The sequence below is a fragment of the Schistocerca nitens genome, chromosome 1 (genome assembly GCF_023898315.1).
Source record: "Schistocerca nitens isolate TAMUIC-IGC-003100 chromosome 1, iqSchNite1.1, whole genome shotgun sequence".
Taxonomy (NCBI): domain Eukaryota; kingdom Metazoa; phylum Arthropoda; class Insecta; order Orthoptera; family Acrididae; genus Schistocerca; species Schistocerca nitens.
This window is the reverse complement of record NC_064614.1, coordinates 1,314,946,044-1,315,234,401: the sequence shown is the minus strand read 5'-3', so window position 1 is coordinate 1,315,234,401 and position 288,358 is coordinate 1,314,946,044. Positions and strand designations below refer to the sequence as shown.

General features: G+C 41.4%; 1 protein-coding gene across 2 annotated transcripts; it reads right to left on the bottom strand.

Annotated features, from left to right (window-relative positions):
- Positions 1-49,863: 49,863 nt before the first annotated feature.
- LOC126202977 (ovarian-specific serine/threonine-protein kinase Lok-like) lies at positions 49,864-252,203 on the bottom strand. 2 transcript variants are annotated; one of them, XM_049937132.1, is made up of 8 exons: positions 251,993-252,200; positions 208,435-208,701; positions 164,602-164,729; positions 162,886-163,011; positions 151,128-151,331; positions 118,165-118,370; positions 92,673-92,874; positions 49,864-52,823 (listed from the first exon to the last, which is right to left on the bottom strand). In XM_049937132.1, exons 1-8 carry the CDS (start codon positions 252,129-252,131, stop codon positions 52,698-52,700), a joined length of 1,398 nt encoding a protein of 465 aa, XP_049793089.1. In that variant the 5' UTR covers positions 252,132-252,200; the 3' UTR covers positions 49,864-52,697. The 2 variants fall into 2 exon arrangements, with proteins under 2 accessions (XP_049793089.1, XP_049793100.1); XM_049937143.1 differs by lacking the exons at positions 49,864-52,823; positions 92,673-92,874 and adding an exon at positions 101,763-101,913 and having other exon boundaries at positions 251,993-252,203.
- Positions 252,204-288,358: the final 36,155 nt, after the last annotated feature.

Sequence of the window (288,358 nt, the reverse complement as noted above, 5' to 3'; positions counted from 1 at the left end):
GATGCAAAATATTTTGCCCAGCAAAAATTCAGAGCTGACAGCTTGCGACATTTATGGACCCCTCCCAAAGTCAAAAGGAGGTTACAGTTATATCTTTGTGATTGTTGACATATTTTCAAAATTCATCAAATTGTATCCATTAAGGAAAGCTACAAGCAAAATGATTACATCTAAATTAACCAGTGATTATTTCAATAAGGTAGGTAATCCACAAGCAATCTTGTCAGACAATGGCTCACAATTTACATCAAAAGCATGAAAAGATTTTGTTGAAAATGCAAACATAAAACATATTTTGATTTCAGTTTATCACCCATCCAGTAATCTGGCAGCGAGGTACATGAGAGAGATAGGGAGGTTGTGCAGAACATATTGTAGTAAGAACCATGTAAATTGGATTGAATATGCAAATTATTTCGAAGACATAATGAACCGTTTGCAACATGCATCCACTGGCTTTTCACCATTCGAAATTATGTTTAACACAAGACCTACTAGCTTTATTACTAAACACATAGATTTTCCAGTTTGTCAAATTTTGTCACCTCAGGAGGGAGAACAAATTGTAAAAGATACCATAAAAAAAAACAAGCAGATTACAGAAAGAAAAGACACAATGCAAAAGGCAGGTTTTCACACTTTAATTCGGTTTTGGTTAAAATGAAAGAAAAATCTAAACTTATGAGTTCAGAATTAAAGAAACTTTTTGACATTTATATTGGACCATTTGAGGTGAAAGAGAATCCTCACCCAAATGCTTACAGACTGATCTGTCCAAAGTCTAGCAAATTAATTTGGTTTGAGGAATGTAACTGAATTGAAACCTTATAAGTCTGATACCTAGAATGAAATTTGCAAATCTCAATAACCTGGAATACAAGGAAAATTTTTCACATTTTATATTGTTTATGAAGTTTGTTTCCTATGATGTGATATGGAAACTATATATGGTTCTATTCTATTTTTCTTCTGCTGCTGATGAGAGGTGGCTAGGCTGAATTCTCCAGTAGTACCTATTTCTATCTTTCTTTTCTATCCACATAATTTGAGGTATCGCTCCTCCCTTGCAGTGTCTATAGTTGTACCATGTCCTCATGCTCCTCAATACAGATCAACAAGCAATTGTTTTCTTAAATGCTGTCTGGTAATACTTTTCTTTGTCACAAATTTCCATGTTAATGTAGTAAACTGTATCTAGTTGAATAACTTTGAAATTAATTTCCAGATTTATTTAGACGCTATCATACCGTATTATAGTAGAGTAAAAATTCCAATTACTTTCACATCAGAATGTTGAAGGCCTATGGATAATAAAAGCTTGCTTATGACATGTCACAAACAGGATTTTTAAAAGTAATGTTAGAAAATAAGAAATTTAATATGTGTTGTAATGTAAAGAATTTTTATTGAATATGAATAATAATTGTTAGACTATTATAATCTTTCATATTGTTCCTTTTATGTCATTCTACTAGTGTTTGATCATTCTTGGTGACACAATATAACACTGAATATTTGTGTAGGAACTTATACTGAACTGAAGAGTAAAGCCTATGTAATAATTTCAGGTCAACTACCTGTGTACATAAAGAACCCACGAGCTAAAAGGAACTATGTAAAGGGAATACCTATGGACCTGCTATTAGAGGAAAAACTTAACTAGGAGAACAGGAACTACAGTGGTGAAATGGACAGTGAGTTATATATAAATGATGGACTGAAAATAACAATTGGACTATAGTTTGAAAAAATTTTAATACTTTTCTTATTATATTGCCAGGAGACATATTCTGTGCTCATGAACATAGTTGTAACTAAGATTCAAAAATTTTATGAGTTTTTCTTTGCATACAATATGTTACAGATTAACAGATTACGTTTTGATATTTATGTGTACTGTTGTAAAGAGAGTGAAGGGAGGCCTGTTGTAAAATTTAGTAATTTTTGCAAGTTTGAAAAGATATGGTTAAAGGAACTTTTAATCTTTTACATTTCATTTCTTTAATATTATACCATGAGAATCAATAATCTCTATGTACTGTTTCAGAGATACTATTATTTTATAAATGATTACTGTAACTTACTACCTTGTTATTTTGCTGTTTGGGACACCCAATCCCATGCAGCTTGTGCATGGAATTGTAAGTGAGTGTGGGTGGGGGGGGGGGTGAAGGTTGTAATGGTACTTGAATTATGTAACCATTACGGCACCTCACCGCAACCTGTCGATACATACTGTGTTTCTGTAAAATAAAATTTCTGTGACAACCTTCAATTTTGATTTCATTAATGCAGAGGTACTTTGACGCATCGATATGTTTATATTGCAATGATATCATTCTTATGTGTATTCATTCTTTTGTCACCATGATCTTTGACGTACTTGTAACACTGAATTTTAGGGCGCGTAAGCGGTTATTAGAGAATCAAGTATTGGTCGTCATGTCGAAAAGACGAAAATTGTAGTCAGTTTATGAAATGTGAACTGTGAGGAAGATATTTTCAAGCATGTTTTATATTGTGAAGTGGTGTTGCAACAAAAGTAATAAAAAAGAAGTGTAACTTAAATTCAGAGTGCTTATTACACTTTTGAATATTGCAGAATAACACCTAGGCCTCTTTGCATCCGAGCTTGGAATCATCACCACTAGGTTTTCGACGATTGAGTCATGTGTTCACAACGAGACCAGTGTGGGGAACACGAAAAGATGAGTGCCTAGTTTATCCATTATTTCATGAAATGACTTCATTAACTGAACTCTAATGACACCTGCCACATAATATAACTTTGTTGTTGCCCGAAAATGCAATATTTAGCAGTGTGAGCAACACTACAATTGAGAGGTGGCACAAGCCCCCTCTCATATTTCTATCTTACTGTGAGTAATTCGATTTTCCTCTCCAATTGCATGCGGTGAAAAGTTGCTATTCCTTCACACGCGGACTTCCCCTACAGCGTCTCTCGACACCTGGGTGGTTAGGTGACAGGCGGGCTCTGCTGATCTTGAAAGGGTTAAGCCGACAGGTGTGAGGGAGTCGATTGAATGCTTTCCAGACGCCGACATTGTCAAAATAGCGGCGGAGACACGCCCGCAGGGGCCTGAAGGAGCGGCTGGGCTAGAGATTCCGTTACTTCGCAGAAACTTAGTGAAAACCGTTTCTGGCGGGCTACCAGTGAAGTGTGGGAATGACTTGTGTTCCCAGGCAGTCGTTGCGGGCAAATTCCCGCGTTTTCAGCAAAATCGTAATTGTGATTGGCTTGCTCAGGGCATAGCTCCGTGACGTAGCAAAATCGGCGCAGAAATTGGTGCCAAGGATCTCCATTGGTGGAAAGGTAGTGCTTTGGCAATAGAGTGGAATTTTCCGCCGGTTTTCGAGTTGCTGATTGGAACGTTTAACCACGGCCACTGGCGTGGGGGCGGGAATGTTCTGTGTTCAGCTTGTACGGGTGCTCTTGAGGGAGTCGGTTCTCGCCTTTCAGTCAGAGTAGGTTACAAGACTGAGCTCTCGCTGCTCCGGACAGCCTGCCTTCCATCGGCTGTCTAGTATACTTTTATTTGATTGTAACTGTTTAACAAAGTTGCTGAAGTTTCGACTTCAACGTAAGTTTCCAAGTACAGTTGGCAATTGAGCATTCTGCGTACAAGAGGCCTACGTTGTCTGTCTTGGGCAGCTTTGGCTTAAGTTGACTGTATCGGAGTTACTGTGTGACTTTGCTTGTTAAAATCAATCACTGTACCGTCAGTGATTGTGTGGCGAGCCTTCTTCGTCTCCCTCAGAGGTGCATTTGTATTGATAGGAAGTCTTTAGTCTGGAAAAACCAGACCAGGACAATTTGTTTCGGGCTATACTCGCGACATTATCATCACCACGACGGGACGTCGAAGCAACCAGCCACCGCTTCCGGTACGCCAGATCGTGTCCTTGCAGTTAAGAAGACAGTTTGGTAATGTATGTCCGCAGCACCGGCAGACTAGGGAATTTGCACTGTGATAATCAGAGCTCAGCAGAGCGCGCCTGTTCGTCTTTTCTAACTTTGTTCTGTCTTGGATGTTCATTGTCTGAGTTCTCACTACTGTAGCAGCAATTAATGTTGGGTTAGCTGTGTGTTTCTCTTAAGATTTGAGTTGCAAGGACTTGGCTCCACATACCACTTCGTCATAAATGTCACAATCTAGTTTAGGGACAACTTCACCTTCACAGCATTTATTTGAGTATCCAATTTGAGCCAATTTGATGTATTGTAAATGTTTCATGTATTTTAATTATTATTTTGAGTTTAGTAATAATAAATCATATTGTTACTTTGGACAGAACTTTCATTCTGTTAATCGGTAGAGCAACCCTTTCATTTCTCACTGCGTTAATGAAACTTTCCTTTATTTAACTTATTTATCAAATTAAATTATTGAGGGTGCCAAACTCTTTTCTACTCCACTTGCAGGGTCGATAACAGTCAGTTCGTGTTTCTTTTTAATCCATGTGCAACAGCAAAAGTCTGAGTTAGAATAGGGGGGGGGGGGCTTAGAGCATCATTTCCATATGAAGATTCGAGAAGAATTTAGTGTTAAATACACTGCTAGCCCCGGCACCTCGCATAAAATGGCGACCCTTAGCCTCGAATCTTTCCTGTGAATCACTGATAAGCAAACAGTATTCTTAGTAGGAACATTCAAATTTTTTCCCTACTTTTTTTTAATGATTAGTACCTAAGTTCTTTTTCTTGTAGTTCCGTGATTAGTTTTAAGTAGCGGCGCATGATTTCAGTTTTTGTTTTCAGTGTATATATTTTTTTGTTTGTTCATTGTTTTTTGTGTTTCTTTGATGTTGTGTCCGTACCACATCACACTTTGTCGGGTTTGTGTGCAGTTTCTGTACCACAACAAATCGTGCATGTAATTACAGCGTTGGAACGGCGTTGATGAAATTTTATGTCTATGTGGAAAAAGATATGGAGTAGATTATTTTTATTGTGCATTGTAGATAAATTAGTTTTTCATGAATGATCACGAGAAGTAAGGCACGACTATTATCCAGCGAAGCTAAAACAAAAGAGAATAGCATAATGGATAAGGGGCAATTTACTGACGGGGATAGGTTCGGAGATGAGATGGGTAATTCTTTAGCAGGACAGGACGATAGGGTCATTGATGAGGAAGGTGATTTGGACGCGATCTTAGAGCAACTTCGCGGCCGTGATTATGATAGTGAGATAGTGAGATAGAGAGAAACAGAGACAGGCACACAGGTCGAGACGGCAGCAGAAGTTTATAATCAAACGAACGAGAGCAGACAGGGGCCAGCTCGGTCACGTCAGAGCTCTAGCGCCCAGGTGTCCAGAGTTACATCGCCAATGTTTGAAGAGGATCAAAAAGATGACATAAACCCAATACTGAGCTTCCTACGATCAATGAAAGAAGAAGCTGACGAACAGCGTAAGAAGGAGAAGGAAGAAGATGAGAAACAACGCAAGAAGGAGAAGGAAGAAGATGAGAAACAGCGTAAGAAGGAGAAGGAAGAAGCTGAGAAACAGCGTAAGAAGGAGAAGCAAGGAGCTGACGAACAGCGTAAGAAGGACACTCAGGCAATAATTTCGCATATAGCAGAAATTCGAGGGGAATTACTAACAATAAAGAAAGAATGTGGAGAAGTAAAACAAATGTCAATAGCTGCACTAAAAGTAGCAGGCCCGGCCAAAACGGCAGCAATAGGGGCAATGAAAGTCGCGGAAGCAACTTCTAAACTCGCAGGGCGCTTGCGACGTACAACACAATCCCACTCAAAATCCCTAGCGTTCTTAAAAACTCAGGGTAATATCGCGGTTGCGAACACCACGAAACGAATGGAAGAAGTAGAGAGTCGGATAGCAAAACTAGAGCAAAACGGGCACACGAGCACTGCGCGTTCGGATACCAATGATGGAGTACACAGAATTGTGTCTCCGAGGAAAAGCCCGCCGTGCTCTAGCCCAATGACCGAGTGCGGAACTAACAATGCACACGCAGAAACAGCGAGTAATAGCTCCAATAATTGTAGCCCACTTAGGAGAGAGAATTCTGAGTGCCACTTCCACTGTGATACAGAGGTAGCACATCACAGTTATCAGCAAGATAGAACTGGATACTCAGCAGACGTGCAAGTATCGGAAACGAGTGACAACACCAGTGCGAGGATCAGACAGGATTTTGATCACAATCACTTCCTGTCGATACTAAAATTCCAGAAGTTCAAAGAAAATGGAGGGTCGATGCATCCGAAGAGCTGGGTGATGCAGTTTACAAATTCATTACCGGCATCATGGCCAACCCAGGCAAAATTAGAATTAATGTGTGGACACATCGAAGGCCAAACCGCGGAAAAGATGCGGGGTGTGGCAGCGCCGTGTCGGACTTATCAGGAATTTGTTGGTGCATTCCTGCGGACCTACTGGTCAAAGGAAACGCAAGACAGGTTTAAAGAGGAAATAATATTTTGTTCTGAACTGGAAGTGTCCGGGCATAGGAGCGCAACCAAATTTCTTGATGATTTACTCAAGAAGAATCAATTTTTAGATAGTCCATATAGCAACGGAGAAATCATTAAATTTTGCTTTTCCAAATTGCCAGTTAGGTACCAACAGACACTTGTCGGGAAGTGTGGACCTGACATAGAAGCATTCGAGAGTCTATTGCGCGAACTCGAAGTAGTCTTTGATAAGGACAGGAAGAAGGGGCAAAGTAACAAATACCACGGGCCAGGAAGAGAAGACGACAACAGATCGTATAATCGCACTGGTCAGTTAGGAAACCAGGGTTACGGAAGTCAAGGTTACGCTATACAAGGTTATGGAAACCAAAGACACGCAAACCAGAACGTCAGGGAACAGGGTCAATCTAGACAAGGAATCTGGGACAGGAGGAATAACGAACGGCAAAGCGACCGTAATTGGAGAGAGCGAAACCAAGGACAACAGTGGAGCCAGGAGATTGAAACTAGACCCCAAATCCTAATGCACGTCAGAGGAGGGGGAGCTTAACAAGGAATTGACGCCAGACTAGTGCGAACACAGGCCGCCGGAATTTCGCACGTAATCTCGGACCTGGCCAACTACGGATGATAAATTACGAATATTTATCATAAATCCTGCTCGAAGAACATAAAACAACTCCTCGACAGGATCGGCAGCCTCTTATCACAGTAGCAATAGCTGAAAGAGTATGAATGCGATAATAGATAGTGGAAGCTACATAACAGCAATATCTGAGGCAGCATACAAGAGGTGCTCTCAGGAGGTGGACTGGCCTGTCCTATCGGTTGTTGTTGTTGTGGTCTTCAGTCCTGAGACTGGTTTGATGCAGCCAATTCTCCTGCCAAGGACACAAAATAGAGTCTAACTTCGGGATCGTGCCAAATCTGGCGATCGACATGATAATAGGAACGGACTTCCTAAATGAGCATGAAGCGATAGTTGATCTAGGACGAGGTGAAGTGGTTTTGAGGAAAGGGAATCCCGTCCACATTAAGTTCGACGACCAGCTGATCCCAGCTCAACTACCGTCTAACTGTGTACGGATAAACTATGCGTGTCTGAAAGACAGAAAGGAAGAACAGGTCGACGTTGCGGGTAGGGGAGAGGACACGGATGAGAATGAAGTCGGAATAATGGGAGAAATAAAGGAGAAAATAGGAGAAAAAGTGGAAGCAATAAAGAATATAAGGTGCGACCACCGCAAAGAACGTCATAAATTACTGGTAGAACATGCGGAGGTTTTCATTCCCAAGACAGGATCAATAAAGAACTTCCAATATGAATTCCGTGTACGTCCGCACAACCAGTTTCGTGTGCCACCCTACCCAATCCCCTTGGCATATCGACAGAAAGTAGCAGCTGAAATAACGCGAATGCTGAGTGAAGGAATAATAGAACCTGCGGCTTCAGCCTATAATAACCCGTTAAGAGTAGTCGAGAAGGCAGATGGTGGTATTCGTTTAGTCTTGGACTCGCGACAAATCAATACCATAATAGAACCCGAAACAGACAGACCGGAACGATTAGAGGAACTCTTACAAAACTTCCATGGAATATCAATCTTCTCATCAGTTGATCTAAAATCGAGTTTCTGGCAGATCGAGCTCCACCCAAATTGCAGACAGTACACAGCCTTTTTAGCATTTGGTAGATGTTAAACGGCTTCGTCGTCTACCATTTGGTTTGAACATTTCGTCTGCCGCATTCATTCGGGGGCTGGACGGCATACTAAGCGATAATTTGAAACGTCATGTCACCAGCTATGTGGACGATTTGCTGATCGCAGAGAAATCTTTGGGAGAGCACAATGCGGTTCTCGGTGAACTCCTTGCGACATTCAAGGAATACGGAGTGACTATCAATATCGAAAAATCGAATTTTGGGACGTCCTCTGTCAAATTTCTAGGACATATCATCACGGGTGAGGGCATTGCGCCAAATCCCGAAAAGATCGAAGCGATTGAAAAGTTTCCCATTCCTACGACAAAGAATCAGTTAAAGGGGTTCTTAGAGATCATAAATTTTTACAACCGCTTTATACATGTCAAAACTCAGCGCAGTCCTAGGTTGCATCAACTTACAGGAAAGAAGATTCCTTGGGAATGGGATGAGGCGGCCGAATCCGAATGGAAAGCATTAAAATTCGCATTATTACAAGCACCCATCCTCTCACACCCTAATTTAGCAGAAGAGCTTTGCATAGTAACGGACAGTTCATACTCAGGTCTGGGTGTCATGGTGTTCCAAGACTATGTACATGAAGGAAACAGGGTGTGGAAGACAATTGCGTTTGGTAGCAGAGTACTAGCCAAGAGTGAGAGGAATTACTCAGTAAACGAGTTAGAGGCGCTGGCCATTGTATGGGCCTTTGAAGTTTCAGATACCTTCTGTTTGGTCGCAAGACGAGGGTCTACACAGACCACAAGTCACTCGAGTTCCTGATGACTGCAAAGCTTAATCACAGGCGGCTCATTAGGTGGGCATCATATCTGCAGCAGTACAATTTTTCGATAGAATATATCCCCGGCACTCAGAACATTATTGCAGACGCCTTATCACGGTCACCGATCGGATTTGAGCACAACATGGAAGAAGATCTGGAGGAAAATCACTACTGCCTTTTCTATATGCAGAAAGTAGCCTTTGAAAATTTTATTACCTCTAGTATGCAGGACATCAAGAAGGAGCAAGACAAGGACCCTGCCCTAGTGTTATTGAAACAGAAATGGATAGACAGAAGACACGCCACCTTCAGGCAGTTCTATCTCTTGCGGAAAGGCATAATTTTGCACCGAAATTATGCCAATGACACTGAATGGGGGGTATGCATCCCTGAACACCTAATAAACAAGGTTATATGGCATACTCACCTCAGCTATGGACACTTCGGACAACGCAAGTGCAATCTCAAGCTAAGGACCATGTGTTACTTTCGAAACATGGAGCGTCGAATTCGGAGGGTACTGTCGGTGTGTAAAGACTGCCAAAAGGCTAAGCACACCACTGTGAGCACGCAGGCACCATTATACCCAATCGTACCGACCAAATTAAGACAATTAGCAGCAACAGATTTGATGGGGCCTTTGCCAAGAACAAGAAGAGGATATACTTACGTATTAGTGTTTGTTGAACTAACGTCCAAATACGTTACCTTTACGGCACTGAAGAGGGCGACAGGACGAACTGTATCACGAGCCCTAATCCGGGATTTTCTACCACAGGTTGGTCATGTGAGTAGAATTATTTCTGATAACGGGCCATAGTTTAAGTCAAAAACATGGAAGGAGACGTTGCGTCGATGTAAAATTGATCCCATTTTTATATCTTCACACCATCCGAGCTCGAATGCTGCAGAACGGGTTATTAAGGAACTCGGAAACTTGTGCCGGTTGTACTGTAACAAACAGCACACGACATGGGACGTTTTCCTTAAAGACTTCCAGGAGGTGATCAATGAGGCACCCCATGGGATAACAAAATTGGCACCCATTACATTACTGAAAAACCGGATTCCTAAGGACTTGATAACCGAGGTCGTAAACTTCCCACCAAGGGCGCGAACGCAGCACTGAGCCATAGTGGATTTGGCTCTCAAGAGGATACGGGCTGCAGCAGAGGTCAGGAAGAGACTTGCCGACAGGGGAGCTCGTCTACGACACTTCCAAATTGGACAAAGGGTACTCGTGAAGTCTTTCCGACTCTCTAACAAACAAAAAGTGAAATGCCAAAAATTCTATTCTGTTTACAACGGCCCGTACCGTATAAGGAGAGCAGCTCACCACAATGCTTATGAATTGGAGACGCTGAAAGGAAAGAAGTCCATAGGACTCCACCACATCTCTCACATAAAGGAGTTCGTGGAATAGTAGTAGTGTAAGTGGTGTACATAGTAGAATGGGCAAATACATGAACCTTGCTATAGTAGTAGTGTAAGTGGTGTACATAGTAGAATAGGCAAATGTATGAACCTTTCTTCGGGGAACAATAATCGTTGCATTAATAGATTAAGATTGCTAAAGTATTAACACGGTGCGTTGTCTCGCATAAGAATTTACTGCTGCTATCGTTTTTTGTTTATGTTCGCGACTTCCAATTGTCGATGGAGTAGGAGACACCACCTTTCCATGTGCAATGATTTTGTCCTTTCCTGTCTGGTGTCCATGTTGAGGGATAATGATGAGTGAGGAGATGTCGCACAAACGGGCGCATACAAGAACGTGCTCCTAGAAGCGTTCTGGGATGTCGTGATATGCTCCATAGCAGCCACAACCAGTTCGTGAGACGTTCATACCAATGCTTGCTGGCACGCGTCAGTACACTGCAAGATTGTGGTACATTGCGTGATTTCGAGGATGAATATGGGCAGTATTGTTTTTACAGTGATGCGCCAGCATCGTTGTCTTGTAAGTCGGTGTGAACCTGTGAGCATTTGACTCCAATGGTGCCCTAGACGCTAGAAATGCGGGCATAAAGCCTACCAGGCCAATGTGCTGGTTGGGGATTTAGCGTGCTGCTCGTGACTGTCACAGATGAATAACCAGGGCATTATACTTGGAGATTCGTGATATACTGTGTAGCTGGTGTGTGTTGGGCGACGGAATCCTCAACAGGAACCAGTCCTGGCGTGGTCATATTACATTGCCTCTGGAAAGGTGTGCTTTGATCGCGAACACTGCATAACATAGAAAAAGAAGTTGCAACTATAAATTTATTGTCTTGTATAGTCATGGCTAACCCAGTCTCTGGAGTTTCAGTGAGGCGTAGTGAGAACTCGGAGGCCATGTCGTACGGCGCGCACATCACTGTCGTCAGTAGCGGCGTGCAGCGAGACATCTCAGCGTAACAGGAATTATGTAAGAGTGTTGTATAAAAAAAAAATAAATAAATAAATAAAATAAAAAAGAGAGAGAGAGTACCATATACAATGATAAGTTAAACTTTAGGATTTAACAATAACTAGATCCTTAATATTGTGGGGGTTTTCTACAAGTGTTTGGCACGCGCCTGTTGGGATGATATTTTTCAGGTCACCAAACCACAGACACGAGATGGAGGGACGACGGGCGAGCGAAAGTAGAATAGTTGTATGTTCTTTATAGCACAGTAAAACTTCGACCTGCATAATAACATAATTTATTCAAAAGACATAGAATGTAGATCGTTGGCAAATGGTAGTTAATTCTTGAGCATGTCTACTGTCGATCTATATAATTAATAGTAATATTAGTGCGGGCCCACACATTTAGTTGTTCATCCAATATAGCGTCACACACCATGTACAGTAGTGAGATCGGTCTCTACACAAATATCAAGATAGATTATTTCCATGTCTAGATTAGATATACCAAGATTTTGTTATAATGATAGCCATAGATTGATAACTATAAAATTAAAATAAGAGTGTCTGAAATGTATCGTTATGTAAATTTATTATAATATAGGTCATGGGAAAAAGTTAAGCATAAGATTTTTGTCAGAACTGTGCAGATGACGGGAATCGTGGCAATACAGAGGCCGGCCGGAGCAAAAAACAAGAGGTCATTGGCTATCTGCAAGAAGGGCGCCACCTGACGAGAAGGGTGCGGCAGCGTCCGGTCCTACAAGCTGACAGTCACAGGGTCGTATACCTGTGGGATTAGGCGGCAGACAGCCCTCGCCGGACCACAAGTGAAAGTGTGGCTGGCCGTTGACACTGACACGCGACCAGCACGCAACAGCCAGCTAGCTCTCCGGACGCGGCAGCCGTTTGGAGGGATTCCCTGCGGCAGACCACGTTGTGAGTACACGAAGATCACATAAGGTGTCAGAACCTGCGCCTCATGTGCCTCAGGACAGAAAGGGATGCTATATAATCACCTATTTGAGTTTTTGCAACTCACTAGCATTGGCCGATCTGCATACACAAAGCAGTATCGTGCCACAAACTCTAACAAATGAATTGTCTAATTTCTAACTTCTCCTCTCACTTGGAGAGCAGTTGTAGCAATCGTCACTCCTAGTTCGATCCTGTCTGGATGACCTCCACACTAGTGGAGTCACTCCACATGCCATCATCCCTCGTCGAACTGCAACATGGGGAAACGTAAAGTACTATCCAGGGAGAGAAGAGACCTGGACTAGTGATGTATCCCAACTAGTAGACCTCAGAGACAATTGATCAACGTGAGGAGAAATAAACAATTTTTACAGTCTTCAGTTGCAAGGTAATTTTTACTCGTTTACCTAGGTTTCGATTCCAGTAATGGAATCTTCTTCAGAACCTATAAATTAAACCACATACGGACATATATTACTCACTGAAATGCATCATCAGTCTAATTATTGAATAATAAAGAAATCGTGATACTTACAAAAAATTAAATTATTTTGAGAGCCAAACACTGGCCATGTCACAGATTATTAATTTTTGACCTTTGTTGTGGTAGGGTTGTTAGAACCTTCACCCGCAGTCTGTGAGCTCTGTTTCGTCGCCTTTTTCTGTTTCTCCGCAGACGGTCCGGAAGTAGAGATCGGATTCGGAATGACAACGAAAGTGGCAGAATCGGTCGGTTGTACGACAGCAGACGACACGTCGGGGCTGTGAGCCGCACGTGAAGTGGGCATCGCCGGTACACTTGGTGGCATGTCAGCTGGCGGAGCAGAAGTATCCGTTAAATCCACTGCGTCGGACACGGGGGTCGGTGAGATCAGGAGTTGGTCGCAGGTCGGCGGCGACGCCACTATCTGCGACCAACACGCCACCATAGCTAGTCGGATCTACAGCCTCACGCGGGAGTTGCAACGGTCGACGCTGTCGACAATTTTGTCTCCAATGATCCGTGCCACCACAAACCGAGCACGTTTGCGGTTGTCCACTACAGCTAATAAAAGTACGGCTCCCCGCAATCGTGAGGTGCTTGTTCAAATCAATCCGAACAGTCCTGACCCCGCTAACGAAAACCATTCCGCCACACATCGTCATCGACCCGAAGGACAGTTCAATATTCACTAAGCTTCCGTGCAGTGGCCTCATTTGGGCATTCAAAAGGCACATTATAAACTTTTACTAATCGTACACCAAAGCCTGCCGGCAACAGTATCACATCCGACACAGAACCATCGGCATGCTTATATTTCTTTATGCCACCACATTCGGCAAGAACCTTGTTCACATAGTCCGCATTCGGCAATTTCAGAAAGGCAGAATTCTGAATAAAATCTAACTGGATGCCAATCAACTCATTTTCCGGAATACGAATTTCATTAAAGATCCATTCGTGAACTTCATATGGAGACGGCCTAGCGGCACTACGGTCGAAAACACACTGTACGGAGTTTTCGCGATTCATACTTTTTTCGATATTACTTACACAAGTAGTTGATAGAAGAGTTGAGCTGCTAGGCTGCGGCTCGCGAAGCACTCAGCGTAAACGCCAGCCCGCTGCACAGCGACGGAGCGCACGATGTGAACAGGCGAGCAGCCAGCCAAGTACTAAGCAGGCCCGATGTTACTTAACTTCGGTGATCGGACGAGAACCAGTCTATTCGACAACGTATGGCCGTTGGCATCGTTATACTGAAGCTGCTCGACAGACGGCGCAGTCGCCTCTTCGCCCAACACATACAATCGCAGTTTCGGTGGAAGTCGGTCCACATTTGACGCACAACACGTCCTGCCAAAATAGCGAGTCCCTCGAGGGCGGCACGCTGCGTCGTGGAAGCGACTGCCGAATTAGAGGTCTCGACGCGACTGCGTGAGGCACACAGCTGCTCGATGCACCGCCTGTCACTCGCTTGGGCAGTGTGGCCGCCGATACTCGCGGATGAAGCAACTTGTCCCCCTTTCCCGGCCTTTGCGGAATGTGGCAGTGTCGTGTTGCACGGCGCCCCTGCTGCCGACATGGGCTTTCTCACCTCACACACGCCGCGCAGCCAAGACTCTATACCTAGTTGAGCATATTCGTGTAATTATACTTTCCTGTCAATAACCAGACTCATGTGTAACAAAAACTATAAAGAAAACAGTTCCCTGGCACTTAACTTCCCTAATCATACTGTCATTGTGGCAGGAGGATTTAAACACCAAGCAACCATTTGAGAAAATCATAATTTTATAATTTTCCATTGTGACACGACATCCTGTGAAACACCACTAAAGGCCCGCCCGTGATGGAAATATGTAGGCCTATTTGACAACATGGAATCACACAGTTCTGACCTTTTAGTCTCTACAACTGCTTCAGATGCACCGAATCCTTAAGTACAAAAGTTAGCTAGAACTAGCAGGAAACTCTACATGCCCAATAAACTAGATAAAGAGACTGTCGTGCTAAGAGAAGAGAATCTCAAAAGATTTATCTGTGGGCATGTAGAAGGGCTGTGGCCAAAGTTTAGAAGGAAAGTCAACCATGCACTGGATATACATGTACATAGTAGAAACCTTCCCAATGGAGGAGCGAATGGAGACACTGCGAAAAAACTTCTAAACAAACTAGGTTACTGCATAAAACATGTAAACCGAAGCTTAGGGCTATAAATAGAAGCGTGCTACCTTTGAAAACTGTTGTGGACTGGCAAGACAGCCAATCCACTAGGAGGAAGCCGAAAGGCACGCGTTTAAGCTCACGCAGGCTGGCGTGAGGTCTGGAACAAGACAAGGTAATTATACTAGCAAAAAAAGTACGTAGCTGCTGGAATACTTAACTTTAATCCATAATTGGTGAACATCGCTCTTGACGGTACATGTTTTACAGCATCAATAGTAACTGGTAATGGCGCCTTGCTAGGTCGTAGCAAATGACGTAGCTGAAGGCTATCGTCTCGGCAAATGAGAGCGTAATTTGTCAGTGAACCATCGCTAGCAAAGTCGGCTGTCTAACTGGGGCGAGTGCTAGGAAGTCTCTCTAGACCTGCCGTGTGGTGGCGCTCGGTCTGCAATCACTGATAGTGGCGACACGCGGGTCCGACGTATACTAACGGACTGCGGCCGATTTAAAGGCTACCACCTAGCAAGTGTGGTGTCTGGCGGTGACACCACATTCCTCCCCCGCAAATCGGCGGACGGTTGTGGTATAAGGCTTCCGCCCGCCGTGGAGAGGACCCCATGTTGGCGTAGGGAGACGAGGTGGGGAGCCTAACAACAGGCGAGGCTGTGCCACCCGCACCCTGCCATTCGGACCGAGGGGAGCTAGGAAACGCCTGAAAACCTACTCCAGGGTGCACGCCAACATGCGGTGTATGCGCCCGTAGAGAGACAGGAGGGGCCGAAGGGTCGACCTCCATCGGGCCGGGGCACCCGACGGGCGAAGACGACATATGGTCCGGAGCGGGCAAGAGGTCCATGGCGGAGGACAACTGGTCACGGGAAGCGATCGGCGGCGCGTGACCCAGGGAGACGCTCGGCGGTTGCAGCGCCGCGTCCACTACGGGCGTCGCCGGCGGGAGAACAGGCGGCGGCGGCAGCGCGTCGCCATGGGGCAAAATGGAAGGCATCGTCGGTAACACCTGGGGATGAGGCGAGCTAGTAGATGGGTCCCCAGGGCGCTGACCGGACGGCACCGTCGCTGAAAGCAGACGGGGAGCGGCAGATCCCGAGCGACGACAGAGGCGCAGCTGATTGAGATGCCGACGCACCTCACCAGAGGCCCCCAAAACCAGATACATCGCGCGGCCGAGGCAGCGAAGAATGCGCCCTTCGAGCCAACGCCGTGAACCACGATAGTTGCGGTAGTATACAACGTCGCCTGGAGCAAAAGCAAGGTGTCTGCCGTTGCACAGGAACCTGATGCGGCGGATGTAGCAAAGACATCAAGGTTCAATGAGGGCGACCGTGGAGCAGCTCAGCCGGCGAGCGACCATCTCGAGGCTGAGAGCGATACGAGGACAAAAAGAGCAATAACGCGTCCTCCCGAGAATGCGACTCTTGCAGCTTCAACATCTGTGACTTGAAAGTCCTGACCAATCGTTCAGCGGCACCGTTCGACTGTGGCGAAAACGGCGCGGACGTCAGATGTTGAATACCATTGGCCGTGCAGAATGACTGAAATTCGCGGACATAAATTGTGGGCCATTGTCGGAAACAATAGTCTGTGGAAGACCTTCAATGCAAAAGATAGCGGATAATGCTTGGATGGTGGCAGAAGACGTCGTGGAAGACATCCGGACAACAAAAGGAAAATTACTGAATGAATCTACCAAAACCAACCATCGAGCATTCCAGAATGGACCAGCAAAATCGATGTGGAAGCGTTGCCAAGGGGAAGTGGCTTTTGGCCATGCAAAGAATTTCCGCGGTGGTGCTGATTGTTGTTCGGCACACACCATGCAAGAAGAGCATATTTGTGTAATCGCAGCATCGATTCCAAACCAAGTACAGTGCTGACGAGCAAGTTGTTTCGTTCGCACTATACCCCAATGTCCTTGGTGGAGAAGTTGTAAGACAGAGGACTGTAACGAACGTGGGACCACGACCCTGGACTGATCATTATCTGAACGCAACAGCAAAACACCACGTCGTACAAAAAGTCTCTCCTTGTGATCAAAAAATCGGCGAACCAACGGGTCCCCGATCCGTGACTTTGGCAAGGGCCACTGAGTAGCAACGAAACGCAGAAAGGTAGCAAGGACAGGGTCGGCAGCTGTGGCTGTAGCTACACGACGAAAATCAGTCGGAAACGATTCGATCACGTCATCGGTTTCCGAATCAATGAACATGCAAGCAAGTTCGGAGGAATCGAATGCTCTATCCTCAGCAACAGGCAAACGGGACAACGCATCGGCGTTTCCGTGCTTAGCAGTGGACCGATACAAGATATCGTAGCGGTACTGCGAGAGGAAAATAGACTAGCGAATCAATTTCTGCGCTGTACGTGGAGGTACAGGCTTGGTCGGATGAAAAAGCGATGTCAAAGGTTTGTGGTCTGTGATGATGGTAAAGTGACGACCATACAAGAAATCATGAAACTTTGAAACACCAAAGACGAGAGCCAATGCTTCTATCTCGATCTGTGAATAATTTCTCTGTGCAGACGAGAGAAATTTGGACGCAAAGGCAATAGGGCGATCGTGCGAACCATCTTTGTGCGCAAGCACAGCACCATTACCGAAATCCGATGCATCCACCATCAACAAAAGGGGTTTCTGGGGATCGAATGGCGTAAGGCAAGTATTGGAAAGCAACGCCGATTTCAACTGGCGAAAGGCGCGTTCGCATTTCGTCGACCAGACGAACGGAACACCTTTACAGCATAAGCGATGAAGCGGAGCTGAAATGGAAGAGGCGTGGCGCACATAGCGATGATAATAATTAATTTTTCCCAGCATACTCTGTAGCTGCTTCAAATTCTGCGGCGAAGGCAAGTCTTGTATGGCACAGAAGTGCTCTGGACTGGGATGTATGCCTTGGGCATTGCGGACATGTCCCAGATAGGGTAAGGCACAAGCAAAAAACACACATTTGTCCTTCCGCAAGCGAAGACCATTTTGTCGCAAGACCTGAAATAATGTTCTGAGATTGGCTAAATGTTCTTCTTCCGTCTTTCCTGAGATCACAATATCGTCCAGATAGTTTGCTGCAGTAGGGACCGACGCACAAACAGTTTGTAGATATTGCTGAAACAATGCAGGGGTGGATGCACACCCGAATGGCAGTCGTTTGAATCGGTACAAACCAAGAGGCGTGTTAACCACTAAAACGCGCTGGGATTCTTCGTCCACCGGTATTTGCAAGTACGCATCGGCCAGGTCCAACTTCGAAAAATATTTACCCGGGCACAGTTTGTCAAAAAGATCTTCCGGGCGGGGTAAAGGAAAAGTTGCAGTCACTAGTTGGGGATTCACTGTTGCCTTGAAGTCCACACAAAGTCTCAATTTTCCGGAAGGTTTTTGCAAAATTACTAAGGGTGATGCCCAGAGAGAAGCCTGCACACGTTCAATGACACCTTGTGATTCCAAATCGTGTAATGTTTTTGTGACCTCATCACGCAATGTGTGGGGAACACTGCGCGCTCTGAAAAATTTCGGTTGCGCGTTTACTTTCAGTTCCAAATGTGCTTTATAGTTCTTAGCGCAACCGAGGCCCCGTGCAAAAATGTCCTCAAATTCTTCACATAGACGAGAAACACTGGCTGAAGGCACAGTCTGGTTCACTGATAGGACCTGATTTACTATAGACAAGTTAAACAACTGAAATAAATCGAAACCAAACAAGTTCACTGCAGCAGAAGAACGAAGTACGTAAAATGACACAAGTTTTGTTTGTCCTTTGTATGTTGAAAGGAGGCTGCACTGTCCTAACACAGGGAGCCCGTGACCTGAATATGTAGTTAGCTTAACATTGGCGGCACGCAACGGAGGTGTGCCCAGCTGTTTGTACGTGTCTTGATTGATAAGTGAAACTGCAGCTCCGGTATCGAGCTGGAATGGTATCACTTTGCCGTTAATGTCCAAGTCCACAAAAAGTTTATTGTCCTGCTGACGACAAGAGCGACTGTCTCGTGCCACGTGAACTGACACTGGTACAGAATCACTTGCGACTTGACGGGATTTCCGGCGATGTCGACGCACACTATTTGTGGGACGAACACAGTCACTGTGAGAGAGAGTAGCACTGGGCGGAGTGGAATGAACTACATGAATTTCCATGGGCGAAGTGTCGCGAGCCTGAGTATCCTTGGTTCGATGCCGATTCCGGCGCGAAGCAAAGGGCCTGGAATGGTTTTGAGCTTCCGATCGGAGCTTTTTCTGGCAAACACTTTGAACATGTCCTTTTTTATTACAGAAAAAGCGAATAGCCTGGCGTGACAGGCAATTCTCACGTGAATGTCTAGTAGCACACCGCGGGCGTGATTTCACTGCATTTGCTTGCTGGCACGGTACACGTGGCTGAGAGCAAGGCGGCTTTGGCGCGGCCAGGCACGAGGACTGTTTACTGTTCCGTGCAGCTCGCCCGGCGGGTTGGTTAACCTGACACACGGGTGGCGAAGTTTCAAATGATTCCTGAGCAAAGTCAAGTGTGTCCTGCCGATCCAATATGTCCATCACTTGTTGAAGGGAGGGATTGACTAGTTTCAAAATCTGTTCCCTTATACGAACATCAGAAACGTTCTGTGCAATTGCATCACGTACCATAGTATCTGAATAAGGGAGTCCACATTCACACTCAAAAGCACAATCCCTAGTAAGGCCTTGCAAGGTTGCAACCCACTCCCAATTAGTCTGACCTGCCGCACGTTTTGTACGAAAGAAGGTAAGTTTCGCAACTACATTGACTGATTCTTTGAAGTATGCGTCTAATGCAGACAAAATTTCGTCGTAGGACAGAGTTGCTACGTCGCGTCAGGGAAACAATTTGACTATCACACGGTACGTGTGGACGCCGACGGACGAAAGGAGATAAGGCTGCCGCTCATTACCTTGTATTCTGTAGGCGGCGAGATGGAATCCAAATTGGCATGACCACTCCGTCCAGCTTTCCAGTGCCGCATCAAAAGGACGAAAAGTTGGTGCAACTGCGTGTTGTGGCTGCGGTAGCGGTGAATCGGCGGCTGCCGCATCGTTTTGCAGTGCACGTTGACCCTGGACGAGCTGTCCAAGGGCATCCAGTAAGGCCTGCGTCTGCTGATTCTGTAAGCGATAAAATTCGGACAGTACATCTGGAGATTGTGGCGAAGCCATTACACAAGTAAATCAGGGTAGGATAGTTACGGAACGCGAATTGGGCTCGTCGCCAACTGTTGTGGACTGGCAAGACAGCCAATCCACTAGGAGGAAGCCGAAAGGCACGCGTTTAAGCTCACGCAGGCTGGCGTGAGGGCTGGAACCGGACAAGGTAATTATACTAGCAAAAAAAGTACGTAGCTGCTGGAATACTTAACTTTAATCCGTAATTGGTGAACATCGCTCTTGACGGTACATGTTTTACAGCATCAATAGTAACTGGTAATGGCGCCTTGCTAGGTCGTAGCAAATGACGTAGCTGAAGGCTATCGTCTCGGCAAATGAGAGCGTAATTTGTCAGTGAACCATCGCTAACAAAGTCGGCTGTCTAACTGGGGCGAGTGCTAGCAAGTCTCTCTAGACCTGTCGTGTGGAGGCGCTCGGTCTGCAATCACTGATAGTGGCGACACGCGGGTCCGACGTATACTAACGGTCCGCGGCCGATTTAAAGGCTACCACCTATCAAGTGTGGTGTCTGTTGGTGACACCACAAAAACTACCATAGCTGAACCTCATTGAAAGGCATGCCACGAAACCAACACAAACTCTGTTCATACATGAACACTGTCAGTGTTAGCATCCAGAGACTTATGGATGATACAGGAATGGAGACTGGGGTAGTGAACCAAACAAAACTCCAGGGCCCAGTGGACTCCTTGTAAGAATCTATACAGGATTTTGAGCTCAGTTAGCTCCTGTTGTAGCTATTACACGTTGACAATTATTGAACTATACGAAATAAAATCGTCATAACTTCTGAACGGTTTCCGTTAGGACGTTCAAACTGCATGAAAGGCTGCAGGGCATGGTCGGAATTAGTATGGTTTAGTTTAGCGACGAAGACCACTTTCATTTGGAAGAAACAAAATTAGCACATTTGGGGGATTGAGAATCCACATTTCGTGATTGAGAAGTCTCTTCACCCTCATTGGTCGACTGCGTGGTGTGCAGTCCAGGACAATCGGTGTGATATTCCGTAGTGGTAGGATGATTGCTGAACGGTATGTGAAGGTTGTGGAAAATGGATTATTTTGAAGTGTGTCGGTGTCCTCATTCACTCGTCTAAGTTCACATCTCCAAAGTCTCTCACTATGATTACCACTGAAACAGGCTAAATTGATGAATCTAGTAACTCTCCTTTGAACAGGAAAAAACGCGCCAGCCACTGCCATGATCAAGAATGCAGTATAATACAATCAAATGGTTTCGCTGTTATATCTGAAGACCACAGGCTGTGGTGCATCCAGGATCATTTGCAGGGTGAATGATTTAGAAAATAAATAATCTGCCTCCATTTCCAGAAGATATATTGTAAAAACCTTTTACACAAATACACATAACTGTCCGACACACACACACACACACACACACACACACAAACACGCCCACTCAGAATCACTGACGGGAGGAGTTGGATAGTTGAAGAGTGAAAAGTTAGATATCAGCTTAAGGAAACATTAAAATATAGATATACGCTCACTTTTCCTTTCATACAGATGCGGGCCCGTTTATATCACATCTTTGCTCCACACGGTGTTCCCATTCTTTGTTAGTCTTACGGCTAAACCAAAATAATATCTGTCACACTATGGACCGGTTTTTGAGTCTCCAGTTATGCGCTATTCTCGGAATATGGCGAGAAACGCATTGCACGGAATCGGAATAACGCCTAACCAGAGAATAAGCTCGGGATAACTTGAGGTCGATTCACACTTACCGGAACGTCTCCGTCACGTCACGGAACGTCAATTGCCACAAGATCGTCCGAGCATTCGCACTACCCGGAACATGAACGTAACGTTCTGTGACGTCACAGAAGGTTCTCACCAGTGTGGCTTTGTTTATTTGCAGTTTGTGTGACGACTGACGAAGGAACTACCGGAAGCGCGAAGATGCCTAAATTCAATTTAAGAAGTTTGGCAGTGATTGCGATAGCACTTGATGAAGAAGAAGAACTGCAGCGGAGGAGGATGTGGGTTAGAAATATGTTGAGACAGCGATGGAGAGTTCCATATACTATAAAAGGGGCTGGAAGACGAGGAACAGTCCTTCTTCAAGTATTTTAGAATGTCGAAACAGCAGTTTTTATCTTGCTAAAAAGATCCAGTCCACGATTACAAAAAAGGCCTCAAGGTTCAGACAACCAATATCACCACACCAGAAGCTGATGGTGAGTTTAAGATAAAATCAGTTGGACATTTCCACGAAAGTATTTCTGCTGTCACTTCTGTTACACGCAGTTCGTCATAAACTACTTGTATTAAACATATTTTTAAATTTTGTCACCACATAGACTTAAGTTACTGTACAATTTTAGTTAATGCTATACCACAAGTGAAAGTGTGAGCGAAATGCAAGTACCTGGGTTCCTCTGGAAGAACCCTTGCAATTAATTGGTGAGAAACTGGATGAGGAAACAACCAAGCTTTGTGCCATGTGCTCACGTCGACGTACTTATTATTCAATGACAAATATTTTGAACAGACTGACAGAGTGGCTATGGGGAGCCCATTGTCCCCAATAGTCACCAATCTTTTTGTGGAGGATTTTGAGGACATGGCGCTGAAGACGGCGTCTTTAAAACCATCCTGTTTCTGGAGGTACGTCGACGATACGTTTATGGTATGGCCTCATGGGAGAGAAGCTCTTGACTGCCTGCTAGATCATTTTAATTCCCTGCATCCTAGCATCAAGTTTACCATGGAGGTGGAAAGTGATGGAAAGCATCCGTTTTTATCGAAAGCATACGCACACGGACCGTTACCTGCGTGCTTCTAGCTGTCATCCATCGTTTCAGCGTACGGGGGTCCTGCGGACGTTGGCGAGAAGAGCTTATGCCATTTCAGAAGGAGAAAGCTTGACACAAGAATTGGATCATCTTAAGATTGTGTTCAAGCAGAATGGCTATGGAGTGCTTTCCAGTTTGGACATTCGCCTGAACCACCAGAAGATACCTGCAATTCGGTGGCTTTCCTACCTTTTGCTGGGGGCATTTCCTCGAAGATAGGAAGAATTCTAAAAAGATATCATATCAATTTTTCGTCCGCCAGCCGAGATTAGAGCGCTTCTTGGCTCTGTTAAGGATGACTTGGGTTTGAGGAAGCCCGGTGTGTACAAGATCCCTTGCCACTGTGGGAAGTCTTATATCGGTCAGACAATTCGGACCATTCAGGACCATGTGTTCAGCTCCACCGACACACATAGTTGCTTCAACCTGAGAAATCTGCAGTGGCGGAGCACTGTCTCACCGAGGGACATAGAATGCTGTATCACGAGACACAAATGGTTAGCCCTGCAACTCGCTATTGGGACTGTGTTTAAAAAGAATCCATAGAGATTCGTTTATCTGATAATCTTATTAATAGAGACAAGGGTTACCTATTAGGTAAGACTTGGAACCCGGTGTTATCAGACATTAAAAAACAACGGTCTATGTTTCGATCATCGGGATAATTTTTAATTTTTGATAGCTATATCTCGATTTCGCCTGTTCCCATCACTGGCGGCGTGGTGTGTTTACTTGTGCTAGAGGGCAGTTACTGCACCTTCTCACGCACGCGTTGTGGACTTTCTGCGGCCTACATAGGGGGCCGGCCGCGGTGGTCTAGCGGTTCTGGCGCTGCAGTCCGGAACCGCGGGACTGCTACGGTCGCAGGTTCGAATCCTGCCTCGGGCATGGGTGTGTGTGATGTCTTTAGGTTAGTTAGGTTTAAGTAGTTCTAAGTTCTAGGGGACTTATGACCAAAGATGTTGAGTCCCATAGTGCTCAGAGCCATTTGAACCATTTTTTTGAACCTACATAGGGGCGAGTCAGTTCCGGCGAGATTGTGTACCAGCACTCTCACCTGAAGATGGCGACCAGTTAGACCGCGGAAATATTGTGTCAAGATGACGTTATGATCCGGCTGCACACCCGAGAAGAATGTTATCAAAATACAAGTAACTGCGTATGTTTCTTTTTTTTCCGCTCTATGTATTAATACAGTTTTAGTTCTCAAGAAGTACTTTGCGAAAAATAAGTGGTGTTATACAATACCTCTTGTTGTCAGTTTATAAATTTTGGCCATTTGAACCAATATGGGATAATTTCATGGGTAAGTCCCACACTGTACTCGGTGTAATACTTGTTAACTCTGTGAAGGACACTATTACACTCGCTAAAGCTCCACCATCTATACTAGAAACATGTCTGAGTTTGTAAGTGAATGCTTTGGTTGGCTGAATGTAAAGAATCAGATACTTCTTCCTACCTGTTTTGCTATTGAAACAACTTTCTAGCAGGATTTAGAACAAACAGGTCATGCCCAGAACAAATTTTTAACCTCAAAACCATAGTCAAAATGCGAGCTCTCAGACAAAAGCCATTAGTATGCACATTTGTAGACTTTAAGAAAGCATACGATTCAATAGATAGACCCTCATTATTTCAAATTTTAGAAGAAAGGGGATTAGATTACAAGACACGAGAACTAATAAAACAAACACTAACTGACACGAAGTCTAAAATAAAATTCATGGGAGAAATTTCGGAGCCCTTCGGCATTCAGACAGGTGTGAGACAAGGCGATGGACTCTCTCCTCTTTTGTTCAACATCGTTCTTGACAAAGTTATGGAGGAATGGGAGAAACAACTACGGAAAAATGAGTGTTGGAAACCAATTTCACTTGGCTTTTCCAAAAACAATCTTTACATTCCATACCTCGCTTTTGCAGATGATCTAGCAATACTAGCGGAGGATGAGCAGACCGCCATTAAACAGATTGACACACTCAAAGAATGTGCTGAGAAAGTTGGGCTACAAATCTCATTTGAAAAAACTGAATTCCTATGTTCAAAAGTAGAAATTGCAAGCTTAAAAACAAAATATGGCAAAATCAATAGAATCCCGTATTTTAAGTACCTCGGAGAATACATTGAACCAACAGGCCAAGAAATAGTATCACAGCAAAATCGTTTACAAAAAGTCAAAAAAGCATTCTGGTTAGTCCACAACCTCTACAACAAGAAATCCTTGTCAAGACAAACTAAAATTCGGCATTACAATACCGTCATAAAACCAACAGTCCTCTATGCAAGTGAAACACTAGTACTGAACAGAAAGCGAGAACTCGAAGACATCAAAAAAGAAGAGAGAAAAATCATTAGGAAAATTTTAGGAGCGAGACAGACTAAAGATGGCTACAGACTGCAAACAATCAAAACAACAGAAAAGTTTTCAAACATAGAAATTGATTTTAAGAAAAGGCGACTGAAATTCTTTGGTCATCTTAGCAGATTACCAGAAAACCGTTTGACCAGAAAGCTAATAAATTACGTAACCTCACTTAAAGCTTCAACACCTTGGATGATCGAAGTTAGAAAAGACCTCACCAACGCGGATATAACAGCAACCGATATTTCAGACAGAGATACTTTTAAGCACAAAGTAGAGAAGTGGAAAGTTTTACCAGAGCAACCAAAACAAAAACGGTACAGACCGAAGTGGTCAGAAGAGCGAAAGCAAGCCTTCTCAAAAAGAATGAAGATCTATTGGAGCAACAAGAAGAACCAGAAAAAAAGTTGATTGTCATTTGCTTAATGTCATTTGCTTAATGTCTTCCGTTATTGGGAGAATTCATAAATAATAATAATAATAATATATATATAGTTCTACTGTATGTGTGTATGTCACTGAACTCCCCCTAAACGGCTGGACCGATTTGAATGAATTTTTTTGTATGCATTTGGATAGCTCCCTGGATGGTTTAGATTCACAAATCAGCCTGGCAGATGGCGCTGCTGTCGGTGTCTAGGTTATTTATCTATACTGCAACCCAACGGCTGGATCGACTTGAATGAATTTTTGTGTATGCATTCAAGTGGTGGCCTGGAAAATTAACATTCTTAAATCAGCACGGGTTGCAGTAGGTACTGGGAGATGAAGCAGCTTGCATAGGATAGAGTGGCATGGAGAGCTGCATCAAACCAGTCTCAGGACTGAAGACCACAACAACAACAACAACAACAACAAATCAGCACGGTAGGAGACTCACCCATTCCATTCAGACGTCTGCAGTTTCCAATTTGCATGGCATTTGCCATGACTATTAATAAGTCCCAAGGTCAAACAATGTCGATTTGTGGTTTGGATCTAAAAAATCCGGTCTTTTCACATGGCCAATTATATGTGGCGTGTTCTCGCGTTGGAAAACCGTGAAGTTTGTTCGTTTATACTCCTGAGGAATTGACTAAAATATTGTTCATCAACTGGCATTAAGATAAAATTAAACAAACATTATTGATTATGACAAATTGTTTTTAGAAAAATTGATGTTATTTGAAAATAAAGAATAATTAAATTATTATATTATTTGTCTTTCATTTCATACTTTTTTAAATATCCTTATCGCTTGAAATATCATGCAGGACAACGTCTGTCGGGTCCATATATATATATATATATATATATATATATATATATATAGGCTTCTGTAGAATCTAGGATGTAATGTATTTGTTATACACTGCAACTGCACATAAACTGTGACAACAGATGGGAAGCATGGAACTTCAAAACTTTTGAAAATTCAATTTGTATACTAATGTACATGCATGTTCTGTCATATATAGCAAATTGTGAAAAGTTGTGTACATTGTAAGTTATGCTAGATAAGTTTTCTATATGGCTTTTTATTCGTGACTAATGTTTTTCAGGTACTTGGTAACTAGTGACTCCTTTCTGACAATGGCGTTCAGCTTCCGACTTGGACATTCAACAGTCCATTATGTAGTGAAAGACATCTGCTAGGCTACAATTGGTACAATGAAATTCCAACTCCTACAGAAGAAGACTGGCAAGGCATAGCACAACAGTTTTGGGATGTCTGGAACTTTCCCACTTGTGTAGGTGCAATTGATGGGAAATGTATTGCTATTGTGACTCCTCCAGACAGTGGATCCCAGTTTTTTAATCACCAACAAACATACTCTATAGTTCTTCTTGCACTAGTTGATGCGAACTATAATTTCATCATTGTTTACATTCGGTCTTATGGTCAAAATACTGATGGGGGCATATTTGCCCATTCCAAGTTGGGGAAAGCTTTGGCACTTGGCAAGTGCCACAAGATAAGAGACTTCCTGGTACTGATTTTGTAGTGCCACATGTGATTGTTGGTGATGAAGCCTTCCTATTAAAATATTATTTATTAAGACCGTATCCAAAAAAATCAAGCAAATGGAAATATTAGCATGAATGCTTTTAATGCCAGGCTATCCAGAGCTCGTCGAATCTCTGAAAATGCGTTTGGGCAATTAGCTCAAAAATTTAGAACTTTTTTTAGAATAATTAGCGCAATGCCAGAGAATGTGTACAGGGTAGTTATTATGACATATATTTTACATAACTACATTAAAGAAAATGTTTCTGCACAACTTGAAGCAGCAAATGGGACCCTCATGCTGCAGGAACTAGGTAGACAAGGTGGTTCCACTACATCATCTGCTTTTATTGTGAGGGAACAGTTCAAAGATTTTTTAAATTCCCCTACTGGTGGACTCCCATGGTAGTAATTCAAATTTGTGTTCAAAAAGTTTCCAAACAACTTCCTCTCTTTGTTTTTAAAAAATGTCAGTAATTCCACTATATGTTACAGTAAGTGACTGCCTATTTTTGTGTGTAAATTATTCTGGAACTTTTTCCTAGTACCAGATCACTTTAAGTGCTCAGCTGTGAGTAATTAAAGTTTGGAGAAAAGGAGTGTCATGTATTCAATCATTTAATACTCTGGTAGCTTCCTACTTTATTGTGACAGTGATACGTGAACAATAAAGAAAGTGAAATAGTACAGTTTTGTGTTTTATTCATAAATAAGTGGCCACATACAACTATTCCCCATCCCTAACCTGGAAATTAGGCTTGGGCAATACAATTTTCCATATATGTTTCACTTTGAATTGGAGTGAAAAAGTAATATCATTAGGGGCATATACATTCTCACTATGAAAAGGAATTCATATCATAAGAAAAAATTTGTTGTCACTTTAAGGGATTAACAACATGAGTAATAAGTATGTCTTCATCTCTCAAGTTATTCCACCCTCTCCAAACTCTATCCATCACAAAAAAAGCCTAACCTAGCTTGAAAGAAAATCTCTTTTTAATATGATGTTAAGTCACTATTGACTTGGCTTTTTGGTTCTCTAAAATACTAGTCATCAGCGTAAATAAGTCACAAACACAACAGAAAATACTTTGGGTGTAAGGAATAGGTGATCATATCAAAAATTTGGTTGGTAAGACAGAATTACATTTTCAAAAGACTTTTTATTTAATTCAATTTATACATACAATCAACATTACAGGTTGTAACAAACAACACTGTTCAAGGTGAATTACCATTTATACTTTCCAGTACTTGCTCCCTTTCTAGGGCAGACACTATTCTATATATATCATCTTTAGCTTTTATCTGTTGCATTGGGGACAATGTTTTTATACTGGCACTTATCCCTGATAGAAATCTGTAAATGTGATTTTCATTTGGCTGTGTTGTTAGAATATAATTCATCAGAGAAGCTGATGGAGATTCTTCAGTTCTCCTCTTTATGCCTCTTGCACTACACTTTTCCACATTAATTGTCTCTGGCCTCGAATCACTGTCAATATCACTGCCCAGAATAGGTGATGAAGACATATCCTTGGTTTCTTCCTTGTCTGAACAAATGTCAACAGACACATTAGTAACTGTTTCCCGCTCCTGCGTGTATAGGCGCAGGAAAGCCATAATTTCCTTCTTGGGTGTGGCACCTTGGCCGCTATTCATCTTTTTATTAACACATTTTCTAAATTGATCTCTCAGTGACACCCATTATCGCTTGCATTCAGGGCCTGAAACCAGACAACATATAGAACTGTTAATAGAGTGCATGGAGTACTCAAAGCTTTTTTAAAAATGACTTAGGGACACTCCAAACTTTTAATGAGAACACCAACTATTGTTTGCTTTCTTTTATTTTTACAGCTTTCCAGGAATATGAGGTAGTTTTCATTTGCTATGCTGTTAAGCAGCACATAGTCTTATACTGTGATAATTTTTTGTACCACTTTTGCAAATGAAATTAGTTATTTCCTAACAACACCATAACATAACTTTTGCTATATTTATATAGTATTGTTACTAACAAAGGAATGCAGCTGGCAGGTGTCTATAAAAAAAATTGTTGTTCAAAATTTTTCATGAGTAAACACACACTACAAACATTTCGATTATAACCTTTACACAGCTGAAGAAACTTTATAAGCCTAAGGTAGTAATGTATAAAACTACAAATGAACATATTTGCATCCTGTGGACTATTTCTGGCTCCAAATATATATTAGAGTAGGACAAACAGAGATTCTTTAATGCTAGCTACCAGAATGATTGCCTATGTATTTCATTGTCACATAGCTTCATTATTACAAATGAATTAATGCAGTCAGTGACTGTATACTCTGTGATCCCTTCAAGGGTTTTGTTATAACTATCCAGTAACAGGAAAGAATAAAGACTTTCAGAAATGTGTCTGTCTCAAATTACAATTAACGCCCCACAAATGCGCCTATTATAAATTAAAAGTGTTGCTTCCTTCTGTTGAAAACAGCAGTAACGCTTTTGTAATTTAAAACATATGCATGTGTGCGGCCCCATGTCAATTGCCAGCTTTTCTATACAGTGTGTTCTTTACAGAAATATTAACAGAGTGGAATGTTTCTAAATTACGGGAACAGTGTTACCTTTTATGAAGCATGTCTTTTACTTTTCGGATTTGTACACTGTAGAGCATAAAAATATCTGCTAAATTACCGAAATTGTTGAAAACAAAGAGAAAATGAACCAAACAGTTCCATATATGGGATCAACCTCACTAACAGCAGAAACTGCTACTGTCCCCCCCATGTTTGTCAGCAGCAGATTTAAAAGTTCCATCTGCTGTTGATATTTCATCAGTGGCTCAGGACCTTTCATCAGTATTGGCCCCTCCTCAGTCTTCAACAGTGAAAGACTTTTCAGCAGCTTCACCATCATCAGCAGTAACAGAAGCAAACAGAAGAAGCACAAGAACAAGGAAACATACAACTCTGCAGGAGTTTTGGTACCCGGCCTCAGTTCCAAGACTAGTAGGTAGACCTACTATAATCTCTAATTGCAGTTCACAACAAAGAAGTGCCATTGAATCAAAGAGTTTCGGAAATGACAAACTTTGCTTATTTCATCAAAATATAATGGGTATAAGGAACAAACTGGACCAGTTGTCTGTTTGCATTTATGACAATGATACAATAAATAATGCCGGTATTTTATGTTTTACTGTAACATTATATGAAGGAAAGGGTTGAAATGCTGCAACCAGAGACAAGTACACCTTAGCAACTTTTTATATTAGAAGTAAAATGGACAAAGGAGGAGTGATAATGTATGTTAGAAATAATATAGTGTACAAACCTATAAATGTAAAAAATATTGTGTTGACCAGAATTTTGAGGCTTGTTGAACTGAAGTCCTTGTCAATACACTGCCTATTTATGTTATTGCTGTCTACAGAGCTCCCTCAGGGAAGATCAGTGTATTCCTGAAGCAAGTAGAATCACTTTTAACTTACTTGTATTCAAAAAGCAAAGAAATAATAATGCTTGATGATTTTAATGTACATTTTCTTACCTGTAACAATGATAGAACAGAGTTTGAGAATGTAATGAATTCTTTCAATTTGAGGGCAGTTGTTGACTTTCCCACTAGGGTAACAAAGAACTGTACAAGTCTGATTGACAATATTTTTGTAGGTAATAATAGAATCGAAAATACATTTGTTACAAAAATCTTAAATGGTCTCTCTGACCATGATGGGCAGCTATTGGAAATACACGATGTAAGCCCTGCTAACAAGAGCAGTTCTATAAGTAGACCATACAGGTTAATCAACAGTGAGAATCTGGAAACCCTCAGTAGGCATTTGGAGCAGTTAGATTGGAAGGCAGTAAGTACATCAGGCTAAAAATGTAAATGATAAATTCAACCTTTTCCTAAATGAATTTGTTACCCTTTTTGAAGCTGTATTTCCTCAGAAAATTTCAAAAAGCACAAACCGGAATGATTGTAAGAAACAGTGGCTCACTAAGGGAATAAAAACTCCCTGTAGAAAAAAGACAATGCTTTATGTTTCACTCAAAAATTCCGATAAACCTCAGGATAGGAAACACTACAGATTGTACTATAACATCCTAAAGAATGTTATTAAAAAATCCAGGAGTATGTTTATCAAATCTGAAATTGACAGATCAAATAATAAAATAAAAACAATCTGGAAGGTGGTAATAGGGGAGACAGGAAAAGCTTCAGAGGATACAGACAGTATCCAAGTGTGTCACAATGGAAGCATGGTAGATGAAGGGGAAATATTTCCAGAATGAGATTTTCACTCTGCAGCGGAGTGTGCACTGATATGAAACTTCCTGGCAGATTAAAACTGTGTGCCCGACCGAGACTCGAACTCGGGACCTTTGCCTTTTGCAGGCAAGTGGTAGAGCACTTGCCCGCAAAAGGCAAAGGTCCCGTGTTTGAGTCACGGGAGGGGAAATAGTTGCCAATACTGTCAACAACCATTTTCTGACAGCAGCAGATCAAATTCTATGTAAAGGGTCTATGGATGAAGCCATGAACCTTCTACAAAAGCAGCGCAGAGGAAAATTGGCCAGGTGTATGTACCCTACATTACAGCAGATGAGTCTCAGAAGGTGATACGCCAAATGAAAAACAAAAATTCCACTGGTGTTGACAATATATCTAGCAAGTACTGAAACATTGCCACAAATATATTCTTAAAGTTCTGTGTCACATATGTCATGAATCTCTAAATCAAGGTAATGTCCCTAATAGACTAAAATTTGCTGTTGTTAAACCACTCTTCAAGAAGGGTGATAAAGCAGAGGTTTCTAACTACTGCCCAAATTCATTATTAACAAGTCTTTCAAAAATCCTTGAGAAACTTATGTACAATAGAATCATGGCTCACCTTAATAAATATAACATCCTTAATAAAAATCAGTTTGGATTCCAAAAGGGTGTTTCAACTGAACAAGCCATTTTCTCATTTGTCAGCCAACTCCTTGAATCAATAAACAAGAAAATGTCACCAGCTGGAATCTTTTGTGATCTGTCAAAAGCATATGACTGTGTAGATCACAAGATTCTACTAAGAAAGGCTGAGAATTATGGCTTAAAAGATAAAGTAGAGAAGTGACTTGAGTCGTATCTAGATGACAGGTAATGTCCCTAATAGACTAAAATTTGCTGTTGTTAAACCACTCTTCAAGAAGGGTGATAAAGCAGAGGTTTCTAACTACTGCCCAAATTCATTGTTAACAAGTCTTTCAAAAATCCTTGAGAAACTTATGTACAATAGAATCATGGCTCACCTTAATAAATATAACATCCTTAATAAAAATCAGTTTGGATTCCAAAAGGGTGTTTCAACTGAACAAGCCATTTTCTCATTTGTCAGCCAACTCCTTGAATCAATAAACAAGAAAATGTCACCAGTTGGAATCTTTTGTGATCTGTCAAAAGCATATGACTGTGTAGATCACAAGATTCTACTAAGAAAGGCTGAGAATTATGGCTCAAAAGATAAAATAGAGAAGTGACTTAAGTCATATCTAGATGACAGAAGTCAGTAGGTAGTATTAAACAATAGTGCAAAGGTGTCTGCCAGCTCTACATTAAAATGTGGAGTGCCACAGGGCTCGGTGCTTGGTCCCTTACTTTGCTTACTCTTTGTAAATAATCTCCCATGGTGTGTGACCCAAGAAGCACACTTCACCATATTTGCAGATGACACAACCATTATGTTTGACAAGGTACGCAACTGCAGTTTAGTGAACGCTGCGACCACTATATTCCAATAAGTTCTCAGTTGGTTCAGTGTAAATGGTCTATCCCTCAATGTTAATAAGACTCATTTCGTTCAGTTTCAAACAGTAAATTGGAAAATGTTGAAATAAAATGTGGAGACAAGGAAATAGTAAAAGTTGTATCCTCCAAATTTCTGGGTTTACATATTGATTACAAACTAAACTGACCTGTCCACATCACCGACCTATGTAAAAGACTGAATTCAGCAGCATTTGCCATTCGCTCAATTGCATCTGTTTGTGACATGAAAACAATGAAAACTGCATATGTTGGTTCTTTCCATTCACTTATGACATATGGCATCATATTCTGGGGAAATCAACCACAAGCAAATTAAGTCTTTGTGCACAGAAGAGAGTTATCAGGATTATGAGTAGAGTGTATCCTAGATCGTCTTGCAGAAATTTATTCAAACATGCCTTGTCAATACATCTTGTCACTAATGTGCTTCGTGAACAAAAATAATGCAATTTACAAAATGAATAGTGCATACCATGATCACAATACAAGAAGGAAACATGATCTTCAAAAAGATTTAAAAAATCTCAGCATGGTACAGAAAAGAGTTCATTATTCAAGTATAAAAATGTTCAATAAAATTCCTGTCCATATCAAATCAGCCATTGAGGATCTTACTAAATTCAAAACAGAGCTAAAACTTTTTCTTTTGGATAATTCTTTCTATTCTTTACAGGAACTCTTTGATAATGTGTAGATGAAATACTTTACATGTGTTTATGTAATCATCTATGTCATTACTGCACTATTATTTATTCAATCAGCTATGTCATTACTTTAGTATTATGTGTTGTTATCTGAATTTTTGTGTGTAATTATTTGACATGTGGATGTCCTTTTTCTTGTATCTGCTTATATATGTTAAATTGGTTGACACATGATCATCTACATGTGGCTATTAATGTAATAACCAGACACATTTCACATCTTAGTGATACATTCGCGTCGAGGATGCACGGAACTCGAAAATAAATAAATAAAAATAAAATAACGTTTTTACGATGGCACATTGCATACGGTAGTCCACTCGTATATATTTATCGTTGTACTGAAAACTTTCGCACATATATGTACCATTTAAAATTCCTTACTAGAAAGTGTTTCATTTACCTGGATGCCCCATCTCTAATCCAATTTCCTTCCACAGTGATTCTTTTCTAAGGGAATCACTGTATCTACGATCGCTCTTGTTGTACAGCTCTGAGTGTGAACGAACTAATTCTATTAAAGACTCGTCGAAGTCCATTGTCTAAACAAAAACGAAATAAAATAAAATAACAAGCACTGGAAGATACATGTAATTAGAATAAATAACAAATCGAAACTTTGAACAATAAGAAATTGGGCAATTTCCAAGAATGATTCCTTCTCGAAGTCGCGGGGTCCAAACGATACATATCGAACGTGCGATCCTAAATCGACCAGGCGACTCTGGTGGCGGACGCCTTGAGTATGTTTACGGTGGTCACTACACCAACATCGAAAGAAGAGCGTTACAAAAATACTTGTAATTACAAAGGAGACGAGTTACCTCACTCACTGTGGGTGTTGTCGTCAAGTGAAAGTCCATGCTATGAGAACAATTCTCTTTTTGCCATTAATTCACGGAGGTGTGTAACTTAGAGCGACTAAGGGAACGACGAGAAACAGATAAAAATGACGATCACAAATAATTGATCATAATGTCTCCCACCAGAGTTCCTGATCGATTTAGGATCGCACATTCGATATGTATCGTTTGGACCCCGCGACTTCTAGAGGCAATCATTCTTGGAAATTGCCAAAAATTGATACACAATCAAATTGTTCGTACTTCTCCTCTCTATAACCTCAGTCTTTCCTAATACTTACATGGCTCGAGCAAACATGGAGGCGGTCCTTCTCAAGACCCAGAGACGTACATCACGTCAACTCGCCATCATGAACGGGAAACTTTCTTCAAAAGACGGTGACGTCACGGAGAAGTTCCAGGCCGGTGACGTCGATTGTGGACAGCGCCATTAGAAACACAGGGGAAAATGTTTTGATGTGACAGAGAGGTTCCATTAAGAATGAATCGACCTTTAGCCAGCAATTTCTGGCCAGGTAGTGAGAATAACCAGGGACTAAGTTTTCAAGATGGTAGGAATAGTGACAGACACATACAGCAGTGATGATATTTTGGCCGAAGTGTGCGTGAGAATGATGATGGAGAAGAAAATGAGACAATGCCAATTTCGAATTTATATCCAGATTTCGCTTGTCGAAGAAAGCCATGCTCCGTCTACTCAAACTTGTACGTGATAAGCTGGAGAATATGACGGACAGGTGAGATTATTTCTCTGTTTTCTTAAATAATATTGTCTATTTATAGTAATATCAATTTGATTTCAGTGCTCTGTGAATTCCGTCGTGTAAAACAGGCACATTAAAATAACGATTTGTGCAAAAATGGTATTGTTTATCTGGAATGTGTTACAATTGCCACAGTAGCGGAAAGGACTGTTTCGTTTTCTTTAGCAGTGCTTTAATAGACATAACCAATCGAGAAACCACACCAGTTTGTTTTAACAGCGTTTTCTGTTTTAGACGAAACATTTGATTTTTCATGTTTCAAAACGTTTGGTAAAACAGTAGTGTCCCAGTTTCACTCAGCCACATTACGTCAATAGTAGAAAATGCAGTTCCTCTCAGTTTTCTATTGGGAATGTACACAACAGTATCAGAATAACTTCCGCCTTTTGGTAAAAATTCTGGGATGACAGGCCCATTAATGTTTCAGAACAACATTATCTTCCACCTACCATTACTCACTGAACCCTGTGAACTGTTTGTGTTTACTCATGCTAAGTTTAACATAATAAGATTAAAAGGAAAGTTAACAATTTCTTGTTAAGTTGATGCTTCCCTGTACAAAACATAGCTTTCATGTTTTTCAGTATTATCTACATAAGCCCACCCATATTTATAATAAAATAATAGCTACATATGTCTGTTATAAGAGCAGAACAGGAATCTGCATGGCTGCAGCATGTAGGAGCGCATAGAGTGCTATGTTTACAACCTTCCTTAAAAATCGAGTTATTTTTGGTGTCCTCCTTTATGTCAAATTGTAGCTAGTCGAAGGTAACCTTAACTGAAATATCTTATATGGTATTGTACATGTGTGAAGTACCATTTTTCTGAAACTGATGGCTTATTCTGATTATTTACTCTAACAAAAAGTTTGATAGTACGCAAGTATCCTGAGTTCACTCAGCGACATCTGTTCACTCTTGTATCCCACTGGAACAACATTTTTCCATATTTTAGTGAATGCTTCAGAGCAACACTTAGCATTATTCCCATAATTATTCTTCCAGACAGAAGAAATTCAAGCAACAAATTTAAGGAGATCCTCAAGAAACAAGATGAGTATTTTTTCTTTAAAATTACCACTACACCTGGCCAACAATATTTTAACTCAATGAACAATTATTACAATTTATTTGTGCTAACTCATGCTAAGTTTAACGTGGTAAAAGTAACATGAATTTTTTTTTAAGAAAACTGTTTCATTTCTCAGTTATTAGTATTATCCACACAACCACATCCATATTTATCATAAAGTAATTGTTATCTTTGTGTTATAAGAACATAGGTATTCATCATTCAGCTAACATGAATGTTTAGTTATTGAATCTACATAACTATAACAGTGGAAGTACTGGCTAGTAAGTTACCGGTATGTTTTTAAATTTCTCTTGATTTGTCTGTCATTCTTTGCTTCCTTTCAGAAAATGACTCTTGTAACATGCAATAAGCCGTTTGGATCATGTATATTCACAAATTTACAATGGTATCCTTTTTTCGATTTCATTTGAAATGATTTAAACTCTGACTGTATAGTAGTAGTATATGTTGTGCTAACACAATTAATCCTTGTGATTAAAAATCAAATTTCATAAAATTACTCTACTACAAAAAGACAAATTTTTGTTTATATGAATCATAATTGTTCTATTACGTTGTTGAGTGAATTCTTTTTCTGTACGTTATTTTTGATTTAATGTTCTATGTTGGGCCTATTGATCATAGTATGACTATATCTTTACTGATTTATTCTAGAACGATGTTAACTGGGGGCATTTGGGTTGTATGCATGGCGGGGAAGGATGGATGGAAGGAAGGAAGGCAGGAAGGAGAAATGTAAAGTATTATGGAGTTGTGCACAAATGGAATGTATTTCATTGAGTGAACATTGTAAATACATGGCAGCAAGGCATCTAGGACTATTAAATATAAAAATTATGTACAAATCAGTTTTGTCATCTACATTATTCTATGCCAAACTATAGGACTTCCAGACCTACAACAGAACCTGGCTTCCAGACAGAAGAAATTCAAGCAACAAATTTAAGGAGATCCTCAAGAAACAAGATGAATATTTTTTCTTTAAAACTACCACTACACCTGGCCAACAATATTTTAACTCAATGAACAATTATTACAATTAACAGTCATTACGAAGGAGGTCGTTAAATTCTGTTCCACCAATGAACCAGCTGCCTGCAAACACTCAGATATTTTGCCTCTGGTCATTTGCTTCTGTCCACTGGAGACAGCCAGCAGGATTATTAAGAGGATGTGTACAACACTGGACAGCATGCACGAGACAGTTTTTTTTAATTATTTCAGTTGCATGATGTACTTAAATGTAAATAAAATAATCCCAATGTATTTGGATTAATATATTGTTATTTTGAAATCATTTGTTTTAATTTTTATTTTCTGATCCTAATTTTGAGCTTTATGCTGTTTTTAACCAGTTCAGTTGTTCCTCCATTCTCTGGATCTTATCAAGCTACTGCTGAAGCAGCGCCATCTACACCTCTGCCAATTCTTTCAGATTTGATAACAGGTACTTTTATTCTGAAAACAAAACTGACAGTTCTGAGCTTAGATGACTGTAGAAAAGAAAGAACAACAAAGTGAAGGTGTCACATAAGCAGTTACTTCCCCCCTCCCACATTAGATATAACTGCTCGATGTGATTGCACAAGCCAAAATTGTGTGCGAAATAGTTACTGTACCTCATACTTCGGTGAGATGCAATAACAACAGACTCCTGTTTGGTATGTGCCACAGGTACACTTCTACTCCAGGATTATAAAAAAGATAATTGTTGCTTATTGTAAATGTTGGCATCTTGTTCTACAAATACACCCTCAATATAATTAATGAGCACCACTTCATACAAAAAGGAATTGCAAAGTAGATGCACAAAGTGTCCAGTAATTCAGCATTTCTGTAGAACAACCACTGCTGGTGTAACGAATTAATCATTCTAAGACATAAATACAGAATTTCCAGTCAAATCAATCTCCATGAGGCCTGTTGTTTCACAATTTATTGGAGAGACTGGAAAGACCAACTATTTCACAAAGCAGTCCGCATTCAAGTTGCTTCCATATAAGGTGTAATCAGTATTAACTGCCAGAATTATACAGATGGTACATCTCGGTGTGCTTTACAAAAAAAAGTCTAATGAAATGTCATTGTATGAAGTTCTTTATTTTTGTATTTCTAAATGACAGATTTTTATAGGACTGATAGTAGATGCATTTCTGTTTACATTGTCAGCTGATGCCACACAACCTTGTTTGTAAGAACCTTCAACATCGCAGCGCATCAGCAATCGTTGGTTAATATATTAAAAAACTAAAAACCCGCCTCGATTGCGAAAAAAGCACCTAGTGTTGAGTCTTAACCCAGGTTTCGGTGTTAACACTCAACACTAAGTGCTTTTTTCGCAATCGAGGCAGTTTTTTAGTTTTTAATATAAACCTTGTTTGTGTTTACAGACATCGATGCGTCGGTCAGAAAAAAGGAACGAACAAATCAGAGCAATATAAACATTGGTCATGTACAATCAGGCAGCGCTGTGGCAGGTACCACTGAAACAAGCAACGTAAACAGTCACTGGGTCGTCAAAAACGTGTAATTCATTTTATGTAAACAATGAATTAAGTACAACCAGATGTTTCCTCTTTTACATCATCACCACAATGGAGGTAATGGTAGTAAAGAAAAGCTAACATGAAATAAAATGTTTCTCTTAGTACAACACCAATCAATCAATCATTGCATAATTTCTTGTGCACTAATTTACAATCAGCTGTTTCCTCTTTTTAAAATACAGTAAAGAAAATTAAATTCAGATCATTTACCTTTCCTATAACAGTTCCATAACGAAAATGAAAACCACATTACTTTGTTCCCTGCAACACCAATACTATAATAAGTGCTCAAAAAGGATGGCCATAGCGTCCTATCCATTGTGAAGGAAATCGTCTATTCTAAAATCTTCATACTTTGTGACCAATGTGGAGTAGAGCAACATCGTGAAGGAACCATGTGTTATAATGTACGGCTATATTTTCTAATAACGTTGGTAGCAATGTTTCCTCTAGAAAGGTTCGGTAATTGTTACTTGTCAATCATGCAGGTAAAACATAAGGCCCAATACTGTAATTATCGATTATACCTGCCCATAAATTTATGGAGAAACGTCACTGGAAATGTGTTGCTACTACTTGGTGTGTACCACAGTCTAACATAAGTCGCGATACTCACTGCTGTGAAAGTTGTTGCCTTTTGACAGATGGAGCGACACTAGCGCTCAAAGCGGCGGGAAAGGTGAACGTCAGACGCGTCGTAAGCATAATGTTGTTGCTTCACGACAGAATGCTTTAAGTGTTAAATGTCTGCTAATAGGGAAGGTGAAGAATAAGAATTTGATAGTGCCTCCACAGTGTGACAGGAAAGCCATAATTGAAAATGTTATACAAAGAGCCAGACCCATACCAGCTGATCTGCATCATGCTGTTACAATAGTTATATGTGGTTTGGATTGTGAGTTATTAACAGACAGAGATCCAGAAATTTCTGGGGTTTTACAACAGTATATTCCAGCATTGTCAAATAAGAGGGAGATGGCAGTGTTTCCTTTTACTGAGCTGCAGGGATGGTGTCCAAATCCATACAGCATGAAGCCATCCTGTCAGTGCAATTCAAAGCTGTTATTCTAGAGCACACGTTTTTGATCATTCGTAAACTTGATGAAAATCATTATCAGGATCAATTTTCTGGATTTATTTAGTTGTGAGGTAAAGTTTAAATTGTGTGTTTCAAATGCATGTCGAAGAAAGGCAGTCGGATACCATTTTTACCACAAGAATGGCAAAGTAAGAGAAGGGGTTATAGTAAATTTGATAAAGAAATAGATATTTATATTGTTTGTGAATTCAAAGAGAAGCAGAAAACGAATCAAAAACAGAGGAAAGGTAGGCAGATGGAGGCATGACAGGGGACAATAAGTTATAATGTAAAACTTTAGGAAACTTCACAGTTGGGCATCTGTGTGCACCTGAGCTGTGTAGAACAATTCTTCTTTTCCCTGTTCTGTTTTCTTCCTTTCTGGCTTTATCTATCAGTATTTGTCTTTGTAGAAAATGTTCAAGAAGCCGTGAAGTTTCAAGAAATACAGGGCAGAGAAATAGTATAAATGGCAAAAGAAAATTTGAAGTAACCAGAGGGGTTATAAGAGGTTGTGAAGGTCACAGGAGAAACATAGAATACGCCAAGTAGAGCCATGTAAGCGAAGTTGTGAAATATAAGGCACGTAACGGGACCTGACAAAGGTAAAGATGGTATGTAACCCTGGGGAAGCCAGAATATGGGAAGCAATGCTGCGAAATGTCTATGTATGAATAGTGGTTTTGGTGGTTAATTCAAAGGGGTTCAATGAGTAAGGAGTTAAAAAGAATGGTAGCTTGTAACAGAAGTTACAGTCAGAAGTGTGGAGTATATAGGCGAGAGAGAATGTTATGTCAAAGTGGATGATTGCTGGTTAGAACAGACAAGTAAGCTCTTCAGCATAATAAACAAAGACTGGGAAGAGTAAAGCACCAGAATATGTTATGTACAAGACATCTGCATGTCATATTTGGGTAAATAATAGGCTGAGTGGTACAAAGCGCCAGTACAGTTGTAAATGTTTCTTTTACGATTAGTTATAAACTTGTAAAAGTGAAAAAGAGTAAGTGAGTACCCAAGAAGTTAAATTAAGTGATGTAAGTATATGAAGATCTACAAATTACCCAAAAACGGAAAAGAATACAAGAAAGTGTGATATTCAGCCTACTCAAAAAAGTACAACGGTACGACAGATGCCAGAGGCGAGTTGATACAATCGTGAAGGGCAGCCGTGATTTGAAAGAACCTGCATGTGTAGTAATATGAAGCTTTGAAATTTTCCTTATCATGAGGAAAGGTATACAGGAATTATTTGCTCAAAATGTAGTAAATGTAACAGACGACTTGGAGTCCAGCTCGACAGTTCTTTTTGCGAGGTGAGACAATTGGTAGCTTTCAGACACTAATGCATGGCCTAACATGTTTGAATTGTACAGCTCACTTACAGCTGAGAAAGGCGGCGAAGAGGTAGCAGTTAGCGCACACAACAGAAATGTCGAGGAAGAAGGCAATGTCACCACCATGGAGGTATAAGGAGGGGAGATGGCACTATGGCCGTCTGCTGTACGTCTGTTTGAAGCCGGTGGGCCGCCATGTTTGATTGGTCAAAACAGTGACAGAGCTCTTGTTAGAATTGCGTGTTCTTCATATTTAACGTTATGTCTGCGAAATAATTTCAGATGATGAGTGTTACAATGTTTACATGCATAACACAACGTCAGAATAGCTTTTTCAGGTGTTTTCGTTTTGTTTTTAATGCGTTTTTGCCCCAGCAATACAACTGATTTGGTCTCGTTAACTTAAGTGTTTCTTTTGGATACAAACTTCGAATGATGAAAAATAACAGTGTACAAAGCTCTTTTCAAACTCAAATCACCTTTTACTGTATTTGTGTCGATGTAAACTGAAAGCAGAACCCGAAAGCTATGCTAGTTTACATACCGGATGATATTTCTTACTCGTTTACACACTTATACAAAATTTCATTTGTAAATACAAACATCGTTTGTGCTTTGTCAAGAAAAATAAGCATATGAACCCACAGAGCCCTACGAGCTTCATTGATCGGAAATCTGAAATAAAATAAGAAGAAAACAGTTTCACAAAACGTAAACAAGGCCGCACATCTCACGAATATAAACGACAATATTTTACGAACGGGGCCACTTACGCATGGAACATGATTCCTTTTAACTTGGTAACGCAAACCGGCATTTTAAAATGAAAAAACCTTCAGCAGCTCTACACAGTAGCACAATCGGAAACGAGTGTTCTGACCAAACTGCAATGGCGGAGCTCGGTTTCTGTCGGCTTCAAGTTTGTGACGTCATGGCATCTCCCCTCCTTATACCTCCATGGTCACCACAATGTGAACTGTAGCAGTAGCCTCCTTGGACCTTTGTATAGTAGCCCTCAAGGTTGAGAGTGAGTGTCACTTATTCCGATCCGGGAAAAACCCGGGAATTTTTCATTGTTTTAGTTTTAAGTTAAATTTTTGTAATTTTGACTGGTAAGAACGAATACTCTAACAAAGAATATTACTGTATCTCGCTACTGCAGAATAATAATGCAGCAATAAAATACGAACGAGAAAAAAAAAAACAACTAAAGTTAAACTGAAGTTGCACAGGAAATGCACCATATACAAGAACAAAACACACATACAAGTGTCTGCCAACAGCAAAATGTATCAAAGGCTTTAGGAAGACTATGCAGTGTTTCATGACAGCAGATTGCCCCCGATGAACGTAACGTCACAACTGTTTTCGTTTGAGCGGTTGCGAGCGAGCTTATGCGCATATGCAGTTGAGTCGCGTATGATTAGTATCTTCTCCCGCTTTTGGCTACAGAAGTGTGGCCGTTAGTTGTATAAGCAATAGCAGCAAGCAGCCAGATGCTATCCGAAAAAATTTAACTGGTGCGCCTAAGCTGCCAGATTCACGTATGCCCAACAGGCGCGGAACTAGGGGGCCGGGGCAAACCAGGGTATCTGTCCCGGTTGCCAGTTCCGAGGGTGGGAAGGGGGGGGGGGGGGGGGGGGGCGCCAAATTCATATTATTGAGTAAAAAAAGACCTTGTTTCACAAAGCGCATAGAATCCAGCGCACGTTGGCCTGTCGATTACTCATATGATTTTGAACGCATCCCTGTTGGTTTTTGAACATTTTTGATCAAATTCTATATTGATTTCTGAATGAATCGTAAGTTGATTTTTGAATGCGTGCATAGTGTACGTGATGTCTCTGCCAGATCGCATCTAGAAATTAACTTTCCTGCAAACAAAAGCGGACGGGTCTACGTGCAATACACGGTGTCGACTTCTTTGACATTGCAATGTAATTTTGTACACACGTAAGGATGAATGACAATCGCTGTTTTATGTGGTAGATTGGGTTTGCAAATGATCAGCGCTGTTATAATTAATAGCGAATTCCATACATTCAGACTACCAGAGTGGAAATAAAACACTAACAGGAATAACAGGCAACCAAGATTACATATTGTCTTCTCAGTGATCCAAGAAAATGAAATTTCGACAGAAAATTTTTGGCCAGCCGGCTACACTACTAAGGGCCAGATACAGTCTCCGGCTTGCACCCGCTTAAGTTCTATTCTGGAAGTAGCGCGGAAGACGCATTGTACGAACACATAATAATGCCTAACCGGAGAATAAATGCGGGATAACTAAACCGGTGATTGTGGCAGGGATTGTGAAGTTAACCAGAGAATACATTTTGACACCGGCATGAATAGTTACAGAATTAGTGATGACAAGATTGTTTGTTAGAACGAGGAAGGAGAAGAAACGGAAACTCCCACAAATTACGGAAGAATATGACGATTCCAAATTTATATAAATTTTCGTATTACTACTTTTCGATCTCATGCTTCAGAAGCTAGAGAGTATGAATGAAATGTGAAAGTATTACCTAACATAAAACTTTTTGCTTGTAGTAGCCGTAATAGGCATTTGATATTGGTACTTTGTGAATTATATTCTGTCGTGTTATAAAAATGACCATTTGTGCCAAAACAGTCTCGTTTATTTAGTGTATGTAACAATTGCTGGCATATTGGGCAGCCCTATTCCGTTTTATCTAGCAGACAGTGACAAAATACACGTAATCAGATCTAGAAGCCACACCAGTCTTGGGTAGTATTTGTATTAACAGCTTTTCTAGTATTAGACAACGACATTTCGGTTTTTCATGTGGCAAAACGTTGACGAACTTTGATGAGGTAATAGATTCTTTGCTAGAAAGGAAAGTGTAGTGGACTGTTAAGGCAGCCAGTCCACAGTGAAGTAGCCGAAAGGGCACGCGTCAACTCACGCCGTCTGGCGTTAAGTCTGGAACAGGATTCGTAATGAATGTGATAAAGAAAAGAACGTAGCTACTAGAACACTTAACTTTTATATTGTCCTTTGGTATACAGCATTCTGGATGATACAAGTGAGACTCTATCTTGAGGTACATGCAACGTTACAAATGGTTAATGGCGCCTTGCTAGGTCGTAGCCATTAACTTAGCTGAAGGCTATTCTAACTGTCTCTCGGCAAATGGGAGAAAGGCTTCGTACGTTCAGTCGCTAGCAACGTCGTCGTACAACTGGGGCGAGTGCCAGTACGTCTCTCGAGACCTGCCGTGTGGTGGCGCTCGGTCTGCGATCCTGACAGTGGCGACACGCGGGTCCGACATGTACTAATGGACCGCGGCCGATTTAAGCTACCACCTAGCAAGTGTGGTGTCTGGCGGTGACACCACAGAAAGCACGCCATGTAAAGTTGTAGCAAGATTAGAGAGAAAAAAACTGCTAGGACTTAAGGATTCAAGAAATGTGTACTGTCTTGCTTGTCTCCTGTCTTTACTGGTTTTATGTATCCTATATTTCATTTTATATCACGCAAAACAGCAAGTTATTAGCTAATAGGCAATAAAGAGTGCAAATTTTCTAAATAATTCTTGTTCTTCCGGTTACAAATAATCCCATCCAGTATTAATTGCGAGTTTATTATTTTAAGAGGGACAGGATGTCAAACCGGCCGACTGGGGGCACGAGAGGCACCACAGGACATTTTAATTTCCACTGGCCTGAATATAGTTTGATGGCATCCATTACAAAATATTACACATTTGAATTCCACAGAGCGAAATACAGAGACGTGTGATGGAAGAATGCTGTGTGAAGAGGCATGGCACTGCAGTTTGGCACACTTATGACCAAATAACGTGTCTTACGTTCCGTTGAACATATATGTTTTATGTATCAGACATCTTCAGAAGGATTTGTGCTACAAAATGAAGATATTTTTGAAAAGTCGATTTTTAAAATTTTTGGCATCCTACCTCAAATACTCTAGTCGGGGTGAGAAGCCCGCTAAACCCGCTGGGCAGAACAAGTAATGTGGAAAGGGCCAAGGGTTGAAGTCAGTTTCTGCTTCTCATTGTCGTTTATTGTAATTTAGCAACTCTTTCATTGCTGAAGGCCTCCAACAAGAAATCTTAACAAGATAAAAATCCAATTAAGATAGCAATACAATAATTAAAAAAAAAACATACGCAAGGTGCATAACAAATGGCTGAGGGCCACAATCAATATCCTACATTTTAGAATATATTACCATAATCTTTAAAGGCAGAAGGCCACAGTGTTTAAGCTCAGGGGGAAAGCCACTATCTATTGCCTCGGTTCGGAAATATCGTAGATCTAGACCTGATGCACAGAGCAGTCTGAGTTTTAGTGGGGAGGTGGTAATCTCCACGTGACCCGTGTTTACGTCAAGTGATTATTTGTTCCCTCTTCGTTTACTGCTCTCACGTCAAATGAAAACAAAACGGATTTCTGTGGTCGGCAGCTATCAAATGAATTAAAATTCATTCACATAATTACGGAAGGCTAAAATACGGTACTGGTACTCCAAGAAAATTTACATCTAAATCTGGACATACAAATGTGCACTTTAAGCCAAATTATGCCTTTTAATATGGTTCACAAAATTCCCAGATTTTGTTTCCACCTTTCTGAAAGTCAAGCGTTAATCGCCTTGCAGAACAATGAAGTCTTTTTTGTCGGTTTGTTAAAGAAATTTTACTTTTATTAATTTTTTTTGCTGAGGCGTTCAATTTATTTGAAACGAAGTGTTTAATTCCACACTATGGAGTAGTTTCAACTGTTCGCTGCATTTCAAGTTCATGTTTTCATCTTCTAGCACATATGGCATTATGCCATAATAAAGAACCAAACATGCGATAATACGGTACTAGTACTCCAAGAAAATTTACATCTGAATCTGGACATACGAATGTGCACTTTAAGCCGAATTATGCCTTTTAGTATGGTTAACAAAATTCCCATACTCTTGGAGTATTCGCTAATGTCTTGTTTCTTTTATGACATAATGTAAGATCTTTTAATGTTTTACATGTACGAACGTATGGGCTTCCCGCGTCATCGTAGCTGCACAAGCGCGGCGACACCCGTCATCTTGAGCAACTGCTGAAACGTATCTAAAAGGTTGCCGGAAAATTTTCCAAATGGTTGTTTGAAAAGCATTATTTTCAAGTAAAGTAAATTTCCTTTTACAGAACATGAACTCTGTGCGCGAATGTCGATAAATTTCTTAAATCACATAGCGTTTGACTCTCATTCAAAAAACAAATCTTTGAGGAGGACCAGTTAGAATATTTTCGAGCCCAGAATATCAGACATTTACGTTGTAGTTAAAAATTTTACTGCCACATTTGTGTGATGTATCTTAAAGTGTAACACGCGCAAAAAAGATCAGCATTGTGTGTGAAAGCTTAGCTTCTCTTGCAGCTTATTAATCCAACATTATATGTGAAAGCTTTTCTTTTCTTGTAGCAACACTATGAATTTTAATTTAAACCATTACCTTTTTCTGTTTGTATGTTCACGCTGTTTAACAGTGGTCGCTATTGGCTGGCTACATCACGTGTCCTATGCCCTGAATATCCGCTGTCATCGGCTGGCGAGATGGCTTGACATGAGCTACGACTGGCTTGCAAAAGCACATCGCAATCTCGATTTCAATCCTTCGGAAAGTAACATGCAGTGTTTGGTGGAATTCGTATTTATACTTTCGTAATACGAAAATATGCAGTGTACATGTTGCTGCACATCAGACATCTTGTCAAAAACGTGTTGTCTTCTGAAGGTTTGAAGGCTGGAGGATGGATAAAAACCATGCCCTACACAAAAATACTGAACAGTGGGCATTTCTTCTTTCCAAACAGGTGGATTAGTTCAAAGTAATATAAAAAGTCAGGGACAAAGTAGGACCTGATAAAGTTATGGATGAGAAAAATTATGACACATAAAATTTTGGCAGATATCATTCTTCAAGGGCGTCACTTGGAACTATCGATGGATAGTATTCTAATATCAAAAACATTAACAATTATTAAAAGTAATGGTGTGACATCATTTTCATCACTGTTGGGCAGCAGTGAGAATGATGCATCATTGTCCAAGGTGAACGCACAAGGAGCCTGAAGCAAATGGACATACTGAGAAACAATTCAGCAGTTATACACTTTGTATTTGTGCATATTAGATGCATAATGTATCTGCAAGTCATGGCAAGTACAAAATGAATTTGTCACCAGTCAAAAATACTTACAACCGATTTTAAGTATTTTCGACTGGTGACAAATTCAAAGACTAGATGTTTCAATGTGCAAACCTTGTATCAGTCATAATGCCATTACTACAATACATGCAGGAAAGTTGGTTGTCTTTATTTGGCATCACAGATTACCATTTGGTTGCAGCAGGAATAGATTTCTGTTAGTTTGGTATTTGTTGAGAAAGCACCAGCATTTCCTAAAACATCCTGGTGTTGTGTTAGGTAGACCTGCACGGCAGGTGAAGTTTCAGTTTCAAACAGGGTCGATTATTGGAAGATTATTATTGTGCATTCTGGTGCAAGTAATGTTTCCTGTGTACTGGAAGTTTCAGGCCGAGAGGCCAAAGTTAAATTCGCAAGCACACAGTGAATCAGTGAGAACCAGCAGGACCTTTACTGTGTGGAATGTACACCAACGAAACTGGACACTGGGTCTCAGCAATGTATCAAGGTGAAACATTCCACGTGGGAAAAATATATCTAAAAACACAGATGATGTGACTTACCGAACGAAAGTGCTGGCAAGTCGATAGACACACAAACAAACACAAACATACACACGAAATTCAAGCTTTCGCAACAAACTGTTGCCTCATCAGGAAAGAGGGAAGGAGAGGGAAAGACGAAAGGATGTGGGTTTTAAGGGAGACGGTAAGGAGTCATTCCAATCCCGGGAGCGGAAATACTTACCTTAGGGGGAAAAAAGGACAGGTATACACTCGCGCGCACGCGCACACACACACACACACACACACACACACACACACACGCGCATACACAGACACAAGCAGTCTTTCCCTCTCCTTCCCTCTTTCCTGATGAGGCAACAGTTTGTTGCGAAAGCTTGAATTTTATGTGTATGTTTGTGTGTCTATCAACCTGCCTGCGCTTTTGTATATATGAGATGTGACTTACCAAACAAAAGCGCTGGCAGGTTGATGGACACACAAACAAACATAAACAAAATTCAAGCTTTCGCAACCAACAGTTGCTTCATCAGGAAAGAGGGACAGACGAAAGGATGTGGGTTTTAAGGGAGGGGGTAAGGAGTCATTCCAATCCTGTGAGCGGAAAGACTTAACTTAGGGGGGAAAAAAGGACAGGTACACACACACACACACACACACACACACACACACACACACACACACACACACACACACACACACACACACCTCCATCCGCACATACAGCGGATGTGTGTGCGTGCGCGCGGGGGGGGGGGGGGTGTATACCTGTCCTTTTTTCCCCCTAAGGTAAGTCTTTCCGCTCACAACATTGGCTGCTCCATTTAATGTAGTACTCTTACTTTTGTTATTACAGTGCTACCTCTGATGGTGGCCTATAATTAAAAGGCCGAAACCAGTCAGAAGTTAACTTCCGCTGCGAGCAAGACTGCTTTTAAATAATTTTATCACAATAAGACCGCTGTTCTCCAGCAATGTTATATCAAATTTTGAATGAAAACAGTTTTATACTAACATGTAGGCACTGTCTGTCTTTTATTGTTATGTATACGGGTCTATTATTAGTTACATAGGTTTTATGCACTATGTAACAATGATTTTGAGTTCAATTAATTACACACAAAGCAACATTTCAAAACTAAAAGCAGGCAGTGTTTTGCATGTACCAGCTACACTGTCTTATTCATTAAGTGAGTGAGATCTTATTCATGTTATTCCATTCACAATGAAGAAATAATTTAAGTCCATCATTACTTCCATCCTCTACACAAAAAAAATTTATATACACATCAATGACAAATAAACATCATGCTTAAGACACAATATAGCATCAATTCACACCCTGTAGATATGTACAGAAGACTAAGACTGAGGGGGAGGGGGGGGGCAAAATGTATTCACAGGGTAGTCGCTCACCAAGGACATGAAAACAAGGAGGATGTCAAAAGAAAATGAGAGTAACAAAGTAAGACCCCAGAAGTCAGCACTTGAGTGTAAGATTGGATGATTACCAAACATGAATAGAAATTCTCTGTGATTCTGAAATACCTAAGGCCTGCTGTTAATATTGAATTAGAAAGTATCTTATTAACAATCAGTCAATTTGCAAACATAACTATCTTCAATTTTTATTTGAACAGTCGGCTACAAGACAGTGGCTGCAAAACAACTGTACTTGCTGAACAACTCTCCACAGACATTTCAGATAGATAGTAATAACTTCATGTTCTAGCAAGAATCATATTATGTAACAATGAGAACTCTTTCGATTATAAACACACCAAAGTGGACCACACTTTTGAAGATTTATGGCATATTCTGCATGAAATTTCATATTATCACAAAAAAAGGCTCCCTCAATTGGCACATTACACAAGACTCTTCACCCATAGCACAACAGACTCTTCATCCATAGCATTAAATGAACAATGTTAGTCAAACAAAATGACAATAATGGTCAGACCCATTTGGTTTGCTTCAATGTAACTAATAAAATTACAATAATTTGCGAAATAAGGAATTTTATGATGACAATCATTCTTGTTCATTTTGTCGCTGGTGTTACAGACAATGCATTGAACATTAAATTTCAAACATATATCAAACATCTATAGCAAAATATTTTAAGTAATAAATCTGCATTCATATCACTTTTTACAGAATACACTGGAATTTAAATGTGAAAGCACTACGCTGATTAACTTCACTCCTCATCTCAGTGCTTATATTATTTACCATATACATAATATCCTTCAAAAATATATGTAATCAAACAATGGAAAATCCAGGATTTACAAAATTATATGTAAAATAGTGATAACATGTCATTCTTTGAAACAACCAGCAAAACATACTAAACTGAGTAAATGTGCATAATATACATAATGTTCAGCAATACTGGGGACTGTAACTGAGATAGCCATCTACAAATATAAATTAAACTGTTTATATGAGGGCTAATCTCAGGAAATATTGTAGAGATTTCGATAGTGTTCAAAAACAGGTAGACTGATTCAAGAGGAAGGTTTGTGTATATAATTTATTACAGCTATACCAGACAAGTCATATGGCCAAAAGTACTTGGTGTTACCCATGCGAAGCCACGGCAGGCTGATACTTTCTTATGTTTCTAATCCAGTAACCTCTAATTCCCATGATGCTTCCAGCAGGAAAAAAAGGACTTCATTTGCTCTACTGATGGTGCTTTTCTTCAGATGGTTGTGAGGCAACTTGCTGAACTGCCATAAATTCTAAATGGCAAACATGCATCATGTTGAAATGCTTCATAATTTAATGTAGCGAATAAATGTAATGCATTTGTTTTCAGCATAGCAGAACTAAAACAATTGGGGTTACGGAAACTACGCATTTGTTGCTTTGTTATTAGCATGATAATGAATGGACAATGATCTAATAACACCCATAATGTAAGACAGCAAGTAATTATACTTTGTGTTCAATATGAAGGCTCACTCTCGCAGTATAAAATGCAAAAGACAGTGTGTAATGTATTTTAAGTAATCCTGAATACAAACTGCTGATACCAGAATCAAATATTTGTGACAAATGTTATAAATAAGACTGTATTACAATCACAAATTAAAGACTGTTTTGCAAATCAACCTTACTATCATACATTTGTTCATTTAAATTGTTTTTAAAATTTAACAGTTCTCTTTCGAGCTATTCACAAAATTCAATTATCTTGAGGTTATAATTAGATGGCTGCCACTCAGTATTATTGAAGCTTCTGAATGTTTCACCCAAAAAAGTAAACAATTACATGCTTTCTGAATTCGTTGCATGTAATAGCATTGTTTCAATATACTACAACTGCAATATTGACTGCAGTATTTTATATATTTTTATACTATTTAACAAAGAGGTGCATGCCAGAGGGTAAGATTAACAGAAGCAAACTTCCTAACAACAGTAGTTAGTAATAACACAGTCAATATGCAGCATCTCAGCTGTACTAATATAGGTACACCATTTAAACACGCTAGTTGTCTAATATTTTTAATATAAAAATTCATCAAACAAGTGCATTACAAGACAGGCAACAGGAACAAAACAGATCATACGAAAGTCCATATGTAGAGTTTATTTTGACATTCTGGTTCATCCAGGCTGCTATTTCAAGTTTTCTTTCTTTTTTTCTGAAATTAAATTAGTTCCTAATAACACCAAAAAAATCTTCTCCAAAAAAATTCATTTACAGGTCACTAGGATTTCACATATATCAAAAAATACAATAGCTTTTGTAAGTAGGAACTTCTAAATGGTTCATTTCACAAAGAGGCATAGAAAGAAGAGAGAGAAACATATAAAAATATCAAGATGGAAAAATAACAATAATGTTTACAGTAACGACAACAACAAACTGTAGCAAGAAGATACAAAGTAAAGTGTCTTATAAACATACAAAACAGCACCAATGTGCAACAAAACTGGATAAATTAAATATATGATGACAAAAGCAAAGTGAATCATGCAAAACATGTATATCTAACACTATGTTAAGGTGTGATTAAAAAAAAAAAAAAAAAATAAAGAAATAAAAAGAAAGAGAGATAAACACTGTTTATCTTCTATAGTCCTAGTCTCAGATCTGACAATACTTACATAATTTCCTATAAGAAAATATTTAGCATATCAAAGTCACAATAATGACATAGCAATGTATGTACATAAAATTTTCAAAATTAATAATCTTACAAAAAAGTGATGCAAAACAACTGCAATATAAACAAACAATCCTTATCACTTGTGATTTAACATACGATTTTTCTATGTCTAATTGTGTATTCACATGTTTTAACACATGAAAATTAATGCAGGTAACATGTAGCTATCGAAGTACGATATCACTCTTATGACTTCTGTTGTACAGGTAGTGTTTGTACTTTCCTCTCACTGTAGGTTAATTAATTCCATCAATCTAACCTTGGTCTCTTTGCAAGATGAGGTCCACATGTAACGGGGTCCGAATTTTCATCTGGCCAGATGCCATGCACGCCTTCTCTCATAAGATTCTCTGCTTTCTTTCGCATTAATTCATCCTAGAACAGAAAAAATATTTTAAGTATACTCCAAAGTCAGCTAGAAAAATTTAGGTTTTCATTAGCAAGCTTTTCTTTCAGTTACGGACCTGGATCAAAGGAAAACAGGATAAGAACTTTGCTACCCAAATAAGCACCAAAGGGCTCAAACATACAAGTAAAAAGGGCTCAAACATAGAGGTAAACTATACACAGGAACAAAATTGCGAGCTGAGAAGGGTTCTCCCACCTCTTGCCTTCCATCCTTTGATCTAATCTGGACTTGTATACGTTTCTATGCTCACACAATGTCATAGTGTAATTTCCACCACAGGTGCTATTCAGGTAACATTGTAAGAAGCAATGGCTGCCAAACAAATACCTATGATTAACAGGGTTTATGTGGCAATACGGCACTTCGTTCCTGGTGCTGCTGCTGGCATGCTCTGCTGCTATCCACTACAGCATTTGCTTGTCTCTGCACTGCATGGAACCAAATGTCTGTGAGGCCAGCTGTGATTTTCTTCGGATAGTATTGCTATTTTTGTTTGCAAGTTAAGACGATTGACATAAGAGCCTAACAAAGGGTGTCTGCAAACTCAAAGACACTGCTATAAGAGGTGACATCCTATCGACATCTCAGACTGCAACAGCAAAGGTATGTGATGTTTCACTATGAACTGTACAGAGAATATTTGCAGAACTATGGGCAATGCAAACTTGTGGTCAAGAAATGGAGTTTCAATCTATGAGAAAAGATACTAGTGGTAGGAGATATGTCATGGATTTGGACAATTACTAGAAGGACGCCTTCATTTTACTGTACTGGAATTTTATGACTGTGATGAGTATCCTATAGCCAAAATATAGGTAATAGTTTAAATGACAAGGCTGTTTCCACAGGGGGCACCATTTGAATGCAAGAACTTTGAAGTTTTGGGATTTATGTGCAGAAAATACAATGACAGAAGATCCACTCTGATGGGGAGATGAAATATTGTAGCAGCCACAGCTATTTTTCTGAGAAAAATACATATCAGTAAAGACAATCATCATCACAATATATTTATCTTGATGAGATCTGGCTCAATCAAAATTGTGCCAAAAAGCACTTCTGGCAGGATTCAAAAGGCACTGGGAGGTTGAAATTACTGACTTGCAAAGGAAACCGACTTCTTGTCTGTCGAGCAGGATCATCTGAATATGGCTAAAAAGAAGTGCCAATCCAGTAATTATAATGAAGAAATGAATAGTTATGCATTTAAATACTTTAAAAAAGAAGATTTAATACGTCGTTTAGAAGAGCACTGTGTGATCATTATGGATAACACCAATTATCATACCAGAAAAAAAAGGAGAATTTTCTGATTTAAGTACAAAGGAGGAAGAACTTGCACAGTGGCTAGAACAGCAAAGTATTTCAATTTCAGGCTGCAACACAAAAGCAGAAGTGTTGGAGGAAGTCAGGCGAGATTAGCAACTTATGAAAATATGAACAACTTTATGGAAGAAATGGACCACAAGGTTGTGAGGCTGCCCTCTTACTACTGAAAATACAATCCCACAGAAAATGTGTGGGCCTTAGTGAAAGGGACGATCGCAACCAGAAATTGCACATTGAGAACAAGAATGTACAGTATTTACAACAGGAAGCAATTGATGACGTCACAGTGGAAATCTGAACTGAGTGTATACGTGAGGCTGAAAATCTACAAGAAAATGGCGTTCTAGAACAAGGCAGCTCAAAAACGTTTGTTGAAAGTATTGTCACTGCTGCAAATGACTTGTCAGTGTGTGGTCTTCAGGACAAGTGAACAGCAATAAATTGTGTTAACTGTAGTATTTCTTATTCCTTACCCTCCCCAAAGCTGTGAATACTGTTTCCTCTCCATGCTCCCTTTGCTGTTGGCGCCCCTTTCCTCTCCACCCCCAAAAATTATCAACATAGGGCAAAATATCTGCTAGGCATGCACAGTCTTTGATGGTTTGTTTGTCAGTCTTACATGCGGGGAATAGAAAACTAGTGTTTTTTGCTTTTTACCACTGTTAAAACTAACATGCTACGTTAAAAAATGCCTAACTGTTCACATAATCAAAACCAAAATACATTTATTATATAAAAAATGAGCATTAATAATATATTTGGCTGTAATATAGTTTCTAAAACACAATAGAAAACATTAACATGGAGAGGCTGCTGTTTCAGTAGAACATTTCGTAAAGGGGTCCATGATCCATTACAAAGAGATGACTCACATAGGTCCATGGCAGGCAGAGTCTATTGTGAAGTGCTACGAGAGATAAATAGTGAATGCAACAGTAATCGGGGCAGAGCTGTCAGCCAGTGAGTAATGCGTAGTGTTATATCGGCTGAATGTCCCTCCTACTACCAAGGGTCGACTCTCAATAAAACACTATACTGAATCATGATAGCTAATGTTACTGACAAGTGTTAAGACAGTTTATAGTGTGCTGAATATTCATGTTCATGCCAGCCATGCCGGCAACAGATTGGACTGCAGTGAGGATTGTGTGTTAACCATTGTTACAGCAAGTGATGATTTACCAAAATATTGACCAGTGCTAAGACTAACCATAGCTAGAAGTGCTAGTTGAAAGTAGTGTCCGCCTCAAATCATGTCTAGTTATAATAAATAACTTATCAAATAGTGCACAATATCTTGACATTGATTATTTCAAAAATCTCTCTTCATTTGTTTAACACTGTTGAGCAACCACACACTGATTAGAAATGATGCCCAAAGCAACTAAACCTTATTAACAATTACCTATTAGGTCCCAACCTAAAATAAAGTGATAAACCCCCCCCCATGAAGAATCCGTAAAACGAGATCAACCGCCAAGGCACTGTCAGCTACCACCAGGGGTAGCGAGTCAGGACAGCTAAGAGTCTGTTGCAGGGTGGTTAAGTTGGGACAATCCAGTAAGAGGTGAACCACAGTCAACATCGATCCGCGACGACAGAGAGGAGGGTCCTCACGACGGAGGAGATAACCATGAGTCAGCCAAGTAGGGCCGATGTGGAGCTGGCAAAGGACGACAGAGGCCTTACGAGAGGCCCATAATGAGGACTGCCCCATAGTTGTAGAATCCTTTATTGCTCTGAGTTTGTTCAGCGAAGAGTGTGTCATTCCAAAGTCCCAAAACCTGACAACACAATGCTGAGCGAAGGTCTATTTCCAGAATGCCAATAGGAAGAGATGGCCTGTTAGTAGCCAATTTAGCCAGCCAATTGGCAAGTTCATTGCAAGGGATCCCAACATGGCCTGGGGTCCAAATGAAAACCACTGAGCATCCACGTTGATCAAAGAGAGAAAGGGAGTCTTGGATAGCTATGACCAACGGGTGGCGAGGGAAGCAGTGACCGATAGCTTGCAAACTGCTCAAGGAGTCACTACAGATAATGAAGGACAGTCCTGAGCAGAAGCGGACATGGTCCAGTGCGTGCAAGATAGCAAGCAATTCTGCAGTAAAAACACTGCAGTCATCTGGCAAGGAACAAAGTTCCGTGTGTCTCTCATAGGTGTAACAGGGTGTATACGCAGACAAGGAAAAAAAATTCCTGGGTTTTTACCAGATCTCCTTGTTAAAAATACATTTTCTCCCGGGTGAAAATGCACTTTTTCCGTGGTAAGTGACAGTATAATTTCCGTTGGAACAGTAAAACTTATCACTCCTTTGAATGGATATGGTTTTATACAGTAGCGTAGAATTTCTTGGCACTTTAGAAAACAAAACTCAGTGAGGAAAAAAAAAAACACGTTTTGGAAAGATCTTCGATGTGCAGCAACATGTACGCTGCACATTTTTGTATTACGAAAGTATAAATCCTAATTCCACCAACAGGAAAAGTTAATTGTTTAAATTAATATACATAGTGTTGCTACAAGAAAAGCAAAGCTTTCAAATATAATATTTGTCTCTAAGATTAATAAGCTACAAGAGAAGCTAAGCTTTCACATATAATGTTGATCTGTTTAGCACATGTTCCACTTTAAGATACACCACACAAATACGCCAGTAAAATTTTTAATACCGTCATTAATCTCTGATCTTCTGGGCACGAAATTCTTCTAAATGGCTCGTCATCAAAGAGTTGATTTGTAAACGAGACCAAATACTCTGTGATTTAAGAAATTCATCATTCATTCTCGCTCATAGTTCATCTTGTGTAAAAGGAAATTTACTTTGAAAATAATGCTTTTTGAACCACAATTCGCAATATTTTCCCACAACCTGTTAGACTCATTTCAGCAGTTGCCAGAGACTGCCAGATAAGAAGCGTCACCACGCTTGCGCAGCTATGGTGACGTGGGAAGCCCGTATGCTCTTACGTGTATAACATCAAAAGATCTTTTTTACATTATGTCATAATGTCATGCTCTGATGTCTTATCAGAGCATACTCCAAGAGCTTTGGAATTTCGTGAACAATACTAAAATACATAGTTCGCCTTAAAACACACATTCGTATGTCCAGATTCCCAATGACATAAGCCTTGATCCAATATTACGCTTTTCGGTGTGATTTTGGGACATAAATTTTCTTGGAGTACCAGTACTGTATTCACGTTTGGTTTTTTATTATGGCATAATACCATACGTGCTAGAAGATGAAACCGTGCACTTGAAATGCCGTGAACAGCTGAAACTAGACAATACCGTGGAATTAAACACTTAGTTTCAAATACATTAACTGCCTCAGTGGGAAAGATTAATGAAAGTCAAATTTCTTTAGCAGACAAAAATAACTTTATTGTTCTGCAAGGTGATTAATGCTTGACTGTCAGAAAGGTGGAAATAAAATAGAATCTGAAACTAGTAACATATTTTAGCCTTCCGTAATTATGTGAATGTATTTTAATCCACTTGATAGCTCCCAGCTACAGAAATTCGCCTTGTTTTCATTTGATGTGAGAGCAGTAAACGAAAAGGAAACAGAAAAATCAAAAAATGTATACACACTAACTCAGACTGCTCTGTGGCGCGGAGGGAGGGGGGCTTTTCAAAAATAAGTTCATTTTCTGGCGCACATCTTTCTGACGAGTCTGATACGTAAAACATATATCTTCAAAGAAATGCAAGACTTGTTATTTGCTCTTGAGTGTGCCGAAGTGCAGTGCCACACCTCTTCAAATAACATTCTTATACCGCATGTCGCTGTATTTCACTCTGTGGAATGTGTATATTTTGTTATACCATCAAACTATTTTAGGACAGTGGAAATTAAAATGTCCTTTACTGCCTCTCCAGCTCCTAGTCGGCCGGTTTGACATCTTGCCCCTTTTAAAAATAAAAATAAAAATAAAAAATCGCTATTAATACTGGATGGGATTATTTGTAACCGGGACAACAAGAACTCTTCTGAAAATCTGGACTTTTTATTGCCTAATAGCTAATAACTTGCTCTTCTGTGGAACATAAAATTAAATATAGGGTACCTAAAACCAGTAAAGACAAGAGACAGACAAGGCAGTACACGTTTCTTCAATCCTTAGATCCTAGCAATTTCTTTCTCTGATCTTGCTGCACTATGCACTATGCACTATGGTAGTCTGAATCTACAGATTTCGCTAGTAATTATAACAACGCTGAACATTTGCAAACCGAATCAAACACATAAACAAGCGGCGGCTTTATTTCGCTCAGCTCGTATAGCACCGTCACATTTTGTGTGCAGGAAAGTTAACTTTTTGATGCGACGAGGATTCCCCTGGCAAAGACATCACGTAAACTATGCTCGTATTCAAAAATCAACTTACAATTCTTTCAGAAATCAACTTAGGCTGTGTTCAAGAAATTCCAAAACCTAGCAGAGGTGCATGTCAAAATCATATGAATAAAACGATAGCCCGACGTGCACTGGATGCTACGTGCTTTGTGAAACAAGTTTTTTTCCCACAAGAATATGAATTTGCCACCCATCCACTAGATCCGGGCCTGCTGCGCACGCGTGAATCTGGCAGCTTGGGCGCAGCAGTAAAATTTTTCTGAGTATCCCATGTGGCTGCTTGCTGCTACTGCTGCTTAAACAGCCAATAGCCACATTTCAGTAGCCAGAAGCGGGAGAAGGTATTACTGATATATGACTCAACTGCGCGTGTGCATAACTGCTTAAACGAATCGAATGTAAACAGTTGTGACGTCACGCTCATTGGAGGCAATTTGTTGTTATGAAGCACTGCATAGTCTTGCTAAAGCCTTTGACACATTTTGCTGTTGACAGATGCTTGTACGTGCACTGTGTTATTTTATATGGCGCCTTTCCTTTGCAATTTAAGTTTCATTGTCTTTTTTTTTCTCTCATTCATGTTTTAATTCTGCAGTAGCGGGATCAACTGATATCCTTTGTTAGAGTATCGGTTCTTACCAGTCAAAATTAAAAAAATTTATCTGAAAACTAAAACAACGAAAAATTGCCAGAATTCTAAAAAATTCTGTGGGTTTTTTCCCAGTTTTCTTCCAGATAGAAAAATTCCCGGGTTTTTCCCGGATCTCCTGGGTCGTATACACCCCGTGTAAGCATAACCAGTGTGACCAGCAACCATGGAGCCATCAGTATAAATCACTCCTGAATCCTGGAATGAACTGAGGAGACAGTAGAATTGGTGGTGAAGGGCCTCCGGAGGGACAGAATCCTTTGAATTGATTGGGAGATCAAGACAGAGCTGTGGCCGAGAGATGCACCACAGAGGGGTACATGTATGAGCAGAGAAAAGAGGTGGTAAAGGGAAGTGCTGGAGCTCAGAAAAGAGCGACTGAATGCGGGCTGCCATGGTAAGTCCACATGGTGGTCGTCGCTGTGTGAAGTTGATCTCCATGTCTGGATAAAGGAGACTATCATTAAGGTGCTTTGGGGTGCAGCAAATGCGGAGCGCATAAGATATCAGCTGTTGTTGGCACAAAAATCGCAGCAGTGGAATCCCCGCCTCTGCGAGAAGGCTAATCATGGGGCTAGTCCGAAGGCACCAGTCACAAGTAGTACCCCACTATAGTGCAAGGGGTTTAGTATCCGCAATGTCAAAGGTGACGCAGAACCATACGCAAGACTCCCATAGTCTAAACGAGACTGGACCAGCGCTTTGTAAAATCACAGTAGAATGGAGCGGTCTGCACCACAGGTGGTATTAAAAAGACATCTAAGAACACTGAGATGTAACCAGCACGTCCTCTTCAGCTGGCTAAGATGAGGGAGCCATGTCAACAGGGCATCGAAGATCAGACCCAAGAAGCGATGGATGTCCACCACCTCGAGGGATTGGCTACAGAGGAACAGGTCCGGATGGGGACGGACTGTACGGTGACAGCAGAAATGCATGACACACGACCTGGCCACCGAAAAGTGAAAACCATGGGAGAGAGCCCAAGATTGTGCTCGGTAGGTGGCATTCTGCAGCTCCCATGACGGAGGAAGCGACATAGATACAAAAATCATCAGATTACAACGAGGGGGCCACTGTTGGCCCAGCAGCCGGCACCAGTCCATTAATGGCTACGAGAAAGAGAGGGACGCTCAGCACGGAACCCTGTGGAACCCCATTTTCTTGCCAATGGGAAGTGCTGTAGAAGGAACCAACTTGGACCCGGGAAGAGCAACAACAAAGAAAGTTACAGATAAAAAAGGGCAGAGTACCACGGAGGCCCCATTTGTGAAGGGTGGTGAGGATGTGGTGGCACCAGGTGGTGTCGTAAGCTTTATGCAGGTCAAAGAAGACTGCAATGATGTGCTGCCGAAGGGCAAAAGCCGACCTGACAGCAGACTCCAGGTGGACCAAGTTATCCACCTTAGAGCAGCCACAGTGAAAACCACCTTGAGTCGATGACAAAAGTTCATGGGATTCAAGGATCAAAAACAGCCACCGACTCACCAGGTGTTCAAGGACTTTGCAGAGGGCGTTGGTAAGGCTAAGTGGACGGGAGCTATCCAACTGAAGAGGTGGCTTCCCAGGCTTCAACACCGGAATAACAATGCTTTCTTGCCACTGGGTAGGGAATACCCCCTCACCGTACAGATGGTTGAAAAGGGTCAGTATATTACGGTGGCCAGCCACCGATGAGTGTTGGAGGATTTGGTTATGTATCTGATCTGGTCCACGAGCTGTGTAAGGACTTAGGGCGAGGGCGCTGACAATTTCCCACTCACTAAATGGGGCATTATAACGCTCCAAGCAGCGAGAAACAAAAAACAAAGGCAGTCATTCTGAGTGCTCTTTCAGGAGGAGGAACATGGGCAGATACTGAGTCGATGCAGAGGCTTGGGCAAAGTGTTGAGCAAAATACTCTGCAATGAAGTCCGGATGGGTAAGGACAACACCACACACACAAATTCCTCCAATGCCAGTGGGAGGACGATGGATAAAAATTCGCCTGAGTTTCACCCAGACTTGTGAAGACGGGGTGTGCAGTCCTATGGCAGCAACATATCATTTCCAGCAAACCCGTTTCTGAAATTTGATTAGTAAATGGGCCCAGGCACAGAATCATTTAAAGACCAGAAGCAGAGCAGTATAAGGGTACCGCATGAAGTGTTGAAAAGCACGGCGGCGATCTTTTACGGCTGCAGCAATTTTCGGAGTCCACCAAGGGACCATCTTCCGACGGAGGAACCCAAGGAAGAAGAGATGGCTGAAACAGCTGTGGAAAGAATGGTGGCAGTCAAAGTCTGTGTAGGCTCATCAATACTGCCATGTGGTAGTACAGGGGGGACGGTAGCAGAGGAGAAGGCACCCTAATCACATTTAGAGAAGGCCCACCTGGGAGGGTGACAGAGTGAGATACACTGAAGGAGGGTCAAAATAATGGGGTAATGATCGCTGTCACGTAAGTCATCGTGGACACTCCACTGAATGGAGGGAAGGAGGCCAGGACTGCAGATGGAGAGGTCAATGGCAGAGAAAGTGCCGTGTACCACACTAAAGTGTGTGGGAGCGCCGGAGTTTAGTAGACAGAGGTCAAGCAAGCCCTGCCAGTACAGCTTCAACTGTCCTGCCAGGGCAGTAGTTGTGTGACTACCCCAAAGAGGGTTGTGGGCATTCAAGTCCCCTAGAAGCAGGAAGGGAGAAGGGAGTTGTTGAAAAAGAGTGGTTAGGGCAAGGCAAGTGGGCGGCCTGTCAGGCGGGAGGTAGAGATTACAGATTGTGATTGGAGTGGCCAGATGGACCCTGACGGCAATTGCTTCCAGAATGGTATGGAGGGGAATCCATTTACTAACAATGTTCCTGTGGACCAAGGTGCAAACACCACCAGAAGCCCGCAAGGGGCCAATTTGGTTCTGACAAAGTGTGGAACCCACAAAGGGTGGCTGAGTAAGAATTGACAAAATGGGTCTCCTGGAGAGCAACACAAGCAGCAGAGTAGGATGAAAGACGGGGCTGCAACTCCAGGAGGTGATGCAAATGTCCATTACAATTCCACTGGAGGATTCTCAAGCTGGAGTCCAATTGGGAAGTGAATGGACCGGAGCCGGTCACGCCACCGAGTTACCATCCGTCACCTATAAGGATAGGGTAATGTCCATATAGGTGGGGTCAGACACTGTTGGTTCATTGGCTGGAGGAGGGGAAGGCAGCACCTCAGGAGGTACTGGAGGGGCCTCGCCCTTGTTCTTTTGTTTCTGCTTCTTCCCTAGTGAAGGAAGAGAAGGGCAGACTGCAGCGAAGTCAGGCTCGGAATTACACCTAGCAATCTTGGTGGCATCCACCAGCCGCAGATCGCATGGCCAGTGTGGAGCTGCAGATCGCCTTTCATGGGTGGGGAGGGAGGGGGGGGGGGTCATAAGAGGAGTCCCAGGAGGGAGCTCCAAAGCTCCAACACCGGCGGCTGCCAAAGAAGGGGAGCACTTCTCCGGTGGGGGAGGGGGAGCAGCACCTGGAGGGGTGGGTATGGGTACTGATGGAGAGGCGGAAGGGGAGTGGGAGAGGTAGGGTGAGGAGGAAGGTGTGGGCTAATGGGGTGGGGCTGGGAAGAGGAGGGGGTAGGAGAGGGAATGGACGAAACTGAAGCAAAAGTAGAAGTTATAGGCATGGGATGTCGCCGGTCACACTTTCGACAAGCCGCAGTGTAGGTAAGTCGATCTAAGGTCGTGTACTCTTGAACCAGTCATTCTTTCACATACACCGGGCATGCTGGTGAGCCTGGAGGATGCTTCCCATTACAATTTACGCACACTGGCGGGGGAGCACTCCCCTATAGTCACCGCAGAGGGGATCATGGGTACAGCAGGAAGACGTGTCCAAACCATAAGCATTTAAAGCATCTCATCGGTGGTGGAATGTAAGGTTTTACATCACACCGACAACAGCATCACCTTGACCTTCTCTAGGAGGGCATCCCCCTCAAAGGCCAGGATAAAGGCACCTGTACAGTGCAACTGTTTTTAGGGCCTTGTTGGACACAGTGGATATATCAAGCTCCTTGCCACTCGAGGTTTACACGGAGCTTCTCGTCAGTCTGGAGAAGAAAATCCCAATGGAAAATGATGCCCTGAAGCAAGTTCAAAGGCTGGTAGGGTGCGACGGAGACTGGGATGTAACTGAAATGGTCACAAGCACACAGGGCTTCAGATTGGAAGCAGATGTCTTTATAAGCAAAGAACCAGATCGCATTTTACTCAAGGATTCCACTTCGCCATACTTACCTTCTATCATCCCACGAAAAACAAAGGCTTGGTCGTGGCGCAAAACTTTCGCCATCTGTCCTGGTACAAATCAGGTACCGAGGGAAAGGTTTCAACCCAAGCCAGCGAGCTTGACCCTCTTCCCAGGATGTGGTCAGGGAGGGGAAGGCCGAAGGATCAGAAGGAGTGTCATGTCTTCTGTCACTCTTAGAGACGGCCACAGAATGGCCAGGATGTTGACACTTTTGTCGCATCACGTGCAAGGCGTCTGCCCTAGTACAACCCACTCTGACCAGGGGCTCACCCCGTGGGCTGTCAGGCATAGTGGCCATTGTCGGGAGTTATGATGCCCCAAGTGATGAGCATCAACTCCTTGGCACACATGAGGCGTTAACAGCCAGGTACTAGCAGTGTGATCCCTGTGTTGTCAGGGGGCTCAGCCAAGTGGTTACCTAACAACCCCACCACACGGACTGGCTACCTACTGTGCAGGTGACCTAGCAGGAAGGGGGCCAGGGTGCAAGGGGAAAAGGGAGGGGAGGGGGAAAGGAGCCTGCACCGTGAAAACTAGGTTGGGAGTTCATCCCCAAATGGCTCACACTGAATAGAAAATGTTGGAAATGGAGGTCAACCCCAGTAGGCAGTCATGGTCTTGGAAAGAGAAATGATAGAGGTGAATGGCTGATTGACTTCTGCAGGGGAAGGCAGCTGAAAATGGCAAATACATGGTTCAAGAACCACCATACAGAAACCAAATCAATTTTATATTGGCAGAGGAAAGATACAGGAATGGAACTAAGAATGTACACGCATTACCAGGTGCAGATATTAATAGCGACCACAACTTACTTGTGGTAGAAATAGAAACGAGAATTTAAAAAAATGAAGAAGGCGACCATGGTGAAGAAGTGGGATCTAAAGAAGATCCAACAAGGAACAAATTACAGAAATGCTGTCACGTGAATTTCTTAACACATTACGAGACAAAGAACCACCTGATAATGTTAACGAGTACTGGATTATCTGAAACAAGGAATCATTAAAGCAAGACAGCAAGATATAGGATATGTGAAAGGGAAAATGACAAAAAACCATGAGTCACACAAAAAATTATTTCCAAGATGAAGGAGAGAAGAAAATTTAAAAACAAGAACACTGAAGATACAAGAAAGGTGTACCAAGGGTTAAATAATGAACTGTGAAGAGAAATGGAGCAGGCCAGGAAAAAATGACTAAAAGAGGAATATGATGCAACTGAAGAACTGGACAGAAAGGGAAGATACGACTAACTATACAACAGAGTAAAGACTATGACATGCGATCAAAACACAGCAGGAAGGGCTACTATGGAAAATCTGAGTAACGACAAAGAGGTATTGTACAAAGATCACGGCGATGTCCTCCAGAGATGGGAAGAATATCTAAAAGAGCTATATGACAGATTGCAAACCAGAAACAGTGGAAGTGATGACGGAAAAGGACCAACCATCATAATGAAAAAAGTAAAGTCTGCCATAGCTGCAATGAAAATTAGCAAAGCAGTAGGTACAGATACAATACTGGGAGAAATATTAAAATACTTGAACCAAGATGGAATAAGAGGAATACTGAGGTTGTATAATAAAATGTATCACAGTAGTGAACACCCTGAGGACTTTCCGACAACATAAATAAAAAATAGAAAAAATAAAATTAAATTAAAAAATAAAATAAAATTAAAAAAAAAAGGAATCATGAAATGCAGTGAGCACAGGACAATCAGCCTCATTTCACATGCAGCCAAAGTGATGTTAAGAATAATTAATAAGATAATATGAGACTTGAAAAAGTAATGGACAAGAATCTTGCCGAGGAGCAGTTTGGGTTTAGACAGAATACGGGCACCAGAGATGGAATAGGGCTCCTACGAATCTTGGGAGAAAGGTTTACAGAAAAAGGAAGAGACCCCTGTATGTGCTTCATCGATCTAGAAAAGGCATTTTACAATGTGTCTTGGGGCAAGCTGGCGACTATAATGAGGGAAAAGAGAGTGGACTGGAAAACCAGAAGACTTGTGAACTCTTTACATCTGGATCAAAAAGCCTCAGTTTAAGTGAGAGGAGAAAGTACTGACTGGATCGGACTAGGAAAAGGTGTAAGACAAGGACACTTTCACCTACCCTTTTCAACCTCTACTTGGAATATATAATTGACCAATGCTCATTTGATGACAAAGGAGTCGAAACTGGAGGAAGAAGAGAAGGGTGCTTGAGGTTTGCTAATGACATTGTCCTTCTAGTTTCTGGGGAAAAAGAATTGTAGGATTTAGTGGACACCATTGAAACTAACGGAAAAAACTATGGAATGAAAATTAAAAAAGTATTGGTACTAGAAGGAAATAAAGAAATAAAAATTATGCTGAATGGAGAAATATTAGAACAGGTGCTAAATTTTAAGTATCTTCGAAACAGGATAGGCACCGACTGGAAGTGCAGCACAGAAATTAAAACAAGGATAGCAATGGCAAAAGAGGCATTTTATAAGAAAAGGAGAATTTTCTGCAGAGAACTGAGGAAAAGTCTCATAAAATGTTTTGTATGGAGCTGTTGTTCTGTATGGCACTGAAACATGGACTTTTGAAGCTGTCAGTTGCTCAAGAAGGAGTACATTATTCAGCAACAAAAATCTTTGATCATTTGCCCAACAACATAAAGTGTCTGACAGGTAGCAGATCAAGTTTTAAATCTAGATTAAAATCATTTCTTTTTGACAACTCCTTCTATTCGATGGATGAGTTTTTGTTTCAGAACTGGTAAAAAAAGTGCGCCTCTAAATGTAGTTGCATGTGTAGAACTAAAAATTCTAATATTAATATTAGCACTATTCATGTATGTATATATCTTATAACCTGACTTGTTCCACATCATATTGATAAAATACTCTGGAAAATAATCTACAGAACACGACATAACTACAACTAAAAAACTAAGAAAGGCTGGAGGCTTCTGAGGTGTGGACATGGTGGAGGAGGATGGAAAGAATAAGTTGGACGGACAGAGTAAAAAATGAAGAGGTACTGAGAAGAGTGGGAGAGAAAGACAGTTACTAAATGTAATAAAAAGAAGAAAGAGAAATTGGATTGGGCATATATTAAGAAAGAATGACGGACTTATAAAAACAGTTTTAGAAGGTTATGTAGAAGGGAAAAGGAAGCGAGGAAGAAAGAGATTTCAGATACTGGATGACGTGATGGACGGTACAACATACAGCAGCCTTAAGAAGGAAGCAATGGATCGCAGAAAATGGGGAGGCAAAGGACCTGCTAAAATGGCAGAAAACTGATGGTGATGAGTACACTGACTTCGCTCCGGAACCTGTGTCCAACATAGCTAACCTCCAGTTTTCACTTTTGAGTAATAATGGGCTGTCATTCAATCTGCAGACATTCAGAAACGTAATTGAACAGGCCTTCGGCAGAGTTTAAATTTCATTAATGTAAATGTAGGTGTGTACACCACACACACACACACACACACACACACACACACACACAATGTTATGTCTGCTAATAGCAAGGATGGGCTGTGAGGGACCTAAATACAAGCTCATCGGTACCTCAAGCCTCTTTGTGTCCAGCCAGGAATAGTCCTCACAGAGGAAGAGCACAAAAGAGAAATCACAATGAACATAATTGTATATGAGAAACAAGAAAATCAAGAGATAAAAACAAAAAGAGGAGAGAGAGGGGTGAAAGGGTGAGGGCGGTAGAATGTCTCCACCCAGAAAGCTGCTGGAAGCATCTCTGACACGTTACGTGAGAGGGGACGCACCCTCTCTGTCCAACTGGTGCTTCCACACCATCCATCAGCACAAGAAAACCAACTACGTACACAAGTTTACTCAGGAAGGAGACTGACAACAACAAGATGGTAAACCAATGACAGCTGTAAAGTAATAAGAATTAAAAAGGTGGAAGAGTAGGAGCAGGTGACAGGGCACGCCTCCAATCCTTCAAGCAGCTAATGTCCCCTATTTCAGATGAAGGAGTGAAACCACTTTCACAGATAAAATGTACAACCATATTAACTGCTCTGGTGTCATCCACTAGCACCAGAGGAAGCAAATCAGCAACTTTAAGGTTTTTTTTTTTTTTTTTGGGGGGGGGGGGGGGGGGGCAAAACTGCTATGGTCATTAGCACCCAGTCTGTGACTTAAGAAACGGTAACAAATGAAAATGGAAACCAGCAGCAGTGGGAACGAAACTCAAAAAATTGGAGAAACTAAAAGCAGAAGGAAAGCTTAAAAATCCACTACAGAAAGGGGTTGGTTGTCCCCAAAAAGAGCTTCAAATGACTGACGTCATCTCAATGGCACTAATAAACTCGAGAACGCGATCGGCCGTGCGCGTGTCATCTGCTAACACGGACGATATATCAGGCGACAGCTGTAGACGGGCACGTAACGGAGTAAAAATAGGGGCACTCAATTAAAAGGTGTCTTACCGTCCACAGCTGAGAGCAGTGGGGACAGAGTGGGGGAGGATCGCCGCTTAAAAGATGTCGATGGCTAAAAAGACAATGCCCTATCCGGAGTCTAGTTAAAATTACCTCCTCCCGACGACACGTTCAGGAGGAAGAGGTCCAAGCACAGGGCAGAGCTTTAACGTCCCGCAATTTATTATTGGGAAGTGTCGACCAATGTGCTTACCATAAAAGAACAACACGACGACATAAAACGCTCCGTAGATCGGCGAATGGAATCGATCGAATAGTGGGCCGAAGAAGAGACACTGCAGCCTTGGCCGCTATATCGGCTGCCTCATTTCCACAGATACCAACGTGTCCTGGTAGCCACAGGAACGCCACCGAGACGCCCACCAAGTGGAGCAAGTACAGGCAGTCCTGAATCCAGTGGACCAGAGGGTGGACAGGGTAGAGAGCTTGGAGACTGAGGAGAGAGCTGAGAGAATCTGAACAGATAACTTACTGTATCTGCTGATGGTGGCGGATGTATTGGACAGCCTGGAGAACAGCATAAAACTCCGCAGTATAAACCAAACACTGGTCGGGAAGCCGAAATCGATTTGGGATGTCGCCAACAATATAGGCACTCCCTACACCTAACGATGCTTTCGAGCCATTAGTGTAAATAAATGTGGCTTCCTTCATTTGTGCACACAGAGCAGCAAATGTCCGACGATAAACAAGTGAAGGGGTACCATCTTTGGGAAACTGACAAAGGTCACGGAGCAGGCAGATCCGGGGACGGAGCCAAGGCAGTGCTGTACCCCAAGTTGTCAAGAAGGTTTTAGGAAAGCGGAAGGAAAGAGAATGGAGCAGTTGACAGAAGTGGACTCCCGGTGGTAGTAGGGAGGAAGGGCGGCCTGCATACCCTACATCCAAGGAGGCATCGAAAAAAATGTCATGGGCCGGATTAGCAGGCATGGAAGACAGATGGCTAGCGTAACGACTCAGAAGGACTGCTTGCCGATTGGACAGCGGAGGTTCAGCAGTCTCAGCATAAAGGCTTTCCACAGGGCTCATGTAAAAAGCTCCACACACTAAACATAATCCATGGTGGTGGATAGAGTCGAGACGCCGAAGAATAGACGGCCGAGCAGAGGAGTAGACTATGCTTCCATAGTCCAATTTCGAGCGCACTGAGGTGCAATAGAGGCGGAGAAGGACCACTCGGTCCGCTCCCCAGGAGGTACCATTCAGGACACGGAGGGTGTTGAGGGATCGCAGACAGCGAGCCGAAAGATAGGAAACGTGGGAGGACCAGCACAGTTTTCTGTCAAACATAAGACCCAAGAATTTAGCGACACCCAAAAACAGAAGGTTGACAGGTCCTAGATGTAAGGAGGGTGGAAGAAACTCCTGACGACACCAAAAATTAACACGAACGGTCTTACTGGGAGAAAAGCGGAAGCCGGTTTCAATGCTCCAAGGGTGGAGGCGATCGAGACATCCTTGAAGACGTCGAAAGCTGGTCCGTTGAGAGCTGTAGTAGATCGCAAAATCGTTCACAACGAGGGAGCCCGAGACATCGGTAAGGAGACAGTCCATAATTGGATTTATGGCAATGGCAAACAGTACAACACTTAGCACGGAGCCCTGCGGCACCCCGTTTTCTTGGGAGAAAGTACGGGAGAGAGTAGTGCTCACCCGCGCTCTGCCATAAATTCGCAAAGAAAAAGTGGCATCCGACCTCGAAAGCCCCAAGAGAACAGTGTGCGGAGGATGCCTGTCCTCCAACAGGTATCGTATGCTCTCTCCAGATCAAAAAATATTGCTACTATTTGGCGTTTCCGGAGAAAATTGTTCATGATATAAGTGGAGAGAGCAACAAGATGGCCAACTGCAGAACGATGCTTTCGGAAACCGCATTGGGCAGGTGTTAAAAGACTGCGGGACTCCAGCCACCAAGCGAAACGGCAATTCACCATACGCTCCAAAACCTTTATAACATACACTACTTGTTAGAGAAATGGGGCGATAGCTAGAGGGGAGATGTTTGTCCTTTCCAGGTTTCGGAACAGGAACAATGATAGCTTCCCGCCATCGTCTGGGAAAAGTACTGTCAGTCCAAATTCAATTATAAAGGCGAAGGAGGTAACGCAGACTATGGTTTGATAAATGTAGCAACATTTGGATGTGCATACCATCCGGTCCTGGGGCGAAGGAGCGAGAAGAAGAGAGTGCATGTTGGAGTTCCCGCATGGAGAAAACAGTATTACAGCTTTCGTGATTTTGAGAGGAGAAAGCAAGTGGTTGCACTTCCGCTGCACATTTCTTCGGGAGAAATGCTGGCGGGTAATTTGAAGAGCTCGAAATCTCAGCAAAGTGTTGACCCAATGAGTTAGAAATTGTGACGGGGTCCACTAACGTATCATGCGCGACAGTGAGCCCAGAGACCGGGGAGAAACTAGGCGCGCCAGATAACCGTCGAATCCGACTCCAAACTTCCGAGGAGGGAGTGAAGGTGTTAAATGAGCTAGTAAAGAATTTCCAGCTTGCCTTCTTGCTATCGCGCATGACGCGACAGCATTGCGCACGGGACTGCTTATAGCGGATACAGTTGGCCAAAGTAGGATGGTGTCTGAAAACGCGAAGAGCACTTCGCCGCTCATGTATTGCGTCACAGCATGCCTCGTTCCACCAAGCAACTGGGGGGCGCCGGGGCAATTCGGAGGTGCGTGGTATTGAACGTTCCGCAGCTATAAGAATAACGTCTGTAATATGAGTGACCTCATCATCGACGCTAGGAAAGTGACGGTCATCGAATGTCGCTAGAGACGAAAAAAGTGTCGAATCGGCTTGGGCATACTTCCAGCGTCTCGGGCGCATATATGGCAGTTGTGGCTGCAATCGAAGGACACATGGAAAGTGGTCACTCGAGTGTGTATCAGCAAGGGCGAACCATTCAAAGTGCCGAGCTAGCGGAACAGTACCGACCGAAAGGTCCAAATGAGAGAAATTTGTTGTGGAGGCAGACAAAAATGTAGGGTCCCCAGTGTTGAGGCAAACAAGATCCGCTTGGTGGAAGACGTCTAGCAATAGTGAGCCACGCGGACATGGATGTGGCAGCAGCAGCTCCTGCCACCAGCGATCGGCCAGTTGATCGGCCGCCAGCAGTGCGCCTCGGCGACACAGAAGACGGCCGAGGGCGGTTACTGCCAGGTGGTGCAGTAGATGAGACACGCCGTGGCGGAGAAGGAGAGGAACTGGGTTTCTTATTAGCTTTCTTGGAAACATGATGTTTAGATGAAGGAGGAACCGATGGTTGTGAAGTTGGGGTACGTAAAAAATCTTCACGAGTATGCTCTTTTTTGGAAGTCCGGGTGTCTGACTTTTGGGATCGAGATTTAGCAGAACCCGATGAAGGGCGAGCCATAGATTGAGCAGGCGAAAGTGGGGAGGTTGAACGGGCGATCTTTGCGCTGGCCGATCTGACGACCGTGGCACTAAAGGTGAGATCACAAGTCTGCGTGGCCACCTCCTTTGTTGGCCGAGGAGAGGCGAGAACAGTGCTGTATTTTCCTGTCTGAGGAACAGTGGGCTTTCGACTTGCGAATAATTTTCGAGCAGCAAAGGTCGACAGCTTTTCCTTCACTCTGATTTCCTGAATGATCTTTTCGTCTTTAAAAATGGGGCAATCTCGAGAGGAAGCAGCGTGGTCACCCATACAGTTGATGCAACGAGGGGATGGAGGTGGACAAGCACCCTCATGGGCATCCTTGCCACACGTAACACATTTGGCCGGGTTGGAACAGGACTCGCTGGTGTGATTGAACCACTGGCACCGATAGCAACGCGTAGGGTTTGGGACATAGGGGAGAACGGAAATTATCTCATAGCCCGCTTTTATTTTGGATGGGAGTTGAACTCTGTCAAGTGTCAAGAAGACAGTACAGGTTGGAACGATGTTCGTGTCAATCCTTTTCATAACTCTATGAACAGCCGTTACGCCCTGGTCAGACAGGTAGTGCTGAATTTCTTCGTCAGACAATCCGTCGAGGGAGCGTGTATAAATGACTCCACGTGAGGAATTTAAAGTGCGGTGCGCTTCAACCCGGACAGGGAAGGTGTGGAGCAGTGAAGTACGCAGCAATTTTTGTGCCTGGAGGGCACTGACTGTTTCTAACAACAAGGTGCCATTCCGTAATCTGGAACAAGACTTTACAGGACCTGCAATTGTGTCGACACCTTTCTGAATAATGAAAGGGTTGACCGTGGAGAAGTCGCGACCTTCGTCAGACCGAGAAACAACAAGGAACTGTGGCAACGATGGGAGAACTGTCTGTGGCTGAGACTCAGTGAACTTACGCTTGTGAGCAGACATATTGGGAGATGAGGAAACCATTGCAGAAGAATCCCCCATGATTACCGGCATCTCCGATTGCGTGCTCCTCCCTTGTGGGGGCCCTCTCTGAGGGCACTCCCGCCTTAGGTTATTGTTCACACCTCAGGTCACACCTCCCGACAAACGGACAGAGGGACCAATCGGCACTTTTGGAAGGTATCTGCTCGGGTAATCACCCCTCCCTGGGCCTGGCCGTTACCAGGGGGTACGTACGTGTCCTACCTGTCTACCCGGAGCGGGGAATTACGCGTTACCCCATCACCTGCTACGCACGAAAATGTGTGGGTCGGCCTTCAGACACGCACAGGGAGGAAGAAAGAGAAAGGGAAAAACAAAGAAAGGGAAAGGAAAGAAGAGAGGTCTCAAATGCCGCAGCGGAGAAAAGGGTAAAGAGAAGAGGTAAGGGAAAGAGAAGGACAAAGGAAGGATGAAGACATACAAGCAGAGAAGGCGAAGAATGCGTTACATTTACGAGCGTCCGTCTCCGGACGTAGGCACAAACCATACTCCCAGAAGGGGAGAAAGGGAAGGAAAGAGCCAGAGGTGAGGGGAGGGGCGGCGAAGATGGGGGATAGGGAAGGATGCAGAAAAGGAAGGTATGCAGCCCGGAAAGGAAGGAGGGCCACATTAGCTTGGGGTCCCGTGCTCGCTACGCACGTATCCACAAAAGAGTTGTGGACCCCCTGGGGGGCTTTAAGGTTTTGCTGTATGGTGACCAAACTAGGACAGTCCAGTGGGATGTGGGCCACTCTTGAGACGGGCAACACAGCGGACAGCACGGTGGATTCTTGTGTCGGAGGATGCGGTTGTGTGGAGGCAAAGTGTAGCCATGTGACGCCGACAGAGCAGCGAATTACCTCCAAGAAGCATGAAGGAAAGACTGCCACATGGTTGTGCTCCCTTTTATGGTCCACTGTTTATTTGGAGAAACCAGGGCACATCAAACCATACTCCGAGCCTCCAACATTTAACAGCATAGTCTGCTAACGATGTGGTTCCAGTACACCCATCTCTATAGTTGACACCCTGGTAGCCAACTTGACCAACTGATCAGCATGTCCATTCCCTGGTATCCTGACCATCCAGCTTTGTGGAAGCCATACAGGAGATCATGGATAGTCACAGCTAATGGGTGTTGAGGGCAGCACCAGTCAATAGCCTTAAGACTATGCAGGGAGTCACTGTCGAATAAGAGTACCTCACCAGTGAAAGGATAAAGACAGCTGAGGACTCAAGCAGTGGCCACCAATTCTGCAGCAAATACACACACTGCATCCATTAAGCAGGGAGTGTAGTTCACTGCACATGGCATTTGTGTAGGCAGAAGTTGTTCATCCATCAACTGTAAAGCTGTCAATGTATAACACTTATGACTGTGGAAATGTGTCAAGGGTGCCCTGGAACAAGAGGTGAAAATCCAGGAGATCTACACAGTCTTTTGGTCCAAAGGATAGCTCAAGGCAGATCCGAGGATGTGGTACACATTATGGGTGCACACACAATTTCTCCCTAACAAGAGGCGACAGTGGGGGTAGTTGGGAGTTCACTATAAGCGAACTGCAATCATGACTCCATCCCTTGGTCTCTGTTGTGGAAGGTAGGGTATAGAAGTTCAGATGCTCAGAAGACCATAAAATCGGTATTGCATGAGCAGCAGCTGTTGCAACCTGATTTGTAGGGGAGGGGTTCCAGCTTCTTTAAGTAGGCTCTACACACCCTAGTCCGAAAGGTGCTAGTCAGACCCCACAATTGTGTATCAGGTCCAGCATCAACCATGCTGAAATCAGTGCCATGCCATACGCCGGGCTCTCATAATTAAGACAGGACAAGATCAGAGCTTTGTACAGCTGCAAAAATTGGTCTGTGCCACAGCTGGTTTTACTGAGACAGTTAAAAATAGTAAGGTATGACCAGCACGTTCACTTAAGCTGTCAAAGTTGGGGAGGCCATGTCAACTGGGCATCAAAGTCCCAAAAAGTGATAAGACTCCATCACACTGAAGGTCATTAAGGTAGGCTTCATTAAGCTTGGTAATTACTGCAATTCCTATTTCAATCATTTGTCATTTTCCAGCAAATATTATAAATGCAAATACACGCACAGCTATAACCACATCCATTATTCCAAATTTCAAATAAGCATGAGCTTTCTTCAGAACAGTGATGCACAAAACTATCATGTAACATTTCTATACGGCACCCTTTATATTTGGAAATTCGCTGATCTGTAATCCAACTATCAAGCAGACCAATATGAGTGACAGAATACATACAAGCTATTATTGTGGTTTTGGGCATATATGTCTACTGAGTTATCTGGACAACAACAGTTCCCATTTGCAGTTTGCAATGGTGGCTGTATTTATGCCTATATGTGTGTCTTCAATTGTGCTATCTGCCTGAAAATAACCAAGCCTCGAATGTACAATAACTACAAGCAATTCTGACAATTGTGACGGTTACCACTACCTTTAGCATATTGTATTGATGTCAACATAAAATAAAATTTCTTGATGAGATTCTGGTATCCCGGACTGATAAGTCTGAAAGCCTGCCAGAACACGTGGGCCTAAGTGACAGCCACTGGTCAGCACTCCTAATATTTGCGAGCGCTGCTGTCACCAACTCAGCACTTGGTGGAGGCCATGCCACACATGCCAGCATATTGGTGTGTCCATGGCAACATAATAAACCTAGTAGTGCAGGGGATTAGACACAGTTCATGTTCCGACTGCCCTCTTGTACTGACTACTGTAGTCAAGGTTGCGTTCTTCATGATATTGACTACATCTAGGCTCTCAATTCAGTTCACTCTCCGGATTTCTCATTCTGTCGTGTTGTCTCCATTGTCTGTCCAACATTGCTGTTGTCTTTCTGCGATTTTGGCCACTCACCATCAACACAGTCAGCTGGTCGGTCAGTGTCTTCTGGTTGTGTCCGATTCCAGTTACTATAGTGTTTGCCAGTTTTACTGATGCCAGAAGCAATTTTGAAATATCAAGTGTCGATTTTATTGAGTGGCAAATGTGCACAGAGAAATAGCATAGTAAGTATAAAACACAATACCATTTAGTAACAAATTTGCTGATACAAGAATTTTGTTCTAGAAAGGAGTTGTGTAAGAAATGTTTTGGATAATTTTGGCTGAAGAGTGAGAGTAGGGATTTAGATCTTCAAGGAGGACAGTTATAGCCCAACTACTTGCTAAAGGATGTCATGTGACAAGATAAAACAATGCATTACACTGCAAAAATGAAGGCCTCTAATGAAAATGACAGTGGTGCAACACTCATAAATAGGCAAAAGTTTAAGAGAGTGTAGTGCTACGTTATGCAGATAATATATAGGAGCTATAATAATACTACTACATGGATACAACAGAGCCCACTTTTTATTCTGCTTAAGGCTGTACAAGCCAGACAAAACTGCAAATGTGGATCACGAGCTTGGTCTATGTTGATCTTCAGTGATGTTCTTTGTAGTGGCAGAGTGCCCACAAAGCCTCTACTCCCTCTCACTAAGCAGTGACGAGCAAAGTGAGGAAGTTGTGTGGAGAGTGGGTGCACCAAGGTAACATGGAAACAGTGTGGTAGTCTGGGTACCATATGGACACAGCAGATGTTTTGTTGTCAGCTGGGGTGTCAACTGAGAGAGGCATGTATGTTGTATAGCATACAAATAATAATCTTGGAGTCAAGCCAGGACATGGTGCAGATAGCTGAAGTATGAATGTGTGGTGGTGTCAGAGGTCAGGCCTGAGGCGGGGTTGACACGAAGGCCAGGTGGCACCAATGGTAATACATGACCTGGAGGATGCAAGTGTGGAGCCATAATTGTGAGGATACCATTGGGCAAAATGCTGGAGGTGACAGCAGCAGTATCAACATCGTGTGTTAACCTTACTGTTTTACGTAAGTGACAGGCAATACAGTCATCCAGAGTCAACAGTCCAAATGTTGCCCCCCAATAATGAGGTCGTTTTCACTCAACCTGATGTTGATGTATTCAGTATGGAAATTGTGGACATCAAGTCACAACTAAAAGGTTGGAGGCACACATGCAGTAGTGGGAGTCATTGAGGGAGCAGTGGGGCCAGTTTGGCTGGAATCCTCATCCAGTAAAGCTTCTTGCGGTGTCCACGTTAACTTAAAGATAGTTAACAGATACTGTTTTAGGCCTCACATTTAAGAATATCTAAAACATATATTTATCTCTCTCTCTCTCTCTCTCTCTCTCTCTCTCTCTCTCTCTCTCGTGTGTGCCCAAGTACAGGGCTTGTAACACTACTCACACAGTGTCCTCATGTAACACAAACCCACAGTCTTTGAGAGCCTTGTGAATGAAAACTTTAGGCACTGTGTGTGGAAGAGGGGGGAGGGAGACAGGTGTGCATGATGTGTCGCTGAACTCTTGAGACAATGTTGGGGAGGTCTCGATGTGTTACCAAAGGTTCTTGGAGTGCAAAGTCCACTGGCAGGCATAGAACTTCACTGTACGGAAATTCAGCAAGCAAAGCTCTCAGGTTGTGTTTGTGGGCCATATGAACTTGCAGAAGTAACTACGATAATAGTCCACTGTGGTACATGAGAGCTACCTGCCACTGCTCGAGTCTGTTGCTCTGTGTGTGATACGCAGTCATACTAAATTAATAGGTGCCAACTATGTTGCATAATTCAAGGAAGAGGGCGGATTCAAACTGCTGAACCTGGTCAGTTGTGATTGACATGGGAAAGCCAAAGTGCGAAATCCAGCAGTCAATAAAGGCTTTGGTAGTGGACTTGGCCATATCATTAAGCGGTACCGCTTTTACCCATTGCATGATGTGGTTGGTCATTGACAGAATGTAGCAATAGCCTTCGGAGATGGATTGGGGTCCCACAAAGTCAATGTGCACAGGTTGAAAACATCCTTTTGCGACTTCAAAGTGACCAAGAGACAGTTTGCTCTTTTGGCACCACACACAAGCATGAGTCCAATGCTTACAATCCTCCTGCACATTACACCAGTCACTTACCCTGTGTTGTACCAAGTTACATAACTGTTTGAAGATGACATGGCTGAATGGATGGGGAACAAGAGGGAGCCTAAGAGAATCAGATGGGTCACACCCAGGATAGGTTGAAATTTGATCCATAGCTTCATCATAGGGTCATGGGAAAGAGCTTGTAAGTATTGATCTTGCTGTTGCACTTTGGCAAAATGTTCCTAGTCAAACTAGAATGACATGGCACTGGTATACGAGAAGTACTCTGCCATGACATTTTCAACACCTTTCAGATGACCTACGTCTGTTGAAACCGTCAGGGGCAAGATCCTTCGGCAGGTTTTGGATAGAGTCAGCACATGGACAGTGGCCTTGGAAATAATAAGAGGGCTTCCTTCGATGTTTTGCCATACATAATGTGCTGCTACCCAGATTGCTAGTAGCTTTCAACCGTATGCTGACTACTTGCATAGCGAATGCAACAGCTTGCATGAGAAAAATCAGAGAAGCTGCTGAGCATCTCCCCTTCCCCCACCTCTTGTTGCAGGACAGTGCCAACAGCAGAGTCACTTGCGTCAGCAGTTACGAAGGGCTGGGAGTCTGGGAGAGGGCGCACCAAAGTAATGACTATGACAAGGCAATCTTCAATGCGTTCAGAACAGACTGAATCTCTGACATCCACATAAGTTTGCGTTTGACAGTAGTACTCATCCTGGTGAGGGCTTGAGTGAGTGGCACCTGACGCCAAACTGCCTGTGGGAGGTACCTTCAATAAAAAATTTTCGATGCCCTAAAACCAATGCAGTTTTTAGTAGTGCTGTAGTGGTAGCTGTTGTTGAATGGTCTCTGTACACTGTGGTGTAGTGCAAATGCCAAAGGCAATTACTGCATACCTGAGAAGTTGGCAATTCTACCCTTTGAACACAGCTCCACTGCCAGAGAGCACATCAAGAACTTGAGATGCAAGTTACAGAAGTCACTGTGTGACGGTAAACTTAGGATATCATCAAGATAGACATAACAAAATGGAAACTTTAACAGCACACCATCAATAAAGACTCAAATGAGCCACTTTGTGAATACTGTCTGGGAACATATGGACTTACAGGCATACTGTCTTGCAGTCAGTGCGATTATAAGCACAGAGTTGTTCGCCAAATAATAATTGAAATCCTGGATGTTCTGAACTGGGTAGCTGTCCACTACAGTGCAAGAATTCACAACTCTTCCATCACAGCACAACCTGACAGGTCTATCTTTTTTTTGGTGGTGGTGGTGGTGGTGGTGGTGGTGGGGTGTGCGGGTGGGGTGGAGTGGGGGGGTGGGGGGGGAGGTATTTGGTGAATGAAGCCCACAGGAACTGTCCGAATGTCAGCTTGAAGGAGCTTATCTGCCACTGCCTTAGTGGCATGGAGTAAATCCAGCAGAGGTCTACATGGTCTGTGATGCACAGGTGGGGCCACACATAGTGATAATCTTATGAACTATTCCCATTTTAATAGCACACTGCACAAACTAGTCTTGCAAGGAAGTGCTCAAACACACATTAGGGGGTGGGCAAGTGAAAAGCACAATAATGATCTTTGTGACCACAGATAGAAATTGTGCTGTGTGTGTGTCCATAGATGTCGAAGGGATTCGGTGTTGGCACTGTGCAGAGGGACCAATGGGATGTTGGGATCGACAGGAGGCAGAAAACATAGTTGGTCAAGGCATCACTGTGCCGTGTGGACTTCTTCCCGACATCTGAATTCTGTGTCGAAGAGCATTGTTGTCATGTTGAAGGTGGAAGTTTGTTATATGTGTGTTGAAGTAGAGTGATAAATAGTGTGAAGGCAGTTGGACATTTCTGTGAGTGGTGGGAGGTGCTGCATACAGTGGGCTGCACCACTGTGCCAAACTATCAAGAGGGTACGGCTGATGGCGCGTGTGGCAGAGCGGCCACTAGTTATGTGACTCAACATGCCGCCAGACAGATCAGTATCCAAACGAAAGTGATGGAAAAACTCTGTGCCAAGTAATAGTTCACTCAAATCAGCAACTGTAACTGTAAATGTCCAGGTGTAAATGTCATCAAAACAGAGGTCAAGGGTGCGGGTCCAACATCCATAACCTCTGATTATAGTCATTTGCTGCACAAAGCTAGGTGACCTGGATGGAATCACGGATGACGAAGAGGCTGGCAAATTGCTGACTTCTGAGCCGGAGTGTTGGCTGCTGATGCTGTCAAGTATAAAGAGAATATTGTCATGTCAAGTATAAAGAGTCATCATCATTGTGAGGGTCTAGGTGATTCAAATATCCTACGTGGCTCAGTGCGCCTCCAGCAAACAGTGTGTCGAATTTTGGAAGACACAGGGTGAATGACAGTTGCAAGCAGATTTACCTAGTACCAGGAGAAGCAATTCCATGCAGACACGAGTGCAGCAGTGGCGGCGTGATGCAGTATTTGGGTGGGTGGGGATGGTTGTGGCGGCACGAAGATCTTCACTTCAGCAAGGCAAGGTGACATTAGGGTTAGTGGAGGTCAGGTGAGGTAGCCTCAGGTCATGGTATGTAGCAGGTCATCTGTGTTCCCCCTGCAGTTGTTAGTCATATTCAACACCATTGTTGTCTGCATTCTTAATTCATTATCGATGTTGAACGATGGAAAATATCCTATCCGCAAGATTGAGTTGTACGTCTCTTGCAGCTATTACTCATGGGCAGCTGTGGGCAGTTGCACTTATGCGGACAGCTCATGATCCATAAGATCCATACGGAATGATCAAGAATGAGGTATAAATCAATTTCAGTGCTTAATGAACACTACAGCTGTGACAATTCTGTCTTCACTCTTTGTCATGCAGTGTAACTGTTCCTCCACAGAGTGAGTGAGGTAGCAGGGGCGTGCAGATTTATGGTCAGTGGGTGGGGTGAGGATGATATTACTGATCGTATCCGCACGGTGACCCATGCGTTTAAGCAGTGCAACAAATTTCAAGCTGTCACAATGTCACACGAATGATGCCCACAGTGGCAAATAGGGTTGGTTCATCTGGTCAAAAAGATGGCAGCTTAAAATGAGTTCACAGTTCAGTAGAGGAAGAACGGCTGTGCAAGTAGCCTCTGTACATGGCATGACTTGATGCCAGGTAGGCAAATTGTTAGACAATCCAGCCAGCTGCACGTAAGCAAGTGTGAATGAAATCGCATGTGGCATGGAAGACACCTCGCCCAAAGTGAGAAAATACAAACCAGCTGGTTGGATTGATGTGGCTCAGAGTTACCCCTGTCTGTGTGTGAAATGGAGTCCATTGTAAAACAGAGTAGTTTGTCCAACACACTCCACTGCTCGTTCTTGGTGCACTTTTGTGGGGTTGTATCACAGTCACTTTTGATAACTTGAGATTCTTGAAGGTATTTTCTGTAATTACAGTTACAGTAGTACAAGAGCTGCCATCCAGAAGCATCAATTGGGCAGCACAGTGAGGGTATGGCAGAAGGATTGTAGCCATTCAATAATTGTAAAAGTCCCAAATTAAACGTGAACATGGTCATCGTAGGTCACCAATAAAATGCTACATTATGTGGATAATAGGCAGAAGGCATAAAAATACTACATGGATTTAACAGATCACGCTTTTTATTCTGCTTATGTCCGTATATATAACCCAGATGTAACTGCACATACTGAAGCCATTAAACGAACTAGCTGTCAAAGACCGATGACTGTTGTAGCTGCAGAGGTCCAAATTCTTTGTGTGAAGTGCAACTCCTAGCTGCATGATAAGTGTGTAAAAATGTGCTTAAAACTGACTAGTGAAAATATTCACTGGTCATGGCTAGACTGTTTGTAGGAAGAAAACATGAAACTAATTTCCACTGTGAGCTCACAGGAAGAAACTATTAAAATGCTATGTAGCACCATTAACACTTTAAAAGTCTATCAGTGCAGAAGCAAGAAAATTGTGACCTGAAATGTGGGAAAAAATGGTTTTTGAGAAACAGCTGAGGAAATAGACGAAGACAATATCAAAAACAGGTACAAAGATACATCTGTTAGCTCAAACAAAGAGTCTCTGGAACCTACTGAAGAAACTCTTGTGAAAGTCTCAAACTCTGAAAATAAATCAAATTCCACAACAGATGCAGATCAAGACCCACCAGCTGAAGGGACACATTGGAAACTTTAACAACTCACAGGATGGTTCATCAGTGTCATCTTGGAAGAATTACAAATGAGTCATCACCAAAGGAGGTATGGATTCTCTTGCAAGCAACACTGAAGAGGAAACTGTAAGTGAAATAAGACTTTTCACTTTATTTGCCAACTGTAAGGGTACAGACAACACTGTTTCAGTATCAATGACTACACTCTTCCACGCCACTGCCTCTTGTAAGTACCACCGATGATTCAGGGAACATCATTCTAGAAGCACCAAAAGCTTTGGCGCTGACCATCATGCAGGGTGTGGGAAGGCAGTCAGGTAGTAACCAGCAAAATGAACAGTAGAGTGAGTGCCTAATCACACAGATTATAGCAGCAATGGTTACCTCTGCGCAATAATTACAAAGCCTGTGTGAAAGTACTTGTTAATATGAAAGAGTGAGGGCAGATAGGGAATACAAGTGTGATGTTATTTGCTTGAATAATAGAGAGATGGTATTTCAATATTCAGATTTTATCTTTGCTACCCGTTCACGTTAATGACAATTATTTGGAAGGAACTAAAGATATCTGTTCAGGAGATGAAAATGAAAGAAAGGACATGTGCCACTAGGTACACGGGCAGAGCTAATTAGTTTGGCACATATTCCGTGGGCATCAGATTCCCATTTTAGCTGCCTAACACAAAACAGATAGATTTTCCTTGCAAAAAGTACAAGAAATTATTAAAAAAGGGGGCATGTGAAACAGGACTTGCAAATGTTGCAAGAATTCTGAGAACTGAACCATAAATAATGAATGTGATGAAAAAATATAGCGGACCATGTACATATTCCGAGGAATCTGGATACAACAAGCAGATGCCTCACAAACATTCACAGCAGACTGTGGGAACAAGAGGAAGTCACACCATGCAGCAGCCAGTGGACAGAGAAAATTCTACAATGCAAGTGTTGTAAATGTTTTGGTGACTAAAAAAGTTGAGAATTCAGAAAGATACATTAACGGCAGTGTAGACTGTGATTGGCAATAGAGCAAAAATTGAATAAAGTTTCCAAAAATTGTGTGTGATAAGTGGTTGAGACTTTGTAGGGATTACCAGAGAAAGAAATTTAGCAGAAACATAATGGGATGGGAACAACGAGACAAAAAAGGTGGGTTTTGTGAAAACAGAATTTCCAAATTGGCTGATTTGACAAAACGGGAAAATACTTCGACAAATATAACCTATGATTTGATAGGGAGTTCAACAGAAATTTGGGGAGATGACAGCATAAGGGCAGATGCAGAAACATGACCCACATCCATAACGCCTAGCATGGGAAACAAAAATGTGCTAAGGAGGACAGGGTGTATACACGGACAAGGAGAAAAAATTTCTGGGTTTTTCCCAGATTTACCAGTTCATAATACACTTTCTCCGGGATGAAAACACACCTTTTCCGTGTTATGTGACAGTATATTTTCCCTCGGAACTGCAAAACGTATCAATCCTTTGAATGGTTATGGTTTTATAAACGGGCGCAGAATTTCCCAGCACTTTAGAAAACGAAACTCAGGGAAAATACATGTTTTGGAAATATCTTTGATGTGCAGCAACATGTACGCAGCATATTTTCGTATTACGAAAGTTTACACTGGAATTCCTCCAAACACCACAAGTTACTTTCCAAATCATTGAAATCAAGACTGCGATGTGCTTTTGTAAGTCAGTCATAGCTCATGTCACGTGATCCTGCCAGCCGATGACAGCGGATATTTAGAGCATAGGACATATGATGTAGTCAGCCAACAGCAACATCACTATTAAGTAGCATGAACAAACAAACAGGGAAAGTTAATAGTTTTAAATTAATGTACATAGTGCTGCTACAAGAAAAACAAAGCTTTCACATATAATACTGGCGTCTAAGGTTAATAAGCTGCAAAAGAAGCTAACCATTCATATATAATGTTGATCTTTTTTGCGCATGTTACACTTTAATATATATCACACAAATGTGTGAGTAAAATTTTTAATAATGGCATAAATGTCTGATCTTCACGGTTGGAAATTCTTCTAAATGGCATGTCAGCAAAGAGTTGATTTTTAAACGAGTCAAACGCTCTGTGATTTAAGAAATTCACGGTACATTCTCGCACACAGTTCAACTTACGTAAAAGGATATTTACTTTGAAAGTATTGCTTTTCAAACCACCATTCGCAATATTTTCCTGCGACCTGTCAGAAATAGGTTCGCTTCAGCAGTTGCCAGAGAGCGCAGATAACAGGCACCACCGTGATTGCACAGCTACCATGACGTAGGAAGCCCGTATGTGCATATGCGTAAAACATTGGAAGATCATACATTACGTTATAAAAGAAACAAGATATCAGAGGATACTCTAAGAGCATCCGAGTTTTGTGCACCATACTAAAACATGCACATTTAAAGTGCATACTTAGAGTCCACATTTGTATGTCCTGATTCCCAATGAAGTAGACCTCGACCAGTGTTGTTTTCGGGATGTAAATTTTCTTGGAGCACCAGTACTGTATTATACCACGTTTGGTTCTTTATTATGCCAGGAGGATGAAAACGTGCACTCGAAATGCAGCGAACAGTTGAAACTAGCCAGTACTGCGGAATTAAACCTTTTGTTTCAAATACATTGACTGCCTCTGCGGAAAAGGTTAATAAAAGTCAAATTTCTTTAGCAGACAAAAATAATCTCACCGTTCTGCAACGCGACTAATGCTTGACTGTCAGAAAGGTGGAAATAAAATAAAATCTGAAACCAATAACATATTTTAGCCTTCCATAATTATATGAATGTATTTTAATTCACTTGATAGCTCCCGGCCACAGATATCCATTTTGCTTTCATTTGACGTGTGAGGGGGAAAATCACTAAATGTACACACGGGTCACATGGAGACTTTAACTCTGACTGCTCTGCACATCAGCCTCAGACCTACGATATTTGCTATCTGGGTCAACACTACACAAAAAATCGAATTTTCAAGAATATGTTCACCTTGTAGTGAACATCTTTCTGAAAAGTCTGAAACATTAAAACATGTGTGTTCGGGGAAATATAAGACATGTAATTTGGTCTTAAGTGTGCCACGCCTCTTTATGCAGCATTCTATCACACGTCACTATTTCCCTCTGTGGAATTGAAACATGTATCTTTTGTGATGGATGCCATCAAACTATATTCCAGACAGTGGAAATTGAAATGTCCTGTGGTGCCTCTCCTGCTCCCAGTCATATTAATAGCGGATGGGATTATTTGTAATTGGGAGAACAAGAACTCTCCATAAAATTTGCTCTCTTTATTGCCTATTAGGCTAATAAAGTGCTGTTTTGTGACACATAAAATTAAATATAGAAGACATAAAACCAATAAACACAAAAAACAAGCAAGAAAGGCCACATTTCTTCAATCCTTAGCTCCTAGAATATTTTTATCTCTAATCCTGCTACAGCTTTACATGGCGTGCTTTACTTTCTGCGAACGAATCTATTACCTCATCAAAGTTCATCAAACGTGTTGCTACATGAAAAATAGAAATGTCGTTATCTAATACTAGAAAAGCTGTTAATACAAATAATACCCAAGACTGGTATGGTTTCTCGATCTGATTACGTCTACTTTGTCACTGTCTGCTAGATTAAACAAAATAGGCCTTTCTAATATTGCAGCAATTTTGGAACACACCAAATAAACGAGACTGTTTTGGCACAAATGGTCAGTTTTATAACACGGCAGAATATATTTCACTAAGCACCAATATGAAATGCCTATTAGGCCTACTACAAGCAAAAAGCTTTATGTCAGGAAATAGTTTCACATTTCATTCATATGCACCAGTTTCTCAAGCATGAGATCTAAAAGTAGTATTACGAAATTTTTATATAAATTTGGAATCGTCTTATTCTTCCATAATTTGAATGATGTCCCCATTTCTTCTCGTTCCTTGTTCTAACAAACAATCTTGTTATCACCAGTTCTGTAGCTATTCCTGCCATTGTCAAAATGTTGTTGTTGTTGTTGTTGTGGTCTTCAGTCCTGAGAGTGGTTTGATGCAGCTCTCCATGCTACTATATCCTGTGCAAGCTTCATTATCTCCCAGTAACTACTGCAACCTACATCCTTCAGAATCTGCTTAGTGTATTCATCTCTTGGTCTCCCTCTACGGTTTTTACCCTCCACGCTGCCCTCCAATACTAAATTGGTGATCCCTTGATACCTCAGAACATGTCCTACCAACCGATCCTTTCTTCTAGTCAAGTTGTGCCACAAATTTCTCTTCTGCCCAATCCTATTCAATACCTCCTCATTAGTTATGTGATCTACCCATCTAATCTTCAGCATTCTTCTGTAGCACCACATTTCAAAAGCTTCTATTCTCTTCTTGTCCAAACTATTTATCGTCCATGTTTCACTTCCATACATGGCTACACTCCAAACAAATACTTTCAGAAACAACTTCCTGACATTTAAATCTATACTTGATGTTAACAAATTTCTCTTCTTCAGAAACGCTTTCCTTGCCATTGCCAGTCTACATTTTATATCCTCTCCACTCCGACCATCATCAGTTATTTTGCTCCCCAAATAGCAAAACTCCTTTACTACTTTAAGTGTCTCATTTCCTAATGTGATTCCCTCAGCATCACCCGACTTAATTCGAGTACATTCCATTATCCTCGTTTTGCTTTTGTTGATGTTCATCTTATATCCTCCTTTCAAGACACTATCCATTCCGTTCAACTGCTCTTCCAAGTCCTTTGTTGTCTCTGACAGAATTACAATGTCATCGGCGAACCTCAAAGTTTTTATTTCTTCTCCATGGATTTTAATACCTACTCCAAATTTTTCTTTTGTTTCCTTCACTGCTTGCTCAATATACAGATTAAATAACATCAGGGAGAGACTACAACCCAGTCTCACTCCCCTCCCAACCACTGCTTCCCTTTCATGTCCCTCAACTGTTATAACTGCCATCTGGTTTCTGTACAAATTGTAAATAGCCTTTCGCTCCCTGTATTTTACCCCTGCCACCTTCAGAATTTGAAAAAGAGTATTCCAGTCAACATTGTCAAAAGCTTTATCTAAGTCTACATATGCTAGAAATGTAGGTTTGCCTGTCCTTAATCTAGCTTCTCAGATAAGTCGTAGGGTCAGTATTGCCTCACGTGTTCCAATAATTCTACAGAATCGAAACTGATCTTCCCCGAGGTCGGCTTCTACTAGTTTTTCCATTCGTATGTAAAGAATTCGCGTTAGTATTTTGCAGCCGTGACTTATTAAACTGATATTTCGGTAATTTTCACATCTGTCAACACCTGCTTTCTTTGGGATTGGAATTATTATATTCTTCTTGAAGTCTGAGGGTATTTCGCCTGTCTCATACATCTTGCTCACCAGATGGTAGAGTTTTGTCAGGACTGGCTCTTCCAAGGCTGTCAGTAGTTCTAATGGAATGTTGTCTACTCCCGGGGCCGTGTTTCGACTCAGGTCTTTCAGTGCTCTGTCAAACTCTTCATGCAGTATCGTATATCCCATTTCATCTTCATCTACATCCTCTTCCATTTCCATAATACTGTCCTCAAATACATCGCCCTTGTATAGACCCTCTATATACTCCTTCCACCTTTCTGCTTTCCCTTCTTTGGTTAGAACTGGGTTTCCATCTGAGCTCTTGATATTCATACGAGTGGTTCTCTTTCCTCCAAAGGTCTCTTTAATTTTCCTGTAGGCAGTATCTATCTTACCCCTAGTGAGATAAGCCTCTACATCCTTACATCTGTCCTCTAGCCAGCCCTGCTTAGCCATTTTGCACTTCCAGTCGATCTCATTTTTGAGACGTTTGTATTCCTTTTTGCCTGCTTCATTTACTGCAGTTTTATATTTTCTCCTTTCATCAATTAAATTCAATATTTCTTCTGTTACCCAAGGATTTCTACTAGCCCTCGTCTTTTTACCTACTTGATCCTCTGCTGCCTTCACTACTTCATCCCTCAATTGTTCCCTTATGCTCTCCCTGAAACTCTGTACAACCTCTGCTTTAGTCAGTTTATCCAGATCCCATCTCCTTAAATTCCCACCTTTTTGCAGTTTCTTCAGTTTTAATCTACAGTTCATAACCATTTCCCTTTTTAAATTTTTTACCCTACCTGCCCGATTAAGGGATCGGGCATTCCACGCTCCGATCCACTGAACGCCAGTTTTCTTTCTCCTGATAACGACGTCCTCTTGAGTAGTCCCCGCCCGGAGATCCGAATGGGGGACTATTTTACCTCCAGAATATTTTACCCAAGAGGACGCCATCATCATCAACCATACAGTAGAGATGCATGCCCTCGGGAAAAATTACGGCTGTAGTTTCCCCTTGCTTTCAGCCGTTCGCAGTACCAGCACAGCAAGGCCATTTTGGTTAGTGTTACAAGGCCAGTTCAGTCAATCATCCAGACTGTTGCCCCTGCAACTACTGAAAAGGCTGCTGCCCCTCTTCAGGAACCGCACGTTTGTCTGGCCTCTCAACAGATACCCCTCCATTGTGGTTGCACCTACAGTACGGCTATCTGTATCGCTGAGGCACGCAAGCCTCCCCACCGACGGCAAGGTCCATGGTTCATGAGGGGGATTGTCAAAATCTGTTCGCCAATTGACTTCACTAACCCTGCCAGAATCACAGGTTCAGTTATCCCATGATTATCCTCCGGTTAGGCGTCTCATATGTTTGCACTACACGTTTTCCATGTTACTTCCTGAACTTAAGTGACTGCTAGCCGGGGACTGTACAACTGGACCCTACTAGTGTAGCCATCTGGCCAAAGATTTTCTGTCAAAATTTCATTTTCTTGGATACACCGAGAAGATAATATGTAATCTTCCTCATCTGTTAGTTGTTTATTTCCATTCTGGTAGTCTGAATCTATGGATTTCGCTAGTAATTATAACAATGCTGATCATTCGCAAACCCAGTCAACCATATAATCGGACAGCGATTGGCATTTATCCGTTCAGCTTAATAGGCCTGTCCCCTTTTGTCTGCAGAAAGTTTCTTTCTAGATGCGATGAGGAATCTCCTGACAGAGACATCACATACACTACGCACGCATTCAAAAATCAACTTACGATTCATTCAGAAGTGAACTTAAAATTTTTTGAAAAATGTTCAAAAACCAACAGGGATGCATTTCAAAATCATATGAATAATAGATAGACCAACTTGCGCTGGATGCTACACACTTTGTGAAACAAGGTTTTCTTCCTAAAGAATATGAATTTGATGCCCCTTTTTCCCGGTAGCATCTAGTTGCTTGCTGCGACTGCTTGCACAGCCAACAGCCACATTCCCGTAGCCAGAAGCGGGAGAATCTACTACTCTCACGAGACTCAACTGCACATGCGCATGAGCCCGTCAGTACCTGCTAAAACAAATCTAATGTAAACAGTAGTGACTGCAAGTTCATCGGAGGCAATTTGTCTTCCTGAAGCCTTTGCCACATTTTGCTGTTGGCAGACGCTTGCATGAGCACTGTGTGTCTTTGTCGTCATATATGGCGCATTTCCTTTGCAATTTAAGTTATTTTCGTTTCTCTCCTTTATATTTTATTGTCGAAGTATTATTCTGCAGTAGCGGGATACAGTAATATCCACTGTTGGAGTATCGGTTCTTACCAGTCAAAATTAAAAAATTTAACAGAAAACTAAAACAATGAAAAATTCCCGGAATTCTAAAAAGTTCCCGAGTTTTTCCCGGATCTCCCGGTTGTCCCAGGTCGTATACACCCTGGATGAACAAGGAGAAAGGAAAACATTCACAGAATTAGATGCAAAAAAGGTACAGAAAGAAACAAATGGTGAACAAATCATGACCTGAATGAGATTTTCACTCTGCAGCGGAGTGTGCGCTGATACGAAACTTCCTGACAGATTAAAATCTGTGTGCCCGACCGAGACTCGAACTCGGGACCTTTGCCTTTCGCGGGCAAGTGCTCTACCATCTGAGCTACCGAAGCACGACTCACGCCCGGTACTAACAGCTTTACTTCTGCCAGTATCTCGTCTCCTACCTTCTAAACTTTACAGAAGCTCTCCTGCTCTCCGCGAAAGGCAAAGGTCCCGAGTTCAAGTCTCGGTCGGGCACACAGTTTTAATCTGCTAGGAAGTTTCAAATCATGACCTTCCTGCATGATAGTTCAAAACATAGCAAGAAGGAAAATATTCAAAAAGGGGGAGAAATTAAACAATTTAAGCAGGTGGTGGGTAACTTATTAACAGAATGGAGAGGTGAAATAAGTGGCACATCAAAACCATGAAGGAAGAAAGTTATCAACCTTGAATAAACAAACACAGTAAACTTAAACAAGCCTGGGATCAGTAAAATATGAGAAAGTCAGGTAAAACTGGAGGACACTGTCGAAGCGATAGCAATTTTTTCCTTACATCACGAAGTGAAAATAAAACAAAATAACAATGAAAAGGTAAAGAAGATAGGCCAGGTAGTAGAACAATGTGTGGATTTGGGGGTAAAGATGAAAATAAAACAGATGTGGTCCTTCACTAGGCAAGCCATAATACTTAGTAAAAGTGACTCACAAGTGGAGTTTATTAACTGCTGTAAATCAGCAAATTTCATCTCAAGGGAAAACTCCACCCACAAGCTTTGTTTAAAAATTTCCGTAGCCTGTAACAGGAAAAAAAAGTTTATGTAGTGAACCACACAGATGAAGAGCTTATAACTGCGGCACATGACTTGAAATAGAACATCTCCCACATGGGGAATTCAAGAGAATGTTTTTTGGTATACAGGGTGATTATAATTAAAGTTAAGCTTTCGAAATGCTGTAGAAATAATGCCACTGGTCAGAATGATGTGAAATTGCACTGCAATATTACTGGAGAAGGGGGAAAACATATGATAGACAGTGTGTATACGCGGACAAGGAAAAAAATTCCCAGATTTTTCCCATACTTCCCGGTTAAAAATACACTTCCTCACAGATCAAAACACACTTTTTCCGTGTTATTAAGTGACAGTATATTTTCACTCGGAACTGTCAAACTTATCAACACCTTGAATAGTTATGTTTTTATACACGGACGTAGAATTTCCTGGCACTTTAGAAAACGAAACTCAGGGAAGAAAATACGCCAGTCACAGCTCACGTCACGTGATCCCGCCAGCCGATGACAGTGGGTATTCAGACCACAGGACACATGATGTAGTCTGCTAATACTACACCACTGTTAAATAGCGCAGATACACGAACAGGAAAAGTTAATGTTTTAAATTAATATACATAGTGTTGCTACAAGAAAATCCAAGCTTTCACATATAATACTGGTCTCTAAGATTAATAAGCTGCAAGAGAAGCTAAGCTTTCACATATAATGTTGATATTTTTTGCACGTGTTAACACTCTAAGATATCTCACACAAATGTGCCAGTAAAATTTTTAGCCGATTCCAGTGACTTGTCCTCAAAGTTTTCCACAAATAAATTAGCTCCCGTAGAGGATAGAGAGCTTCCTGTACATCAATTTGCTCATAATAACGACACAAATGTCTGATCTGGGCTCGAAATACTTCTAAATGGCTCGTCATCAAACACACTGTGATTTAAGAAAATCATTGTACATTCTCACACATAGTTCAACTTGGGTAAAAGGAAATTTACTTTGAAAGAAACGCTTATCCAACCACCATTCGCAATATTTTCCCGTGACCTGTTAGAAATAGGTTCGTAGTCATCACAGAGTGCCAGGTAACAGGCGCTACCACACGTTGGCAGCTGCTATGACACAGGACGCCCGTATGTTCGTATGTGTAAAATATTAAAAGATCTTACATTATGTCACAAAAGAGAAGAGATATCAGAGGATACTCCAAGAGCATCGGAATTTTGAGAACCATACTAAAATGGCATATTTAAAGTGCACACTTAAAGAGCACATTTGCATGTCCAGATTCCCAATGAAGTAGGCCTTGAACTGACATTAAGCTTTTCAGAGTGGGTTTTGGGAAGTAAACTTTCTTGGAGTACCAGTACTGTACTAACTCAGTTTTGATTCTTTATTATGGCATAATGCCATAAGTGTTAGAAGATGAAAATGTGCACTTGAAATGCAGTGAGCAGTTGAAATTAGCCAATAGTATGAAACTAAATACTTTGTTTCAAACATGTTGACTGCCTCAGCGTAAAAGATTAATGAAAGCCAAATTTCTTTAACAAACCGACAAAAATAACTTCATTGCTCTACAGGGCGATTAATGCATAGCTGTCAGAAAAGTCCTACGAACTACATATATTGCCAAAGTGTTTCTTTAACTGGCAGATCCTGATTCCGGGGCAAACGTCTACTATGGAATTTTGCACTACCACATTTTTCACATTTTTGGGCAAAGAACTCTTTGTAACAGGAAATTTATTTTTACTGTTCTGATGCTTTGAATTCTTTTTCTATACGTTACACTTGTTCACTTACATTTATTTTCAGTTTTTGAGATTTCCACACCACCGACGTATCATTCCACTCACTCACTCACTCACTCTCTCTCTCTCTCTCTCTCTCTCTCTCTCTCTCTCTCTCTTTCTCTCTCTTTTCTTTTTTTTTTTTTTCCTATCACCTCAGCTACCTTGCAAAAACATTTTATTAATTAATAAATTTATTTATTTATCAAGAGTTTTAGGTCACATTTATCTCACTACAGCACTAATAATTCTGCTAGTCTCAATGTCGCAATGTAACACTTTAATAATTTTGTTCCCGTGAGCTAACAGTGAAAGCCAGTTTCATGTTTTCATCCCACAAACAGTCTAGGGATGAACAGTGAATATTGTTGGTAATAAATTTGAGGCGTATTTTGGCAAACTTTTCATGTAGCTAGAAGTTGCACTTCACACACAGAATTTTTTTACAACCTATTTCTAACAATTTTTACACGATGCACTGTTAAAAGTACGGCAAAACAGCATTATGACACTGCACTTTTTGACAGGTGCCATCTCGAAACATAGAAAGAGCGAGAGGGGGGAAGGTGGAAGTGACAATGAATTACTGAGCGATTTAGTGGAACAAATGACAAAGGATGACGGACAGGAGTTGGTGAAGAAGGGGCAGTTGAAGTGGGGGTACTGACCATACATAACTTTCCATATTTTTCTGTGTATCCAAGGACAACTGTGGTCAGACATATCAGTTACAACAGTAACAGGAATGAATTTCCCATAATTATTTAGTCACTTAAATACTCACCTGAAGCCACAAATGATTCATAATACCGTCAACAGTTATTCTCTGAATAGGGTCCACAGTTAACATCTTCTTTATCAAATCAATAGCCTCTGGAGACACACCTCTCCAGTACTGTATTGGGAAGGAGTAACTGCCTTTCCCAATTTGTTGTTTTAATGGGACTTTCTTGTTGTCAGGTGAGAAAGGTAAATAACCACTCAAGCTGAAAGAGAAACACATTTGTAATTTTTACAAGTCAAGCCAAAGATTGGAAAATGTCAAGCCAAAGAAACAGAGACAATCAGAGACAGTATTCAGGTGTGTGTGTGTGTGTGTGTGTGTGTGTGTGTGTGTGTGTGTGTGTGTTTGTTTTCTATTTCAGAAGAAGGTCTTTTGGCCGAAAGCTTGTGTGTTTCATAGTATCTTTGTTGTGCTTGTCTGCAACTCAACATCTCTGCCATAAGCTAAGTCAGATTCTTTTATTGATAGGCCATCAAAACCACCTTGATTGCTGCAATAAATGCATTTTCCCTAATTACAGAATGGAATACCAATGACTTTTCCCATTACATATATTACTATACCCAATAAAAATGCATTATGAACAGCAATAACAAACTATTAGTTCTGTAGTAATTTTACAAACAAATATGCTTTGTCCAAAAGCTAAATATGTAACAGCGTTTTCATTGTGCCTTTCAACTGTCACTGTATATAAAACCTCTTGGCGCTCATTGAGTCCCCTCCACAAAACAATTTGGCCACACACCCTATGTCACTTCAAATGCTTTATGTTGTGATCTTCTATAGGCCAGGTTTTGGCCGTCATTAGCCATCTTCAGATCGACTCAACTTCGTTACAACATAATGCATCTACTTTGTTACTATGTATGGTTGTCTCAACATTAAAATGGCTGTGTCTATATTCAAGTCAACCTGCCTGGATGTTCATACCTAGAGCTTTAATATTGAGGCAGCCATGCACAGCGACACTGTTGACGCGTTACACTGCCACTGAGCTCAAGGATCAGAAAATATTGGCTGTGACTGAAAGAATTAATTATAAATTTCCAACAGCTGCTGCATCTCTCTATAGACATTATGTCTGCTTACTTTTTTAAAAAAACAATGCAAAATCCAGGATGGAATGTAACAATACGAGAGAAGGAAAGTTGCTACTCACCATATAGATGCTGAGCCACGATAGGCACAATAAAAAGATTCACACAATCATAGCTTTCGGCCATTAAGGCCTTTGTCAGCAGTAGACACACATACACACACATACTCACGCAAGCGCAACTTGCACACACATCTGTAGTCTCAGAGTTTCAGCTTTCTGAGACTGCAGATGTGTGTGCAAGTTGCGCTTGTGTGAATGTGTGTGTGTATTTGTGTCTACTGCTGACAAAGGCCTTAATGGCCAAAAGCTATGATTGTGTGAATCTTTTTATTGTGCCTATCGCGGCTCAGCATCTCCGCTATATGGTGAGTAGCAACTTTCCTTCTCTCGTATTGTTACTTTTTTAAATGTAGTTTTCCACATTTCATGCACACCGTGATTGCTAAACGTTGCTCCATTTCTAAAAATTAAACTCAAAGACATAGTCAACAATAAGAAACATCCATAACTTACCACAGCAGATTGCTAGAGAAAAAGAGATGTCACTTGGCAAGACATTTAATCTATAATCGAGTCGCTGTAAGAAGATCCCCGACAGTTGGAGTGAGCTGAGCACAGCAGCTTCATACACTTACTGTAATGAACCACGTTACGCAATTTTGTAAACCTCTCAATGGCAATGCCTCAGTGTTGCCGGAGTTGTGTAGATGGCTGTTGTTTTTTGCTTGCAGCTGTTTGTCGTTTGTAGCTGAAAGTTGACAGTAGTGCTACTGGTTGTCCAGGATCAATTTACCTCTGAGTGCTTGTAGGCACTATAGTCTAGTCAGTGTATTTCCAACTGGGAGTGGGGAGGGGGAGGATGGGAAGGAATCAGGAATTTTCCAGACTGTGTACTTCCAAGTAAGTTAAAAACGATACCAGGTATAAGACGACTTCCAAGACACGATCCATCATAATTTCTGTGGTACAACATGACTAATTTTGCAAATCATCCTTTAATGATTTGAGATAATGGAAGCATTGTTTTGTCTTGGTTGTGGCTCACCATTGTACGCAAAAACGAAGAGTTATTTCAGCAATATAATATACAGGACGAGTCAGCAAACACCCGAAGTACACCTAGGATGAATAAATATATCGATCCACAGTTTTCACCAAGTGATAGGAGGCAACATGATCAATTTCTTGACGTTTCAAAGTAATTTTTAACAATTATGATCACCAAATTACAACACTGTCTTGTTTTTCCAATCAACAATTTTTTTGGCATTTGAAAGAAGCTTCAAAGAGAACTTCAATGACATACATGTTAACATGTATGGGACTTTATCAAATAGTATCAAATTAAAAGCACCAAAAACACTAACCCACTGCCATGAGAAGAGGTTCCACAAACATCTGCCCTATTATACCAAATGTAAGAAAACACACAACTCTGGTACAAAAATGGCTCTGAGCACTATGGGACTCAACTGCTGTGGTTATCAGTCCCCTAGAACTTAGAACTACTTAAACCTAACTAACCTAAGGACATCACACACATCCATGCCCGAGGCAGGATTCGAACCTGCGACCGTAGCAGTCGCACGGTTCCGGACTGCGCACCTAGAACCGCGAGACCACCGCGGCCAGCAACTCTGGTACAGACCTCATGTTTATATGTTCTTAAAAGCCCATCAGTCGTAAAGCTACTGAGGCATTTACAATAGATATGACTCTCAAAAATATGAATACGGTTTCTGGCAAATGTTGTCAACTATTAGAGCAGCGGTGTGGTTGTAGGCTGAAGAGTAGCCATCTCGCCAAGATTTCACACTTTGCCTTTGCAAATATTAAAAAAAGTTCTAGAAGCTTGAAGTCTGGAAAATAAAATACACCAAGGAAAAGGAGAACTGAGGAAAGAACTGAACCTAACATAGTAACAGCAGTAACGCACAAAGCAAATGTCACCAACAGGCATCTTGGAAGTACGAGATGGATCAAACAAAAGAGTGGACTGCAAACACTACATTCCATCACATTTCATCCTCTTCACATTTCTCTGCACCGACAGCTTCATGCCAGTGACTTTCAAAATTGGTTACAATTCTCTGCCTTATCTATGAAAAGCGCAAATTTATGTTGTTCTCTGACTTATCTACGAAAAGTGTAAGTTGATATGGTTCTGAGTGACCTACGAAAAGCACAAATTGATTTGGCATATCTACACCCAATTTTGTTTAAGAAAGAAGAATAGTTAACATATCATGGGTACGTCAACCTTAGCAATATGCACTAACTGTCACTTCAAAATCCACAATAATTCAAAAATGGGATAAAAACAACACTTTTTGTCTATCGACATCTGGTGTATGTTTTCCTACACCTGCATCATTGGTTTCTCTTACTGGTAGGAATCTAACCTAATTATCTCAAGTTCATATGATATGCAGCAGTTCTTTGAAGACAGGATACAACACAATCAGTGTGGTACCAACACGATGTACATCCTTCCCATTCCACACATGTAGGTACAGACACTCCTAAGAGAATATTTGTAGGGCAGTGGGACAATCATTCATGCAACTCAAAATGCCCTGCACACTCTCCAAATTTAATGCCTGTATACTTTTATCTGTGGCAAAAATTAAACCAAAGGAAACATGAATGGCTCCCAAAGGCATAAAATGCTTTATGATTCCACCCTGCCACTAACTCCAAATGATACTCAATGTGCAATATTGCTTCTCCAGAATCGTTTTATACAGTGTTGCAAGGCTAAAGGTGAACATTTAATATAACGGTCATTGTAGCAAATATAAGTCATACCTGGTATAATGGGGCAGACCTTTGTGGAACCACCTCTTCTAACAGCAGCGCAGAGGTTTTTGATGCAGTTAACTTGATACTATTTGGTCAAGTTTCATACATGTTATGTGGTACAAGTTCTCTTAGAAGTTTCTTTGAAGTGCCACACAAAGAAGTATACAGTTAAAAAAAAAGATTCGACGTCATAATTGGCAGTTCTAAACTATAAAAATTTCTTGCGAACACAGGTAATTTTGCCATACTGCCTACTATACTTGGTGAGAACTGTGCCTAGATATATATATTCATTCTGGATATATTTGGGGTTACCTGTCTGAGCTGCCTCACCCTGCATACTGTCAAAGGTGTCAACCTAGGCCTCCACAAAAAGTGCACAGGAACAACCTTTATGTTAATTTTAAAATATCGTTCTTTGTTAGGATGAATAGCAAAAACATTTTCTTTTTCTTTTTCTCTTTTTGTTCTTCGTAACAAATGTGAAAAGTAACATGCTAACAAGGTGAGCTGTGCAAGATATAACAACCAATTTCCCTCACGAACATGTCTTGTTGCAACTGATAACACACAAAGGTTAAACAATTTTGTCACTGTCAATACACATTAAAACTTTTAGCAACAGAGATGCAGGATCAGGGTGTATATGCGGACAGCAGGGGTGGGGGTGGGGGGGTGGGGGGGTGGGGGGAGAGGGGTGGGGGGCATTTTTCCCGGGTAAAAACACACTTTTTCTGTGGTGACACTATATTTTCCCTCGGAATTGTAAAACCTATCAATCCTTCGAATGGTGATGGTTTTATACACGGGCGTAGAATTTCACGACACTTTATAAAACTAAACTCACAGCAAAAAACCTGTTTTGGAAAGATCTTCGATGAGCAGCAACATGTACGCTGCATATTTTTGTTACAAAAGTACAAATTCGAATTCCACCAAACACCACTTATAACCTTCTGAAGCATTGAAATCGAGATCGTGATGCGCTTTTGTAAGCCAGCCAAAAGCTCATGTCACATGATCTCGCCAGCCAATGACAGCGGATATTCAGGGCATCAGGGCATAGGACATGTGATGTAGTCAACCAATAGCAACATCACTGTTAAGTAGTGTGAACACACAAACAGGAAAAGTTAACGGCTTAATATACACAGTGTTGCTGCAAGATGATATTGGTCTCTACGGTTAATATGCTGCAAGAGAAGCTAAGCTTTCACATATAATGTTGATCTTTTCATTTAAGATCTATCACACAAATGTGCCAGTATAGTTTTTAGTAATGACATAAATGTCTGATCTTCTGGGCTCGAAATTCTTGTAAATGGCTCATCAAAAAGTCGATTTTTAAATGAGAGCCAAACGCTCTGTGATTTAAGAAATTCATTATATATTCTTGCGCATGGTTCAACTTACGTCAAAGGATGTTTACTTTGAAAGCAACGCTTTTCAAACCACCATTTGCAGTATTTTCCCATGACCTGTTAGAAACAGCTATGTTTCAGCTCCAGATAACAGATGCCACAGCGCTTGTGCAACTACGATGACATGAGAGGCCCGTATGTCCAGATTAAAAGATCTTACGTTACATCATAAAAGAAACAAGACACCAGAGGATATTCCAAGATCGTCGGGAATCCATCCAGATTCCCAATGAAATGGGACTGAAACTGATATTAAGCTTTTCAGTGTGGTTTTCGGGATATAAATTTTCTTGGAGTACCAGTACTGTATTATCTCATGTTTGGTTCTTTCTTATGGCATAATGCCATGTGTGCTAGAAGATGAAAACGTGCACTTGAAATGCAGCGAACAGTTGAAGCTAGCCAATATTGTGGAATTAAACACTTTGTTTCAAATACATTGACTGCCTCAGCGGAAAAGATTAATAAAAGCCAAACTTCTTTAGCAAACTGTACAAAAAAAAAAAAAAAACTACACTGTTCTGCAAGGCGATTAATGCTTGACTGTCAGAAGGATAGAAATAAAATAAAATCTGAAACTTCCATAATTATGTGAATGTATTTTTATTCACTTGATAGATCCAAGCCACAGAAATCCATTTTGTTTTCATTTGAAGTGAGAGCAATAAATGAAGAGGAAACAACAAAATCACGAAACGTAAACAAGGGTCACGTGGAGACTCCCCACTAAAACTCACGACTGCTCTGTGCATCAGGTCCAGATCTACGATATTTCCGAACCGGGCAATACTAGATAGTGACAACCCCCCTTTCCTCGAGTGTTTGAGGTAGGGGGCCAAAAATTTTAAAAATTGACTTTTCCAAAATGTTCATCTTGTTGCGCACATCTTTCTAAAAAGTCTGAAACACAAAACGTATGTGTTCCAGGGAATGTAAGACATGTTATTTGTGCAGTGCCACACCTTTTCACAAAGCATACTTCTATCGCATGTCACTGTATTTCGCTCTGTGGAATTGAAACAGGTACATTTTGTAATGGATGCCATCAAATTATATTCAGAATAAAATGTCCTGTGGTGCCTCTCCTGAACCTAGTTGGCTGATTTGACATCCTACCCCTCTTTGAAAAACCTCACAATTAATACTGGATGGGATTATTTGCAACCGGGAGAAAGAGAGTACTTCAAAAAAATTGCACTCTTTATTGCCTGTTAGCTAATAACTTGCTGTTTTGTGTAACATAAAATCAAATAGAGGAACATAAAACAAGCAAAGACAAGAGACAGCCAGGACAGTATACATTTCTTCAGTCCTTAGCTCTTAGTATTCTCTCTCTCTCTCTCTCTCTCTCTCTCTCTCTCTCTCTCTCTCTCTCTCTCTCTCTAATCTTGCTACAACTTTACATGGAGTGCTTTCCTTTGTGAGGAAGAGCCTATTACCTCATCAAAGTTCATCAAACGTCTTGCTACATGAAAAATCGAAAGTTGCCGTCTAATACTGCAGAAGCTACTAATGCAAATAGTGCCCAAAAATGGTGTGGTTTCTCGAGCTAATTATGTCTATTTTGTCACTGTCTGCTATGTAAAAAACAAAATACTCCTAAAAACCAAAGATGATGTGACTTACCAAATGAAAGTGCTGGCAGGTCAACAGACACACAAACAAACACAAACATACACACAAAATTCAAGCTTTCGGGAGCGGAGGGACTTGCCTAAGGGGGAAAAAAAGGAAAAAAGGTCTGCTTGTGTCTGTATATGTGTGGATGGATATGTGTGTGTGTGCGCGCGAGTGTATACCCATCCTTTTTCCCCCTAAGGTAAGTCTTTCCGCTCCCGGGATTGGAATGACTCCTTATCCTCTCCCTTAAAACCCAAATCCTTTCGTCTTTCCCTCTCCGTCCCTCTTTCCTGATGAGGCAACAGTTTGTTGCGAAAGCTTGAATTTTGTGTGTATGTTTGTGTTTGTTTGTGTGTCTGTCGACCTGCCAGCACTTTCATTTGGTAAGTCACATCATCTTTGGTTTTTAGATATATTTTTCCTACGTGGAATGTTTCCCTCTATTATAAACAAAATACTCCTTCGCACACCAAATAAACGAGACTGTTTTGGCACAAATGATCATTTTTATAACACGACGGAATATAATTCACAAAGTACCAATATGAAATGTCTATTAGGGCTACTACAAGCAAAAATCTTTATGTTAGGAAATAGTTTCACATTTCATTCATACACTCCAGTTTCTCAAGCAAGAGATTGAAAAGTAGTAGTATGAAATTTTCATGTAAATTTGGAATCATCATATTCTTTGATAATTTGCATGATGTCCCCGTTCTTCTCCTTCCTCGTTCTAATAATCAATCTTGTCATCACTAATTCTGCTAATATTCCTGCCATTGTCAAACTTATTCTCTGATTAACATCACTAACCCTTCCAGAATCACCGGTTTCGTTATCCTGCGATTATTCTCCGGTTAGGCGTTGTTACATGTTCGTACAACGTGTTTTCCATGCTACATCCAGAATAGAACTTACACGGCTGCTAGCCAGGGACAGTATGGGGATGTCCACCCCTGGTAGCTGTGTGGCCTGGACAACGGAATCTCTCACCTAATGGCCCGGGTTCGATTCCTAGCTGAGTCAGAGATTTTCTCCGCTAAGGGACTGGGTGTTGTGTTGTCCTTATCATTGTCACTTCATCCCCATCGACACGCAAGTCACCGAAGTAGCGTCAACCTGAAAGACTTGCACCAGGCGAATGGTCTACCCGACAAGAGGCCGTAGCCACACGGAATTTCCATAGTATGGGGATATGGCGAAAAATGTTTGTCAAAATTTCATTTTCTTGGATATACTGAGAATCTTTCTTACCAGTTATTCTTGTTAGTCGTTTATTTCCACTCTGGTAGTCTGAATCTATGGATTTTGCTAGTAATTATAACAATGTTGATCTTTCACAAACCCAATCCAACCACATAAACAGACAGCGATTGGCATTCATCAGTTCAGCTTTACACCACTGAGCTCATATAGCCCATTTTGTCTGCAGGAAAGTTTATTTCTAGATGTGAGGAGGATTCCCCTGACAGAGACATCACGAACACTATGCACGCATTCACGAATCAACTTACGATTCATTCAGAAATCAATTTAGAATGTGTTCAAAAATGTTCAAAAGCCAACAGGAATGCATTTAAAAATCGTATGAATAATCGAGACCGATGTGCGCTGGATGCTACATGCTTTGTGAAACAAACTTTTTTTTTCCCATCAAGAATATGAATTTGGCGCCCAGCTCTCCTCTCCTACATCCGGGGCTGCTGGGCTGCTGCACATGTGTGAATCTGGCAGCTTGGGCGTGCCAGTAAATTTTTTCCTAGGTAACATCTAGCTGCTTGCTGTGACTGCTTACACAGCGAACAGCCACATTTCTGTACCAAAAGTGGGAGAAGGTACTACTCATGTGCGACTCAACTGCGCACGAGCCCGCTTGTAACTGCTAAAACGAATCTAATGTGAACAGTTGTGATGTCACGCTCATTGGAGGCAATTTGTTGTTATGAAACATTGCAAAGTTTTCCTAAAGCCTTTGACACATTTTGCTGTTGGCAGACGCGTATATGAGCATTGTATTTTGTTGTTGTATCTGGAGCATTTCCTTTACGACTTAAGTTTTATTTTCTTTTCTTTTTTTGTTGCTGCAGTATTATTCTGCAGTAGCAGGATACAGTAATATACATTGTTAAAGTATTGGTTTTTACCAGTCAAAATTACAAAAATTTAACTGAAAACAAAAGCAATGAAAAAGTCCCAGAATTCTAAAAAAAGTTCCTGGGTTTTTCCTGTTTCCTTCCAGATGAAAAAATTCCTGGGTTTTTCCTGGATCTCCCTGTTGTCCCAGGTCGTATACACCCTGAGAACAGAAATACAATTTTCTGAATGGAATATTATACTTGTCAATGGCATTAATAAGCTTTTGAAAAAATAATTACACTCATATATTGTCACAGTCTTCAGTCCAAAGACTGGTTTGATGCAGCTCTCCATGCTACTCCATTCCGTGCGAGCCCCGTCACTCTGAATAAGCACTGCTACCTACATATATTTGAACCGCTTACTGTATTCATCTCTTGGTCTCCTCCTACAATTTTTACCCTCCACACTTCTCTATAATATTAAACTGATGATTCCTTCTTATATTTGTCAAGTAGTGCCACACATTTCTTCCCTCACCACCTCAGTTACATGATGTACCTTCAAATCTTCAGCATCTTTTTGTAGCACCGCATTTCACAATCTTCCTTCTCTACATGTCTGAACTGTTTATTACCAACATTTCACTTCCATACAAGACTACTCTAGACAAGTAACTTCTGTAGAAACTACCTAATACTGAAGTCTGTATTCGATGTTAACAAAATACCATTCTTAAAGAAACATTCTTTGCCTTAACCAGTCTACGTGTGATATGCTCTTTACTTCAGCCATAATCAGTTATTTTGGTGTCCAAATAGCAAATTTCAGTGTGTGATACAACTGAAAAATTTTTTCTGCAGCCGGTAAGCCCTAACACGGTCAGGCGCGAATCCATTCGGCAGCCGCAAGACATGATAATATAACGGTGCAAATGATCAATTTTCTTGTCGACCCATTACTACCCAAAATAACTGACATCTTTAACCACTCTCTGACGTCCAGCATTTTTCCTACAGTGTGGAAGAAGGGGCTCATAAAACCATTACCAAAGAAGAAATCTGCCAAACAACCCTCTGATTACAGGCCCATTTGCATTCTACTAGCACTGTCCAAGGCATTAGAATACATAGTCCACTAACAGGTTACCAATTATTTAACACTGAATAACCTCTTAGATGAATACCAGTCCGGTTTCCGGCAAAATCACAGCACAATGACTGCTCTTATAAAAAAGACTCACGAATTTAAACATGCCATGGACAAACAACAGGCTACTTTTATGTGCTTCCTGGACTTCAGCAAAGCTTTCGACACTGCTGACTTGACATTCTGCTTACTAAAATGACTCGTCAAAATTTTCCTTCAAGCGCTGTACAATGGTTCCACTCATACCTTACATCCCGCCAGCAGTGTGTAATGGTAGGTACTAAAAGGTCGCAGTGAAAGGATGTTGTACCAGGGGTTCCACAAGGATCAGTTGTAACAGTTGTGTTACTAAATGTGACACTTCTGTCACTAAATGTAACTGGGTTTTCTCTTTTGATACAAGTCAATTGTCAGGATGAGCATTCTAAAGCATTCTGTCAGGGTGAAAATATTAAATAAATTAACTTTTCTCTCTTAACAACATGTGGGCAGGGTGGGTTCTTCCTTGGCTCCGGTATGAGGTCGAATGAAACATCATTTTTACATAAGATAACTTTTATTGAAGATTTGTACAACTGTATCTTACGGAACGTTCTGGTTCGGAGAGCGGCAGCTGTGTCGTTTGTGAAGTCTTCTGCTGCGGCAGCGGCGGCGGCGGCGGCGGCGTCTGATTACGCGTAGCGGTGTGTATCTCGTGTCGCCGTCTCGCCCAGTTGACTGGAGACGCGCAGCGCGAGGTGGCCCGTTTAATTATTGCGAGCAAAATCGTGCATCGGATGATACCTTGGGTGTGGCGTCCCAGTGTTTCTCTTCTCTAAGCGGCCGCGTGTGTTCTGCGTCGACCAGCAGAGTGGCGCGGCGGGGCAAGGCCAGTGTCCCAGACTCGAACCACAGACTCCCGCTTGCCAGTGTTCGGCTGTCAGGTCACAGGTGACTGCTGAGGTGAGGCAGTCTCCTTCCCGTCCTCACGAGTCACCCGGGTACGTAAAAATCAGACTTCAAATACCTTTTAACTTCTGTCTTCTGGCGCCGCGGCTGCTGCTTGCTATTCCATTACAGCGGCGGACTTTGTGCGTCTATGCATGATGTAGACTCTTCTTGCATGACGGTCTTCAGCACCGAAACTGACAGAAAACTAATGCTATTCTTCTTTTCTTCCTTCGTCTCTCGTCTTCGTCTCCGTCCCCGTCTCCGTCTCCGTCTTCATCTGTCTGGCCCACTGCGTCTCGCGTATTTATTCACTTCAGTTTACTGGAGGTGAATGACTTCACGGTCATTGCCTCTTCTGTCACGTTGAGAAGCTCCTCGAAGAATCTTCTTAACGTCGGTCATTGGCTCTTGGAATGTAGGCGAGGGCTTTTGATCCCATGTGACGACTGAGAAACACGTGAGCCGAGTATTGCCTCTTCTGTCACGTTGAATAGCTTCTCGAAGAATCTTCTTTACGTCGGTCATTGGCTCTTGGGATGTAGGCGAGGGCCGTTGCTCACATACGACAACTGAGAAACACGTGAGCCGCTCGGGCGATGCCCTGACGGCTGAATCGACAGCGCCCGCTTATGTGGAACTTGCTGACTTCACGGTCATTGTCTCTTCTGCTCTGCTGTTGTGCCCGCTGTGTGCCAGTATGTAACTCTCTAAACTAAACCAAGTTTTTCATTTATATTCTAATTTCTAGTTCACTTTGATTTCACTAATTTATTTACTTAAGTACCACTCAACACAGTATTGGGCCTATTACTTTTCTCATTATATGTTAATGATGTGTCAACTATTCTCTCCCACTGTAGATACCACCTATACGCTGATGACCTTCAGTTGTATCACAGTGCAAGTCCAACAAACCTGCACACAGCCATCGATAATGTAAATGCTGACTTACTTTCTTTATCACAATGTTCGCAGAACTTAAGTCTGAAACTAAACCCTTCCAAAACGCAAGCAATCTTAATTGAGCATAAAAGACTTATTACAAAACAGCACAGAGAATCTCTTCCATGCGTAATTTTAAATGGCACAGAAATAACCATTTCTCCTTCTGCAAAGAACTTAGGGATAATCCTGGACCTAGACTGGACTGAACACACTACTGCAGTCTGCAAGAAAGTTTCTGCATCCCTTCATTGTCTACGGACATATAAAAAAGTATTTCCATTCGAGCTTAAGAAGCAGCTCGTAGAATCTCTAACACTTCCTATTCTCAACTATGGCGATGCTATTCTTCAAGGACTTTTGTATGAAAACTCTCGCAGGCTCGAACTGGCAATGAATGCTTGCATCCGATATATTTGTGACATTCGTTATTATGATCATATAACTCCAGCCTATGAACAATTATCGTGGCTATGTGCTGATAAACTTAGGGACTACCACACTTTATGTTTACTCCATCAACTATCTTACTTATCCTCAGCTATTACATTACTATCTGAACAGCACAGCAGAAATACTGGATCTCAACAAAGTAAGATCCTCTCAGTACCACCACCCAACACTGTCATGTTTTCTAAATCATTTTCTGAATCCAGAACCTGACTTTGGAACAATCTTCCTCAAAACATCAGAGAAATTAAATCACTTCCAGGCTTCAAAAGCAGCTAATGGCTCACCTTCTCTTGCAATAGCTATCTCTCCCACATACTGGTCTGCAGCCCACACTCTTCAACCCCCCTCCCCCTACTTTTCCCTTTATCACTTACAGAGTTATTTACTTATATCAAGTCCTCTCCTAACAGCCACTATTACTGTCATTCGAATTTTCTTGTTCTTCTTCCTTTCTTTCTCAGACAGTACTAAACAAAATTTAAGTTGTTCTAAACTAGTATATATTATTTTTTATGCAGTTTGTTTCATTATTACTGTTATTATTGCCATTTATCCTTACTTTAATTATTCTGAACTATTACTATTATTATTTCTTTCCTTTCTCAGGTGTTATGTCTGGTTAAAAATGGAAAGTGACGCGGACCTTGATCAAGCGTGACTTCCTATTAACTGTGCGGTATCTGTTACATTGCATTTAGGAACTTTCGGGTAGTTGAACATGTATCAGTAATTACAGATTTCTGTAGTTGTATATATATGTTTGGATGTAGCTGTATTGCGTTGATGTACTGGTGGATATTGTGTGGTATGACTCCTGTAGTTGATAGTATTATTGGTATAATGTCAACTTTATCCTGATGCCACATGTCCTTGACTTCCTCAGCCAGTTGGATGCATTTTTCAATTTTTTCTCCTGTTTTCTTCTGTATATTTGTTGTGTTGGGTATGTATATTTCGGTTAGTTGTGTTAATTTATTCTTTTTAATTGGTGAGTATGATGTCAGGTTTGTTATGTGGTGGTGTTTTATCTGTTATAATGGTTCTATTCCAGTATAATTTGTATTCATCATTCTCCAGTACATTTTGTGGTGCATACTTGTATGTGGGAACATGTTGTTTTATTAGTTTATGTTGTATGGCAAGTTGTTGATGTATTATTTTTGCTACATTGTCATGTCTTCTGGAGTATTCTGTATTTGCTAGTATTGTACATCCGCTTTTGATGTGATCTACTGTTTCTATTTGTTGTTTGCAAAGTCTGCATTTATCTGTTGTGGTATTGGGATCTTTAATAATATGCTTGCTGTAATATCTGGTGTTTATTGTTTGATCCTGTATTGCAATCATGAATCCTTCCATCTCACTGTATATATTGCCTTTTCTTAGCCATGTGTTGGATGTGTCTTTATCGATGTGTGGCTGTGTTAGATGATACAGGCGCTTGCAATGTAGTGTTTTCTTTTTCCAATTTATTTTCTTCGTATCTGTTGATGTTATGTGATCTAAGGGGTTGTAGAAGTGGTTATGAAATTGCAATGGTGTTGCCGATGTATTTATATGAGTGACTGCTTTGTGTATTTTGCTAGTTTCTGCTCGTTCTATAAAGAATTTTCTTAAATTGTCGACCTGTGTATAATGTAGGTTTTTATGTCGATAAATCCCCTTCCTCCTTCCTTTCTGCTTAATGTGAATCTTTCTGTTGCTGAATGGATGTGATGTATTCTATATTTGCGGCATTGTGATCGTGTAAGTGTATTGAGTGCTTCTAGTTCTGTGTTACTCCATTTCACTACTCCAAATGAATAGGTCAATATTGGTATAGCATAAGTATTTATAGCTTTTGTCTTGTTTCTTGCTGTCAATTCTGTTTTCAGTATTTTTGTTAGTCTTTGTCTATATTTTTCTTTTAGTTCTTCTTTAATATTTGTATTATGTATTCCCAGTTTTTGCCTGTATCCTAGATATTTATAGACATCTGTTTTTTCCATCGCTTCTATACAGTCGCTGTGGTTACCCAATAAGTAATAATCTTGTTTAGTGTGTTTTCCCTTCACTATGCTATTTTTCTTACATTTGTCTGTTCCGAAAGCCATATTTATGTCATTGCTGAATACTTCTGTTATGTTTAGTAATTGGTTGAGTTGTTGATTTGTTGCTGCCAGTAGTTTTAGATCATCCATGTATAGCAAATGTGTGATTTTGTGTTGGTATGTTCCAGTAATATCATATCCATAATTTTTATTGTTTAGCGTGTTGGATAGTGGGTTCAGAGCAAGGCAGAACCAGAAAGGGCTTAATGAGTCTCCTTGGTATATTTCACGCTTAATCTGTATTGGCTGTGATGTGATATTATTTGAATTTGTTTGGATATTAAGTGTGGTTTTCCAATTTTTCATTGCTATGTTTAGGAACTGTATCAATTTAGGATCTACTTTGTATATTTCCAATATCTGTAGTAACCATGAGTGGGGTACACTATCAAAAGCTTTTTGGTAATCAATGTATGCGTAGTGTAGTGATATGTCACCTCTGCATCTATTATCAGTTGCACTTTACATCCTCGTGCTACTTTGCAGCAGCCTTTTTGTTCTTCATTTATAATTTTGTTCTGTGTTGTATGTGTCATTAATTTCTGTGTAATGACTGAAGTTAATATTTTGTATATTGTTGGTAGGCATGATATGGTGCGATATTTTGCTGGGTTTGCTGTGTCTGCTTGATCTTTAGGTTTCAGATAAGTTATTCCTTGTGTAAGTGTATCAGGGAATGTGTATGGGTCTGCAATGTAACTTAAATAATTTAGTTAGATGTGAATGTGTTGAGGTGAACTTCTTTAGCCAGATATTTGCTATTTTATCTTTTCCACCAGGGGCTTTCCAATTGTGCGTAGAATTAATTGCTCGGCTGACTTGACGTTGCAAAATTATCACTTCAGGCATTTGTGGTACCATCTTGTATGTGTGTGTTTCTGCTTGTATCCACCATGCATGTCTGTTACGTTGTACCGAGTTTGACCATATGTTGCTCCAGAAGTGTTCCATGTCTGTTATGTTTGGTGGATTGTCTATTTTAATGTGTGCGTCATCTATTGTCTGATAAAATTTCTTTTGGTTTGTGTTGAATGTTTGGTTTTGTTTCCTTCTATTTTCACTTTTTTTGTATCTTCTAAGTCGTTTGGCCAATGTTTGTAATTTCTGCTTCTTTTCATCTAATTGCTCCATCGCTTCTTGTTGTGAGATTTAACCTTTTGTCTGATTTTTCTTTTCTTATAAATTGTGTTAGCTGTCCGATTTCTTTTCTCTGTTTTTCTATTGTGATCTGTAGCCTGTGTTGCCATGCTAGTTTTGTGGGTTTCTTCTGTGTGTCGGTTGGTTCTGATCGCTGCCTAGTGTGTATATTTACTGCAGTGAGTACTCCTATATAAACCAGTAGTTGTAGTTCTTCCATAGTTGTATTTTCATTTATTTTGTTGTGTATGATTGTGTTGATAGTAGCTGTTGTTGTTGTTTCGACTTGTGGGTTATTTGGGGGTCTATGCAAGAATGGTCTAATGTCTGTATTTGTGTCTTTGTATTCTATATATGTCAGTTGAATTTTTTCTTCTATATTTGTGCTTGTTCTGGTGGCTGTTTTAAGATTTCGTTTTCCTGTGATTGTTTAACTGATGTGTGTTGTTGATTGTTTGTTTGTTCTGGGATGTTTGAGTCCATTACTGTATTTTGTTCTTCTGATTGCACATTATTTTGTTCCAGTATTTGCTGTACTTGTTGCTTGATGTTTTCTAATTCTGACTGGGGTATCCTGTTATTTTTGGTTATTACACGGATCTGATCAGCTAGTCGTTGTTCTGTTAAAAAATTTTAATTCTGGGTATCTGGTAATAAATTTTGTGTATACTTGTGATCTGTATCCAGTTGTGTTGGTTCCTAAGTTTGTTGCTTGGTAATAACAGAACATGAGGTGTTAGTTAACTTCATCTGACCATCTTATCCTCTGTCTTTGTTTTCCTTCTAGAGTGGTTGCAGGAAGCATATCCTGCAAAACACCTCTATTTGGATTTAAATCATTTTCCGTGTGGCTATCAGTGTCATTACCATTGTGGACGGGAATAGGGTTCAAGCATCGTCCCCGACCATGACAGCGCTTGTCCGAGGCTTCATTAGTTCTGTCCTGAACCAACTAATCACACTAAAAGGTGGGTTAGCCCTATTAGTGGTTTGTTCTTTTTGTCGCCTTTTACGACTGGCAGAACATACCGAAGGCCTATTATTATTATTATTTCTTTATTTTCTCAGACGTTAAGTCTGGTTGAGAATGGAAAGTGACGCGGACCTTGATCAAGCGTCACTTCCTATTAACTGTACGGTATGTGTTATATTGCATTTAGGAACTTTCGGGTAATTGAACATGTATCAATAATTACGGATTTCTGTAGTTGTATATATATGTTTGGATGTAGCTGTATTGCATTGATGTACTGGTGGATATTGTGTGGTATGGCTCCTGTAGTTGATAGTATAATTGGTATGATGTCAACTTTATCCTGATGCCACATGTCTTTGACTTCCTCAGCCAGTTGGATGTATTTTTCAATTTTTTCTCCTGTTTTCTTTTGTATATTTGTTGTATTGGGTATGGATATTTCGATTAGTTGTGTTAATTTCTTCTTTTTATTGGTGAGTATGATGTCAGGTTTGTTATGTGGCGTTGTTTTATCTGTTATAATGGTTCTGTTCCAGTATAATTTGTATTCATCATTCTCCAGTACATTTTGTGGTGCATACTTGTATGTAGGAACTTGTTGTTTTAAAAGTTTATGTTGTAAGGCAAGCTGTTGATGTATTATTTTTGCGACATTGTCATGTCTTCTGGGGTATTCTGTATTTGCTAGTATTGTACATCCGCTTGTGATGTGATCTACTGTTTCTATTTGTTGTTTACAAAGTCTGCATTTATCTGTTGTGGTATTGGGATCTTTAATAATATGCTTGCTGTAATACCTGGTGTTTATTGTTTGATCCTGTATTGCAATCATGAATCCTTCTGTCTCACTGTATATATTGCCTTTTCTTAGCCATGTGTTGGATGCGTCTTGATCGATGTGTGGCTGTGTTAGATGATACGGGTGCTTGCCATGAAGTGTTTTCTTTTTCCAATTTACTTTCTTCGTATCTGTTGATGTTATGTGGTCTAAAGGGTTGTAGAGGTGGTTATGAAATTGTAGTGGTGTAGCCGATGTATTTATATGAGTGATTGCTTTGTGTATTTTGCTAGTTTCTGCTCGTTCTATAAAGAATTTTCTTAAATTGTCTACCTGTCCATAATGTAGGTTTTTTATATCGATAAATCCCCTTCCTCCTTCCTTTCTGCTTAATGTGAATCTTTCTGTTGCTGAATGTATGTGATGTATTCTATATTTGTGGCATTGTGATCGTGTAAGTGTATTGAGTGCTTCTAGGTCTGTGTTACTCCATTTCACTACTCCAAATGAGTAGGTCAATATTGGTATGGCATAAGTATTTATAGCTTTTGTCTTGTTTCTTGCTGTCAATTCTGTTTTCAGTATTTTTGTTAGTCTTTGTCTATATTTTTCTTTTAGTTCTTCTTTAATATTTGTATTATCTATTCCTATTTTTTGTCTGTATCCTAGATATTTATAAGCATCCGTTTTTTCCATCGCTTCTATGCAGTCGCTGTGGTTATCCAATATGTAATCTTCTTGTTTAGTGTGTTTTCCCTTGACTATGCTATTTTTCTTACATTTGTCTGTTCCAAAAGCCATACTTATATCATTGCTGAATACTTCTGTTATCTTTAGTAATTGGTTGAGTTGTTGATTTGTTGCTGCCAGTAGTTTTAGATCATCCATGTATAGCAAATGTGTGATTTTGTGTGGGTATGTTCCAGTAATATTGTATCCATAATTTGTATTATTTAGCATGTTGGATAGTGGGTTCAGAGCAAGGCAGAACCAGAAAGGACTTAATGAGTCTCCTTGGTATATTCCACGCTTAATCTGTATTGGCTGTGATGTGATATTATTTGAATTTGTTTGGATATTAAGTGTGGTTTTCCAATTTTTCATTACTATGTTTAGGAACTGTATCAATTTAGGATCTATTTTGTATATTTCCAATATTTGTAGTAACCATGAGTGGGGTACACTATCAAAAGCTTTTTGGTAATCAATGTATGCGTAGTGTAGCGACCTTTATTTAGTTTTAGCTTGATATGTCACCTCTGCATCTATTATCAGTTGCTCTTTACATCCTCGTGCTCCTTTGCAACAGCCTTTTTGCTCTTCATTTATAATTTTGTTCTGTGTTGTATGTGTAATTAATTTCTGTTTAATGATTGAAGTTAATATTTTGTATTTTATTATTATTATTATTCCTTACCCTCTCAGACGTTAAGTCTGGTTAAAAATGAAAAGTGACGCGGACCTTGATCAGGCGTCACTTCCTTTTAACTGTATGGTATGTGTTATATTGCATTTAGGAACTTTCGGGTAATTGAACATGTATCAATAATTACTGATTTCTGTAGTTGTATATATACGTTTGGATGTAGCTCTATTGCATTGATGTACTGGTGGATATTGTGTGGTATGACTCCTGTAGTTGATAGTATAATTGGTATGATGTCAACTTTATCCTGATGCCACATGTCTTTGACTTCCTCAGCCAGTTGGATGTATTTTTCAATTTTTTCTCCTGTTTTCTTTTGTATATTTGTTGTATTGGGTATGGATATTTCGATTAGTTGTGTTAATTTCTTCTTTTTATTGGTGAGTATGATGTCAGGTTTGTTATGTGGCGTTGTTTTATCTGTTATAATGGTTCTGTTCCAGTATAATTTGTATTCATCATTCTCCAGTACATTTTGTGGTGCATACTTGTATGTAGGAACTTGTTGTTTTAAAAGTTTATGTTGTAAGGCAAGCTGTTGATGTATTATTTTTGCGACATTGTCATGTCTTCTGGGGTATTCTGTATTTGCTAGTATTGTACATCCGCTTGTGATGTGATCTACTGTTTCTATTTGTTGTTTACAAAGTCTGCATTTATCTGTTGTGGTATTGGGATCTTTAATAATATGCTTGCTGTAATACCTGGTGTTTATTGTTTGATCCTGTATTGCAATCATGAATCCTTCTGTCTCACTGTATATATTGCCTTTTCTTAGCCATGTGTTGGATGCGTCTTGATCGATGTGTGGCTGTGTTAGATGATACGGGTGCTTGCCATGAAGTGTTTTCTTTTTCCAATTTACTTTCTTCGTATCTGTTGATGTTATGTGGTCTAACGGGTTGTAGAGGTGGTTATGAAATTGTAGTGGTGTAGCCGATGTATTTATATGAGTGATTGCTTTGTGTATTTTGCTAGTTTCTGCTCGTTCTATAAAGAATTTTCTTAAATTGTCTACCTGTCCATAATGTAGGTTTTTTATATCGATAAATCCCCTTCCTCCTTCCTTTCTGCTTAATGTGAATCTTTCTGTTGCTGAATGTATGTGATGTATTCTATATTTATGGCATTGTGATCGTGTAAGTGTATTGAGTGCTTCTAGGTCTGTGTTACTCCATTTCACTACTCCACATGAGTAGGTCAATATTGGTATGGCATAAGTATTTATAGCTTTGGTCTTGTTTCTTGCTGTCAATTCTGTTTTCAGTATTTTTGTTAGTCTTTGTCTATATTTTTCTTTTAGTTCTTCTTTAATATTTGTATTATCTATTCCTATTTTTTGTCTGTATCCTAGATATTTATAGGCATCCGTTTTTTCCATCGCTTCTATGCAGTCGCTGTGGTTATCCAATATGTAATCTTCTTGTTTAGTGTGTTTTCCCTTGACTATGCTATTTTTCTTACATTTGTCTGTTCCAAACGCCATACTTATATCATTGCTGAATACTTCTGTTATCTTTAGTAATTGGTTGAGTTGTTGATTTGTTGCTGCCAGTAGTTTTAGATCATCCATGTATAGCAAATGTGTGATTTTGTGTGGGTATGTTCCAGTAATATTGTATCCATAATTTGTATTATTTAGCATGTTGGATAGTGGGTTCAGAGCAAGGCAGAACCAGAAAGGACTTAATGAGTCTCCTTGGTATATTCCACGCTTAATCTGTATTGGCTGTGATGTGATATTATCTGAATTTGTTTGGATATTAAGTGTGGTTTTCCAGTTTTTCATTACTATGTTTAGGAACTGTATCAATTTAGGATCTACTTTGTATATTTCCAATATTTGTAGTAACCATGAGTGGGGTACACTATCAAAAGCTTTTTGGTAATCAATGTATGCGTAGTGTAGAGACCTTTGTTTAGTTTTAGCTTGATATGTCACCTCTGCATCTATTATCAGTTGCTCTTTACATCCTCGCGCTCCTTTGCAGCAGCCTTTTTGTTCTTCATTTATAATTTTGTTCTGTGTTGTATGTGTCATTAATTTCTGTGTAATGACTGAAGTTAATATTTTGTAGATTGTTGGTAGGCATGTTATGGGGCGATATTTAGCTGGGTTTGCTGTGTCTGCTTGATCTTTAGGTTTCAGATAAGTTATTCCATGTGTAAGTGTATCAGGGAATATGTATGGTTCTGCAATGTAACTGTTAAATAATTTAGTTAGATGTGAATGTGTTGAGGTGAACTTCTTTAGCCAGAAATTTGCTATTTTATCATTTCCAGGGGCTTTCCAATTGTGCGTAGAATTAATTGCTCGGGTGACTTCATGTTGCAAAATTATCACTTCAGGCATTTGTGGTATCATCTTGTATGTATCTGTTTCTGCTTGTATCCACCGTGCATGCCTGTTATGTTGTACCGGGTTTGACCATATGCTGCTCCAGAAGTGTTCCATGTCTCTTATGTTTGGTGGATTGTCTATTTTTATGTGTGTGTTATCTATTGTTTGGTAAAATTTCTTTTGGTTTGTGTTGAATGTTTGGTTTTGTTTCCTTCTATTTTCACTTTTTTTGTATCTTCTAAGTCGTTTCGCCAAAGCTTGTAATTTTTGCTTCTTTTCATCTAATTGCTCTATTGCTTCTTGTTGTGAGATTTTACCTAACCTTTTTCGTTTTTTGTCTGATATTTCATTTCTTATAAATTGTGTTAACTGTCCAATGTCTTTTCTCAGTTTTTCTATTCTGATCTGTAGCCTGTGTTGCCATGCTGGTTTTGTGGGTTTCTTCTGTGTGTTGGTTGGTTCTGATATCTGCCTAGTGTGTATATTTAGTGTAGTGAGTGCTCCTACATAAACCAGTAGTTGTAACTCTTCCATAGTTGTGTATTCATTTATTTTGTTGTGTATGATTGTGTTGATAGTTTTTATTGTTGTTTCGACTTGTGGGCTATTTGGTGGTCTATGCAAGAATGGTCTAATGTCTGTATTTGTGTCTTTGTATTCTATATATGTCAACTGAAATTTTTCTTCTATATCTAACATGTGTGTCACTTCGTGTTCTATTTGTGCTTGTGCTGGTGGCTGTCTTAAAATTTCATTTTCCTCTGATTGTTTAATTGATGCGTGTTGTTCTTTGTTTGTTTGCTCTGGGATGTTTGAGTCCATTACTGTATTTTCTTCTTCTTCTAATTGCACATTATTTTGTTCCAGTATTTGTTGTACTTGTTGTTTGATGTTTTCTAATTCTGACTGGGGTATCCTGTTATTTTTTATTATTACACGAATCTGATCAGCTAGACGTTGTTCTGTTAAAAATTTTAATTCTGGGTATCTGGTAATAAATGTTGTGTATACTTGTGATCTGTATCCAGTTGTGTTGGTTCCTAGGTTTGTTGCTTGGTAATAACAGAACATGAGGTGTCGATTAACTTCATCTGACCATCTCATCCTCTGTCTTTGTTTTCCTTCTAGGGTGGTTGCAGGAAGCATATCCTGCAAAACACCTCTATTTGGATTTAAATCATTTTCCAGTTGGCTAGCAGTGTCATTACCATTGTGGGCGGGCATAGGGTTCAAGCGCCGTCCCCGACCATGACGGCGCTTGTCCGAGGCTTCTTTAGTTCTGTCCTGAACCAAGTAATCACACTAAAAGGGGGGTTAGCCCTATTAGTGGTTTGTTCTTTTCGTCGCCTTTTACGACTGGCAGAACATACCGGAGGCCTATTCTTTTCCCGGGCCTCCACGGGGTTTATTATTATTATTATTATTATTATTATTATTATTAGCATCTCTAAGATTGTTATCATTTTCATAAATGTTTTGGTAATATATCTGTGTGTGTTGTTCCTGGTCAGATGCAAGAGAGGGCCTTGAAACCCTAATCTGGTCAGGCTAAATAAGCAAATAGATAAATAAATGTCATGTACTACTTTTTGTGTCTCATTTTGTAATCTAATTCTCTCAGCATCACCTGATTAAATCAACTACATTCCGTAATCCACGTTTAAAATTGGTGTTCAATGTTTTTGTAATATTTTGGTTGCAGTTATCTTTCCAACAGGGCTAACAATAAATCTTATTGTGGGTCAATTTATCCATACCACATGACATCTCTCATTTCTGCTTCAATGCCTCTTGGGCACAGAGTTTTACACTGGTGAGGAAAAAGTTAGACATGCTGCTCTGTATGGTGAATGTTTTAAGAAATTACATCAGAATTTTATGACAGCATGGAGACATCTAACCTCATCACTTGTGGGTGACGCACAGTTAAGATGGTTTCTCAAAACACTGGTGTGAACACTATGCTAAAAACTTCACAGGATGAGGAGTAGTACTGCAGCTGACAGAGCACATGAAGAGGCTGTTCAGATTACATTTATCACTGCGCTGTGGCACGAGACATATAGACAAGAAATGTGAAATCAGCCAGACAAGGGTCGATTGCATCTTGTATCAACATAAACGCCACCCCTTCCACCAATCATTACATCAAGCACTCCGATGACATAAAACATATCATAGAAATTTGAGTCTTATGCGACACTTGCTGTATAATGATGCTCTTTGTCTGTATACTGCATTAATGGTGTGAGTTACATGACACCCCATAAGATTTGCCTTGCCTTATGGCCCCAATTTCCATTCAAATTCTTATTGCTGTCCGTCAGAGAGGTTATTTATACTGGATTTTTTAAACCTGAGAAAAAATAAAAATTTACTGCCGACTCTACAGCCATCACATATAGCGAGATGGCTTGACTTTTAGTAGTCCTCCCCATTATACTGGTGTCCAAAATTAAAGCAACAAATGGAAATTTTGCAAGGTTGCATTTATTTTGCCACAAAACAGCATAAAGTTGAAGCAATGAAAAGAATGCAGAACATAAATAACTGCTATACGCATAATGGCAGATAAACATTTTCTTCACTTTTTCCAACTTAATGGATTTGCACAAACATTCAGACAACTGGCTAATGTGCACAGTATGAGGTGTGACCACCTCTGGCAGCAATATAGGGCTCACGACAGGGCATGCTGTTAATGATGTCATCAATCTCATGCTGAAGCAATAACGCCCATTCCTCCTGGAGAGTTTCTCGCAAGTCTAGGAGGGAGTTGGTGAAGCTGATGTGATGCTATCTGTTTCCCTAGACACGCTCTATGGTATGCAAATTGGGAGAGCACTGTTGTCCAGCAATACAAACTCTAGGTCTACACCACCTTGTAACAACTGCACATGAAGTCCCACAATCTCGTCACGACACCTAACAGCTGTTAAACCTTGCCAATTCACCTATACAGTTTGATGAAGAGTTGTTCGAGTGGGCCACATAATTCCTGCCCACACTATTAGGGATCCTCCTCGATATTGTTCTCTTTTCACAACGCTTGTGTCTCAAATTTGTGTTCCACATTGCTTTTAGATGTGAATGCTAGGAGAATCACTCTCCAGACCAAATTGAGACCCATCTGTGAAAAGACTGTTCGATGTCCAGGTGGTATGCTGATGACTCCACCCTAGACATGTGAAGACACACATACAGCAGGTCTTCGACAATAAAGGTCACTCTGCCACAGCCTTCTGTCACTGTTTGTCTCAATACAACATGTCCAACAGATGCAACAAGGTCAAATGCCAGCTGCCATGCAGTACTAAGCTGGTACCGTCATGCCCTTACAGCCAAATAACACTCCTCTCTTTCTGATATCTTACATAGTTGGCTCTGCACTGACCTTCAGCATCCTGTTTCGGTCTCTATAAATTGTCAGCACATTAGAGAAACAACAGAACGAATCACATTAAGCCATCGGGCCAAATGTGTTTGCAACTGTCCTCCTTACATTCTTCCTATGGTCCTCCACTGCCAAGTATGTGGTAGGCATCTTCTTTATGTCCTACTGCCCCACCTGTGACTGTATACATAGCAATTGGGAATGTGGGACTACCTGGCACACACTATCCCATTTGATAGGAGCCCTGATGTCATAAATAGTATGGTTGCCCGTTCACCGAAAAGCTACCTTCCATGTAGAACACGATTGCAGACAGGCATCTGTTAACAGTTTGTACAATTATACTGCGTATTAGACCAAAGACAGAGAAATAGCGATTAGCTGCTTTACTTTTGGACACCAGTGTAGATACTATATCCTGAATCTACAGCAATATTTCCCGAATATACAGCAATCATATACACAGATATGGCTTGACTTGGAATTCAAATCTTAGTCCTCCCCAAGCAGACACCAAAAATCTTTTTTTGCTCTATCTCACTTTGTGTTCTTTGGTAATTACTTTATATTCCATTCACATCCACAGCATTGATATGACCATTATGTATGTAATAATGAGCTGTTGTCAAACTGCAGTTATAGGATAAGCTGTAACTATACAAACAATTCAGTCAGTTCCTGGTAGTATCTGACCTGTTATAACTATTGTTTAATGTACACATTAACTTGAAAAATGAACTTTTAATGGGTTTTTGCAATGTTCTCATTTGCTTTCAAATCATTATAATATCCCTGTATTACAAATAAAGAGCTATAAATGAAAATGGTTTAACTGTATCAGCTCAAGATAATTACCATGCATATAAAATTACGCCCAGGCTCCAAACATCAACTTGCATTGTATAGCCCCCTCTTCCATTTTTTACAAGTACCTCTGGGGCAGCATATAAAGGTGTTCCGCAGACTGTTGTCATTTCCGAGGTGACAAATCTTGATAAACCGAAGTCTGACACCTTAATCAAGGTTTCTTCTTTGTCAGAGGAGAGTAATATGTTCTCTGGCTGCAAAACAATTTGAAAAGTAAAATTTCAAAAACATGCTATTGTATCATTTGAATTGATGTGCATAAGTGTTTACCATGAGTAGTTTATCAAGAAACTGAACAAACAATACTAAACAGGTACAGTATATGGGCTACATTCGAAAAGCAATGTCAATGACCCATCTGCATTAATAGTGGATACTCTTCTTTTTACCACCTCTCAGATAAATTCCAACGAGAGAAAGGAGGCACGGCCTACATCTCAACAGGAAAGGGAAGGGGAAACTGGCTGGGGTAATAGCAGGAAATTTAAGGGGGGTGGCACTGCCATGAATGGTAAAATACCAGTGGTTACAGGTGTTGGAGCAGCACCTTTTTTAGGGTAGGTAAGACAGAAAGATGTCAAGTTCTACGAGAGGTCAGGATTGAAACAAATCTTCAGTTTAGGAAAGAAATTAAACAGCACAATTCTAGCAGATTGGATCACCAATCACAGCTGTCAATTATAAATTTTTACCAATCACCAGAAATTTTATCTCCACCAAGTTGTATCTCAGTCCTAGGTAATTGCATTGATGAATTAAAGTCACCCAACCCAGTTGACATAATCTGCCTCTCTGAACACCATGTGACCACTGGTATAGGAACTAGGCCTAAGCACAATGAGAAACTCAGACAGGAGAGTACTGCAAATGTTAGAATAAGGAAAGGTTCTCATAAAAGTATAATTAAAAATAATGTAAGTATATTTCATCAAAATATTGGAAGTTTAAAGAATAAAGTAGATGAGCTTCTGGTTTGTTTAGAAGATTTAGAAGCTGAGAATGAAATAGATATACTATGCCTGTCTGAGCACCACATTGTTACTGATATGGATAAGGTAAATGTAAGTGGATATAAGCGCTCTGCACATGTAATGAGAGAAAATATGGAGAAAGGAGGAGTTGCCATATATGTCAAAAGTTATCATTGTGCAAAAAGTATAGAAACAAAAAAGTTTTGTGTAGAGAAACATATAGAAGCATGTGCCTGTGAGCTTAAATTAAATAAAGGCACATTTATAATTGAAACTGTATATAGGTCCCCATCAGGAAATTTTCATCTATTTCTGAAAAATTTGGACTCCTTGTTGTGCTATCTGTCAGACAGGGGGAAGCAAATTATTATTTGTGGGGACTTCAATGTAGATTCTCTGAAAGAGGGTAATAGGAAAAATGACCTTGAAGTATTACTCAGTTCTTTCAATTTGACACCCGTTATTGATTTTCCTACTCGGGTGGTAAAGGATAGCAGCTCACTGATAGATAACTTCTTTATAGACCAAGATAAGTTTAACCAGATAAATGCTCAGCCTGTTGAGAATGGTCTTTCTGATCATGGTGCACAGCTAGTTACAATATATGACATTGCTCCATTAAGCAATACTAAATAGTCCTCCAAAGTAGTACGTTCAGTCAACGCTTTAACAATTGCAAATTTCAGGGAAAGCCTACAGCAGTTAGACTGGGATGAGGTGTACCATGAACCTGATGCCAATTTAAAACATAATTTATTTCATGACATTTTTGTAAATGCATTTGAAAACTGCTTCCCCAAGAAAACAGTTAAATATACTCGTAAGAAACCATGTAACAAACCATGGCTTACTAAGGGTATAAAAATATCTTGTAACCGGAAAAGGGAAATGCATCTCACAGGAAGAAAGAGTAGTGACTCAGAAACTATCAAACATTATAAAAACTACTGTGTTATATTAAGAAAAGTTATTAAAAAATCCAGGAGTATGTGTATCATGTCTGAAATCAGCAACTCTGATAATAAAATTAAAACAATTTGGAATATTATTAAAAGAGAAACAGGTCAACCAAGAGCAGAGGAAGACAGTATTACCATCAAATTGAATGAAAACTTTACGAACAAAAAGTCAGAAGTTGAAAATATTTTTAATAATCATTTTCTAAATGTTGTGGATATAGTAGGATCCAGGTGTTCATCAGAAGATGCTAGGCTGTTAATGGAAGAGGCCATACCTATGCAATTTGATACAATTGAAATCTCACCCACTTCTCCCTCTGAAATTAGGAAAATAATAAACTTGCTTAAAAGCAAAAACTCACATGGAATTGATGGCATTTCCAGCAAAATACTAAAAGCTTGTTCTCAACAGATAAGTAAGATTCTCAGCCACCTGTGTAATAGCTCTCTGGAACAGGGCATTTTCCCTGATAGACTGAAATATGCTATTGTTATACCTTTGCATAAAAAGGGGGATAGATCTGATGTCAACAATTACCGTCCAATCTCCCTTCTAACAGCTTTATCCAAAATTTTTGAGAAAGTAATGTATTCAAGAGAAGCTTCACATATCTGTAAAAATGAAGTACTAACAAAATGTCAGTTTGGTTTCCAGAAAGGTTTTTCAACAGAAAATGCCATATATGCTTTCACCAGTCAAATTTTGAATGATCTGAATAACCGAACACCACCCATTGGGATTTTTTGTGATCTCTCAAAGGCTTTTGATTGTGTAAATCATGAAATTCTGCTAGACAAGCTCAAGTATTGTGGCATGAGTGGGACAGTGCACAAATGGTTTAATTCGTACCTAACTGGAAGAGTGCAGAAAGTTGAAATAAGTAGTTCTCATAACATGCAAAGATCAGCGCATTCCTCAAACTGGGGAACTATCAAGAATGGGGTTCCACAAGGGTCAGTCTTGGGCCCTTTGTTGTTCTTATTATATATTAATGACTTGCCATTCTATATTCATGAAGAGGCAAAGTTAGTTCTCTTTGCTGATGATACAAGTATAGTAATCACACCTGACAAACAAGAATTAACTGATGAAATTGTCAATACTGTCTTTCAGAAAATTACTAAGTGGTTCCTTGTAAACGGACTCTCACTGAATTTTGATAAGACACAGTACATACAGTTCCATACAGTGAATGGTATGACGCCATTAATAAATATAGACCTTAATCAGAAGCATATAGCTAAGGTAGAATATTCCAAATTTTTAGGTGTGTCCATTGATGAGAGATTAAATTGGAAGAAACACATTGATGATCTGCTGAAACGTTTCAGCTACTTATGCAATAAGGGTCATTGCAAATTTTGGTGATAAACATCTTAGTAAATTAGCTTACTACGCCTATTTTCACTCATTGCTTTCATATGGCATCATATTTTGGGGTAATTCATCACTGAGGAATAAAGTATTTATTGCACAAAAGCGTGTAATCAGAATAATAGCTGGAGTCCACCCAAGATCATCCTGCAGACATTTATTTAAGGATCTAGGGATATTCACAGTAGCTTCTCAGTATAGATACTCTCTTATGAAATTTGTTATTAACAACCAAACCCAATTCAAAAGTAATAGCAGTGTGCATAACTACAATACTAGGAGAAAGGATGATCTTCACTATTCAAGATTAAATCTAACTTTGGCACAGAAAGGGGTGAATTATACTGGCACTAAAGTCTTTGGCCACTTACCAAATAGTATCAAAAGTCTGACAGATAACCAACAAGTATTTAAGAAGAAATTAAAAGAATTTCTGAATGACAACTCCTTCTACTCCATAGAGGAATTTTTAGATATAAATTAAGAAAAAAAGAAAAAAAACAAAAATATTAAAAAAAATAAAAAATAAAAATAAAGAAAAACAAAAAAATAAAGTTGTTATATTAACTTAATTATGTTGTTAAATTAACCTAATTATGTAATGTATTGGAAAATTCGACTCGTTCCACATCATTACGAAATATCATATTCATGATCCATGGAACTAGTATTAATCTAATCTAATCTAATCTAATCTATACATTAGTCTATTCAAAGATCAGCAACAGAAGGTATTAATTCACAAAACATAAAGCCATTATGTCTGTAACATTATGGTGCTTCAACGTGCTATGTATTATGGTGGTATCTGATAATGCAAAAGTGGTTTGTGTTGTGATATTCCACTGACTTAGGCCTATATGATACATGATACGAGAAAGTCTACTCAATACCAGTAACTACCATGAGACTAAAACTCTTTAAATGTCAAGGCTGTGCCAATACGCTTTTCATGTGTCTATTGTAAGCAAAGGGCATAACTTGTTAATTTTTTTCCTTGTACTTCGTATGTTTTGTAACTGTATGTGAATGTAGAAATAATTCACCTATTAGACAAAGATATTCTTCAAGAGGTACTATACCAATGAGGTTCTTTCATCTACCAGGTGACTCATGCATGATACGAGGGGTAGTCCTCAAGTTTTCATCACCACCATAGAAAAAAAAATCAAGCTGCAACCATGAAACTTGGGTTACTCCTCCTCACCCTTCAATGCACAGTTTTTCCTCTAGGTTGAGCCCTCAGTTGTTTTAGTATGCATATTAGCTGTTCAGGAAACATCGTAAATCAAAAATCAAACAATGGAAAACCCAGGATGGAATAACGACAATTTTATGAAAATGAGAAGCAGACAGGCACAACAAAAAAACTGCCAACACACACATATTCTGGCAAAACAACTGACACACATGACCACCATATCTGGCTCGGCTCAGCAGCCTCGAGGCCAGCCAGAGACAGTGGTCGTGTGTGTGTGTGTGTGTGTGTGTGTGTGTGTGTGTGTGTGTGTGTGTGTGTTTTTTGTCTAATTCAGAAGACGACCTTTTGGCCAAAAGCTTACTTGTTTAGCAGTGTACTAGGTCACTGTTTTGGATTTCCTCTTATTAGCACAACTAGTTAGCACAGCACCGTTACAGTCCAAAAAAGTGGCTGACGTCACATTGCCCAATGATGGTCAAGTCTTCACCTTTTTCAGTGGTGTGTTCTCTCATGGTCATACTGGTACAATAGCATTCATCCACAGTTATTAGGTGGTGTAGTAACACGTCGAGAGAATTTGATACTTCATTCTATTCTCTGTCTTAGACAGATGTGCTAAAGTGGCGAAAGTGTCAACACGGTGGAAATGTTTTTTATTTTGTTCAAAGCTGGTAGTGGCCAAATGTTTACTTTGCATATGTTTTCATCTACATCTGCATGGATACTCTGCAAATCACACTTATTTGCCTGGCAGAGGGTTCATCGAACCACATTCACAATTCTCTATTATTCCAATCTTGTATAGCACGCAGAAAGAAGTACGAGCTCTGGTTTCCCGCATTTTATCGTGGTGATTGTTTCTCCCTATGTAGGTCGGTGTCAACAAAATATATTCACATTCAGAGGAGAAAGTTGGTGATCGGAATTTCATGATAAGATTCTGTCACAACAAAAAACGCCTTTCTTTTAATGATGTTCAGCCCAAAACCTGTATCATTTCATATTTCGCTATAATACAAAAAGTGCTACCCTTCTTTGAACTTTTTCGATGTACTCCGTCAGTCCTATATGGTAAGGATCCCACACCACACAGCAGTATTCTAAAAGAGGACGGACAAGCATAGTGTAGACAGTCTCCTTAGTAGATTTGTTACATTTCTAAGTGTTCTGCCAATAAAATGCAGTCTTTGGTTAGCCTTCCCCACAAAATTTTCTGTGTGTTCCAATTTAAGTTGTTCGTAATAGTAATTCCTAGGTATTTAGTTGAATTTGCGACCTTTAGATTTGACTGATTTATCGTGTAACCAAAGTGCAAAAAATTCCTTTTAGCAGCACTCATGTGGATGACCTCACACTTTTCATTATTTACGGTCAACTGTCAATTTTTGTACCATTCAGATATGAAACTTCCTGGCAGATTAAAACTGTGTGCCCGACCGAGACTCGAACTCGGGACCTTTGCCTTTCGCGGTCAAGTGCTCTACCAACTGAGCTACCGAAGCACGACTCACGCCCGGTACTCACAGCTTTACTTCTGCCAGTACCTCGTCTCCTACCTTCCAAACTTTACAGAAGCTCTCCTGCGAACCATGCAGAACTAGCACTCCTGAAAGAAAGGATATTGCGGAGACATGGCTTAGCCACAGCCTGGGGGAGTCGGGCGTGAGTCGTGCTTCGGTAGCTCAGTTGGTAGAGCACTTGCCCGCGAAAGGCAAAGGTCCCGAGTTCGAGTCTCGGTCGGGCACACAGTTTTAATCTGCCAGGAAGTTTCATATCAGCGCACACTCCGCTGCAGAGTGAAAATCTCATTCTGGAATCATTCAGATATCTTTTCTAAATCATTTTGCAATTTGTTATGATCTTCTGATGCCTTTATTAGTTGACAAACAACAATGTCATCTGCAAACAAACTAAGACGGCTGCTCAGATTGTCTCTCAAATCATTTACATAGATAAGGAACAGCAAAGGGCCTATAACACTACCTTGAGGAATGCCAGAAATCATTTCTGTTTTACTCAATGACTCTCCATCAATTAATATGAACTGTGACCTCTCTGACAGGAAATCACAAATCCAGTCACATAGCCGAGATGATAATCCATAAGCACGTGATTTCACTACAAGCTGCTTGTGTGGTACAGTGTCAAAAGCCTTCCTAAAATCCAGAAATATGGAATCGATCTGAAATCCCTTGTCAATTACACTCAACACTTCAAGCGAATAAAGAGCTAGATGTGTTTCACAAAAATGTTTTCTAAATCCTTGTTGACTGTGTGTCAATAGACCATTTTCTTCGAGGTAATTAATAATGTTCGAACACAATATATGATAAAAAATCCTGCTGCATATCAATGTTGATGACATGGGCCTGTAATTTAGTGGATTACTTCTGCCTTTCTAGAATATTGTTGTGACCTGAGGAACTTTCCAGTCTTTGGATATGGATCTTTCATTGAACGAACAGTTGTATAGGATTGTTAAGTATTAAGTATGGAGCTAATGCATCAGCGTACTCTGAAAGGAACCTAACTGGTATACAGTCTGGACCAGAAGACTTGCTTTTATTAAGTGATGTAAGTTGCTTCACTACTCCAAGGATATTTACTTCTACACCACTCATGTTGGCAGCTGTTCTCGATTCGAATTCTGAAATATTTACTTCGTCTTCTTTAGTGAAGGCATTTCAGAAGGTTGCGTTTAGTAACTCTGCTTTGGCAGCAATATCTTCAATAGTATATCCATTGGTATAATGCAGAGAAGGCACTGATTGTTTCTTGCCGGTAACACACTTCACATACGACCGGAGTCTCTTTGGATTTTCTGCCAGGTTTTGAGACAAAGTTTCGTTGTGGAAACTATTATAACCATCTCGCATTGATGTCCGCACTTGATTTCAAGCTTCTGTAAAAGATCTCCAATCTTGGGGATTTTGCGTCTGTTTAAATTTGGCATGTTTGTTTCGTTGTTTCTGGTACAAATCTCTCAATTGCTGCCGATACTATTTCTCTGAATTCAAGCCACATCTGGTCTACATTTAGATTATTAATTTGGAAGAAGTGAAGATAGTCTCTCAGGAAGGTGTCAAGTGAATTTTTATCTGCTTTTCTGAATAGGTATATTTTTCATTTATTTTTGGATTTGGGGGTTACAATATTCAATCTCGCTACAACAACCCTCTGTTCACTAATCCATGTATCCGTTTTGATGCTCGTTATTAACTCAGGATTATTTGTTGCTAAGAGGTCAAGTGTGTTTTCACAACCGTTTACTATTCGCGTGGGCTCAAGAACTAAATGCTCGAAATAATTTTCAGAAAATGCGTTTAGCACAATTTTGGATGATGATTTATGCGTACCTCTTGATTAAACATGTATTTCTGCCAACATATCGAGGGCAAATTGAAGTCACCACCAATGCAATGAAACACACAATTGTTTTTTTCTTACGGCCGATTTGGACACAGTAAAATATCTATACATTGTTTTATATGTAAAAACCTAGAATGGTAATATTGACACTCATAGTGGCTGCGAGTGGCAACAGCAATGCTAAAAAAAGAGACTGTTGTACATTGTATCTCTGGCTTTGTCAGCTGACTTGGATGTAAGTTCAAATTTTTTTTTGTCCAGTGTTGTCTTCCTAGTGGGACGAGAGAGAGGTATATATTGTTGTATGAAAGGGATAGTCCGCCATTGGAATCAGAATTGTGACTTTAATGTTTGGTGTCTACATAGAAAAGATGGAAGGATTAAAAACCATTGTAATTCGAAAGAGTGCATCTTGATGAACAAATAGCAAATATGATCATCGTCAAAGACAACAAAATAGGAAAAGGTAATTCTCCTTTTAAAACTTCACATTGGACATTATATATGTTTAAGTCTTCCGAGTGAGATTTACATCCTGTTACAAAAATAATTTCAAGAGCCTGCATCGAATTTATAACAACGCAGATCAAAACCAGCGACGAGCGACAGTGCCATCTTTTCTCAAAAGTAACAGTCAATAGCCCGAACATGGATTTATTCTCGCAACAATGATTAAGGACCTGCTGCCATTTTCATTCTCCTCGAACCCGGGATCTCCTGCTTACATGGGTTCGAGTCCCGGTCGGGGCACACATTTTCAACATGTCCCCAATGAAGTGTATCAACGCCTGCTTGCAGCTAGGGTGTCTATTTAATTATCATTTCATTTCTAGCAAAGCTGCATGGTCATCGACGGTAACTGTTCTTTCGGGAACAGATACTACCGTCATATATAGTTAATAATAATAATAGTTATTTTCAGAGGATCTTCAAGATTTTTTTAGGGAAAGTCTTGCATTTAACTTCACAAACATTCATTACATTCTTTTTCATTTTGCACAGTCAGAGAGTACAGTACACATTCATTCAAGAGATTCATTCAAGAGAGAATTAGTTCTTATTTCAGCTAACTTGGGGAAGGGATATTACAGTGGCCAGAGAGAGAACCCGCTGCGTAAGTTTGATGGGCTTTTTGAAAGAATGTAAGCAACTAAACACCACAGTAGAAAATGTTCAAACTGCCGTGGGAGTTGTCTGAAAGTGATCTGTGACAAATTTCCACAGTCACCTCTACATCTGCATCTATATTCTGCAATCCATCTTATACAGTGCGTGGTGGAGGGTACCTAGTTATCACTACTAGTCATTTCCTTTCCTGTTCCATTAGCAAACAGAACGAGGGAAAAAATGACTGTCAATATGCTTCCGTATGAGCCCTAATTTCTTGTATTTTGTCTACATGATCCTCACGCGTAATATATGTTTGAGGCAGCAGAATCATTCTGCAGTGACTTTCAAATGGTGGTTCTCTAAATTTTCTCAATAGTGCTCCTCAGAAACAATGTCGCCTTCCCTTTGGGGATTCCCATTTGAGTTCCCAAGGCATCTCTGTAACACTTGCATGTTGTTCGAACCTACAAGTAACAAATCTAGCAGCCCACCTCTAAATTGATTCAATGTCTTTCTTTAAACCAACTTGGTAAGTACCCCACCGACTGTCTGCCTGCTTAGCCGAGTGCTGACATGGTTGCCTACCGCGTAGTGGGACCGGGTACGATTCCCATCCAGATTGGAGATTTTCTCTGCTTGTGGACTGGATGTTGTGTTGTCCTCATCATCATTTCATCCTAATCACCGGCATGCAAGTTGCCCAATGTGGTGTCAACTGAAATAAGACTTGCAATTGGCAACCGAACTTCCGCGGATGGGGCCTCCTGGCCAACAATGCCACATGCTCATTTCATTTTTCCCACAGACTCAAGCAGTACTCAAGCATAGATTGCACAAGTGTCCTATATGTGGTCTCCTTTATAGATGTTCCACACTTGCCTAGAATTCTGCCAATAAATTGAAGTTGACCATTGACCTTACCTACCACAATCCTCACGTGCTTGTTCCATTACATATCGCTTTGCAGTGTTATGCCCAGATATCTAAATGACGTGACCGCATCAAGCAAGATGCTACTAACGTTGTATCCAAACATTACCAGTTTTTTTCTACTTATCTGCATTAAATTACATTTTTCTACATTTAGAGCTAGCTGCCATTCAACACACCAACCAAACAACCACACATTGCTGCTCACCTTATCCAAAAAATCACTTATGGATATAGTTAATAATAGTGGACCTACCACACTTCCCTGGGCACACCAAACGATACCCCTGTCTCTGATGAATATTCGCCATCGAGGACAACATACTGGGTTCTATAACTTAAGAAGGCTTCAAGTCACTTATATATCCGTGAACCTGTTCCATATGATCATACCTTCACTAACAGCCTGCAATGGTACACCATGTCAAATGCTTTCCAGAAAGCAAGAAATATGGAATCTTGTCTGTTGCCCTTCATCCATACTTGGCAGTGTATCACGTCAGAAAAAGGCAAGCGAGTTTCGCACCAGTGATGCTTGCTAAAACCATGTTGATTTGTGGAAATATGACACTGTCACAAGAAAATTTATTATATTCGAACTGACAATATGTTCAAGGATTCTGCAGCAAACTGAACTTATGAACACTGCTCTGTAACTTTGTGGGTCAATTCTTTTGCCCTTCTTATAAACGGGAGTCACCTGCACTTTTTTCTGGTCACTTGGGAGTTGGTGCTGGGCTGGAGATTTATGAAAAATGCAAGGTAAGTAAGGGGCCAATACCATAGCGCACTGTTTGAAAAACTGAATTGGAGTTCCATCTGGACCTGGTGACTGACTTGTTTTCAACTCCTTCAGCTGCTTCTCTACATAAGGGGTGGTTATATTATGTCACCCATATGGGTCTCCGTTCAATGGTCAAACAACTTTATATTTGTACAATTCTACTGCGTGTAAGATTTATTAAACGTGAAATTTGAAACTCTGTCTTTCATTTTGCTACTTTCAATAGCCACACTAGAATGACAACATACAAGTGACCAGATGGAAGCCTTAGACACACTCAGTTATTTTACATAGGACCAGAATTTTCTACAGTTTTCTGCCAGATGTTTTGCTATGATATGACGCTGGTAGCAGTTGTATGCTTCGCACATAAACCATGTCACTCGTGCACAAATCACTATACAACCTTTGCTTGCCGTCAATTGTGCCTTCTACTTTGAACAGCAAGTGGAACAGCCTCTGTTTCCTCAGCATTTTCCGAATTTCATTATTGAACCATGGTGGGTCTTTTCTGTCCGTATTTCACTTACTTGGCGCATCACGGCCAATCCATTGACCCTGAAAGCAGTCACTAAGAAAATCCCAGATTTATGCCACTCATAAATTGTAGGCCTACTACGAGATCTTTAGCGTACTTGGTACGGAAATTATACTGAACTGCTGTTGCCGAATTTCATTCTTCAAACCAAAACACACAGCTCCAAACAGAATAATCCGCACCTCTCAAATATCTGCACCTGGCATGTCTGCCCATGACATCATTTTCATGACATATTCACTAGAATGTCCTAGAAAAAAAACAAAAACTGTCTACCTACCGAGACTTCAAACGCATAAATTTGCCTGAACTCGAAACTGAGGCACAAGAAATAGTTTGGGGGATGACCCCTACTCCCCTCATGGACATAAACGCCAAACTCCAAGATTTCACTACCAAAATTACTAAACTATATGACAAATACGCTCCGATAAAGAACAGAAAAGTAAAAAGGAAAATTGCACCTTGGCTGACTAATGAACAGCTCATGAATCTCGGAGACACTGCACATCGAGCATACAAGATACACCCTACACCTGAAAATCACATTGTATACAAGCAGAAGCGAAACAAAGTCAGTCAAGCGGTGAGAAACGCTAAGCTCAGGCATGCCCGTACATTAGCTGACAATAGATGTAGACCAGCTATCCTGTGAAAAAATCTCCGTAGTCTAAGCTTAGGCAAAATAAAAGTTGCAGAAAATCCCATGGTCCCAGCTGAAGAACTAAACTGATTCTTCACATTACCTGCAACCACAATTGAGCCGGGGGGGGGGGGGGGGGGGGGAAAAATCATCATTGATTACTTCATGCGGATGAACGATTGTAGCAAAGAAAAATTCTATCTACGGCACATCAATTGCAATACTGTCAAGAAAGCCATAATGCGGATTAGATCAGCATCTACTAGACATAATGCCATCACTATCCAGATGGTAAAACTTATTATTGATGAACTACTGCCCTCTATTACAGACATTTTCAACGACTCGTTAATCACAAGTGTTTTCCCCGAGGCCTGGAAACTGGGACAAATTAAGCCACTGCCTAAAACAGACATCGCCACAGCACCCTCTGACTACCGCCCCCTCTGCCTTCTTCCTGCACTATCAAAGACATTAGAATATATAGTCCATGACCAGCTCACCGACTACCTAACTACTAACAACCTATTAGACGAATACCAATCAGGTTTCCGTAAACATCGAAGCACAACATCCACACTGATAAAGGTGACAGATGACCTGAAACTCGCCATGGACAGACAAGAAGCGACTATCATTTGCTTCTTAGATTTCAGCAAAGCATTTGATACTGTCGACTTCGACATCTTACTAGCCAAACTTAGCGGTCTAAATTTCTCACCAAGTGCAGTGCAATGGTTTCGCTCATACATGACGTCTCGTCAGCAATGCGTCCTGTCCGGGAATATAAAATCACAATGGCGGCAGGTAGTGTCAGGCGTTCCCCAAGGCTCAGTACTAGGTCCAATACTCTTCTCTCTGTATGTCAATGATGTGTTATCGGTTCTGACTTATTGCAAATATCATATGTATGCTGATGACCTTCAGTTGTATCTAAATGTGAAACCAAAGAATCTTAAGAAAGCTATTGAAAACTTCAATACTGATCTCGATGCACTATCAAAATGGGCACAGGACATAGGACTAAAACTAAGCCCATCTAAAACCCAAGCGGTACTTGTTGGTCACTCTAAGCTCATTAGCCCAAAACATCGGGAATCCTGAATGGAACAAATATTAACTTCTCTCCCTCAGCAAAGAGTTTGGGAGTAATAATAGATGAAAATCTAAATTGGACAGAGCACGTAACTGCAGTGTGCAAAAAAGCATCAGCATCCCTTTATGTCCTACAAAAATATAAAAAACTCTTCCCTTTCGATCTGAAAAAGAAATTAGTACAAACGCTTATACTCCCAATCATTGATTACAGCGGTATTATCCTACAAGGCCTCTCACATGAAAACTCGCGACGTCTGGAACTGGCCATGAATGCCTGCATCCGATATACCTGTGAAGTTCGACTTTTCGATCACTTTTCACCAGCATATGAAAAATTGTCCTGGCTGAGTGAAGACAAACGCAGAGATTTCCATACACTCTGTCTCATCTACTGCCTTATAAATGTACACTGTCCCTCATATCTCTCCTCGTCCTTAACGCTTATGTTTGAGCAACATGACAGAAAAACACGTTCCCATCATAATAAAATCCTCTCTGTTCCACTGCATCGCTCAGTCAGCTTCTCCAAGTCCTTTAGAGTAACGGGAACCCGACTATGGAATAACCTCCCTCGGTATGTTAGAGAATTTAAAAACATGTCCAGCTTCAAAAAACAGTTAATGACGTATCTACTCAAACAACAGTAATGCTTTCCTTTGTACACGAATGCACTTCACCTCATTACTTCCCTCTTTCCCCCTCCTTAAGTCTCCCTCCCCCAAAACTCGCTATACTAGTAAACATCTACTTTACACACCAAGATATTAATGTACATCTGCACAAATCTTCATTACTATTGTCCATTTTTCTCATGTTTATCATTATTATTTAATTTTTTTTACTGTTACTATTATTATTTTTATCATAATTTGTATGTATAGCACCTGTTGTAAAAATACTGTCAGTACTTACTTTATTAAGTCTTAGTCATTATTCTTTATTCATATTGTGACTACAGTAATCTAATTTTCTTATTTAAAGTATTGTCATGATGTAACTCTGATGTGTGAAATGCTGCATGTGTGAAACACTGGTCCGATGTAAGAGAGGGCCTGATGGCCCTAATCTGATCAGGTTAAATAAATAAATAAATAAATAAATAAAACACACAGCTAGCATGCTCAGGCCCAGTGAAGACAGCCATCTTTTAACGCAACTGCCGCTAGTATTCCTGAAGGTGCGATTCAGCACTAGCGAACTATGCAAGACAAAAACTTGATATATTTCTCTACAAATTGACACTACAATCACCCCTGTAGGTATCACAAATTAATTTACATGAATTTTCGAAGTTGTAAAGTCTTTTCTGAAACACCCTGTAAAGTAATGGGCAGGGGCACTATAAAGGAATAATGACATTAACTGCTGGTGGGTAATGAATTAAATTAAGATAATGGGCAGGAGCATTATGTCAGTAGTGTGCAGATCAGTTGTGATTTCGGGTCAGTCAGGGGTCGAGGCAACCATTCGCAGAGAATGGAAAAATCCAGGTTCGAGTCACAGTCAGTCACAGTCATGCACAACTTTTCAACTTTCCCCCGATTTAATTCAATGCCCACTAGCAGCTAATGTCATCATGCCTTTGATTAAAGACAATAAAATGTCACACTACCTTACAGTAGTTCTACTCATGGGCTAACCACACATAAAACTTCACAAGCCACTGTATTTTCAACTCTCAAGACAATGACTAAGAGGAGACTGAAAAACCAATTGTGCTGCTAGAATGTTTTTACCGAGTTGTTCCGATTGCTGCGAGCTCATTTTGAACCCCATGACCACTTTCAAGTTATCTGCAAAAAAATCAATCCTGAAACACACATTTTTGTTACTTACAAATTACAATTTTGAATTACTTACATACTTAGCACATAATTATTGCAAGTTCTGTCGAAATGTTAAAACAGGTGGAGATGCATTAGCTTGCAGTTTATGCAGGTACTGCACACTATTTTTAAGATGGTCGATTATTTTCATGTTTGAAAGCTTTTCATGATGTAGTACGGTTACAACTTTGGATTGTTATTCTATGGGTTTCTATGGGTTTGCTAGAGTTATTGTTATGTCTCTGATTTATATTATGGGTTTGTGAGCAGATATAATCTTCATTCTGTTTATTGGTACTATGGTTATGTCTCTTAATATTAATCTGTGAATTTGTATGATTTTGTTATCTTTTGTTTTGTTTATTGGTGGTGTTATCTGTGTTTCATTTATTCACCCAAGATCAATTTTGAATGATTTCAATAAAACTGTCAATATAGTCTTTATGTTTTAATTAAGTTTGTTCATTTAAGAGTTGGTTGGGATATGTGCGAGTATGAGTATAAATTTCCATTTCTTTGAGAAGATTTAGTGTCGGGTCCTTCAGTGTTACATGCAAGATTTCTATAGCATGTTCTCACTGGTTTACGTGGCAATTTTCTGTTCTGATGTGATGAAAGTCTGTGGATTGGTTTGTGTCATTATGTCTTTATGTGTTCTTAATATCATATTTTGAAATTTGTCTATTTGCCCTATATAGAATTAGTCACAGTCGCTGAATTAATTATATATAGACCGGCATGAGTGTGGATTGGTGGTTTTGTGTCTTCAGATCGGATTTGTGTTTTGATGATGTGTACAGTGCACAATGCAAATCTTACTATGGTTTTCTTTAATATTTTGTTTAACTTGTCAGATGTGGGTATCACATATGCCTGCAGCATGTAGGTGATATTTTTTTTTTTTTTTTTTTTGGGTCATTATGTATTATGTTGTGTACTGGCTTTGTGCAATTTTCATATAGTTGGTCTACTATAGTGGGGTTACAGTTCTTTGTGTTTGCTATGTATTTTGGTGTTGCTTATTCCTTCTGTACCACAGGATTTTGTAGTGGAATGTTTACTAATCTGTTTATCATGGTTTGGAAATATGTGTATTTGTGTATTTGGGATGGCATGAATATGCATCTATGATGTTGTCTGATGCGGTATGTGTCCTGTAAATTTCAAATTCATGCCTTTTGTGTATGTTTTTTATCATTAGATCTAGGAAATGAATGGATTTTTTATTTTCTAGTTCTCTGTTGAATTTCATATTTGGGTGCAGATTGTTTAATGTATTGTGGATGTGTTGTATGTCTCTGTCAGATCCATCTATTAGAAGCTGTGTGTCATCTACATAATGAAAGTAGTATATGACTTTATTAGTCCCTTGTTTGTAGGGCTGAATAGTTCTCATTCAAAGGTATTGAGAAAAATATCAGCGATAGCACCTTCTATACTGCATTTCATGGCAGCTCAGTCTTTATGGTTGTACAATTGTTATTAAATTCGAAATGCTTCTGGTTGAGTACTAGTTTCAGTAGCTCTAATATTTCTAGTACTGCTGAGACTGGCAGTTTTCAGTATTGTACATGGTTGTTTTCTGTTATATCAACTCTTTCATTTATTGGAATGTTGGTATACAGGTTTGTGATGTCGAAAGATACAAATTTTCTATTCTTTGTTATTTTTATGTCTGATTTTGTGGTAAGTCTCTGGCAAGTGTAATATTTGTTTTACAGACTTTTTAATTTTTTCATAATTGTGTAGGTTGAATTGTCTATCCAGTTGACTAGAGGCCATATTGGAATTTGGGGTTTATGGATCCTTGTCTGTGTGTGAAGTGTGGGTGTTCTTGGGTTCATAGAGATGTATTGCTTTTTCTTCCCCATTAAGTGAGAAATGTGTTGCTACTGTTGTGGTACTAGTTATATTTAACTGATTGCAACATTTAAAAAAAAACACCATAACTCATACAACTCCTTTACTAGAAAATTAAACAACAGAACAGCATATAAACAAATCAAGAAAAATATAAGTCAGAAACTACACCAGAGATAATAATTACAAATGGCAATCACTCGCACACAGCATTATACTGCACGTAACATTACTTTTTATTACTTTTTTGGTTTGGGAAGTGTATTTGTTAGTTGGTTTTATAAGTATTTCAGTAATACTGTTTCCCGCGAAAAATTCTAGTACTCCTCTTATGTAGTCATTTTGTTTCTTTATTACAAGGCTATTCCTTTTATCTGCTTTGATTGCTGCTGCTTGATGTATGAGTAATTTTTGGTTAATGCTTCTGATTATTTTAGGAACCCATTGAGGTTGCTTGTTTGTTTTGAGGACTTCGGTGAAAGACTTTTTTTACGATTCATGAAGCTTGAACCTGCAATAACAATGTGCTAAGAACGTAAGTAATTAAAAATTGTAATAACATCTTCAACTTTTGTAGTCCTGCTAGGCACTACAAGCTGGAACCACGTGACCGCTACGGTCGCAGGTTCGAATCCACCTCGGGCATGGATGGGTGTGCTGTCCTTAGGTTAGTTAGGTTTAAGTAGTTCTAAGTTCTAGGGGACTGATGACCTCAGCAGTTTAGTCCCATAGTGCTCAGAGCCATTTGAACCATTTTTTTGAAGTCCTGTCTCCCTCAGTTGCATGTAATATTACGGTATATTGATAATTTTTACTTTTTGAACCATCTGACTACAACTGAATGAAACACAATTTTCATGCCATACAAGTTTCGCCTTCATTCTCTGCAAGGCATCTTCAGTGGCAGGTTGTGTGGACAATTTTCTACATATTATGCTTCTGTTCCATTTTTGGTGCCGTTCATCCTCTTATAAATGCCACTTACAGTGTTTTCCCCACATTTCACAACACTACAAACATTTGTTTTGATGCAATGTTTTGGTTTGTGTTGCCAACTGGCGGAACAGCATCAAAAATGGAACAGAAGCATAATATTTAGAAAATCGTCCATGCAACGTGCCACTGAAGATGCCTTGCAAAGAATAAAAGGCGAAAAGTGTACAGTACAAAAATTGTGTTTCATTCAGTTATGGTCAGACAGCCGAAAAAGTAAAAATTATCAATACACCGTAATAAAAATTGTAATGTAATTTGTAAATAACAAAAATGTAAAAAAAATGTTTGTTTACTGAATTTTTTGGAGATAGATTGAAAATGTGGTTCGAAATGAGCTCAAAGCAATCAGAACAGCTCAATAAAAACATTATATCAGTGTAATTGGTTTTTCATATATACAATGTCCTTACAAGACATATACACTGCTGCAGGCCCACAATAAATAAAAATATTGGCACTTCAGTCATATGATAATATGAGGAATTTCCTGCAATATATAAGACTTCGAGTGAAGTTAAGAAAACTTATCAAGAAATCAAGAACAAATTGGCAGAGAAAAACATTATAAATCAAGATATGTGTATAGCACATTTATGTCTTAGTACGAATACCATTCCACTCATATCTGACAACTTATCAGAATTTATAGGCAGATATATCTAAAAACAAAGATGATGTGACTTACCAAACGAAAGCGCTGGCAGGTCGATAGACACACAAACAAACACAAACATACACACAAAATTCTAGCTTTCGCAACCAACGGTATCTTCGTCAGGAAAGAGGGAAGGAGAGGGAAAGACGAAAGGATGTGGGTTTTAAGGGAGAGGGTAAGGAGTCATTCCAATCCCGGGAGCGGAAAGACTTACCTTAGGGGGAAAAAAGGACGGGTATACACTCGCACACACACACACATATCCATCCACAAATATACAGACACAAGCAGACATATTTAAAGACCTCTTTGGTCTGAGAGTGTACAGGAGGCCACGCCGTTTTGTTGATGTTTGGCGTGACTCGTGTCACGTGTGATGCATTGTTAAGACTATGATAGCAAAAAATGGTTCAAATGGCTCTGAGCACTATGGGACTCAACATCTGAGGTCATCAGTCCCCTAGAACATAGAACTACTTAAACCTAACTAACCTAAGGATGTCACATACATCCGTGCCAGAGGCAGGATTGAACCTGCGACCGTAGCAGTCGCGCGGATCCAGACTGAAGTGCCTAGAACCGCTTGGCCACATCACCGGCGACTATGACAGCAGCCAATGTTACTCTCTTGGTCGCAGATGTATCCAAGGGATGGGGCCTGGTTGTCCATTGAAACTCCTATCCTACGGATGTCGTCAGATTTAAAGTAAGACGTTTTGGCCATTATTTTGCATTATTTGCAAGCAACTGGGGATTCTGGCGTCTGCAGTAATTCAGCAAAGATTATTTGTTTCATCGGTGTGTAAATGACTGAACAAGGAGCAGTTTACGTAATGTTCATCTTATGCTCGTGTTCTGCGTCTGCTGTTTGCGAGTGTAAACCTGACTCTCACCTTCGTCTGTTAATTTTGAGTGCATCATCAAATACTGAATCCAAATAGTGACTTTCAATTAATTAGCTGGAGTCCTCCTTTTCCTCATCACGAAGGGTATTAAATGGCAAAGTAGAATTTTAGACCTTAACTTGCTACCTCTTTTGCGTGGCTTCAATAACTAACCTGTTAACTAATTAAGGTTTGTGGTAAATAAAGGTATTTAAGTATGTTGTTTTATAATATTATCTGAAATGTGTCAATTATTTATGTTGCGAATGTTGATTTTCGAGTAGGAAAGGATGTGCTGGCACATCTGCCATGTAAGGGAATACTGCTAGTTTTGACTATGTTCTGACCAGGGTCCTTGCTCGACGCATGTCTTTAAATACGCCGCTAATCTGGTTAGCATATGTTGTGGATATACATTCCTGGAAATTGAAATAAGAACACCGTGAATTCATTGTCCCAGGAAGGGGAAACTTTATTGACACATTCCTGGGGTCAGATACATCACATGATCACACTGACAGAACCACAGGCACATAGACACAGGCAACAGAGCATGCACAATGTCGGCACTAGTACAGTGTATATCCACCTTTCGCAGCAATGCAGGCTGCTATTCTCCCATGGAGACGATCGTAGAGATGCTGGATGTAGTCCTGTGGAATGGCTTGCTTTGCCATTTCCACCTGGCGCCTCAGTTGGACCAGCGTTCGTGCTGGACGTGCAGACCGCGTGAGACGACGCTTCATCCAGTCCCAAACATGCTCAATGGGGGGACAGATCCGGAGATCTTGCTGGCCAGGGTAGTTGACTTACACCTTATAGAGCACGTTGGGTGGCACGGGATACATGCGGACGTGCATTGTCCTGTTGGAACAGCAAGTTCCCTTGCCGGTCTAGGAATGGTAGAACGATGGGTTCGATGTACCGTGCACTATTCAGTGTCCCCTCGACGATCACCAGTGGTGTACGGCCAGTGTAGGAGATCGCTCCCCACACCATGATGCCGGGTGTTGGCCCTGTGTGCCTCGGTCGTATGCAGTCCTGATTGTGGCGCTCACCTGCACGGCGCCAAACACGCATACGACCATCATTGGCACCAAGGCAGAAGCGACTCTCATCGCTGAAGATGACACGTCTCCATTCGTCCCTCCATTCACGCCTGTCGCGACACCAGTGGAGGCGGGCTGCACGATTTTGGGCGTGAGCGGAAGACGGCCTAACGGTGTGCGGGACCGTAGCCCAGCTTCATGGAGACGGTTGCGAATGGTCCTCGCCGATACCCCAGGAGCAACAGTGTCCCTAATTTGCTGGGAAGTGGCGGTGCGGTCCCCTACGGCACTGCGTAGGATCCTACGGTCTTGGCATGCATCCGTGCGTCGCTGCGGTCCGGTCCCAGGTCGACGGGCACGTGCACCTTCCGCCGACCACTGGCGACAACATCGATGTACTGTGGAGACCTCACGCCCCACGTGTTGAGCAATTCGGCGGTACGTCCACCCGGCCTCCCGCATGCCCACTATATGCCCTCGCTCAAAGTCCGTCAACTGCACATACGGTTCACATCCACGCTGTCGCGGCATGCTACCAGTGTTAAAGACTGCGATGGAGCTCCGTATGCCACTGCAAACTGGCTGACACTGACGGCGGCGGTGCACAAATGCTGCGCAGCTAGCGCCATTCGACGGCCAACACCGCGGTTCCTGGTGTGTCCGCTGTGCCATGCGTGTGATCATTGCTTGTACAGCCCTCTCGCAGTGTCCGGAGCAAGTATGGTGGGTCTGACACACCGGTGTCAATGTGTTCTTTTTTCCATTTCCAGGAGAGTGTGTGTGTGTGTCTATATATATATATATATATATATATATATATATATATATATATATATATATAGAGGGAAACATTCCACGTGGGAAAAATATATCTAAAAACAAAGATGATGTAACTTACCAAACGAAAGCACTGGCATGTTGATAGACACACAAACATACACACAAAATTCAAGCTTTCGCACCAACGGTTGCTTCATCAGGAAAGAGGGAAGGAGAGGGAAAGACGAAAGGATGTGTGTTTTAAGGGAGAGGGTAAGGAGTCATTCCAATCCCGGGAGCGGAAAGACTTACCTTAGGGGGAAAAAAGGACAGGTATACACTCGCGCGCACACACACACACACATCAATCCGCACGTACACAGACACAAGCAGACATTTGTAAAGGCAAAGCTGTGGTTTGGAATGACTCCTTACCCTCTCCCTTAAAACCCACATCCTTTCGTCTTTCCCTCTCCTTCCCTCTTTCCTGACGAGGCAACCGTTGGTTGCGAAAGCTAGAATTTTGTGTGTATGTTTGTGTGTCTATCGACGTGCCAGCGCTTTCGTTTGGTAAGTCACATCATCTTATATATGTCATCTTAAATATGTCTGCTTGTGTCTGTATATGTGTGGATAGATATGTGTGTGTGTGTGCGCGCGAGTGTATACCCGTCCTTTTTCCCCCCTAAGGTAAGTCTTTCCGCTCCCGGGATTGGAATGACTCCTTACCCTCTCCCTTAAAACCCACATCCTTTCGTCTTTCCCTCTCCTTCCCTCTTTCCTGATGAGGCAACAGTTTGTTGCGAAAGCTTGAATTTTGTGTGTCTGTCGACCTGCCAGCACTTTCATTTGGTAAGTCACATCATCTTTGTTTTTAGATATATTTTTCCTACCTGGAATGTTTCCCTCTCCCTCTCTCTCTCTCTCTCTCTCTCTCTCTCTCTCTCTAAAAAGAAAGATGATGAGACTTACCGAACAAAAGCGCTGGCAGGTCGATAGACACACAAACAAACACAAATATACACACAAAATTGTCTGCTTGTGTCTGTATGTGTGGATGGAGATATGTGTGTGTGTGCGAGTGTATACCTGTCCTTTTTTCCCCCTAAGGTAAGTCTTTCCGCTCCCGGGATTGGAATGACTCCTTACCCTCTCCCTTAAAACCCACATCCTTTCGTCTTTCCCTCTCCTTCCCTCTTTCCTGATGAGGCAACAGTTTGTTGCGAAAGCTTGAATTTTGTGTGTATATTTGTGTTTGTTTGTGCGTCTATCGACCTGCCAGCGCTTTCGTTCGGTAAGTCTCATCATCTTTCTTTTTAGATATATTTTTTCCACGTGGAATGTTTCCCTCTGTTATATATATATATAAACAAAGATGATGTGACTTACCGAACGAAAGCGCTGGCACGTCGATAGACACACAAACATACACACAAAATTCAAGGTTTCGCAACCAACGGTTGTTTCGTCAGGAAAGAGGGAAGGAGAGAGAAAGATGAATGGATGTGGGTTTTAAGGGAGAGGGTAAGGAGTCATTCCAATCCTGGGAGCGGAAAGACTTACCTTAGGGGGAAAAAAGGACAGGAATATACTCGCACACACACACATATCCATCCGCACATACACAGATACAAGCAGACATTTGTAAAGCCTTGCGGATGGATATGTGTGCGTGTGCGCGAGTGCACACCCGTCCCTTCTTCCCCCCTAGGCAAGTCCCTCCGCTCCTGGGACCGGAACGACCCCCCACCCTCCCCCCTCTGCCAACCCAAGTTCACCACAGGATCAACATAGCCCAACTTTAACCAACACTTTTTCGCCTTTTTTCACAACAGATCTCCAGTTACTTTCTCCAGTTACTTTCATTTTCATCTCAACCTCATGTTACACTTTCCACCTTCTAATACCATGGCACCCTCACAACACCCCCACAACGACCCCATTAAGTTTTATATACATTCCCTCTGCAAACATGCCTTCACCCTAGCCAGATTACACTCGCATATTTTATTTTCTCAGGCTTGTCTGATATTTGGCATTACCCCCAAAGGCCTCACACTTAAAGTTCCCATCTCTGGCTGCAACCCTTCTTTCCATCAGTCCCTATACCAGTTCCAAACTGAACAATCCATTGCCCTCACCCACCTAATCATTCACCTTGTAATGGTCCGCCTGAGTTGTAGTTATTTTGCTAATTGCTGTAATCGCACTATTTCACTCCAATTTACGGAGCTTGTTAGCACTTGATGTTAGGTTGGCGCCATTAACATGCATTGTATTGTAGTAATCGCTGCTGCTTGCTGGATCGCTGCTGTGTCTCGATGCTGATGCTGGCTCTAAATCTGGTTGTCTAGGGTAAACACATGAGGTCCCGTGTTTTTCATGTGCTTTTGATGATAAAGAACGAGCGAAACCAACACATATGTAAACATCAAACATTTATTACTTTGGTGGCCATATTAATTCCACTATCCACCAAAGACCATAACACAACACAAAGTAGTACTTCCTTTACATGTTCTTTGCATTGTTTTTCCATCCCAAACAATAACACAGAAACACACTTCACCAAAGTGACATTTCGACTGCTCCTGACTGCCTCCGACTGCCCTCTCGACCCTTCTCGCTGCTTGTATTTATAACATTGTCAAAGAACTACTAAAAAGAGATATAGTTTATAAGTCACATGTACATCTGTTGTTATAATTTATGCAGAAAAGTTATTAATTTGCATCCAGTGACATAATTTAACATGTTATTAAAATGACAGACAGATTTGTTGACTTGACAGAATAATTCCTTGTTACAAAAAGGCTGTTTTTTAGAAGTTTGTCAATTGACTTCTCTAATTTGCATAAATAAGTAAGTAACATGAATTATGAAGAATTACATTGGTTTCCGTCTAAAATAGGATTGATTACGTGAATACTGAGTGAAAACGCTCCTAGTGAACAAATAGGTTTCACTGGGTGATTTTTATTTAAGGAGATCCAAAATACCTAAGTTGGCCACTATTTTTCGTACTTCATATTAATTATTTAAGATAAACTTAGTGTTTTTCATGATGACATTTGCTGTATCAGTGATCAAGTGATATAAACTTTTGTGTGGGTCAGTCATTCAGTATAATTTAATGGGTTGACTGTTTATGGAGACATGTTGTGCAATCATTGTTAACATACACAATAACTTTTCTATAATCATAAATACTCATTAAACTGGTTGAATTTGGAGGGTATCGCATACTTCGGGAAAGTAAAGCCTTTAATATGTTCCGTTACAACCTACACATCAACTCAGCCAATGAACACACCCATCAACTCCTATCCTTAATAGAAGTCCTCAATCTTTCCTCTCCCACTTCCACACCGGCTGTTCAGAGCATCCTCCTACAGGCCAACCGCAAATTAGAACAACATGCCACTCTCCACCTCAAAAAACTATCCAATCTCCTGGTTTCCCACCTCTGGAAAGGCAACTCACTCACCCTTCACAACCTTTCCAGCAAACCTCAACCTCCTCTCATTGCACACAAACCCAGTCTCTCCCATCTACTCAACCTCCCACTTCCAGCTCCACTCCCTCCAAAACCTCAAATTTCCAATCAACACAATCTGGAACCACAACACCCTAATTCAGTAGTTAACCTTTCCTCCAAACCTCTCTCCCAATCCGAAACCTCTGTCCTATCCAAAGGCCTCACCTTCAGCACCACTCCCAGATTCAACCAAACAGCCCTCGTCAAAGATTTACTGTCCTACACTCGTACTCTCTGCTGGAAGTATCACTTTGCCACGAAGAAAAATGATCCTAATCCTACTCCTAATGATCCAACTCCCAAAGACACTATCCAAATTGAACCCTGCCTGGAACAGTTCCGTCCTCCGTCACAGCAGGACCCACCTCCTCTTCCTCAAAATCACGCTCTCCAAACCTTCCAGGAATTTCTGACTTCCAGCCTTGCCTCTCAATCCTCCTTAAAAGACCTTAATCCTACGCCCAACATCACCACTGCTGAAGCCCAGGCTATCCGTGATCTGAAGGCTGACCGGTCCATCGTCATCCTTCCGGCGGACAAGGGTTCCACGACCGTGGTACTTGATCGTCGGGAGTATGTGGCTGAGGGACTGCGTCAGCTTTGAGACAACACCACATACAAAGTTTGCCAAGGTAACCCCATTCCCGATGTCCAGGCGGAGCTTCAATGAATCCTCAGAACCTTAGGCCCCCTACAAAACCTTTCACCTGACTCCATCAACCTCCTGACCCCACCGACACCCCGCACCCCTACCTTCTACCTTCTACCTAAAATTCACAAACCCAATCATCCCGGCCGCCCCATTGTAGCTGGTTACCAAGTCCCCACGCCGATCACCTGCCACCCTACCTAAAACCTCTTTCCTCATTACCTTAGCCAGCTCCATCCTGACCCACAACTTCTTCACTTTTGAAGACCAGACATACCAACAATTAAAGGGAACAGCCATGGGTACCAGGATGGCCCCCTCGTATGCCAACCTATTCATGGCTCGCTTAGAGGAAGCCTTCTTGGTTACCCAGGCCTGCCAACCCAAAGTTTGGTACAGATTTATTGATGACATCTTCATGATCTGGACTCACAGTGAAGAAGAACTCCAGAATTTCCTCTCCAACCTCAACTCCTTTGGTTCCATCAGATTCACCTGGTCCTACTCCAAATCCCATGCCACTTTCCTTGATGTTGACCTCCACCTGTCCAATGGCCAGCTTCACACGTCCGTCCACATCAAACCCACCAACAAGCAACAGTACCTCCATTACGACAGCTGCCATCCATTCCACATCAAACGGTCCCTTCCCTACAGCCTAGGTCTTCGTGGCAAACGAATCTGCTCCAGTCCGGAATCCTGAACCATTACACCAACAACCTGACAACAGCTTTCGCATCTCGCAACTACTCTCCCGACCTGGTACAGAAGCAAATAACCAGAGCCACTTCCTCATCCTCTCAAACCCAGAAACTCCCACAGAAGAACCACAAAAGTGACCCACTTGTGACAGGATACTTTCCGGGACTGGATCAGATTCTGAATGTGGCTCTCCAGCAGGGATACGACTTCCTCAAATCCTGCCCTGAAATGAGATCCATCCTTCATGAAATCCTCCCCACTCCACCAAGAGTGTCTTTCCGCCGTCCACCTAACCTTCGTAACCTCTTAGTTCATCCCTATGAAATCCCCAAACCACCTTCCCTACCCTCTGGCTCCTATCCTTGTAACCCCCCCCCCCCGGTGTAAAACCTGTCCCATGCACCCTCCCACCACCGCCTACTCCTGTCCTGTAACCCGGAAGGTGTACACGATCAAAGGCAGAGCCACATGTGAAAGCACCCACGTGATTTACCAACTGACCTGCCTACACTGTGATGCATTCTATGTGGGAATGACCAGCAACAAACTGTCCATTCGCATGAATGGACACAGGCAGACAGTGTTTGTTGGTAATGAGGATCACCCTATGGCTAAACATGCCTTGGTGCACGGCCAGCACATCTTGGCGCAGTGTTACACCGTCCGGGTTATCTGGATACTTCCCACTAACACCAACCTATCCGAACTCCGGAGATGGGAACTTGCTCTTCAATATATCCTCTCTTCCCGTTATCCACCAGGCCTCAATCTCCGCTAATTTCAAGTTGCCGCCGTTCATACCTCACCTGTCTTTCAACAACATCTTTGCCTCTGCACTTCTGCCTCGACTGACATCTCTGCCGAAACTCTTTGTCTTTAAATATGTCTGCTTGTGTCTGTATATGTGTGTGTGCGCGAGTGTGTGCCCGTCCTTTTTTCCCCCTAGGGTGGGTCTTTCCGCTCCCGGGATTGGAGTGGCTCCTTACCCTCTCCCTTAAAACCCTCATCCTTTCGTCTTTCCCTCTCCTTCCCTCTTTCCTGATGAGGCAAAAGTTTGTTGCGAAAGCTTGAATTTTGTGTGTATGTTTGTGTGTCTATCGACGTGCCAGCGCTTTTGTATGGTAAGTCACATCATCTTTGTTTTTAGATATATTTTTCCCACGTGGAATGTTTCCCTCTCTCTATATATATATATATATAAGGGTGGAATCTAAATTTTTTTATTACTATTGAACTGTACTTAAAGTCATATTGTAAAGAAAGGAACTTATTGGAGATTAACTGTCACCGTAAGGTGTTGGGGACAGCGCACTTTCCTGATATTCATCTTTATGTTCTAGTCAGTGTGTAAACTTGCAAATTATTTTCTCTTTACATGGAGTGTGCCTGCCTTTATGTTATAAGTGACTGTTTCATAACCAGTTTTTTTTTTAACACACCTATGTGTATATTCATATTTATGGGAGAAAAAGTGTGTTCCCCTGTTGAGCTTTAACTAAAGTGCAGAAAACTGAATCAGGTGTTCATTATTGTTCTAGTGTAACACTAAATAATTTTCTTGGGCTATTATCAAGTGTTACAATAAATGCAAATTGCAGTGATATAATGCGCTATTTCAGTTGATCCCCTGATTTCCTATCTCCGCATTTGTTAATCTAAACTCATAATATTAAATTGTTTAAATATTGGAGGGAGGTGTGTGTCCCAGGTCATCGAGGTAAAGTTCTAGATGTGGGTGGACAGTACGACAACAGAAGTGAATTACAAGCCTTGCTGGCTGAAAACTTGAAAACTGAAAGCCATGAGTGAGAACCCATGACTGCACCTTTTGTATGGCTCCCTGCAGCTGATGTTCAGCCACACTAACTGTAGATGAACAAAGGGAATTACAGAAGTCAACAGCATACAAGAAGGGCGATACTGAGGACCCCAATGCTGCTGTGAGACCATTAATGGCAATTAAAATGAGTGGGATGCTCAGTACAGAACCATATGGGAACCCATTATATTAGACATAGGGAAGGGAAGGCGGGGGGGGGGGGGGGGGGGGGGAGGACTGTGTGAAACACTGACTCAAACTTTGAAGGAGTTGAGCGACAAGAAGTTCTGTATAAATATTGGGAGCGGGCCACTGAGTCCCCACTCTTGTAATGTAGCGAGGATGTAGTGGTGCGAAGTGATGTCATAGGCTTTCGTCAGGTCAAAAAAGATGGCAATAAGGTGTTGGTGGGGAGAAGGCCATTCAGATGGCAGATTCCAAGTACACCAAGCGGTCAGTGGTGGAGCAATCTTGGCGAAAACCAGCCCGTAATGGAGCAAGAAGGCCCTGAGACTCAAGGAGCCAACACCACCGCCAGCTAACCATATGTTCAAGCAACTTGCACAGAACATTGGTGAGACTAATAGGATGATAGCTATCCATATCTAGAGGGTTCTTACCATGTTTTAGCACTGGAACAACAATGCTTTGATGCCACTGTGACTAGAACTCATTATTGCTCCAGATGCGGTTGAAGATGGCAAGGAGGTGGCACTGGTAATCTGAGAGATCAAAGGCCGAGTATGTGCCATGTGTCACCCTGAAACGAGTGGGGGCACCTCTATTTAGGAGGCAAAGGTCAAGTTGCGTTAGTAGACCTCAACATCTTTACCACAGCCAGTAATCTTGGTTCCACCCTACAAAGCGCTACTAGTGTTAAAATCGCCCAAAAGTAGAAAAGATGGGGTAGCTGGGAATGTAGCGCAGCCAATACATCTGGAGGAAGGTCGATGTTGCAGATGGTAATTTCCTGCATTGTTCTCAATAAAACTTCTAAAGTTGTTTGAAGGGGTGCAGGTGTGTTACATACAGAGGTAATATATCTGAACTCCACTTGACCTCTTGTTACAGTCAGTATGATTTTTTAATACCCCCGATGGCCACGAAAGGCAGGGATCCGCATTACTGGAAAGCAGGTTTCCTGAAGGGCATGCAAAAAGCAGGTGCGGCACGAAGCGTTGTTGTAATTCAGCCAGGTGGGGGAAAGATCCGCAGTAATTCCACTGGAGGATGCATGAAGTCACCAAAGAAGCAATTTACATCTCTGATCACCTCCTGCCACCTGTTGAGGGCTTGTGGATTTTGTGTCCATTGCTTCTGAGGTTCCAAGGAGACAGGGGACAGTAGGATCTCCACCTCATCCTCAGAATTGGAATCCGCCAGAAGCAGCAGTGTGGTGACCACTGGAATCACTCTTCTAGATAGGCTTTTTCTTTTGGTCCTCCTGCTTTTCTTTCAGTTTGTCTGGCTGGGAGGGCTTTACTGAGTTTTCCTCAGGAACCGGAGATGATTGGGAAGTAGCAGCTTAGGGCTCCTTTAGCCACTGGCCTGTGTCTGGCCTCTCCGCAGCAGAACTGTTGGAAGGCAATGTCCCAAAGGACCCCTTTCTTGCGAGAGGAGCTGTTGCTTCTCAGTAAGAGGGGTGGGTGGGAACCACTGACTCTGATGGGGAGGGGGAGGGGGAGGGGGTGACGTTGCTCCCAAAGTAGATGTTTGGGTAGGAATGGAAGGAGTGCCCCCAAACAATAAGGAGGCAGATTTAGTCTGGCAGCGCTGAAGGCCCACTTTTCGAGGAACAGGTGGTGGGGTCACTGTTGCCAGAGAGGGCGACGTTCATCATAGCTACACCATAGGAGATCACACGCACAAGATTTAAGTGGTCGTATTTCCGTTTTGCTTCTGTGTGGGTCAGTCTGTCCAGGTCTTATACTCCATCATTTTCTGCTCTTTCTGAAAAATGGCACAGTCCAGTAAACAGGAAGAATGGTGCTCTCCGAGCTGACACAAACCGGAAGGGGGGGCACAAGGAACTTTGTGTGACAGACGTGCGCAGTCCCAACATGTGGGGCTGGTGTTACGAGAGGACATATGCCCAAATTTCCAACATTTGAAGCACCACATAGGAGATTTAACATAGGGTTTAACGTCACACTGGTATATCTTTTCAGGCAGCGAATCACCTTTGAAGGCCAAGATGAAGGCACCAGTAGCAACCCTGTTGTCCTCAGGCCCCCTATACACACGCCTGACAAAGTGTACAAATCATGGCTGTAGATTGGCATGCTACTTGTCATCGGACTAGAGGAGGAGATCTCTATGGAATATAATAACCTCGACCATATTTAAGCTCTTATGTGAGATGATGAAGATCGGAACATCACCCAGTTTGCCACAGGTGAAAAATACAAGCAATTTGTCTTGGGGACACTGGTTTGTATTGAGACCGAACCATTCCTCATTTTGAGTATTCCTGCTACTTCCCAAAACTTGTTTACTAAGTGCTTAACCAAAAAAGAGGCTTTGTCATTAAAAAGGATTGCCATCAGACCCGGTGCAAACCAAGTATCGATGAGAGTAAGTTTGTCCATTATCATGAGCCCTGCATTCCTTCCATAGTGTAGCCATGGAAGGGAATAATTTAGGGTTGTGTCTCTCAGCATTAAAGTGCTCCTTACCTCACTTGGAGACTTTTGAGGCTGTTTGACCACCAGCCACCCACTCCAATAAGGGAGTCTCCCCACGGGCACCACCAGCACAGCCTGGCACAATGGCCATTGCCAGGAGTCCTGATTCCTAAGATGACAGGCACATACTCCTTGGCATTTGTGGGGCGGTTGCAGCTCAGGTATCAGCAATGTGGTCCCTGTGTAGTGAGGGGGCTACAACCCAGAAGGCACATGATGACCCCTCCAAGACTGGACTGGCTGCTGTACTGGATATCAGGTGCGAAAGGTCCCATCACGATCATGGGTGCAGAAGAAGACAGCGGACAATGGAGGTGGATGGTACAGCCTGCGAGGTGTCCTCACCCAAATACCTGGATTAGGGTGAAGTTGCAGAAAATCGTAATGCACAATGAGTATATAATGCACCACATAAGGTGTCCTTCCTCAAACTGCCTGCATGTCAGAAAAATTTGGAAGATATGGAGGTCAAATTATAAAAGGGGACCATAACTTATTAGGCTGGAAAGTGGAAGAATCCTTTAGTCACCTCTCACAAACGGTAGGAATACCTAGGGCCTTTTCTAACACCCAAACCCACAGTGGGGAGGGGCATGAAGACACCTTAAGTTCCAGATAGGCACAATTAAAAGACACTTACATAAAGCATGTGGCCACAGCCTTCATTAGCCAAAGAGAAAAACACACCATTCACACACAAAGCAAGCACACCTCATGCACACATGACCGCCAACTTAAGCGTGGGCCAGAATCCATTCTGGCCTGAAATGCTGGGTTGGCAGTCGTGTGTGTGAGGTGTGCTTGTTTGTGTGTATGAATGGTTTGTGTTTCTCTTTTGCTGATGAAGGCAATGGCAAAAAACTTTATGTAAGTGTTTTTTTAATTGTGCCTCTCTGCAACTTAATGTGTCTAATCTTTTCCTACATTGTTGATATTCTTCTTAGTGTCAGTAGGTGAATAAATTGCAGCATCATGTTGAATAGACAGCAACGAAAGTTTTTTTTGGGCAGGGTGTGGGGATATAAGAAACAATTGCGACTAGGGTATTTCCAGTGCTAGAACCACTTGAAAAAAAAAAAAATTTACTTGAATATACTTCTCTTCTTGAAATGTCTTTCAGGTGTTGCTTGCTATTAGTTTGTAATTTTTCCACAAGACTCAGCTTGTGATGTTTCCTCAACAATTCTTCCTCCAAATCAACCGAAGGGTAATATCTGCCTGTGGTGACATTGTGCCCTGAATTATGTATGGGAACAACCAGGTATTTCACTACAGCTGCAGCTGAATTTGATTGTTATGGACTATCATTTTTCTTCCCTGCATATGGCACCATGCTGAGAGCATATCTGGTTTTAGAGTGTGTGAGCATTCGTGTAAATTAAATGCTTTCCAGGTTTTTCCTTCAGAAAGACTTTGAAGGGACATCTGGCACGTAACAATGACAAGATTATCAATAACTGTGTACATCCCAGCAAAATATCTTGACAGTAACTAATTCATTTTATCAAACACTTGTTGCACTGTAGCAAACTTATCACGCTCCCTGCACTCATTTCACATCTCTCTGTCATCATCAAATCTTACTATTTTAGTAAGCTGACAAAATCGAGTTCTACTCATAGTATCAGTATATACAAACCTTCCTGAAGTTCTGTCTCAATGCTTTTTCACAAGTAATCTTTATTATGGTGTTAACAACTTCTGGAGAAAAATTCTTTACAAATTATTCTCTTGTTGTTCCTACTTTACTTTCCTTTCTCATGCCTTCTCACTGTTTCTTTATGTTTTATGTTACTCACCTTGTAATATGAGGATGTAAAATCATTCCCTGTGATTGTAAAATACTTCTCACTGACCCAACCAGCTGTGTCATCATCCACTGCAGGTAACTAGAGCTAGTCTGCCGAGTGTTTGTACACCATCACCGTCACATCCTCACACGCAAACACACTCCTCTTCAGTTGCACTCACCACTTCACCACTACCACCAAATTCTGTACATTCTTCTAAACTGTCTAACATTGCTCTTTCAGTAAGAGAGCTGGGGTACATTTTCAGTCTCAGTTGTCTCTTAACACTGGACAAAACAGCACTGTATAAGATGGAACAAGAGAGAATCGGAAGTGAAAGAGAAATGAATCATTGTTAAGACCACTGTCGCTACCCACACACAGAAATTCAGTGCCCAGAGGGTCTACACTGCCGAAATGTTACAATTTATGGAAAAAGATATTTTTTGTCAAGTCACATCTACTACCAAGGAAGTAAACTTTATGACAACTTCATTAGACTAAAATTGATGGCTCAAGTTTTGCTGAATAAATTTATGTATTCATAAAATCTGGTTGAGGAAATAATAAAAAACAGAAAATAATTTTATCAGAATTTTAAAATATGAAACACCAACTTAAATTACAATATTTACAATCACTGCCCCCCCCCCCCTCCCAACACACACACACACACACACACACACACACACACACACTACTATACTTTATCACGTTACTGGTAAGATTGTTTTTGAGACAGAACAAACTATTATTACTTACCTTAAGATCTCTGTGAGTTATTCCTTTTGAATGCAAATACTGAACAGCTACAACTATCTGATAAAATATCAGCTTTGCCTCTGGTTCACCAAGCTGTTCTTTTTTGGTGATCCTGTCAAAAAGCTCCCCTCCCTCCATCAGTTCCAGAAACATGTACACTTTATTTGATGTATCCACAATGTCATGGATGGTTATAATGCATGGCTGAAACAAGGATTATCTGTCACAAATCCCATTCATATTCCAAATTAAAATCAAGATAAATGGTCATCAAAAAATTTCACTATCTGTGTTTCTTTGCTATTTCATCCACAATTCCACATAGTAATTTAATAAAGCAATTACATGGAAACTCATTTAAGATTTTTAAAAAGTCCATCGAAAATTGTTTTACCGAAACTAGAAGTTTTAAACAGATTGCAAAATGGCAAAAGACTGACTGCCATTCATAAGCATGGTATTTGTAAATTCCTTTGACTTTTACCAAGCACTATACTGTGGCGTTTATGCCAGTATTACTCCACATTCTACAAACACAATTTCTTCATTGTGGTATTGTCCACAGATCTCGATAATGTAACAAAATTGGAAAACCTCCATTGACACCAAAAAAGAGAATGGTATCTCGCTGCATACAGCAAGAATGAATGGGGGACACTGGCGAAGCCACACCCCCTCTCCCAGCCCCACAATAGCCCCACAATGGCCCCACACGGAGGCCGATATACAGCCGAACAGAGGCTCAGCTCAGTTTGTGACCTCCGATCAAGCAGACATCTTCATCCCATTAGGAGATGCATTACTTTGTCTTACATTGAACAGTCATTCTGAACTTTGTACTTTGACAGAAGTTTTTACTAAATGTATCAAGTGATCCTTTAATTTCAAAGACAGTTGTAAATATTTGGCACATACCTGTGGCAACTGATTGGATCAAGTTAAGTAAATCTTTTTATCATTCTTGTAATAAAGAAAAAAAAAAACATCTCATATGCCATAGCTCATGACACGATCGGCCACAGAAACCAAAACAGCTGTCCTGGACAACAGTTGTTCTGTCATGTCATAACACTCAAAGTACGTCAAACTTGCAGGACAATGACCTTTCAATCAGCTAATACGAAACGTAATAGATTATTGGGAATTATAATATGTATTTTTTATTTTAAAAAAAAAAGACACCCTCACAATTAATACTGGATGAGATTATTTGTAATCGGGACAAGAACTCTTCAGAAAATCTGGACTCTTTATTGCCTATTAGCTAATAACTTGCTCTTCTGTGTGACATAAAATTAAATATAGCGTACCCAAAACCAGTAAAGACAAGAGACTGACAAGACAGTGCACGTTTCTGCAATCCTTATATCCTAGTGATTTTTCTCTTGATCTTGCTACAGCTTTACATGGTGTGCTTTCTTTTCTGCGAAAGAAGTATTACCTCATCAAAGTTCGTTGCTACATGAAAAATCAAAATGTTGTCTAATACTGAAAAAGCTGTTAATACAAATAGTACCCAAGACTGGTGTGGTTACTCGGTCTGATTACATGTATTTTGTCACTGTCTGCTAGGAAAATGAAATAGGCCTGCCTAATATTGCAGCAATTGTTACACACACCAAATAAACGAGACTGTTTTGGCAATAATGGTTATTTTTATAACATGACAGAGTATAATTCATGAAGTACCAATATCAAATGCCTATTACTCCAACTACATGGAAAAAGTTTTATGTTAGGTAATAGTTTCACATTTCATTCATACTCTCTAGCTACTGAAGCATGAGGTCGAAAAGTAGTAGTATTAAATTTTAATATAAATTTGGAATTGTCATATTCTTCCATAATTTGTGAGTCTCCATTTCTTCTCCTTCCTCATTCTTACAAACAATATTGTCGTCACTAATTCTGTAACAATTTCTGCCAGAGTCAATACTTATTCTCTGGTTAACTTCACAAACCCTGCCACAATCACCGGTTTAATTATCCTGAGTTTATTCTCCGGTTAGGCATCATTAAGTGTTCGTACAATGTGTTTTCCATGCTACTCCCAGAACAGAATTTTAGCGGCTGCTAGACGGGGACTGTGTAACTGGCCCTTAGTAGTGTAGCAGTCTGGCCAAAAATTTTCTCTCAAAATTTCATTTTCTTGGATACACACAGAAGATAATACATAATCTTTGTAACCTGTTATTCCTGTTAGTCATTTATTTCCACTCTGGTAGGCTAAATCTGTGGATTTCACTAGTAATTATAACAACGCTAATCATTTGCAAACCCAGTCAACCACACAATCAGCGATCATCATTCACCCATTGGGCTTTATAAGGCACAGCTCGTATAACCCCGTCCCCTTTTATCTGCAGGGAAGTTTATTTCTAGATGCGATGGGGATTCCCCTGGCAGAGACATCACGTACATTATGCTTGCATTCAAAAATCAACTTACGATTCTTTCAGAATTCAACTTAGAATTTGTTCAAAAATCAACAGGGATGTGTTTCAAAATCATATGAATAACTGATAGACCAACGTGCACTGGATGCTAGGCGCTTTGTGAAACAAGGTCTTTTTCCACAATTTGGTCCCCCCACCCCACTGAAATTGCCACCCGGGGCAGGTACCCCGGTTTGTCCCACCCCCTAGTTCCGCATACATGAATCTGGCTGCTTAAGCACACCAGTAAAACTTGCATCTGGCAGCCTACTGCTACTGCTTATACAGCTAACTGCCACACTTCTGTAGCCAGAAGCGGGAGAAGGTATTACTCATACGCAAGTCAACTGCGCATATGTGTGAGCTCACTCACAACTGCTGAAACAAATCTAATGTAAACAATTGTGGTGTCATGTTCATTGGAGGCAATCTGTTGTTATGAAGCATTGCACAGTCTTCCTAAAGCCTTTGACACATTTTGCTGTTGGCAGACCCATGTATGAGCACTGTATTTTGTTGTACATGGAGCATTTCCTTAGAGACTTAAATTTTTTTTTTCTCTCATTCCTGTTTTGTTGCTGCAGTATTATTCTGCCAGTAGTCAGATACTGTAATATCATTTGTTAGAGTTTTGGTTCTTACCAGTCAAAGTATCAAAAATTTAACTGGAAAGTAAAACAATGAAAAATTCATGGAATTCTAAAAAAAAAAATTCCCCGAGTTTTTCCCAGTTCTCTCCCGGGTGAAAAAATTCCCGCATTTTTCCTGGGTCTCCCAGGTGTCGTGGATCGTATGCACCCTGGTTTTCACAAATTACTTTTGGCTAGCTGACCACTGATACACATCAGTTAAAATCTATGGCATAATTTCTGGAATAGTCCTTTAACCCAGGGAGTGAACATGAGAAAGAAAAGAATCCCTGGATATTTTCTGGATTTCCTGGTTAAAATACAGTTCACAATGCACTTTGGAAATATCTGTGATGCATGGCAACATGTACTCAGCACTTTCTTTTTAATTATGAAAGTATAAATACAAATTCCACCAAGCACAGCATGCTTCTGAAGCACAAAAATCTACTTTGCACTGTGCGATGCACTTTTGACAGCTAACAACTGCTCATGTCATGTAGTCTCACCAGCCAATAGCAACATCACTTAAGTAGTGCGATCACACAAATAGGAAAAGTTAATGGCTAAACTCGACATACATGCAGCACAAACAATGCAGGAAAAAGAGAGATTGCTACTTATCACAATGATAACATGATAAATATATCTAAAAACAAAGATGATGTGACTTACCGAACGAAAGCGCTCGCAGGTCGATACACACACAAACAAACACAAACACACACACAAAATTCAAGCCTTCGCAACAAACTGTTGCCTTATCAGGAAAGAGGGGAGGAGAGGGAAAGACGAAAGGATGTGGGTTTTAAGGGAGAGGATAAGGAGTCATTCCAATCCCGGGAGCGGAAAGACTTACCTTAGGGGGAAAAAAGGACGGGTATACACTCGCACACACACACATATCCTTCCAGGAATTTCTGACTTCCAGCCTTGCATCTCAATCCTTCTTAAAAAACATTAATCCTACTCCCAAGATCACCACTGCTGAAGCCCAGGCTATCCGTGATCTGAAGGCTGACCGATCCATCGTTATTCTTCCGGCGGACAAGGGTTCCACGACCGTGGTACTTGATCGTCGGGAGTATGTGGCTGAGGGACTGCGTCAGCTTTGAGACAACACCACATACAAAGTTTGCCAAGGTAACCCCATTCCCGATGTCCAGGCGGAGCTTCAAGGAATCCTCAGAACCTTAGGCCCCCTGCAAAACCTTTCACCTGACTCCATCAACCTCCTGACCCCACCGACACCCCGCACCCCTACCTTCTACCTTCTTCCTAAAATTCACAAACCCAATCATCCCGGCCGCCCCATTGTAGCTGGTTACCAAGCCCCCACAGAACGTATCTCTGCCCACGTAGATCAACACCTTCAACCCATTACATGCAGTCTCCCATCCTTCATCAAAGACACCAACCACTTTCTCGAACGCCTGGAATCCTTACCCAATCTGTTACCCCCGGAAACCATCCTTGTAACCATTGATGCCACTTCCTTATACACAAATATTCCGCACGTCCAGGGCCTCGCTGCAATGGAGCATTCCCTTTCACGCCGATCACCTGCCACCCTACCTAAAACCTCTTTCCTCATCACCTTAGCCAGCTTCATCCTGACCCACAACTTCTTCACTTTTGAAGGCCAGACATACCAACAATTAAAGGGAACAGCCATGGGTACCAGGATGGCCCCCTCGTACGCCAACCTATTCATGGGTCGCTTAGAGGAAGCCCTCTTGGTTACCCAAGCCTGCCAACCCAAAGTTTGGTACAGATTTATTGATGACATCTTCATGATCTGGACTCACAGTGAAGAAGAACTCCAGAATTTCCTCTCCAACCTCAACTCCTTTGGTTCCATCAGATTCACCTGGTCCTACTCCAAATCCCATGCCACTTTCCTTGATGTTGACCTCCATCTGTCCAATGGCCAGCTTCACACGTCCGTCCACGTCAAACCCACCAACAAGCAACAGTACCTCCATTATGACAGCTGCCACCCATTCCACATCAAACGGTCCCTTCCCTACAGCCTAGGTCTTCGTGGCAAACGAATCTGCTCCAGTCCGGAATCCTGAACCATTACACCAACAACCTGACAACAGCTTTCGCATCTCGCAACTACTCTCCCGACCTGGTACAGAAGCAAATAACCAGAGCCACTTCCTCATCCTCTCAAACCCAGAAACTCCCACAGAAGAACCACAAAAGTGACCCACTTGTGACAGGATACTTTCCGGGACTGGATCAGATTCTGAATGTGGCTCTCCAGCAGGGATACGACTTCCTCAAATCCTGCCCTGAAATGAGATCCATCCTTCATGAAATCCTCCCCACTCCACCAAGAGTGTCTTTCCGCCGTCCACCTAACCTTCGTAACCTCTTAGTTCATCCCTATGAAATCCCCAAACCACCTTCCCTACCCTCTGGCTCCTATCCTTGTAACCGCCCCCGGTGTAAAACCTGTCCCATGCACCCTCCCACCACCACCTACTCCAGTCCTGTAACCCGGAAGGTGTACACGATCAAAGGCAGAGCCACATGTGAAAGCACCCACGTGATTTACCAACTGACCTGCCTACACTGTGATGCATTCTATGTGGGAATGACCAGCAACAAACTGTCCATTCGCATGAATGGACACAGGCAGACAGTGTTTGTTGGTAATGAGGATCACCCTGTGGCTAAACATGCCTTGGTGCACGGCCAACACATCTTGGCACAGTGTTACACCGTCCGGGTTATCTGGATACTTCCCACCAACACCAACCTATCCGAACTCCGGAGATGGGAACTTGCTCTTCAATATATCCTCTCTTCCCGTTACCCACCAGGCCTCAATCTCCGCTAATTTCAAGTTGCCGCCACTCATACCTCACCTGTCATTCAACATCATCTTTGCCTCTGCACTTCCGCCTCGACTGACATCTTTGCCCAAACTCTTTGTCTTTAAATATGTCTGCTTGTGTCTGTATATGTGTGGATGGATATGTGTGTGTGCGAGTGTATACCCGTCCTTTTTTCCCCGTAAGGTAAGTCTTTCCGCTCCCGGGATTGGAATGACTCCTTACCTCTCCCTTAAAACCCACATCCTTTCGTCTTTCCCTCTCCTTCCCTCTTTCCTGATGAGGCAACAGTTTGTTGCGAAAGCTTGAATTTTGTGAGTGTGTTTGTGTTTGTTTGTTTGTGTGTCTATCGACTTGCCAGCGCTTTCGTTCGGTAAGTCACATCATCTTTGTTTTTAGATATATTTTTTCCACGTGGAATGTTTCCCTCTATTATATTGATAACATGATAAGTTACAGACAAGCACAATTAAAAGACACTTACACATAGACTTTCAGCCACAGCCTTCGTTGATGAAAGAGAATTTTTTATTTCTTTTAATTGTACCTGTCTGCAACTTTGCTTGTTATTTTCACAGTATGAAGCATTCTATCTTTTCTTACACTGTTTATATGCATACAGTATAGCTACAAGAAAGACAAGTCATCATAAATATTTTACTGTTTTTTTGCCAAGTGTGTGGTTAAGCAGGATCCTAAGAACACAGCTTAAACTGTAGCAGCTGAATATATCTGACAAGCATGATTACAAATTTCACTGCTGTGCACTGAACATTTTGTGGATTACTTGACTGAGTACCTGTTCCACTGTGCACTTTGGGTTTTCCATAGAAAAGCCAATTACATGTAAAACTGCTCAAAAACTCGCTTCATGCTTTTTTTAAATAAGGATAATTATACCTTTTTCTGTGGTTATTGCTGTAATTTGTGATCTACGAAAGATCTAAAATAAATACAAAAATCTAAAACTGAAGCTTTGTCTTTTTTAGCATGCATTACCCTTTAAGATATATCAAACAAAAATGAGCCAATAAAATTTTAAATAATGGCATAAATGGCTAGTCATCTGGCCCCAAAATTTTTCTAAGTGGTTGGTCCTCAAAGCATTATGTTTTGAATGAGTGTCAAACACTCATTGCACTTTCTCACACACTACATTATCCATCTTGTGTAAAAGGAAATTTATTTTGGAAGTAACGCTTCTCGTACCACCATTCATAATATTTTCCTGTGACCTGTTTAAAATGTAAACAGTTGTGACAATACGCTTACTGAAAGGAGTTTGTTGTTCGAAGTATTGCATAGTCTTCGTCTTAAAGCCTATGACACATTTTTCTGTTAGCAGATGCATGTACATGTATTGTTGTCATAAATGGGGCATTTTCTTTGAAACGAAAGTTTTATTTTGGTGTTATTCTCTGAATTATATTTTACTGCTACAGTATTATTCTGCAGCATTTAACTGAAAATTAAAACAACAAAAACTTCCCGGAATCCTAAAAATTTCTCAGGTTTTAACCAGATGATTCCCATTTTTCCAGAATTTCCTGAGGTATGTACACCCTGTATAACCTCATACAATGCTACATCAATCTAATCATCAGTTAAATCAAGGAGTCCACAGGTAATTAATTATAGGGCTGTCCTCTTGCTTTTGGTAAAACCTAAAGGTCATGGGACTGTTTTCAATACAAACTGGTGTCAGTAACACTTCATGCTATATCTGTGTTCAGACTGTTGACTGCACTAGGCATAACTTATTTTCTATCAGTTCCAGCCACTCTTCCTCCTGACAAAACAGCAGGTATCACAGTAATGATACAAGCTCCACTTGTGACGAGCAGCAACATTTGACACTGACTCTGGGCAACACGCCCACTGGCATTCAAACACTACTGCAGATATGTGACGCTGCCACTAGCACCTGGCAGACAGGATACACCCTGGTGAGTATGTAGATGGAGTTTGCAGTGAATTCATTTAATTTCTATTTCTTCCCGACAAATGCTGAATGCTGGCGAGAAAATTCAGAGAGAGAGAGAGAGAGAGAGAGAGAGAGAGAGGGAGAGAGAGGGGGGGGAGGGAGGGAGAGAGAGAGAGAGAGAGAGAGAGAGAGAGAGAGAGGAGGCGGGAGGGTCCCTTTTGCCAGATGCCAAATTTATGGGGGCATATGCAATACACTCTGAATACAGCAATGAGTCAATATCTGGCATAGCAATCATCACCTTGACTGACATTCTGTCCCCATCAAACAGGCAAGCAACCAAACACACGAAGACTCATGCAACTATAGTACTCGCTAATTCACCATTAAAGACAGAGCACCAGTCCTGCAAGCTACTACATTTTGTCAGCTCAGCTGATGAGAGGGCACTTTGCTCTGTAGTACTGGTCACTCACATTGATACAGTGCCAAATGGGAATTCTGCTTTCTTCTCCCAAGGAAATGTGGCCAGTGCTACAACAGCCCAGCTACAAATCTCACATGCTATAATAGCACAGCTATATTTTTCTGGAGGTGGGCTGTCCTACATATGAATAGTAAGTTGCATTCTTACAACATTCTGCACACACAGAAAAAACGTATGCATTACTAGGAGCTGTCATCGGGCACCTATACCAACTTCGACCGTCGGAAGATTAATCACTGAATCTGTTCAGCTAACTGAAGACTGGGCATCCCCAAATGTCATAATCAATTGCTTAACCCGTTTATTCGTACTCCAACCCACGTCGAATTCATGAAAGTTACCACAAATAAATGCTTCAATTTCAACTACATTAAAAATGGTAAAATACATCAGTAAGAGCACAAAAACCCCTGCTTGCAACAATCTCTTGATTTGCCACATATGTGCCTCATCTCCCCACTCTGCCACAGTTTTGGTTTCCCTCAACTTATTCTCAACATCCCTAAATGAAGCATTTATTGGCATCAGTACTGTCAAAGCAAGCAATTTTTTTTCTTTCTAATTAGAACAGTTATGAGTATTATATCACCGCCACATATAGTTTAATGCTGCACCATTATATGACTGAAACCTAAGATATACATTGAGGTGACAAAAGCCATGGGATAGCAATATGCATATATATACAGAGGACAGTAGTATCACATACACAATGTATAAAAGGGCAATGCATTTGCAGAGCTGTCATTTGTGAAAAGGTTTCTGAAGTGATTATGGCTGCACACTGGCAATTAACAGAGAGCAACTGGAGCTAACCACATGGGTATTCCATTTTGGACGTCATTACAGAATTGAATATTCCAAGATCCACAGTGTAAAGCATGTGCTGAGTGTACCAAATTTCAGGCACTATTTTTCATCATGGACAACACAGTAGCCGACGGCCTTTACTAAATGACCGAAAGTGGTGGTGTTTGTGTAGAGTTGTGAGTAGTAACACACAAGCAAAGCAACACTGCTTGAAATAACCACAGAAATCAATGTGGGATGTCCAATGAATGTATCCATAAGCACAGTGTGGCAAAATTTGGTGTTATTGGACTATAGCAGCAAGTGACTGACACTAGTGCCATTGCTAACATCACATCATCATTTGCAGTGCTTATCCTGGGGTTGTGAGCATATCAATTGGATTCTAGATGACTGGAAAACTGTGGGCTGGTCAGATGAGTCCTGATTTAAATTATTATGAGTTGATGTTAGGTTTCAAATGTGGCGCAGACCTCACGAAGCAAGGGATCAAGGTTATCAGCAAGGCACTGTGCAAGTTGGTGGTGGCTCTATAATGGTGTGTTTACACGGAACGGACTGGGTCCTCTGGTCAAACTGAACTGATCAGCGACTTAAGTGGTTATGTTCACCTACTTGGAAACCATTTGCTGTGATTCGTGGGCTTCTTGTTCCCAAATGAGTATCATATCACCAGGTCACAGTTGTTCGCAATTGGTTGGAAGATCTCTCTGGACAATTTGAGCGAATTATGTAGCCACCTCTATCACCTCACATTAATCCCTTCAAACATTTATGGGACCCATTTGTGGGAGATGAAATTTTGCACACAAAATCCTGCACTGGCAACACTTCCTAAATTATGGATGGCTATAGGCACAGAATGGCTCAATACTTCTGCTGGGAATATCCAATGATGTGCTGAGTCTAAACCATGTTGAGCTACTGCACTATGCCAGGCAAAAGGAGGTCAGACATGATATTAGGAGGTCCCACGACTTTTGTCACTTTGTGTAAATCTCTTATTATATTTCCTTCTTGGCTTTAATGACTCATCTTATACATATATAATGGGCAGCCAAATGAAACCCAGTCACAAGTGCAAAGTAATGGTAAACATTTTATTAACTCAAAAACGTAGTTATACACAGTACACAGTCAAAAATCGTCGCCAAAACTGTTGGCACATTTATCCGATTGCGACACTAGCAGGTCGATTCCATCCTTGAAGAAGCTAGTAGGCTGGTGTCGGATCCAGGCCTGGATCCAGTCACACATTTCGTCATCCACTACGAATTGATGTCCGCGAATAGCTTGTTTCAGAGGTCCAAACACATGCAAGTCACACAGTGAAAGGTCAGGACTGTCCGTGGATGTTCCAGTGTTTCCCACCGAAACTGCTGCAATGTTGTCTTCAACGCAATGGCCACGTGTGGGCAGGCATTATCATGCAGGAGAATAATGCCATTGGACAACATGCCTTGGTGTTTCGACTTGATGGCTCGTCTAAGGTTCTGTAAAGTGGCTTGATAACGCTGGGCATTGATGGTGGTTCCCCATTCCAGGAACTCAACGAGCAGTGGGCCATCGCGGTCAAAACAGAAGGCTATAATGACCGTACCAGAACTGGTGTGCACGGCCTTTGATTTCTTTGGAGGTAGTGAAATCGCCTGTTTCCACTGCTTCCTCTGATGCTTGCTTTCCGGTTTAAAATGGGGACATCATGTTTCGTCACCTGTGACAATTCACAACAAAAAGCCATATTCCTCCTCATGATAACGTTGCAGATGACTCAAAGATAGCGCCATTCGAGTATAGCGTTGTTCGGCAGTCAGTTGGTGGAGAACCCACTGGGCACAGATTTTTTGAAAGTGCTGATGCATTGTGGTGTGGGCAGTGCCCACGCTAATATCCAGTAACCGATGTATATCGTCCACGGTGATTCCGCAGTTGTCCAAAACTAAAGCATTCACTTCCGCAACCATTTACAGTGTGATGACACGATGAGCCTGTCCAGGGTGAGCATTGTTTCCCAGTGACTTGTGCCTCTCAAGGAATTGTTTGTGCCATTCCACAACACTTGAACGGCTCAAACTGTACTCACCGTACACAGCCTTCATGCATCAGTACGTATCACAGCCTCCAACTCCCTCTGCCACCAAAAATCTTATCATTCCTCGTTGTTCCTACTTACTCGCCTGCATGTTCGATAGTGGACGATAACTTGTGTGACCACCTTATCTTCAGCATGAAACCACACTGGTGCTATGCAACATCAAACAGCATGCATGCATCATAGACGCACTGACCAGGTTTCATTTGTATGAACCTCATAATATGCTTTTCATCTATCTGTCACAGCTTCATCCGTTAAGTCCTTACTTGCTAGTAAAATACTAATTATTAAGGTATAAGAACAAGGCAGTCTATAATGTTTCAGTAAGTACAGTTCTTACTCAGCAACAAAATTTCTTTCCAGTACTAACCTCCTTATCTAACGAATTAAGCTAGTCATAGTTATCTTCACTTTCCAGTTGCTTAACATTGTCAAGAATCCATAATATTCTATTTCTCAACAACTGCCCTTCATATTGTTATCAAAATAAAGTTACTACAAAATAACAACCCACAATGTATTTCATACATACGTGCTTCAAGGATGTCAGTATTTTTACTTCATTCATTACTTTTTCTGGGTCCAGGAGTAGATTTCTTCCGCCTTTTGTTAATAGTTTCTTCTCCACAACCTTCATCGCAAACCTGTTACATGTTTTCTGTGGATATATAAAGTAACCAGTTAAAAAAAAAAAAAAAAAAAGAGCTGAGAAAAAGTACAAAATTTCTATTCACTAAAGTGTAGCTCAAGGCATAGGCACCACCCACATTACACACAAATGAAATGCTTCAACCACTACTGCATTTAATGTCACATTCTTATGCAAACTCGGATGTCACAATTTATCATTTTGTAGTTACTCTCAAGTACATGAAAATGAACTATTCTTAATATTCTGTCAGTAATGATCTAACAGCATGATTTTTAACAATATTCCCCTTCAATCACTCACTGGATCCACAGCTCTTCCACTGCATATACATTCTTCACTCTCGTGTCTTTCCTTTCTCTCCCGAAAGTGAAACAAACAAGAGATTGAAACTTCCTGGCAGATTAAAACTGTGTGCCCGACCGAGACTCGAACTCGGGACCTTTGCCTTTCGCGGGCAAGTGCTCTACCAACTGAGCTACCGAAGCACGACTCACGCCCGGCCCTCACAGCTTTACTTCTGCCAGTATCTCGTCTCCTACCTTCCAAGGAAACAAGAGATTCATTGCCTTTTGTGTGGAACTAAATAAAATGAGACTTGTACAATGGAAACATAATACAGCCTTCTGTGTAAAAAAAGTAATACTTTAAAAATAACACATAAATGAAGACATGTTTGTTTTTTTTTTTTTTTAATGCTGGAAAAATAAAGTCAATAACCAAGACAGTAGATTGTAAATAATAAAGAAAACTTTCAGCATCATATTAAAAACTTGATTAATGTATTATTATTATTATTATTATTATTATTAATGGATATTATGAAATTACCACCACAAAAATTTAATAGAAATAACAGGGTATGCTTGCTTTTACAAATTACTTTAAAATTACACAGGTAAATCAAAATGTTCAAAGAAATTTTACTTACAAGGCAGATGCAGACAAAGGCACAAACATTAAGCACATGAACACTTAACACTTTTTTTACCTTGATGAAGATGTGTTATGAGACCATGACAGAATAAAACTGAATGTGCAGGATATTATTCCCAACAGCTCCTGTCTTACGAGCATTGCTGGTGCCAAAATATATGAATTCATTTCCAAATCCTCAAAACCTTATGCTTATTAAAACTAAAAGTAGTTGCCAAAATGAACTTACTACAAATTTACATATGAAAACTAACTTCTGCAATCAGAGGTTGCTTCATTCACTTAAAGTACTTAAGGTTGTGAAGGTGGAAAGCAATGAGATAAACCAGTGATTAAGCAGAGAAGTTTTTTTAAAAAAAAAAAAAAGTAATGCAGGTCAAGAGGAACAGCATCATCTGCCAAGACAGATTTAAAAATTAGGTGTCATAGAGGGCAGTTGATAAGGCGGAGATAAATGGCAACCAGACTGAAAATAGGAGCATAGGTGATACAAACATAATGGTTCTGACTACTGAAGAATAGAGCACTCTGTTGCTACACTGGATGAAGGAATCTCCAGTTCTGTGTCAATATGTGTGTGTGTCTATCTACTGCTGCCTCGTATGTACAACTTATTTATCATTATGCTCTCATTTTCCTTACAAGCAAAGGATTGTATTTTACCTTCTCAAACACCAGGAACACTTCCCCACATGCTCCAGCACCTAGCTTCCGAGATATCACGTACCGAGATCTTACAGCTTCAGGATAGTCCAAAGAATCGTAAGAGCTGGCACTCATGAAGAGATAAACTGCAAATTGTACGATAAAGTTAACTGTCACTGATAGGTGCTATTAAGGTACGTATCAGAAAAAGGACTCTCTACAACCTAGACAAATTAAACTTATATAGATCATGGCAAACGTCCTTTAAAAGCAACATAGCAGGGTTCTACTGAACAACTGTGAACCATGTGAACAAGGTTGACTAGCATTGCTGCTACAATCCTACGTTACAAGTTCTCTCGCCAGTTGAGTGTTTGGCTTGGTAGAGAGTTCTTTGAACCACCTTCAGGCGATTTCTCTAGCATTCCATCTCCAACAGCACGTGGGAAAAATAAACACTTAATTTTTTTTTTCTTCTCCATGAACTCCTATTTCTTTTCTGCCTATGTAGTTTGACAATAGTAAAATATTTGCATATTTAGAGGAGGAAGTTGGTGACTGAAATTTCATGAAAATATGTCAGCACAACAAAGGACACCTTTGTTTTAATGACTGTCATCCCAACCCGCTTACAATACCCATGACAAACTACTCCTTACTACAAAAGCCCAGGGATACCTATACATGTGGTGATAGTATCATGTACACAATGTATAAAGGGCAGTGTATTAATGGAGCTGTCATTTGTACTCAGATGATTCATGCGAAAAGGTTCCCAATGTGATTATGGCTCCGCAACGGGAATTAACGGACTTTGAACATGGAATGGTAGTTGGAGGTAGACGCATCGGATATGCAATTACAGAAATGGTTAGGGAACTCAATATTCCATGATTCACAGTGCCAACAGTGTGACGAGAATACCAAATATCAGGTATAAATCAAACAATGAAAAATCATGGATGGAATGTAACAATATTATGAGAAGGAAAGTTGCTACTCACCATATAGCAAAGATGTTGAGTGGCAGATAGGCACAACAAAAAGACTTTCAGGTATAACATTTACCAAATATTTCAGCACAGACAATGGCACAGACTAATGGCCTTCACTTAACAACCAAGAGCATAGAGCATAGAGTTGTCAGTGCTGACAGACAAACAACACTGACTGAAATGACTGCAGAAATCAATGTGGAAATATGACGAACATTCCATTATGACAGTGCGGCGAAGTTAGGCATTAATGGGCTATGGCAGCAGACAATCGACAAGTGCCTTTGCTAAGAGCACGATATTGCCTGCAGCGCTTCTCCTGGGCTTAGTACCATATTGAATAGAACCTTGACGACTAGAAAACTGGCCTGGTCAGATGAGTCCCAATTTTAGTTCAGAAGAGCTGATGGTAGTGTGGCACAGGTCCCACAAAGCCATGGACCCAAGCTGTCAATAATACATTGTGCAACCCTGTGGTGGCTACATCATGGTGTGGGGTGTGTTTACATGGAATGGACTGGGTCCTCTGGTCCCAATGAACCTATCTTTGACTGGAAATGGTTCTGTCCGGCTACTTTGAAAACATTTGCAGCCATTCGTGGAGTTCACATTCCCAAACAACAATGGAATTTTATGGATGACAATGCGCCATGTTATCTGGCCACAACCGTTTGCGACTGGTTTGAACACTCTGAACAATTTGAACAAATTGTTTGGTTACCCAGACTGCCCAACATGGAACATAATTGAGAGGTCACGCTTGTACATGATATCCTGGACTAGCATCACTTTTGCAATTATGGACGGCTATAGAGGCAGCGCAGTTCAGTATTTCTGCAGTGGACTTCCAACGATTTGTTGTGTCCATGCCATGTTGAGTTGCTGCATTACACCAGGCAAAAGAGGTCCGATATGATATTAGGCTTTGTCACCTTAGTGTGTATGTGGACAGAAAATGGGAGAGGATGTGTGTACCTACTCCCTCCAAACACTGTCAATGACTGACTTTTCCCCCTCTCAAAGCCAATCACCTCACTAAGTCACTCACTTTCCTTCCTTTTCTAAATCAATCACCCTCCTCCCTCTATGTCAATATCTCCATCCCCATCCCCCTCCTCCTCCATGTCTATCTCCCCCTCCCCACAATCTCTCTCTATCACAAATTTGTTTCCCCAACCCAATAACAGGCTGCTGGTTCTTTGTGTGCCAAGTTTGGTTGAAATTGTCACACACACACACACACACACACACACACACACACACAATTACTCTCATATTACTAACAGAGATAACAGAGTCATCAAATTAAAGGCCTATTCCTCACTGTAGTGATAGGCAATAATTGAAAACAGGTAGCAGAAAAAAAATTGTTGTTTACTATGATGATATCATCATCATAATACTGTTTTACTCTTAAAATCAAAGGAGAAATACCACACGAGCAGCTTGAATTTTAATTGATCACATAACACAGGAGGGCACTCAGAAATTGGAACTATTGGTAAGAACTGGAGGCACATAAAATGTCCATGCAGCAAAGTACTTACAAACTTTAGTACTGTCTAAAGAGAAAGAGTTCTCACAAACTACCATTTATTTAATCAGTACTGCAATATTAAACTATAGATAATTACATTTGCTTTATTCATATTTATTACACAAATGATGCAAAACAGAGGCCAAAATAACTTTAATGAGGAGGAAAAAGGAATAGAAAATTCAAAAATAAATGTAAAAGTTAAAATGAAAGATAATAAAATGTACTGAACATTTTCCAAATGTACCAATTCTCTCTGTAAAGTTAGGCATGGAGCAAGATAAAAACTTACAATGCCACCAACAAAGTTGCTATGTATAATCATCCATAAAGGATAAGAAGGAGTAAAAAAGAATGGAATGCACAGGGAGGCACATAAAATGAATAAGGAAGAACTACAGGACAAAGAACTAATGCTACTAGTTGGGGAGCAAAAGAAAATTTCAAGAAAGGTAAGAGGCAGCTGGACTCATATCTGCAATACAACTTATAAGAAAGGAAAATAATCAGATGAGCAAAGGGGGAAAGACTCATGAAAGGGAATGTGAAAACTGTGTTAGCAATTTTTGCTTTTGTTTTACTGGGTTTCATTACTAAGATAAGGAACAGAGGAAAAAAGGGTACTGTGCATAAGTGCTGAAGGAGCAGATTAGATTAACTGGATCATTTATAATAAATTTATTGATAAGTTAGAGAATTACTCCCTGTCACAGTACGTAACATTTTCTATTCTTTGTAATCACCAACAACAAATACCAGGCCACACTTCTCAAGTAATATTGTTTAATACTGATGCATAAAACTATAGCTTTCTCAATATACAAAATTTGTGCTCCCATATCTTTTCTTTTTTCTCGGTGAACATGAGGACTGAGATGAGAGTTAGTGAAGCATTGTCGTGGAAAATGGAACCACTTTTCTTCTTCTCTGAGCACTCTAAACCTGAAGAAGTTTGGAGTGTGTAGCTCACAGCCAATAGCCATTGCCAGTTAAGGTTCCATATAAATGAGCATCACAAAGAATGAAGTGGTCAATTTCTTCCAATAATTGCAATTCCTCCAACATCATCAGTCGAGGATTCATCAATGAAGTGAAAAACACCAAAATAGAGTTAGATTTCAGTTTCACAGTAATATAACAGTGTCTCAACACCAGTTACTATGTTGTTCAATTTTCTATTAGCACAAATTGACACCAGGCTACAGACTTTGAAGTCTGCTATCAATACAGCGACGAATAGGTATACCAAAGGCATCAAAATGTTTGTGTTCACTGATAGAATAACCCAGTATTGAATCAACGTTTATTCAATAAGAAGTTAAGCAGATTAATTCATCACTGAAACTGCACATGCAATTCAGTGGTGTACAGCGATGGGTTATATACTTCAATCTTCACTCCCAAGTCTCATGTCTGCCTAAGTTGCCTGTGTACTTACTGTCAGAAGCACTGTTCACAAAATGGAACTCATACACTGAGAAAGTATTGTGAGCATCTCCAAGCAGAAGACATGCTTTGTTGGTGCTGCACATTTTTGCATTTTGACCAAGAAACTGATGCTACAATGTGCATACTTGCTCACCAATGTAGCAGTTGTCACAGACTCAGCTAAGTAAAAAAACTTGTGGAATTCACACATTTATCTATATGTAAAAGCCAACTTAGGAAATTTACTTTATGCGAGGTCATATGTGCCAGATGCTTGTCCTGATCTGAAATGGTGGTTCAACATATTTAACTGTTCAAGTTGCTTCTGCACAATCTTTCACTGGTTGTGTCAATACTGCCCATCATGGTACAGTCATCCACTGATGCAAAAAAGCGAGTTAGGTGCACAATGTGGTTGTGGCATACCTCCTTCCAGCCACACAGGTGGGATGAGGTCCTCCTTACTTGTCTTTGCATAGGCGACAGTGCTATGAAGCAAGGCTCCTTGTTTCAGCAAGAGAACTCTCCAATGTGTGATGCTTGTGGCATACAGAACACCACACTGCTAGAAGTCATTACTGCATGCCTATGTACTTGATATCAAAGAAGTACATTCCTTATACTCAAGCGTATAGAAAACTTCGTGCAAATTCTACGGAAGAAAATGTAGAAGATAAAATGGAAACGATTGTGCCTACAAGTCATATAACAAATTTAATGGAAAAGGAAGCTTTATTAAAACAAGCACCTACGCTATGTCTCTTTAAAATTTCGAAACTATTCAGTTACAGAAAGAATTATAGCCCACTAGCGAAAACATTGTCAAATGTGGACAATGCACACTCGCATCATGTCCACCAGATGGGAGCTAGCTACAAACCACAGGCACAACAGTAAAATGGAATGAAAATGTCATCAGACGCCACAGCATCACCGCCACACATCGTCTATAAAACAATCATAATCATCAATATCAATGTCAACCCTTTGTTGCCTTGACTATGAAAAACACACCGTTTTTTTATGGATCACAGCAGTACATAGTAACATAACAATTTTTTTTTGTTTCAGAATTCTACATTTATCTTTTTTCCATTTTACAAAGCTGGTACTTCAAAGTACGGTCTGGCCCTCTCAAGGGTTTCCAACCAACATGTTTCAGTACAGCACTTCTCTTAAGCAATGAATCAAAATGTTTTAGAATGCATTAAGTCTAGAAATCAGTGACGATTAAGATGGTAATCACACAGTTACTGCATGAATTCAGAAAAAATATATTTTTATTGCAGCAGAGAAGTACTCAACAAAATAAACATTTTGCGTTTGGTCTAGATTCCAGAGTGAAATTTTCACTCTGCAGCAGAGTGTGCGCTGATATGAAACTTTCTGGTCGAGATCGATACCTTCTTCTGCTGCATACATACTTACTCGTATCTTTTCCTATTTGATGAAAATTCAACGAAATGAACATTTATTTCCTAATCTTATCATTTGGGGCTAATTTCTTACTTCTGTAGCACATATTGCTACCTAGCCCAACTTGCGTTACAGCTCTGGGATTGATACATATTGCATTTGCATGACCCAAGAGCCCCTGAACAACACTTCTCGAGTTAGCCCCTCTCCGATCGTAGATCCCAAGAGGAAAAAAACGTGTCCAGTCCTTGAAAAAATTAAAAAAGGCACAAGTCACACCAGCCTACAACAAAAGTAGTAGAAATGATCCACAAAACTATGGGTAGTAGTCCAATACCCTTGACATCGATTTGTTGTAGAATCTTAGAGCATATTCTGAGCTCACACTTAATGAGGTATCTCTGAAAGAATGGCCTCATTAATGTCAACCAGCATGGATTCCGAGAACATCAATTTTGTGAAACCCGACTTTCACTTTTCTCACATGGCATACTGAAAGCTTTGGATCAAGGCCGTCGAGTAGGTGCAATATTTCTTGATTTCTAAACAGCATTTGACTCAGTACCACATCTATGCTTATTGTCAAAAGTAAGATCATATGGGGTATCAAGTGAAATTTGTAGTTGGATTGAGGGCTTCTTGGTAGGGAGGATGCAGCATGTAATCCTGGATGGAGAATCATCATCAGAAATACTTTTGCGCCATGGAAGTGTGTTGGGACCCTTACTGTTCACGTTCTATACCAATGACCTTGCAGGCAATATGAATAGTAACCTCGGACAAGACATTCTACCATTTGTCAGTTTTTATCACCATGCTTGTTGTTGCTTGGACTTGGTACATCAATTAGCCTCCCACAGGGCTCCGTGCATAGTGTTACACCCTTCCTTACCAATATAAACAAGCTAGTTACCTCCAGCGGACCAGTGATCATCCCTCTACTGTATGCCAGTGACTTTGCATTTGGTATAGCTCCCAATATGTAATCTCAGCTGCAAGCAAGCTCCCAATCTGTAGCCTTGGTTGAACATCAGCTCCAAGGTGCTGTCCGAGGGGGGATTCATTTGGAAAATTTCCCACGTCTTTCACTTCTCTCCCACAAAAATGCAAGTTTTGCATTTCTACAGTCACACCACAGACCAGGACTCTAACCCGACCTCAATTCCCAAGTGCTGTTCACAACTAATGTGAGCCCCTCCATTTTTCGCATTATTTGCAGCCTCAATGCATTCTCATTAAGGAGACATACAATAGTATACATCCACATTGAGAGTTGTCTACCATAGAGACGAATTTATACAGTATGTAAGTCATATGTGTTCTTTCCGACATGTACAAAGAACAGACAACAATGAATAACTCCTGCAGCTTTACATTCATAACTAGAGGGAAATTGGTACACCATAGTGCCTTTGGATGTTGAAATAATTCGACAGCTGCACTTGAAAATTTGTGACGGACTGGGATTCAAATCCAGATACTCTGCTTCTCCGGAACAGGTTGCCTTAACCGGGCATCTGGACACACTTCTCTTCCAACCCAAATTCCCGAGTGCTGTTTGCTACCAAAGTTGTGCCCCATTTATTTTCCCCATTGCTCACAACTTCACCATATTCCCATGACAAGATGAATAATGGTGTGCATCTGCTTTGAAAGAGTCATCTGCCCATCGAGGTGTGTCTCTACAACTATATGTGTGGTGTTTGCTCTTTTTGACTTTCTAATAAGTGAAACGGAGTGATCAGTTTTTGCAATATCTTTGTTTGCCACAGGAATTAGCGTAAAAGCCTTTACACAGTGCAGAATGCTAAACATATTTGCGCCACAGAGAGTACAATTGCAATCCCTTAACAGTGGTTCTGGGTATCTGTTTGGAATTGTTCTTGCATTAAGCACATAGTAATCACCACATACACCTTACATGCCAACTATTTCGGGTGTGATGACAAAGGACTATGAGGACAAATAACACCTTTCCTAAGCATCAAGTTAAGCTCTGTCTTTGAGGTCATGAGATGACCAGGAGCTAACGATCTAGGACAGTATGAACCTGGCGGGCCACAGGAGGTTTCGATAAAATGCACAGTGTTGTGATGTCCCTCCCTCAGTGCACTAGGTTGTCGAGCATCTCACTTTACCTGCTTTCTGCAATCTACACTGCGTCAGAATCCAGCAGCAGAAAGTGCACTGACACAATCGATAACTCGTGCATTTGCTACCTCAGGTAACAGATAGTAAGAAGCCAGGAAGTCAGCTCCAATTATAGGCTCCATGACATCCACAACAGTAAAATTCTGAATGAAGGCACGATGCAACCCCGAGTCCAGCTCAAAATGTTCTGTACTGTAAGTGGCTGTTAGTAAGTTGTTAGGAGCAGAAAGGGAGAACAAAGTTGTTGGTCGGAAATTTTAAAGAAAAATCTCTGGGATAACACACAAATCTGGGCCCACATTCAAATGGAATTTCCATCTAGTCTTCCAGTCACTAAAACAACTGGCAAACTAAACCTGGGAGGAAGTACACGTAGGAAAAAATGTAGCAGCATAATTCTCTGCAGGATATATGTTGTTGTTGTGGTCTTCAGTCCTGAGACTTGTTTGGTACAGCTCTCCGTGCTGCTCTATCCTGTTCAAGCTTCTTCATCTCCCAATACCTACTGCAACCTACATCCTTCTGAATCTGCTTAGTGTATTTCATCTCTTGGTCTCCCTCTACGATTTTTACCCTCCACGCTGCCCTCCAATGCTAAATTTGTGATCCCTTGATGCCTCAAAACATGTCCTACCAACCGATCCCTTCTTCTAGTCACGTTGTGCCACAAACTTCTGTGCCACAAACTTCTCTTCTCCCCAATCCTATTCAATATCTCCTCATTAGTTACGTGATCTACCCACCTTATCTTCAGCATCCTTCTGTAGCACCACATTTCGAAAGCTTCTATTCTCTTCTTGTCCAAACTAGTTATCGTCCATGTTTCACTTCCATACATGGCTACACTCCATACAAATAATTTCAGAAATGACTTCCTGACACTTAAATCTATACTCGACGTTAACACATTTCTCTTCTTCAGAATCGCTTTCCTTGCCATGGCCAGTCTACATATTATATCCTCTCTACTTCGACCATCGTCAGTTATTTTGCTCCCTAAATAGCAAAACTCCTTTACTACTTCAAGTGCCTCATTTCCTAATCTAGTTCCCTCAGCATCACCCGATTTACAAACACAAACATACACACATTTTTCCTACGTGGAATGTTTCCCTCTATTATACACGGTCATAAAACCAGAGTGCCTTTATGGGGCTGAAACGCTAATTTTAAACAGAAAAAAGGACATTCAAGAAATCCAAAAAAGAGAAAGAAAAGTAATCAGAAAAATTCTAGGTCCAAAATATACTGAAGAAGGAACATACAGGCTAAGAGCAAATAGTGAAATTCAACAATACACCAGCATATATTCAGATATGAAAAAACGCAGATTAAAATTTTATGGGCATATTAAAAGAATGGATGCTACCAGACTAACTAAACAAGTAGTGGAATTCTACGAAAATCGAAGTAAAGCTAAATTTGAGACAATAAAATGGATTGCCGCTATAAAAGAGGACATGAAAGAGGCAGATATAAAACAAGATGAAATTCAAGACAGAAAATTATTTAGGCAAAAAATTCATGACTGGGTAGTTGGTCAAGCTGAAAAACCAAAGAAAACTGGAACCACATGGTCTGATGAAAGGAAAAGAGCTCATTCCGAGAGAATGAAAACAATTTGGGCAGAGAGAAAGTCTAAAAGAAAATAACTGAATGCCCCGTGATTGTACTTCGCGTGGTCCAGTAGGGCCCAAACGTGAATAATTATATATATATATATATATATATATATATATATATATATATATATATATATATATATATAAACAAAGATAATGTGACTTACCGAACGAAAGCGCTGGCACTCGCGCACGCGCGCGCACACACACACACACACACACACACACACACACACACACACACACAAACACACACACACATCCATCCGCACATACACAGACACAAGCAGACATTTGTAAAGGCAAAGAGTTTGGGCAGAGAAATCAGTCGATGCGGAAGTACAGAGGCAAAGATGTTGTTGAAAGACAGGTGAGGTATGAGCGGCGGCAACTTGAAATTAGCGGAAGTTGAGGCCTGGCGGATAACGAGAAGAGAGGATATACTGAAGGGCAAGTTCCCATCTCCGGAGTTCTGACAGGTTGGTGTTAGTGGGAAGTATCCAGATAACCCGGACGGTGCAACACTGTGCCAAGATGTGCTGGCCGTGCACCAAGCCATGTTTAGCCACAGGGTGATCCTCATTACCAACAAACACTGTCTGCCTGTGTCCATTCATGCGAATGGACAGTTTGTTGCTGGTCATTCCCACATAGAAAGCTTCACAGTGTAGGCAGGTCAGTTGGTAAATCACGTGGGTGCTTTCACACGTGGCTCTGCCTTTGATCGTGTACACCTTCCGGGTTACAGGACTGGAGTAGGTGGTGGTGGGAGGGTGCATTGGACAGGTTTTACACCGGGGGCGGTTACAAGGGTAGGTGCCAGAGGGTAAGGAAAGTGGTTTGGGGATTTCATAGGGATGAACTAAGAGGTTACGAAGGTTAGGTGGACGGTGGAAAGACACTCTTGGTGGAGTGGGGAGGATTTCATGAAGGATGGATCTCATTTCAGGGCAGGATTTGAGGAAGTCGTATCCCTGCTGGAGAGCCACATTCAGAGTCTGATCCAGTTCCGGAAAGTATCCTGTCACAAGTGGGTCACTTTTGTGGTTCTTCTGTGGGAGGTTCTGGGTTTGAGGGGATGAGGAAGTGGCTCTGGTTATTTGCTTCTGTACCAGGTCGGGAGGGTAGTTGCGGGATGTGAAAGCTGTTTTCAGGTTGTTGGTGTAATGGTTCAGGGATTCCGGACTGGAGCAGATTTGTTTGCCACGAAGACCTAGGCTGTAGGGAAGGGACCGTTTGATGTGGAATGGGTGGCAGCTGTCATAATGGAGGTACTGTTGCTTGTTGGTGGGTTTGATGTGGACGGACGTGTGAAGCTGGCCATTGGACAGATGGAGGTCAACGTCAAGGAAAGTGGCACGGGATTTGGAGTAGGACCAGGTGAATCTGATGGAACCAAAGGAGTTGAGGTTGGAGAGGAAATTCTGGGGTTCTTCTTCACTGTGAGTCCAGATCATGAAGATGTCATCTATAAATCTGTACCAAACTTTGGGTTGGCAGTCCTGGGTAACCAAGAAGGCTTCCTCTAAGCGAGCCATGAATAGGTTGGCGTACGAGGGGCATCCTGGTACCCATGGCTGTTCCCTTTAATTGTTGGTATGTCTGGCCTTCAAAAGTGAAGAAGTTTTGGGTCAGGATGGAGCTGGCTAAGGTAATGAGGAAAGAGGTTTTAGGTAGGGTGGCAGGCGATCGGCGTGAAAGGAAGTGCTCCATTGCAGCGAGGCCCTGGACGTGCGGAATATTTGTGTATAAGGAAGTGGCATCAATGGTTACAAGGATGGTTTCCGGGGGTAATAGATTGTGTAAGGATTCCAGGCGTTCGAGAAAGTGGTTGGTGTCTTTGATGAAGGATGGGAGACTGCATGTAATGGGTTTGAAGGTGTTGATCTACGTAGGCAGAGATACGTTCTGTGGGGGCTTGGTAACCAGCTACAATGGGGCGGCCGGGATGATTGGGTTTGTGAATTTTAGGAAGAAGGTAGAAGGTAGGGGTGCGGGGTGTCGGTGGGGTCAGGAGGTTGATGGAGTCAGGTGAAAGGTTTTGCAGGGGGCCTAAGGTTCTGAGGATTCCTTGAAGCTCCGCCTGGACATCGGGAATGGGATTACCTTGGCAAACTTTGTATGTGGTGTTGTCTGAAAGCTGACGCAGTCCCTTAGCCACATACTCCCGACGATCAAGTACCACGGTCCTGGAACCCTTGTCTGCCAGAAGAATGACGATGGATCGGTCAGCCTTCAGATCACGGATAGCTTGGGCTTCAGCTGTGGTGTTGTTGGGAGTAGGATTAAGGTTTTTTAAGAAGGAAGGCTGGAAGTCAGAAATTCCTGGAAGGTTTGGAGAGCGTGATTTTGAGGAAGAGGAGGTGGGTCCCGCTGTAATGGAGGACGGAACTGTTCCAGGCAGGGTTAAATTTGGATAGTGTCTTGGGGAGTTGGATCATTAGGAGTAGGATTAGGATCATTTTTCTTCGTGGAAAAGTGATATTTCCAGCAGAGAGTATGAGTGAAGGACAATAAATCTTTGACGAGGGCTGTTTGGTTGAATCTGGGATAGGACAGAGGTTTCGGATTGGGAGAGAGGTTTGGCGGAAAGGTTAACTACTGAATTAGGGTGTTGTGGTTCCAGATTGTGTTGATTGGAATTTTGGGGTTTTGGAGGGAGTGGAGCTGGAAGTGGGAGATTGAGTAGATGGGAGAGACTGGGTTTGTGTGCAATGAGAGGAGGTTGAGGTTTGCTGGAAAGGTTGTGAAGGGTGAGTGAGTTGCCTTTCCGGAGGTTGGAAACCAGGAGATTGGATAGTTTTTTGAGGTGGAGGGTGGCATGTTGTTCTAATTTGCGGTTGGCCTGTAGGAGGATGCTTTGAACAGCCGGTGTGGATGTGGGAGTGGAGAGATTGAGGACTTTTATTAAGGATAGGAGTTGACGGGAGTCCTCAATCTTTCCTCTCCCACATCCACACCGGCTGTTCAAAGCATCCTCCTACAGGAAAACCGCAAATTAGAACAGCATGCCACCCTCCACCTCAAAAAACTATCCTATCTCCTGGCTTCCCACCTCCGGAAAGGCAACTCACTCACCCTTCACAACCTTTCCAGCAAACCTCAACCTCCTCTCATTGCACACAAACCCAGTCTCTCCCATCTACTCAACCTCCCACTTCCAGCTCCACTCCCTCCAAAACCCCGAAATTCCAATCAACACAAGCTGGAACCACAACACCCTAATTCAGTAGTTAACCTTTCCTCCAAACCTCTCTCCCAATCCGAAACCTCTGTCCTATCTAAAGGCCTCACCTTCAGCCCCACTCCCAGATACAATCAAACAGCCCTCGTCAAATATTTACTGTCCTACACTCGTACTCTCTGCTGGAAATATCACTTTGCCACGAAGAAAAATGATCCTAATCCTACTCCTAATGATCCAACTCCCAAAGACACTATCCAAATTGAACCCTGCCTGGAACAGTTCCGTCCTCCTTCACAGCGGGACCCACCTCCTCTTCCTCAAAATCACGCTCTCCAAACCTTCCAGGAATTTCTGACTTCCAGCCTTCCTTCTTAAAAAACCTTAATCCTACTCCCAACATCACCACTGCTGAAGCCCAAGCTATCCGTGATCTGAAGGCTGACCGATCCATCATCATTCTTCTGGCAGACAAGGGTTCCAGGACCGTGGTACTTGATCGTCGGGAGTATGTGGCTAAGGGACTGCGTCAGCTTTCAGACAACACCACATACAAAGTTTGCCAAGGTAATCCCATTCCCGATGTCCAGGCGGAGCTTCAAGGAATCCTCAGAACCTTAGGCCCCCTGCAAAACCTTTCACCTGACTCCATCAACCTCCTGACCCCACCGACACCCTGCACCCCTACCTTCTACCTTCTACCTTCTTCCTAAAATTCACAAACCCAATCATCCCGGCCGCCCCATTGTAGCTGGTTACCAAGCCCCCACAGAACGTATCTCTGCCTACGTAGATCAACACCTTCAAACCCATTACATGCAGTCTCCCATCCTTCATCAAAGACACCAACCACTTTCTCGAACGCCTGGAATCCTTACCCAATCTATTACCCCCGGAAACCATCCTTGTAACCATTGATGCCACTTCCTTATACACAAATATTCCGCACGTCCAGGGCCTCGCTGCGATGGAGCACTTCCTTTCACACCGATCACCTGCCACCCTACCTAAAACCACTTTCCTCATTACCTTAGCCAGCTCCATCCTGACCCACAACTTCTTCACTTTTGAAGGCCAGACATACCAACAATTAAAGGGAACAGCCATGGGTACCAGGATGGCCCCCTCGTACGCCAACCTATTCATGGGTCACTTAGAGGAAGCCTTCTTGGTTACCCAGGACTGCCAACCCAAAGTTTGGTACAGATTTATAGATGACACCTTCATGATCTGGACACACAGTGAAGAAGAACTCCAGAATTTCCTCTCCAACCTCAAGTCCTTTGGTTCCATCAGATTCACCTGGTCCTACTCCAAATCCCGTGCCACTTTCCTTGACGTTGACCTCCATCTGTCCAATGGCCAGCTTCACACGTCTGTCCACATCAAACCCACCAACAAGCAACAGTACCTCCATTACGACAGTTGCCACCCATTCCACATCAAACAATCCCTTCCCTACAGCCTAGGTCTTCGTGGCAAACGAATCTGCTCCAGTCCGGAATCCCTGAACCATTACACCAACAACCTGAAAACAGCTTTCACATCCCGCAACTACCCTCCCGACCTGGTACAGAAGCAAATAACCAGAGCCACTTCCTCATCCCCTCAAACCCAGAACCTCCCACAGAAGAACCACAAAAGTGACCCACTTGTGACAGGATACTTTCCGGGACTGGATCAGATTCTGAATGTGGCTCTCCAGCAGGGATACGACTTCCTCAAATCCTGCCCTGAAATGAGATCCATCCTTCATGAAATCCTCCCCACTCCACCAAGAGTGTCTTTCCGCCGTCCACCTAACCTTCGTAACCTCTTAGTTCATCCCTATGAAATCCCCAAACCACTTTCCTTACCCTCTGGCACCTACCCTTGTAACCGCCCCCGGTGTAAAACCTGTCCAATGCACCCTCCCACCACCACCTACTCCAGTCCTGTAACCTGGAAGGTGTACACGATCAAAGGCAGAGCCACGTGTGAAAGCACCCACGTGATTTACCAACTGACCTGCCTACACTGTGAAGCTTTCTATGTGGGAATGACCAGCAACAAACTGTCCATTCGCATGAATGGACACAGGCACGGCCAGCACATCTTGGCACAGTGTTACACCGTCCGGGTTATCTGGATACTTCCCACTAACACCAACCTGTCAGAACTCCGGAGATGGGAACTTGCCCTTCAGTATATCCTCTCTTCTCGTTATCCGCCAGGCCTCAACCTCCGCTAATTTCAAGTTGCCGCCGCTCATACCTCACCTGTCTTTCAACAACATCTTTGCCTCTGTACTTTCGCCTCGACTGATATCTCTGCCCAAACTCTTTGCCTTTACAAATGTCTGCTCATGTCTTTGTATGTGCGGATGGATGTGTGTGTGTGTGTGTGTGTGTGTGTGTGTGTGTGTGTGCGGGCACGCGCGCCCGAGAGAGAGAGAGAGTGTATACCTGTCCTTTTTCCCCCTAAGGTAAGTCTTTCCGCTCCCGGGATTGGAATGACTCCTTATCCTCTCCCTTAAAACCCACATCCTTTCGTCTTTCCCTCTCCTTCCCTCTTTCCTGATGAGGCAACAGTTTGTTGCGAAAGCTTGAATTTTGTGTGTGTGTTTGTGTGTCTATCGACCTGCCAGCGCTTTCGTTCGGTAAGTCACATCATCATATATATATATATATATATATATATATATATATATATATATATATATAAAAAGAAAGATGATGAGACTTACCAAACAAAAGCGCTGGCAGGTCGATAGACACACAAACAAACACAAATATACACACAAAATTCAAGCTTTCGCTTGTGTCTGTATGTGTGGATGGATGTGTGTGTGTGCGAGTGTATACCTGTCCTTTTTTCCCCCTAAGGTAAGTCTTTCCGCTCCCGGGATTGGAATGACTCCTTACCCTCTCCCTTAAAACCCACATCCTTTCGTCTTTCCCTCTCCTTCCCTCTTTCCTGATGAGGCAACAGTTTGTTGCGAAAGCTTGAATTTTGTGTGTATATTTGTGTTTGTTTGTGTGTCTATCGACCTGCCAGCGCTTTTGTTTGGTAAGTCTCATCATCTTTCTTTTTATATATATATATATATATATATATAATGGGTTACAGTGTCAGATTTGTTTAAAGAATTTTTATTCGTGGAATTCTGTGGGAAAGCCATTGGGCATTCTAGTGAGAACCCCTCCTGGAAATGCAGGATTTGTAGCAGAAATAAGATGATGGATGAGCAGGAGTGTGAGATTTGTGCTCTTCAGGTGCAGTTAAAAAGATGAAAATGAGGAATTTTATAGGACGAGGAGGATGAAGTGCACTGGGGAATGGGAACTGGCAGCTGGTAAGAAAGCAACTAGGAGAAGGAGATATTCAGACAGTTTTATTTTGCTTATAACCAATAGATTTGATCAACTATTAGAATTTAGTGGAGAGGAGCCTCTTGCTCCTGTAGGTGTAGGAAACATGCAGCAGTCCTCAGCAGAAGGTGAGCTTAAGTCAGTTCCAAATTCTAACAGAGAGAAGATTACTCTGTTGTTAGGTAGTCCACATAGCAGAGAACTGGGCCCGCAGTTGGAGGAAGTGCTTGGGAGTGGGTACCATGTCACCAGCATTGTGAAGCCTAGTGCAGGGTTGGCTCAGGTGATTTAACACGGAGAGTTACGTAGGAATTTTACAAAAGAGGATTAGTTAGTGATTGTGGGTAGAGCTGGTACTAGTCTTGATAGGGACGGGGACCTGGTGAAGATAGCTACTCAAACTGGTGGCACTAATGTGTACTTCATGCAGCTGTTGCAGTATCATGATCGGCAACATCTTAATGCTCGTTGCAGTATCATGATCGGCAACATCTTAATGCTCCTGTTAGGCATGTTAACATGGGGCTGGAGAAGGCACCGATGGAGGAAGGCATGGCTTACATTGCAGTGGCTGCAGTTGAATCTTCAACAGATCAGGTTTCACTAGGCATGGCTTGCACCTGAATAGGTATGGAAACGGGAGGCTGGCAAAGCTCATAGATGACAGTGTAGTGGGCAGTGGTGGGATCACTCAAGGGAAAATTCCTGTACTAGTTGGTGTGACAGCTGCACCTTTTTTTAGACTGAAGTCAGCTGATAGGTATCCCTGCTTAAAGGAAAACTCTCAAACAAAGGAATCACCTTCAGAGGTGGTCAGGTATTCAGGTAGTGCAGGAATTAGCTCTTATATTTCGTTGAAATATGCTATTATAGATAGTGAACTGCTTATAGATGACTGACCTTATTGGTATATCAGAGCACCACTTAAATAATCTGGCAATTCAGAGGCTTCCTTTACCAGGATATGAATTAGCTGCCTGTTTTTCAAGGAGCTGTTTGCAGAATGGGGGAAATGGCAATGTATGTAAAAGAAAAAAAAAATTCATTTGAGTCTGTAGATGCATCACAGCACTGAACTGAACAGATATTTGTATGTCGTGCAGGGGTAGTCAAATTTAGTGAAACCAAACTTCTAACTGTTATTATTTATAGATCTCCTAACTCTGACTTCCGAGCATTTCTGTTCGAGCTATACAGGGATCTTGATTCACTTTATAGGAAGTACGAAATACTAGTTACATGTGGTGACTTTGGTATTAATTATGTACATTACTGAGCAAGGAAAAAGATACTGGAAAATCTCCTCAATTTGTATGATACGCTGCAGGCTGCGTTTTTTCCAACCACGATGCACTGGCAGAGTCATAAGACAATATTTTTATTCATTCTTCATTACTAGGCGGGCTTTATGTTAGTAAAAGGATGAATGGCCTTTCAGACCATGATGCACAAAATTTAACACTAAAAGGTATTTGTGCTCAAACAAATGTTACATATAATTACAATCTATGTATGAAAGCTAATCCATTGGCAATAGAGAGTTTTTTTAAATCTCATTATGGAACAAGACTGGCAAGATGTCTATAGTGACAATAACGCAGAAGACAAACATAATGCTTTCCTTAACACCTTTCTCATGCTCTTTGAAAGTTGCTTTCCATTAAAATGTTCCAAACAAGGTACTAGCAGTAAAAGGCAGTCAGGGTGGCTGACTAGCGGGATACAAATATCATGTAGAACGAAGTGGGAATTATATCAAAATGTTAGAGATAGTCACTATCAAGCTACTGTAAACCCTTTACAAACAGTATTGTAAGGTGCTTAAAAATGTTATTAGGAAGGCAAAGAGTATGTGGTATGCAAAAATAATAGCTAATTCACAGAATAAAATTAAAATCATATGGTCAGTCGTGAATAAAGTGTGGTCAGCAGCAAAAGGTCTACAATACAGTCAGTTCGTAGTACAAATGCTTCTGTTACTGATAAATCACATATATGTACAGTATTTAACAATCACTTTCTGAGCACTGCTGGTGAATTAAATGATAACTTAGTTTTAGAGGGAATAATGTAACTTTCTTGGAAAATGCCTTTAGAAGACTGGTGTCTTAATTGAATCACTGAAGACTACGGACTCTCATTGATTGATGGAGTAGCTAGCAGAATATTAAAGTTCTGTGCTGCACATATTAGTCCTGTACTTAATCATATTTGTAATTTCTCCTTTAAGAATTGTAAGCTTCCTGAATGATTAAAGTACTCAGTAGTAATGCTGTTGTACGCTGCAGCAGCTTGCTACAGTAAAATTCATTGTTAGAGTACCAGTTCCTCCCAGTCAAAATTACAAAAATTTAACTGAAAACTAAAACAATGAAAAATTGCCACAAATAGCCTCATATGCTCCAACATTTCTACAGAATCAAAACTGATCTTCCCCGAGGTCGGCTTCTACTAGTTTTTCCATTCATCTGTAAAGAATTCGCGTTAGTATTTTGCAGCTGTGACTTATTAATCTGATAGTTCGGTAATTTTCACATTTGTCAACACCTGCTTTCTTTGGGATTGGAATTATTATATTCTTCTTGAAGTCTGAGGATATTTCGCCTGCCTCATACATCTTGCTCACCAGATGGTAGAGTTTTGTCAGAACTGGCTCTCCCAAGGCTGTCAGTAGTTCTAATGGAATGTTGTCTACTTCCGGGGCCGTGTTTCGACTCAGGTCTTTCAGTTCTCTGTCAAACTCTTCACGCAGTATCGTATATCCCATTTCATCTTCATCTACATCCTCTTCCATTTCTATAATATTGTCCCCAAGTACATCGCCCTTGTATAGACCCTCTATATACTCCTTCCACCTTTCTGCTTTCCCTTCTTTGCTTAGAACTGGGTTTCCATCAAAGCTCTTGATATTCATGCAAGTGGTTCTCTTTTCTCCAAAGGTCTCTCTGATTTTCCTGTAGGCAGTATCTATCTTACCCCTAGTGAGATAAGCCTCTACATCCTTACATTTGTCCACTAGCCATCCCTGCTTAGCCATTTTGCATTTCCTGTCCTTCTCATTTTTGAGACGTTTGTATTCCTTTTTGCCTGCTTCATTTACTGCATTTTTATATTTTCTCCTTTCATCTATTAAATTCAGTATTTCTTCTGTTACCCAAGGATTTCTACTAGCCCTCATTTTTTTACCTATTTGATCCTCTGCTGCCTTCACTATTTCATCCCTCAAAGCTACCCATTTTTCTTCTACTGTATTTCTTCCCCCGACTCCTGTCAATTGTTCGCTTATGCTCTCCCTGAAACTCTGTACAACCTCTGGTTCTTTCAGTTTATCCAGGTCCCATCTCCTTAAATTCCCACCTTTTTGCAGTTTCTTCAGTTTTAATCTACAGTTCATAACCAATAGATTGTGGTCAGAGTCCACATCTGCCCCTGGAAATGCCTTACAATTTAAAACCTGGTTCCTAAATCTCTGTCTTACCATTATATAATCTGATACCTTTTAGTATCTCCAGGGTTCTTCCATGTATACAACCTTCTTTCATGATTCTTGAAGCAAGTGTTAGCTATGATTAAGTTATGCTCTGCGCAAAATTCTACCAGGCGCCTTCCTCTTGCATTTCTTACCCCCAATCCATATTCACCTACTATATTTCCTTCTCTCCCTTTTCCTAGTCTCGAATTCCAGTCACCCATGGCTATTAAATTTTCGTCTCCCTTCACTATCTAAATTATTTCTTTTATCTCCTCATACATTTCATCAATTTCTTCGTCATCTGCAGAGCTAGTTGGCATATAAACTTGTACTACTGTAGTAGACGTGGGCTTCATGTCTATCTTTGCCACAATAATGCATTCACTATGCTGTTTGTAGTTGCTTACCCGTACTACTATTTTTTATTCATTATTAAACCTACTCCTGCATTACCCCTATTTGATTTTGTATTTATAACCCTGTATTCACCTGGCCAAAAGTCTTGTTCCTCCTGCCACCAAACTTCACTAATTCCCACTACATCTAAATTTAACCTACCCCATTCCCTTTTTAAATTTTTTACCCTACCTGCCCGATTAAGGGATCGGGCATTCCACGCTCCGATCCATTGAACGCCAGTATTCTTTCTCCTGATAACGACATCCTCTTGAGTAGTCCCCGCCCGGAGATCCGAATGGGGGACTATTTTACCTTCGGAATATCCTACCCAAGAGGACACCATCATCATTTAATCATACAGTAAAGCTGCATGCCCTCGGGTAAAATTACGGCTGTAGTTTCCCCTTGCTTTCAGCCGTTCGCAGTACCACAACAGCAAGGTCGTTTTGGTTAGTGTTACGAGGCCAGATCAGTCAATCATCCAGACTGTTGCCCCTGCAACTACTGAAAAGGCTGCTGCCCCTCTTCAGGAACCACACGTTTGTCTGGCCTCTCAACAGATACCCGTCTGTTGTGGTTGCACCTACGGTACGGCTATCTGTATCGTTGAGGCACACAAGCCTCCCCACCAACAGCAAGATCCATGGTTTATGGGGGGGGCAGGGGGGGGGAGGGGGAGATTATGATTACTCTAGGAATATCCAACAATCCCCTATGTATTGCTAACATAGGGATTGTAATGACAAGATAAGATTAATTACTGCTTGCACAGATCCATTCAAATAATCTCTTGAATGGAACACAAAGAAACCCTAATAACTGTTACACATTGTAATCCGTAATATTAGTGCCTCTACCATGTACTTCATGGTGGTTTGCAGAGACTAGGTGTAGATAAGAGATTGTGATTTTTTTTTTCAAAGAATTATAAATGGTTCTCTGAAAATAGACTGTCTCAGTTTTGGGGAAAACACACTACTGAATATTAAATTCTGTAAAAGAACCAGCATCATATGTTTTCTTGACAGTACATCCACAAGTGTTTATATTCATCATCAATTATATCTGATCTACAGTTGTTAAATTTTTTTATTTCCGAAAAGAAATGCACAACCCAGTTTTAGGACCTTTGTCCATTTTTCAGGTGCTTTAAATAAATGATGATGCCTATGCTACTGCAGCACCTTGTGCTTCACTTTTGGCTCTGTTTTTTGTCAGTTTTGTTTTTATTATAATGTCTATTGTTACTGTGATCAATACTGTTGCACTTTTTTACCTGCTTGATCCGCATTATTAGTGGGCTGTGAGTGCCTCATAGGATTGTTTCCACCTGCTTTAGTTTATCGTCGGTCCTGAATGGGTACAAAATTGTGACAATTTGCATTATGTTCTCGTACTGTGCCATGTGATTTCTGGAGTAGCATGATAGGAATTATAGACCATTTACTCAGCTTTGACCTGATTAGTTGCTTTGTAATGTGTTCACAGCACACATTGCAATCTGTAATGTTAGTACCTCTCTGGCACATGAGTGAAATTAGCTTTCACAGTAGTTGATGACAGTCTTTAAGTTTCTAGACTTGAAAATAAACAGTTATGTTTGGCAGCAAATCATACCTAGTCTCTGCAAACCACCATATGGCGTAACATTGTCATTTGCTTTACATGGTCAGTGAGTTTAAGATATATGCAGTACAGTTTACAGCCTCAGCCCACAATTTGTGAGACAAGTCAGTATTTAATAACATGCGAACACGCTCAGCAATGGACCTGTTTTCTCATTCAATTCGGCCATTCTGCTGTGATTTATAGGGACTTTTTTTTTCTCACGTATTATACCACTTTTCTTGAAATAATCTTCAAATTGCATATTTACGAATTCAGGCCCATTGTCACTTCTCAGAACTTTGATTTTGTTTTCAGTTTGTCTTTCAATCAGTCTCTGAAATTCCAAAAACACAGGGAAAGTATCATGCTTACTTTTAAGAAAATACATGAACCTGTATGAAGTGCAATCATCCTTGAAAACTATGTACAATTGTGCACCTCCAAGAGACTGTTTTCTCATCCATCCACTCAAATCTACATGAATAAATTCACCAGGAACTACCGATCGTGATTCCAAATTTTAATTAAAAGATTTTATTTTTATTTTGTCATACTGACAGTTCACAACGCAGATTTTCAACTTTCTTCCAACTGAAACTAGGTATCAGCCATATTCTTGAGACCACTGAAATTAATGGGCCCAAGTCTCTCAGGCCAGATCATGGTGGAATTCAGGGAAGCAGGATTTGCCTGTCGTACATTTGAACATTTAAACTACATTTGATACCACTGATTGCCCGTCTTAATTCCTGCTGCAATTAGAACTGAATTGCAAACTTCTATTCTCTTGTCGTCAAAAAGAACTTTCATTCTTCTGCTCCCACTGAAAATAAATTTTTCTTTAGCTTAGGAATATATAATGTGTTTTCCAAAGTGTGAGGTTGCCATTTGCTCTCAACTAATGACAATACTTCAATAGATGCAATGCCTTCTGCTTTGACAATCAAGTTGTCTCCAATTTGAACAAATTAGTCATCCGACTGAATAGGCTTAAATGTTTTGAACCACTCTTTATATGACGTCATATGTTTTCACGCAGCACTGTCAGCTAACAGAATGTTTCCGCAACCTGGAGAAAAAGCATACACATGTTCTGCACTCAAAGCTTGGTGCTCTGACGTATCAGTTTTTGTATTAAGTTTTGTTAATTAAGTTTTCTGCACTCAGATTTAAAATGTCCCTTTTTGTGACAGTAATAACATTCAACATCTTTTCTACTGACCGTGTTAACCCATTGTTGTTACCGGTATTTGAACTGAACTTGCATGTTTTGTCCACATTAACTGGTGCGAAGGCTGTTGAGTTTTCATTGCATTGTAAAAGTTTTTGTTGTTCTATCAATAACCTTAAAGTCAAATTATCGAACATTTGTTGATCTTCAGAACACAAGTCAAGTCCCAGGCAGTTGAAAAAGTTGCAAACTTTGCTGGCAGACTTCCCAAAATTTTAGACATTTTGTCAGCTTCTCTAACAGGTTCCCCAATATCAGTTAATGCTTGAGCCAAGGACTCGACTCGACTGATGTGTTGTGCGATTGCGTCTGTTGGCAACATTCTGTAATAAAAAACTGCTTCAAGGCCATTTTACTTACTGCAGATTGCTGTTCATGAGTAGTCTTTAGTCTGGCCCACATTTCTGCTGCATTTGTGCACGTCATAACAGATTGCATTTAGTCAAATTCCATTACAGTAGATAGAACGAGCATCACCTTACTTAGCACTTAAGTTGTCCCAAGCAGTTTGACTCTCACCAGCTTCATTTGGTCTCAGTTTCCCCACGACGATATCAAGCACTTTTTCAGCATGAAAATAATTTGCCTCTGATATTTCCACAGTTGGAAATTTTTACCGTCAAATTTCTGGATAGTGTACATTTTCAATTTATCCATCTTCATGTAGGCTGAATGTAAGTCAAACTCATAATACACAGTTCAAAACGAAAATGAAGGTTTTCCACAATAAACCAGCAAAATACAATATTTAGAGAACTTGAGTGTCACAGTTCAGGCCGTTTGCCTGGGCCCATAATTTGACGTCTTTAATTACAGGGTGGCACACGAAATGTGTTACCATTTTGTTTTTGAATATAAACTTTATTGTCAATACAATCTGAAAGGAACATATAATACAATGAAGAGCCATCCCAAAGTAAAAAGTCACATGGATTGAGGTCTGGACTATTGGGGGGACAATTTATCCGTCATTGAAGCGGCCTGGAAACCTGAGTGAAATGATCGGCATGACGAAATGCTCGTGTAAAAACTCCAACACAGTGTTGGCAGTATGTGGCCTTTCTCCATCTTGCATGAACCACTGTGTGTTGAAGGGCAAGGCAGTAGCAAGCTGTGGAATGAAGCTATTGCGAAGCATGCTCAAATAATGCTCGCTGTTCACAGTTTCTTCAAAGAAAAAGGGTCCAGGCTGGAAATTGCTGCCCACCCTGTAATCCTCAGAGCATAATGTTGTCGTTCATGAAGCACTTGTGGGTTTTCAGTGGCCCAAAAGCATACATTTCGTTTGTTAACCACACCATCTAAATGAAAATGCACCTCGTCTGAAAACCAAACTTTGTTGAGAGTTTCTTCCCTATCCTCCGCCCACTGAGCAAACAGTAGTCTCTTCTGCTTGGGTTTTTTAGTGAGCTTCTGTGCACAGGTCACCTTGTATGGGTACATATGGAGGTCACTTTTAAGAATGCATTGAACGGAGCGTCTGGATATTCCCAGTTGCACTGCTCCCTTTCTACATGATTTCCCGGGACTTCTCTGTACAGCAACTCTTACCGCTTCAATATTCTCCGGCGAACAAACAGGGTTAGGCCAAGGTCACTTCGCTTCCAATACTGCTCCTTCCTGTACAAATTTATTGTACAACCTGTGGATGGTCTTCTTGCAAGGGACCCATTGTGTGTTAAACTGTTGTCGAAAATACCTCTGAGTCACAACAAGGCTTTTCGTTTCATGAAAAAGTAACACAATTGTCGATCACTGCTGTGTCTCAGTCTTCCATTGTCACCCATTGATGCTTACTAGTCTCCTAGCGGCAGTATCGTGAATTACACGTCATTTCACAGTATCGTGAATTACACGTCGTTTCATAACTCATTTGTTTTTCCAAGCTCTGCTGGTACTGCTGTAGAGATCCCAGTGGGATATCTAATGTGCGTCGTAAATTGTGAAACAAACAATTGGCAACACATTTTGTGCGCCACCCTGGTTAGGTTAGGTTAGTGTGTTGTTTAACGTCCCGTCGACAACGAGGTCACTAGAGACGGAGCACAAGCTCAGGTTAGAGAAGGATGGGGAAGGAAATCGGCCGTGCCCTTTCAAAGGAACCATCCCAGCATTTGCCTGAAACGATTTAGGGAAATCACGGAAAACCTAAATCAGGATGGCTGGAGACGGGATTGAACCGTCGTCCTTCCGAATGCGAGTCCAGTGCGCTAATGCGCCACCCTGTATGTTTGGCAGAAAATCAGACTTATATATGGTATATTGGAGTAAAAATAACTCATTGCACCTTTCTTTATTGCAACCAAAGTTACACATTAACCATAACAACAAAAACAAAAAAACAAAGATATTTTTTAATGTTACAGAACACGGTTGCACACAGAATGAACATCAATATCTGGTGCACTCAAATAAAAACTGAAAATGAAGCCACTAAAGAAACCTCAATACAACAAGTTCACTGCTGTCAACATGATCTCAAATTTTGACTGTCAGTTGGCCCAAACAGTGTACTCCCTTATGTTGCAGCTACACAGCCTCACATTTGCTAAATTCAGTAACATCCGAGACTATGTAGGTAAGATTTTTTCCTAGCATGCCTGAATTGATATGGACTATGGGTTCGTTCCTGTGTTTGAGAGACCACCTATCTAACTTTATACAGATCCATGTTTGGCAAGCACTTAAGCCAGACCTTTGGAAGTTTGGAACGAGGAGTATGGGACATTTGGTCCTATAATAGGTTATATTACGGTTTTATTTACAGTGGTTCCACTCTTTTAGTTACGAACCTTTATCTTTATGTAGATCCTGCTCTGTGGTGAGATTTCCAGCAGGCCTCGTAATTGAGAGGGTTTCCTGTTTTATGCCATGTACCAAGGATCCACTATTTTAACCTAATTTAAACTCTATTATTCGACTTTTATGGACTCATTTTCTGTATGTACACGTAGTTCTTCCTTAAGAATTTCGGTGTACATTTTGTTTAGCTTTTTTAATGCTAAAAATTTGCATTGGCATCATTATTTATTTATAACTTTACAGCCACATCTGAAGATGGAATACACGTAAACCAGGTTGTAATTTCATTTTCGGAAATAAGAACTTTTCTAACTGTAGCATATCTTATCTCTGATGAACCAAAGTCATATCAAGAATTAATGTAGCATGTTACCTGTAACCAGTAGATATGGTACAATGCTCCCATGTACACGTTAATGAAAACTTTAACTGGAAGAAACATATTAGTGAATGTTTCAGACAATCTAATCCTTAGTATCAAACAATATAAAACCCAGGATGGAATAAAGACAATATTCTGAAAAGGCCAGACTGCTATTCACCACCTGGCAGAGATGTTGAGTCGCACACAGGCACAACAAAAAGACTATAAACACACAAGCAGTCAGCTAGAAGGCCTCCTCCTGAAAGACTGCATGTGCATGCCCCCCCCCCCCCCCCCCCCCCACACACACACACACGAGACCACTGTCTCTGGCTGCCAGGGCCAAACTGCAAGCATCTGTGCATAATGGGAGAAGCAATCTGAGTGGTTGGGGTAAGGAGGAGGCAGGATCAGGAAGTGGGTGGGAGAGCAGGGTACAGGTGGGAGACAAAGTGGTATTTGTGTGAGCATACAGGGATGAGGTGGAGGTGGGTTAGGCAGCTATGTGTAGTCAGGAGGCTAGACGAAGAATGGGGAGGGGAGGGGAGGGAGCATAAAAGGAGAGAAGAAAAAAGATTATGGGTGCGCTTGTGGAACAGAAGCTTGTCGAGTGGAAACAGGGAAGGTATAGGTGGGTGATGGACAATGACTAATGAAGATTGAGGGTCCACACAAACACCACTGAACGATGGGACCGTTCCAGGGCATAGATGGACGCTACCAAAGGATGGCAGGGCAGCACTGGTCGATAGCTTGTAGGATGGCCAAGGAGTCAGTACACAGGAGAAATGACTCCCCTGGGCACGAGCAGATGTGCTCAAGAGCACCAGATATGGTCACCAGCTCTGTAGTGAAAACCCTGCGGCCATCTGGCATGGAGTGCTGTTCAGTTTGTCCTCCATGAACATATGCAAAGCCTATGTGACCATCAGCCATCGAGCCGTCGGTGTAAATCACTTCATGGCCTCAGTACATGTCAAGAATCTAGAGGAAGTGATAGTGGAGAGCCGCAGGGTTAACGGAGTCCTTAGTGCCATGCGAAAGGTCCAGAAGAATCTGTGGCCTAGGTGTACACCATGGAGATGTACATGAATGGACCTTGAGGAGAGGTGGTAACGGGAAGAACTCCAGTTCAGACAGAAGGGACCAGACGCGAACCACCATCATAAGCCCTGACCTGGGCCGCCGATGCGGGAGACGAACTGCCGTGGTTGGGATACGAGACGGTAATTCGGCTGCGCAGAAGAACTAAGAACATTTTCAACATAACTGGCAAGTAGTTGTGCATGCCTAACCCTCAATGGAGGGACTCCGGCCTCCACCAGGTCACTGGTCACCGGACTCATTCTAAAAGCTCCCGTCACTGGGCGAACGCCACAGTGGTGCACTGGATCGAGTAAACGCAATACTGAGGGTGCCACCTAACTGTAAACCAGACCCCCAATGTCAAGGTGGGAATGAAAAACGGCTCTGTAGAGTTGCAGCAGCATAGAGCAATCTGCACCCCAGTTGGTCTTGCTTAGGCAGCAGAGGGCATTGAAGTGCTGCCAGCACTTCCGCTGAAGCTGACGAAGGTGAGGTCAATCACGTGTCGAAAACCAGTCCTAAGAATTGATATGTCTCCGCTACAGTCAGTGGATCATCATTAAGGTAAGGTTCTGGTTCTGGATGAATGGTGTGACACTGACAGAAATGCATGACACAAGACTGCGTGGCTGAAAACTGGGAGCCATGGAGCCCATGACTGTGCCTTGTCAATGGCTCCCTGTAAGGACCGCTCAACAAGACCAGTATTGGAAGAGCAGTACGAAATACAGAAGTCTTCTGCATACAGAGGTGAGACCAAGGGCCTGACGGCTGCTGTTAGACAGGTAATGACCACTATAAATAGGGGACACTCGATACGGAGCCCTGCGGGACTCCATTCTCCTGGATATGGATGGAACCACGGGAGTCACCCACTTGGACACGGAAAGTACGGAGTGACAGGAAGTTTTGGATAAAAATCGGGAGTGGTCGCCAGAGACCCCACTCACACAATGTGGCAAGGATACGATGCACCAAATCATGTCGAACGCTTTATGTAAGTCGAAAAAGACAGCAATCAGGTGCTGCCGTCTGGAAAAGGCTGTTCAGATGGCAGACTCGATGGACACAAGATTATGAGTGGCAGAGCAACCCTGGCGAAAGACGCGCTGACATGGAGCCAGAAAGCCACGCGATTCCAGGACCCAACCTAACCACCATAATACCATATGTTCCAGCAGCTTACAAAGAATGTTGGTGAGGCTGGTGGGCCGATAGCTATCCACATCAAGCAGGTTTTTACCGGGTCTGAGCACCAGAATGATGGTGCTCTTCCGCCATTGCGATGGAAAGACACCATCGTACCAGAGCCGGTTGAAGACGATGAGAAGATGTCGCTTGTAGTCAGATGAGAGATGTTTAATCATCTGGCTGTGGATGAGATCAGGCCCAGGAGCTGTGTCGGGGCAATGTGCAAGGGCACTGAGGATCTCCCACTCTGTAAATGGGGCTTTATAGGATTCACTGCAGCGCATAGTGAATAAGAGGACGTTCCCTTCCAGCCGCCAATTGAGTGTGCGAAAGGCTGGGGGCTGGGGGGGGGGGGGGGGGGTAATTCCCCTGTGCAGAGACTCGAGCAAAGTGTTCGGCAATCGTGTTTGCGTCGGTACATAACTCGCCATTTATAGTAACACCGGCGGCAGCTGTTGGGGCCTTGTAAGCGGAAAGACGTTTGATCTTTGCCCAGACTTGGAGGGGTGATGTGTGGCACCCAATGGTGGCAACGCATCTCTCCCAACACTCCTCCTTCCGTTGTTTGATAAGGTAGCGACCACGGGCACAGAGACATTTATAAGTTATGAGATGCTCTAGGGAAGGGTACTGCTTATGCCAGTGTAGAGCTTGCCAATGCTCCTTAATCGTTTCAGCGACTTCCGGCAACCACCAAGGGACTGCCTTACGCCTCGGGCAACCTAAAGAGCGAGGGATCGCGTTTTCTGCCGCAGAAACAATTAGGCTACTCACCTGCTCAACCATCACATTGCTTGTTACTGTGTGGGGGAGATTAAGTGGTGGCAGCAGAGGTGAAAGTTCCCCAGTCTGCTCATTTGGGTAGGTGTCTGTGGATTTGACGCCGGGGCAGTGACAGGAAGATGGGGAAGTGGTCACTACCACACAGGTCGTCATGTGCTCTCCAGTGGATATGTGGGAGAAGTCCTGGGCTGCAAATTGATAAATCAATGGCCGAGTAGCTACCTTGAGCCACATTGAAATGTGTGGCGGCCCCAGCATTTAAGAGGCAGAGGCCAAACTGAGGCAGTGAAGTTTCGACATCTCTGCCTCAGCCAGTAAGCACAGTGCCACCCCAAAAGAGGTTATGGGCATTAAAATCTCCCAAAAGTAGGAAAGGTTTAGGGAGTTGATCAATAAGTGCAGCTAATACATTCAGGGGTACTGCACCATCTGGAGGACGATATACATTGCAGACAGTTATTTCCTGCGCCGTCGTCATTCTGACAGCCACAGCTTCAACAGAGTTTTGAAGGGGCACATGTTCACTACAGACCAAGTTTAGGATATAAACGCAAACTCCACCTGACACTCAATTATAGTCACTACAGTTCCTGTAATATCCCTTATAGCCGCAGAGGGCAAGGGTCTGCATTGCTGCGAACCAGGTTTCCTGGAGGGCAATGCAGATAGCAGGTGTAAAGCTTAACAGTTGTTGTAGCTCAGCGGGGTGGTGGAAAAAACAGCCGCAATTCCACTGGAGGATGACATCGTGAGACTGCGAGGGCATGGAACATTCAATGGGGCAGTTTACACCTCAGAATCACCTGATGCCACCGATTTATTGCCTGAGCAGTCTATGTCCATTGTGTCTGATGGTCTGGCGAGATCTAGGTCCTCAGCGGATTCCAAAATCTCTACCCCATCCTCAGCCGCAGAGCTTGTAGGTAGCGGTGATGTGGGTGCCACTGCAATTTCCTTTGTCTTAAGGGTTTTCTTTTCGGATTTCTCTCCTGCTCCTTGGGTTTCCCTGGCTGGGAGGACTTCACTGGCTCAGTGTCCGGGACTGAGGATGAGTGTGAAAAAAGACGTACGACCAGCTGCTTTTGGGTTCTTCAGCCACTGGCAGGTGTCATCTCTCCCACTAGCTGAAACCTGGGATGGGAGTGATCCGAGGGACCCCTCCCTAGAGAGAGAAGCCGAAGAAGACTTATGCTTCTCCGGCTTAGAAGTGGGGACGAATGTCCACAATGGTATGGGGGGGGAGGGGGGGGGGTTGTTCCTGAAGTGGGTGGTGCAGGAGCAACAGGGAGGGAAGTGTCCCCACCATCAAGGGAGCAGGTGTAGTCTTCCGGCTCAGAGGTGACGGGGGTTGATGGAGCTGATTGTGCCAGAACTGTTGTAAGGGCAGCTTAAGACATTGTCATAAGCACGGGATGCAAGCATTCAAATTTTCTCTTAACATCAGTGTGGGTCAGTCGGTCCAGGGTCTGGTGCTCCATGATTTTCCTTTCTTTCTGGAGAATCCTGCAGTCTGGTGAGCAAGGCGAATGGTGCTCTCCGCATCAGACACAGATGGGCATCCGCAATCTCAACATGTGACGCTGGAAGTACAGTGGGAAGACATATGGCTGAACTTCCAGCACTTAAAGCACCATATTGGGTGAGGGATATTGGGATTTACATCACAGTGGAAGACCATCACCTTGACCTTCTCGGGCAATGTATCACCCTCGAAGGCCAAGATGAAGGCACTGGTAGCAACCTGGTCATCCCTCGAACCCCGGTGGACACGCTGAACGAAACGGACACCTCACCACTCTAAATTGGCGCGCAGCTCATCGTCAGAGTGCAAAAGAAGGTCACTGTGAAATATGATACCCTGGACCATATTTAAGCTCTTAAGGGGCGTGATGGTTACAGAAACTTCCCCTAGCTTGTCACAAGTGAGTAACTCCCGTGACTGGACAGAGGATGCTGTTTTGATCAAGCCTGACCCAAATCTCAGTTTGGACAAGCACTCCACCTCCCCAAACGTGTCCTCTAAATGCTCAACAAAAAACTGAGGTTTCAGCGTCGTGAAAGATTATCCATCAGCTCTCAAACATACAAGGTACCGGGGTGAATGAAATCTGCTGCCATCCTTAGTCTCGCATTCCTCCCATGGTGTGGCCAGGGAGGGGAACGATTTGGGGAAGTACTTCTGTGTGTTGAATTGAGCTCGTGAACACTTAGAGACTGCCAGTGTTTCACCACCAGCAAGAGATGATTGACTACACTTCATAACGTGTCATCCGCTCTGATGCCACCCACTCCGACCAGGGACCCTCCCCACGGGCACTACCCAGCTGCAGCAAAGGCCACTTGGCAGGATGGCAATTGCCGGGAGTCCCGATGCCCCAGGGGATGGGCCTCTACCCCTTGGCATATGTGGGGAGTTAATGGCACAGGCATCTGCAGAGCGATCTGTGTGTGGTCAGAAGGCTACAACCAACAGGGTAGATGGCGGCCCTACCACAACGGACTGGCTACCATGCTGGGTATCAGGTGCAACAAGTCCATGGTCATTGTCGATGTAGAAAGTGACACTGCATAGTGCCTGGTGGAAAACACACCCAGGTAGGTGTCTTCACACAAGAAATGGAGAATGGGTGGGACTGCAATGTAGCAACGAGAAAGTGGGCTAAATATCTCGATGAATGATGGACACAATGCACCATGAAAGGCGCCCTTCCCAATTGGCTCGCTCTTCGGGAAAATTTTGAGGGATGGAGGTCAAACCCTACACAGGACCATAACATAAAGGCCGAAACGTGTGAGACTCCTTTTAGTCGCCTCTTACGACAGGCAGGAATACCTTGGGCCTAATCTAACCCCCGAACCTGCAGGGGGCGAATACATGAGTACATAGCATACAAACTACCAGCGACTGCCACAATTTTATTTATCTTATCATCCATACTTTCTAATATGCACAACCTTCAACTAAAGATGAGAGAATTGAAAACCATGCAAGTGTGTCGATGTGGAAGTGTGCCGGATGGCACTCAGAAGCTGCCATTCCGTAGAGGCCATCAAGAGGGAGCTAGCCCAAATACAGAAATTGTCTGCATACAGATCAGGTGTGACCAACAGTCTGGCAGAGGCCAGACATCCATTAATAGTGATTAGAAAAAGGATACTTAATATTGAGCCCTGTCAAATACCATTCTCCTGGGTCTGCTGAGATCAGAGAGTGATGTCAACCCAGACTCTCAATGACTTGTGGGACAAGGACTGGTGAACAAAAATCAAGATGGGGCCCCAGAGACCAAACTCATGGAGCCTAAGGAAGCTGTGATGGCACCAGGCTGTGTCATAGGCCTTACGAACTGCGAGAAGATGGTGGTGTTGAGAGAGGGCCTGCCGAACTAGTTTCCGACTGAAGCAGATGATCGATTGGAGACTGTGCTTCCCAAGAGCTGCACTGGTATGGAGATCAAAGGTTCTTAGGACCCAACTGAGCCAATGAGGCACCATCTGTTCTAGTAACTTGCAGGGGACATTCGTCAGAGTGATGGACCAGTAGCTATCAAGGGATGACAGACCCATGCTAGGATTACAGACAAGAACCACAACACTATCCCTCCTTCCATTGAGAGGGGGAAATGCCTTTGAGCCAAATACAGTTAAACACCTGGAGGATATATTGGCATTGTGGAGGACTGAGGTGTTGAAGGAACTGGTTAGGCATGGAATCAGGGATATGTGTTGATCGCAGGAAGAAGAGAGGTCCACAAGAAGCTCATTGTAGCATTTCACCTAACAAGGGGTAAAACATTAGTGGGTAGCTTCAGCCAGCTGTTTCTGGAGGAGGAAGGCAGCTGGGTTGGAGGCCAACACCAATGCTGTCGCAAAATGGGTCATGAGGTGTTCAGCGAGAACTGATGGATCTGCACAAACGCCCCCTGCAAGGGCCACTATGGAACTGGCCAACAGCAAAAGAGACCCGTCAAGTGGGGAATGACACTGCCAGCAGCACGGATTATCTTATCAGACTGATCACAGATGACTTCATCGATATAACCTGACAAAGAAGCTGGAAACACGACCTGACAGTTATATAGAAGCCAATCTGTACAATGGCAAGAGCAGTGGGGTAACCTGGTCACTGCAAGGTGGGAAGGGAATGAGAGAATCAACATGAAGTGGTCATTGTCACAGAGGTCATCATATGGTGAACACTCTGAGGAAGGGAGAAGAGGAGGGGAAGACAATAAATGCCAGAAAATGTGCCATTTGTGGCACTAAAATTAGTAGGGAACCATCATAAAAAGTCACAGGTCGTGGTCCGCAAGAAATTGGTCAGTGAGGAGCAACCAACTGGAAAAAATACAGCCCCATGCAGGGTGATGCACATTAAAATCTCCAAACTGAGGACAGGGGAGGGGAGATGCCGAAGGAGAGCAGATAGGGCAGCGATGTCAGTGGCTTGTCAGGAAAGAGATCAGAGATTGCAAACCATGAACGCGAATGTCAACCATTTCCAGCAGGGTATGAACTGGGATCCATATACTAACAATATCCAGGTGGACCACCATGCAGATGCCACCAGAAGACCTGAAAGAGATGGCTCGGTTCTGACAAAGCACATAACCCATGATGGCTCAGTAAAATGAGATTCCAGGAGAACAACAAAAGCTGCAGAGTGAAAGATAGTAAGGGATTGGAACTCTGGGATGTGACAGTAGTATCATTACAGTTCCACTGAATAATCACAGAGTGGTCATATCCAAATGGGAGCCGAACACTCCAGCTCGAGAGATGCTGAGGGCGGTGAGCATAAAGGAGAGGGGCACTTCTTTGGCTGGGGAGGATCATCCAGAGAGGGGGGGTGGGGGGCATGGGAACCACAGGGGAGGGGGAGAGTTTCTGTACAAGGTCGGGCAAGTAATTTTGATCTGTGAAGGCCTAGTAAGATCCTTGGTATATTAAGGAACGGGGAGGAGGGGAAGGTCATAACAGAAACAAAACTAAAAGCCATCAACACAAATTGGTCAAATTTCTGATGAGACTCATTCTAAGATAAATGATCCACGGACTTTTTATCTCATTTTCTTTCTTGTAAACCGGGCAATCTGGTGTGCGTGAAGAGTGAAAGTTGTGACAATTTACACATGTAGTTTGTGGAACACAGAAGCTTCCCTCATGGAGAGGGTATCCACAGTCAACACACAGTGGGTCTGCTGTACATTGGGAAGATGTGCCTGATACACAAGCATCCATGGCACCAAATGGGTGGCGAGACATATGGCTTCACATTACAGTGAAACACATAACCTCTACCTTGTTGGGGCGGGTACCTTCCTCAAAAAGACAGAATACAGTTGCTGTTATCTGTATGGTTGTCCTTACAATCTTTCTACACACAGCAAACAAAACGAACACCTTGTAGGAGCAGTGAGGGTCAGGGATGCCTACAGCAGGGAAGGAAGAGGGGATGGATGGGGGGATAGGAACCCATGCTGTTGACACTAGGGAGAGAATTTTTCCCAAATGGCTCACATTACAGATAGAAAATTTAGAAGTGAAGATCAAACTCTAAAGGGAAGCAATAATGCCAAAAACGAAGGATGCAAGACAGAAGGCAAGCAGAATAAAACTGCAAGGAAGACAGGAGACTAGGTGGATAGCCAGGTCAACGTAAGTAAGAACACTAAGAGAGGTGAAGGAGGGAGCAGGGAGAAGGAGCAAGTATGGGGAGGGAGGGGCACAGGGAAGGGAATGCAGCACGGGAAGGAAGAATGGGCTGCAATAGCTTGGGGCTCCATGGCCACCACACACAAACTCACAAAGAACAGAGAGCCCTCATGGGAGGCAAACAATGCGATTCAGTTGATCCAATTCTGGGTGGTACTGAGTTATGAGGGGAGTGCTCCTCTTTGTCTGGATGATGGGGCTATGGAGGGAGTGGGTGACTGGAGAGAGAGAAGCCATGGGAGATCTGTTTCTGTACAAGGTCGGGCAAGTAATTTTGATCTGTGAAGGCCTAGTAAGATCCTTGGTATATTTCAAGAGGGATGCTCGTCACTACAAATGTGACAGCCATGAGGAAGGGACTTGTTGGTATGGAATGGGTGGCAGCTGCTGAAGTAGAGGTCTTGCTAGCAGTTGGTAGGTTTGATATGGAAGGAGTTACTAATGTAGCCACCTTTGAGGTGGACGTAAACATTGAGGATGGTGGCTTGTTGAGTTGGAAGAGGACCAGGTGAAGCGAATAAGGGAGGAGGTGGTGCTGATCTGGGCGAATGTGGGTTGGCATCACGAAGATGCCATCAATGAATCTTGACCAGATTAAGGATCGTGAGTGATTAGGAGGGACTCCTCAAGATGGTCCACGAATAGGCTGACATCAACCTTCATTAGTCATTGTCCTTCACCCACCTACCCCCTTTCCTGTCCCCACTCCACAGCCTTCTATTCCACAAGTGCACCCACTCTTTTTACTTCTCTCCTTTTCTGCTCCCCCTCCCCTCTCCCCATCTCCTCCCTGCCCACCTGCCCTCCCAACTGCATCTAGCTGCCCTACCCTCTCTCCACCTCATCCCTGTTTGTTCCTCACTAACAGCACTTTGCTCCATATCCTGCACTCCCTCCCCCTCTCCACCCCAGCCCCTTCCCTAGTCCCACTGCCCAGACTGCTTCTCTCATCATGTGCAGTTTCTCTGTCTAGCCCTGGCAGCCAGAGACAGTGTGTGTGTGTGTGTGTGTGTGTGTTTTTCAGAAGAAGGTTTTCTGGCCAGAAGCTTACATGTTCCTTTGTTGTACTTGTCTGCGACTCAACATTTCCGTTATTTTTTTTCTTTGTATAACTGCTAGTCTTGGAAACAAACAAATCAACCTCTTAACATATTTTGCGTATTTTCACTCAATAATCTCTTATGGAATAATTCTGTGGAGTAACTCATATCTTAGAAAGTACTAATGGCAGAAAAATGTGCAATAAGAATAATATGTGGTGTTCAGGCCAGATCATAATTCCTTTCCGAGGAGATAGGCATTTTAACTGCACCAAAACACTACATATATTCAGAAATGAAATTAATCATAAATAGCCTGTCAGAATTTGAGAATAATAGTGATGTCCACACCTACAACACCAGAGGAAAAAAAAATCTTTACTACCAATTATTAAAGCTGTTAGGGACTCAGAAAGGAATTCAATATGCGGCCCAACAATATCAAATCTCTGACCTCGCAAAGAAAGTTTTACATTAATTCCAAAACCATTTCTCCTGGACTATTATTCCATGAATTGAACTAGTTTTTAAGGTTAGTTGCATAAGTAGGACAAAAAGTACTGTGTTCATTAATGCTTACACTAAATTTGTATACATATCCTGTAAACTGACTCATTCAACATTACTTCAACAAAAGATAACTGATTTATGGGTCAATCCATATGAAGTGGTCCAGTGATGGTTGCTTGACCATTTTTAAATATTTTAATTTTTTTATATTAATGCTCCATATTTTACAAGTTCAAAACAGTTTTTTCAAGTAATTTATCTTACACCTTTACTGGATGGCAACCATTTTTATTTGTAGGCATGTGACAATTTTTCAGTCTGGAGACATTAGCGAAAATTTGAATATCTCTGCACTGGGTTAAGTTACAACATTGCAACTGACATGATTGGTTTTAGAAAAGTGTCCTCTACACCATTGTCTATTACATAACATATCCTAAATTCAAAAATAACCAGTCAAAATTACCTCCAAGGATTGGTACCCAAATTTTCAAAAATCCACTTTTTAGGCCCAAAAATAACAAACAAGGAGTGATTTGTGAGAGTCTACTTTCCCCCTATAGTTAGAAATCATACACTACTAGCCCCATATAGAGCAGGGCCATTCTGTGCCAAGTGGTCTAATATCGAGAAATGTTCCCACATGACCATCATGGATTTTCATGAAATTTTGTATGAACATTCACACATGTTCTCAATGAACACTGGTAAAGTTTCAGTTTCAGAAATTCAATACTTGCAGAGATATAGTCACTTGTTTGAAACCATAGCACAGCTTCCAATAGTGCATCCTTGAATTTTCAGCAACTTTGAGATGAGATATCTCTGCAAGTATTTGCATGAAAGAAACAAAACTTGGCCATCTTATACAACTTTTAGAGCTCTTTAAAGTAAAATATTAAGAAAAGGATTTCTGAGCGACTTTCATATAGATAATTTGAAGCATAGTTGGGCGAAAAAAATAGCTGTTTAAAAAAAAAAATGCGCACTTTTGTTTTTTTTATATCTCGAAAAGTAATTGTGGGATGTACATGAAACTTTGCACACCATAACTCACCAACACAAGGTCTTAGAATATAAAATGTCATTCTCCTATTGTTTTCCATTATTTCACAAATCTAGGGTGAAGTTGAAGATTTTTCAAAAAGTGCTGAAAATGGGTATTTTTAGTCAAGTTTTTCAAAAAAGTGTTTTCTCCAAACTCTTCTAAACTATGGCCATTAGAAAGAGCATATTCTAAACTATCTAGAAAAGTGGATTTGGTTTTGCAATGCAAGCATATAAGGCCCTAAAAAGTATCATCAGCAAAGAGGTGCACTGAAAGTTTGAACACATTTTTCTGGCTCTCAAATTATACCTGAAACCTTTTATTATGCCTAATAAATGTTTATTAGTGCCTTGAATAACTGAAATAAAAGGATCTGGTAAATAGGCAATGGGACTGTCAGAAAAACTTGAAAACCATGAGAAGTAGCCCTTCTGCTTTTATCGGAAGTGTTCATCTGCATAAAACTCTTCTCATTCGTAAAAAAAAAAAAGAAGAGGAAGAAGAAGATGAAGATAGAGATAGATAGATAGAGAGAGAGAGAGAGAGAGAGAGAGAGAGAGAGAGAGAATCATAAAGAATTCAATGAATAATAGCTTCATATTTTTTGTACTTCTCAAAATTATAAATATTTACAAGTGGAAAATGAAAACCTAATTTTTGGATTCAATTGTATAAAACATTTTTCCAAAAAAGAATCGGTTTGCTTGAATCATGCATCAAGTGATGTAAATTTTCCAATCAATATTGCAGAGGTTTTAATACCTAGGTGTTGTAACCTGTGAATTTTTGTCCTAAAGTTATTAGGGAAACATGTGAAATTGGTTGGTTAAACATCTAAGACTTAATTTTGTATTTAATCGCACTTAAATGTAGCCTACTACCTTGGTAAATACGTAACCACTAGTTTCACAGAGAAAATTCACAAGATTCACTGTTTATAGAAAATATAATGGCAACAATTACTTTAACAACCAGATTGTTTCATTATTGTGAGCCTTGTTTGAACAATCAGTATTTCAGTGGTGTGTTTGCAGCATAGTGAGTGGGTTCTCTTGACTGAGTGTGGCTTGTTAAGTGATTCGTACAACCGTCAAAGTTTGTAATCTTATTTACAAAAAATTGTTATGTGTCTTTTATAGCATATGTCTCTTATTAGATTTTTATACTGGTATTATACATTGTGTATAATTTCATTCAGTAGCAATTTGTCTGAAATTTAAGCAGATTATAATTTGCACTTAGAGACCAAATACATTATTTCGTTACTGATTAGAGATTGATGCAGAAGGGAACAGCATACCTTCCTGCTCAATTGGACAAGGAGATAGTGGAACAAAGTGTCATGTCACTTTCTTTGCCAAAAAAAGCTGCTTTCAAATGGTTTGCTGATTTTAGTGATGAGGAAAAAGAGTTGTTGGTCTGACGTTCTGAAGCAAAGCTGGACAATACCTCTCAAGTTTGCCTACACCATGAAGCCCTGTTATTGACACAATACGAGAGGTTACAAAAAAAATTCTTCAATCCCTTTGGGAAGGTGAATCATAATGTTAAGGCAGGAATTCGCACTCTTGATACTGAAACAGCTAATAAGGCTTCTAATATGTTGAAGAAGCAGCTTGTTAATAACATAAAGCCAGGTCAGAAAATTTGTCCGGCTTGCAGGACTACCTTAAATAAACACTTGGACGAAGCTTTATCAGCCTGATCATCACATTCTGATGAGGACTTTACACCAAAAGAAGAGTTAAATAGTAGCTTATTGTCTATCGGTATTTCACCCCTGAAGAGAACAGTAAGCTACAGTGATAAGCCCCAATATGTGAAGAAGAAAATTCAAAAGACTCAAAATGTGATTAAAAACAGAACTGTAAATGCAATGGCAGTAAACCGACAAATTGAAGATGCTAGTTAAATTAAGGGCTGTGGAAACTGTGCCGACTATGCACATTTGTTGACTGAACTGAAAGCCAAGATGCAGAATGCAATTCATAAAGAACAGATGCAAATTTTAACCTTGGCACCTGTAAGTTGGACAGTCAGACAAACAGCAGCTCAGTTCAGCGTGTCCGAAAGAATGGTGACGAATGCTTGGAAGCTTAAGGCAGAGAAGGGAATTCTGGCACTTCCCGAAAATAGGCAAAGCAGGAAATTACCAGCAGAAGTTGCTAGTAGAGTGCGAAATTTTTTTGAACATGATGAGTATAGTAGGGTGTGCCTGGGAAAAAAAGATAGTATTTCAGTTAGACTTTTAGATAGAAAGACATACATGCAGAAAAGATTGTTACTTTGCAATTGACAGGAAATATATGTTAACTATAAGAATATAAATAGTCCAGAAATAGGGTTCTCAAAGTTTTGTGAACTTAGACCCAAATGGTGTGTAACAGTAGGATCAGCTGGAATGCATGCAGTTTGTGTCTGTGCAATTCACCAAAATGTTAAACTTATGCTTAGCGCAGTTGGTATACGTGAAACTTATAAGGAGATTCTCAGCAAGGCAGTTTGCAGTTTGAACTCTAAACAGTGCATGCTACATCGCTGTGAAAGGTGTCCTGGGCCCGAAGCTATTGCATCTGAAATTGCCAGCTATTTCCTAGATCATGAGCCACAGAAGTTATTGTGTTTAAGCAATGGATACATACCGATCGGGCCATACTGGACATGAAGCAAATGGTAGTGGATGAAATTATTGAAGATGTAAAAAATAAAATATGGAGTCTGTCATGCCATCATTACATTGCCAAGCATCAAAGCTTGCATCTTAAAGGCCTTAAATGTCACCTGAAAGACAAAGAGCTTGTTGTGCTAATGAATTTTGCAGAAAATTATTCTTTTATCATTCAGGATGCTGTGCAAGGCTTCCGCTGGAACAATAGTCAAGCAACAATTCATCCATTTGTTATCTACTTTCGTCAAAATGAGAAAGTAGAATCTTTAAGTTTTTGCGTTATCAGTGATTGTTTGTGGCATGACACTATTACAGTTCATGTTTTTATCAAGGAGCTCATCAAATATATAAAAGCACGGTTTGCACAGATATCCCACATTCATTATTTCAGTGATGCCTCCAATGATCAATATAAAAATTTCAAGAATTTCCTATTTTTTCACCCAACTTTGCTTCAAATTATCTATATGAAAATTGCTCAGAAATCCTTTTCTTAAAATTTTACTTTAAAGAGCTCTAAAAGTTGTATAATATTGCCAAGTTTTGTTTCTTTCATACAAATACTTACAGAGATATCTTATCTCAAAGTTGCTGAAAATTCAAGGACACACTATAGAAAGCTGTGCTATGATCTTAAACAAGTGATTGTATCTCCGAAAGGATTGAATTTCTGAAACTGAAACTTTACCAGTGTTCATTGAGAACACGTGTGAATGTTCATACAAAATTTCATCAAAATCCAAGAGGGTCATGTGGGAGCCTCTAGACCACTTGGCATGGAATGACCCAGCAATAACACTTACAAATGTTTCCTTAATTTTATGAATTTTTGAAATTTGAAAATTTTCATTTTTTGTAAAGTTTGGAGTTAGTTATCTCAGGTGAGACTAAATATAAAAATATGATTTTTGCAGTTTGTACACGTATATGATAGAAATGTACTGTAAAAATTTCAACATTGATATCTGACTGAACAAAGATATGAAATTTTGAAAATGAGGAAATAATTCACATTACTCTACAACTGATCTTATGGCTGCTGCCTATTTAAATGGTTTATTATTTCATTGTAATAAAATTTAATTGTGACATATATTTAGTTAACACTTTCACACAATATTCATGTAGTTTATTTATTTTTAATAATGCGATATTAAAGAATAGGAGCTTTTGCTTTTACAAAACAGTTTACAGTTCAGTTTCAAAAAACTTGAAAAATGTCAATAACTTTGTTGAAGTTAGACAAACTTTGTTTAAATTTCGAGTAAGTTGTTCTGTAACATCAGTGCGTGAGTATCATGAGAAGAAATAGATTCTGATGTACAATTACATTTTTGGAAGGATGTGCTGTGACCCACTTCATAAAAAGCCTATTACTAAAGGTTTGAGGGAAGTAAAACTTCAACATTTGTCCTTGTTATGTGAGAGTGAAACAGCTTCCCAAGTGAAACGTAATGCGATTCCAGGAAACTCCTTGTGTTCAAGTTGTTACTCAAAAATATTTGTTGTGAATCCAGAACCAGAATTATGTAACCTTGTTAATAACATTTATATTCCTACTGAGGAAGCTGTTAACATATTGGATTTTGCTTGTTGTAAGTTAGACGTATCTCCTGCTTCGAAAATAATAAAATTAAGTAGCAGAAAAAGAAAAGCAACTATTGAAGATACCAACATTATTTCTAAAGAAGAAGAAAACCTACCACCAGCATCATCTGACACTGAATATTTGAGCTTAATAGAGAAATTAAAAATTAAATGTTCAGTGACATCTACAGAACGAAAAATTATAATTTTAAGTTTGCTCCCCGACTTATGGTAAAGATAAAAAATAGGTCATGAATTCAACATTTCTCATCCTTTGATTAAACTAACCTGAAAATTAGTGAAATAGCAAGGCATTCTTCCAATTCTAGGAAAGAAGAAAGTAGTAGGTATAAGTGAACAAACAATTAAAAAGCAGTTTTTTGAAGATGATGAAAACAGTAGAATGTGCCCAGGTTGCAAAGACAGCAAAAGAGCTGCTATAAATGGAGTTAAAGTAACAAAGCAGAAACGACTAGTGCTGTCACATTTAAATGAACTTTATGTAGCTTTCAAAAATTCTCATCCTGAATGCAAAATTGGAAGGTCAAAATTTTGTGACCTACACCCTAAGTGGTGTATTTTGGCTGGATCCTCAGGGACACACTCCATATGTGTTTGTTTATATCATCAAAATGTCAAACTGATGATTGCCGGTGCAAAACACAGTGATCTTAACTACAAAGAGTTATTAGATTTAATGGTCTGTGACACTAACAGTTATGACAGCATGATGAGTTTCGTGTAATAAATGCCCTGGTAAGAAAACCTTTATTGAACTGTTTCACGAATATGATAAGGGAATGCCAGACTTTATTACCTGAAAACAGTGGGTCACGACTGATAGGGCAGAAATGGTAACAGTGGATAAATCTCAGGAAGATTACTTGGAATCTTTAATTGACAACATAAAAACAACTCAAAAGTCACCACTATATTTCTACAATCCAAAGTAAGTTTTTGAAGGACAAAAAAGCACAACTTCATGAAACTGAATGCATAGTGCTAGCTGATTTTGCAGAAAATTTTCCATTTGTGATTCAGGATGAAATACAAGGGTACCACTGGGTCAATGACCAGGCAATAGTGTATCCATTTATTTTCTACTTTAAAATTAAGAAAGGTGAAGTTTGCAGTTCTTCAATTTGCATTATAAGTGACTACTTGGGGCACAACACTTTGGCTGTACATATGTTTCAAAAGTATGTAATAAATTCAATTAAAGAAATTTTTTCAAGAGGTTGAGAAGCTGATATAGTTTTCAGATATAAGTGGTAGTCAGTATAAGATCAAAAAGAATTTTTTAAATCTGTGCAACCACAAAGTAGGCTTTGGGCTGGCGGCTGAATGGCACTTTTTTTGCGTCTTGCCATGGTAAAGATGCACGTGATGGAGTAGGAGGTACAACAAAACGTGAAGTAAGTAAAGCCAGCCTACAAAGACCAGCCACAGACCAAATTCTAGCAGTACAGGACATGCATCTCTTTTGCAAGGATATTATTAAAGGCATAACTATTATTGATCAATAAAGAAGAAGCAGTTCTGCATATGAAAACAACACTTCAAACCAGACTTGAAAACTGTATAGCAGTAAAAGGAACATGGCATTCCCACAAATTCCTTGGCATTGCAGAAAACTTAGTTTGATGCTATCAGAAACCGAAATTTATGAGAATCATTGTGTCAGTAAAATTACATCTCTGTCTTTAACATTGAATGACATAGTGGCATGTGTGTATGATGGACAGTGGTGGCTTTCTGAGGTTGAAAGAATAAGTTTGGAAAACAATGATGTTTTTGTGCATTTTTACCACCCTGCTGGCCCAAGATGATCATTCAAGAAATCTACTAGTGACAAAGTTTGGATACCAATGAAAAATGTTTTAAGGAAACTTTCAGTGCCTCAACTTACCACAGCAACTGGGAGGTCTTATTCTATATTACAGAAGCTGTCTGAAGAAATAAGTGTTCTTAACATTCACCACGAGGTTTAGGGACAGTCGCATCTCGAAGGATGTTAATTGAAAATGTTTATTTTAAGTATGTCAAAATAATATAAATGTTAATTTCAGTGATTTTTCCACTTTTTGTATATAATTCAGTACCTTACTTCAATAATAACTGATTATATCCTGCCAATATCATACATGAATAGGCAACAGCCTTAGAATCAGTTGTAGAGTAATGTGAATTATGTCCTCAATTTCAAAATTTCGTATCTTAGTTCACAGTCCGATATTAATGTTGAAATTTTTACTGTTTGTAGCTATCATATACATGTACAAACTGTGCAAAAATCATAATTTTATATTCCGTCCCACCTGAGATAACTAAACCCAAACTTTACAAAAATGGAAATTTTCAAATTTCAAAAATTCATAAAAAATTAAGGAAACATTTGTTGACCATTTCATTTGGATTGACCCTAATGGAACACGTAACTAACCAACTAACTAGCTAACTAACTAACTTGGACTGTTGCACAAACAGTGGAATCACATTCTAGATACAGCTAGAAAATGACTCAAATGCATACTGTTTTGGGGGATTATTCTCAAAACAAATTTAAGTGTATTAATAATAATAATAATTTAAAAAAAGAGAAACAAATGATAAAAAGTGATGTGAAAATCTAGACTAAATATGACAAGTTGATTCAACACTCACCCCGAAAAGGCGCAGCGGCAAGGCTTATTTGGTCATTGCTCTGTAGCACTATTACTCTTCCTTTCCCTATTTTCTCACCATTAACAAATGTTCCGTTAAAACTGCAGTCTTCCAGGTATACAGCTTGTGTATCCCCTACTTTAATATTCCTTATTTTGAAATGCAATTTGCTTATTGTTGTCAGGACTTCTTTTTTAACTTCTCTTTCTGTAATTGTTACATCACAATTTGGCAATCGTCCAACAGTGTACTCATCCTTTGTTAATTCTGAAATAAAACCATTACGAATTAGCACAGTATTACAAACAAAGCAAGCAAAGTAACTTAAGAACTTGAAAAATATAAGGTGGTTAAAAAAAACAGAAATGCCCCTCCAACAAACAAACAATAAAACACACACACACACACACACACACACACACACACACACACAGTGCATTATCCTGTCGTACAAGATTATCTGCTGTTTTCATGTTTTTGCACATTCACTTTATTTTAACTTTGTGGCCAGATGCTCATACTGTCGTAACAGCCACAGGATACCTAAGATTGAGAATGTGTGTGTACTATCTGTCTGTCATATAAGCTTTATTCTGTGTGCTATCGTAACTCATGAGGCAGGTATTGGGAACCACATCAGTATTTCCCTAAAAGAGTGTTGAAAATTGTATAGAAACCACACTCAGACTGGCTGGTGTACCAGTTCAAAGCGATACATTCATATATTGTAAGCTTGCTTCAGTGTCTAGAGTTTTCTTGGCACCACGCAAGAGGGGTCGATTTCCACACATGTCGGTTTTCAAACAGTGCACGAGCGTGGCACCGGAGAGGGATTTTAGAGGTACATTGGCCAGGAAGTCTCCTGGCAGTGGTGAGCACGTTAACATCACCCACACAAGGTGCTGACTGCCGACTCTAAAAGGTGGCGGATTTTTTAGTTCGGAACAAGCTACATGATTGGTAGCCACATACAACATCGGTCATTTCATGCTGTTTAAGTTGCTTATGTGGAACATTTCCATGTAGTGGATCCAGGTCTGCTCCTGCCAAAAAAGTAGTTCAAAGGGTACCTGGTGTGAAATTGCTGTGGTAGTCATTATCATCCTAGAACAGGAATTAGTATGTGAGCTTCTGTCTGCTGAGTTACATCTTAATAGAGCTAGTGAACTTGCATCGGTAAACCTCAAAAATGCTCATACGAAATCAGCTGACTCATCATTTACGTGATGACAAAAACTGGATCTGTGTTTGACACTTAAAAATCAGGTATCAGTTATTATGGTACATGTTAAATTTGTGTTCCTTTTACTTCAGATTCTGAAGGGAGTGTGTGGTGTGCATACTGTAAGACCTTCGGTACACACACAGTCAGATTATTTGACTTGTCGCTCTAGCGAAGTGTCAGCAATGTGTCTCGTGGTCTTATCGTGGCGTGTTTATCTTCTGCCATTAGGTCAGACGATAGAATGTTTACTGTCCATGTTTCACTTGCATCATGGCTACACTCCAAACAAACACTTTCAGATAATACTTCTTAACACTTGAATCTATATTCAATGTTGGCAGATTTTCCGTCTTCAGAAATGCTTTTCTTGCCATCAGCAGTCTACATTTTATATCCTCTCTACTTCAGCCATCATCAATTACTCTGCTGTCCAAATAACAAAACCCGTCTATGACTAAGTGTCTCATTTGCTAATCTAATTCCGTCAGCATTACCTGATTTCATTCCACTATATTCCAGTATCCTTGTTTTGCTTTTGTTGATGTTCATCTTACATCTATTTTTCAAAGCATTATCCATTCTGCTCAACAAGTGAACCAATGGGCCTATCACAAAATAAGTCACACCAATATTTTTGTTGTTTTATTTCACATTAGGCTATACAGAGCAATTTAGTTTTAAGTTCAATACATATTTTTTATTTTAGATTGTTGCAATGATTGTCCAGTTCTGACCATCTTTGCTATGAACTGTTCACTTTAAAACTATATAGCTTGAAATGAATTTGTCCAATTTTAATGAAATTTTAATAGTTTATAGGCACATATATTGGTAGTGGGAATCTCAAGTTAGTTTTCTTCAGTTAACCAAAAAAGTTCTTGTGATTTTTCAAAAGCAATTTTTTCTCAGCCCAGGATAAACATTGTGGAGTCCTTCACTATCAACTTCACAACCGGCCAGGTCATTCACAGAGGTTGGCACCCTAAGACATGTGAGTTGCCACATATCTGCATCGTCCAGCAGGGAGAGCTTCTGCAGGCAGGGCTGCAATGTCAGAATGATTGAAAAGGCGCAGACTGGCAAGCCTATGAGACACACTATGAGACATGGTTAACATGGCCTGCTAATCAGTCATTGTTACTTTGACTTTTGTGACTTCTGCCTAAACAGATTGGAGTTGCTTTACTGAACACTTTGCATGTATTGAGGCCTGTTGTGTATCAGGATGTTGCCTCTAATAAAGTTAAGTAATATCAGACTGTTGTGCACTAAGTATTGTTCGTCTCATTGCTCTTTTGTGCTCGTGTGCCACTTCATCTTTATCACTTACCCCTGGATCGACACAACAAACATAACAGAAAGGACGGATTTGTTTTGATGGTCTCTTTCGTAGTTATAAGAAGCTGCAACCACTGTGCCCATACAGTGTGATGCAGATTTTATAAAGAATAATACTGCAGAGTTGCATGTGTAATGGAACATACAATCAGCAGTACACACAGCTGTGAAACTTGAGCGCAACACTGCCATGTAGCATTACCTACATCTGGTCAGCAGGCAAACAGAATGCCTGTATGCTGTTGTTACTTACTGATTGTTGGTTGGTGGGGTAAAGAGGACTAAACTGCAGGGTCATCTGTTCCTTCATCCATTAAGTGGCAAAGTCATCAAAGAAAGGAGGCAAAATGCAAATCACAAAAAGCCTACGTGTAATTAACACAAAAAAAAAAAAAAAAACAGAAACAAAACCCAGAAACAAGACAGCATAGACAAGTCAAGAAAAGATTAGTCAAGACAAGGCATTAAAACTAAGAACTGAAACAATACAGAGAATAAAAAAACGGAAAAAGGGACCTCCGCAGGAAGAAGGGGGGGAGGGGGGGGGCAGGCAGGCACCAACCCCTCAGGCTGTCAATGAGGCCAATAAGCCCTACTTTACAGGCACAAAAGGCACAAATAGAAATCACCTTCACAGGTGAAACATAACATCAGATCAGGTGCTTTGATACTGGCTGCTAGCATCAGAGGTAACCCACCAAGACGATTAAGATCCTGCCTCCGAGCAGCCAAATTAGGGCAGGCTATGAGCAACGGGGCCACCGTCAGGCAGGCTCCGCGTCGGCAGTGAGGGGAATCCTCCCATCAGAGAATGTGACAATGGGTCAGCCGAGTGTGGCCAGGATGGTGGATTCCCTGCAAGGAGCACACAGGGAAAACTGACACTTTCTCACGGTCTCCTTAATTGTGCTGAAATGGGGAGATCAGGGCAGACCATTCTGATACCACACTTGCAGCTATCCGTAGCATATAAATGACCAAAGGTCCAGTTCTGGGACCCCCATTCCCAGAACCTGAATCATGTTGGCTGGCTTGACCAACCAGTCAGCTCATTCATTCCCTGAAATCCCACCATACCAGTAGCTGACCAGCTTGACAGAGGTCAGAGACAAGTTCCTGGATAGGTGTAAACAGGGGGGTGAGGACAGTTGCACTGGTTTACACACTGAAGGCTGCTAAAGGAGTCACTACAGATTAGGGTACTCTTGCCAGTACAAGACTGAACATGGCTTAGGGCTAGTTTAATGGTTATAAATTCAGCAGTGAAGGAACTGCAGCCATCTGGTAGAGAGTGGAATTCAATGCACCGTGCTTGTGTGTATGCAAGCCTTTTCATCCGTCAATTGTTGGGCCATCTGTGAATATCATTTCCCCAACCCGAATACATCTTAAGGACAGCCAAGAACAGGTGGTAAAATATTGTTAGGTGTATAGGATCTTCTGGATGAAAGAAGGCTTCAAGACAAGTCTGAGGTCAGGCCACAAGCTGTGGGGGTATATGCCATGTCTCCCTGACCAGAGGTGACAGTGGACGAAGTTGCCATTGTGGGAGGTGGAGCTCCCTTCCAAGGATAAGGACACAGCAGCTGGGATGCTCAGGGAAGCTATGAAGTGTTACACTTAATTCAGTAGCTGTTGTTGTTGGTTCCTGATAGGTAATGGAGGGATTCCAGCCTTGACTGGTAGGCTGTTCACAGGGCTAGTTCGGAAGGCTCCTGTCATGAGGACACCCCCCCCCCCCCACTAATGATGAATGGGGGTGCAGTATCTGCAATGCTGAGGCTGATGGTGAACCATGTGGAAGACTCCCATAATCAAGATGGGACGGAATCATGACATTGCCACAAAAGAGTACAACAATCTGCATGCCAGTTAGTATCGCTGAGGCAGTGAAGAATATTGAAGTGTCGGCAGTACTTTCGCTTAAGTCAGTCACAGTGGGGACACCATGTCAGATTGGAATTGAAGACCTGTCCGAAAATGTGGTGCGTCTCAACGACAAGAAGTAATTGATGATGTAGGTAAAGTCTGGGTGTGAGTGGGCAGTATGATGGCAACAGAACTACACGACAAAGAGTCTTGGTGCCAGAAAACCAGGAGCCATGGGTGAGCCCATCACTGCACCTTTCATATGGCGTGCTGTAGGTGACACTCAGCAAGAACCATGCTTGAGGAGCAATAATAAATGCAAAAATCATTGGCATACAAGGAGGGCAATACTGAAGACCTCATAGCTGCCGCTTGACCATTGATGGCAACCAGTAAAAGGGGGATGTTCAGTATAGCACCCTATGGGACCCCATTCTCTTGGATATGGGGGTACTTGAACCCGGTACGCACAGTGGACCCTGGAGACCCCACTTATGTAACTTAGTGAGGATGTAGTAATGCCATGTCATGTCCTAAGCCTTCTGTAGGTCGAAAAAGACAGCGATGAGGTGCTGATGGTGTGCTTAGGCCGAACGGATGGTGGACTCCAAGAGACCCAAATTATCAGCAGTGGAGCGGTCTTTGTGAAAACCACCCTGAGGAGCACCCAAAAGGCACCAACTCACGGAGCCAACAGTCGCTTGTTCACCACACATTAGAGCAACTTACAGAGAACGTCAATATGTGGGGGGTTCTTACCCAGTGTCAGTACCAGAACTATCGTACTTTCTTGCCAGTAAGGTAGAAACTCGCCCTCATTCCAGATCCAATAAAAATGAGGAAGGATGTGATGCTGACAAAATACTGAGATATGTTTCAGAATTTAGTTGTGGATGCAGTCTGGGCCTGGGACTGTGTGAAAGCAATGGGCTATGGCACTGGTGAGTCCTCATTCACTGACTGGAGCACTATATGGCTCCAGGTTGTGGGTAGTAAAAGATAAGTGCATTTTCTCCACTAGCTACTCTATGGGCTGAAAGGCGGGATGTCACATCGTAGGTCATCACATCAACCTTCTCATGCAATGCATCATCCTTGAAAGCAAAGGCAAGCCCGCGGTAGGAAATCTGTTTTCCATTGTTCCCCCAGGGACACAATAGATGAAGTGCACACCTTGTCACTCTAAGTTGACCTGCAGCTCATCGTCATTTTTGTTTTTGTTTTTAAAGCGCAAAAACAACTGGGGTCATACACGCCCACGTCAAAACTATAGAACACGAAAACAGAGAGGAGTTAAAAAATGGCTAAACGTCAATCCCTACTGAAATAAGAGAAGACAGCTACAAACAGGGACATGGAGAAAGGGCTACTAAACACACCACTTAGAAATGGAGGCCCAAAATTAAAAATTAAATGGCATGAAGGCCATATTGCTTTGACAGACAGAAAGTAAAACGCGGTCAACAGCCTGGGCACCACTTGCTAAAACGGCCGATAACTCAGACGGCAAACCCAAGCGGGAATGTAAACAGTTAAAAAATGGGCATTCCGTCACCTGGGTGCAATGTGTACAAAGTGGTGGGGGAGTGCAACTTATCAAATGATGATGGCTAACAAGGCAGTGCCCAATATGCAACCAGGTTAAAATGGCTTCCTCCCAGCTGGAGGGTCGAGAGGAGGTCGTGCATGACACTGGGAGAAGCTTAATAATCCTGAGCTTATTTCCTTGAAGGGAGGACCAATGGCGATGCCAAAGGAACACCACCTCCTGGTAGATGGTAACACAGGGAATATATGAACTAGTGGGCTGAGGTAACATGACAAGGAACCCACATAAACTTCACAGTGGTTCCACCAAGAGAGAGCAAGTGACATTTTTTCTGGACCCATTGCACTAAGGAATGGGCAGCGTACAGCACACAGCCTTTAAGAACGCTGAGAGAATCTGAGCAGAAGACACAATCGAAAAGTTGGTGTCGCCGGATGTACTCCATGGCATGATACAGGGCAAAAAGCTTCACTGTAAATACTGAGTAGTGTGCCGGAAGCCGATACCTAGGATGTGGGCACCAATGACAAGAGTTACATCTGACACCAAGGTCAGTCCGAGAGCCATCAGGTACACAAAGGCACTATCGCGAAATTCCATGCGAAGGTCATGAAACTGAAGGTGACAGAGCGTGGCTGGAGTAGTGTCCTTAGGAAGTAAATGAAGGGCAAGGTCAACATGGGCCACTTCACGAAGCCAAGGTGGTGAAGGGTTCACACCCACCGAGAAAGTTGCAAGTAGTGTGAAGGTAAGCTGCCGAAGCAAGTGCCGAAAGCAGATTCCATGAGGTAACAGAGAAGAGGGCTGCGCCCAATACTAACAATCAAAGGAAACATAGAAGCAGGAGGCACAGCATGTGTTGCTACGCATTGCAGACAAATGACATGCATACCTACTGATGAGAAAGTCACGGCAGTAGGACAGTGGTAGTTCAGCAGCTTCAGCATACAGACCAAACAGACTCTCAACCATGCTAGTGTAAAAGGCGCCAGTGGCCAAACGGATGCCACGATGATAAATACTGTTGGGAAGGTGTAAGAGGGATGTTGGGAAGGTGTAAGAGGGATGGACGTGCAGTCACATAAACGAAGCACCCATAGTTGACTTTCGAACGGACAAGGGACCAGTACTAAGGGAGGAGGACAGTTCGATCGACACCCCAGGAAGTATCACTGAGGACATGTAGGACATTGAAGGACCACCTACAGCGGGCTGCCAGGAAAAACACATGTGAGGAGCAAGAGTGTTTCCTATCGAAGCCCCAGAAATTTCATAGTTTCAATGAATGGAAGGGCAACAGGCCCAAAATGTAAAGATGGTGGGAGAAGCCATTTGCACCACCAGAAACTCACAAAGATGGTTTTTGAGTGGAAAAACAAAAGCCATTGTCAATGCTCCAGGAGTAAAGACAATCACAACATCACTGAAGATGCCGCTCAGTGGACAGGTCCATGGAGAACTGCAATAGATAGCAAAATCTTCACCAAAAAGGGAGCCGGAATCGCCTGGCGGAAGACAGGCCATTATAAGGTTAATGGCAATAGCAAAGAGGTCGATGCTCAGGACGGAACCCTGAGGCACACCGTTTTCCGGGATAAAGGTGTCCGACAAGGAAGAACCCACAAGCACCTTCAAAACTCTGTCTTTTAAAAATTCCGGAAGGAGACAGGGCAGGTGGCCACCAAAGCCCCACAAGTAAAGAGTCTGGAGGATACCAGTTCTCCAGCAGGTGCCATAGGCCTTCTCCAAATCAAAAACATCGTCACAGTCTGGGATTTCCACAGAAAACTGATAATGACTTGGGCGGACAAAGTAACAAGATGGTCAACTGCAGAACACCATATTCGAAAGCCACACTGTCATTAGTAAATTGCAAGATTCGAGCTATAATACCAAACTGGCGTGAATTATATGTTCCATCACCTTGCAAACGCAGCTGGTGAGAGAGATGGGGTGGTAGCTAGAAGGAAGGTTTTTGTCCTTACTGGGCTTAGGTATTTCCTGCACATTGGTGTGAAGCCACAATGATTGTGGCTTCATGCCAATGTGCAGGAAATGTGTCCTCTGCCCAGATGCGGTTGTACATGTTAAGCAGAAAGTGCTTGCCTGCAAGAGAGAGGTAACATCTGAATATGGACAGCATCTGGCCCTGGGGCTGAGGATCGGGATGAACTGAGAGCATGATCTAGCTCCCTGATACTAAAGGCGGCATTGTAGCACTCAAGGTTCTGAGAAGAAAAGTGTATCGTCCAAGCCACCTACACTCTTTCTGATGGGGGCAGGGTGATAGTGGGAAGAGCTCAAAATGTCTGCAAAATAGGGGTCCAAGAGGTTGGAGATAGCAAGAGGGTCCATGATAACATCGTCTGCTACTTTCAGGTCGGAAATTGACGAATGGATCTTGGTCCCAGAGCCGTTGGAAGTTGGCCCACACGACAGAGGAAGGGGTGGAACTGTTAAAAGAACTAGCAAATGAAAGCCAGCTAGCTCTTTTGCTTTCCCGAAGAATGTGACGACACTTTGCACGCATCTGCTTATAATGAATGCAGTTTGTCATAGTAGGATGATGGTTAAAAAGGCGGAGAGCAGGTCTCTATTCGCAAATTGAGTCGCGGCATGCCTCAGTCAATCAAGGGACTGGGACACAGCTTAGTAAAGAGGAAGTGGGAGAAATGGAACATAACGTTTGAGATATTCAACCTGGTCATCTCAAATTGAGGAAATCTTGTTAAAGTTCACCAGGGAGGAATAAAGCCACCAGTCACCTTTAGTAAACTGCCATTTGAGTGTGCATGAAACTGGGGTAGGAGTCAGCAAACAGATAGCACATGGGACATGGTCGCTCGAGAACTTGTCAGAACGGACCACTCAAGATGATGGGCAAGCTGGGCAGTGTAGAAGGATAGGTCCAAATAGCAATAGGTGTGCGAGGAGTCAGAAAGGAATGTGGGTGCTCCATTGTTAGGGTAAAAGAGGTTGAGTTGATTAAGAACATCAGCTAAGATGGCAGTTCTCTGACAGGTCCTGGGAGAACCCCAATGGGGATGATGCACACTAAAGTCACCGAGTAACAGAAATGGACGAGGTGGCTGCCCAATAGGCTGAACAAAGTCTGCCCTGATGACATCAAATGACAGAGGGACATAAATAGTACAGAGGGAAAAAGTCAGGTGAGGAAGGAAAAGGCGTACTGGAACAGCCTGAAGATGGGTAGCCAGGGACATGGGTTGACTATGAATGTCATCTCGTATGAGTGGCATGATGCCCCCTTGAGATGGAATGAAACCGGGAAGAAATGGAAAAGCTCCAAGCAGTCGTGAGGACACAATTTCATTTCCTGAAGGCAGAGTACAAGGGGACACTGCGATGCTAAACACAGTCGTAAATCCTAATTGTGGGACCGAAGACCACAAACGTTCTATTGGAGGAGAATCATGAAGAAGAGATGAAGGGGTGCCACCTAGGCGGCTGCTGAGTGGCAGCCTGCAAAGAGTCACTGTTACAGGGCACAGATACATCAGCTTACTTTTGCTGTCAATCTGTGGAGCCCAATACAGAAAAACAGTTTGTGGTGCGCACTGGCGACATGGAGGCTGGCCGGGCTAAGGTATCACATTTCAACACCGTCAAAGAGGACCTCCGAGTTGGTGAAGGAGAAGACTGTCTGCCTTTGGTGGACTTCTTCAAGCCTTTCCAGTTAGCAGAGGAAGACTCTGATGTTGTTTAGCTAGAGAGACATAGGAAGCCTTCACGGGAGTACTCCTTCTGTCCTTTTCGGCCAACCAGTTGTGTAGCCAATGGCTTTGCCCCTTGAGGTGAGAGTTTGATGGCTTGTTGCACAGCTGGACAGGGCAATGCTGATGCTACCTTGACACTGGGTGATTTCACAACCACAGAGCTGAATTCGAGGTCGCATGTCTGCATGGTCATGTCCTTCATGGCGTGAGGGGTAACAAGAACAGAACTACAGGTGCCAGGCAGGAGAACGCAGGGTTTACGACTAGCCAATAGCTTACGAGTGACTGCGTAAGGCACTTTTTCCTTTACCCGGGTCTCTTGGACAGCCCGCACATCAAGATACACGGGACAATCCGAGAGAAAGCGGCATGGCCACCATTGCAGTTGATAAGCAGGGAGGAGGAAGCGGACAATTGCCCTCGTGCATATCCCTACCACAGGTTACACATATGGTTGTGTGTTGACAAGACAGTCTAGTGTGGTTGAAACAATGACACTGGTAACAGCGCATCTGGTTCAGAATGTTCGGTCAGACTGTGGTAATTTCATAGCTCGCTTTGATTTTGGACAGAAGCATCACTATCAAAGGCGAGAAAAAAAGAGTGCAGGTGGCCACTAAGGATGAATCTACCTTTTTCATCATTCAACGGATGGCAATGACACACTGATCAGAGATAAGACCGGATTTCGGCCTCGGTCAGACAGTCAAGCAGCCTAGTGCAAATAACACCACGGGAAGAATTCAGAGTTCTATGGGCCTTGACACGAACAGGGTAGCCATTTTTTTTTTTTTTTTTTTTTTTTTTTTTGTGGTTTTCGGGCGCACAACTTCAATGGTCATTAGCGCCCTGACTACTCTAAGAATGCACCGCGAGGCACAAGTGGACAACAACAACTAAAAGGGAAAACAATAAAAGACAGACTGACAGGCATAGGATTAAAAAACATCAAATGTCCTTAGCGAGGTTTGTCAAATTGATAAAACAAAGAACACGAGCAGCTGCTCGTGGGTCATCCGCTAAAATGGCATCTAAAGTAGTAGGCAGGTTAAGATCGAGGCGCAGTGTTTTAAGATCGGGACAGGACATTAAAATGTGACTAACCGTCAGCAAGTGCCCACATGGGCAGAACGGCGCCGGCGCAGCCGTCAGCAGATGGCGATGGCTGAACCGGCAGTGTCCAATTCTTAACCTTGCTAAAACGACCTCCTCCCGCCGAGAAGGGCGTGAGGAGGACGTCCAAGCCACGGGAAGAGGTTTTAAGGCCCGAAGCTTGTTGTCGGTAAGTGCAGCCCAATCGGCATGCCACAGCGACACAACGCGCCGACAAATGACCCTGCTAAAATCGGACGAAGGGACACAACAAGAAGCTGTCCGAGGCTGGAGGACCGCAGCCTTGGCCGCGGCATCTGCAGCTTCGTTCCCAGGGATACCGACATGGCCAGGAACCCACATAAAGCTAACCGGCGTACCGACGTCCACCAGCTGCTGAAGAGAGCGTTGGATCCGGTGTACGAAAGGGTGAACCGGGTACGGATCACTGAGGCTCTGGATGGCGCTCAGGGAATCTGAGCAGATGACATAAGCAGAATGTCGGTGGCGGCAGATGTACAGAACAGCCTGGTAGAGGGCAAAGAGCTCAGCTGTGAAGACCGAACAATGGCCATGGAGCCGGTATTGGAAACTTTGTGCCCCGACAATAAAGGAACACCCGACCCCGTCATTGGTCTTAGAGCCATCTGTATAAATGAAAGTCATGTTGTTGAACTTCGAGCGAAGTTCCAAAAAACGGGAGTGGTAGACCGAACCGGAGGTGACCTCTTTTGGGAGCGAGCTGAGGTCGAGGTGAACGCGGACCTGAGCCTGGAGCCAAGGTGGCGTGCGGCCCTCGCCCACTCGGAAGGTTGCAGGGAGTGAAAATTCAAGGTGTTGAAGGAGGCGACGAAAGCGAACTCCAGGGGGTAGCAAGGCAGAGACATACAACCCGTATTGAAGGTCAAGAGAGTCGTCAAAAAAGGAACGATAAGAAGGATGGTCGGGCATTGACAGTAGCCGACAGGCATACCGACAAAGCAGTATATCGCGCCGGTAGGTGAGTGGCAATTCGCCAGCGTCAGCATGAAGACTCTCTACGGGACTGGTATAAAATGCTCCGATCGCAAGTCGTAAACCCCGATGTTGTATGGAGTTGAGGCGGCGTAAGATGGATGGCCGTGCAGAGGAGTATACGAAGCTCCCATAATCCAGCTTGGAGCGGACGATCGACCGATATAGGCAAAGGAGGACGGTTCGATCCGCTCCCCACGACATACCACTGAGAACACGGAGGACATTTAAAGAACGGGTACAACGGGCGGCCAAATATGACACATGTGGAGACCAGCTAAGTTTCCTGTCAAAGGTAAGGCCTAAAAATTTGATTGTCTCCACGAGTGGGAGAGCAACGGGACCGAGTCGTAAGGACGGTGGGAGAAACTCTTTGTAGCGCCAGAAGTTAATACAGACCGTCTTCTCGGCAGAAAAACGGAAGCCATTGGCGACACTCCAGGAGTAAAGACGGTCAAGAGAACGCTGAAGACAGCGCTCCAAGACACGTGGACACTGCGCGCTGCAATAGATGGTAAAATCGTCCACGAAAAGGGAGCCTGATACATCAGCTGGGAGGCAATCCATTATTGGATTGATCGCGATGGCGAAGAGAGCGACGCTCAAAACTGAGCCCTGTGGCACCCCATTCTCCTGGCGAAAGGTGTCGGACAGGACAGAACCCACACGTACCCGAAACTGTCGATCCATTAAAAAGGAACGAATAAAAAGAGGGAGGCGACCGCGAAAGCCCCATGTATGCATGGTGCGGAGAATGCCCGCCCTCCAACAGGTGTCGTAAGCCTTCTCCAAATCAAAGAACACAGCCGCGGTCGGGCGCTTCCGCAAGAAGTTATTCATGATGAAGGTCGACAAGGTAACCAGATGGTCGACAGCAGAGCGGCGCCTTCGAAATCCACATTGTACATTGGTAAGTAGGCGTCGAGACTCGAGCAGCCAAACCAATCGAGAGTTAACCATTCGCTCCATCACTTTACAGACACAGCTGGTAAGCGAGATAGGTCGATAACTGGAAGGCAAGTGCTTGTCCTTCCCCGGCTTAGGAATCGGGACAACAATAGACTCGCGCCAGCATGCGGGAACATGTCCCTCAATCCAGATGCGATTGTAAGTACGAAGAAGAAAACCTTTACCCGCAGGAGAAAGGTTCTTCAGCATCTGGATATGAATAGAATCAGGCCCTGGAGCGGAGGACCGTGATCGGCCAAGTGCGTTTTCCAGTTCCCGCATGGTGAATGGGGCATTATAACCTTCACGATTCGAGGAGCGGAAGTTAGGTGGCCTCGCCTCCTCTGCCTGTTTGCGGGGGAGGAAGGCAGGGTGGTAATGAGCGGAGCTCGAAACCTCGGCGAAAAAGCGGCCGAAGGCATTGGAGACAGCCTCAGGGGCCACAAGGACTTCATTCGCGACCTTCAAGCCAGAAACTGGGGAGTGGACCTTAGTGCCAGATAGCCGGCGCAGGCTACCCCAGACAACAGAAGAAGGAGTAGAACTGTTGAAGGTGCTGGTGAAAGCAGCCCAGCTGGCTTTCTTGCTTTCTTTAATAATACGACGACACTGAGCACGTAATCGTTTATAATTAATGCAATTCGCCACTGTAGGGTGGCGTTTAAAGGTGCGTAAAGCACGTCGACGAGCACGTAAAGCGTCCCTACATGCTGCGGTCCACCAGGGGACCGGTACGCGACGTGGAGAAGAAGTAGGGTGAGGGATGGAATATTCAGCAGCAGCGAGAATGACTTCCGTGAGGTGTGCGACCTGACGATCGCAGCTTGTGAAGGTTTGATCCTGAAAGGTCGCCCTGGAAGAGAAGAGCCCCCAGTCTGCCTTGGAGATGGTCCAACGAGAGGAGCACGGAGAGGGAGTATGCTGCAGGAGATGGATAACACACGGGAAGTGGTCGCTCGAATATGCATCAGCAAGTGCATACCACTCAAACCGGCGTGCAAGTTGGGGAGTACATATAGAGAGGTCTAAATGGGAATAGGTATGAGATGTGTCCGAAAGAAAAGTAGGGGCGCCAGTATTGAGGCAGACAAGATTGAGCTGGTTGAAAAGGTCTGCTAACAAGGAGCCCCTCGGGCAGGATGCTGGAGAGCCCCAAAGAGGATGGTGGGCATTGAAGTCTCCAGTTAACAAAAATGGTGCAGGTAGCTGAGTAATAAGTTGCGTCATGTCTGCCCTGGTAACGGCAGATGACGATGGAGCGTAAACGGTACAAAAGGAAAACGTGAAAGTGGGGAGAGTAATGCGGATGGCTACTGCCTGCAGGCCGGTGTGCAACGTGATGGGATCGTAGTAAATATCATCCCGGACCAGCAACATAACCCCTCCATGAGCTGGGATACCTACCACAGGGGGTAGGTCAAAACGCACAGAGGTGTAGTGTGCCAAGGCAATTTGATCGCATGGGCGTAGCTTCGTTTCCTGGAGGGCTACGACGAGCGGACGATGCGAGCGGAGCAGCAACTTCAAGTCCTCTCGGTTGGAGCGAATGCTGCGAATATTCCAGTTAATAAGTGCCATCGTAAGAAAAGGAAGATGAGAGAAGGGGTCACCTCGAAGGCCGCTTAGGGCCTGGCTTCGAGCGAGCACTGCCGCCGCTAGCAGGAGGCAGACAGTCATCGTCCATGGGGTCTATAGGGTCATCGGCCACCTCAGGAGGATGGCCGGGAGGGGGAGCTTCCTCCGCCGGTGAACGGCCAGATGTTCGGCTACCAGCAGTGCGGCCAGGCGAAACGGATGACGGCCTGGGGCGGCAACCGCTGGGTGGCGCAGGAGAAGAAAGGCGCCGCGGCGGAGAAGGAGAACTGTGCTTCCTATGCGCCTTTTTAGAAGGACGTTTGGTGGAAGTACCGGTCGAAGGCTGGGAGGTCGAGGAACGGAGGAAGTCTGCACGGGATGGTTCCTTCTTGAAGGCCCGTGCATCTGACTTCGGGGTCTTCGACTGAGCAGAAGCTGAGGAAGTGGCTGGTGTCTGTGGGGTGATGGGAGGAAGAGGAGACGTCGACCGCGCGATCTTAGCACTGGCCGAACGGACGACCGTGGTGCTGAAGGTCAGATCGCATGTCTGGGTTGCTACCTCCCGGGTAGTCCGAGGAGAGGCGAGGACAGTGCTGTATTTCCCCGCTGGGAGCAGCGTGGGCTTCCTACTAGCCAATAGCTTGCGAGCAGCCGAGGTGGACACTTTCTCTTTGACCCGAATTTCCTGGATACAGCGTTCTTCCTTATAGACAGGACAGTCGCGAGAGGATGCGGCATGGTCACCCTGACAGTTCACACAACGAGGAGACGGAGGTGGACAGTCACCCTCATGGGCATCCCCGCCACAAGTGACACATTTAGCCGCATTGGAACAAGACTGTCGAGTATGATTGAAACGCTGACACTGGTAGCAGCGCGTAGGTGTCGGGACATAGGGGCGAACTGAAATGACCTCGTAGCCCGCCTTGATGCGCGATGGCAGCTTAACACTATCGAAGGTTAAGAAAAGTGTCCGGGTCGGTACAAGGTCATTGTTGACCTTTTTCATGACCCTATGGACAGCCGTCACGCCCTGCTCAGCGAGGAAAGATTGAATCTCCTCGTCAGTCAAGCCGTCGAGGGATCTAGTATAGACCACACCACGAGACGAATTCAAAGTTCGGTGAGCCTCCACCCGGACAGGGAATGTGTAAAGGAGTGTGGCCCGAAGCAGTTTTTGTGCCTGAAAGGCGCTCTCAGTTTCGAGTAATAGGGTACCGTTACGCAATCTGGTACAAGATTTGACAGATCCAGCTATGGCATCGACGCCCTTCTGGATAACGAAAGGGTTGACAGAGGAAAAATCCTTTCCTTCCTCAGATCGAGAAACGACGAGGAACTGTGGGGCAGGCGGTAGTATTTTTGTCACTGTTGGCTGGTCACGTTTCCGTTTGTGGGTCGAAGTCGAAAGCGATGGAGTAGAATCCATTGCGGAGGAATCCCCCATGATTGCCAGCGTCTCCGATGGCGCGCTCCTTCCTTGTGGGGACCCTCTCAGAGGGCACTCCCGCCTTAGGTGAATGTTTACACCTCAGGTCACACCTCCCGAGAAACAGACGGAGGGACCAATCGGCATGGTCAGAAGGTATCAGCTCAGGCAATCACCCCTCCCCGGGCCTGGCCTTTACCAGGGGGTACGCGCGTGCCTTACATGTCTACCCAGGGCGGGGACTTACGCGTTACCCCGTCACCGGCTACGCGTGCGAACGCGTGGGTCGGCCTTCAGACACGCACAGGGAGGAAGGAAGAAGAGGAAAAAGAAGAGAGAGGGAGAAAGAGGACAGACTGTCTCAAACGCCGAGGCGGAGACCAGAGAAGGCAAGGAGAAGAAGGCAATGAGAAAGCAAGGAGAAGGAGGCAAGGAGAAGGCAAGGAGAAGAAGGCAATGAGAAGGCAAGGAGAAAAAGGCAATGAGAAGGCAAGGAGAAAAAGGCAATGAGAAGGCAAGGAGAAGTCAAGGGAAAAAGTAAGGAAGACAGTGAAGTGGAGAAGAGCAAAAAAAGGAACCAACAAAAGGAATGAAGAAACGAGAAGTGAAAAACCAAAAAGACCACGATTATAGGTCGGGAAACCGTCCGTCTCCGGACGCAGGCGCTAACTACCCCCGTGAGGGGGATGGTCTCCTTTTAGTCGCCTCTTACGACAGGCAGGAATACCTCGGGCGTATTCTAATCCCCGGACCCGCAGGGGGGAGGGTAGCCATGGAGAAGTGAGGCAGCAAGCAGTTGCTATCAGAAGTAGTCTCCAAAAGCAAAGTGCCATTCCATAAACGAGAGCAGGATTTCACAGAGCTTGAAATTGTATCAAAACCTTTCTGAATAATAAACGGATTTACCATGGCAAAGGACTGACCATCTCAGTACATGAGAACACAAGGAACTGTGGTGCAGCTGGAAAGGTCTTTGAATTGTTGGCCTCATTCCATTTACGTTTCGTAGACATTGATTGTGCAGATGATCGGCTCACTGCAAGAAAATCCCTCAAGATTGGCAGCGTCTCTGATGGCACACTCCTTCCAACTGGGGGCCCTCTTCACATGGGGGTGATTGTTCACACTTCAGGTCACACCTCCTGAGATGGACAAATTGGCAATTTGGGAAGGTTGCAGATCAGGCAATCACCCCTCCCTGGGCTGGTCCTGTACCAGGGGATACATGCGAACCCTACCTGTCAATCCGGGGCTGGGAATTACGCGTTACCCACTCATGCGTTACACATCAGACTCATGGGCTGGCCTTCAGAAGCGCACAGGGAGGAAGAAAAAGAGGTACCTCAATTGCCAAAGCAGAGGAATGAGAGGAGAAGGGAAACGAAGAAAGAAAAAGGGAACAAAAAACAGCAATAAGACTGTTCTTATGTCAGTGGCAGACAATGCAGAACATTCTCAATAACACCCCAGACATGTTCTCCAAGGGAGGGGAAAAAGAATAGCAAGAGGATAGATGTGCAGCATGGAAGGGAAAAGATGCTGCAAAGGCTGCGGCCCTGTGGTAACCAAGCACGAACCTGCTAAAGAATGGTGAGCCCCCTGGGGGGATTGTCAGATTTCAGGAGGAGGATCCCTGGGTCACACTAAGATTTGTGTGGAGTAACAGTATGGGAATGTTATCTAACTTTTGAAAAGATAGCAGCACCTGTGACTGGGCAGGAGACTATGTTTTAATGACGAGGGAACCACTCATCATCTTAGAATGGCTCTAACTTTCCTATATTTGTCTTCAATGTTTTCCCACAGAAAATGAAAGCTTTGTGGCCAAAAAGGTGTCACCGTCTGTCCTGGTACAGACCGGGTGTTGGGGGAAGGATTTTGCTCCTTGTCATCTAGTCTGCATCATTCAATGTAGTTCCTACTGTGAACTTTGCAACTAGGTTATGTAAATGCTCTGAGACTGCTATTGGTAATATCTTTGTAGAAAAATCTAGGGAAAAAAAGTCATATCACAAAACCAATAGTAAATGGGCTATCTGATCATGACATGCAGCATCTTGTGCTAAATGTTGAAACTTGTCAGGATAAAAAAAAAAATCTATTAAATCTGAGTACAGGAAGGTAATAAATAAGTCAAAAATTGAGAAATTCAGGAAATTGCTCAAAGACATGGACTGGATAGATGTTTACAATCCGTCTGACTCAAATGGAAAATACAAAGCATTCATTAACAAAGCTGCCTCCACTTTTGAAAATTGCTTTCCCTTAAAGGTAACTCAAATCACACAGAAGTAAAAAAATAAACTGTGGATTACATAAGGAAAAAAGATATCATGTACGAGGGTCGGTCAAAAAGTAATGCCTCCCATTTTTTTTCTACTTAAAGAAATTAAGTTAAGTGAAAAATTTGAATTTGGCGCCATTCCTCAAACCTTCTTCTGCAATCCACTGCAGTAGTAACTTTCTGTGTCAACAGGTGGCAGCACAGCAGAAGTTTGTAAGATGGCCGACATCGATGTTCGTTTGAGACAGCGTTGTGTGATTGAATTCTTGAATGCAGAAGGTGAAACGCCCATACGCATTCATGAAAGACTGAAGAAGGTGTATGGTGTTGTGACAGTGGATGTCAGCACTGTTAGACGATGGGTTCGTCGTTGTAAGGAAGCTGAAGGGCAAACACCGTTGACTGACGAAAAGCGGAGCGGCAGGCCGGTGAGTCCAGTGACTCCACACAACATTCAGCAAGTTGATGACATCATTCGTGGTGACCGTCGGGTGACTGCAGATGAAGTGTGTCGCATTATTTCTCTTAGTAAAGGCAGTGTGATCACGATTATTAAACAATTGGGGTACTCAAAAGTTTGTGCACGGTGGGTTCCAAGAATGTTAACCGATCAGAATAAAGAGGCAAGGAAAACAATAGCCTCCCAACACTTGCAGCGCTTCCGTTTGGAGGGAGATGAGTTTCTGAAAAAAATTGTGACCGGGGACGAAACATGGGTGCATTTTTTTGAACCCGAATCAAAGAGGCAGTCAATGGAGTGGCGTCACACAAGCTCGCCGAGGAAGAAAAAATTCAAAACTGTGCGATCGGCAGGGAAAGTTATGGCAACAGTTTTCTGGGATACAGAGGGTGTGATTCTGGTTGATTTTTTGGAGCAGGGATGCACAATAAATTCTGTTCAATACGTCACAACCCTCAAAAAACTTAAAGCACGTCTTCAGCGAGTTCGCCCAACAAAATCAATGGCAGATGTTCTTCTTTTGCATGACAATGCAAGACCACACACCAGTCGTCACACCTCTGACGAGATTGTCAAAATTGGATGGGAAGTTTTGCCTCATCCCCCATACAGCCCTGACCTGGCACCATCAGACTTCCATCTGTTCGGGCCACTAAAAGAAGCTCATCGTGGGATTCATTTTGAAGATGAGGAGGCCGTCAAAACATCCGTGCGTCAATGGCTTAGGAAGCAGAGCTGTGATTTTTACCGTGCTGGGATACATGCCCTTGTTCAAAGATGGACCAAAACTGTAGAGATGGGCGGAGATTACATTGAAAAATGACAAAATGATCCTCAATGTTGTGGTTTTCAACCTATGTAATTGCATTTAAATTTCCTGACAATTAAACGTAGAAAAAAAAATAGGAGGCATTACTTTTTGACTGACCCTCGTAGAACAAAAAGGTGATATCTAGATACAGCTCTGATGTTAGAATTGTAATGTATTACAAAGAATACTGCAAAATATTGAAGCAAGTAATCCAGAAATCGAAGCAACTTTATTATGAGAAAAAGATAATTACATCAGGTAACAAAATAAAAACTGTATGGGATATTATGAAGACAGAGACAGGTGGGGCCAAAAAGGAAGAGGAACAGAAAACTCTAAAAATAAATGAGACTATTGTAACAAGTACATGTAGTGTTGCAAAACTCTTACACAAGTACTTCATTTCTATTACCATAAGTTATTTGTGTAATCAATCTCTTATCAGTGGAACATTTCCAGACTGGCTAAAATATGCTGAAGTTAAGCCTCTTTACAAGAAGGGGGATAAGGAAATACCATCAAACTAGCAACCAATTTCACTTTTGCTGGTTTTCTCAAAAATATTTGAAAAGGTTGTATTCAAGCGTCTCTTTAAGCATGCGACTGCAAATAATATATTGTCCAAGTCACAGTTTGGATTTCTGAAGGGTTCTGATATAGAGAAAGCTATTTACACTTACAGTCAGAATATACTTAAATCATTAGATAATAAATTGGAGGCTACTGGCATTTTCTGTGACCTGTCAAAAGCCTTTGACTGTGAACCACAGCATTCTCTTAAGTGAATTAGAATATTATGGCACCACCAGAAATGCTGCGAAATGGTTGGAGTCTTATCTATCTAACAGGAAACAAAGGGTGTCGTCCGGAAATACCTTTGCTGTAAGCAGTCAGTCTTCATCTGATTGGGAATTAATTACATGTGGTGTTCCTCAAGGTTCCGTCTTGGGTCCATTGCTTTTTCTTGTGTACATTAATGACCTCTCATCTGTTACATTGCCAGATGTTAAGTTTGTTTTGTTTGCAGATGATACAAACATTGCAATAAGTAGCAAGTCAAGTACAGATTTAGAAATAGCTGTTAATCAAATTTTCACTGACATTAATATGTGGTTCAAAGGTAATTCACTGTCATTAAACTTTGAGAAGACCCACTATATGCAGTTCAGAACCTGTCAGAGATTTCCTTCCAGCACGAGTATAACATGTGAAGACATGTATATCGAAGATGTTGACAGTGTTAAATTTCTGGGATTACAACTTGATAACAAATTCAGTTGGGAAGGGAATACCACAGAATTGCTTAAGTGCCTAAACAACTCTGTATTTGCCATGAGAATGATGTCAAATGTAGGAGATATAAATACAAAAAAACTTGCATACTTTGCTTACTATCATTCCATTATGTCATATGGGATCATATTCTGGGGCAGCTCATCAAACCGAGCAAAAGTTTTTAGGGTGCAAAAGTGTGTGACAAGAATCATTGGTGGAAGAACATCTTGTGGAAACATGTTCAAGGAACTTTGTATTCTAACCACTACTTCTCAGTATATTTATTCCTTAATGAAAATTGTTGCAAGTACTACATCTCTATTTCCAACCAATAGCTCAATACATAGTATCAATACTAGGAATAAGAACAATCTACATAAAAACCTAAAATCATTTACCTTAGTCCAAAAAGGGGTACAATATTCAGGAACCCACATTTTCAATAAATCGCTAGCAACCATAAAAAACTTGTTTTCAGATAAAGCACGGTTTAGACAGAGATTGAAAGACTTTTTGATATGCAACTCTCCTACTCCATAGATGAATATCTTAACAGAGACTGTTAAGCCAGCTTAAGTAAAAATATTTGTTAGATTTCAGTTTTGACAACACTTGGTCACAACAGTCAAGATTAGGTATTTTGTGTATGATAAATTTATTAATAGTTTATAACAGTGTTTCATTCTGACAGAGTGTTAATTCTGTAAATATTAGCTGTTCCAGTTTACTGCATTGTATTAACCTATTTCGTCTATCTCCTGACAAATGATCAGTGTAGTAAGTATTATATTCAAATGGTTTATATTTTTATGTTATACTTTCTGACATGTTCCACAGCCATGAGAATCATCTCATTTTTTGGGTCTATGGAACAAAAATTGAATATAATATAATCCCAAGACATCGCAAGGGAAAGGAATACATTGAGATCATACTTTGTTGGATAGAACAAAACCTTTCAATTTAAAGAGACTTCTTGGGCCTTAATACCACCAACAGGAGAAAGTTTTAGTTGCTTCATGTGTGAACTATCTACCATTGCGCCACCAGCTCCAAACGGGGGCTCTCCCTATAGGCACCACCCAGCCACAGAAACAGCTACAGCTACATGACCAGTAATCTATTGCCAGGAGTCCCCATGTCCCAGTCATGATGGGCACACACTCCATGGCATACATGGGAAATGTGCAGCGTAGGCACCACATAGCGATCACTGCATACGCAGTGGGCTACCACTGTGCAGGTACTTGACGACCCCACCCACCCCTACAATGGGATGGCTACCATGCTGGGTTTTGGGTGTGCTATGACAACAGGAAAGAAGGTACCAGAGTGGAAAGAGACAGAAGCAGAGCATACATCACAGTGGGCGAACTTCCCTGCACAACATGCACGTCTGTAAAATTTGGAAAAGATGCAGACCAAACCCAATAATGGGAGCCACATAATCATTAATGGAAGGTGAAGATATTGCTGGGAGTAAAACTAGAAATCAAGGCCAAAATTGTGAATCAAGTCTGCACCAGAAGGACCATTCGACAAAGTCAGAGAAGGTAATATATACTCGAAGTGTAGGTTTGCAAAACAGACTGAGAGACAGAAAGCAATGCTGCAAAGGCTGGGACATCATAGTATCCAATCACATACTCACCAAATAGAGGTGAGCCACATAGCGTGTGTGGGTGGGGGGGCAGAAATAAATCGTGTTTGGTTATCGGCGGCTCACTTCCATTTAAGCTCATATTGGGATAAAAGCAGCAAAAATGGATATGGCTAACACATTAGTATGTGTCGACAAAGAACTGATTCCTTAAAGTGCTGCTCAGAAGTAAGAACTGTGTTATGGACTGCCTGGAATTACACATACAATTAAAAATATGACATGAAACCTCTTAAAAAGAAATACTCAAATGAAATTTAAGAGGTACGCTACCATGAAAACACACAATTCTCATTGACTCTCTCTTCCTGCAGGTCTCGCAATGGTCTGCACTGCAAAATCTGGTCATTCAGGCTTTTGAAAGGTGGTTATATTAATGAGACTGGACAGTGCATTATTTTAACCATATAGCTGAGATCAGTTTTGGTTGTTACTGATACCCAACATTTTCCATATTTTAAGTAAAATGACCAGTTCGAAATTTAAAGCCAACTGCAATATACATCTTGTATTCATGTTCTCAAGTCAGTGCTCATTTATGCACAGTATATAACACTACAATTCTTCTAAAAATAGTTCTACAAGGTGTACAACTTCGCCTCAGCTGTTTGGCGATAGGACAACGGTAAGTAGCGGTCGAAAGAAACACAAATGATGCTTGCAATGTATTTGCTTCCACTTTTATGACATAGTTTGAAATGTGTTCCCCAAGAATGCTTTTGAGTTATAGATCATCTGGATCCAAAGGGACCTGGATTTCACCCCGAATTAAAAAGTCAAGTGAAACCATGAAATTACTCATTTTAAAGTTAAAAACATGTCATGATCAGCAGCTTGTTCAGTATGTGAGGACATACAAAACGACTTACCGCAAAGTAATAGCAAAAGCAAAATTATTAAGTAGTGATAGATTAATAAGGCAGGCTAGTAACAAATCCAGAATGATGTGGAAAATGGTAAAAAAAGAAACTGGGGGCCAAACTAAAGAACAGGAAATCAATCTTAAAAATAATGAAAATATTCCCATAGAAAAAGATGCCATGGCAAACTATGTAAACAATTATTTTGTAAATATTCCCTTTACTTTAAGTAGTAAATTTAAGCAACAACCAACAGTGACGACTCCAATGGTAAATACCAGCATGATGGTAATCTCAACAGATGAGCACAAATTTCTAAAAGACATTAAATGCTTGAAATCCAAAATGTCCTCTGGGTTGGATGATGTACCTGTATCAATAATTAAGAAAATTGCTCCATGTGTTGTCAAACCTATAGTGCACATAGCAAACATGTCCTTAGTGAAGGAATATTTCCGGATAAACTTAAAATCTCTAAAGTGATACCTCTATACAAAAATGGTGACAGACATAAAACAGATAATTACTGACTTATATCTCTCCTCCCAGCCTTCTCCAAAATACTTGAGGAATTAATGAAAATCAGGGTTACAAAATATCTTGGAAAACAAACTAATAAATAACAGTCAACATGGTTTTCGAGCAGGGCACAATACAGAAACAGCCATATTGGACTACACAACAGAAATAGTAAAAAATTTGGAGTCAAATAAACAGGTCATTGGAATTAATCTAGGTTTATCCAAAGCCTTCGATACTGTGAACCATGTAATATTACCAGGGAAACTTGAAGCAATAGGCATCAGGGGTACTGTTAAAAAATAGTTTGAATCTTATCTGCAAAACAGGTCACAAGTTGTTGAGCTGAGGTCATCCAACAATCTTCACAATTTTAAACTCATATCTGAACCAAAACAAATTGAAATGGGTGTTCCACAGGGCAGCATTCTGGGCCCATTGTTATTTCTAATTTATATCAATGATATACAGGCTCCAGACAGCTCAGCCAAAATGCTACTATTTGCAGATGACACGAGTATCATAATTAGTGATATAAAAGAATCATTGTGCACTACAGCAGAAAAAATGCTCTCACACATACAGTCATGGTTTTATTCAAATAAGCTGACATTAAATACAAAGAAAAACTTTATACAGTATGGAAGCAAGTGTCAAGGGGAAAATATGTGCCTTATGCTGGATAGCAAACAAATACAAAAAGTGTGCACCACAGAGTTTCTGGGAATGCGAATTGACCAAGATTTAAACTGGAATGAACACAGTGTATATCTTACTCAGAAACTTAGCTCAGCATGTTTTGCCTTAAGAATAATATCCAAGGTATGGAGCAAGGAATGTATTAGAGCGGTGTACTTTAGTTATTTCCAATCAGTTGCAAGCTATGGCATAAGTTTTTGTGGAAAAACCCGTCAAGACTAAATGACATTTTTATTATGCAAAAAGAGCTATTCGTATCATGACACACAGCCCACCACGAACTCACTATAGACCCTTATTCAGACAACTAAAGATACTGACAATATCATCGATATATATTTTTAAATGCCTGGAAATGATCAGTAAAAGTAACTGTGATCTCCAAACCAACTCAAGCTACCATGATCACAATACTTCCACATTCCCTATGTAGCAAAAACTAGAAGTCAGAAACATGTTAGCCACTTAGGAATAAAGCTTTTAAATGCACTTCCATCTCAAATTAAAGAATTGAAAGGCAAAAATAATTTCAAGTGTGAAGTAAAAAAATACTTGATGGAAAAATGCTACTACAGTGTAAATGAATACCTGTCTCAGACTGTGGATTGAAACCTGTACTTATTTTTTAAAAATGCAAACTAATTTAATTATGTTTTCAACTTCGTAATTATGGTACTTACGAAAAATCTGTTAAATATCCATAATACGTTTTGTGTATAAGGCTTAGTTCATGATCTATAATTGTTTATCATGAGCACGTACTTTTGTTTTTGTGTAATAAGTTCTTGTACACTACTTATGTACTATGTGTATGTTATTTGTTTTGCTGTTTGTATATGTTTGTCCATTTATTATGTGTATATGTTGTTATGTTATTGTTGTGGTCTTCAGTCCTGAGACTGGTTTGATGCAGCTCTCCATGCTACTCTATCCTGTGCAAGCTTCTTCATCTCCCAGTACCTACTGCAACCTACATCCTTCTGAATCTGCTTAGTGTATTCATCTCTTGGTCTCCCTCTACGATTTTTACCCTCCACGCTGCCCTCAAATGCTAAATTTGTGATCCCTTGATGCCTCAAAACATGTCCTACCAACCGATCCCTTCTTCTAGTCAAGTTGTGCCACAAACTTCTCTTCTCCCCAATCCTATTCAATACCTTCTCAGTAGTTATGTGACCTACCCATCTAATCTTCAGCATTCTTCTGTAGCACCACATTTCGAAAGCTTCTATTATCTTCTTGTCCAAACTGGTTATCGTCCATGTTTCACTTCCATACATGGCTACACTCCATACAAATACTTTCAGAAATGACTTCCTGACACTTAAATCTATACTCGATGTTAACAAATTTCTCTTCTTCAGAAATGATTTCCTTGCCATTGCCAATCTACATTTTATACCCTCTCTACTTCGACCATCATCAGTTATTATACTCCCTAAATAGCAAAACTCCTTTACTACTTTAAGTGTCTCATTTCCTAATCTTACCCCCTCAGCATCACCCGATTTAATTTGACTACATTCCATTATCCTCGTTTTGCTTTTGTTGATGTTCATCTTATATCCTCCTTTCAAGACACTGTCCATTCCATTCAACTGCTCTTCCAAGTCCTTTGCTGTCTCTGACAGAATTACAATGTCATCGGCAAACCTCAAAGTTTTTACTTCTTCTCCATGAATTTTAATACCTACTCCGAATTTTTCTTTTGTTTCCTTTACTGCTTGCTCAATATACAGATTGAATAACATCGGGGAGAGGCTACAACCCTGTCTCACTCCTTTCCCAACCACTGCTTCCCTTTCATGCCCCTCGACTCTTATAACTGCCATCTGGTTTCTGTACAAATTGTAAATACCCTTTCGCTCCTTGTATTTTACCCCTGCCACCTTCAGAATTTGAAAGAGAGTATTACAGTTAACGTTGTCAAAAGCTTTCTCTACGTCTACAAATGCTAGAAACGTAGGTTTGCCTTTTCTTAATCTTTCTGCTAAGTTAAGTCGTAAGGTTAGTATTGCCTCACATGTTCCAACATTTCTACGGAATCCAAACTGATCTTCCCCAAGGTCCGCTTCTACCAGTTTCTCCATTCGTCTGTAAAGAATTCGCGTTAGTATTTTGCAGCTGTGACTTATTAAACTGATAGTTCGGTAATTTTCACATCTGTCAACACCTGCTTTCTTTGGGATTGGAATTATTATATTCTTCTTGAAGTCTGTGGGTATTTCGCCTGTCTCATACATCTTGCTCACCAGATGGTAGAGTTTTGTCATGACTGGCTCTCCCAAGGCCATCAGTAGTTCTAATGGAATGTTGTCTACTCCCGGGGCCTTGTTTCGACTCAGGTCTTTCAGTGCTCTGTCAAACTCTTCACGCAGTATCTTATCTCCCATTTCATCTTCATCTACATCCTCTTCCATTTCCATAATACTGTCCTCAAGTACATCGCCCTTGTATAAACCCTCTATATACTACTTCCACCTTTCTGCCTTCCCTTCGTTGCTTAGAACTGGGTTGCCATCAAAGCTCTTGATATTAATACAAGTGGTTCTCTTCTCTCCAAAGGTCTCTTTAATTTTCCTGTAGGCAGTATCTATCTTACCCCTAGTGAGACAAGCCTCTACATCCTCACATTTGTCCTCTAGCCATCCCAGCTTAGCCATTTTGCACTTCCTGTCGATCTCATTTTTGAGACGTTTGTATTCCTTTCATCAATTAAATTCAATATTTCTTCTGTTACCCAACGATTTCTATTAGCCCTCGTCTTTTTACCTACTTGATCCTCTGCTGCCTTCACTACTTCATCCATCAGAGCTACCCATTCTTCTTCTACTGTATTTATTTCCCCCATTCCTGTCAATTGTTCCCTTATGCTCTCCCTGAAACTCTCTACAACCTCTGTTTCCTTCAGTTTATCCAGGTCCCATCTCCTTAAATTCCCACCTTTTTGCAGTTTCTTCAGTTTCAATCTGCAGTTCATAACCAATAGATTGTGGTCAGAATCCACATCTGCCCCTGGAAATGTCTTACAATTTAAAACCTGGTTCCTAAATCTCTGTCTTACCATTATATAATCTATCTGATACCTTTTAGTATCTCCAGGATTCTTCCAGGTATACAACCTTCTTTTATGATTCTTGAACCAAGTGTTAGCTATGATTAAGTTATGCTCTGTGCAAAATTCTACAAGGCGGCTTCCTCTTTCATTTCTTCCCCCCAATCCATATTCACCTACTATGTTTCCTTCTCTCTCTTTTCCTACTGATGAATTCCAGTCACCCATGACTATTAAATTTTCGTCTCCCTTCACTACCTGAATAATTTCTTTTATCTCGTCATACATTTCATCAATTTCTTCATCATCTGCAGAGCTAATTGGCATATAAACTTGTACTACTGTAGTAGGCATGGGCTTTGTGTCTATCTTGGCCACAATAATGCGTTCACTATGCTGTTTCTAGTAGCTAACCCGCACTCCTATTTTTTTATTCATTATTAAACCTACTCCTGCATTACCCCTATTTGATTTTGTATTTATAACCCTGTAATCACCTGACCAAAAGTCTTGTTCCTCCTGCCACCGAACTTCACTAATTCCCACTATATCTAAATTTAACCTATCCATTTCCCTTTTTAAATTTTCGAACCTACCTGCCCGATTAAGGGATCTGACATTCCACGCTCCGATCCGTAGAATGCCAGTTTTCTTTCTCCTGATAACGACGTCCTCTTGAGTAGTCCCTGCCCGGAGATCCGAATGGGGGACTATTTTACCTCCGGAATATTTTACCCAAGAGGACGCCATCATCATTTAATCATACAGTAAAGCTGCATGTCCTCGGGAAAAATAACAGCTGTAGTTTCCCCTTGCTTTCAGCCATTCGCAGTACCAGCACAGCAAGGCCATTTTGGTTAATGTTACAAGGCCAGATCAGTCAATCATCCAGACTGTTGCCCCTGCAACTACTGAAAAGGCTGCTGCCCCTCTTCAGGAACCACATGTTTGTCTGTCCTCTCAACAGATACCCCTCCGTTGTGGTTGCACCTACGGTACGGCCATCTGTATCGCTGAGGCAAGCAAGCCTCCCCACCAACGGCAAGGTCCATGGTTCATGTTGTTATGTGTTACGTGTAATCAAATGACAAATCCTATATCACATGTGTGATCTATTGGATGCTAAATAAATAAATCGCAGTCGGTCAACATAACCTCATTCAAACATTAGTCGATTTGTGTCTGCATCATAAAGTTGTTCTTTATTGAAAATGTCAGTTTACAAGCCTAATTCTCAAATTTGCGGGAGGTGTTACTGTTCTGTTTCAATATGAAGAGAACAGCGGCTCAATCTCGTCAAATGTTCTCAAGTACATATAGTAAGGACACTATTAGTGTCTTGTGTGGCTTCAAAGCTTCAAGAATGGTGTTTTTAACATCTTAGACCAGCATAGTGGTGGAAGAGAGAATGTGTTTGAAGATGCAAAACTGGTGACATTGCTGAGTAAGACTCGCATCAAACTCAAGAAGAACTAGTACAATTACTGGGAGTGACAGAGCAAGCCATTTCAAGTCTCAAGGCTATGAGCATGATTCAGAAAGAAACGAACTTGGGTCCTGTGTGATCTGAAACCAAAAGACGGTATTTGTGTGTTTGTGAACAGTTGCTTCAGAGGCAAAAACGGAAGGGATTTCTGCATCGCATTGTGACCGGGGACGAAAAATGGGTTCATTACACTAACCCGAAACACAAAAAATCATGGGGATATCCTGGTCATGCTTCCACGACGATGGCCAAAACGAATATACACAGCTCCAAGATCGTGCTCTGCACTTGGTGGGACCAGCTTGGCATCATGTACTATGAGGTGTTGAAACCAAGCGAAACAATCACGGGTGCTTGTTATCAAATGCAATTAATGCGTTTGAGCAGAGCATTAAAAGACAAACAGCCACAATACAGCGATAGGCATGATAAAGTGATTTTGCAGCACAACAATGCTCGACCCCACGTTGCAAAAGAGGTCAAAAGGTACTTGGAAATGTTAAAAGGAGAAGTGCCGCCCCACCAGCCATATTCTCCAGACATTGCTCCCTCTGACTATCACCTGTTCAGATCAATGGTGCATGGCCTGCCTGACCAGCACTTCCTATCTCATGAAGAAGTCACAAATTGGATCGATTCGTGGATCGCTTCAAAAGATGAACAATTTTTTCAACACGGGATTTGTACACTGCCTGAAAGATGAGAGAATGTAGTCGCCAGCAATGGAAAATACTTTGAATAATACACGTGTAACCAATTTGTTTCGTTAAAGCCTCAAATGTTAGGGAAAAAACAGCAGAAGCAAAGTTGTACACCTTGTAGTTCAGTAACTTTATTTCTCACTGATTGTGTATCTATATGGCAGGACGACACACTGACATCTTCAGCTTTTAATTGCAGCACAGATTTATCATTACATGATTGTGTAGTTATTGATAGTGATTGTAACTTAATAGACTGAGATGCGTGAAGACAAGATTTGGTCATCGCTGCAAAAGTTTCCCTGAAAGAGACACTATCGTTCAAGACTAGACGTTTCCTCGACTTTAATTTTTCACTTACACATTTTCCAATAGCTTTGCATAAGGCCAATCTACCAGAGTAGTTGAAGTGCTGACCATGTTTTGTATAATGGTGTCTTTTGAAAGTACTTGTATTCATCAGTGTCACATCATTGAAATGTTCACTGTCTGCTTGTATTTAGTACTCATTCTCAATACTTCTTTATCCACACATGATGTCTCCATCAACTCATATCGATGGGGTATGCTCACTATTATGGCATTAGTGCGTGTGAGGTTTGCTAGTATTCTCTGGAGAGCAGAGGTTGCATGAGATGCTTGATTTTTGCTAGCATCATTTGATCTTCCAAATACTAAAACAAAATCTTTAGTTGACTGTTCACAGAAGTTATTAAAACTGACACATTTTATTATGTTCAGTGTCACATCATTGAAATGTTCACTTATCTGCTTGTATTCAGTACTTAGTACTCTCTGTGGGAGGTACTATCAAATGACCTGATGACTAGCAAGTAAGATTGAGTCTAGAGGAAGAGGAAGAGGAGGGTGGGGGGGGGGGGGGGGGGGGTAGGAGTGGGTGCGGGGGTGTCTTTCGTTGTAGATCATCATGACATTTCAGCCTGTTTTTCTGCTACAATAACTACAGAATCAAACTGGTTATCAACTTCAAAATTTAACTGTAATTGCCAAGGCACTGGACTTCATGGTAGTAAAATTGTTGCATAACAGCTGGAGTACACATTGTATAAAATGCCTTCAAGTATTGTACAATGTTAAGAATGTGCTGGTTTAATTCCAGTTTAAAGTATAAGATGTTCTGTGTTCACATACTTTTTGGTATATGTGACCCATAAGCATGATGATGAAAAATTGAATAAATGTATTGCTATGGTCCATGGATGCTTGTATCCACCCTTTGAAAGAAACCAGCAGTGGTTACGCCACCATGGACCAAGCAAAACACTTATTCAATTTTTCATCATTACACAAATCATGAGACAGCAATCAATAGCACTGTACAATAAAAAAGACACTCAAATTTCTCTATAACAAAAGTCATATGATATGAAGTTCACCAATATGTACACTATGTGACAATGGTGTGAAACTTTAAGGCAATTTACACAAGGTTTGTTGCATCTGTTATGCAACAATCTTACCACCATGATGTCCAGTGCATCTGTAATCCACAGTTAAAAAAGGGACCGAGATGTGTCATGGTGAGTGGTGCGACACCCCTTTTGAAGTTTTTTTGAGTTCTTTTGGCTATCTCACTTCCTAGTCACTTGGACTTTCAATATTACCTTTCCCTGGGAGAATTAAACAATCATAGAAAATAGTAAAAAATGTAGTATTTAATTTGAGTACCAATGGAATGTGCACATATTTTCAATTCACCTCTACTTTGTTGTCATTTTTAGGCTGTGTGCTGATGTGAAACTTCCTGGTAGATTAAAACTGTGTGCCGGACCGAGACTTGAACTCAGTTCCGAGTTCGAGTTTGAGTCTCAGTCCGGCACAAAGGTTTAAATGCCAGGAAGTTTCACACTCACTGCAGAGTGTGAATTTCATTCTGCTCAAGAAATATTTTTATTGTATCATTTAAAAGTGCAAAAAGTTGTACAAGTTGCTTACTTTTGTTTCTTTCAAGAAAATATTGCCAGAGACACTATGCCTCACTGTTACCAAAAACTCCTAGGTGCACCGCTGAAAGCTTACTATGAAGTCAAAGAAATGACTGCATCTATACCAAGTATTATACTGGTGAAGAAAAACTTTACTAATGTTCACTGGGAATATGTGTGAACGCTCTCACAAAATTTCATCAAAATCTATGATTGTCATGTGGGAACCTCTAGATCATTTGACATGGGATGACACAGACAGGTCTACTATTAAAGAAATCAGAACAGATTGAGACAGGAATTACAAACAAAAGATTGTGAAGACCTTAAAGACACAGAATGGAACTAACAAATTACACTTTGACACCAGTACATGAAGTAATGTGGGGAAACAAAGAGATTAAGAAATGAAAACTAGAATTATGATGTATGTAGACAAAGTGGGAAAGAAAAAGGACGCAAGACTCAAGTTCTTACAGTGAAATACAAGATCAAATCAGGCTTTATATAATGAACATAGAACAGAGGCAGCAAGGATATGTAGGAGGAAAACAAACAAACAAACAAAAAGGAAAGCCATAGGGTTACAGGTAGAGGAGATGGAAGAGGAATGACAGCGGAAAATTTTATAAGAAAATTAAAGGTGGTACTCAAAAATATCAACCAAAAATAGTAGCATGTAAGGAAAAAGAGGAAAATTTGCTGACAGAAAAACCATGTTTTGGATAGATGGAGAGAATACTTCAAGGGAATTTTGGAGGCCAGTCTTACAAGGAGTGAGCAGCCACTGTATTACACTGCAGATCCAGAGAGGGAAGGGTCATTCCACAGCAAAGGGACCAATATTGAAAAGTGTTCCCATTCAACCATCTCCAAATCTAATGAAATTTGGTGTGAAGATTCAGCATGGTCTTTGATGGTTATATACCAAATTTCATCCTAATATCTTCAGTAGTTGAATTCTTACAGGATTTTAAAGAGAGGCTACTCACCTCAGTATCATGTACAAAGATGAAATGTGCCAATTTTGCTAGGTTTTTTTAAATGTTCTAGCAAACATTTGGTCATTTGCTTTAATATACATAGACAACTTTTTATGCTGAATCACACCTTGGCAAAAATTAGGGATTTAGCCATACCCAAATAATGATACAAGCCTCTAAAGAGGCTAAAAAGTTTGTCGCACTATTCTGAGAGCCATGGTTTGACCGACCACTGCTACTTTAGGAATGAGCCAATCATGCCAAAACTTCAGATGTATGTAGCTATTCCTACATATGATGTCTATATATCAATCAAATTTAATTAGTTCTGGATGCCCAGGTTAAAAGATTTGCACCTGCAAAATTGGCCAAAATTTTCTACTTGCAAATTTTACGGTATTTTTGGGGGCAATATCACAACTGTGTCTTCTTCAATCCTTTTTTTCTTGCCACAGCTGGATAGAGCATCCTTTAAGCTTTCAAGAGCTATATCATTTAATTTCTGGATCTTGCATATTATTGAGTAAGAACACCTATCAAAAGTAGGTAACATGGATTACTGATAAATACAAAAATTAAAACAATATGAAGTTGTAAATAAAAAAAATGTGTAATTGTAGTGTCTTTTAATAGTATAGGATGTTCCTGTGGTGTAATCTTTGATGTTGACACTGCACAACCTTAGTGTTGAGTACTGAGTCTTTGAATAGTCAGTAATATTTGTTGTAGCTCAAAGTAAGCAATAAAACGATGTTTTGATAGCCTAATTTGTACATTTTATATAAAAGCAAGCCTGAATATTGTCTGAAGTCATCAGCATTTTATCACGGCAAGAGGGAACTACACTCAGTTAAGGAAATGTCACCAACTGACAAGGAGCTCATTCAGTGTAGGTCTGGGCTAGGTTTTACTGAAGATACCCAAATGTTTTCATACCAGAATGTTGTTGATGACAAAATTTCAATTCCTGCAGAATTTCTGCAACTGATTTGGTAACGAAAAACGTATAACCAAGAAGGCTTGAACACCAGTAAACACTCCAATGTCTGATAGGTTGAAGTTACTGACTAATGAAGTTTCTAAACCTGATCAGAAAATTTGTACCGAGTGTCGACATGATATGCCCAAAAAGAATCTTCCTGCCAGGATAAGCAAAAATCATCATCCACTGAAGACATGGGTGTTGTCGATGCCTGTTTTACTGATAATACTTCATTATCATCACTTGGAGAATCACTACTAAAGGTTCAACGGATCAGCGAAAGCGATTCAATGGGATACATAAAGTGCAAATGTCTGAAAGCCCAAGGCAGCATTACTAAGGTAATTGCCACAGTTTCTGGTGTGAGCCAAGTAGTTATTCCTGAGTTTCTCCTGGCGTATACAACTTTCAAATAACTTCCGGGAATTCAGCCAGGTAACACTTTCAGCGACCGCCGATATTTCGGCGGGAGAACACCCCGCCATTTTCAAGGCAAACTGCAACGGACAGGCGGCGTGCATGCAAATTTAATACCTCGGTTCTGCGACAGAAGCAGGAAAGATAACACACACACTGAACACTAGTGCCACCAAAGATGACCAAAGTCAGAGCTATCGATAGTGAGACTATGAATTCACAGGTGAGGCAGCATTGACTCTGTTCCTCTGTTTTTTGACAAGGGAGAGAGCCGGATTCCAAACAGAGTTTAAACAGAAACCTCCATCCCTGGCTGAATTCCCGGAAGTTATTTGAAAGTTGTATACGCCAGGAGAAACTCAGGTCTCACATTGTTTACCTCTACGGGGAGGAAATGTATCGGTGTTTACGTAAGTTGGATAAACTTCGTAGCTGTCGAGTTAGACTGCAATGTGCTTTGTCGTTTTTATTGAGGTGTCGTGATGAAAATCATGTCCCAACATTTGCTAAGGTTGTGCACCATATTAATTCACCTGCCGCCAATCGTATCAAGCAACGTGCTGGCTTGGCTCTTGTTCGCGAAAGGATTCGTTTTACTCGTCGACGTTTGGATTCTGTTTCCAAAGAATTGTATCGTTTTCATTTAATGGTTGCATCTGAAGTGTCTGATTTCACTTGGGATTGGTTGGACGGTGCCTCATGGACCCAAGCTGACTGGGAGTACAACTCCGTTACTGCCCGGCATTTGGCAAAGTTTGAACGTTTTCATCGCGCGGAGTCGGATGTTATATCTCGACGTTCTGTGATAAATCTCACAGAGAAATCTTTTGACGACGCAACCTTATCCGTGCTAGGGAAGGGTTTAAATTTTGCACCCACTCCGAAGAATTTGCCGGTAGTTGATTTTATTAGTTCAATTGAACAGGCAGTTTGCAAACTACCTCCTGACGCTGCAGAGGAAGTTAGGAGGGAGGCATGCCGTGTTTTGACTAGGGCTCGTCCTCCCAAGAGTAATGTAACAGCAGCAGAGAGGGCTGCTTTACGCTCTCTCAAAGTTGATCCCAGTATTGTTATTTTACCTGCTGACAAGGGCAATGCCACCGTTGTTTTAAATAAACCTGATTATGTACAAAAGATGCAACGTTTACTATCTGATTCAGCGTATCGCAGAATCGATGCTGACCCCACGAAAAGTGTTGAGAGAAAGACCAACAGCCTCCTGAAGAAAAGTGGTTTTTCGCAGGACACAATCAAGAGGCTTAACACCTATAGTGCCGTTCCCCCTAGGTTATATGGCCTTCCAAAGGTTCATAAGGAAGGGGTTCCTTTCCGTCCTATAGTGAGTAACATCGGCGCTCCGACATATCGTGTATCCAAGCATCTTGCTTCTCTGTTGAGTCCACAAGTAGGACAGTGTGAACATCATATCAGGAACTCAGCTGATTTTTTACGTCATTTGGAGGGACTGAGGCTGAATGACTCTGATATTTTAGTGAGTTTCGATGTGGTCTCTCTCTTCACTCGTGTTCCTCTGTCTGATTCGTTGCGGTTAATTGAAGCCAGGTTTGGTACTGATTTAACTAATCTCTTTAGGCATGTGTTGACATCCACTTACTTTTTATTTAATGACCAGTATTACGAGCAGACAGATGGAGTTGTGATGGGTAGTCCGTTGTCTCCTGTGATCGCAAATTTATTTATGGAAGACTTCGAGGAACGTGCATTGGAGTCGGCGCCTTTAAAACCCGCCTGTTTCTTTAGATACGTTGACGATACCTTCGTTGTTTGGCCTCACGGTAGGGAGAATTTGAATGTCTTTCTAGAACATCTGAACTCGATCCACCCGAACATTCGTTTTACAATGGAGGTGGAAGAGGATGGTTGCCTTCCCTTTCTCGACGTGTTGGTTAGGAGGAAGGATGATGGATCATTGGGACATGCAGTCTACAGGAAACGTACTCACACCGATTTGTACTTACAAGCTAATAGTTGTCACCATTCGGCTCAGCGTGAAGGGGTACTTCGTACCTTGGTACACAGGGCACATGTCGTTTCTGACGCTGAGACTTTGCCAGCTGAGCTGTCTCATCTTGAAGTTACATTTCGTCAAAATGGTTATAGTGATAGACAGACTGAACGTGCGTTGCGCTATCGACCAACTGTACATCGGGTGATTGATGATAATTCTGAGTCAACACCTAAGTCTACTGCCTTTTTGCCTTACGTAGGAAACACGTCCAATAAGATCGGTCGTATTTTACGGAAATACGATGTGAAATGTGTTTTCCGACCTCCATCTAAAATTAGAGCACTTTTGAGTTCCGTTAAGGATGATCTTGGATTGCGTAAGGCAGGTGTGTATCGTATTCCCTGTAGCTGCGGTATGGCATATATTGGTCAAACTATCAGGACCGTGGAGGACAGATGTACTGAGCATAAACGGCACACACGATTACAGCAGCCAAATAGATCTGCTATTGCCGAACATTGCTTGGATACTGGTCACCCCATGTTATATAATAACACCGAGATATTGGCATGCACGTCCAGCTATTGGGACAGTGTCATTAAGGAGGCAGTTGAGATTAAACTAGCGAGCAACCTCGTTAACAGGGATGGAGGTTTCTGTTTAAACTCTGTTTGGAATCCGGCTCTCTCCCTTGTCAAAAAACAGAGGAACAGAGTCAATGCTGCCTCACCTGTGAATTCATAGTCTCACTATCGATAGCTCTGACTTTGGTCATCTTTGGTGGCACTAGTGTTCAGTGTGTGTGTGTGTTATCTTTCCTGCTTCTGTCGCAGAACCGAGGTATTAAATTTGCATGCACGCCGCCTGTCCGTTGCAGTTTGCCTTGAAAATGGCGGGGTGTTCTCCCGCCGAAATATCGGCGGTCGCTGAAAGTGTTACCTGGCTGAATTCCCGGAAGTTATTTGAAAGTAGTTATTGTTCAGATACAAATGGAAGAGTGCCATAAATGTAAAGGTATGGACATCTTGGAATACAGAAGCATACGATTCCACCCGTCTACTTTGACCCATGACGTCACTAATATGGCAGAAACGACCATTCACAACTACTCCCATATCGCGCCTATGACGTCATTACGTAAACATGAAAACAAACAGGAAAATAGATCGTAAAACCATCACAGACATCTTCCTCCAAAGATATAATGAAACTAACGGGACAAGCATGGGAAATTGGGGGTTTTTTGGTGGGGACAAGCTAAATATAAACACACACCACTGTACTAAATGCCACAAAATGACAAAATAAAATGACCCCACAACCTTCCCAAATTCCACTACACACAATTTCCCATGGAATCGGTCACTTCCCATGACCTATATAGCTCAACAGCAACTATAGATAGCACATTATATAACTCCAAAACTTTCACCACCGCAACAATTACTGCTACCACAAAAAAACCCTAGAAAAATCAAATTGGAATCTAACACTTCCCTTGACCTAAATAGGTCAACAGCAACTCACGATACCAAATCACCAATACCACAAACCAAACAACTCACAAATACCCCACCAACCATCTAAACAGACAAAAAAGAAAAAAAACACCTCAAAGAAAAACAACTTACCACAAAAAAGTTCCAGTGTTGCACTCTAGGAGACACACACACACACACACACACACACACACACACACACACACACCAAAAAAAAACCACATCAAACAAAAATTTCCCAACCCACCCGCAACTCACCCCGCCCCCAGCCTCCCCCAAAATCAAAGACCGATAAACAAATAAAAACCAAAAAAAAATCTCAATCCCACACTACAACTCAACAACAACTGCAACAAAAGAAATCCTCCACAACAAAATCACAAAGCAACCACCACCACCCATCTCCAAAAATCCTTGCCACCAACTAACCCCCCCCCCCCCCCCAAGACACAGCCCCCTCCCCACACGGCACCTCCCTAACCAACAACGTTCGGCCTATACATCCTACTAACTGTCCTAAAAAAAAAAAGGTTGCCCTCAGGGACGCTCTTCTAAATGAGACTGAAGGTTAGAAGAGCGCCTCTTCCCAATAACTGACGTAATGGCACCCCAAAACCCCTCTATGGTACTAGTACAGGCCTCGGTCTCAATTTTTACAACTCAACACTATGATTAACTACTAAATGAATGTACCCCTGCTCACCCAACCCCCTATAAGATGAAAACACATCAAACTATGGTACTCCCATCTTCTGTGAAATTTTCAATTAATCCCACTAATTCCCTTTATGTCTGCCCCTCGAAAACCCTAAATACACATTCTGTAAAACCACCCCCTGAAACAACACCCCCCACACCCATACACAAACGAAAGACTTACCCCTTCCATACTACTTCCTCCCAAACTGCGATTAATCAACCTCCACCACCACCCTAGGCCCACCCAACTTACCCCTGTACTTAATATACTCCTCCACATGTAGCCGTCCCTGGTCCGAGACACTGGAATTTTCGTCAATCTTATTTCCTCCTGACAGACAGAGGCACTTCACCCCTTCGGCCAACAGCCCAAAAAGCTGGAGAAACTTTATGTGGGACAAAGCACTGTTCCCCATTTGTAGTGCACACAAACGCATACTGTTCAATTTGTCAGTCATATCCATACCTAACAAAGGTATAGACAAAGTAATTTAATTTTTAATTCACAAACGACGAACAGGAAACAACACTACAAAATTACAACAAAAACTAAATTGTTAACTCACTGAAAACCATTCCTGTAAACCCACAGTCAACAGCAATACCGAACACATCAAGGACTAACACGCAACTAAACCCAATACACCACATAACATGCAACCCATAAACACACCACCAGAGAGCACCATCGACCGCATCAAAATGACACCTATAAACACGCCACACTCACAAACTAAACTCCGTGACGTCATGGGTCAAAGCCGACAGGTGGAATCTAACGCTTCCATTGACCCGACATCTTAATTGCTTCACTTAAGATTATACTTCAGACTTCAAGCAATAACAGCAAATTTCAAATTTTGACCCTGGCCCCAAACAGCTGCACTACTGAAAAAAATCGCTAAATAATTTGCTGCTTCAACTAAAACGGTGAAGAAGGCTTGGAAACTAAAGATGGAAGACGGGATTTTGGCAACACCTGCAAACCGAAAAGAGGAAAAAGCTCATTGGTGAAATAAAACAAAATGTCCTCACTTACTCCAAAGATGAGGAGTTTTCTCGTTTATGCCCAGGGAAAAAGGACTGTGTTGCAGTAAGAATAAATGTGGAAGTACTCACAAGGAGAGAAATGCCTGCTCCTCTGTAACCTTCAAGAAATGTTCATTGCTTATTGTAAGCAATATGGAAATGAACTAAGCTTCTCAAAATTTTGTGAGCTCAGGCCAAAATGGTGTAGTACAGCTGGTGCTTCTGGATCACATTCAGTATGTTATGGGCAATTCATCAAAATGTCAAGTTAAGAAGACTACAAAAAATTGATGAGAAAAACTGTATGCAGTTTGTAATCAAAAATTTTGTATGCAGCAACATTGTGAGGAATGTTCATGAAAAATGTGACTAGAGGCTTTTCTTGAAGACTCTTTTAAAGACTATGACCCTGAAGAAACAATGTAATACAAGCAATGGGTCCATTTTGGCAAACACACATTGGAGACTTGCCAGAGAACTGTTGAAGATTTCATGGAGGTATTGATTTTGAAAATTACCAGTTTAAGAAGCCATCACTGTGTCAGAACACAGCAGCTAAAAAGAAATCTTGCAGAAAATGAATTAACTATATTGATAGATTTTGCTGAGAAATATTCATTTGTTGTTTAGGATAGAGTGCAAGGATTCCACTGGGAGACTAGTCAGGCCACATTTCATCCATCTGATGTCTATTTTGATGGCAAAGAATGTCAGAGTATTAGCATTCATATGGTCAGTGACTGTTCTGTCACAATACCACTGTTGTCCACACCTTTCAAATAAAGTTGATAGCATATTTAAAGACAAAGACTGAAAACATTAAGAACAGTAATTACTTTAGTGATGCTTTAGCTGTTCAATATAAGAATTTCAAAAATTTCATCAATTTATGCCTGCACGAAAAGGATTTTGGTATTACTGCCAAATGGAATTTTTTTAAAACAAGCCATGGTAAATTGCCTTGTGACGGAATTGGGGGAACAGCAAAAGGACTTGTGCCTGCGCTATTCTGCAGAGGGCCTTAGATAACCAAATACTGACTCCATATGATATATTCCAGGTGTAAAGCTTTTTTATGAACCAAAAGATGAAATTGAAAAAATCCACCCAGATCAAGAAACAAGGTTTACCATGGGATATACAGTATCTGGAACAAGAGAAAATCAATTAATTGTAATCAGCTCAGAGTAAGCAGAGTTTTTAATGATGCTACAGCATTCACAGTTAATGCCTTCGAAGCACATGAAGAAATTCCAGCAGTCTCAGTTCGAAGTTTACAGGACAGTATGTTACTTGTTATGTATGGCAATTTTTGGTGGACTAGAACATATGAAGTTTCACTTCCCCATCAGCTTTACGCACCCACAAGGACATGTTCATTCCTTCCACTAGCTGAGTGCTAAAGATACCTGCTGGATTCCTTAGCAACATATCTTCATCACTAGGATGACAATACAGTTATCCACATTCTGTCATTGAAAAAATTGTAGAACTGCTTAACCGTCTCTTAGTATTTTTGTTCTGCTAATTTGCTGTAATTTGTACTATACTTGTTTATATGTCGTGCTAAATTAATGTTTGAAACTGACTTATACACTCGAATAAAAATAATTAATTATGGGACTTAATGAGCAAAATATACGACTTTTCAATCTTCTGGGAGTGCTAAGATAATAACTTTTGAAATGTGTTCTTACTCATTAAACTGAAAATCCAGAAATTAAACAACATTTCTTTGAAAGCTTAAAGCATACCTTTACCAGCTATAGCAAAAAAAAGAGGATTGAAGAAGATGTAGTTGAGATACTGCCCCCCAAAAATACCCTAAAATTTGCAATTAGAAAATTTTGGCCAACTTTGCTGATGCATATCTTTCAATCTGGGCATCCAATGTTAATTAAATCTGGTCGATATACAGACATCATAGATACGAATAACCCGCTGAAATATTGGTGTGATTGATTCATATGAAATGTAGCAGTGATCGGTCAAACCACGGCTCTCAGAATAGAGCGACGAATTTTTTAGCCACTTTTAGAGGCTTGTATCTATAAGGCTAAATCCTTAATTTTTGCCATGGTGGGATTCAACATAAAAAATTGTCTGTGTATATTAAAGCAAATGACCAAATGTTTGATAGAACTTTTAGAAAAGCCTGTCAAAGTTGGCACATTTGCACCTCCGTACATGATGCGGAGGTGAGCTGCCTCTCTTTAAAATCCCTTGAGAATTCAACCACTGACGATACTAAACTGAAATTTGTTATGTAGCCACCAAATACCATACAGAACCCCACACCTAATTTCATCAGATTTGGAGATGGTCGAGTGGGGACCCCTGGTCCCCTTGATGTGGAATGACCCAGATGAAACCCCAACACAGGAAGTGTGGAAGGTAGCGCACAGTCTTAAAAAACTACAACGCACCAGGACTCAATGGGATAACTGCAGAACTGTTAAAAATGGAGGAACTGGTCTCAGTAAGTGAATCCACAAACTTATCAATTTTATTTGAAATCAGGAAAGAATCCAGGAAGAGTGGACTAAGTATGCTTCACCAATGTAAGCAACATTGGCTGGTTCCAAGGCTGCAGTGTGAGTGGATGGAGAACTCAGTAAATGGTTTAGAATTCGTAAAGTAGACAGACAAAGGGACACCCTCCACACAACGCTCTTTAATGCAACTCTTTGTGTAGAAATTCAAAAGCTTGAAATATCTGGTTACATGGGCACAATGTAAACCTATGTGCATGTGCTGACAATGTAGCAATAATTAGTAGAAGAAGAGTTTCACTACAGAGAACAATGGGTGAACTGGAAAAAAAAGAACAGCAATACTTAGAGGCCTGCTTTTAATAAAATGAAGGCTAAGTACTTGATTTTCACCGGGAAGAAAGATAACTTTGATTAACTATCAGCAGCAGGTTTCAATTTAGAACATGTGCATAATTTTGACTACCTAGGATCTAATATTAATACGACAAATTCCACGTCAACTGAAATAAAACTGCACACTGTAAGGGATAACAGACACTCTCACATGTTTAACACATAAGAGATTGTGGGACTTTAGGTAATTAAACAGACAGCTGCAACTGCAAATTTACAAAGTCACGATAAGTCCAACTGTAGCCTGCGCATGTGAAAAATGTGCACTAAGGAGTACCTATGAACAGTAGCTCAGAATATTTGAAGGTAAAGTTCTGCAAAATATCTATGGGGCAATTCAGAATAGCAATGGTTTGACTGAACACTAATCTGGGCCATCCCATATGAGGTGCGACACTGTAAGATTCCTAAAAAGTAGGGAATAGCTTCGCTTGGACTTGTCTCTAGGATGGACACTGGAAGAACAAGAAAACAGACAGGAAGGCCTCAAAAGGAATGGATATACTATATTCAAGAAGATATAAAATGACTTAGAGTAGAGGATAATGGAGAATTGTGCTGGGGAGTGGAGAATGAAGGAAACCTGTTGAGGAGGCTAAGATCTAAGCAGGCTTGTAATGCCATGAGAAGAAGATTACGTAGTGGAGCCTCTCTGCACCTTTCAAAATTTAGGTCTATGTATATGTACACAACATGTATTGATATACTGTAAGACTTGAACTTGTTCTAATTTAGCTTTTCTGAATTTATCCTGCAGAACATGGGTCACACTACACTACATTACAGGGCAATCTGTTAGAACAACGTTTATTTTGCATTCACATTAACTGTCTTTGGCAACTCTCAAAAACCAAATTATCACTTTCCAACCTTGGACTATGCTGTAGATCAGACTAATCACAATCAATGCACTAATGCATTTGAATGCCAAACCACAATGTAGACATGAATAGTTAAACAAAACTTGAAAGAAACCAAATAACACCTTGGACAAATGCACCATGAGATTCACTGGAAGAAGTGTAATTAGATGACTTGAGCAACCATGCCGTAAGTGGGATGGAGCTGGATCTTTTCAAGCCATGAAACACTTGAGGGTCGTTCTAGCGAAAAAGCTTGGAAGCTATGTATGGCATTTAACCTAGGTCTAGAGAGTTAAACACGTTTCAAGAAAAATCTAACGTGCTATACATTTCGACACATAAACAAGAATGCAAGATCCCGATGAAGAAATATACGTACGAACATTCTGAATAAAAAGCCAAACGCGACCACTAAAAAATGAATGCCTTCATATTTTCCACTATACATTTTCTGTCAACTATTTAACAATCTTGTTGTGTACGACTACTACACCCACACACTGTTTTTACAATAAATATACTAACATGCCTTTGCACAATAACAAAGTTAAAAGCAAACATAAGATATCTGCATATAGCACTCAGTTTTAAAAACTTAAGGAAAGACATGAAAAAAAGTTATCCTACGTCAATAAGATTATAGAAACAAAACAAATTTAAAGTGACAAAGACACTGAAAACGAAATGTTACCCTTACCAATAGTGGTAAACTGCTTTCTTGTGGCATACAGTCTACCCCAGCTATTATTATCAACAATATCTTGACTATAATTAATTCCATCACTCTGCTGAGTATCTGGTAAACTGTTTGGAATATCCATTGCTTTGTTGTTCATACCTCCCACTCCCCACTCTCCCACACTCCAAATCCGGCATTCGGAGAGATAAAACTTTGTCGCAACAATTTTTCTTCTATTTGGACTTTACAGAATGTCTCTGCCCAAAGGTTATACAGCCTGCGATACTAGAAGCAGGTAATGACGCGACGATCTTGCCTGCGCACATATCTCCGCATAATTCTGTGGATGCATGATCGCAGTAAAACTAGTATGTACACACGACGTAAGTTCCGATCTACTGCTCGTCCACCATCTGTCGGTGCAGAACAGAAATTTCAATGGCAAGCCAGCACACTGTCGTAACCTCAAGGTCTATTTCATTTATTCAGAAATGGAATACATTTCATTATGGTCTGCGTTTGCAAACTGTGTTGCTAAAAACTGCAAACAAAAAGCCAGAAACAGAAAGACAGATCAACACAGTGGCTCCTTAACTGAAGGCGTTATCGCACGTAAATTTACTTCATGAGTTGTAGAAAGAACTAGACGACTGTCGTAGTTATATGCGTGTGGATTTAGAAAAGTGTAATCATATTTTGACATTCGTTACTCCAAGTATATGAAACTTGTATGCGGAGAGAAATTTCGTAACATGGCAGACGGTGCCGCTGAGGTCACTGGCAATAGAAGTTAAAAGTGTCTAGAATTTCTTACTGCAGTGCAGTTCCGAAAAAAAGCATTGAATGTAATCATACCTGCAACACGTGAAGCTATTTACGCTGTCCTAAAGGATGATTTCAAGGAAGCAAGTAAAGTACTGTACCTCAATTCTGCCAAGTTACAGACAATATTTTTACAGGTGAGACACAGTATATTCTTAGGAGTTATATACATGGCCAATGAGATATAGTTAAGTTTGTTTCTAAGCCGAGGTTTCCAGTTCCCTAACTTCTACCAGCAACTTTTGTATCAGAATATAAAATGCCGTCCCATGTATCTGGAAAGACTTACTTGCAGTATTGTGGTAGTGAATTCAATACTTCATCTGTAAAACAATTCTTGTAGTTAAACACTTACTACATTAGGGTGTAAAATAAGTGTAATAATAGCCATGTCCCTGAAGGCGCTCTTCCAAGATCTTCCATTATCACTTTTTTTTGCTACGCTCTCATAACTCAAATTATGGTGTACGACAGTACTGACAGAAAGTATACTAGCAATCCCCTGGGTACACTCACATGTATATGCCATTTTAAAATGTATTATGCACACACAGACGAGAACACCTTACTGAACAAACAGCTGACTCAAACAATGTAAATAAGTTATACACAACTGCAACCAGTCACTTTTTTGAATAATAATGCTTTATTCCATAAACCTGTTTTCAAACCTTTTCAGGTTCATCTTCAGATGGTTTCGGGAGGATCCGGGAAGTTACACCATTACTGGTAGTAGCATAATGCTGGGTGCTGGTTTGTGACTGTATAGACGGCTTTTTTCGGATCTGTCTGCCTCCATTTTGATGTCCAGAACACTTTCACACCAACTATATTAGTTTACACTTTACCAGCATCCAGCATGCGCTTTACAACTGTTGCTTGTAACAAAGATCTTTGTGTTGTTGTAACAAAGATCTTTGTTACAAGCAACAGTTGTGAAGCGCATGCTGGATGCTGGTAATGTGTAAACTAATATAGTTGGTGTGAAAGTGTTCTGGACATCAAAATGGAGGCAGACAGATCCGAAAAAAGCCGTCTATACTGTCACAAACCAGCACCCAGCATTATGCTACTACCAGTAATGATGTAACTTCCTGGATCCTCCCGAAACCATCTGAAGATGAACCTGAAAAGATTTGAAAACCGGTTTATGGAATAAAGCATTATTATTCAAAAAAGTGACTTGTTGCAGTTGTATATAACTTATTTACATTCAATATACAGTCACGGTTCTAAAATATCCATAATGGATAAGCATAATCTGACTCAAACAAGTTTTAGTGTCACATATACGTCGTTCTCCTGTCCACACGCTCCAACTTCTCTGTATAGATGTTATTTCAACCCTCAGATTCGCTCAAATTTCCAACTTCATAGTTTGCTCACACATCTTATCTGTGCAAATTCACACGCAAAGATCTGCCTGCACCAATGTGATGTGCACAGATACTTGCCAGGACACATCGTTGCATGTGGACAGGGCCGTAGATGTAACTCATAATTAATGTTATAGATCAAAAGACTATCGAATGCTGAATAGTAATTAATTTTATCTCTCTTCTCCATGAGCGAAAACTAAATTGGCGGTCGATAAACTGATCTGCCAAGAAACTAAAAAACAATGAATGAATGAGAACAAACAACTCAGCTGTTTGGCTAAAGAATAATCAACATTTCATTTGCTGTCCTTAAATGGAGTCTCCAACACAGCCCCTCCACCCCCCCCTCCCCGTGGTATAGTGGAAACCAAGGAATGTGTGCCATCTTATGTCATACTTGAAAAGCTGCTCTTCCATATGTCAGTGGACCTCCTGTCATCGTTTGCAGTTCTGCTTGAAATATTGGAGGTGGCTCAGCTGCCGGTGTTCTGCCTGCTTGTCAGGTGGGGTCGTAATCGGGAGTACGGTAGCCCTCTTCTCTTGCTGTTGAGTGAGCATATCTGTAGGGAACACATATGCAGGCTTAACCTGCTCCCATGATACCGTCAGGGACCAGTCGTACTCTATTGGAACCATATGTTCACTGCATTAACACACAGTAAGGGACCGAGTTGGAGGTTGCAGTGGCACACATACAGCATCAGCTCGCAACATGATTGCAGTATGATCCGTGAACTGATGTAGATGTGAACTGAGGTTTTTTTTCTAAAACTTTTGGTAGCAATAGGAGATGAGTCTGGTGGGCATTAGAAGGATCCAAGTATCATTTTATGCTCACTCCAGGTAATGAATCTTCCTCAATGTCACATGAAACTTCAATTTCTATCTCAGTGGATTTGAGTTTCTTTCGTTTATGCATCTGCATGTCTGTCCCTCCTATGCCGCCTCAGTACTATGCACCAACGTAGCATCCATTTGGCCACTGGTACCTTTTACACTAACCCAATTGAGAGTAGGTATGCAGAAGCTGCCGAGCTACACTGTCAGACCGATGTAATGCTCTCCTCAGCAGATATGCAGGCAGTTTGCTTGCCATGCCTAGCCACCCACGCTACCCCTCCTTCTTTGATGACCCCTTTGATTGCCAGTATAGGATGCATCGCTCTTCTCTCTTACCTCCTGGAGTTTGCTTTTGGCTATTGCTCTGGCAGCGTATCTTCAAGCCATCTGCCAGTTTCCCAAAGGGTGTGAACCCTTCACCACCTTGGGTTCATGCCGTGGCTCGTGTTCACCTTGGACTTCATTCACTTCCTAAGGACATTACTCCAGATTCCATCTGTTGATGTAAGTTTCTCCATCTTTGCACAGAACTTAGCGATAGTATCTTTGTATACACTGATGGTTCAAACTGACTTTGGTATCAGGTGTGACTTCATCATTGGCACCGACCATTTATGGTATTGGCTTCTGGACACGCTCACTAAATAAAGCAGAGCTCTTTGCCCTGTATCAGGCCACGCAGTTCATCTAGCGACATGGGCTTTTCAATTGTGTCATTTGCTCCGATTCTATTGAGGGAGCCAATGTGATGTTTATGTGGGTCCCTGGTCACGTCAGTCTGATGGGAAATGAGGCTGCTGACGCCTATGCCAAAGGCTGCAATCCTCATACCTTGGCCCACAAGTTCTTCCATTCCTTCTGATTATATCTGTGTTGTTGTCTGTCAGCAGATGGTGTCACCACTGGTCTTCCCTTCATTGCATCGAGCTCCAGGGAATTAAACCTCTCCCAGCTGCTTCCCCAACCTCGTTTCGCCCTCCCTCCAAGAGGAGATTATTTTAGCTAGGCTACATATTGGGCACTACCTTTTTAGTAATCACCATATCTTAAGCCGTGATCCCCCACTACTTTGTGCTCACTGTCATCAACTTTTGACGGTTCACTGTTTCCTGACCGAATGCCCTTTTTCTAACCACTTGCATTCTACTGTACATTTACCTCTGAGTTATTGGCCATTTTAGAGAATGACGTGAGGGCTGTTGACCGCATTTTACTTTTTATTCGTCGTAGCAATATGGCAAAGGACATCTAATGTTTAGTCCAGGACCTCTGTTGTCTCCATGGTGTATTTTGTGGATCTTTCTTTAAGAGGAAGCCCTTGTTTTTAGCCATCTTTCCTTCTGTTGATTAGGGTTAAAGTATAGTCGCTTTTAACTCCTTTTTCGTCTTAGTTTTCTAAGGTTCTGACATGACCAAATATGACGTTAATTGCTTTAGCGCCCTATAACAAAACAAAACAATCAACCTGCAAGTAGCATTTACCACGACCCAGGTTGTAGTCTGCCTTAAACTGTCTGAAAAAGTCCATTCCAAGAATATAATTTACTATTAATTTCCCAACCACAAGAAAATTGCATTTGATCATAGTATTATCTAAGGTAGTAAGAATGCATGCTTGTAACTTTACATTTTCTGTCTTGTTTTCTAAAACCGTTAATATTTTGCAGTTCTGCGTTGGAAAGGTGGATACATGCATCACCTTTCCTATCACACCAAACAAAATCTTGGACAAAACGCTAGCAGGCACACCATATGCAGAACCACATGGGTTGGTATATTGCCTATATTTGCATATATTATTGCTTGTGCTACTTTCTCTTCGTCCTTCCTTGTCTCTTTGGAGCACAACTCCTCTCCCAAGTCGTGTTCCTCACTGTGCCTCATATAATGACTAGTTGCTGAATGCACTCACCTAAATCCAGCAACAGGTGGGCTAGCAATTTCTGGTGGTGGCATTGGAATACTCTCATTGCTATTAACCATCTCAACTATTGTTGATTTCCCTTATCTAATTTTATTATTTGACACAGTGTTCATGTGACCATTTGAGTTTCCATGATAACCACTGTTATTGTATATATTCACGTTAGGTGATACACCACAACAGTTTAATCTATTCCAGTTATTAAAATTACCTTGCATGTTGGGGTAATCAGGGTTATATCTATTCCATTACCTTTTCTGAACAGATTCATGAGGACATATATATCTAGAAGCATTCTAAGTGGGTAAGTTATTTGTCACTATTTGAACAAGTTCACAACAACCTGAATATATGTATGACACAACCTGTACACCTAATGAGCTCATGTGCGACTGCAAAGAGTAAAATGAGTGGAGTGACCCATTGCCAAAGATTTCATTTCAGCAGCTGTTGCACGATAAAAGGTAAGAGAAGTATTAACCATTCTGACACAGCATGCTAATGCAAGAAATAGACACTACTCTAGTACAATTAAGGGAAAGCAGGAATTGTAGGTAGACATGCAAGTGCTACTGCCTACTCACCACAAATCTTCTGCACTAAAGCAGCACAAAGCGAAGTGGCGTCTGCTGTACATATTTGTCAACATACTGTACCCTGGTGCATACCTGTTGCAGAACCCAAAAACAAATAGAATCATTGAGCTTTATGCTCATTGAGACTTAAGAGTCTTTCATTCTAAGCAGTAAACGTATATCTATAAGTAATGAGTAAGTAAACTGTGTAATTATAAATCACAAATACCTCTCAGTACTGCTGCAAGGAAATTAGGTAGCATAAAAAATTTTACTTCATCTGATCCAGCTAGCAGCAGAAAAGGAAGAAGAGATTTCGACTTCGCCAAACGTACATAACCAACATCAGCCTAGATTTTAATGGAAATGTTGTGATGACATTTATGCAAGTGCGATGGAAATATTTTTGAGACAATATAGTTGACTAACTGTTATGTCAGTCAAGGACTATTCATGACTGATTGACATATACACAAAACCACATGACAACCAAACACTATCGCCTAGGAATGGATTAGATGCGCTTTATACTGTATAACACATGTTTATATGAGGCCAAGGCCATATACACATACTTGTAATTCGAGAATTCTGTCAGTTTGATTTTAGTGTATTGTTTTAGACATTTGTCCATTAGTATATGTGCGCTTGGGCTTGTTTGCTGATGTAGCCAGATGTTGTGTCCAATCTTTCCAATTTCAGGTGACATCACTGTGTGAATGCAAAATTTGGTTAAAAAATCTGTAATGTTTGAAAAATTATGTAAAAACTAGTATTCCATATAAAGCCAAAATGTAATATATTTATGTGTAATTATCTATATTGATGCAAAGCAAAATGTAATATGTTGATACGTAAATGTGATCAGAATTTGTAACACATATCAAAATGTGTAAAACTAGGAGATTTATGTCAAAAAGAGACTGCTTTAAAGACATTCCACATAAATTGCAATGCCTGTAACTGCGATGAGGTATGTGTGCAAAATTGTTAAAAACTATTCTTCATATACCGCTATGAGAAAGACCACGATGAAATACTTATGTACAAACTTGTTAACAAAGATTCTTTGTTCATCACCCGATAAACTGTGAGCACGATGGAACTGTGTGTGTGGAGTGCAACAACATTTACCTAATGACATTTACTGTGATGAAGTTGTGCAAAATAAGGAACTGGTAAACCACTGGACCTACGGTTGCGATGCACAAAAACATTGAATACAACTCCATGGGTGGAGGCATTTTGCATGGCCACTCTCACCTGGACATCGATGCTAGCAGTTTGCCATCTGTAGTCTTGCATCCATGCCTTCATGGAATTTATGTTGTGGAATGGAAATCCACTGGTCTTCAGTCATGCGACACATGGCCTAGGAAGAACAGAGTTATCAGTGAAAATAAACAGTACAGCAAGTGAACATGCCCACACATCGATTGTGAAATCTGAGAATGGTGACATCAGTATGCAATAACATTTACATTATGTAAACTACCAAAACAATGCTTACCTTTGCGTTATTATTTTATGTATTATGAATATGAACTGCAAATATGACACGTTGTACAAGGAAAGGTAATCTGAAACAGAATGGCATTTTAAATGCAATACATTCCATGAGAGACAATGACCAATAATGAAATGTATTTTGCTTTAAGATATGTAATAGTTTTAAGAATATTGTACCTGTTTTAGATGTTAGTGCATATTTTTTGTAAAATCTTCTTGGAATAACATGTCATAGTGATGTCTAGCACACATGTACATATGAACTGTATATAAAATGTGATTACCATGTCATATGTTCAACTAACAGGTACTACCACATTGAAATACATGTGACTGTGCATGTGCGGCAGCTATAATACCAACATTGAAATCTTCTGGGCGCACGTGCCCCATTCAAATATTATATACCATGAATTGTATTTGAATATGTATGTAAATATTGAACTGAATGTGCTTTAGGGTGAATTGCTCACCTGCAGATGAGTCCCTTCGCTTCGCAATTCAGAGTGCAGTTTAAAGGCACATTTGCAGGATGGGCGTGGATATACTGCAAAAATGTATATATACGTTCAGAATATAAATAAAGAATTATTTAAGATATTGATTAGTATAAGCTGTTGTATCGATTATAGCATGCAACCGCTGAAACGTTAGAATAATTACGCAGTTCAGTTGTCTTGCCGAGAATATGGCACCTTTTTTGTTCTTGTGGCTGTCCAGATAGGATGCGTACATTACCATCACTACAGATAATTATTTGGCACACCGCCAGCAATATATTTTATTGAGACACAATCTCACGAAATCAGATTACCTTCCATTCAGAAGGCTGTTGCACACAGAGACTGTTATATTGACTTGTAAATAATGGATTTCAGCTATCAGTTGTCCTTTTTAATATTTATTGGCAGATCTAGATTTCAGCTAGATACTAGCCATTCTCAATGAACTATCATTTTTTATCAATGCATGTAATGCCTGTTGGTTGGGCTTCATCCACAGTTCATTGAATACCAATGAATATTTGTTTGGTGACACAAATATAGGTATGAACTGTGGATGAAGCCCGCCCAACAGGCGTTACATGCATTGATCAAAAATGATAGTGCCTTGAGAATGGCTAGCTGAAATCTAGCTCTCCCAATAAAATTCAAAAAGGACGACTGATAGCTGAAATCCATTATTTACATCTCACTAAGTGTACTCACAGTTCCACACAGCAACAGAATTCATTTTAGTGTCTATGTAATTTAATTTAACATAATAATTTGTGAATACAGTGATATTATTTAATCTTGTGTTTCATTTATGTTGCAAACTATTGTTCCAATTAAACAGCATCTTGGCAAGGCTAAAGGTTCTGTGTTACAAATTATATCAAAGGTTCAGTACGAACAACACATTGGAACTGTTAAATCTACGCAGTCCGATAAAGATATATTTTCAGAAAAATCACTCACAGTCAGACTTACAATGGACAGGCCTTACGCAAAAGCCATTGTCAAGCGCGCAAAGTTTGTATAAACTGATACATACTATTATCATTACTTATTATTATTTATCTGTTCTCTGATATTCTCAAACCAGACAAGAAAAGCCACTAAAAGTCAAAATACCAGTAGAGGCCAGGCCTGACTACACCTAACAGTGGCAACTGCAGCAAACAGCTGCGCTGTAGCCACTACTACGTGCTTTGTGTAGACCAATTTGATTTGCATTTTGGCTTGCTTGTTTTCATTTTTCTAATTTTGAAGTCATGAAGAGACAAATCCTGGTGCTGACTGGGACGCAAACGAGAGTCTCACCACAAGAAAAGGAATCAGTAATCCCTATGACCATTATGTCAAATCTGCTTTTGTGGAAACACAAAAGGCGGATGTAATGTTTCACTACAGTAACTAACGATTTCACTAGTGCTGCCAGAAGCGGAGAAAATTGCCATTACTTGAAAGAAATTGATTTGTCTTGAAGTGCTGCTAACATCATGCTGCCCCTGGATGCAAAGTTTTACAAAAGGCTTGCGTCTGCTGAAAAAAACTTTCGTAAGCACTTTCTGTGTTGAACGGAAACATAGTCAAGTTTACTTCTGCAGGTCACTTGGATAAGTTTATTTCAGGAACTCGCCAGAAGTACTTTTTACAGAAGTGCAGTTGTTCTTAAAAACCAGAGCAGTCGCCAGTGTTGTTGCATTATTATTAATGCATAAGAATCGTGACGAAACTCAAAAATTAAAAAAAAAGAAAACAGAAAAAATATTAGAGGAATACATACGATGTTACCATGAAATACTATTCAATTAAATAAAATCAGAGGGCTTCATTTAGGTTAAAAACTTTGAGGATATCCTATGTAAATTTTGGACACTTCTTGTCTGTTGTGTAATCAGGTATTGGATAACAGAAAACAAAAATGCAGAGTGGTATCTCATCGAGAGACTGCTCTTTAACTACTCTTCGATTTTTGCAAGCAGTATTTACTAGTTTTATCACAGATGTATTGCATTTATGTATACAGTAACATTAAAAAATCATTTAAAGTTTCTGGTGAAACAAATTGATTAGTAAACTCATTTAGCTGTTTTGGGATCACAACGGTACATTTGTTTCGGCCCATTTGCCTTTGTGCCATTCTTCTTTTCAAAAATGACACTTTGGCACTGTACTAAAAACGCACAAGCTCTGTAAATTTGAGAACTTCCACGAGAAGATAAATTCGGTAGGTACTTCCAATATGTTGCAAGAAACTAGAACGAATTTTCACTTCACATAGTAGTTTAGGCCTGCTTTCAAACTTTTTTTAGAAATTAAAACTGTATGCAAGGCCGAGACTGAGATCTGGCACCTGACTTGGCACACAGTTTTAATTTGTCAGGAAGTTTCATGCAAGAAACAGTTTCCGCCAACTGGCGAACTTCTTGAATGTGACGAAACTAGCGGACGTAGATTGGGAAGGGGGTTGCAGATATGGCCGTTCGTAATATTCCACACAATTGAGTGATTGCATGAACAATGCGTCAAATCATAGCAGGAAGTTCTACAGAATGCCTAATAAATATGATTTCAGCATTTCAATGTTAGAGTGGTGCGAGTCTGGTGAAAAAACTGCAATGACTCAGTGAGGAAGGCTGAACAGTTATCTAAAATAAAGGAAAACAAACCAGCTGCGGAAGCGTAATTCGTGGATAAAATGACTGAGAGCAGAGGCCACAAATTAGTACGTTTACCGCCCTGCGATTGCGATCTGAATCCGACAGAATTGGCTTAGGCCAAAATAAAACACAATTTCAGGCAGACCAATGTCGCTGGTGACACGTCAAACGAAAGACTGCAGAATTTTCTTAATGCTGCTTTCCTCTCAGTTACTGCACAGGACTGGCAGGGCTACTGCAGAAATATGCTGTAGCTGGAGAAAGAGTTTCTAGCTGAAATCTAGATCTCCCAATAAAATTCAAACAGGACGACTGATAGCTGAAATCCATTATTTACATCTCACTAAGTGTACTCACAGTTCCACACAGCAACAGAATTCATTTTAGTGTCTATGTAATTTAATTTAACATAATAATGGAATAATGGAAATGGGCATCAATGAAGTGATCATTAATACAATGCCCCAATGATCATAATCATAATCATCTTGAAACAAATACAAATGAAATGATCTTTAGTGGACACCATTTTGACAGTTCTTTCACGCGGAATTAAGAATACTGTTTGGACTCTGCAACTCACTCCAACTGCCATCTAGTGGCAGCTTCCACACTGGGCAGGTCAGACTGTCCAGTATAGTCTCGTCCCTGTCAGGAGACCTTGCAACCTACGTGCAGAAGTGGATCTCCCAGGTCTTTTGTGCATGCAGGTAAGATTAGCGCCGAGCAGGTAACTTCGAGACCACATAACAGACAGGCATGATGTCTCTCAGCTAAGCCAGCAACCACAGTTGGATCGCTGCCTGTGCACATTGTAAAGTTTATTAGAATAAACATTTCTACCAGATATTGTGTTCTGTCCAATTACTGTGAGTGGAAATAAGGGGTGGACAGTGAGTCCTCTCGCACTACACACTCAAACTCAATTGTACTAACGTGGGAGGAAGAGTCTGTGTGTACATTTTTTGGTCCTCCAGGTTGGATGCAGTGACCACGCAGAATTTACGTTCGTGTGGATTTATTTTCCGGTACTTGTGAACGTAAAACACGTGTGAGGTGCACAAGTTAATGCTTTCGTTGTTGACCGCTATCGAGTGTTCCAAGGCCTGTTCGGGACTTTGACAATAACAGCCTTAACAATCTGATAGTGGACATAATTGTGAACTTTTGTGGTGTCACCGCCAGACACCACACTTGCTAGGTGGTAGCCTTTTAAATCGGCCGCGGTCCGGTAGTATACGTCGGACCCGCGTGTCGCCACTGTCAGTGATAGCAGACCGAGCGCCACCACACGGCAGGTCTAGAGAGACGTACTAGCACTCGCCCCAGTTGTACAGCCGACTTTGCCAGAGATGGATTACTGACAATTACGCTCTCATTTGCCGAGACGATAGTTAGCATAGCCTTCAGCTACATTGGCTACGACCTAGCAAGGCGCCATTACCAGTATATAAAAATGGAGATTATATCTGTACAAGAGCGATGTACACCGATTATGGATTAAAGGTAAGTATTACAAGATTTTCGTACTTTCTTGCAATTCTAAAGACATTGTCCTGTTCCAGACCTCACGCCAATCTGCGTGAGCTTAACACGTGCCTTTCGGCTTCCTGTCGTTGTGACTTGGCTGTCTTGCATAGTCACAACATATTTGGCGACGAGGCTTAAAAGAGGATTTAGCGTTCGTATTGCCCTAATTTACTTGTGTCATGGCTTCACCATAATCTCCAGATGTACTGTCCGAATTTTATCGCTTGCAGAATCAGCAGACGCAGGCCTTATTGGATGCCCTTGGACAGCTCGTCCAGGGTCAACGTGTAATGCAAAACGATGCGGCAGCCGCCGCTCCACCGCTACCGCAGCCACAACACGCTGTTGCACCACCTTTTCGTCCCTTTGACGCGGAACTGGAAAGCTGGACGGAGTGGTCACGCCAATTTGGATTCCATCTCGCCGCCTACAGAATTCAAGGTAATGAGCGGCAGCCTTTTTTGCTTTCTTGTGTAGGAGTGTCTACCTACCGTGTGATAGTGAAATTGTTTCCCCGACGCGACGTAGCAACTCTGTCCTACGACGAAATTTTGTCGGCATTAGATGCATATTTCAAGGAATCCGTCAATGTAGTTGCAAAAAGGTATACGTTCTTTCGTACAAAACATACGGCCGATCAAACTAATAGGGAGTGGGTTGCAACTTTGCAAGGCCCTACTAGGGATTGTGCTTTTGAGTGTGAATGTGGACTCCCTTATTCAGATACTATGGTGCATGATGCAATTGCACAGAACGTTTCTGATGTTCGTATCAGGGAACAGATTTTGAAACTAGTCAATCCCTCCCTTCAACAAGTGATAGACATATTGGATAGGCAAGACACACTTGACTTTGCTCAGGAATCATTTGCCACTTCGCCAGCCGTGTGTCACGTTAACCGGCCCGCCGGGCGAGCTGCACGGAACGGTAAACAGCCCTCGCGCTCGTCCGCGCAGCTGCCGCCAAGCTCTCAACCACGTGTCCCACGGCAGCGAGCAAATGCAGTGCTAAAGTCATGCCCACGGTGTGCTACTAGAAATTCGCGTGAGAATTGCCCGTCACGCCAAGCTATTTGCTTTTTCTGTAATAAAAAAGGACATGTTCAAAGTGTTTGCCAGAAAAAGCTTGGATCGGACACTAACAACCATTCCAGGCCCTTTGCTTCGCGCCAGAATCGGAATCGAACCAAGGATACTCAGGCTCGTGAACCTTCGCCCATGGACATTCATGTAGTTCATTCCACGCCGCCCAGTGCCGCGCTTTCTTACAGTGACTGTGTTCGTCCCACAAAAAGTGTGCGTCGACGTCGACGGAAATCACGTCAATTAGCAAGTGATTCTGTACCAGTGTCTGTTCACGTTGCACGAGACAGTCGCTCTTGTCGTCAGCAGGACAATAAACTTTTTGTGAACTTGGACATTCATGGCCACGTAATACCATTCCAGCTCGATACCGGGAGCTGCAGTTTCTTTAATCAATAAAGACACGCACAAACAACTGGGCACACCTCCCTTGCGTGCCGCAAATGTTAAGCTAACTACATATTCAGGTCAGAATATCCCTGTGTTAGGACAGTGCAGCCTTCTTGCAACGTACAAGGGACAAACAAAACTTGTGTCGTTTTATGTACTTCTTTCTTCTTCTGCAGTGAACTTGTTTGGTTTAGATTTATTTCAGTTGTTTAACTTGTCTATAGTAAATCAGGTCCTATCGGTGAACCAGACTGTGCCTTCAGCCAGTGTTTCCCGTCTATGTGAAGAATTTGCAGACATTTTTGCACCGGGCCTAGGTTGCGCAAGGAACTATGAAGCACATTTGGAACAGAAAGTAAACGCGCAACCGAAATTTTTCAGAGTGCGCAATGTTCCCCACGCATTGCGTGATGAGGTCGCAAGAACCTTACACGATTTGGAATCACAAGGTGTGATTGAACGTGTGCAGTCATTTTGCCAAAACCTTCCGGAAAATTGAGACTTTGTGTGGACTTCAAGGCAACGGTGAATCCACAGCTAGTGATTGCAACTTTTCCTTTACCCCGCCCGGAAGATCTTTTTGACAAACTGTGCCCGGGTAAATATTTTTCGAAGTTGGACCTAGCAGATGCGTACTTGCAAATACCAGTGGACGACGAATCCCAGCGCGTCTTGGTGGTTAACACGCATCTTGGTTTGTACCAATTCAAAAGACTGCCATTCGGGTGTGCATCCGCCCCTGCATTGTTTCAGCAGTATCTGCAAACTGTTTGTGCGTCGGTCCCTACTGCAGCAAACTATCTGGACGATATTGTGATCTCCGGAAATACAGAAGAAGAACATTTAGCCAATCTCCGAACATTATTTCAGGTCTTGCGACAAAATGGTCTTCGCTTGCGGAAGGACAAATGTGTGTATTTTGCTCGTGACTTACCCTATCTGGGACATGTAATCAATGCACAAGGCATACGTCCCAGTCCACCTCCGGGCCATACAAGACTTGCCTTCGCCGCAGAATTTGAAGCAGCTACAGAGTGTGCTGGGAAAAATAAATTATTATAACAGGTATATCCCGCATGCCTCTTCCATTTCAGCTCCGCTTCATCGCTTACGCCGTAAAGGTGTTCCGTTCGTCTGGACGACGGAATGCGAACGCGCCTTTCGCCAGTTGAAATCGGCGTTGCTTTCAAATACTTGCCTTACGCCATTCGATCCCCAGAAACCCCTTTTGTTGATGGTAGATGCATCGGATTTCGGGATCGGTGCTGTGCTTGCGCACAAAGATGGATCGCATGATCGCCCTATTGCCTTTGCGTCCAAATTGCTCTCGTCTGCACAGAGAAATTATTCCCAGATAGAGAAAGAAGCTTTGGCTCTCGTCTTTGGTGTTACTAAGTTTCATGATTTCTTGTATGGTCGTCACTTTACCATCATCACAGACCACAAACCTTTGACATCGCTTTTTCATCCGAACAAGCCTGTACCTCCACGTACAGCGCAGAAATTCATTCGCTGGTCTATTTTCCTCTCGCAGTACCGCTACTACGATATCTTGTATCGGTCCACTGCTAAGCACGGAAACGCCGATGCGTTGTCCCGTTTGCCTGTTGCTGAGGATAGAGCATTCGATTCCTCCGAACTTGCTTGCATGTTCATTGATTCGGAAACCGATGACGTGGTCGAATCATTTCCGATTGATTTTCGTCGTGTAGCTACAGCCACAGCTGCTGACCCTGTCCTTGCTACCGTTTTGTGTTTTGTTGCTACGCAATGGCCCTTGTCAAAGTCACGGATCGAGGATCCGCTGGTTCGCCGATTTTTTGCTCACAAGGAGAGACTTTTTGTACGACGTGGTGTTTTGCTGTTGCGTTCTGATAATGATCAGTCCAGATTCGTGGTCCCACGTTCGTTACAGTCCTCTGTATTACGGCTTCTCCACCAAGGACATTGGGGTATAGTGCGAACGAAACAACTTGCTCGTCACCACTGTACTTGGTTCGGACTCGATGCTGCGATTACGAATATGTGCTCTTCTTGCATAGCGTGTGCCGAACAACAATCCACACCACCGCGGAAATTCTTTGCATGGCCAAAAGCCACTTCCCCTTGGCAACGCTTACACATCGATTTTGCTGGTCCATTCTGGAATGCTCGATGGTTGGTTGTGGTAGATTTGTTCAGTAATTTTCCTTTTGTTGTACGGATGTCTTCCACGACGTCATCTGCCCCCATCCAAGTGTTATCCGCTATCTTTTGCATCGAAGGTCTTCCACAGACTATTGTTTCCGACAATGGCCCACAATTCATGTCCGCAGAATTTCAGTCATTCTGCAAGGCCAATGGTATTCAACATCTGACATCCGCGCCGTTTTCGCCTCAGTCAAACGGCGCCGCTGAACGATTGGTCCGGACTTTCAAGTCACAGATGTTGAAGTTGAAAGAGTCGCATTCTCAGGAGGATGCGTTATTGCTCTTTTTGTCTTCGTATCGCTCTCAGCCCCGAGATGGTCGCTCGCCGGCTGAGTTGCTCCACGGTCGTCCTCATCGAAACTTGATGTCTTTGCTGCATCCGCCGCATCAGGTTCCTGTGCAGCGGCAGCCACCTGCTTTTGCTCCAGGCAACGTTGTATACTATCGCAACTATCGGGATTCACAGCGTTGGCTCGCAGGGCGCATTATTCGCTGCCTCGGCTGCGCTATGTATCTGGTTTTGGGGGCCTCTGGTGAGGTGCGTCGGCATCTCAATCAGCTGCGTCTCTGTCGTCGCACGGGTTCTGCCGCTCCCCGTCTGCTTTCAGCGACGGTGCCGTCCGGTCAGCGCCCTGGGGACCCATCTACTGGCTCGCCTCATCCCCAGGTGTTACCGACGAGGCCTTCCATTTTGCCCCATGGCGACGCGCCGCCGCCGCCGCCTGTTCTCCAGCCGGCGCCGCCCGCAGTGGACGCTTAGTTGCAGCCGCCAAGCGCCTCCCTGAGTCACGCGCCGCCGATCGCTTCCCGTGACCAGCTGTCCTCTGCCATGGAACTCTTGCCCGCTCCGGACCAGATGACGTCTTCGCCCGTCGGGTACCCCGACGCGATGGAGGTCGACCCTTCGGCCCCTCCTGTCTCTCTACGGGCGCATACACCGCATGTTGGCGTGCACCCTGGACTAGGTTTTCAGGCGTTTCCTAGCTCCCCTCGGACCGAATGGCCGGGTGCGGGTGGCACAGCCTCGCCTGTTGTTAGGCTCCCCACCTCGTCACATACGTCAACATGGGGTTGTTATAAGCGGGCGGAAGCCTTATAACACAACCGTACGCCGATTAGCGGGGGAGGAATGTGGTGTCACCGCCAGACACCACACTTGCTAGGTGGTAGCCTTTTAAATCGGCCGCGGTCTGGTAGTATACGTCGGACCCACGTGTCGCCACTGTCAGTGATAGCAGACCGAGCGCCACCACACGGCAGGTCTAGAGAGACGTACTAGCACTCGCCCCAGTTGTACAGCCGACTTTGTCAGAGATGGATTACTGACAATTACGCTCTCATTTGCCGAGACGATAGTTAGCATAGCCTTCAGCTACATTGGCTACGACCTAGCAAGGCGCCATTACCAGTATATAAAAATGGAGATTATATCTGTACAAGAGCGATGTACACCGATTATGGATTAAAGGTAAGTATTACAAGATTTTCGTACTTTCTTGCAATTCTAAAGACATTGTCCTGTTCCAGACCTCACGCCAATCTGCGTGAGCTTAACGCGTGCCTTTCGGCTTCCTGTCGTTGTGACTTGGCTGTTTTGCATAGTCACAACACTTTTAATGTGTCTTGAACTCACAGGCGCCGACTCCACAGGCCTGAGGGGGCCTGACCCCTCTCAAAAATTCGATTGTGGGGGCGAAGACCCCCAATAATTTAAGAAGATTATTACGTATATTATGCTTTGTAAAATCACAAAATTATATTGGAATTTTTTATTTTCCTTCTTTGACGATAGTTACCTTTTAAAATACATTCACTAATGAGTTTGAAAAAATAATTATTATGGCAGTAAGCAGGTTAACTGAAAACGAGTGATGTGAATCATGACAGTGTTACGGTGCTGCGGGCACACTTTGAATTTGTCCCAGTGTACTAATCTTCGGGTAAAGTCTGGCGCCGGCGGGCCAGCACTGCGGCCACAGTGACATCAAAAGGACTGGAGCAGAAGTGCTTGGAACCCTCCGCCTTGTGTCGCCTTGATACTTCTGGACATTACGACGCCGCGGCTATATAAAACCCATCCTGCTGTCGCAGTCATTCAGTGTGGATAGTTTCGTTCAGTGCATGCTGCAGACATGCTTAGCGTTCCGACTTTAGTGGACTATTTTATATTACTATATTTTATTCGTTTACTTTAGTCTCTTAGTGTATTGTGAATTAAGTTTGCAGTGGATAAATTTGTTACCAAAAAGGCACGCTTGGTGTATTGTGAGTTAAGTCTGCAATGGATAAATTTGTTACTAAAATGGCGCGCCGGCCGGGGTGGCCGAGCGGCTCTAGGCGCTACAGTCTGGAACCACGCAACCGCTACGGTCGCAGGTTCGAATCCTGCCTCGGGCATGGATGTGTGTGATGTCCTTAGGTTAGTTAGGTTTAAGTAGTTCTAAGTTCTAGGGGACTGATGACCTGAGACGTTAAGTCCCATAGTGCTCAGAGCCATTTGAACCAAAATGGCGCGCTTGGAAGTTGATGATACTGCAAGTCAACCACCAACAATTATTGTGTCATCAATTGCTTAGTCGTCTTCAGGCGAGAACCGTTCACAGCCGAAACGTGGACAATACAGTAAGAGAAGATCATTTCAGAAGTCTTGGTTCATGAAATATACATGGCTAGAATATGAATCATCTACCGAAAAAGTTTTTTGTAAAATCTGCAAAGAGGCAGATGCTAAAAATCTATTACAATTTTCTTCAAAAAAAGAAGATGCATTTACTTCTGTAGGGTTTTGTAATTAGAAAAAGGATTTGGAAAAACTCCATCTTCTTGAAAATACGTTTATGCACAAAGAAGGTGATCTGAAACTAAATTCTATCACTAACCGAAGTGTGGCATCCCAACTGAATGAACAGTTAGACGGTGATATGAAGAATGGCCGTTTAGCTCTTGAGGCAATTTTTACTACCGTGCAATTTCTATGGTGACAAGGACTAGCAATTAGAGGGCACGTAGACGTAAACTCAGAGTTTTTTCAATTGTTGGAACTCCTTCAGAATGACATATCTCAGTTTAAAAATTGGTTAGGGCATTTGGGGTATAGGTGGAAGTCCTCCGATATTCAAAACGAGATCATTGATCTACTAGGAAAGTCTGTGTTGAGAAACGTATTGGCTTCAATCAAGAAGACTGAACATTTTTCTATTATAGTTGACGAAACAAGTGATTCTTAGATGCACGAACAAGTGTCATTTTGTATTCATACTGTCGATGATTCCTTAATCATCAACAAAAACTTTATTGGCTTATATGAGACCCCCAACACGGAATCGGAAACTCTGTTTAATATTTTAAAAGACGTTTTACTCGTCTTGATTTGTCAATGGATAACTTAAGAGGACAGTGCTATGATGGTGCCTCGAATATGAGAGGTAATTTCAAAGGACTAAAAAGTTAGTTTTTGATATACAACCAAAAGCACGTTATGTGGTGTGCACTGCTCACAGTTTAGACTTGGCAGCTGTAGACAGTCTCCGCCACCTTACGTCTATGGGGGATATTATGGCTTTAGCTAAGGACTTAATAAACACCATAAGGGTATCCAACAAAAGGATGGGACTTTTCAGAAGCATACGCTCGTCTATGACCCCTTTGCCCAACTTGATGGACTATGCAGGCTTCTACTATCTTGAGAATACTGAAGAACTTTGAAGAACTTCTAGAATTTTCGAATCTTTTTCTGCAGAGGACAAATCAGAGGCAGGTTACAAATGTGCAGACTACCTTGAGTCAATGTTACAATTCAAGACTTATTTCTTTTTATGTCTTTATTGCCATGCAATGAACCCAGTAGAGGGTGTCAAAAACTTCAATGTCCTCATCTAAGTGTTGCTGATCTGGAAAAAATATATGAGGGCTTGACATGTATATTGAATGGAAAGCATGATAGTTTTGATCGCTTTTGGGAATTGTGTTTAAAAGAAAAACATTCACAAGTTGATGATCCTATGAAAACAACGAAGCCAGCTCACTGCACACTTTCAAAACCCAAAGGAATACGACAAAGCTATTTACATCAACGTTTGTGAAACGGTGCATTCTTGCATTACTGAGCGGTTTGCTTCAACTGGACTCACACTGGCCATTGCAGGTGAACAAGAGTGCTTTATTTTAGTAAGCATATGTGAAACAAATTTGGAAAAATCAATCGAGTGTTTCAAAAATGACCTAGACACTGAGAGACTGCGCGTACACTTGAATATGTTAGCCGATATCGTTAATAAAAATAACTGGTCTTAAAAAAACATGTGGGATGTAGCAAAGTACATTACACAAGAGCCTGCAGTTGGAGAAATGTTATGTGAAGTAGTGAAGTGCATTAAGCTTCTCCAAGTACGAAGGTGAGTCAAATGAAAACCTTAAACATTTTTTAAATATTATTTACTGTGCAGAAGTGGTACAAAGCTGTATCACTTTTCAACATAATCTCTGCCACGCTCAATGCAAGTCCTCCATCGCTTACAAAGTGCATAAATTCCTTTAGAAAAAAATTCTTTTGGTACTCCGGCAACCACTCATGCACTGCGTGGCATACCTTTTCATCAGAACGGAACTTCTTTTCTCCCATTGCGTCTGTGAGTGGCCCATACACATAGAAATCATTTGGGGCAAGGTCTGGTGAGTATGGTGGTGGAAGTGAACCCAGGTTTCGTCCCCAGTAACGATTCTTGCAAGGATGTCATCACCTTCTCATTCAAAGCACAGGAGAAGTTCTTCACAAGCATCAACACATTGTTCTCTCATTTCAGGAGTCAGCTGCGGTGGCACCCATCTTGCAGACACTTTGTGAAATTGGAGCACATCATGCACAATGTGGTGTGCTGACCCATGACTAATCTGTAAACATGCTGCAATGTCATTCAGTGTCACTTGGTGGTTTTGCTTTACTATGGCTGCAACTGCTGCAATGTTCTGTGGAGTCACAACTCGTTGTGCCTGAGCTGGACGAGGAGCATCTTCCACTGACGTCACACCATTTGCGAACTTCCTACTGCATTTGTAGACCTGCTGCTGTGACAAACATGACTCACCGTACTGAACCTTCATTCGTCGATGAATTTCAATATGTTTCACACCTTCACTGCGTAAAAACCGAATAACAGAACGCCGTTCTTCCCTGGTGCAAGTCGCAAGTGGGGCGGCCATCTATATACTTATACTGCGACGGTATGTGTGCATCTGCACTATGCTGCCACCTACAGGCCATTCTGCACGCTGTTTGTAGCACGCTTACCAAATTACAGGATAACGGCGCGAAATTTCGAATTGTTATTACAAATTTAAGGTATTCATTGGACTCGCCCTCGTAGTTCCAATTAGGACAGCAACAGCAAAACGGTCATTTAGCTCCCTTAGACATCTGAAGTCATTTTTCCAACCAACAATGGGACAGAAGCGATTGAACAACTTGGCTGTTCTTCATGCCCACTGAGATGTTTTGGATGCGTTTGGATATCCGACCAGTCATCAACGACTTCATATTCAGTAATCCAGTCAGACGGTCGACATTTGCACCTTTCTAAAGACACTCTAGCCCTAATAATGGAACTTACAGCAACATTAAAAATCATTACAAAATATATATATATATATATATATATATATATATATATATATATATATATATATATAAGAGGTTTCTATTACAGCAACATTAAAAATCATTACAATATATATATATATATATATATATATATATATATATATATATATATACATATATATATGAGAGAGGTTTCTACGGCTGCCGCCGTCTCTCGCATCCCAATCTCCATCGTTCACAGTCATTCCAGTCTCCTTCATTAAGACCTCTCACCGCCATTGCTTCGTTGACGTCGTCTTTCCAGCATCTCGCAGGTCTACCGCGCTTTCTTCTTTGATGTGGAGTCCATTGTCATACCCGTTTTGGCCATCTTGTGTCTGGCATACGCTCTAAGTGTCCATACCAGAGTAGCTGCTTCCTTTCTATGCAGTCTAGGATTGTGGTTTTGACATTCATAACCTCTCTGATCCTATCATTTCTAATATGGTCAAGTCCGGAGTGTCCACAACTCCGTCTCCAGAAATCCATCTCGACAGCCAGCAGGGCTGGCCTCTGCCTATGGGTTAGCCTATGGGTTAGCTCCCACAACTCTGCACCATATGTTGTGATACTTTCAATAATTGTGTGGTAGATGGTATGTTTTATTGTGTGCGTTATGTTTTTGTTCCAGAGAATACCATTTTGTTGTTTTATGGCTCGCTTGCCCTGGCCTATTTTATTGTTTACATCATCCATACTTCTACCATTGGATGACAGTGTCACTCCCAAGTACTTAACATTATGACACCCTTTAACAGTATCAGAACCGAGCTGTAAGTCGTTAACAGTATTTTCTCCCACTTTCAGATATTCTGTTTTAGATACGTTTATGACAAGACATCATTTTTCATATTCTTCTTTTAATTTGCGGAGCACGTAATTTGGATCTTCCTCATCTCCAGCTACTAACACTCGGTCGTCAGCAAAAAATAGAGTGAACAAGATATCGTCGTCTATAGGGACACCCATTCCTGTGCATTTCCTTTTCCATGATTTTAGTGCCTCCTCCAGGTAGATCTTAAAGAGTGTAGGGGCAAGTGTGCATCCCTCCGTCGCCTCAAACTCTTGAGATAGTTGATTTCTCACTTTAACCATTGCCGTACAACCTTGGTAGAGGAGTCTGACAGCTTTCACACAGCTCAGTGACACACCATTATCAATTAGACTTGCCCATAGCTTGTTCTGTGGAACTGTGTCATAAGCTTCCTGGAGGTGTACAAAGACAAGGTGGGTTGTAAGGTTCCTTGTTGTCCTTTTCTCCACTGGAGTTTTGGGGTAAATACTCCATCAGTACAGGAGCGACCAGATCTGAATCGATTTTAGTCTTCAGATTCAGTTATTTCTTCTTCTATCCTCTTTTTTAGGATACGGCCATAGACTCTCGCCATGGATGGCATCACACTAATACCACGATAGTTTGCACAATTCCTCCTATTGCCCTTCTTAAATATTGATGTAGTTGTTGCCTTTTTCCACTCCTTTGGGGCTTCGTCACCTCTAAGGTATTTGTCATAAAATCACTGCCAATATCTCAAAGAGTTTTGACAGTGCTGCTTTAACCAGTTCTATGTAAATTAATGCTGGACCTGGCGACTTTCTGTTTTTCATGGCATTATTTGCATTGTGGACTTTCTTTGGGGTTATCGGTGGTATATTATCATTACTGATTTCAGTGCCTGGTGGGTTCTCAGTGAATGCAGCTCTGTTCTTAGTTAGTAGTCCTTGGTAGTGTTGTGCCCATTCGTGCATGCTAATGAGGTTTATATTTGCTTTATCTTTATTCTGTGTTCTTATTGTTTTTAATACCTTCCAGGCTTTATTTGCTAGTGTATTCCCCATGCTTTTTTCTATCTCTTCTCCGGTTTTCTGCCAGGCTTCGTTTTTTGCCTTAATTATTGTTTTCTGTGTATCTTTTGTCCGCTGTCTGTATTCCAGCCAATCATTGTCTGGTCTTGAGTTCAATCATTTATTATAAGCTTTCTTCTTACTTTCTACCTTCTCTTGTACCGAGTGGTTCCACCACTCATCACATATTCTATTACTCTTTTGGATTTCTTTTTTTCCCAGTGCTTCATAAGCTGCATTCGGGACGGCTTCTTTAACCATCTCATACATCTTATCTTCAGAGGTTTCTTCAATAGCAGCAAGTTTTTCTGCTAGCCTTTGCTAGTACAAGAAGTGGGTAGAACTATGGTGAAGGCTTTGTAAATTATATTGAATATTATTGGCTTCCTCTGGTCCGGCTTCCACTTGAATTTCTGTGTCTTTGATAAACCTGAATAATACGTTGGACATTAGCACAAAATGGTCTGATCCGCACTCTGCAGCTCTCATAGCCCTCACGTCTTGTACTACTAGCTTTGTTGTTTGCTTTATTACGACATAGTCTATGATGGACTTGAGGTTAACACTTGGTTTCGTGCATGTGTATTTGTGGATGTCCTTACGCTTGAACCATCCGTTCATAATTCTTAAGTAATTTTGCATGCAGAATTCTATCAATCTTTCACCATTATCATTTATGGTTTCTTCACCATATTGTCCCACTATGTTGTCATTAGCTTTCCATCCTGTTCTGGCATTTAGGTCTTCTAGTAAAATGACTTCTTTTCGATTCCCTATATTTTCAAGAGATCTTGTCAGTTAAGTGTAGAATAAGTCTTTCTTCAGTACATCAGCGTCGTTGTTTGGTGAATAGACCACAATAATCACCACAGGATGGCCCTTTATTTTCATCTGTACTTGTTGAATTCTATCACTGACATATTCACAGGTGGTTAGGTTTTTCTTGAGTTGTTTCTTCATAACAATGGCAACTCTACTTTGGGCTCGTTGTACCTTTGGTACGCCACTATAAATGTATATGTAATCATTTGTCTCTTCTGTACCATGCCCTTTCACTTTGGTTTCTGTTAGGCCCACTACGTCGACATCCAGGCGCTTTATTTCTTTAAAGACTTCACATTTCTTTGTAGAAATTCCCTGTATATTCCATGTTGCAATTCTCATTGTCCTTTTTCGTGCCTGTTGTCGTCTTCGTTTTGATCCATTCCGTTCCAAGGATAAATTGGGAGGTTTTGGATTTGATTTCTTTTGCTAGGGTGGAGTGCAGGTCCAATGCCTAAACCCCCAACTTGGAGGACCAGGTGATTTTTATTCATGGTTTTCTTCCATTAGACGATTGTCTTTCTGGGCTCAGGTACTCTTGAAACGTCCCCTTTAGAACAATTTTACATAACTGTGCTTAAACTGACGCACAATATTTTTAGCGCAACGCAATCTGACTTTCAATAATCTCTACAAGAGAATGGCCCTGACTAACATTAACCTGTACTTTTCACAAATCACTTACCTCACAAAAATCTTGGTTACTCCCACTACTGCAATACAGCTAGCGCCACTACTGCCAGCTAAATAAAAGATTCAAACTATGGAAGGCACTAACTACTGATAGGGATAGTTAGCAAATGAAAGATATTAATAGAGAACAAACAATGTATTTACCTTGATATCATCATATATAAATATAGCAGTTCATGACAAATTTCAAAACTCCACCATCTCTCTCCCCACATCCACCACTGCTGGCGGATCACCTCCAACTGCCCAACGCTACGCGCTGTTCACAGCCAGCTGCCTAACACTACAATGGCAGACAACAATGCAAACTAGCCACAGACTGCACACAGCACAGAGCGCTACGTAACGTTGCCAATAAGAAAACATAAACAGCCTACTTACATAGCCCCCATGCTTCCCACAAAAAAATTTACAAATTGGTTTGGGCACTGGGCAATACATATTTGTTAAAATTTTTCATAATCGTAATTACAATAACAAAGAAATCAAATGCACACACTTATTGATACAATGTTGGTCAAAAGCTAAAATTTTCTCACAGTCCATAAAGACAGTCCTGATCATTCATCATATTGCAGTGTTTTTCTCAAAGTCTGAGCAGTAAAAGAAAATGCACACGGAACTAGTGGATTTCCATGCAGTCTTGAAGAAGTAGCGTTGTCCTTCCAACGGAAAGACAGTGTTGACTCTTGACATGCTGACAGGTAATGGGCCACAACAGAGCAAACCCACAGCGGAGTCAGTCAAAGTTTTGAAGAGTATTGGTGGGTAGGTCATCACAGAGCAGACCCACTGTAGTCCTGGTAGAGATTACGGTATTGGTGGGCCACCAAAGATGCAGACCCACTGTAGTCCTTGTAGAGATGGCCAGCAGCCATCTCTTGTGACTATGCAGGTGCACAATCATCATTGAAGAGTCTTGCGGATAATAGAGCAAGTCCATAACCACCACTTGTGCACTCACAAAGTTTTTGAATTGTCCTGAGAACCAGCAATGCTATTAACCAGTCCCTTGCTGAATTATTAACACACGTGCAAACACTAACAGTCCCTACTTCTCATGTATTGTCCATATACTATGACCAATAGAAACGTGTGCAGTGAAATGATACTTAATTTGAAGAACTGGTGTCAATTACAATTTTATAACAGAAGAATACAATTACAAAGGTACAAAATACATCATTAAAGAACATAACAATACAGATAACATTTGTAGTACAGGTTTTATAATAGAATAGAAATAAACATATACATCAGTGTTACAAAAATAATGACATAAGTACATACATAAAGATCAGAATAAATTTTGAAACATCAACTTCACACATGAGCATTGAAACAAAACAGAATAAATAATGTCTAAACATCTTTACAAAGAAAATAACATATTATTAATGCAAATTATATTTGAGGATAACAGTATTCCTCATCATAGTGAATGTAGCTTAGTATTAGAAGAGAAAAAATTCTATGAAACAGTACACAGAGACAGGAAGAAAACAAATACACATGGGTACACGAACACATAGTGGGATAACACAAGGAAAGGACAGGGTTTCTTTTACTGCAGTATTTTGCAAACAAAACTTTCTTTACTTCTCGGAGATCTCCCTTCGTTCCTCATTATTTCCAAAAAGTCCTATCAATACCTGCTTTCTCTACTCTGTTCATATTTCTTTCAAAATAATTACGGATCATTGTACAATACTCATTTTGGCCCAAAACGTTTTCATATACCTTCAATGCATTTCTTTCCATTCATCACAACTAGTTTCTTATATAGTCTACCCCCTCTTAAGCTAACTTAAATCTACTGAGCTCAGATGCTAAACTAAGGGACGAGGCAATGCAGCAGCACAAATCAAGTAACACAAACATCAATGACAAAAATTTCAAGCTGGCAAAGCAAGCTACAGTAAATCTAAATTACCAAGCAATTCAACATTACAACTAATATGAGGCAATGCGCAGCAAACAAGAAAAATAAATCAGTAGTGAAACTGGCTTAACAGCGTAATACAAAGTCAAATTCAGTAACATTATGCCTGGCAAACAGCAGAAGCAAAAGCAATAAATTATATCTAAACATGACAACACTCAAGCAGAAAAATATTACAGTAAAGACAACAATGCAGATAAGGTAAATGTATAATCACATCTTAATGTCTAAGTAATTAAAGTGGTGCACCACAGGAAGTTATTCTACCAAAAAAATTACCCAGTAGTTGAAAAGAAAATTCCGTATGCAATTCCTGTGAAGGGAAATATCTTTTTATGCTCCTTCGTTTTTTTGAATAGATCATAAAATTATTTACTGGATCTGTAGGCATAAAATATTTATATTAGTACATCTATTAAATTTTATTTTAACCAATGCTGCAGTGCAGCTAAAAACTAGATATTAAACAAAATGAGTTAATAAATACATAAAGCAAGCCATATGACATTTCTCTCAACTAGCACGACAATAGCCGTGAAATGTTTCTCATCATTTCATTAGGCATTTTAGTAAATATCATAAATTAAGAGCTTCACAGTGTAATCATATGTTTTCAAGTTCGACCGTGTCGTTTTTGCGATGCTCTCTACAAAGGAACGTCAATAGCGAGGATAATGGCCTCTTTTTTTTTTACCTGTGCCGCTGGAAGGCACACGCTAATGGCTTTTTTTCTCGGGCGGCTGTCGCCCATCTGGGTGCCCACGACGTATTACGTGCAGGTGGTCACTTAACTTTCTTACGGAAATATTTACGACAGCAGTTTCCGCTACAGTGGCAGTCTTATATAAAAATATTTCACAGGTCAAGAATTAGCGTTGCAAATCTGTAGAAACAAAATCCTATAAATATAAGTGTCCAAAAAAAATATTCGTCAGCATTGTGATACAGTCACACATTTACACACATTTCATGACCTTGAAGTACGATTCTTGGTTTCCAACAACCTTTTCCACAAGTCAGAGTCCCTAATCACTTTTCATTACTCCTTACCTTATTACACATATACATATTCGTCGACACGTCAATCTTGCGACGACACTTCACTATTTCATCGTAATAAATACATAGCATAATCAAATTCCCCACATTGCATCAAATTGTTCATCATAAACATACCTCAACAGCATAATACACATCGTCGTCATAAAAATAACATCATAATACCTCAGTCAACTCTCAAAATCGTCGTAGCTTCCTCCAATAATTTCAAAACCTAAAAAAATTCTCTGCTCATGTCAAAAGTGTCATCCGCCTCAAACGCACTTCAAAAATCATGATCCCATACCAAATACATCATTCAAAGTTCTCATAGTATCACAATGGTTCCAAAAAAATATGAACAGTTCACAAAGTACTGACAAAATGCAATTTCATACGTGTGAAGTTATTCAACTGTGTAATTACGTAAACATCTGTCACTAATGTAGTAAAAAAAAATGTTTATCTCTCAGTTACATGATCAGATAGCTGTGTAATTTGTGTTGGAGAAATATGGTACCGATGTGTAAAGTTGTATAAGCAAATACCATATTAGCTAGGGCTCCTTGTGTTTGCCACACACATGGTACACAAAGTAAGCGTGTACCCCCTGAGGATTAATGTAATTATACCCTCAGGTGTTACAGATTACAGCAATGGAATGAAATGTATCACGGAAAACTTTCTTTGTAATTCAAAAATCTTTAAAAATAAATGTTTTAAGTATAAGATTAATCATTCAAATACGTGTACTGTAGCGCTAAACTGTGCGTCTTGTCGCAACATAATCTCTGTGGAAGTGTCGTAGTTATCGTCCTCCGAAAGCTAAGTTCTGCAGAAGTCAATGTACTTACCTCATGATAAACAAAAGTGAAATGCTTTGCGAATAGATATCTTAGTTATTACGCTTATTGTTGTGATGAAGAAAGTACTGTACTGTAACGTATTGTTGTGCCACGAAAAAGGCTGTCTCATTGTTGCTATACCACAAAAGTTACTACTAAAACATGTTTCACTTTCCAGAAGAATTCAGAAAACTGTGCAGATATAAAACAGATACACCGCAAAAGCAACATTATAAATTGTCACTCATTAGTAGCGTCGTGATAAAATCGTGTAGCTGTCACATAAACTAACCTCTGTGTCATCTGGTATCTCACAGAAAGTACTTTAAACCCAGAATGTATTTTCAAGTGAACCAAAATGTTGCATTAAAATCTCAAGTTAAAAAAGCACATTATCTCTCAATAAACGGTTTTACGTGTGAAATGTGGTGTAAACCTTTGCTCTTCCTAGTACGCAGAGTTTCAACTTGAAATCGATTATCATGCGGTATAAGTCGGTAAAGAATACTGGAATTTTTCTCAAGGTTAGCGTCTATGTTATTTTTCCCTGAGCCAGCTGGCGCACGCAGCTGCCTGCTGTGCGGGTCATTGTCTGTCTCTTTGTTGGCGCGCGTCGTTATTGGGATTAGGAGACCTAGCTTCTACAAATTCACGTTGCCCAGAGGGCCCAGCCCTGTTTAAATCTCGCCAGTTCTGATGAAATTCAGGTCTGTTGGTATGTCGGTAGATTTCATAATTTCTTCCATGTCCGTCACGTTGTGGAGGATTTCTCCCTGAATCGTAACTGCGCGCTGGACCGTTGCGTCCTAAGTTATTCTGCCTCCGCTCCCGTTTTTTTTTATTTTTTTTTTAATGAACAGCTTATAGTCAAAGTCATCATGTCGGCGAGTCGCATATCGGTCATTGATATGTCGTCTCGGCGGTTCCATTTCAAAATTCGGTGCACCTTGCCAATTTCTTTCATAATTTCCGAAATGCCCTGTGTTATTATTTTGTGGCTTTTCCGTATTTCTAAGTCCCTCTTCCCGTGTTGGAGCGCGAGTGTCCTCTGAAATACGTAATTCTTGTATTACCTGTGTCAGCTGATCTTGTACTGCCCGGATTTCTCTTTGGTGTTGCGTATTAATTTGATTCTGATTTTGTTTGAATTTCTTAATTTGTTCGCACTCTTCTGTGTCAGTGAAGGCTACAGGTCTTGTGTCATTCAGATCATCATCTACCTTTGTAGATAAGTTAGTGACCTGATCCGAAAGTTCGGCTACTTTCTCCGATAGTGAACACATTTCCTCAGTGTGTTTTTCTGAACCAAGTTTCAGAGTGTCCATTTGTGTTGAAATCGAATCTACTGTGTCCTTCAAGTTTTCCTGAGTTTTTGCAAGTTGCGTAACCGAATCGGTAGATGCAACTGAGTCAATTTTAGCCGACAAGGTCTCATGATTTTCATGAATGATGGTTTGCAGTTCTTTTATGGCTGCTTCGTGATTCTGTAATGCATTTTCATGCCGCGAAAAAATAGGTTGAAAATGCTCACAAATTTGAGTTTTTACGTCATTACAGACTTTTTGGCATTTCGATTCAATGTTATGTAACTCAGTAGTTAAATCTTCACGTGTTTGTTCAAGCGTGGTGTGAAGATTTTGTTCCATTGCGTCTAACTGTTGCTGTGTTTGTCTCTGGTGTTGTTCCATTGTGTCTAACTTTTGAAGATTTTGTTCCATTCTGTCTAACTGTTGCTGTATTTGTCTCTGATTTTGTTCCATTGTGTCTAACTTTTTAAGATTTTGTTCCATTGTGTCTAACTTTTGAAGCTTTTGTTGTGTTTGTCCCATTTGTTGTATTAATTGTAATAACAATGCACTGGTGTCTGGAACATGTTCCTCAGTGCTTTTCGGCAGTGAATTTGCACCGGAAACATTCACATTTTGACAAGCAGAAAATGTGTCTTGACTTATTTGAAAAAACGGTGAGGACGCAAAACCTGAATCTACAGTATTTGCAAAATTGTGTCCTGTCATTTCGGATTCCTGAGGCGAGCTATTGCCGACCGATCGATCGATAATGCTTCCCTGCTCACTAATTGTTTCACTGCCTATGCCATTGTTTGCCGCCCGCTCCATTTCCCTATGCACAGTTACCAAATTACTACTTTGAACGTCTGTTAATTCATTACACAGTGGTGCTGGCAAGCTACGCTCGTCGTCACTATTATTTCTCAGTTTGCTTTGGAGCCTAGTGTTACGTTTTTCACACGCCATTATTGTCACAGTATTTCACACGACAACACAGAAAAACACAATTTGAAGAGCAAAAATAAGAGAACACATTAACATAACACTGAAAATAATATCTAGTTAATTGCAGCTGCGAAATACTTGGTGCAAATCTACATGCATGCCACAACTGTTTTACTGTACAACAATGAAAGGCTGCAACTATAAAGGAGATTCTCTCTACAATTACGCGCTAGCAATAAACAAAATCTACACTAATTACACAAACTACAAGAAAAAATCAGATGATTCCAGTGAGGTATCCTAGGCTAAGGGTCGACATATGAAACGTCCCCTTTTGAACAATTATACATAACTGTGCTTAAACTGACGCACAATATTTTTAGCGCAACGCAATCTGACTTTCAATAATCTCTACAAGAGAATGGCCCTGACTAACATTAACCTGTACTTTTCACAAATCACTTACCTCACAAAAATCTTGGTTACTCCCACTACTGCAATACAGCTAGCGCCACTACTGCCAGCTAAATAAAAGATTCAAACTATGGAAGGCACTAACTACTGATAGGGATAGTTAGCAAATGAAAGATATTAATAGAGAACAAACAATGTATTTACCTTGATATCATCATATATAAATATAGCAGTTCATGACAAATTTCAAAACTCCACCATCTCTCTCCCCACATCCACCACTGCTGGCGGATCACCTCCAACTGCCCAACGCTACGCGCTGTTCACAGCCAGCTGCCTAACACTACAATGGCAGACAACAATGCAAACTAGCCACAGACTGCACACAGCACAGAGCGCTACGTAACGTTGCCAATAAGAAAACATAAACAGCCTACTTACACTCTGTCTATCCGTCGCTTGGGTTCCTCTGGGAATGAGGTGCCACTTACGCCAAGTCTGCCGTACCGAAGTCCATCTTCTTCGCCTTCCTTGCCGATGTGGCCTTTACCCATAACACTGGGCATGGGTAACGCGTTATACCCCACAATACTGGGTTCCTAGCAGAACTTTACCACCAGCTCGAAAGCCGGACCCACCCCCACGACATGGATGCGCCTGCTGAGAATTACCCAAGTGCGCTTAGAGAATGGGGCTCTAAGCACCCTGGGCCGGGTTAATGTGCGTGTATGATTCCACGCACAAAGACATTATGTATGTATGTATTAAATACATACATAATGTTGAATTTTCAGTTTCGAAATATTAGTACTAGTTTAGTAGTGCATTACTATATTACTATAGTAGTGTATTATTAGTTTTTTTCAAATACTTAAATATTTTTAGGGTGTAAGACCCAATTAAAACCCGGCATTTACATACTTTCTGACTGAAAGTATTAGGCATTCTGTATTAAATTTATTAACTGTATTAAATCATTAATTTTTAGATATTGTTTTTATCTAATGAACCCTGAGCCTTATTCATAGCAAGCTTAAATTAGCTATCTCACATATTAATCAAAGTGTGACAGCAATATTTTATGTGTTATTCTTTTAATGATAGTTTATGATTTATTTAAATGTAATTTCAGTCTTTTCAGAGCTATATCTTCACTGCTCTGTAATAGTCTATAAGCATGATTATTACTGTAAACTAAATTAGCTTTTTACGAAAATACTGCATGTGTGTTTATGTTCTGTTTCTTTTTTTCAAAACCAAAAAATGTGTCAGGCTTGTCGAGTTTCCTGGAGTGTCGAGTTACCGAGAGTCCAGTTTTTGGGGTTCTAATGTTGATCGTATGACTCTAAGATGCTTAAAAAAATTTAAAACTCACGATTTTTCATCTATAATTTAGAAAATTTCCCGGGGCAAGACCCCCAGTATGGGCAGCTCCCAAATATTTTTTTTAAGTCGGCGCCCCTGCTCGAACTCACATGCGAGAAGCACAGAAACGTGTCGGTGCCAGCATCATCGGTGACGTCACCTCCTGCTCCCGCCGAAACTTCGTGCCGTCGGAGAATGCAATGCCTGCCACGCCAGCTGCCAGTGCCTGTGATTCCGCTGCTGTTCTAGTCCGTACTGCCTCGTATTGCCGCTGCAACCTACTTAGTGCAACTGTTGGGTTGCTGCTATCATCTTCCCGGTCCTAAAATGGAGCCCTCAGAGAAAACGAAATTAGTCAAGCAGAGAGGTTGTAGCGTTGCTCTTGGGGGACGAAAATAAAAAGAATTGTTACTTTTTTTTAATGTCGAAAAAGTGAATATTTTTGGTAGGCCACTTGGCAACAGAATCAGGGATTTATTACGCTATTATAATAACATACGTTGACCATTAAATACCTGAATAAGAGCAGCATATTGATATATATACATACATATTTGAGATCGCTCGGAAGAAACATTATCATTCCTGTGCATTTTTATAGTCGCGATGTAGTCATACCCGGATCAACACTAAGGGACCAGAAGATTTATAGACTTTAAAAGAAATGCAACACTACACAATTGGGTTGCTGCTATCATCTTCCCGGTCCTAAAATGGAGCCCTCAGAGAAAACGAAATTAGTCAAGCAGAGAGGTTGTAGCGTTGCTCTTGGGGGACGAAAATAAAAAGAATTGTTACTTTTTTTTAATGTCGAAAAATTGAATATTTTTGGTGGGCCACTTGGCAACAGAATCAGGGATTTATTACGCTATTATAATAACATACGTTGACCATTAAATACCTGAATAAGAGCAGCATATTGATATATATACATACATATTTGAGATCGCTCGGAAGAAACATTATCATTCCTGTGCATTTTTATAGTCGCGATGTAGTCATACCCGGATCAACACTAAGGGACCAGAAGATTTATAGACTTTAAAAGAAATGCAACACTACACAATTAAAAAAGAGTTGGTTCAGAAATAATAGGAAAACGATAATGTTCCTTCTGCCTCATGCTGCGTTCGGCCCATCAGCGTGATCGTAATTTCTGGTGATGAAGTAACACAAACAATAATTATCATTCAGAAAGGAGATGGAATCATCAAGTTTAATTTACGAAAATAAGCACACTTATCTTTAACACACTTTTTTTTTAATGCTACGTACCTTTTCATATTAAATTACAATAGATGACCATTGTGGTTAAATACTTTATACATAACAGTCAAAATGTCCTCTTGATGCTGTCTGTTCGATATCAGTTACAAGAAACTACATGTTTTCTGATTGGAAAAAAATTAACAATTAGCATATTCACTCAATATTTTCTCATAAAATATAAAATACTGTTGCGGAATTCAGCAAGTCCGCGTCCGCCTCTCATGGAATACAAACAGTAAAAGGTGAGGCGCCAAAAGCCTCATTTGTCTTGAAACAACAGAATTCTTTTTTATACCATTAATCGATACATGTACATAGAGATTTACTGGCACCGCGCAAGAACGGAAAAGATAAAGAATAATAGATTCTGTCGCTGCTATGCGATGGTTCATTTCTTTTACTTTACAATTGTTCGATAACTTTAGGCCATCAGGCGTTTACTATTGAGCGTATATTAATGTTTGTGAGGCGAAAATTACTAATATTACACTGTCCCCCATGAGGAGGGAAGGAATACCGAAGGTATTACTTTCATCCTCATGCCCATTGGAATATTTGTAATTTTCGGGTGTAACATACAGGTTATTAAAAATTTCATTTCACATTCATTCCATAATAAAAGAATTAACGCTTCAATTCGTAATTACTAATGGTGGATCATTGTGAATTTGTTCTGTGTGTCTATCAGTGTTTGTATGGATTCAGTCTTTCTTGATGATTCTTAAAATTAAGGCTATAAGTACACATATTTACAAACTTTATAAGGAAATAGAGTCACACTTCATTTTTCAACGTTGCAAAAGTAATTTGACTATCACAACTGGTACACAACTTTCTGTTTTGACTGTATTCATTATATTGTCATCGTCTTGTCGATTGACTGCCTTCTCCGTTGTCGCACTTGATTATACATTTATTTTCGTCGCACATACACTATTTATGATAGACTTGGATTGCAGAGCGGCCACTGGTGATGGCTTCGACAAGGAAGTCCATATCTTTCACTTTCAGGGCTCGAGTGTGGCTCTCCGAATTATTTCACATATGAAACAGATAAAATGTCCTATATTAGAATAGCTTACAAAACTAATTTTATATACATGTAGGATGGGATTTAGGAAGGATCGGATCCTTTGACGTATTTTCGTGTGCTTATTTTCATTCGTATCGTGACCTCTCGTTAAAGTTTACATTTCAACTATTCAGAGGTGACCTTGTGACTTGTCTCTGTGTACAATCAGTCATTATACTAATTACGTTAACTTCTCTATCTTAGAGTCTCTCGGAAGGTTTATGATACATACAAAATGTTTTCAGTACTGGGTGTAAATGTTTTTGCTACAGAATGTAGCACACAGCAACTGTGTTGGCGGTTGAACGTTTACATTATTTCGTCACGTGGTGGCTGTCCGCCTCCACTGTTGCGAGCAATCTTGAATTTCAGTCTATGCGCGCGCACGTGACCGGAGCTTTCTTGCAGAGCGTTGATTTCGCGCTTGAGGTGCCGTGCGTCGCTTTTGTTCGGCGGATCGTGGCTTTGTGCTTTTTAGATTGCTGGAGGGAGCTTCTGCCACCGAAACTGCCTCACATCACTTCCTGTCCACTATCCCGTTACGGATTCACAGGTAAGTGGTAGCTACCGCTGCAGCTGCATGTGTGGAATGACACTGATTATTACACACTGCACACATCAACGATTTTTTTTTTTTTTACACATATGGTGCAGTAGAATACTGCCACTGAAAATCGTCGAACTTTAAAACTTCACTTGCACTGTGGTGAGCGTCTGCGTGAACGGTGTATTAAAAGAAATTCTCGCTTTATAACATCACACGGTGTTTACAAGTTGATTTACATACTAATATTTACAAGAGTTCATTTAAATCGAGAAATAATCTAATTGACCACTTTGAATAAAAACAATTGTTTCTTAATTAGTCTTTTTTTTATTTATGCCTACGGTCACAGGTAGGCTATTATAAGTCCTTTTCTTTGACCAAATCCATTCCAATCTCCTTTACAAATTAATTTCATTCATAGTAACCTTTATCACGCTTGCTTATTCATTTTGTAGGCCCAATACATTTTTTTTAGTGCTCGTCTTATTTAGTGACTTGTGAGGGGAGCTTCACTTATGTCAAAAGTTTTTCTCGTATGTGCTTGTCTTTAAAGAAAGTTCGAGGACAGATTTGAAAATAGCAATTCCGCCTCTGAATTTCGTGTAGAAATACAAACAGCCGAAAAAAAATGGGAAAAGCGGGCCTACTCGCGGATCGTTGACAGAATTTAAATTACTCCTCAACCAGGTCGAAAATTTAATTTACATTGCGCATTACAAAAGCAATATGCGCGTCGCGAACCTACTCATTTTTATATGTAGTGCCTCACTTCCTAAGCACACGTGCTTCTTTACAAGTTGATCCTGAGGAGTGGATAGGATCAAGGATCTTAAAGGATTTGCACTTAGGAAAGGGATTCAATAATCACAGAGAAAACAATAAATATTGCAGTGCGCACTTAAAATAAAATCTATCACTTCAAGCATGTATATCTAATATGTACCTTGCTGCAGCTTGCTTACTACTCATTTCTTAGACTAAGTCAAGTTTATGCATTACGCATTTGGGTATTAATTATCATTTGTATATATATAAGCCTCTCACTAGAGTGTTGTTTGCTGCTGTCGCGACCTGTGAAGCTTGGGCGAGATCCTTATTCTATTTGCTGCTAGCTTGTGAATTTGCAGTATCGCTAATGCTCAATAGTACCGTGAAGTTGGCATAATAAACCATGTTACTCATATGTTTTTTTATTCAGCTTGTTTATAGTCTGGACTCATCTTACTTTGTGTTATATAATAAACTTCCATTTTATTCCATCACGCTTTTACTTA

Excerpts from the sequence above, each read along its gene's own strand:
- LOC126202977 (XM_049937132.1), bottom strand. The coding sequence starts at position 252,131 with ATGAACAACAAAGCAATGGATATTCCAAACAGTTTACCAGATACTCAG. Across the intron at positions 164,730-208,434 it reads TGCCGCTGCGCCTTTTCGGG|TTTATCTCTTCATGAGTGCC; the intron begins GTGAGTGTTGAA and ends TACAATTTGCAG. Across the intron at positions 52,824-92,672 it reads TGAATCATTTGTGGCTTCAG|GATGAATTAATGCGAAAGAA; the intron begins GTGAGTATTTAA and ends TTTCTGTTCTAG.